This window comes from Homarus americanus, unplaced genomic scaffold (genome assembly GCF_018991925.1).
Source record: "Homarus americanus isolate GMGI-L3 unplaced genomic scaffold, GMGI_Hamer_2.0 scaffold40565, whole genome shotgun sequence".
In the NCBI taxonomy this organism is placed as follows: Eukaryota; Metazoa; Arthropoda; class Malacostraca; order Decapoda; family Nephropidae; genus Homarus; species Homarus americanus.
This window is the reverse complement of record NW_024735503.1, coordinates 803709-1039315: the sequence shown is the minus strand read 5'-3', so window position 1 is coordinate 1039315 and position 235607 is coordinate 803709. Positions and strand designations below refer to the sequence as shown.

At 39.0% G+C, this 235607-nt stretch overlaps 9 protein-coding genes across 18 annotated transcripts in view; 3 read left to right on the top strand and 6 right to left on the bottom strand.

Annotated features, from left to right (window-relative positions):
• Positions 1-7250, top strand: part of LOC121871187 (formin-J-like) — a 12398-nt gene extending 5148 nt beyond the window's left edge. The window contains exons 2-3 of the mRNA XM_042373356.1: positions 1-204; positions 3742-7250. The exon at positions 1-204 is cut by the window's left edge and continues 27 nt beyond it. Of these exons, the coding sequence (XP_042229290.1) occupies positions 1-204; positions 3742-3822 (285 nt within the window). The 3' untranslated portion in view covers positions 3823-7250. The remainder of the gene's footprint in view (positions 205-3741) is intronic.
• A 4810-nt stretch (positions 7251-12060) lies between these two features.
• LOC121871186 (phosphatidylinositol 3,4,5-trisphosphate 3-phosphatase TPTE2-like) lies at positions 12061-59481 on the bottom strand. Of its 4 annotated transcripts, XM_042373351.1 has the most exons (14): positions 59151-59481; positions 57575-57608; positions 28418-28564; positions 27723-27849; positions 26879-26991; positions 26251-26451; positions 25320-25436; positions 24205-24424; positions 23536-23678; positions 23172-23403; positions 22224-22427; positions 21333-21428; positions 20469-20542; positions 12061-19447 (listed from the first exon to the last, which is right to left on the bottom strand). In XM_042373351.1, exons 2-14 carry the CDS (start codon positions 57580-57582, stop codon positions 19327-19329), a joined length of 1803 nt encoding a protein of 600 aa, XP_042229285.1. In that variant the 5' UTR covers positions 57583-57608; positions 59151-59481; the 3' UTR covers positions 12061-19326. The 4 variants fall into 4 exon arrangements, with proteins under 4 accessions (XP_042229285.1, XP_042229288.1, XP_042229286.1 ...); XM_042373354.1 differs by lacking the exon at positions 57575-57608; XM_042373352.1 differs by lacking the exons at positions 57575-57608; positions 59151-59481 and adding an exon at positions 49161-49339.
• A 2208-nt stretch (positions 59482-61689) lies between these two features.
• On the bottom strand, positions 61690-77896 carry LOC121871182 (porphobilinogen deaminase-like). Its single transcript, XM_042373347.1, has 7 exons — positions 77709-77896; positions 74407-74479; positions 73580-73713; positions 70659-70794; positions 69987-70168; positions 68401-68598; positions 61690-66203 (listed from the first exon to the last, which is right to left on the bottom strand). Exons 1-7 carry the CDS (start codon positions 77769-77771, stop codon positions 65835-65837), a joined length of 1155 nt encoding a protein of 384 aa, XP_042229281.1. The 5' UTR covers positions 77772-77896; the 3' UTR covers positions 61690-65834.
• Positions 77897-77925: 29 nt separating this feature from the next.
• On the bottom strand, positions 77926-133277 carry LOC121871181 (DNA-directed RNA polymerase I subunit RPA2-like). Of its 3 annotated transcripts, XM_042373345.1 has the most exons (23): positions 133140-133277; positions 130449-130586; positions 129739-129933; positions 128290-128402; positions 127023-127140; positions 126295-126476; positions 124809-124961; positions 121997-122256; positions 120303-120416; positions 119391-119519; positions 117847-118124; positions 116650-116847; positions 115659-115766; positions 114403-114579; positions 112874-113008; positions 111257-111369; positions 109843-109981; positions 109051-109207; positions 107130-107255; positions 105913-106040; positions 105071-105235; positions 95110-95384; positions 94903-94975 (listed from the first exon to the last, which is right to left on the bottom strand). In XM_042373345.1, exons 1-22 carry the CDS (start codon positions 133224-133226, stop codon positions 95124-95126), a joined length of 3474 nt encoding a protein of 1157 aa, XP_042229279.1. In that variant the 5' UTR covers positions 133227-133277; the 3' UTR covers positions 94903-94975; positions 95110-95123. The 3 variants fall into 3 exon arrangements, with proteins under 3 accessions (XP_042229280.1, XP_042229279.1, XP_042229278.1); XM_042373346.1 differs by lacking the exons at positions 94903-94975; positions 95110-95384 and adding an exon at positions 77926-79374; XM_042373344.1 differs by having other exon boundaries at positions 94903-95384.
• Positions 82661-88813, top strand: LOC121871183 (cytochrome c-like). Of its 2 annotated transcripts, none has more exons than XM_042373348.1 (2): positions 82661-82803; positions 88135-88813. In XM_042373348.1, the coding sequence occupies exons 1-2, from the start codon at positions 82776-82778 to the stop codon at positions 88458-88460; spliced, it is 354 nt and encodes a 117-aa protein (XP_042229282.1). In that variant the 5' UTR covers positions 82661-82775; the 3' UTR covers positions 88461-88813. The 2 variants fall into 2 exon arrangements, with proteins under 2 accessions (XP_042229282.1, XP_042229283.1); XM_042373349.1 differs by lacking the exon at positions 82661-82803 and adding an exon at positions 85074-85215.
• LOC121871185 (cytochrome c) lies at positions 91767-94845 on the top strand. Its single transcript, XM_042373350.1, has 2 exons — positions 91767-91865; positions 94136-94845. The coding sequence occupies exon 2, from the start codon at positions 94139-94141 to the stop codon at positions 94451-94453; it is 315 nt and encodes a 104-aa protein (XP_042229284.1). The 5' UTR covers positions 91767-91865; positions 94136-94138; the 3' UTR covers positions 94454-94845.
• A 6079-nt stretch (positions 133278-139356) lies between the features above and the next one.
• LOC121871180 (mucin-2-like) lies at positions 139357-146849 on the bottom strand. Of its 3 annotated transcripts, none has more exons than XM_042373342.1 (4): positions 145412-146849; positions 142004-144125; positions 140779-141005; positions 139357-140381 (listed from the first exon to the last, which is right to left on the bottom strand). In XM_042373342.1, the coding sequence occupies exons 2-4, from the start codon at positions 142087-142089 to the stop codon at positions 139990-139992; spliced, it is 705 nt and encodes a 234-aa protein (XP_042229276.1). In that variant the 5' UTR covers positions 142090-144125; positions 145412-146849; the 3' UTR covers positions 139357-139989. The 3 variants fall into 3 exon arrangements, with proteins under 3 accessions (XP_042229276.1, XP_042229275.1, XP_042229277.1); XM_042373341.1 differs by having other exon boundaries at positions 142004-142163; XM_042373343.1 differs by lacking the exon at positions 145412-146849 and having other exon boundaries at positions 142004-142163; positions 144002-145036.
• A 3503-nt stretch (positions 146850-150352) lies between these two features.
• Positions 150353-197605, bottom strand: LOC121871178. Of its 2 annotated transcripts, none has more exons than XM_042373339.1 (23): positions 196784-197605; positions 186233-186556; positions 185041-185736; positions 181182-181251; positions 180134-180245; positions 179658-179702; positions 176454-176579; positions 174056-175457; positions 173597-173863; positions 172709-172921; positions 171032-171162; positions 169756-169881; positions 168416-168598; positions 167092-167271; positions 166672-166882; positions 165173-165340; positions 164611-164781; positions 161165-161353; positions 158683-158791; positions 157280-157413; positions 156211-156383; positions 153210-153412; positions 150353-152220 (listed from the first exon to the last, which is right to left on the bottom strand). In XM_042373339.1, exons 2-23 carry the CDS (start codon positions 186281-186283, stop codon positions 152006-152008), a joined length of 5175 nt encoding a protein of 1724 aa, XP_042229273.1. In that variant the 5' UTR covers positions 186284-186556; positions 196784-197605; the 3' UTR covers positions 150353-152005. The 2 variants fall into 2 exon arrangements, with proteins under 2 accessions (XP_042229273.1, XP_042229272.1); XM_042373338.1 differs by lacking the exon at positions 196784-197605 and adding an exon at positions 194498-194758.
• A 1161-nt stretch (positions 197606-198766) lies between these two features.
• Positions 198767-208151, bottom strand: LOC121871179 (rRNA 2'-O-methyltransferase fibrillarin-like). The gene is made up of 5 exons (XM_042373340.1): positions 208044-208151; positions 205747-205965; positions 202828-202973; positions 200945-201115; positions 198767-200029 (listed from the first exon to the last, which is right to left on the bottom strand). Exons 1-5 carry the CDS (start codon positions 208054-208056, stop codon positions 199616-199618), a joined length of 963 nt encoding a protein of 320 aa, XP_042229274.1. The 5' UTR covers positions 208057-208151; the 3' UTR covers positions 198767-199615.
• Positions 208152-235607: the final 27456 nt, after the last annotated feature.

Below are 235607 nucleotides of genomic sequence, written 5' to 3'. Positions count from 1 at the left end.
TCATCATCACGAGGGGTAGGCCTTGGGAATAATGAAATTCTCGGTGCAACAATACCAAGCCAGGCACGTCTACCCCCTATGCCATCATCGCTCCTGCCACCATCCGAGCCACTCAAGGGTCTTCCATCAGACACTAACAGATTACCTCCAGCTGTGCTCAACAACTCTATGAATAATATCTTCACTCATTCACCACATCACCAGGCAAGCTAAATACACTTTTAGAGAATTCAGAATTGTGTAAAACTGGGACATTTCAGCAGTACAGCAAATAGACATAGCTTTGGGTACCTTGGTTTGATTCAGAAACTTAATACAGGTTGTACCTCTCTAGTCCGGCATTCTGTGGTCCGGAAACTCCTGTGGTTCGGCACGATTTTAGTTTATCCAATAGGTAGATAAGCAGCTTTTTTTTTTTTTACTTACCTGCATCATTATTATTATTATTACAGGAGTATTAAATTTTTGCCCCTCAGGCCCCAATGTGGGTCTGTGACCTATGCCCGGGTGGGCTAATCCCCATAAAAAAACAAAACAACAAAGCCGCGGGAAATTAAGGTTTGTTTACATCCGGCATATCTCTCTCTCTCTCTCTCTGCTTGTCTATACAGAGTACAACATTTAACCCTTCAATATATATGAGCAGTAAATAAGTGTTGCTTTCATATTCTTATGTAGAGTAATGACGATATGTTTTCACATCTGCGCACTTACATACACGCAGTCTCACTTTTTTTTCTTTACCATTAATGGTTAGCTACTTATATTGCTCCATTTACAAGGTATTACATTAAATAACATTACTTCAAACAACCATATTAATTTTTTTACATTAATTTTACTACAGCTACAATCAGGGTCTTATTTTCTTCAATTTTATATGTAGAACCAATCAGTCACTGGTTTTGTAAGCTCTAACGAAAACAATGCCGGCAGCCGTCTCGTCTCCTCGTGTTAATATTCCATGTATTATTAATGACTTGTATTGTTCATTTTGCACACACAAACATTAATTCAATAAAAAAAATCGGAAACATTAATTAAAATATATATGAACGGTAAATTAGTGTTGCTTGCATATTCTTATGTAAAGTAATGACGATATGTTTTCACGTGTGTGCACTTACATACGCGATCTCTCTTTTTCTTTACCATTATTGTTAGCTACTTCTATTGTTCCATTTATTAACATTAAATAACATTACTTAAAACAACCATATTAATTTTACTACAGCTACAACCAGGGTCTTATTTTCTTCAGTTTTATATGTAGAACCAGTCAGTCACTGGTTTTGTAATCAACGAAAACAATGCTGTCTCATTTCCTTGTGTGTTTTAATATTCTACGTATTATTAATGAACTGTATTGCCCATTTTGCACACAAACATTAATTCAGTCAAAAAGACATTCAGTAATAAACAATAATGAATCTTTTGTACATAAGAGAAATGACGCTGTTTACATGATTGTGCACGTCGTCTGAATGTTGGTGGGCCGTTCAAACACGTCGAAATTCGAGTTTCCGCCGTCAAAATTTTAAATTGTTTTGTTTTTTGTGTGTTCAAATAAAAAACGTTGAATTAAAAACTCACGAAATTTGAGAAGCTACTGTACGACATTTAACCCTTCAATATGTCTTCAAAGAGACCATGAAGCAGAGAAAGTGGTGCTAGTGCTTCCAAGCATAAGCACAAGTCACTATCTATCTAGGAAAAGGGTGAATTTCCATGGTCTGGCACCGGTCAGGTCCCGAGGTTGCCAGACTAGAGAGGTACAACCTGTACTCCGAAATAGAGATACAGTTTAAGTACAGGTAGACCTCTTATAATAGAGAAAATACATTCCTGAGGAGCAATTATCTCTGATACAATGCTGTCCATTACTGCGCAGTCGTCTCTGAGATGACTGATGTATTTTGGCATGTTAGAAACTTAACACTTGTGGGCACTTTTATTACTTATGGTTATTTTTACATGTTACAGTATGTGCTTTTAATATTATTTATGCATCATATTTGGGGACACACAGACTTAGTATTAAACAGTGGATAATGCAGACAACTTATATGTGAAACAATTGATGTATAATTAAAATTTTTTCCTATATTTGTTAGCAACGCATAAGTGACATGAGGTACAGTATACCAGTACAGTGGTCCCTCGGTTAACAAATGCCTCGGTTAACGAATTATTTTCCATAAGACTCTTCAATTCAGTTAACCAACAAAAATTTGATTAACAAAATTCTTACGAAAACATGTCAACATGTTTTGGCTTGCTCATCAGCTGGTAGTTTAGCTGCCAATACAGTAATCGGTTCTAGGACTTACAATCTTTCCCATTGGAGTATATATCAAGAAAGTTGTGCTATTCAATATTTTTCCAAGTTTTATATTAAAATTATTAGTCATTTTAACACTTATTTAACATAATTGCAGTACAGAGAACTAGTTTTTGGTGCACCCATCAGCCACTTCACTTACCCACCAAGGCGTCTGTTTATGTCTCTGTTCAGTGGAGGAAACATCTTGCTTGTGGCTCTCTTGAACATAAATTATTTTTACGTTTTTACAGTACAATTATTGGTCATTCTGATATTTATTTAACATATTGATAATATATAGCACAGTGCAGTATTGATTTAAAGAAAATAATCTTGAATTACACCTAGTGAACTTAAAATTTTATTGGTGAAATGACTGCATCAAGCATGGGTCCCCTGGAAGGTGATTTCTCCTCCATCCCCACTTCCTTCTCTTCTCCCTTCTCCTCCACCCCTACTTCTAATTCCCATCATCATCAACCAGGAGCCTTCTACATACACACCTCAAAGTAAGTGTACTTTACTGCATTTTTTTTTTTTTTTTTACTTTGTATGTACTTTTCAGTGAGCTGGAACCAATTACCCAATATCCCATTGAAACAATGAATTCGGTTAACGAAATTTTTGGTTAACGAACGACCTTCTGGAACGAATTGTGTTCGTTAACCGAGGGACCACTGTACAAGGTATAGCGAGGACCTCCTGTATTATTTGCCAAATAACTAATGACTGGAGTTTCACTTTGGGCAGTTGTAAACAATGTTTTATTATATGTACCTCACAGTTTGTCAACAGTTTAACAATACAGTATCATAAAGTTAATTTTATGTAGCCGAGTGTATACAATGTTTACTTGAAGGTTGAATCCTTTTCTGCTTACTGATGTAATAATGTCTCCATCAAAGGTATTTCAGAATACAGTATACAAAGTAATTTTGGGCACATGTACTGCCCAAGATAGTACTGTACCTAAGCATATTTTATACCACAATTCAGCTGACCACAGAATTTACAAGATAAAAAAACTTTCACATGAACTATTGATTCGGACTTGGAGAATATTTGGCACGTATCCCTGCAGCACTCAAATTTGTTCCTGAGCTCGGAGAATATTTGGCACGTATCCCTGCAGCACTCAAATTTGTTCCTGAGCTCACATACTGATTTGTTTCTTCGTACGGATGAAAGGTGAGAGAGTTCGGAGTTGAAAATGGCAAAGCAGCCCAACTTATTATGTCCCCTGACCAGCTTATATTTTCTGAATTTTGTCAGGTTTGAATGCTCCCGAGGAATCTTCTAAGAAATTAGTCTTCATATTCATCAGTGTTATTAAGTCTTCTAAATTAATTGCACTTTTTTTTTGTGAAGGGTGAGGACTTACCAGGTACTGCAGTTTTTAATTAAGTTTTTTCTTACAGGTTGGTCTCAGTCTGAATTCTTCTTTACCACTACCACCAACTTCATTCGCAGGCATCAACTTCCCCACACCTGACCATTAATTATGAGGATGTTTGGATATTGGAGAGAAAGAGCCCAAAGAGTATCGAAGGTAACATAGACCTGATGATTATATGACTATTACAGAAGTAGTTTGTGAAGTTTAGGGGAGGTATAAAAAATTTTGGTACTGCAAGAGTAAGAGGTATATGTATCACAAAGGCACGGTTATAGGTTGAAGAATCACATCCCCAGCACAGTATTGGCATAAAGTGAGGAAGAAACACTGGGTGAATAACTCGCTGCACATTTAATGAAACATGTAGGAATGCATAAAAAAAAAAAAAATTCATTTGTTGGGAAAAGCTTCTTCCTCACTTCTGTTATATGACAATAAAACAGTAAGCATGTAATAAATCTAAGATTACAGAAAAGTATCTTGCAGTATAAGTTAGGGGTAATGATTAATTTATCGAGCCATGTACAGTACTTGTTCTCCCTCTCTTGGCTGTACATCAGCTGATGTTTCTATACATTTAGTTGGTTCTCACCTAGGGGTTGATTAATTTTCCAGCGATGGCATTGCATATACTGAACTTGTTGTAATAATCAAATATTTTGGTCATAAAAATTAAATCCGTGATAAATCAAAACTGTGACGTGCAAATTTGGAGTAAATGAGGACTACGTTTAATGAATACAAAAACAGAAGTTCATCAGCTTTATTATTAGTGATATTTGTCCTGTAATAACAGTTTAAAACTGTCTTGTGTAGGAAAAAGTGATACTTAAAGTAGGAAGACAATAATTGTACTGCTGGAGCTCCTTGCAAAGTCTTGCATGCAGTAGGAGAATGTAGAGACTTTGTAATTGTCATCATATTCCCAGCCTGTTAAGAGGAGTGGGTTACCCGGTACCTCCATGTCACTGATGTTTAGCCTCTAAACAGTATTGACTGATCATGCCAATAGTGACACAAATCATTGATGCACAAGCATCTTGCCAACGGGATGAGGTAATTAACCCAGTAGCTGCTGAATGCCAAGACTCGGGGATCAGCACGTACTTCCCCAGCCACCTTGCTTCATGACAAGAAAAGGCTTACAAAGCTGAAATGACATTCTTTTATTAAAGAAATTATTTAAAACATTGGGTTGAACAAAAATCAGGGCAAATGATAAAATTAACCCAGTAAAGAATGTAAATAAAAATATAAGATGAGAGATTTGTAAAACAAAAAAAAAGCAGATTGCTCATCATTACTTAATTCTGCATAAGGCTCTGAATCAGAGATAAGTTTTATAATTTTACTGTGATACTGTATATATATATATTCCCATATATAACTTATAGCTCAGTGATAGAACATTCGCCATACAAGCGAATGTTCCCAGTTCTATCTCCCTGCGGGAGTTGAGACTTGGGTTACCTTCTTGTACACAAACCATTACTTACTCGGCAATAAAATCGGTACACTAAGCTGCACTTGCTGATAATGGAACAGTTCTCCCATAAACTTCCATCTTGCCAATGGGATGGAGCAACCCATTAGCTACTGATTGTTAAAAATCAGTAGATCAGCACCTGCCTAGCCAAGCTGCATCATTGCAGAAAATGGCTTAAAAAAAAAAATAAAAAATCACACACACACACACACACACACACACATTCTTTTTCTGACTTATGTCCTCTGCCAAGTAGCTTTTCAGAATACTGTATAGTATTGACTGATAGTTGGGCAATTGAGGCATTCTTTGTCCTTGAATAGCTCCTAATTACCATAACAATCCCAGTAGTAGCAATGTAACATTAAGGGTATGCTGATCTTCCATACTTCTCAATCACACTATTGGTCCAAAATAGGGGGATTTGGTGCTACAATTTAATTTTAATATTTGTATTCATCATTTCAACACTTTTCAACTTACTAGCCATTTGGGTGGTTGGTCTGTTCTTTGTTACTTTGAATTTAATTGTCCAATTTTAGTACAAGAGGAAATCGGAGTACCCAGAGGAAAACCTGCAATGTTTGGCGATGTCACTTTAGAGAACATTTTTCTCACGTGTGTACTGGGCCAGGACTCATACCCATGACTCAGTAGCGAGATATACTTACGGTACTGTTGTACCAACAATTGTCCTCGAGACTGAAAACTATATTAAGAGCCTTGTCTGACTGATCAGCTCACAGTACTTAAAGGTATGGCACTGCTGTTGTTTTATTGGTATCACTTGCAATGGACAGTACAGTATTTGAAATTAGCGACATATCAAAAGCAAATGTGCACAGATGGGCTTTTCTGTGGACATCTCGGTTACTACAAAATCTTTAGTGATTTAAGGACTACTGTATGGTGGGAAGTACTGCAGTTACTGATGTTATCAGCTAAATAAGACTGTTTCTAGATCATATATTTGTTGTTACATTGGGTTTATTAACATTATTTTCCAGTTTTGCAGTCTGGGCTAGTCTTTGTTAGAATGGCTAGCTTTACAGTTCCAACGTTAGTGACATAAAACCTGCTAACACAGTAACTCGGCTTACATTGTTATGTAGTTTTTTCTGTATGAGGACTAGTTGTATACAAAGACCAGGACTTGCTCCAGTGTCAGTAGATTCTGAATCGAAAGTTTCAGATACCTGTACTTAAGCGTCAGCAGGTACAAATAAGCCCGTGGTTATTCTGGAAGTACAATTTCAATGTTTTAATCTGAATAAGATATGTATTAAATGTTCTTTTGGATTCACACTGTGATCAAGGTTCCTTATATGATTATCAAGAACTCACTTTGTCTCTTCCATTGGATATTGTTGTTTGCCCAAATGAGTTGGTGTTTCTGGTAATCAGGTAGCTTTCTTAAGGAATAGGTTTTCCTATCAATGGGAAAGTCTGGTCTCTCCCAGAGTTAAACATGAAATCTTAACTATTGACATGATCTGTGATATTGATCACACAACTTCTAATGAGAACTAGTGTCTCAAAGACAACTTTTACCCCAATTTTGGGTTTATGACAAGATTAGGTGGTGTTTAGGATTGGTATACCCTCCAAGTTCAAATACTACTGCTGGGCTTATTAAATGGGGACATAAAATACCTCAACTGCCAGCCTATATAACAAGAAACTACCTGGCTATGGGTTCTGCCAGAGAAAGGGATTTCAGGGTCAATTTAATATGAGTGTGTGAACATGCAAGCATATGAGTGTGTATACTGGGGGTCCCCGGGTTACGAACATGTTCCTTCCTGAGGATGTTCTTAAGTCGGATTTGTACGTAAGTTGGAACACATGCTATGTGCATACCGTACTTACAGAACAATGTTTGAAATCCCATTATTTCATAGCCTAAGTTCTTATATACATAAAAAATCACTTTATTTAAGAGAAAAGAAGAAATAGAAAGACCAAATACAATAAATGAAAGGAAAAAATAAGTCATCAAGTAAATAAAATACAGGTTGTACCTCTCTAGTCCGGCAACCTCGGGACCTGACCGGTGCTGGACCATGGAAATTCACCCTTTTCCTGGATAGATAGTGACTTGTGCTTATGCTTGGAAGCACTAGCACCACTTTCTCTGCATCATGGTCTATTTGAAGACATATTGAAGGGTTAAATGTAGTATAGTAGCTTCTCAAATTTCGCGAGTTTTTAATTCTTAACGTATTTTATTGGAACAAAAATAAATAAATAAAAATTGTGACGGCGGAAACTTGAATTTCGACGAGTTTGAACGGCCCGCCAACGTGCAGACGACGTGCATAATCGTGTAAACAGCGTCATTTCTCTTATGTACAAAAGATTCATTATTGTTTATTACCGAGTGTCTTTTTTATTGAATTAATGGTTGTGTGCAAAATGAGCAATACAATTCATTAATAATACGTAGAATATTAAAACACACGAGGAAATGACACAGCATTGTTTTCGTTGATTACAAAGCCAGTGACTGACTGGTTCTACATATAAAACTGAAGAAAATAAGACCTTGGTTGTAGCTGTAGTAAAATTAATATGGTTGTTTTAAGTAATGTTATTTAATGTTCATAAAAGGAACAATAGAAGTAGCTAACGATAATGGTAAAGAAAAAGAGAGATCGCGTATGTAAGTGCCCACACGTGAAAACATATCGTCATTACTTTACATAAGAATATGAAACCAACACTTATTTCCTGTTCATATATATTTTAATTAATGTTTCTGAATTTGTTTTTATTGAATAAATGTTTGTGTGTGCAAAATTAACAATACAATTTATTAATAATACGTGGAATATTAGAGGAGAAGAGACAGCTGCCGGCATTGTTTATGTTAAAGCTTACAAAACCAGTGACTGATTGGTTCTACATATAAAACTGAAGAAAATAAGACCCTGATTGTAGCTGTAGTAAAATTAATGTAAAAAAATTAATATGGTTGTTTGAAGTAATGTTATTTAATGTAATACCTTGTAAATGAAGCAATACAAGTAGCTAGCCATTAATGGTAAAGAAAAAAAAGTGAGACTGTGCGTATGTAAGTGCGCACATGTGAAAACATATCGTCGTTACTCTACATAAGAATATGAAAGCAACACTTATTTACTGCTCATATATATTGAAGGGTTAAATGTTGTACTCTGTATAGACAAGCACAGAGAGAGAGAGAGAGCAGCCGAACTGCCGGATGTAAACAAACCTTAATTTCCCGCAGCTTTGTTTTTTTTAAGGGGATTAGCCTACCCGGGCATAGGTCACTGACCCACATTGGGGCCTGAGGGGCAAAAATTTAATACTCCTGTAATAATAATAATTCAGAAAAAAAAAAAAAAAAAAGCTGCCTATCTACCTATTGGACAAACTAAAATCGTTCTGGACCACGGGAGTTTCCGGACCACAGAATGCCGGACTAGAGAGGTACAACCTGTACTATAAATTTCAAGGTTAACCTCGTTCGTATCAGCGAGTGTTCGTAAGTCAGACGTTCGTAAGTCGAGGACCCTCTGTACGCACATTCCCATATTTAGGGGTATTAGTGTTGATGCTAATTATTTATGGCAATTGTATAATTATTTATCCATGAGAATTTTCTTTGAACTCCCAGTGATGTTTTTGTCTTTTGGCACATTCATGCACCATCACTTGGAAGCAAGACATTTTCAAGATCAAAATTTTCAGTATCATCTTATCTTATTAAGTTTTCCCTCTTCCTTCTGTCTTTCTCCAGTGTTGCCTGCACCTCTACCTCTTATTTTCTGCCATGTGTTTACCCTCTAAGGCAGTGGTCCCCATCCTTTTGTAGGCTCTGGGCCACATTTATCATTGTAAATATAGTGGAGGGCACCAAAGCTTTGGATCTACATTCAAGAAAAAATTATCTCGTATATACAGTGTACTGTACAGTTATTTGCAGTTTTACATGTATAACTGTTACCAGTTACATACTTTTTACATTTACTCTTGGACAGGACGCGTGTATTTACCCCAGTGAGAAGGCTGGCTCTCTCTTTGTGCTCGGTCTGGGGTAAATACACGACAGACTCGGGACAAGCGCGAAGTTCTTCTCTCTCTCTCTCAAACTATAAAGTTGTATCAAGTTATTACATATTTTCATTAATTTCACTCTTACAAAGAATCCAAAAATAATTCACAATTTTTAATAAACCCTTGCGGGCTCCATAAGCTCCCATGAACTACAGGTTGGGGCCCACTGCTCTACTTTAGGCATTGGAAGGTAGTCACAGATGACATGGTTGCCTCTCAATCTTCAAATCTTTTAACAAATTAATTACTTAAAAAATCTAATTGTATCAATTTATGGCAGCGGTTTCTTTATTAGCATCAGTCTTCTTCAAGTATTCTGAGCACTACTGTTGGTCCTCATCTTGTAATAATGTGGAGGCAGCTAGTACAAAGAATGTTTCAGGGAGGTTGTACAAGTGTTGTTCCTGTGCTTTTAAGTGGGGAAAAAAAATCTTGGCAACAAATTGAAAACTTCAATGGTAAATAATATTCCTTGTAAAAAGTTCAACATTTTATAACAAATCACAGCAGATTGTATATCCATATGCTGGAGAGAAAGATCAGAGGTGCAGCACCCTAATAAAAAATCTAACATGTAAATGTAATAAAATATGTTTAAATCAGTTGTACAGATAATTGTTATTTATAAATAAATATTTACATGACATACACTCAAGGAGTGAATAATTAACCATAATAGAATCCCTCTGTGCTCTCCTATTATAGAGGCAAATCCAAAACGGGTTATTTAGGGGGAAGGGAATGCACACAGTCACTAGAAGAATTTTGTTTCAACCCTATATGCATGATCTGAGCCAGGTGATCTGGTAACACTATGATAAAGATTCAGATTCGTTGTTAATGACTAGTTATTTAAGTTGTATTACTACAGATTACCTCAATCATTTGTTGAATATAACCGATTGGTATCAGATGAACAGTCCCAGATATTTCTGTGTTAGACACTCGCCCACAAATATAAACCCCATGAATGTGAGACTAGGGAATTTGAAGCAACAAGCAGAAATTCATTTATGTGGTAATAATGTGTGTGTGTGTGTGTGTGTGGAGGGGGGCTAGGGAGTGTAAATGGAGATGGAACGGGGTGAATAAAATTTAAGAATATGGATATACACTTGTATTAAAGATATATATGATTAATATGAATGGACAATATTTAAATAACCACATGTTTGCAGATGACTTTCTCTTACTAAATGAATCATGAGAAAATGTAGGCAGATGACCGAACAGCTACTCAAGAGAGTTTGCAAGTGAAACAGCCATTCTTATTTGTGGTAAAACAAGGGTGGCATGTCGGGAAATGTTCTCACTGGAACATCTTCATTTCTTGTCAATGTAAGTCATATTTTACATGCAGGTAATTTTACAATTTAAATGATTAACAATCCTAATCATAATATTCAGCCCTAATGAATATACTATAGATGTCAGGTGCACACTGTAACCAGCCAACATGAGATTGATAAGGTCACTTAACATCAATATACTCATCACATTGCCTGGCAACGTTGTTCCTTTACCATTGTTGTATACACTTTGCTCTCATTAAATGACCGAACTAATGGGGCTGCCTATGTCACATTATACACTTATCCTTACCCTGGGTCATGCTTCCCTCCAGCCACCCATGACAACACTCACCCAGGATTACCACTAACTACCACACATGGTGAATTCAGTATTCCAATATGAACTTCAGCCAAATATTTGACTTTTGCTGAAATAGAGTTTGTCATTACCATAAGCAATGAATGTGGATTGGAAACTTTAAAATTTCAGTGCATACATAGTATTTATATATATTGGTGTGATATTCAGATTCATTCCATTTTACCTAGTACTGTACTGAGGATTATGCTTGCTAAATGTTTTATACACGTATTGATTTTCAGTTGATTGGAATTCATTATTGGTCATTAATATTTTCTCAGTCATCCCACATACTGTTTACACTGTGTTATGCCCGACATTGTTTTGTGTATGTTTTTTAATTTTTGTGTGCGGGATGACAATGGTATGTTTAGTGCTTTGTATGTATGTACAGTATGTACGTGTGACGATGTGTAATCCCCGAGATATGCTAGGGACTGTCAGTTAATGGAAAATGTCCAAAGGAGGACCACCAGACTGGTGCCTGCACTTCGGTACCTCAGCTACCCAGAGAGATTAGAGAGCCTGCAACTGCCTAGCTTATACTACAGATGGGCAAGGGTTAACCTAATTGAGGTGTATAAACATCTCAAAGGGCACCACAAGGGGTCACAACTCAAGGTTGAAGAAGCCGCCAGTCCAGAAAACTGCGAGGGTGAACTTTATTGGAGTGAAAGTTGTGAACTCTTGGAACAACCTGCCAGTGTGTGTTGTGACAACACCAAGTGTGAACTGTTTCAAGACCAGACTTGACCAACACTGGAACAGGTTCAGATACATTCAGGAGCCAGTGTATGCCCAGTACTTGCCAACAGTGCAAAACAGAGACATGACCGACTGCCCAAGCGACTAACGAGCTGATCAGTGGTGAAGAGGATAAAATTAAAAAAAGTAAAAAGTATCACAATGCTCCCACATTTACAAGTACATTACCATAATATTTATGAATATCAATTCCATTTGTTATAATTCTTTGCAAAAAAGTCAGTGAAAAGGATGGTAGTAATGTATCCATTAACCATAAAAAAGACTTGTTGGCAGCTGCCGTATGACAACTGTTGTTTATAATTGTTCATCTGGATCCCCAGTAATGAACCATCCAGCAGCAATGTTACATTCTTCTCAGTAACTTTTTTTTTTTGCTGTGTTTTGTACATCTGATGCCAATTAATTACATTCAACAAATGATTCTGAGGCAATCTGTAATAATACAACTTAACTAGTCATTAACAACAAATCTGACTCTTCCCCATACAGTGTTACCAGATCACCTGGCTCACATCATGCATATAGGGTTGAAACGAATTTATGCTGGGGAATGTACAGTCGAGATCAAAAGTTCGCTCCCTCCCATTATCAAACACTATCAACCCCAAATGAGATAAAACAGCACACCCGCACCAGATGACAATCAGGGTAAGTAAGTTCGGAGACTCTTGCCGTGACTCAGTTTTACTACAGGGAACGAACTCTTGTTCACTACTGTACATATGATCATCATCATCATTTTATGGTCTTTTCCAGAGTTGCATGTGCGAACCACAATTACATGATGGCAGCTCTTCATGCTGCATGGTCTCTCTTGTGAGGTTCTTAACTCAAAAAGTCATGGTAACAATTAATTCATATTTCACATATTAAAATACATTATAAAGCATAAGAAATATTTTTTTTAAAGTACCTATACTGTGCTAATGAGCCTGATTTTCTATTCTTTACATGATGGGAGGTCACATATTCCTCTACAGTAATCTCACGTGACCTTACATTGAAGGGCTCCCAACCACCCCAAGACCTGAAGTGATATGTGAGTGAGGTCCCAGTTGGAACAGTTCATATCTTAATTTACTATTAATAACTTCACACACCAATGGATATACCTCTGGTAGTAGTGAACAGTTGTTTCAGTTAAAATAATAATACAAGTGCCCATTACAACACTGCGACCACCTTTCAATAACATTGGCAATCTTACAAATAATTAGACAATACTGGCACACATAACAGATACAGTACAGGGAAATCATGAACAATATTCATCTATATTGACAATAATGAAGAGTATATAATGCGAGTGTGTGTGAATAAATGCCCTGTAATTTAAGTAACCGTGAAAAAAAATATATATAAATAAAAAGTCATGAAATAACCCAAGGCTATTGTACATACGTTATTTACAGTCAAGGACAATTGTTCGCAAGAATGAGTCTCCGAACTTAACTACCTTGACTGTTATCTGGTGCGGTTGTGTTGTTTTACAGGTGTCCCCCTAATTACGTAGGGTTGCGTTCCTGAAAACCTTAATGTAAATCAGGTTCCTTTTAACATGGGTTTCAATGGGATATGGTCCTGGCCTGTCCGATACAGACATGTAACACAAAAAAATGGATAGTACACTAATTAAATACAAGTAAAAAATAAACAACATTCAACACATTAATAATAACAAGCCTACTGCTTAATAATGTTCAACTTCATCTCCAGAGCCACAGTATTCCTCGAAGACTTTGCCTTTCCCAGAGGCGGGATAGTCAGCAGGATGCTTGCGAGCCATTTTCAAAGTTACAGAGTTACTGTACATTGATCACTTCAGTCACCAAAACAGAGCAAAATGTGAATGATAATGTTTTACTCTAACCAGTAACAACAAAGTATCAGCAATCACATAGTTGTGCAACGATTAATAATAACATTTGTTACATGAGCAAGGGCAGATGCGATCACATTGAAACAAAGCGTAGGATTGCAGTTCGTATAGCAGCCGTGAGGCGGCGTGCAGGTAGGTGAACTGCGCAGATATCGGAAAAGCAGTTTCTGCGCATATCCACTATCCTGGATTTGATAAGTGAAAAGAAATATTCGCTTCCCGTGTTTACATTCCGCGTAAAAAGTATGATCCTAAATAGGGGAGACCTGTATCTTGTTTGGGGTCAATGCTGCTTCATTTTGGGAGGGAACAAACTTTTGACCCAATTGTAAAAAATTATAGCTAGGGTTACATTCCTGAAAACCTTTGCAATGTGTGAAATTGTGAAATTTTCCCATAAGGAACAATGGATTATGGTTTATGGGGATGTATTGTTAGCAAGGAAGTTTGAGGGTACTTGAGTTTATTTTTCATACAGAAATACCTGTACTGTACTTATAAATCAATAAAAAATATGAAATACACTACATAAAAATATTTTTTAAATATTATATATAATACAATTGAGAGGTACTGTACGGTATATGCATGGTCATCCTCACATGGTCTTTCATAACTGACCACCTGAGCCACCCACCACACCCTACCATCAACACCATATATTGAACGTATACACATTTTTACCACTTATGACATGAATAGAGTTAGCATGTAATATATGTAAGAATCCATAAAGGAATTACCGTATGAACATTGTGGTATTGAGGATTTCTTGAGACTGTGTGTGTATTTTCCTCCTGGCTATTTGTGAACTGACAGATCTCCACTAATCTAGAAGGTTGTCATGTACAATTTGTATATCTTTTTTATGAAAGCAATGTGAAAAAACAAACCCAATTGCAATACTATACAGTCCCCCAAAAGAGTATTGTAAGCCATGGGGTGGATGGGATTCGAGGCTTTCCAAGCAATGTCGCTTAACCAATATCTGAACAGTTGGTAGTTCTTCATCTGCGACCTTTGAGCATGAATGAGTATACAGTATACATTTTCTAACGATGTGAATCCTCCTAGGCTTAAGATCATAAACGAGGAATTATTGAAGAGACATCGCAGTATGTTAGAGGAGCTATCATTGCCCTTTACTGCAAGGGTATACATAATACTGATATAGCACGGCAAACGGGGGTGAGCAAACCCACAGTATCACGATGGGTTATGCGCCATGAAACAACTGGTGCCACACTGAAACTTATAACCACGAAAGTCTTGGTGTTGGTGGATGGGGGGGTTCTGTTGCCTGCAAATCCCTAAATTTGAAACTCTATTTTGGTGTTAAACCAATGCAATTTACATATTAGTAACATGGCATATCCCATGTAGAACAATATATTGTACTGTATATTGCTGTAGCTTTTCACTCTAATATCAAGTACTATTTGCTTAGTCACTCTTCATAAGTCAGACATTTTGTGAACAACACAAATAGGTATACTGTATTGTGAAACTCCATTGGTACAACGACATAATTGTGAAATGTCCAATTCGAGGTCTGTCTCAGTCTCAGTTATGATGTTCCAAAACATTTCCATTTAATGTATATTTCAGTGTTATTGTAATCATCAGCCAGTGGCTTGTTTACATATGCCTTGCTACTACCCAGCACGATACATACATTGATATAGCTTAATGGATTTCTTGTTATATTGAAGTATTTAGTATGCCATACAAGGATAACTCCCTCCCCCAATTCTACCCCCATCTCTAGCTGTTGTTGATATGGCGAGCAGGTGTACCAACTTACAATGATGTAGCAACATAAAATCTAGCAATACTTTCTTGGGAGGACTGTACATAAAAAAAATTTCATTAGAAACATGTTTTTTAACCTTTTTAGACATTTTGGAGAAGGTGGTGTTTTTAACGTATCTCAGCTTTTACGATGGGAATCTGGGGAAAATGGGATCCAATTTCCAAAAAGGTTTTCAAGGACAGAATTTTTTTGTAAATCAGGGACTGTACGTACATACATACATATGTACATATGTATGTATGTATGTGTATACAGCTTTTAAAATTTAAGTGAACCAATATCTTAGACACAGATAGGAAATTGACCAATGGTGCTTAGTTCAGTAAAGTAGCACAACTTTGTTTCCATACGAATTCACTCATTGGAGGTATCATGACAGGAACTGAAACGTCTGACTTGAAAGCGAGACACAGTTATGAAATAACCGACTCGAGGATACTCAGATAGTATCTGAAACAACTAACTCTCGATGATGTTGAGATTTTCCCTAATTTGAAGGTGTTAAGTTAGCAATTGAAACGCCTAACTTGAGGGTACTGAATTTGTGACAAATACCTGACTCCTGAGAGTTGAAATGGTAACTGACAAACATGACTTATGGGATTATTGAGGTAGTAACTCAATGCCTGACTATGGGGGACGTTGAAATAGTAAGGGAAACATTTGACTCGTGTCGGGTACTGAAATATTTGTAGTCTAATTGAAACATCATTTATAAACTTCAGATTGTTCTGGGGTTTGAGATAGTGAGACATCAGATTTAAGGTAGTCAGTATGTGGAACATCTGATTCTTAAGGGAGATGAAACAGTTGGTAACTGAGGCATGTAAGCACGACTCACTGTTACCTGCTGTGAATGCAGGAGGACATGACAGGGGTGTTGGTATTATTCCTTCTACCCTGTAAAAAATTACCAATTACAAAAAAGAAATATATGTATGCACAAACAAAATGGAAAAGTATGGAATTTTATAATTACTGCATACAGTTTACTGTAATTACTTGGTACTTTATATGGTTTTATATGAAACAGGTCATTTTCCTATATATCCAATATAAGATCTATGGCTGGTAGGAGATAAGCTGGTCCATGTTGACCAGGGTAATATTACAGTTACTGAAATCAATATTTTTATCCATTTAAAACTCTTTTTATCAATAACAATTCTTTTATTTTCATTGACATTCAGGGAGTAAGATTCACTTATTTTTTTTTTACATTCTACTACAGTGTCACTACTACCCTGTATATTCTGTTCACTTAACCTAGACATCTGGAGCCTTGAGACATTGTGAAGAAAGCTACTGAATGGGTGATACAATAATGCCTGGGGAACTTGGTAAATCTTCAGCTCTTTGTGATTTCACTTAATACTCAGGACAGGGTATATATGAAAATTTATTGCATCCACTAGCCTTATAAATTAAGGCTTGTTAATAAATTAATGATGATTTGTACCTGAAATATTGGTTTCTAAATCCTGTATGTACTAATATTACAATGTATATTAAACATACCACTGTAAGAAACCCCAAGGAATTTAGAGATAGCGAGAGGACAAGGGTTGCGAAAGATAGTCGAGCTCTGTGCCCGAGACAATGGTTCACTAGTGGCGAGTGGTCGATAAATGGTAGGTAACCAAATTGACACCTACCTCTCAACACTCGCCACCCCCATTTTATCCCGGTTGTGTCTGCCAATTCTGAACGTCCTTTTGTTCGCCCCCAGATGTCTACCTTAAGTGAACAGAGTATATTTACCAACCCTGACATAATATGCACAACCTTGCACACACTGTTATACAGTAACTCTTTTGTTCTAAAGCAATATCTTAAGACCACTGTTTTACAGCAGCTAATTTATTTTCATAAAATCACTACAGTACTACAGCTGATTTTTACAAGAACCTTACAACAAATGTTATAAATTTTACAACTTGACAACACTGCTGGAGCTTTTTTTACATCTCAATCCTAACTGTTGATTGCAGCCTTACCTAATTTTGTTCTATTTAGTCTTCAATGTACTTGTCGTGGGCACTTTTCAAGTCTTTCATGTTTTAAAAAAATCTAACTACTGATGGAAAAAACAGAAGTCACTTATTCTGGAATATATCTTATGTAATACTGTGAGATGACTTGCAATAATGGACAGGATCATCTGATGGCCTAAGTTTTTTTTTTAAAAAGGTTATAAAGACTTATATTGAGCACAGTGATTTAAATCAGATGCAAAACTTTGTAAAATGTTTAGAAACTTACAGTACTTTGTCCTCACATTCATTATCTCCAGAAGCTGCAGGAAAGATGTCTATTACAAGTTATTTACAGTTATGGATGATGATATCCACTGAAGTCATAACATTAATAAAACAAAAGGTTAATCTGATGAATGAATTTTTTAATCTCAACTCAATGATTTCTCATCACTAATACATTGGTTAAATTCTTTAAATTAATTCCTGTTGATAAGAGCAGCAATAATCTCAAATACTTTACTAAATTATTTTGTGTTTTGATATGGGTAAATTAATAGTCAGACCTGAACCCAGAACCAAATTTTCATACTAAACCTACAGATTTGGTTAGATTAACTCATGTTACAGGTATGTTAAGGGTACCTTAAATCAGGATATGTTAAAGGTAGGTTATGGGCAGCTAAGTTAGCTGATGTTATGGATAGGTTAAGGGTAGTTTAAGTTAGCTAGTATTATAGGTAGGTTAAGGGTTCATTAAATTGTGTTACAGATAAGTTAAGGGTAGCTTAGGTTAGGTGTTGTTTGGGTTTTGTTAGGTTACCAGTAGTTTAAGGTAGATATGGCTAAATTACAGGTAGGATAGGTTAGGTTCCAGGTCTGGATCCAGGGGTGAGTTCCCTATGATATCTCGTGTGTGTGTGTGTAATGAGTTACAATTGACCTAGTTTCTATTAAATTGAAAAAAAAAACCCTGAGAAATAGCAAACAAATCATATATTGTTATGTATTGTAGTATTGTAGAAGCAAATGGGCATACAAAATGAAGGTTTATCACATTTTTTTTTATGAAATACCTCTTAAGGCATCAAGATCTGTCTGTACAATATTCACATTATTATTAAGGTTACTTCATAAAAATGTGATTAACCTGGTGCTGACACTACCATCATCATCATCACGTTATAGCCATTTTTCATGCAGGCAGAGTAATGACTGCTGACCAGTATACAGTACAATATATATACAATTAGGATGTTGGCTATAATCTTGCCAGGCTCATAATACATCAGAGAAGAAATTTACTAACCTGTAAACTGCCAGAATGAGGACACGGTGTCAATAAACCAATACCCTTTCATATCACATCACAATTACTGTACTAAAACACAAAATTGGGGTACTACTGTAATGTTGGTATGTGCATATACCAAGGTTTTGGGTTGCAGAAAAACATACCTGTAGTAAATTACACAATATTTTTTCTATAAGACATTTAGACAACATAGTGAGACAATCTACATAACTGAGAATGTTACCTCACTACACTTCAGAGTGTACAGCAAAACAATATCAAGCCCAGAATTTGACTTTCCAATGATTCAAGTCCACGACCATTACAAACTTAAATTTAAAATTTTTGTTCCAGTCCATCGTAAACATAAATCAAATGATATACAGGTATACATTAAATGCAGCAAAACCCTAGTACAGTATCAGCATACCTTTTCATGAATGTATTTTGACTATTCATTAATTTACTTTCTAGTTTTTATTTTATTCAAAATGCATATTTCAAAGGTCATGGCTTTGATAAATTTCTTGAGTAGAATTTTTTTTTTATGTTTAAGTCCCAAATCTCAAAGTCAGTCTCCAATTCTGGTTTGTTATTATGTCAGATCTAACTAAAAAATGGGTGTGATACTAGTACTGTACCATGTAAGTAGAGACTCTCAGTAGGCTTTTGTCATGTGATCAAGCTCCAATTCAACAGTGACTCCAAAGTCCTCTTGAAACACATGCCAGGTTTTGCTTTTGTGTGGGTTGTCCAACTCCAGTCGATTCAAATCAAGTCTGAATATCCAGAAATTATATTTAATGATCTTATAATGATGGTCCTAGTTGTGGAAGAGACTACATTAAGTCATCTTTAACAAACTTATAATTAAAAATTAATTAACCAAGGGTTTAGAGTTAACTTGAAGGAAGAAGTTATATCAAGGGAGTTACATTTTTGCCAAATGTTTAGGCAGAAGACCTGAAGAGGATCTGAAGATATTGGGGATCAAGGGGTCCCACAATTACCTACTATAGGTAGAAATGACTAGTTATTAAAGCAATAGGAGACAATACAGACCCTTGGTTATGAAATGAATAAAGGAACTGTATGTTTAGAGATCCACTAGTCATCTTAAAACATTTTTATGTTAAAGCATCAGAAAATGGAAGATTTTTGTTCCTGAAATAATTTTAAATAGTCCAGACATTGGAAAAATTGGTGAAATTGGCCACTAGCCAGTTAACAATGAAAACCCTGAATTGAACAAAGATTATTAAGCAATTTAATTATCAGTCTATTAGCTACTTAGAGTACAGTACAGTACATGTATTTGGCTACTCTGCAATGACAAGGAATTGTGGTTCTGAAAGCAATTTCTCAATACTGTATACCAAAGTTAAAGTGCTGATATGAAAAATACAGTAATAATAATCAATTTGTTACTCTTCTTTCACTACTACTTTAAGATTGAACTTCTTAATTACTTAGTCAGAATCAGCTTCAGATTTGCATACTGTACTTTAATAAAAATATAACCCCAAAAGTAAAGATTTGGGTATATAGTACATACAGTAATTCCCATATGGTGACAACATTATTGAGTATTTTTTTTTTACATTTTTACTTATTTAATTTTCATCACTTGTCAGATTACTATCCAGTCAGGCAATCAGTCTGTTCTCTGTTATACACTGTTGGCAAGTACTGGCATGTATGAGCTCTAATGCTTATAAACTACTTTACTACCTGTACTTATAGTAACTCAGCAATTTAAAAACCACACTTACACACCCTGAGGCCGACCTCAACATTTACCTGCCACTGTTGATGAAGCCAGTGTGGAACCAAAAGAAGAACGGACTTTTCTCATACCCTCGTGGAATCTTTCTCTGCCATGTAAATGACTCAAATTAGAATACCGTGAATAGCATGAAATGTTCAACCAATTACAGTACCTGTACAAGGAAACATCTTCACAAGGTAAAATAAGTTGAGGAAATAAATAAGGTCAGAAAAACAGACCAGAACAGAAGATAATGCAAGTAAAGTTGAACATTTAAAAGGAGCTTAGTAAACTATTAAATATTCTAACCAATGATTGGATTGAAGTGATCAGTAAAAGAATATACCAACAGATTGTTCCCAGCAATCAAAATCTAAAAAATTAATTTCTGTACTGGTATAAGGAATCTGTGTAGTACTGTATTTTTCGATGGGTTCCTAAAACCATATAATGTACACAGTATAAAGTAAAGGTATATCAATTCTAAGGAGCAAAGAGTGTAGCTCTAATTAAAACTGGTATCAAATTAATATATATTGAACAATATTAACAAACAGCATCTTCTTCATTAGGTAATAAACCAAGGAAATATAACATGCACTGTGGCCCCTTCCTTGACCAGGAGCAAAATGATGAAATTCTCCTGTGTAAGCAAATATATTTATACAGGCAATTCAACTAGTAGGAGTTTTGCAGTACTGTATAGTTAGTTTTCTTCACAAAATACTACCTGTACCTTCAAAAGATACAGTACATCAAAACTCTTCATGCAATTACATTATTTTACAAATTATGGAAATTACATTGGAAACGAGATAATAAATATATAACTACATGTATGATTTTCTTAAAGTTTAGTGAAAACCTGTAAGCATTAAAAAGTTTTGTCTACTTACACTATCAGTGAAGAACATAATTCTAGTGTCGCCTCGAACTACAGGGGCATTGACCAACTGGATGTGTACTAGAGCATTGATCTTCTCTACTATCACCTGGAAGCAGGCAAGGTTAAAAAACTGGTCTACTATTTAAAAAAATATATATTATTTATATTAAAGTAAAGGTTAAACAGTATTGTATTTTAAATCTGGTTGACTACAATGATAAAAGATAATAATAAGTAATAAATAACCGATTCTTTCTTCAAGAATCACTGTCAAATAAAGGTGAACCTTATTAATAAACTACTGTACCCGGATCCTATATACTCCTGGACAGTCCATTTCTTAACAAGACTCAAACTTGAGCTAGGTATTCACAATATGGTCATGCACGGCAAATTAAAAATTGAACCAGGAAGCCTTTCTCAAGTTACCGAATGCAAATGAATTTTATATGGATAGACTAGGGATAATCATTTAATTGTGCCCCTTTCCTTCAAGTTTCTATGGTAAAGACATAATGATTACCCAAAAAGGTGAACTACAACTGCATATCCTACTGTAGTATGAAACCATAAATCAACCAAAACTAATTACACCCTAAATTAATTTCACAGAATGTTAGGGAACTGTGTGAGAGTGCAATATCTGTGACTTATACTGCCACAAGATAGAACTTTTTTCTTGCTGTTTTTTTGTCTGTGTGATAACTTTAACAACATTAAATGGATATATCTCATATTTGGTAAGTACAGTATATATTTTTGTACCCACCATGGAAAGAAGCCTTTCAGTAATGGGCCAGATCCAACTATCTAATACAAAGGGCATTCAGAAACAACATTTTTTCTACTTCAAGCAAATGTGTTCAATTTCTCTTTCTACTGTACTGTACTACCTTCTTACCTTGCAATTCCTTTGAGTGGCTATATTTGCTTGGAAAGGAATGGTGTGGCCCCGACTCTGCACAGTGAAATAAAACTCGGAGCCATCACCAGCACCCACAGAATGCATGCCACGTAAGGTGATTCTAGTAATGACCATTGGTGTCTCAGGAGGCAACTGCCCACCAGCTCGCACCACGTGCTCATAGTAACCAACATACCGACTCTAGCAAAAGAATACGTTACATGTTACAATGATTTAATATTAAGAATTTTATGTATTTCAACAGGTTAAATCTAAATGACTTACATCAGTGCTGCAAATACTGCAGTGGCATTATATTTAGCCATTGCATTTAAGATAAGTAACATCAGCATCAACAAAACTCAAATTTCAGCTCACTTTTAAAGCAACACAATAACACTGCCATAACTCATTAATATATACTTGACACACTAAACCAGAGGGAGCATTGAGCTTCACTAGAGTTTACCTGCTTGACTGCCACCATCATGAAGCAGGAAAGGGTTCACAGGAATAAAAAAAAAATATTGAGTTTTAACTACTTTTATGATTTAGATTTTTTCTACACAATTTATACCTCTACTCCATTTCCAAAGGTTTGAGATAGATTATGGGGAACAGAAATCTAAAGAAAGGGAGGAAATAGTCAGGAGATAAATACAAAAAACTGATACATGCCTAAAATGTAGAAAAGAAGAGGAAGGGGCATAAACAAGTAGAAACACAACATACACTCCCTCACAACCCCAACTTTCACTCAAAGAATTAAAACTGTACCAGTAATATATATTCTACCTAAACTTACTACAGTACAGTAATTTTATGATTGTAATCGAGTGTAAACGTTACTCGCATTTTTTTCACGTACACAAATTCTTGAGGCTTCATTTATCGGTCAGCTGATAGATTACAACTAATTATGAAGTTCACCTACATATAACTTACCTGACTGGGTGTTTCCACTCCTTGGAATTTGGAAGCCACATTTTTGTCTGTGCGCCGATCCCCAAAGTAACCGAGGCAATGTTCCGCATCACGGAATATCCCAAGGTCAATGAGAAAGACGCATATCATAGTACCCGTCCGCCCCTTGCCACCTTTACAGTGGACAGCTATCACGTTTTTTTCGTCTTTATTCATCCATTCACGTACATTGGCACTAAATCTCACCATGTCTCTGAGAAAGCAAAAACAATGTGTGGGAATAACTAAATAATGAAAATACCCAGGTATAATTTAACCAAATATCAATACAAAAATACTGTATAAACATTAAAATGAAACCTTTAATGCCCAATAAAAAACTCACGAAAGTGGAGGAACATTGTGGTCGTCAATTAGGAAGCGTTCAACTCTATTATGGAAAAGCGTTACATCATAATGCCGTTCTGAGCAAAGGTTGTAGAGGCGATAATGACCAGAATGTTGATTATCCATAAAGCGGGCAACTTCCTGCAAGAGAAGCCTTCACTATTAACCAATCTATAGTGAGCCATTCATAAAACCCGAAAGTTTTGTATTTTTCACTGAACAGTACTAGAATCAACACAGTACAACCTTACAATTGTGGATTATTTTTATATACTGTACTGTATAAATTTCCAGTGTAAAATCTTAAGATAATCACTAAATTTCTCTTGCATCGATGTCTCAAAATACAAAAATGCTCATGAATATATTATAATGACTACTGGTACCTTAACCCTTAGGCCCGGGTGACGTTCCAGAACGCCCGACTATTTTCCCATTTTTATTTTTATTTTTTTTAATATTTTTGGAAGTTGATTGTTTTTCTTGATTTATCCCCGTGGGTGGGGGGGGTACTGCCAGCAGCACCCTAACCCAGTGCTTAAGGATTAAGCCAGTTCTGTCAAGTTGATGGGACTTTTAATAGTTCCATTAGAATAACACAACAGCAAATACAAATTGTGCATTATGACCAAATGATAACCTTAGAAAGTAGTGCATACATTCTTACCTTAATATCATTTCTGTACATAGACATCTTTCCTGTAGATGGGAATGACATTGCAATGACTCTGGGAGTGACATAAGTAAGGTCAAGGTCAAAGCCATTCTGTTGATAACGTCTCTTGTTTTGGGAGACAAACTGTCGCGCACCAGTTTGTAAGTGCTGTCGCTCCCAGAGAATCCTGGTTATTCTCACCAAGCGAACAAGTCGCAGAGCTACAATTAAACTGCAAGAAACATATCAATGAGTTATCTCCTACTAAAAATACTATATAGTTTGTCTCTTAGGATATCCTAACCCTTCCTTACACTCCATTTGTGCCAAAAGTTATATATAATGATGAAAATTATATTTAACAGTTTATTGTGGTGAATCAGGATGTGAACTAGAATGGATTTATTGGGTAAAATACCTGGCATTGCAGCCTGTGGTTATTTGATGTTGTGGTCAAGAAAAGATAGTGTAGGAACACAGAGCAGATGTTTCCTTACATCACACCTCAAACTTATTTGTCTTACACATATACAGGGTATCCATAAATGATTACCCTGATTATGGTCATAACATGCTTTAATCAGGGTAATCATTTATGGACACCCTGTATAATTGTAGACAACTGCTGAAGTGGCAAGAGCAGGAAAGAATCACTCAGGAAGAACCACATCCAGGTGTTGGTTATAGGTTCTGTATTAAAACACTCGTATCCTGTCTATTGTTGTTACTCAGAATGAAAGAAGTTTCGCATCAAAATGTTATAAAATAAACTTCCAACTCTAATCTGTGTTTACCATCACCATAAACTACTCCTCTGTCAATATGGATAATTCACAAAAAAAAAAGAGAGCCAATTGATAGAACATCCAACAGGGGGCCACCAAACTGATGCCCAGCACTCAAGACACCTCTCATACCATTTCAACTGCCTAGTTTATGCTAAAAAAAGGGCATATAGTTATTCAATAAAAGTTTATAAGCACATCAAAGGGAATTACAGTACTCAGTCATATGTACATGATTAATCTCTAAAATTAGATGCAAGAAATATTATAACATTACAAATTACATCAGAACACACATTTCATTACCAAAAACAAATGGACAATATACAATTTGTGACTCACCTGGCAGGGTTGGAGGCCATGTTCTCCACACACACAGTCACCACAGAGAGGATGAAGGTAAACACAACCAGGAAACAATCCAAGACATTGTGCCACGCCCTGAAGAACACTCGTGGCCTGTTAGGGTTATGGTACACTGTTGAAAATGCAGCTAGAAGGGATAAATAAAACGAGAATCTATTTTGTTTATGAATCCAGCCACTCTGAACCACAGTGGAAAACATAATGCAAGAGATTATAAAAAGTTACCACTGACACACAGCTGATAAGTTAATGATACAGGGTGACGAGCAGGTGAACAAGGCAAAATAGGAAAAAGGAGGAAAAGGAAAATGGAGAAAGAAAGGTAAGGATGAAGCTGGAGGAGGCGAGAGAAGGGGGTAGAATGTAGCCTTATGAGAACTGTGAGAAGGAAAAGAAATAGTAACAGTATTAAGCTGTCACCACCAGCTGTCAGGAAATCCAATCACCCTTGAGGCAACAAACTTTATCTACAATATGCCTACCAGTATCTCCTTCACCTCAATTTCTGCATAGTACACCTATTGTACTTATTTACATGAAAGCTGAGGAAGTAATGCATTAATCTCAATAAAAACATTAAATTTTCATGGTGACTAATCTTTTCTAAAAAATTTTCAGCTAACTTTTGTATTTCATCATGCGAGTCTCCATCAATAACATTTAACTAAAATTACCTACAATATACAGTACTGTACAGTACATGATATACTATACACTGTATTTACACTCTCACCAAAAACTTCTCTAACACCTGGGCACGATGGATGTGAGAATGAGCAGAATGGGGGGTTGTCATCTCAGAATGGTTTAAGATTCTATGTTCATTTTCAGATTGCATTGTGCTTATAGCGTTCAATAGGTTTTTGGCGAGTGTACCTAAAAAGTACTGTACAATTTATTAACTTACCCTAATCCAAATATCCTTAATATAACCTCAATCATGAAGTACGTAGAGAAGGCCAGGGAGCAGTATTCGATGGGATCATTATTGATGGGGTTGTTGAAGAGATCCACAAAGAGAAGGATCATGTCTACAAAAATCAGCAGGGCTGTCAGTAGTCTGATCACAAAGTGTTCAACAAACCTTCGAGTCCGCCACTGCATGTAACTGCAAAGAAGAACAGTTAACAGTTATGTAATATTAAATGAGAGAGGAGGGGGTTTTAGGTCTTACACTACCTCATATAAAAAATCTAATGGGAAAAGATTTATATCAGATGTTGTTAGTTCATTATCTGTCTGATGAGATTTGTTTTCAGCCCTGTACATCAGTACAGTACTGTACTAGGAAACCGGGTAATTGATACAAAATTCTCTTAAACATTTTTATCACAAGTGTGTTCTTTAAAGATAATAAGAGATAACCACTTTGTTCTACCTCTGAACCTCCCCCTCAATTATCCCCCTCCATAGTTACTCACACTGCACAGCACTGTAATACTGCATCTGATACTTTAGTTTGTCAGAATTTTTTTTTAAAAATTCACAGGGATTTATCACAGCAGTTTTATGACTCTGTAGCTCGGTTGACTCACTAAAGATTGAAGCCTGGAATGGGTGGATTAGATGGGTCCACAAAACCCATCTCCACCTCCAACTCATGCTCGTCTGCATCATATTCCAAAAACTTGGTTGTTCGCTGCCAAACCTGGAAGAACAATGAATGTACAGCATGAAAATTCAGAACTAAAAATATGTGACAAATACTATATGAAAATAAAAAGTTATTATTTCCACCATTTAGTTGTTAGTTCAACCACCCAGTTACTAGTTCATTAGTTCCACCACCCAGTTATCGGCTCCACCTACCAGTTACTACTTCCACCACCCAATTACTAGCTCCACCACCCAATTACTAGCTCCACCACCCAATTACTAGCTCCACCACCCCGTTATCGGCTCCACCTACCAGTTACTACCACCACCCAGTTACTGGCTCCACCACCCAATTACTAGCTCCACCACCCAATTACTAGCTCCTCCACCACTTACTAGCTCCACCACCCAGCTCCACCACCCAATTACTAGCTCCACCACCCAATTACTAGCTCCACCATCCAATTACTAGCTCCACCATCCACCACTAGCTCCACCATCCAATTACTAGCTCCACCACCCAATTACTAGCTCCACCATCCAATTACTAGCTCCACCACCCCGTTACTAGCTCCACCACCCAATTACTAGCTCCACCATCCAATTACTAGCTCCACCACCCAATTACTAGCTCCACCATCCAATTACTAGCTCCACCATCCAATTACTAGCTCCACCATCCAATTACTAGCTCCACCATCCAATTACTAGCTCCACCACCCCGTTACTATCTCCACCACCCAGTTAATGCATAATCCTCCCAGTACAGATGACAAGACCTGCCTGCTGCTGTTCGTCGTCCTCTCCGTCAGTAGGGCTGCCTATGGTGTCTCCTTCCTCCCCACTTTGATTGCTCTCCTTCATGACCCCAATCTCATCGATCTGAATGACATCCTGATGACTTGTGTTCCTGAGACGAGAGAGAGATACTTCACATAAGTTCTCACATAATGATGATGGGGGTAAGGTATGATTGCCCCCATAAAAGTGATGAGAAAGAATGTAGAAGAAATAATAACTACAAGAAAACTATACAGAAGGTTAATAATGATGATTTGGGTAAATAAACGGGTATTAATGATATGGCCAAGTAAAGATGGGTAAATAATGATGGTACGACAAAGCACATGGGATAAATGAACACGATACAACACACAGTAAAAAGTGACCGTGACCCCCTTCCATTTCTTTCTCCATTTTTACAGGACACGTATCTAGCTTCTCTAGATAATCCTATTTTATAGCCTTTCGATACATTGACTCAGTCTTACGCTGTATAAAACATGGAGATACTATTTCTTGTCCTACAAAAAAAAATGGATGTTGGAACGCCTTATGCTTTCAGGGGATGATTTTCCGTCTTCAGCCACCTCTATAAACCACATTGTTGTCTATATTATATAATTTTTCAGTTATTTGGTGTAATTCATAATACTTGTACTCCCCAGCAATCTACTCTCGGGTGTAGTCCAAATTACCTGTCGGAGGCGGCGTAGACGTGGCCATTCTGCTGGAAGTTGAGCTGGGAGGGGTCGAGGGAGTCAGTGGGCGAGGTGGGTACCCCTCCTGAGGCCTGCTCAGACGAGGACATGGTCATCTCATTGTCAAACTTCTGGTACCGGATGCTGGCATTGATGAAATAAAATATTGTCACTTGTAGGCATTATCTGACTAACAGACAGACAAACATACAAGGTCATTAGATGTAGAGGCAGCAAGAAACGACATCCTGTCATCTGCTTCCTAATGGGTGAACAAAAAAACACACTAGATACACGTTGGCTAAGGTAATGATCTGCCGATAGGAGTAGTGTGTGTGTGTGTGTGTGTGTGTGTGTGTCCGCCTTGACTCACGCCAAACCTTGACACGACACAATATCTTCCATGCAACGTCAACCCATCTCCTTCCTCCTCAACTCCACCGGGATATCAGGAAGGCCTGGTGACGCTTAGGAAGAGTCTGGTGCAGTAGTTTAAAACATAATGGATCAGAACACCTTGGAGATCACGGGGAGAGTTACAACTTACAATGGAAACCTGAACTAAATCAAAATTAACAAAGGAAGACAGAAATAAAACAATTTTTGTGCTAAATAATGTACAATTAATTTAGTATTATTTCAGTTTATGTCTTTACCAGCTGGACCACATTCCGGATTATAACACTGCGCCACAAGATGACCCTCTCAAGGCTCACCAACTAAGTCTTGCTTCTCGGAATTGTGAGTCTCGCCAAGTTGTGGTGTTCTCCAGCCTGCTTGCTACGAGGACAAAGTTTGCGAGTAACGTGAATCTAGAACACGACCTTTGATGGGGTGTCGCTGTGACTCAACACCCAGAATTGATCTTCTGCTGGGACAAAGGCGAGGTCCAATTGTCCCGCTCACTCACTGTCATCAAGTAACAGTGGACTGCCTTCTTAAATCTTGGTTATTTTGTTTCGGTAACTAAAATAAATTACATAATAAAATTAACGTCTGTATCACAGAGCGATAGAATCAAGGGACGAATTCTCACAGTACGTCGTGAAGATGGTGAGGAAAGGAATCCTGAATGACAAAGGTCGAAGCTTACTGATCTACTGGACTGGGATATTAACCTTACTTCCTCCTCCTGCCCTTTGAGGCCTCTGTATCCCTTGATCCAACTCACACAAAAGCGGGAGACGAGTAAAGGTGATAGATGAAGAGACAGACAGAGACAGACAGACAGACAGTGTGTGTGTGTGTGTGTGTGTGTGTGTGTGTGTGGAATACGTACCCCCCCTTTCCCCACCACCAGGTAAGTGGAGGCAACACCTGGTACAGCATCACCTTACCGAAGCACACCACTGTAGTAAATCGTTATTTCTTGCGAGTCATCTCTGTTAACATGACCTGACCTGACCTCTCAATAACAAAACTGATTATATAATATGTTTAAACCAAAATACAGATACAATCATACTATATAAAGAAATTAATGGCGAATCTTAAACAATGTAAGCAGTAATGGTGTAGAAACCTCCTACCCACGCCACATCAACCAACAAGCGGCCACCACGCACACAAGCTACCTCGACGATATCAACAGAACAGGATAATTATTGAACTGTGGTGGTGGTGACGGCGGTGGTGGTGGTGGTGGTGACGGCGGTGGTGGTGGTGATGATGATGACGGTGGTGGTGACGGTGGTGGTAGTGTTGTTATTTATATTACTAATACCAATACCAGGGTGAGTGTGTGTGTGGGCCGGCCAGCACAGGTGTTCCCCTCTCACACCTGGTGCCACCATCAACATCTGGCACAAAACTGACCCAATTATTACCTGCCCTTCTCACTCGCGCACTGTACAGGTAAACATAAAGCACCATAACCACGTGTCTTACTAGATAATTATTGTAACCTATTTCTCACCATCACTACCCCACTCAAGTCACACATACACCCACCACAATATATACTCTCTCTCTCTCTCTCTCTCTCTCTCTCTCATGCCTTGGTCAGTTTTTTACATGTCTAAACACAAATAAAGTGGGGTTAGGTTAGGTAAGACCAATTGGGTTAGGTTTGTTGGCGTTAGGGTGTTTATTTAATCTTGCGGTGAAATCATAAGCTTGGGGACGGATCTTCAAAGTAGCGGTGAGGTAAGTGAGGCCGAGACATGTTTACCTCGTGGTCGCCTGACGTCCTGAATAATGATATAAAAATCTTCATATCCCACATGAGAGACGGGGGTGGGGAGACGTGAGGGGGAGGTGTAGGTGGGAGGGGGAGAGGGGGGGGGTGTGGGGGAGGGGGGGAGGTGTGGGGTGAGGGGGGGGAGGTGTGGTGAGGGGGGGGGTGGGGTGGGAGGGGGGAGGTGTAGGGGAGGGGGGGGAGGGGGGAGGTGGGGTGAGGGGGAGGTGTAGGTGAGGGGGGGAGGTGTAGGGAGGGGGGGAGGTGTAGGTGAGGGGGGGTGTAGGTGAGGGGGAGGTGAGGTGAGGGGGAGGTGGTGTAGGTGGAGGGGGGAGGTGAGAGGGGAGGTGAAGGAGGGGGAGGTGAAGTGAGAAGGAAGGGGGAGGAGACGTGAGTAGGGAAGAGACAGGAGGGGAGAGGAGAATTGAAGGAAGAGTGGTGGAGTAAGAGGGGGGGGGGAGTAAGACAGGTGAGAGGAGGGAATGAGAAGTGCGAGAGAGAGAGACGATATTATTAATGAAATCCCCTTAACCTGTAATATTCCTGTGAGGTCAAGGGGTCAAGGTCATAACTCTGCAGAGGATAAAATGTAACCGCCTGGCACCTCGATTGAGTGATGTTTACTGTTTACATCACCTCCCATCTTTTAAACAACAACAATAATACAGATATAGACAACCAGAGGGACGGACACACCCACATCCAGACAGCCAACTCGGGTGCACAGGTGTCCAGCAGGTAGAGGAGGCGGTGGACCAGACCACAAAATCAAATCGTGAGACAAGAATCAGTGTGTGTGTGTGTGTGTCTCACGGGCGGGCTAGGTGGGTGGAGATAGTCATGACGGGACTAAAAGAAGTGGAGGGCGGCCGACACACACACACCTGAACCTCTAAACGAACCAGGACAGGTGAGCTTCTCGGTTCCTATGTTTGTTAAAAGAGTTGACCGCGATGCACTGTGGGATAACACTATTTTATCCCTACCAGACAGTACTGGACAGTCTACCCACGGAACATTAGCGTCCTGATCTAGGTGACAATTCATTTTACTTTTATCCTCGTTAGCCACTGATCGGCTCGTTAACCGCTTGGGCGATCGGTCACGTCACTTTGGGTGTGATTTTAAGAAATGTGTTATGACAGTACTGGTGGGAGAACACTTTACCATGCAGCACCAACTCTGGGTATTGACTGCAGTGCGCCACACGACTTCCCCGAGAGCACAACTACACCACTACTACTAATACTACACTACCACCTCCATCAACACGACCACCACCACTACACTACCACCACCACTACACGACCACCACCACTACACTACCACCAAACTACCACCATCAACACCACCACCTTGACGTAAAAGTTCCCAGAGTATTCATGTGGCGTTAACCATGAAGGGTATACCTCTAGAGACAGACATAGATACATAATTACACGTATGTATACAAGTAAATATACATATATATATATATATATATATATATATATATATATATATATATATATATATATATATATATATATATATATATATATATATATATATATACCCTTGTTGACTGTGTTGACTGAGTGAGTAAGTTGCAGTATATTGATCTTAGGTGGTGAGGCGTGGCGATGGGGTAGGGTGGGAGGGGTGGTGGTATACTGAACCAGACAGCAAGGGGAGATAGAGAAAGAGATAGCGAGACCGAGAGAGATATTATCATCCTCACACCTCAACATCAAGTGTCAATTACGAGTGTCACATCCCCCCCCTCCCTCCCTCTGCATTGGTTACGTTATTGACACTCAAGGTTACCAGATCTCGACGTGTCAATAATAAATAAATAAAATAAATCTTATCAACGTCACAAATAAATAAATCAATCAATCATTGGTGATATTTTGTTCTTATATCTACAAATGTTGGGATTATATGTCTATTTGTTTTTGTTTTTCTTTGTTTTCTTTGTTTGTTTGTTTGTTTATCTCCATGGGGTACAGGAGACGCTCGCCCCTCCCCTGTCGCCGCTCTTAACCAAGTCCCTGGCCTGAGGGTTATACAGTCCCCGCCCTGCCTCATGCTCCTCCCCCAACCCCACTGCGGGATTCCCCCACTCCCCTCACCCCCTTTCTAACCTACACACTTCCTCCTACCCCTCCACCCCCCAAAAGACACGCAACACCCGCCACACACACACAGACACACAGACAGACAGACAGACAGACAGACACAGACACACGCACACACACTTACCTGGATATCATTACCACGTATGATGTTTCATATTGGGGAGAGAATGAGATATGAGAATGAGACAAGGAGGAAGAGAAGGTGTGGGCAGGAGGGAGGTGTGTGGGGAGGGAAGGGTGTGGGGGGACGGGAAGGGTGGGGGGAAGGGTGGGGGGACGGGAAGGGTGTGGGGGACGGGAAGGGTGGGGGGGACGGGATGGTGGGGGGACGGGAAGGGTGGGGGACGGAAGGGTGGGGGACGGGAAGGGTGGGGGGACGGAAGGTGGGGGACGGAAGGGTGGGGGACGGGGGTGGTGGGGGACGGGAAGGTGTGGGGGGGACGGGAAGGGTGGGGACGGAAGGTGGGGGGACGGAAGGGTGGGGGATGGGAAGGGTGTGGGGGGACGGAAGGGTGTGGGGGACGGGAAGGTGGGGGGGACGGGAAGGTGTGTGTGTGAAGGGGGGGGATGTGGGAAAAGAGTGTGTGTGGGGTGAGAGAAGAGTGTATGGGGGTGAGGGAAGAGTGTGTGTGTGGGGGGGGGAAGGGGAGTTTCGAAGGAATGAGAAGGATGTTTGAAGGGGGTGTGTCAGGAGAGGGGTGTGTGTGTGTGTGAGAGAGAGAGAGTACAGGTATGTGGAGGAAGGGATGTGCAATGTACCGAAGTATGGAGGGAGAAATATACTATGTGTGTGTGTGTATGTATGTATGTGGGGGCAGAAACAGGAAGGCATCTAATACGTTACAATCATACAGGCGTACCGTAGTATTACTGTATACTTGGTCACCCAGCGTTCCAGCCCAGCTCGTGCACTTCACCGCGGAGTCGCACCATGCACTCTACTACTATTGCCACTGTCGCTCAGCACACATCCCCTTCAACGCTACTCTACGTATTATTTACAATGCTGCAGTGAAAAACTAGACCACACACTCGAGCAAGGTGCCAAAAAACACACGATGGCTATTACTATGTGTGGCCTTGGGTTTGTGTCTGTATGCATGTTGGATATAAACACTTTAGCAGCTGTTCCTGTACTGTACCATTGTTTATATCACTGTACCATGTCCACTGTATCCTGCCAGGCCCTTATGATCTACCATGATGTGACGTAAATAAACAAATAAAAACTGTACAGGTAACACAGGAGGAATATAACACGTCTTAGATTTTTGTAAATAACTGGTAGGATGAGTGAGGGGGGGGGGGAAGTGTGGAGGGTGAGGAGTGAGGAAAGTGAGGAGGATGAGTGAGGGGGAAAGTGGAGAGGATGAGGAGGGGGGGAAAGTGGGGAGGATGAGGAGGGGGGCGTGGAGGATGAGGAGGAAGTGAGGGAGGATGAGGAGGGGGGGGAAAGTGGGAGGATGATGAGTGGGAGGGAGAGGATGAGTGAGTGAGGGAAGTGAGGAGGATGAGGAGGAGGAAAGTGTGGTGAGGGATGAGGGAGGGGGGGGAAAGGGAGGATGAGTGGGAGGGGGGAAGTAGGGGATGAGGAGTGAGTGAGGGAAGAGGAGGATGAGGAGGAGGAGGGAAGGAGGAGGAGGGAGAGGGGAAGTGAGGGATGAGTGAGGGGGGGGAAGTGGAGGATGAGGGAGGGGAAGGAGGAGGATGAGTGAGGGGGGGAAAGTGGGAGGATGATGAGGAGGAGGGAAGTGAGGAGAGGAGTGAGGGAGTGAGGGTGGGGTGGAGGAGGATGAGTGAGGGGGGGAAAGGTGGGGGGATGAGTGAGGGGGGGAAAGTGTAGGAGGGAGGAGGAGGATGAGAGAGGGGGAGGGAGGAGTGAGGAGGAGTGAGGGGAAGCAAAGGAGGATGAGCAGGGGAAGTGGAGGATGAGCAGGGGGGGGAAGTGTGGAGGATGAGTGAGGGGGAAGAGAGGATGGGAAGAGGAAGGAGGAGGGGGAGTGAGGAGGATGATGAGGAGGAGTGAGGAGGAGGATGAGTGATGAGGAGGAAGTGTGGAGGATGAGGAGGGGGGGGTGGAGGATGAGTGAGGAAGAGGAGGATGAGGAGTGGAAAGAGGGAAGGAGAGGATGAGGAGTGAGGAGGGAAGTGAGGAGAGGAGTGAGGGGGGAAAGTGTGGAGGATGAGTGAGGGGGGAGGAAGTGAGGATGATGAGTGAGTGAGGGAAGTGAGGAGGATGATGAGTGAGGGAAGCGAGGAGGATGAGTGAGGGAAGTGAGGAGGATGAGTGAAGGATGCGAGAAAGAGGACACGTCAAAACCACTCCTCCCCCTTCATTTTCCCTTCCCTGACCTCCTCGCCCCCGTGGTCGTACTGGAGGTCGGAGGACGACGAGGATAAGACGGATCACTGTCACGTGAACTGTCATCAACTGAGTGTCCGCCCGCATGTACAGGAGACGCCCCCTTCCCTACTCACACAAATTAAACTGTATCATAACTATATCTCAATCCCCCACTTACATGAAGAGTGTGTGTGTTAGTCTTCCATCAGACATACCGTTTCTCTCTCTCTCTCGTAACAACATACACGAATAAGGGAAGAGGAAGGCTAGTTGATCAGGTCTTGGGCAGTGTCCAACTTGGTCACCACCCGTGACTACAGATGAAGTGTCTGTTATAATCCCTACCGCTACTGCCTCTACCTAATAATAATAATAATGGTGGACTAATTAGTATTCACCGAAAGTTTGAAATAAATACGAGTTTTATTTACGCAATTCTAGAATTGTGGTGGACAATAAAAACAACGACACTAGCGTCACAACACCACACCAGCATCACACCACCACCACAACACCACACCAGCATCACACCACCACCACAACACCACAACACCATCACACCACCACCACAACAGCATCACACCACAACACCACACCAGCATCACAACACCACCAGCACTGCACATTCCCTTTAAGCCCAGCAAGAGCAGTTAGTTATTCAGTGTACAGTGTGATATAAAACCTCATATCATGTTGCCTGTTTTAACCCCGTGACTCAACCTGCTCACACACACAAGGTAATATATACATTACGTGTGAGCTGTTATGGTTGGGACGGATCAGGAAGTAAACTTGGGCGGGCAGGCGAGAAGACCCGTGACGTCATCTATGTAAACAAAACCTGGGATGAGGGGTGGGCAGGCGAGAAGACCCAGTGACGTCATATATGTAAACAAAACTTCTAGGGATTAGGGGTGGGCAGGCGAGAAGACCCAGTGACGTCATAAATGTAAATAAAACCGAGGTGAATATGGATGGGCATGCGAGAATACCAAGTGACGTCATCCACGTAAATAAAGCCTAGACCCGCCATAAAGAGGTTTGAGTTGGTACTGTGCCTCCTGTTTGATTGCCATAAATTCCGGCTTCCTTATTCTCTCCTCAGCTATTTATCAGACCTAATATCCTGTCTGAGAGTCGGGCAGCTACATACACTTTACCCCCATCCACTACTGTAATGTATATAACAGGTGTATGACTGCGTATCAACAGGTGTATGACTGCGTATCAACAACTGTATGGTCTTAAAACGTGTGTATTTTAGGTACTGTAATGCGTATATGTCTCTCACTACTGTGCCCATACAACTTGAAATCAAGGGTTCCCACACTCCATTACAACTTTAAATCAAGGTTCTCCCACACCATTACAACTTTAAATCAAGGTTCCCACACCATTACAACTTTAAATCAAGGGTTCCCACACTCCATTACAACTTTAAATCAAGGTTCCCACTCCATTACAACTTTAAATCAAGGTTCCCACACTCCATTACAACTTTAAATCAAGGTTCCCACACTCCATTACAACTTTAAATCAAGGTTCCCACACTCCATTACAACTTTAAATCAAGGTTCCCACACTCCATTACAACTTTAAATCAAGGTTTCCACACTCCATTACAACTTTAAATCAAGGTTCCCACACTCCATTACAACTTTAAATCAAGGTTCCCACACTCCATTACAACTTTAAATCAAGGTTCCCACACTCCATTACAACTTTAAATCAAGTTTCCCACACTCCATTACAACTTTAAATCAAGGTTCCCACACTCCATTACAACTTTAAATCAAGGTTCCCACACTCCATTACAACTTTAAATCAAGTTTCCCACACTCCATACAACTTTAAAATCTCAAAACTAAGTTTTTTTCCAGAATTTTCACGTATTTTTCGCTCAATATCAGTGGCAGGGAAGAGTTCTCATCACACGAGTATACAATTTAAAGATGAACGTCCCAGCTTCACCCTCGTCCTCAACCTACGACAGAACATAGTGTTATTTTCAGTCAATAATTTTCTTGAATATCTTACTACATGCATTCAGGGGTTTATTTCCGTCCCTTAAATAAAAAGGCTCAAATACCTGGTTTTTCCTTAGTGTTCTATGTGAGTTGCGACCTTGTACTGTAGAGACCTGAATTGTTTCACGTTAAATGGGGATACGAGAACGCTTCTAGTGACAGTATAGTTAGTTATGGGAGAGTTTCAGTGTTAGTTAAGGTAGAGTTTGTGTTAGTTAAGGTGTTATATAAGGAAGAGTTGCAGGGCAATATCGGTGCCGCGTGCTCACAACCTAGAGGGAATTTCTCACACTAACCAGTAAACATCCGGTTACTGGTGCCATGATGTCACAAACAAAGAAACAGCACCTGAGTCACTGAGAAAGGCCTGGATTCAGCGGATGGTGACGTAAATATGGCGTCATCAAACCCAATGATAAGTAGGAATCTTAAACCATGTCAACAATGTGTATTTGCTCGGAACAAGGCTAACAAAGTAATTGGGTTCATACAAAGGAGTGATAGTTACAAGACTAGCGAGGTTATCCTTAAACTATATCTTGCACTTGTGAGACCTCACTTGGATTACGCAGTTCAGTTTTGGTCACCGTATTACAGAATGGATACAGAATTCCTATAAAGCATTCAGAGGAGAATGACGAGACTAATCCCGGGCATTAGGAACCTTGAGTACAGAGACAGGTTAAAGCATCTTAATTTGCACTCTCCCGAGAGACGTAGAGTGAGGGGCGATATGATCGAAGCGTATATAAAAAAGGTACTCAGACTATCCAACCAGGAGCGAACTCGTAACAATGGTTTTAAATTAGACAAATTTAGGTTTAGGCTCGAGACAGGTAAACATTGGTTTGGCAATATAGTGGATGAATGGAACAAGTTACCAAACATCATCATTAACTCGAATACGCCGGATAGCTTCAAACATAGGTTAGATGGATATATGCGCAAATGGGGTTGAGTGTAAACGGGACTGTCCAGTACGAGCCAATAGGCCTGCTGCAGTTCCCTCCATTCTTATGTTCTTATTGGCTACCTAGGCGGGTGGTGACGTCACCATGGCGTCATCAGTGTCCACCTTATCACTGTGGACGAGGGCGGGAGAATCAACATTGTACCAGCGAGAAACAATGACTGAGGTGATGTTATCATGTTAGGTGAAAGCCGGGCTTGGGGGACAAAGCTGAACCAAACTTCCGCCTTACTGAACCTGAGCGTAACCTAACCAAGCCCTAACTTACCCACACCGGAATGTAACCTAACATTCACTTGACCTAACTTTCACCTATGAAACTAACCTAACCAACAGAACGTATCAAGAATCAGTTGTTAAAAACCGATCCAATGGAAAACTGATGCAAATAATACTCTCTCTCTCTCTCTCACCACCCCTCTCGGCAGGCAGCGTCAGGTGAGAAGAAATAATTTAGCAGGTGCACAGGTAGCCTCCAGCCCCCCCACCAGGAAGTATCAAGAATCAGTTGTTAAAAACCGATCCAATGGAAAACTGATGCAAATAATACTCTCTCTCTCTCTCTCACCACCCCTCTCGGCAGGCAGCGTCAGGTGAGAAGAAATAATTTAGCAGGTGCACAGGTAGCCTCCAGCCCCCCCACCAGGAAGCAACACTCCTCTAAATATATAAACAAATAAATATAGAAAAATATGTATCAATAAATGAGTCGTATGCATTTTTTATCACTTCCTTCCCTCCCTCACTTCTATCTCTTACTTTTTAATCGTTTTTCTTTCCTTTCCCTCTCTGTCTCGCCCTTTCCTCTCTCCCTCCTTTCCTTGTTTTTCTTTCTGTTCCTTCTCACCCTTCCTTGCTTCCCTCCCTCCCTCCCGTCCTAGTAACTGGCCAGATCCTCCCAGGGAACAGACAGCCCACCGGCCACCACCAAGCCGAGGCCACTACCAAGCCGAGGCCACTACCAACTAGATAATTACTTTGAGGTCTTCACGATACTGCCGGCTGACGAGGAGGGAAGTAGGAGGGGGGGGGAAGAGAGGGGAGGGAGGGACAGAGGGGAAGGAGGCGGAGAAGAGAGGGAAGGAAGGAAGGAAGGAAGGGAGGGAATAATAACCATAATAACAGTAACAACAACATGTCAAGGCCGCAGGATATAGTGTTGGCTCTACAGGAATCAAGTATGGCCGACCTGGAATACATTAGTCTTCATCAGGGAGGAACACAGGACCCAGCCGCGTAACGTCGTGCAGGATATGACCGTGACCTTGATACTGACCTCACCCAACGGTGACAAAGTACTTACTAAGGTCACGACGGATTTAACTTGTTCAAGACACGTTCAAACAAACACACATATTACGTACACGCACACGTACAATTGTAGGGTCTTATTTGTTTCTCTTACGACTGACAACACAATATATATATATATATATATATATATATATATATATATATATATATATATATATATATATATATATATATATCTCTTTCTGTGGGGTATGCTATAACGAACGGATCCTACTACGAATATTCCTATAACGAACGTAATTGGTTCCAGAACCTCGTTCGTTATAGCATTCGTTCGTTATAGGATTAATCCGTTCCAGGCCCCCAAATACAACCACTTAACACTGAAAAAATTCTGTGGAAAATGTAAAAAATACGGTACTTTATCTTACCTTAGTGTTATTCAGCATGCAGGTACCCCTAAACACTGGCACATCACTATCACTTCCACTGGGTCTTGGCTTTAAGGTCCTCAAACAATTGTCTGGTCTTCTCACTTCACTAATGTTACCACCTGCCATTTCTTTCTCCTTTATCCACACTAAGAGTAAATTTTCTATCTCTTCAATCACATTACACCTTGCTTTGCTAAGTCTAAAGATTCCCTTAGCCACTTGCACAGTTTTTAACTCCTCTTTATTCTTCAAAATCGTACATATAGTCGATTTAGCCATCCCATACATCACTAAGTTTCACAATGCTTCTTCCATTCTCACGTTTCTTTATAATTTCTTAATTAGTTTCAAGGGTTATTAGCTTTCTCACTCGCTTTGGACAATTCATTGTTACAATTGTATACATGTATAACAAAATAGTTATACAAATAACGTGACTTTCCACATCAAAAGACGAAATTTCAACAATAACACTGGTGCACTGGCTACACAATGAGACAAAGATGGCGCCTGACGCTCTTGTTGTGGGTCGCGGTACAACAGTATTCATGCGCCAGGTGAAGTAGTCCCGTATTCATCCGCGTTCGTTGTAGGAGTTTCGCTCGTTATAGCATTCTCAATTTTATAGGTAAAACCGTTCGTTATAGGAATATTCGTAGTAGGATCCGTTCGTTATAGCATACCCCAGCTATAACGAACGAAACTCCTACAACGAACGCGGATGAATACGGGACTACTTCACCTGGCGCATGAATACTGTTGTACCGCGACCCACAACAAGAGCGTCAGGCGCCATCTTTGTCTCATTGTGTAGCCAGTGCACCACTGTTATTGTTGAAATTTCGTCTTTTGATGTGGAAATTCGCGTTATTTGTATAACTGTTGTGAAAGAAGGAGTTAAAACAGTGTGAGAGCAGGGTTCTAAGGACCAATTACGTTCGTTATAGCATACCCCACTGTATATATATACCGTTTCTCAGTATTTATCTCTTTTTTTATTTGTGGTCTTTTATTATTATTATTACATTTTCGCCCCCAGGCCCTGAAGTGGGTCATTGACCTGTGCCCTGGTGGGCTAATCCCGAAAACACACACACACACACGTGCATTATAGACTTACCCCAGCAGCGGCTATACAGTGTGTGTACCTAAATGTCTTGCCCTTCGAGAAACCACTGACCTACCCTTGGGCAGATCAAGATGTCATGTCCGAGAATCTAATATTGAACCAATAACATCGGAGAAAGAGACAAGAAGCACAGAGGCTTCTTACCACCTTCATCCAACTAGGTAGAGATCCGGGGCACACCACAGTAGCCTATATGCCACGGGAGGGGGTGATAAAAGTAGACGGGGAGGAGTAGGTTAGTATGTAGTGTGCCAGCCAACCAACTCCCTCCTTGGTATTCATCGTGACAAAAACACAAACACCATCAAGGTTGACTTATATTAAAACACACACACACCACATCTATATTAGTTCATTTCCACAGACATACAACACAACGTTTACTACCACCATAAAAGCACATTAAACTTTCACCCCCCCCAAAAAAAAACGAGGGGGGGGGACTAAATATACATATACTTTCACTATATACACGTCTTTATTCTATATACAAGAAATTACCTTAGCGACGGTGTATTTGTGTTCATTCTAAAACAATTCGAAAAAAAATTACCTCATCCCCCCATCACCACCTGATTGTCTTCACTTAACCCGGAACTATGAGAACCGTAAAATTATCCCTACAATGACAGCCAATATTAGACACGAGAGGAAAATAAAATAAATTCAGTGAAGGTATTGGATTATTAATATGACTTCTACAGTCTCTCTCTCTCTCTCTCTCTCTCTCTCTCTCTCTCACCATACGACACCTAGCGGCCCTCTTTAGATGTAAAGTGAGGAAGAGGGGGAAGAAAAGGAAAGTGGAAGGAGGAAAGAGGGAGAAAAGTAAAGGAAGAAAGGTAGAAATTGAAAGAAAGGGGGAAGAGGGGAAAAAAGGAGAATGTGAAAAGAGGAAATAAGGGAGAAAAGGAAAGCAGGAGGGAAAAAAGGGTAAAAAAGGGAGCTAAGGGGTGAGAAAAGAGCAACAGAAGGGAGTACAGAAATAACTCGGCCGAGAATGGAAGCGTGGGAATGGGTGATGGGGTGGGAGGAAAGGTAGGGGAGGGAGGGTAACAATGGGGAGAGGAAGGGGGAAGGGAGAAAACTGAGGTGGAGTGTTTTTGGTGTGTGTGTGCGTCATGAGTAAGCGGGGGAGGAGGAAGGGGGTGAGGAGGGAGGAGGGGGTGAGGAGGGGGAGGGAGAGGGGTGAGGAGGGGGGGAGGGAGGGGTGAGGGAGGGGGGAAGCTCAGTCATAATAAACATCACAACTTCGGTAAGGAGAATAGCGGTGTCATTTACCTGCATAGCTTGACTTCTGGGAGGGGGAGGGGGAGGGGAGGTGGAGGGGGTGTAAAGGAAGGAGGTTTAGTTTAACAAATTTACTGACAAAGCTTGGGTACGGTTTACCTATTGTGGTAATTCAGTTAGGTCTTGACACTGGGGGTGGGGTGAAGCCGGAAGAGGAGGGAAGATGGAAGGGAGGAGGAAGAAGGAAGAGGAGGGGTAGGAAGGAAGAGGAAGAGGGTAGGAAGGAAGAGGAAGAGAGGAGGAAGGAAGAGGAAGAGGGGAGACAGGAAGAGGGAGGAGGAAGACGAGTAAAAGCTGGACGAAGACGACGCGAGAAAAAATGAAAGAAAGAAATGAGAATAAGAAGAACAAGAAAACATAAGACAAAAAATGTTGGAAGGAAAGAAGACGAGCAACAAGTTGATAAAAGAGAGAAAGAAACGACAACAACACCGCCACACCTCGCTACAACCTAGACCAGACAGGGGGGCAGGTGTAGGTGGAGACAGGTGGGTAAGCGGGGCAGGTGGGGTAAGCAGGGCAGGTGGGAGTAAGCAGGGCAGGTGGGGTAATCAGGGCAGGTGAAGAGAGGAGGAAGGAAGAGGAAGAGGGGAGACAGGAAGAGGGAGGAGGAAGACGAGTAAAAGCTGGACGAAGACGACGCGAGAAAAAATGAAAGAAAGAAATGAGAATAAGAAGAACAAGAAAACATAAGACAAAAAATGTTGGAAGGAAAGAAGACGAGCAACAAGTTGATAAAAGAGAGAAAGAAACGACAACAACACCGCCACACCTCGCTACAACCTAGACCAGACAGGGATTATTATCAGGTAACACCCCCCCTTTCCGTAAATACACAGCACAGTATACAGGGGGTGTATATACCGTGCACAAATATACACTCCTGAGAAATCATCCGTCTCACTTAACCTTTTAGACGACACAAGAGTTGACAGTCTCAGTCAAGTTGGTTTGTGTTTATCACCCCCTACGATGGCCCACTTGACTGGTGTTTTCTCTTCGTGTGGGGGAAGAAGGGTGTGTGGGGGGAGAGGGGTGTGTGGGGGAGAGGGGTGTGTGGGGGGAGAGGGGTGTGTGGGGGGAGGGAGGGTGTGTGGGGGGAGAGTACTGTTACATATAGCCTCTCTCAACACTACATACCACCACCCATTACCCTCAAGGAACGTCTGGTGGTCTAGTCCACATCATTATCATATTGGCAGGTCGTTAAGAGCGGAAAATCTATGTTTTTGGGCACTATTTCCACCTTATCAGCAGCTACCAGTCCTCTCCCCGTGAATAATGCTTAACCTGGCGGGAGATGCAATACATAACACTGTCATGACCCAATCTTACTTGAATGTTTATTATAATAACTACAAAAAATTAATAAATAGTAATACTAATAATAAGCCTTACCCTTACTCGCCCCTCTACCCCTTCCCTACCTCCCTCACCTTGTCACCCATTCCCCCCTCCACCTTCCTTCTGCGCTGACAGTACCGTAGCCCCTAGTCATATTAAACAACGGATTCCTGCCCCTCCCTTGTATTTTGCTACGGCTGTTTCATGACCGATCACGTGGCGAAATATTGTGACCGCTCCACCACCAAGAAGAGGTGTCCGAGTTGTAGGAAGAATAGTGACAGCGATAAAGGCGTTTACTTCCGATATCGCCAACTCCACCTTCGGAAACGGAAATCTGTTACACCACCACCTGGCGTCACCAGCCAAGACGGGGTATACACTAAACGTATTAATGGACACTAAAGCCTCACCTAGCGATCCCTCCTGAGGTAAACAGAGACGTGAAGGAGCCTGTGTTTACATAGGTAGCCTTCTGCCCTGTCTTAATCTAACCTTATCTACAGTACCCTTACCTAAACTAACGTCACTTAAATTAGACTACATTAATCTAACAAACTAACTTTACCGAACCTTACCCATCTTGACCTAACCAAACCTGATCTAATAATAAGATCTAACCTACACACAATCCTCACTTAACCTAATCTAATCTATTCTAACCTAATCTATTCGAACATAACCCACCCTAACCTACTATACAGCGTGGTATTGACGGCAAACTTGTACCCCGATATCAAGCAGATTTAAATTTTCATCACTTCAAAATTATCAAAGATGAGGAAGCACCCACCACCAGGGCAACTGACGCTGAAGCTACATAAGGAGGAGTATTGATTGGTTGCAGGTGATACGTCTCCGCCAATCACACAAGTTGCACATATACTGTATATAACGAAGTATCGATTGGTTGAAAGTTGGTTTATATACAGTACGTCTCCGCCAATCACACGGTGAGAGATGACAATATCGGTGGAAATGTTCAAGTTTAATCAACACCTCGGTAATGAAGGAGAGAGGGAGGGAGTAAATAACAATACAGGTCATGAACAACAAAGATGAAATAGAAGAAGAAAGAAAAAACATTAAACGATAATTATCTCATTTGATACGATTCATAAATATTGACAACCACAACCACATTCAAAGACTACAAAATATTACATGTTATAATTACTTTGTGTTTACCTTTTGCGTCATTAGGAGGAGGACGTCATATTTTTTGTCCGTGAAAAAATCGCGTGGAACTACTTAAATTTACATATATTAATTAGCCTATTTTACAGTATGATATACATATATATAAATATATAATACCCTAATACCTTTACAACTATCAACATTGAAACTGTGGAAGACTGAATTAATAGCTAAGACAAAACACAGGTAACTACATTATATACTGTAGTTTGTTATTAGTGTTCCTCCGCCATCTCCCCCCACCAATTACAGTCATTTAAAATCATAAAGCTGTACTGCAAACACATAATGCAACAGACCAAGAACTAACATTATTTTTTACCGTGTTGAGCCGCCCTTCACTTGACAAACATCTCGCGCGATAAACATACAGTACATCAACCAGGTGAAATAAGATGGGGGGGGGGGGTGCCTAATCGTCAGGAGATCAGAGAGAAGTCGAATTTACACACACAGTCATGATGTTGATGATAAAATGTAAGTTTTGTTGTTACTGTGTTGAATCAACGAAGATTGAGTATTATAAATCACTTCCCCTGGCCCCAGTACATCCACTTTCACCCACACTTCCCCCGTGGCCTCAGTACATCCACCACCCCCCACCATCCTCAGGGCAGGACAACACCTCACTGTGGCTGGCTGTTAACTATTCACCAACACCACCACCGTCGACGCGGATTCTCAAGGATTCCTACATTTTCCTGTCCCCCGACGTATTCATGAAGTGGGCGACCTCTGGTGTCGTGGTCAGCAAATTCGCCTTGCAAAGCCAACAGCCCTGGGTTCGATCCCCGTGCAAGGAGACACTGGTCAAGTTTCCTGTCTACCCAGCAGTAATTGGGAAGCTGTCACTTGACGGGTCGTTTCCGGTTTCCTTGAGTTATTCCTTGACAATGGGTCATACAGCTCGTTTAGACAGTGTATGGATGTTGAGTTGGAGTGTGTACCAGTGTAAACATTTATAGTGTATTAATCTCAAGCCCCTTGACACAGGATCGTTAAACAATATATGAGTCTGTGTGGAATTTAAGGAATTTAAGTTCAGAATGACTTACACTCGTGCCCACACACACACACTTACACTCGTGCCCACACACACACACTTACACTCGTGCCCACACACACACACACTTACACTCGTGCCCACACACACACACACTTACACTCGTGCCCACAACATCCAACAATAATTCGCCATCGCCCCCCCCCCAGATCGCACTATCACATATTTACACCCTCTGCTGCAAGTGCACTACTACTACTACTACTACCCATATATTGCAATATCTAAACTCTAATTGCACCGTAAAAGAGCTGTACGTCCTCCACAATGACATGACAACGGCAGATATTCCAGAGTAAACCACCTGTTATTGCAGAGTAGATGGGAGATGTTGCAAGTTACAGCCCCGGTAGTGCTAGGCGAATGGTGGAGTGTGTAAGGTAAAGACGCCATATTGCAGGGCATTGACGTCATATGGGGTATTGAAGTCATATTGGGTATTGAAGTCATGTTGCAGGGTATTGAAGTCATATTGCAGGGTATTGAAGTCATATTGCAATGGCTATGGTGGCAGAGTGGTTCGCTCGTAATATTAGTCGCGGGTTCGAAGCTCCACCCTATTAGGCAGCGTGAGCTTTATACCCAGTGTGAGTCAGTACTACAGTAGTAGGGTGACATCATTATCATCATCTTGCTGTCGTAAAATTCCTACTGGTACACAAATAGACGGGCGCCCTGAGTAAACTGTCACCTACTGTCTGTGTTACGTGACGCCATAACCACGTGACGGACGCCCTGAGTTAACTGTCACCAACTGTTTGTTACGTGTGACGCCAGAACTACGTGACGGACGCCCTGAGTTAACTGTCACCACCTGTGTTACGTGACGCCATAACCACGTGACGGACGCCCTGAGTTAACTGTCACCAACTGTTTGTTACGTGTGACGCCAGAACTACGTGACGGACGCCCTGAGTTAACTGTCACCACTTGTCTGTGTTACGTGACGCCATAACCACGTGACGGGCGGGCGCTGTGGGGGGTCAACCGAGTAAATATTTCCTACAGGAATGTTTGGGCGGCCAGTTCGTTGCTTGTAGGTCGTGTCCTAAGTGTAAATAAATAAATAGGTAAATAAACAAAAACTACCGAGCAACACAGAGCAGACAGTGACCTCAATACACCACCTCACACCAGAGGAAAAAAAAGTCACATCATAACGTCCACCAACCCATACACGAACCCAACCAACCCATACACGAACCCAACCAACCCATACACGAACCCAACCAACCCATACACGAACCCAACCAACCCATACACGAACCCAACCAACCCATACACGAACCCACCAGACTAAAAAGCAAAAAAATATTACATAAAACTCAACCAAAATGACAATCGGTCGGAAACAAATAACAGACGCGATACATGACGTGACCTCGAACCACCCCTCCCCCCCCCGCAATTATCTAAGTCAGTGACCCTTCATGTTGGTGTTTTAAGTTTGCCCGCCATAAGAGGGTTAGGTTATATTCTTCATGGTCATTATAACTTCCACCAAAAATAAACCACCACTAGCAGGAACACCCAGTACCTCCACCTCTCCCTGCCTTCACCCTAACCCCCTCCTCCACGTCTAAGTCCACTCCAAGTTTGTTTGTTTTTTGAGGGGGAGGGGGGAGGAGGGGGGGGGTTGTTCTAGAGACAAAAACACAAGAAGGTTAGGATTCTATACTAATTAACAACGGAATTTTCTCTCTCAAGTCACTAACTACCCTAAGATCGTAACGTTGGTGTCACCTGAAGAATAAAACGGTTTAAGTGTTCATCTTTACTGACACTGTACTGTAGGCCTCGGCAACACCCCCCCCCCCTCCCCAGGGTACCACTATACGGCGACCCTCCCTTCGCTAAGGTGTATCCCCAGACGACACTTCAGCGGGTCATCTGGGTGGGTTATGTTTGGTGTGGGTCGTGTGATGTTGGAAGACGTATGGGAGATGTGTTGTGGGGTGTGCCAGAGATATGGTGTGGGTGTGTGTGGGTGTGTGTGCAAAAAGGAGTTTCTGAAAATTGAAAGAAAAATGGAATCACCTGAAGAATCGGCACGCCAGTTCATTTCACTATTTTGGGGGAATGGAGTTAAGTTAGGTCAGTGTTGTTAATCTTTAGGTGGAATAAGCTGTGGGTGCAGACACTTCAGGTGATCCGAAAAAATTAATTAAAGAGAAACGGCAATACAATAAATAGTTCATAGTTGACACCGCCCAGTATGTTATGTTGACACCGCCCAGTATGTTATGTTGACACCGCCCAGTATGTTATGTTGACACCTTTACTGATGCAACGGCGGCCCTCTCTCCCTATAATACTGTACCGGCAGGCTTATGACACTAATACCTCCAGAACACAACAGCTGGCGACGCGAACTAACATAATCTTTGATTATTCCTAAATCGCGGCACGCTCATTTGTCTGCTAAGTACTGCCTTACTACGACGACACACACCAACACCCTAACACGACCAGTCTCTCTCCCGGGCCAACAGTATCATTGCCCTGGTGATAGAGGCGATGGCTGGTGGGTGTTAAGTGAGGATTGTGACCACGCTTTACACAGGTAGGCTGTGTGTGTGTGGAGCTCTACCCTGCCTACCGCTATATACATACTGAGAGGAGATGCGGGTCAGCTGTGTGAGCGAGTTATTTAAGTTAGAGTAAACTTGCGAGCTGCTGGGGATGGCTGAGACGTGACGCTGACCGATGGTGAAGGGAAGAATGAACGATATATATAACAAACACTGCCAATTACAATTGTAACTTGGGGAAGAATAAAACTTCAATTAGCAACACACGGTAGTAAGTTTGTCTACCGCACCGTATAAACACAGCTTGTGACGCCCCAACGACTGTAACGTGTCATAAAAACTGGGACAATAACTGTGTCCCCGTCCTTAATATATGGTGAAGATAACGTCTTGATTATCCATCGTCCCTCGTCACCCCCCCCCCCCGGCAACACATGTGCGTGATGTCAAACTTATTGAATAAAACACAAGGTACCTTTTGACAATATTGATTTCGGTTTACATATGCTCCGTGTGTGACGTCATATACTAGTGCAATGACAAGGTAGTTTGTATTTACTTACAGCATATTCATATCTCGGTTGACACTACGTATAATACTGCCACCACCAGGGAACAACCAAACCTGTCATGTTTACTCCTACACTTGGGTACTGAACCTATACAGTATTTAAAACACTGGTGCAGTACAGGATAAGGAACAGAGCCAGGTAGGACCTACCTGTGAGTGTCGTGGTCATACAAGGTTACTTACACGTGTTACGTCACTTCCTGAGAACGGTGAATCACTCTCGTTACTACACTCTGGTGTCATTCACAACTAGAGAATATATGACTAACACTCTGGGTCACACTTACGTTTAATTCCTGGTAATTAAAATAGAACTTAGTGTTTTAGTCTTCCTATATTACGCGAGCTTAATTTTACTCCATCTTTCTTTGTTTTATGCTTTTCAATATTCAGTCATAAACCCGCACTCTCCCAGCGTCACTTCACACTAACACCCTCACCCACACACCATGACACACTAACACTGTGTTAAACCTCCCGGTCAGGGGGAAAAATGTTGCAGGCAATTGTCACTCATATATACGAATCCGTCTCGGCTCAAACCATAACATTTTATTATTCTTAATCAAAATAAACCGGCATGTTATTCTCATTTAAAAGGAATCGCTAAAATATTTTGACAGTCTTTTGGATGACAATGAAATCCTTGATTACACTTTCGTACGCCCGGCAGCATTGTCTCCCATCTGACTGGCTCACCTGTTCTGTTTACAATACGGAAAAGTTTACTTCAATCAAACTTTATTTTTATTGCATTTCTTTACTCTTGATAATAAATATCATTAGGGAACAAATTACAGGAGGAAAATAATACTTCAAATGTGACTAACCTGAGAATATTGACAATAAAATGAGCAAGTTAAGTAAACGTCAGGCTCGAATCAGTCGATTGCCGAGAGCGATGTTGCAGACGTCATCGATGACATTAATTACGGATAAAATAACCCTGTCACTTTGATGTAGTCTAATAACTACTCATTTTTTTAGCCAGCTTATAATCACGTAATACATTTGAAAGTTCGAGTCCGTTATACATACCGTACATACATACAGTATAAATACATATCAATACAAAGCACAGTAACAGTCTTGCAAGAAGTTAACGAAAATAAGTTAAGATAACACGAACGATATAACAGCAATAAGTTAACGGTACGAATAAGTTAACTTAACCTTTTTACTTTTATCCTTTTGGCCACGAATCGGCTCGTTCGTCTGTTACACACTGTTGGCAAGTACTGGGCATGAACTGGCTCCTGAATGTATAGAGGAACCTGCTCCAGTGTTGGCCAAGTCTGGTTTTAAAAGAGCTCACACTCGGTGTCGTCATAATACTCTTTGGAAGAGTGTTCCACGAGTTCACAAGTTAACAACACAACGATATGACGAAAATTAACGACACGAATAAGTAAACAACACGAATGATATAATGGTAAGTTAAAGGCAAGAATAAGTTAAAGGGAAGAAGTTAACGATAAATAATTTAATGAGTAATTTAACGACACGAACAAGTTAATAGGAAGAAGTTAAAGAACACGAATAAGTTAACGGGAAGTTAACAACACGAACAATATAAGGGGAGAAGTTAACTAATGAGAATTAGTTAATGACACGATAAGTTAACGGTTGTGCCTGTGGGTGAGGGGGGATCAATGGACAGCTTACCTCATAAGACACACACACTGGAGGCCTCGAAATTCCTAGCCGGCAACTAAGCTGGATCCATCCCTCCAGAAACACACAAACCAGGCAATTAATCGGTGGTTAGCCAAGGTGCGACTGTTAACGTTTACTCCCGCATACGTTAGCATGGATAAGTAAATGCTAAATGTATTTTCTTTGTTTATAATACCTATCCATGTATTTGGTTTAGTTACGAACTTGATACAATATGTTGGAGCTTCGAAACAGGCCACTGCTCATTTGCACCGGATATTCCACCAATGAGTGTTGACCAGAGGTTGACAGACGCCCACCGTGCCTGGAGTCTACAGTGTTAATATGGAGGAGGAATTTTGGGCAAGAGTATATAGTGTTCACCTCCACCAACCATGGCCGTATCCCTGTGTGGCGCCGACACAACACAAAGTAACACACCCATAAAGTTATGTTTGTAACCTGTGACCTGGTTAATTTTAGGACTGTATATCAAACTACTTTATGAAATGCCGCATATGTTGACGTAAATAATTCATAATTTGACATGAAAGTGAAGAATACAGCAAAGTGACAAGTTCTTCAACATCTTACGGAGATATGATCGGCACAATGTCTCTGAAGAACGACGGAGCGGCCGAGTGAGGGTGAATATGTGGGGGTGGATGACTCTCCACGGCGTCGGGGATGTCACAGATCCAGGCACAGTTTAGTGCCCAAACATGTTACCATCCTGAATGGGATTTTCCTCCCCTCTCTCTGAGAAAAATTTTCCCTTCCCTCCCGGATCATAATACTAAACTTGTCCAGGATCGCTGTCCCTCAAAGATGGAAGGAAAAGCGTAACGTTCCTTTAAAACTGTTGTGGGATGCGAAGGACTCCACACATGGACGTACTTTAGATATGGTGTGTTAATGTCTCTCGAGCAGCTGTTGTAACTCACTTACCTGGAAAAAAAAGAGGAAAAATTCAGTTCAGATTACCTGTCGTCTGTCCGACACACACACACACACGCCTATATGATTATTCTCACTTAACTTACAGGAACAATTAAGACAATCAATGATCTTAGGCATTAGTTTATGCCAAATGGTTGACTAAGAGAACTTGTTCAGTACGTCAAGAACACAACAGTAGTATTATCAATAGTTACCTTGAGCTGGTGGTCGCGGAAGCCCTGGCGCCGTACAGGTGTCATGGTACCGTCTTGGCACTTTTATGACCCCTTTTACGACATTAATGACACTTTACGAAACTTTAAAGCATTAATGGCACTATTGGCATTTACCATTAATGACACTTTACAACACTTTGATAGTTCACAGCACCTTAAGACACTTTGATAGTACATGGCACTTTACAACACATTGATAGTTCACAGCACCTTAAAACACTTCGACACCGTATGATACTATTAAATGTTGCTTGGACACTAACTTCGAGACTTTATGACACTGACAAACTAGATAGGTTTTTACGGCACTTTAGAACACTGACACTTTAGTACACTCTAGTACACTTTAGGCCACTGATACTTTGGGACACTAACATTTTAGGACACTTCAGAACACTTCATCAAACTTTAGGGGCACTTTTGACACTTTAGAACACTTTGACACCTCTGACACTTCATATCAGTTCATTGTGCACCACATCTTACGACACTTTTAGACTTAATGACACTTTATGACAGCTACGTTCACTTATACAAATTTTGTATATCACATGAATCTGTGACATAACGTGACACATTATGGCACTCTTAACACCGTATGCCACTTTACGACACTGACACACATGGGTGTTTTTGGAGCCCACAATTATTTTATGACACTTATAAGTCTTCATGACACAAACACTTCACATCACTTGTAAAACTTCATAAAACACTTGACAACACTTATAAACAATTTACGTTGGTAAATTTACATTCTCAACCAATATGGCTCTCGCGTTGAGCAATGTGTTTTCCCGATGATTTAAACAATTTTAAGACTTTTCTTATATGACGTTTTCCTCGCAAACGACTTACGATGTGGGGGGGGGGGGGCCGAGTCCCTCCAGTTAGGAGGTTAGGTCAGGTCATTTGCGAGGGAAACTTCATTAAGAAAACTGCTTTAGAATTGTCTAAACTACTGATTCCCGTAGTTAAATTCCTAAGATTCCCTGGATGACCGAAAGTAAAACATTACCGGCTGAAAATGCAAATTTACCCTTTATGTCACTTACGAACACGTTATGATACATGTAGTCACTACACAAGACCCACGAAAATTATACGTCACTTAAAATCACTCTTTGAAAATTAAGACCACTTTGAGACACTTATAACCACTTTGTGACACTTGATACACTTCATGACGCTTACAAACACTTAACTACACCGATAAACTCTTGACGATAATTTTCAGTCTCTTCACCTCGCCGGCTACTTCCATGTCCATAAGCTTTCGTGTACGTCCTTAACGGCACTGAGGCAGAGACAACAATGGTCGGTCATGCCCAGTTAGGAGCCTCTGTTAACATTCTCATAAATCCGAAACCGCGAAACGAGACAGATACAAAGACGAACCGACCAAACCTTGCCCCAGTGTTATAGCCGACTGAGTTTGGTCGTGTTTTACTCATTCGTTTCTCCACACAAGTAGCTTCAGAGATCATTGTCTTTATCTGTTCTAATTCTAAAGTATAAGGTAATGTATTACACAAGATTATATGTCAGTATTTTGGTTCGTATAATGACTCGTTTTGGGATGACCGAGTCTGATGTATCGAAAAGCTGTTCCTGAACCCTCGAAACACTTACGTCATCGATGTCTCAAAGTGATGTCCGTCAACTGGTGACAAAAAGTATCCAGATTTGTGTATATTGTAAAATCCGCTTTATAGTATTTGCTTTTTTAAAACAAACAAAGAAAAAACGGGAAACAAACGGAAATAAGATAAATGTGTAATAATCATAACAAATAACGAAACAACATTTTTTTTCCAAAAGGTCAACCCTTTCGAAGACGTGTGTGTTGTCTCAGGACGACCAACCAGACCAAGACCTAACCAGAGCTACCAACAGTCTTCACACACCTGTCTGGTATATTGTGTCTTAATATTTTAGACAGACTTTACACAAACCAAAGATAGTCAATCACCTTAAGCTTAATTCATGAAAGATGTTGAAAGACAAAATGTTTGGCGTTTATTTACCTGTGTAATTAATCAAACTATTAACTACAGTACGGCAGTTTGTATCACTAGTTTACGTTGTGATTGTCAGTACGGTAGTAGCAAATATTATGGGTCCAGGTGGAAGGGAAAATTTCTCTCAAGGACGGAACGAAAAAATCATTAAGGATGTTTGGGCAATAAACTGTCCCTGGATCTGTGACATTCACCCTCACTCGGCCGCTCCGTCGTTCTTCAGAGACATTGTGCCGATCATATCTCCGTAAGATGTTGAAGAACTTGTCACTTTGCCGTATTCTTCACTTTCATGTCAAATTATGAATTATTTACGGCAACATATGCGGCATTTCATAAAGTAGTTTGATATACAGTCCTAAAATTAACCAGGTCACAGGTTACAAACATAACTTTATGGGTGTGTTACTTTGTGTTGTGTCGGCGCCACACAGGGATACGGCCATGGTTGGTGGAGGTGAACACTATATACTCTTGCCCAAAATTCCTCCTCCAAAATTTTTTATCTTATAAGGACAGCAGCTTTTAATATCACCTATACAATACATCCCAGATTTAGGTTTCTCTTCACTTTAACCGTTACATTAGATCACCTGAAGATTAGACATCCCAGTTTATTTCACTGGAGATTCAACACCTTAGTAGGTTTAGTTTATTTCACCTGAAAATGACACACTTCACCTAACCTAAACCCCCCATAGATGTCGTTAGGGTGGTCAATCACCAGGTGAAATAAGCTAGGAAGGGGGGCTAATCTTCACGTGATCTCAGTTATCAGTTATTGTGTATTATTAACAAAAGCCAGCCGGCGTGTGTGAAGCCCCCCCCCCCTCCTCTTCCTCACCACACTATCAGTTACTGTGGTGCGACCAAACAAGGTGTCATTAGTCTTTTGTGTGTCGTTATTATCAGTTAGTGTGCCAGGTAAACAATTAGTGAGCCGACCTTACCTTACCTAACCTTATCTTACCTTACTTGACCTTACCTGACCTTATCTCACCTAACAACAACTGACCTCACCTAACGCCACCTTACTTCACCTCACCTTACCTCACCTCGCCTTACCTCACCTCGCCTTACCTCACCTCGCCTTACCTCACCTTAGCTTAACTCACTGACACCCTCGGCCCGCTCTCGTCCCGGTCTCTTTACTACACCCGTCAGGAAATTGTTCGTTTGTCTGTCTGTCTGTTAGTGATCTCTCAAATTACTGCCTGAACACCACTGGTTCCTAGTACTACTGAGGCATGTATACCAAATGGTCTCCAGTACTAACCTAATTACTATTGCTGAGACCTATTACAACTGGCATCCAATGGAAGTAGAATGGACCAGAAGTGATCCTTTATCTTATGAATGGGTTGCGATGGAGCCCATTAGTTAAAACTGGGGGTTAATTGACCCCCACTGCCACCCCTGGCGGCCCATTTGCCACTTCTGGCGCCATCATTGCCACCCCTGGCGCCACACTGGAGCCAACATTGGGTCGCGTGTCCGCTAGCATTGGTCATAGCGACATACCAGTGATTATTGATCCTAAGTGTACCTCCCCCTCCCTCCCCTCCTCACCCCTTCTTTCCCTCAGTCCCTCCACATGTTCACTCTCTCCTCCCTCCCCCCACCTTTGCCACATCATATTTCTCCTTCCTGTGCCACACCATCACCCTCCTTTCTTCTCCTCACGGGTGAGTCATTAATATATTACAGGTGAGTCAGTAATACAGATGAGTCAGTAATACTGATGAGTCAGTAATACAGATGAGTCAGTAATACAGGTGAGTCAGTAATACAGGTGAGTCAATAATGCAAGTCAATCAGTAATACAGATGAGTCAGTAATACAGATGAGTCAGTAATACAGATGAGTCAGTAAAACAGGTGAGTCAATAATGCAAGTGAATCAGTAATACAGATGAGTCAGTAATACAGATGAATCAGTAAGACAGGTGAGTCAATAATGCAAGTGAGTATGTAATACAGGTGAGTCAGTAATACAGGTGAGTCAATAATGCAAGTGAATCAGTAATACAGATGAGTCAGTAATACAGATGAATCAGTAAGACAGGTGAGTCAATAATGCAAGTGAGTATGTAATACAGGTGAGTCAGTAATACAGGTGAGTCAGTAAGACAGGTGAGTCAATAATGCAAGTGAGTCAGTAATACTGGTGAGTCAGTAATACAGGTGAGTCAGTAATACAGGTGAGACAGCCGGAGGTGTAAGAGGATATGACTCACCCAGAACGTCATCACGGATTGATACAGGTGTATGTATGTATGTATGTATTTATGTTTCCCTGTGTCTGTGCACCTATCAGACTGTCTGTGTGTCTGTCTGTTATCTGTCTCTTTCCGCATGAGGTAAGATGGATTATGGGAAACAGAAACCTCAATAAACGGAGGAAGTGAGATATAACGAGTGAGGAAAGTGACGAGGGAGAGTGAGAGAGAGAGAGAATTTTGTGTACTATCACCTGTGACTCTTAAATATGGCACTCCCAATGACACTCGCTATGATGAGCTAGTCTGACTCACACACACGGGTTGGATGTCACGAAGAGATGAAGATGGTGAATTTAGTCTCCCGCTTGAGTGAGTGTATGCTGCATGATCACACACTCAAGTGCTTCTCATAAAATTTCAAAAGTTTCATAAATAGCGTGTGTTTGTGTGTGTGTGAGCTTGTAGGGTGGTTTGTTAAAATTACCTCACTCACCTGAATTTTACGCACCCCAGGTTACATTAGGTTAGGTTAGTGTTAAGGTGGTTAATCTTAAAGTGAAATGCGCGGGGAGGGCTAACTTTCATATAACCCGCAAAATATTCCACATTGCAACTCCATCAATCAATTCACTTTTGTATCCGTCTACTACAGCTCTCTCCGCGCCGTCCATAACTTAATGCAAAAGTCTACAGTACATTGCTAGTGCGTAACATATAACTGACTGACTGACTACTATATCTACTTTATCCTCTTCCTCATTTGTTCAGTTTACTAGCCAGTCGGGGGTCGGTTAGTTCTCTGTTACCACACTGTTGGCAATTACTGGGCATGTACGGGTCCTTCAATGTATTTCAATATGAGCCAATGGTGGTCAAGGCTGGACTTAATGGAGCTCACGGTTGGTGCTGTCAGTCAGTCACAAGTTCAAGACATTCTCTGGTTACATTCCAAGAGTTCACGAAATTTACTCCAAAAATTTTAACTCAGTAAATTTTCCGTACGTGTGACATCTTTTAAGTTTCGGCTTTGACTGGGTAATGTCCTTTGAGGCGCTTATAAACTGTAATATTGCCCCTTGCCCTTCTAAAATATACTGTAAACAGACACAATAGCACAATGCAATTAGGTAGAAAGACAATTAATTATCAACCAGAGGTCAGTTGTGGTAGTCCATTATGCGGCAGTAAATAAAATCAATGTACAGTACAGTAGTTGTGGTGACGTGCAGGAGAATTATTGTTGTGATGACGTCAGAAGGTGGCACTATAGGGTCCGGACTTGTTGATCAACGAGAATATTATCCATCGTGTGTGTTAACTAGCGCGTGAACTAGTTAAAAACGTGGAAATGAAGATGGTTAATTATAATCTAGCGTGCATGTTAGCTAGCAAACGTGTTAATGAAGATGATTAATTACAATTTAGCGTGCACGTTAACTAGCGAGCATCTTAATTATGGAAAAGTTTAAATAGAAAACTTGCTTACAACACAAGTAAGATAAATAAGCTTAGAATTAGTGAAAAGCTTAAGGATCCAGAGGTTGACAAGCAAGCAGGTTTAGCCTGTAGGTTATCAAGCCAGAAAGTTAAGTAGCAAGCAGGTTGTTTAATCAATGAATTCATCTTACCTGAACATGTTGGTTCTATGTGGCAGGGTCGAACCTGTGTTGGTGAGAGGCAAGTTACTTCTTTGTTTACACACAACCACGTACACATTAAACTGTAGTTACGTGCACACTTGCCAGCACCACACTAGCCACGTGCACCACTGCTAAGTACATTTTAAACCCACATATAAATACAATAATGCACATAACTTGACGTAATAAACATAGAGAAGAGTTGTCATTAGGCTTTTATATATTCCGTGGCGTTCAAGTTCACCTTGCTTGAGCTTATTAATTAACTCACAAGAGAATACTCATCCCACTAAGAATCAATTTCAAAATGCGACTTACTATTCCCTTTGCTTCAAACAAATTCAGATGAAAAAGCAGGTAAGATTCGTCCCCAGCTTATTTTATATGGAGATTAAATTTCCTAACGCCAAAATAACTAAACCTATAGAACTTTTATAAACTCAAGTTTTGCAGTACGCAATGGTTCGTTCTGGTAAAACGAAACGCGCAATATTTTTTGTTTGTCAATTCACTGATGGGGCGGAGGCCAAGGCTTGCCATTTTACAGGACTATACAGTACTTCAAAGTAAAGGAAATAGCCAATCTCACCTAGAAATAAATTTTACGAAGTGGGAGGAGCACTTTGGTATACAGTATTTAATTTTCATAAGGTAATTAATAAGTTCGTGCGAGTTAGTATTATAACCTGAAGATTAAACATCCTCGTTTATTTTCTCTGAAAATTAACCGCTCAAATGCTACCTGGGTGGGGAGGGTTAAGTTATCAATCATTATGGTGGTTAATCTTCTGGTGAAATAAGTTAGGATGTCTAATCTTCTGGTGATCCAGTGTGCCATTACAGTATGGAGCACCGTCAGTTTACTGGCTGTTAACAGTGACGAGGAAAAGAATGACTAATTCTAAGACTGCGCTCGAGAGATGTCTAGAAATTAGGAAGGTCCCTCTTTAGAAAGCGGGGGATACAAGGTAAAGTGTGTGTGTGTGTGTGGCCTCGTGAAGGGAGGTGCAATCATGGTTCACAGCGTGGAGTGTGAAGGTCGTTCATTACACAGCCTATCATCTTACTGTTACCGAGTATGTCCAGGATAACTAAATACATCTAATCCGAACTACAACACACATTTACCCACTAAGAAATAATATAATGTAGACTCTGTAAACATCTAAATCATAAGCCTTCAAACACCAAATTTTCCCAGGCAATACTCTCCACAGACAAGATGGCCAGTGTTAAAAGTTAAAACTACTGAAACACGACTGTGAAATTACATTTTTATTTTTCAGGCGACACCAAGCAAAACTGTCCTAACTTAACCACAAATACAACTGTGACTGGGTTTGGTTCATCTACTTTATAAGAGTTGTTCAGCTGTCCTGTTCGGAACATGGCTCTCCACAGTTCTCTCTCCTGACCCATCACCAGTAACTGTGTAATGTGTAGAATTTAAAGTAATCACAAGAGTAAACTAAAGAGTTTATTAAAAAAGTAATCATCAGGGGATAATGTAAATTATCTACAGAATTAATTCTTGAAACATTAACAAGGTAACAAGTTAACTCACCTGAACTCTCGGTTGCCTGATCGTTGTCTTTGCAGTAAATGGTAAATATCCCCTTATTCACAGTCTGTGCGTCAATATCTCATAGAACTCTATTTTCTCACTGATTCAAATATTAGATTTAATGTTTATAACTTCCCAGATCCTCGTTTTAAGAGGAAAACTTCTCAGTTTCCGTCATTTGTTACACATGGAACTACCGCCATGAAAATAGCAACACTTAAACACTTTCTCACGAATGAAACTAAGAGGTAACTCGGTTTGACAGTTACCTGGTTGACGTCCAGGAGAGAGGAAGGTGAGAGAGGATGAACGTGTGAGCGAGGGAGGTAGTGAGAGGAGGGGGCGTGACTGCCTCCCCCACTCTTGCCATCCACTGAGCGTTGTTTATTTATTATTGGTCATGAAGCAGTGCCTGGAGTGTGTGTGTATATATATATATATATATATATATATATATATATATATATATATATATATATATATATATATATATATATATATATTTAAATTAAAGATGAATGTCATCAGTATATGTCTCCAGAAAAACTTAGAACTATCAAAACTCTCCTTGGCTTGTTCACCCTCTTCGCCTACCCCCATTTTTTTATTACAGGATAAACTAATTAAAGAACACCGTTTGTTAAATTTCCTTAAAGTTTCGGCTGCTTGCAAACGTTCCTGATCCGACTCGTCAAACAGTACAAATTAACGATTTTGTTATTAATATTACATAATCGCTTTCTCTGGAAAAAATAAATTTATATACAACATACGATAAGCATAAATAGCACACATAAAAATTATGTTGTTCTTGTATTATATACAATGAACAAAAGTAACAAGGAGCCTAGAGAGGACAGTATGTTAATATGATAGTGTTGTATTGAGGTCATGGATGTTTGATAACATACTCCTATTTCATCTACGTACACATAGTACTTATCAAAGATATGGATTTTTAATTTGGCTTAAATAATTCGTCAAATCATTAATCTGTATTTCATGAGTATTAGTAACAATGTATTCGTTTAAATATTTTTTTTGCCAATCTGGGTGAACCTCAGTGGTGCTTGAGGCATTGTTGAACCCCAGGCAGTGTACAGGCAAAACTGTACATCAGATGTACAGCTGAACCTTAGGCATGGTATAAAGTTAGTTGAGAGGTACACACAAACCATAAGAGATGTTGTAGTTAGAACTGAACTTAGATACGATGTAGAGGTACAGTTGAAGCTGTCAAACCTTTGATACAATACTATAGTATAGAAGTACATTTGAACTCAAGTGATAGTGTGTAAGAATAACCAACACCTAGTGTGTGTGTGTGTGTGTGTGTGTGTGTGTGGGAATATGAAAAAAGGAGGTTTACTTGACAAGTCAGTGTAGCAGCAGCATCATTAAAGCTCAGAGATTGTAGTGGTTTCACTGAATCCCTGGGAGTGTACAGGCATCTTCATTGAACCCCTGGGATAACATAGACACTGTAGAGGCTTTAATAAATCCCTGGAATAGTGTGGAGGCTATAATGAATTTCTGGGAGTGTAAAAGCCTCAGTGGACACCTGGGACACTGTAGAGGCACCATTGAATCTTAGAACAGTGTAGATGGAGGCACTGCTACATCTTGGAGTGTAGACATACCTTTTCAGTGTAGAGGCACCATCGACTCTCAGGAAGAGTGTATTAACACCCCTGCCTCCTGATAACTGCTGCTGTTGTATTGTTTTGACTGATAACATTCATTCTGAACAATATAAGTCTGAGTTTGTTTATCTCCTAACACCCCCCCCCCCCAGCATCATTGTATTTATGTGCTGTAGTCTAACTCACTGAGCAAAAATAAATCTTAATTTTGGAACTTTTGCAATTTTTTTTTTCTAACCAAATTGCCACTACCAAACTGCCCTCCAAATGTCTAATACATTCAACTTAATTTTTTGTGAGAATAAGAATACATCAGTCCTACACAATGTTTAGTAATCAATGATATGATTTCTTTGATCTTATAAACATACCACAGTAGTAGACAAAACACTCCCAAATATTATGATGAACCTCTTGATTAAATACACAATATCCCCTGAGACAAGGTGACACAATACAGTATACATCTTTTAACCCTTAAACTGTGATGCACCTCATATGAAGCATAATGTACAGCTGCAACATCCCTCATATGTGAACAGTCACTTTTTAAAATCCCTGTAGAATTAATAGGTCAAAGTAGCATGACAAAAAAAAAAATTTCACACATATTAAATTTTATACCTTCTCAACACTCCTGCCAAAATTATTTTTGTAAGGATACGTGAAATGTAAAGTAACAGCCAGAGAGGCAAACATATTGTGCCTTCCGTTCCATGGGAATTTCCACTACAGCACAACTACGACTGCTGCCCCATCTGGTCTAGAGGTGGAAATGACAATAAAGTGGCTAACATATGATCCTTTGTTGTCTTTTGAGAAGTGTTATATATTTCAGCCACCAAAGAAATTCATAATTATGTACACTACACAATAGAGGGTTAATCAAAACAAAATTTTGTTGGAAAAGCTGCATTCACCATGTACTGCAAACAGTTCAGGTGAGTAAAAATAGTACTAGCATAGTGCACTTTTTTTTATATTTACAACAAAAACACAATAAAAACAAAAAGCTTTGTCTGATATAATTAGCCAATAAGTAACAACCTAAAAATTAACTAATAAAAAAGTAATTTGGAAAACTACCGTGTTCTCTTTGAATCATAACACAGGCCTGAACACATTCATGACAGAATTATGGGTATCAGGTCATAAATTATCATCAGAAAAAACTGACAATGGCATCATTGGTAATCATGTGAAGCTATGAATTTGCTTTTCTATGCAAATTAAAATATTCCAAATTAAGCTAAAATTATCCATTTTCATTAAGCTAAGGACTTGAAAGAAGAACTGCCTGGACAAAAGGGTCCCAATCTGAATGGTCTATTTAGCCAACAACTAAAAGAAGGTATAGCTCGTCTTGTATATACTGTACTGTAGTATGTGCAAGAGTTTCAACAGATTGATTTGAATCTCCCTAACCATGATAATAGAAGAAACTATTTTTCCATACCTCACAACTTCAAGGTAAATCATTAAAATTGGACATTTTTCTTTAGTTTTCCTAATTGTGCCTTAATTATGGAGTGGTTTATCTCCAAAGTAGTCAAATGACATGCAAATTTAAGCAGAATTACTCGAAACTACAGTATGTTTAAACAAAAAAACACAATGTATATTTCCCATATACTGTACAGTATGCTCTAGGGACAGTACAAAGGCAGTTCACTATATACCAAAAGATGGCAATATTTGGTGCATTAATTAAAATGTAAAAAATCTCATGAAGTCTTTGACCCCATAAATAAATTCTAATATCACATACAGTACTGTACAGTGTAAAAAATATACCTGTATATACAATAGCACAGCACAAAAAGGCTTGTAGGCATGAATTTAAAATCATATTACTTTCATTACAATAATACTCTTACATAGCTTATACATTAAGGAATTTCATCATTTACCCCCCAGTTGCATTAAAAAAAATCTCTTCACTTCCATCTCTCCTCACAAAGGAAGAAGTGGGTAGCATCAAAGTTTCAAGCTCATTTTATAGCATCATTAACATTTTATAACATGAAATTATATTATTAGGAAACTGTATTAAATATTAAGTAGAAAGTCTGAACACTTACTGGTACCCACTACAATATTTGGTTATTCTTGTAATAATAATGATAGCACAGTGGGTATAATGCAGCATTTTTAAACTTGATATGGCCTGCCTGTAGCACTACCATTATTTGTCTTTACTGTATTCAAGTTCTCAATCTGTGGGGACATACACATTCTTCAAATTCACTTGCAGGAACTGTCAACATATTAATTCAGACTTGACCCAGGGGATGCCATTGTATATGATGCTAAATTTATATACAGTACATTCAAATGTCAAACATTTATATGCATTTATTGTATTTTATAAACATCAAATTAATATCATACCTATGTCAAGTAATTTAGCACCATAAATTGGACTAAAATCAAAGCTACATCTCTAGTTTCCTCGGACTCTTGTGGACAAAATAGACAAAGCCATCATATATGACATTAAAATTGCACAAAAACAACATGTGTAATTACAACACACTACAATATTCATATTACAATTATTAAGTTATACCTCCCCAAGTGACTCACTCATTTCATGGATGCTCCAGGTGACACTGTATCTGATACATTATTACATACACACAAGAACAGTGCCATGCATTTACAGGTACAGGTATAATAATTTATACTTATTATATTTTCTAAATATTCTCGTGTTATCATACCTGTTTTATGTTACCAAGCACCATAATTCAATGTAAAATGAAGCTATTACTCCACCCAATGTACAAGTCTTGTCCACTTGTACAAAAAGCAGTTTGTTCATTGGCTATATCTGAGTAGATAAGGAAAGTCTCCTAATACAGTAGCATGGCTTAATATAGATGTAATGAGTTATTTCAGTGTCAGCGGGAGAGAAACACCGGAAGAGGAAATATGAAATGCATTGCTTGTGCCCTGCCAGGGGACTGAGACAGTTTAATAATTACTGCCCCAATTGGGGTCTGACACAGCCATCAGGTCAAGAGAAGCATAATTACACAATGCAGTAAAAGTATTCTTCATACAAAACTGCCAAACTTGATGCAAGATTCCAAAATACCCATCTGAGAAAAAATACTAAATATCACTACTGTAATTGCATTTCAATCTAGAAAGCATTTATATTGTCCCACAAATGATAATGGAATATCAGATACACATAAACTCTGCTGAATTAGTTTATAAACCATATTTCTCCAGCAATTGCAAAAAATATGTAAGGTTAATATGTTGATTTTCCCTGAACTGCCAAGTGAAGAACATATCCATCTGGCTCACCTAGGTAAGGCAGAAAGCGTGCAAACTAGTGTTAGTACTGTACTGTACAATATTGCACTGAGACTCGTAATGGAATTCTTTCTTTGATCTGTTCGAGAAAAACAAACAATATCTCATGAACCTGGACTTACATTGTTGATAACTTTTAAGAACAATAATCAAAGTTCACTATAAATCACTGGATCTTTTATAGTTCAACCATATACACATCTTTTCAACAAAATATTGCCTACTGCCCCCTCACTTAAATAAATACAATAAAATAATGCATTAGTGCAATACAATACATTACCTTACTGGAAACAATGCTTATCAAAAATTATAAGGCACAAATTACCAAAAGAAACTTGTGCTAACTGTAATACTGTTCAATTACAATTCATTAAGAAATCATATTCTCAACTAATTCCCATTTTCTCTAAATAGTTCCAGCTCTAATAAAATTTTACCATTTTAATGAAGCAAATTTTCTTCATTTCTCAATGATGTGAGTTAAAAGTGTACTTTAACTGTCAACTTTATGTCCCAAAAGTCCTCACCATCATCAGCGTTTATGGTCATTTTCCATGTGTGTGTTGGTTTACCACTTTCATAAAGTCAGTACAGTATTTTCATATGAAATCTAATAGATTCCAGTTAACAGCTTTGCTATGTTATTTCAATTAATAAATGTCAAATTTTCAAAGAGATAGTACATATAAATGGTTCAATGCTACACAATGCTATTCTTAAAGTATTAAAAAGTACCGACAATAATTCATAAACTTGTTCAAATTTAAAAACTGAAGCCCTCTACGGAATTGTTAAGCACCTCTAACGTGCATCAAAATAGACAGCGTATATAACTGTACTGTACTATAAAGTTCAGTTACAATGCATCCAGCACAACCTTATTTACTATGGACAAGCTATTTGTCTTGAGACGAACAGTACCACTGACTATCCCTCCTTCCTCAGCCATTTCAGTCTGAGTGATTACACTGATTCACTTGTGAATGGTGTAGAGACCAAGTGATAATCTTAATGAAATGTAGATATACTGTACACACACCATTATTCATCCCTACCAAAAGGCACTACTACTTTAGAAAGATAATGAACTATGGGAACTTATTGAAATAAACTGTAAAAAGTCCTGATATTTATATTATGTTACCAACATCAGTACAATATACAGTGATATCTCCGTTAGCTGGAACAATTGGCGCAGAGCACTTCTGAGAGTGAGTAATCTTTGGGTAATGAGACGACTCTCTCAAACGCGGAAAAAATCCGCCATCCCTGGAATTTTCCAGAATGACACATCATTCCATCTCTCAAACCATGAATAATTCCCTCGTCCCCAGATTTTTTCCGGATACCAGAATTTTTTGGGGTGAATTTCCGGAAAATGGGCCTGGGAAAAAAAATAAAAGGAATTTTCCGGGGATCAGGAAATCATTCCCAAACCCCGTATTTTCCCGAAAATTATGAGCAGATTTCAATTTTGGCTATCGGAAAGCTCCTATTGAGAGTGATTTCAGCTAACGGAGATACTGTATTATTACTGCATGCCTAAAATTCCATTACAATTTCACAGGAAAAAATATGTTTTCTAACAATAAAGAGACATTCACTAAAACAGCTGACACACACATATCACTACACGAACCTTTTTCACCAAATAAATTGACAGAATGCTCAATATACTGTACATATACAACAAATTATACAACAATGAATTCTATGAACCATTAACTGCTTCAGCTTCTTTCTCCTCTAAACTAATAGCAGATGTGGAAGAAGTAACTGGTGGTACATTAATAACATTTTGAGCCTTGGCAGCTTTTAGAATCCTGTCTGCTCCCTTATCTAGCAGTCTCTGAGCCAGAGAGACCCCAAGCTGGTGTGCTTGGGTCATGAAATCCTTGTGCTCAGAAAGAATAACTATCCCACAGAAGTTGATGGAGGTCTTTGCTACCTTTTCTGGTGGTTGTGTGGACTCTGGAGAGGCATCAGGATTCTGAGAGGAAGTGGACATGGTGTCCAAGAGCTCCTCTGAACCATCAAGACTCCACACTCCACCTTTGAGGCTCACACTGTCCTCTGTCACCTGCAACATTTGAAATTTTTGACTATCAGACATTCCAATGAATGTTGGGCTAAGAGATTCACATCACAGTAGTGATATATAATGTACTACAGTATATTCAAGCAGTTCCAATATACATATTTTCTGGATTCAAGATGAAGAAAAAGATGTGGATATAACAGGTGCCTGGTTTTACGGAAACATTTCTTTCAAGTACTGAGAGAGGCTCATTCCAAAATGGATTATAAGTTATGGTTAGTCACAATCTACTGATGAAGGATGAAAATGCAATATATGGATTATTGAAATCTGTCCTCCTTTCAATAGATTTACAAGAATTTAATGTTATAATATCAGCATTTCTTAAGAGTTTGCTGGTTGGGAAATTCAGAAAATAATTGAATTCAGGCCCTCATATTCCCTAAAGTACCATACATTAAGACATCAAATTTCAAAACAGGTGGGTAACAGTCCCATCTGTTCCCTCCTCCACCACCAGTACTCCTGATACAGTACTCTCAAAATTTGACCGATTCAAACACTGTTAAACCCTTCACTTTTGCTTTTATATGCAGGCATACCCCGATAACTGATGCATATAGGGACGGTTATCAAAACAACTAATCACATAAGAACATAACAAATTCAGGGGTTAGGAACCGGCTACCCTCCAAAAAACTCTCATCCTCCCTTGTGTCTCTGTGCTGTACAGTCAAAGACAAAAGTTGTGTCGTAAAATTTGGTGAAAACATATGATGAAGGGCTAAAACTTTTGGCGAGTTATATTTAATATTCGATCAAAACCGCGACACGACTTTTGTCTATGACTGTACACTGTTACACAAGAAAATAAAGTAGACATATAAAGCAAGGATATTAAGCCTTAAATAAGCAATTTACTGTAAAACATAAATTGGTACTGTGATTTACCTGCACTGAGGAGGATAGAGATAGTCTAGGGTAGCAAGCTCAAGTCTCTACCACTCTCTGCTGATCCATCACCACTCTTAAAATGCCTTATTACGCCTTATCACATCACATCAAGTTGCCAAGCACAAGAGGAACTACCACGGGGTGTTTAAGGATGATTGAATAACACATTAAGTAAAAAATGAAGAAAAAGCACAGTCAGCGACACAAACTAAGTGCAAACAAGAGCAAAGATGGTGGGAATGAGTGAGAGGCAGTGCACAGAACCCTCTGGCGGCAAGAATTTGTACTACGCCAGCTCTACTGATCGTCGGATTTCCAGGGTATCAACGAAACTTGCGGGGTATTTCCCCTATATGTAACTGTCGGTTATGCGAATTGGCGGTCAACGGGATGTAGGTTATCGGGGTTCACCTGTATTTGGTGACAGACAAAATCATAACGACTGCTTTCACTGATTTTGTACAGTATAATACGTTTTCCATTTACATGGCCAGAATAAAAAACATACACACTAATTTTCTTCTGCAACTGTCTTGAACTTATTCAGAGTAACAAAAAACAGACCAACCGCCCAAACAGTGAACATGCTGAGAAGTGGTGAAATGATGAATAAATAAAGAAATAATAACACTGTACAGCATGCCCTTCAAATTCGCAGGGGTTAGGTTCTCAAAATGGCCGCAAAAACATTTGCTGACCAGCGGGGGGAGGCCTACATTTTTACTTGTGTACAAAAAAATGTGTATTCCCTCTTATGTGTTTGCCCTTAGGACAATTTTTTCTTTTACCTGTCTTGAATATATGTTTGAGTGTGTAGACATACACACACTAACACATACAAATAAATAATAATGAGAAAATACTCTCACAAATAATCAGAAACAAATGTATTAAAAATGTTGAGTCTACCCTCAAGTCTACTCCATGCTTTGTTATTAATAAAGCACAGAGTGGACTTGAGGGTAGACTCAACATTTTCAATTCATTTGTTTCTGATTATTTGTGAGAGTATTTTCCCATCATTATTTATTATTATGTGTTGTGTTTTGTGTGTGTATGTCTACACATGCATATATACAATACAGGTAAAGGAAATTACTGTCTCTAGAATGAATGGCTCCCTGTCCAAGTCACAAAAATGCCAGCAACTTTAAAACTATCCACAGACATTCTTGGGTACATCCAGGGTGTCATCCGCAAATAATAGAGGAGGGCGAAATAAAAATCCGCGAATTATCCGGGCATACTGTATATGTAATCAATATTAACATAAAAGAAAGCGTACCTTAGTGTGCACAGCCACAGGGGCAGAACATCCTCCTTCTAATGTGCGCATGAAACCCCTCTCTGCAACAGCAGCAATAGTCGTATTGGGGTCTGCTATGTGAGCTAACAGATCCAAAGTGTCCGAGTCTCCTTCCCGACATTCAACTGCTAGAGCCCCTTGACCCACTGCATACATGCATAGGTCATCACCTAGATACTGAGAAAAATATAAAGCAATTATAAATACTGTACAGTAAATGTATTCAAGGAAGGCCAGTGTACTCTAAGGCTAACATGGTTTTGCTAATAGCAAAGTTAACAAAGAATTCTTTTGAATTTCAATTTCTTGTACTGCACTATGTGCAGTTGAGAAAACCATAAATAAGTTAGAGATAAAAATCAGTCTTGAATCATGACAATTTAAGTTGTGCCACATTCCTTGTGAAAATGAATGTGTGAACGATGATTATAGCCTACATAACTTACAGGTAAGACAATGAACATGAAAATTAATACAGTAATAGATGCTTGGCTGTGCAAGATTACTAATTTAGCTTCCTAACCTTTCCATTCATCATTTTGTCAATCACTTTCTACATCCATTCTTTTACAATCTTTAGGCATAGTCCCTGTATAAGCTCTACAAATTCTAGGTTAATTTTGTCTCAGTTAACTCCTCATTCAGCAGATTATTCAAGTGCTGTATTTTATCCAAGCATCCTTAATTTCCTTATTATCAACTACCATTTCTCATGCACTGTTCATCAACTATGCCCTTCTTTCCTACCCACTATTTACCTTGCTATACTGAATGCTTCATCTCTAGCATCTGCAGTACACTATTCAGCTTATCCAAAAATGCATCCTGTTACACTTCATCGTCTTATAAACCTCAGTTCTGGCCGTGCTTGGCCTCCAGGTATGCTTCCTTATCACCATTCATCAGTAATGATTATATAAATCATGTGTAATAAGCACACTGCATGGAGAAATTATGCACAGGCCAACACTAATGTCAATAGGATAGTGTAGAGTAAATTAGATTCAAGATATACAAGGACAGAATTAACTGTATAAAAGTGCTTTTAAATCAAGACTTTTAGAGTTACAGTCAAAGACAAAAGTCGTGTCGTGAAATTTGGTAAAAACATATGCCGAAAGGCTAAAACTTTTGGTGCGCTCTGCCTTGTGGTAGGGCTCTCATAATTAATGTTTCGTGAGTAATATTTAATCTTCGGTCAAAACCACAACACGACTTTTGCCTTTGACTGTACACACACACACACACACACACACAATAAAAATATCTGCCTACCTGGGTCCGATGTGTTTGGAATTGAACACAATGTACAGCAGTTTCAGTTCGTTGGTCAAGGACTCACAAATAGTGATCAGAATTATACGTCCATTGTCATATTGTATTAACAAGAAAAGGGGCAGATATTTTTTTTTGTGTGCGTAAAACTGATACTAACCAAAAGAAAGTACTCTTCCAATCGGTAATTAAAGGTTCAGTCTACATATTTAAAAGAAACTATGCTCAATAAAAAATTTTAAAGGTTCAAAAAAAGAAAGATCACTGCAATAAATATTTTGCATACCAACCTGTGAGATTCTGTCCTTCCAGCCCATCCTGACCACTCCAGCAGCAGCCAAAATAAGAGCAGCATAATCATCTGCACTATCCAGCTTCCGTAAACGTGTGTTCAAATTTCCACGCACACTCTCAAACCTCAAGTTCGGGTACCTGCGCTTCAGCTGGGCACTGCGTCTTAAGGAACTTGTTCCTGTAAAAACAGACCTAACCTTACTATTGGACCCAAAACACTAACTACAGTCTACAAATAGAAATATTACAAACACAGACTCTATGAAGTTAATTTTTAGTTATAACATTTAACTTACATTACAAATAGGCCCAGATCAAGTCTAACATCTAAATAGGAAAGACATAAAATTCATCTCTTCAACAAAGTCTAATGAAAATCTTTGAAAGCTTGGTGAAAATTCTCAGAACTAAACTACCTTCAGCCAGAAAGGGAGTGACATCAACTAGTCAAATCTATCTCTGAATAAAAGCTAATAACTGTCTTAAGAAGGCACAACCCTCCCCTCTATCCCAAGACACAATTACTGTAAGTGTTAATAGTGGTTGTTGCTTGATTTCACCTGAAAGTGCTTCAATCCCCCCAACTCTTGATAAATTCCACCTTTGCATACCGTAGGCAATTTATCTTTCTGAAATCAACATGTGGACTATTAAATAAAAAGACTTACCTATAACAGAACCCTTAGGCAGGGAAGCCAAGGTACACTCTGCATACTTGGGGTGCATGATAACAGCATCTCTAGGGTCCTCACGTTCTGATACTGCCCCTATTACCATACCTTCTGGTAATATTGTAGGTAGATCCTAAAAAAATAACCATATCTTCATCTCTTTAACACAGACCTTTAAGTTCTTCAAATAAAACAGCAAAATGTATACTGTACAGGGTATCAACATAATTTTCAATAAGTCCAATAATAACACTGGATTCAAGTTGATCTCCAAGAACCTATCATCTGTTCTCATTTAGGGGAGATTAATAGATAAAAAAAGATAGAAAAGATTACAAGTTGGTTCCACTTATCTAAGATGTACTGAATGTATGAGTGGGGGACATCATAACAAACCCAGAAAAAAAAACACTTTCATCTGGAGACAAACAGCAAGGATTACATGGATTAAACTGCATTATTGAAAATGTTAACTGGGATAATTAACTAAGAAGACGACAAGTACATTATGGAGGGGTCTGATGAATGTCAAAATGAACACCACGACTCCTGTTGCCTCAGTAGGGTTGTCAAAATCCTTTATCCATTGTGTCATATTGACCTCACAAAATTGTAAGGATACTTTTTAGAGCGAGTGTACACAACATTTAGCTACATATTACTGTACTTGTAAAAAATATGAGTGTGTACAGTAAAGGGTCCAAAAACTTCAATAGGGGAGATCATCTTACAGCAGCACAGGGTTTCTGTAATAAGTATCCAGCATGTGCCAGAAGCAGGTGTGGAATGTTGAAATTAAAAGTAGAAGTAGAACAAGGATCAAAATTCTTCTATCATGGAATATCTGCTCTCCAATAAATTCTAATTATGTACAGTAATCTTTTATTTGGCTGTGTCATGTTAAGAGATAAACAGAGTGATAATACTGTACATTATTAGATAAGCACAGTTGACTTCAGATCACATAGGGATACCAACCCAAGGTCAACATAAAGATCTTGCCAAGATATAACCATCTGTGACATAGCCAAAACACCCTAAATTTTTCTTAAATAATGAGGCAAAGATTCTATCTGTTTAAGTGTGGTGTAAATGCAGGTACTCGTGTTTAGTGTCAATCCTCTTGTAGTGATACTTCGTTGTTTCTGTCACCTAAGGCTTACTTGATCTCCTTCCTCTAGTCCAAGTGAAATAAAAACTAGTCTTCTAATTGGCCCCCCTCCCCTTATGGGCTACTGTTGTCTTTGGGGAGATTAACTACAGTAATTATTCAGTTTCATCCCAGCCACTAGGTCAAGGTCAATTGGGTCCAGGTGACCTTATACTCACCTAGTGAAGGGCAGCTGACCACAAATCTAAGTGGATCATCATCATTCAGCCTTCAAAATACAGCCTTTAATGTGCTAAGCATGTAAGAAGAAAAAAATAGCAACCAAGAGAAAATAAGTTCAGGTTACTCAAACAATATCTACAACAAAAACCAGGATGCACAATCATATAAACAACAATGGAGGCAAGGACTTATGTATTCTGAGGTAACCTTGAAGCCCAGTCTCGCTACAGCAGCTTACTAAACTAACACAGATCTCTCACTGAGCAACCTTCTCCCTGATCACCACACCATGACACTCTCCTTTAAAATAGTAACTCTTCTCAGTTTCTCTCACTTCACATCTAGCTGTTCTATTTCCCCATACTGTATTTCACAATATATAATGTCTTTATATATCTACTTTAAAATCAGAGTATGTTTGTATTTAATGGTACACTCTCAACAAAAACTTCAACACCTGGGCACGATGGATGTGAGAATGAGCAGAATGGTTCTTGTCATCTCGGAATGGTTTCAGATTGCATAGTGCTTATAGCGCCCAAGAAGTTTTTGGTGAGTGTACATAAATATGCAAAATTTCAAATTGTTATCCTCTTCTTAATGTGGTTAACAAAATCATTTGATCTTATGTACAATTTGATTCTTCCTTTCACATTTAGGTTAACTGCTACACACACACTTCCATCATATCAATTATGTTAAAAATTTTCCTCAATTTCTCTAACATTACAGGTACTGTACTAATATTTGTACAGTGCAGTACAGGGTACTTGTATTTACTGTTATTGTAAGCAGTAAATTCTTTTAAACTGGTTATTACTAAATGTTTCTCGATTAAAAAATTACAATTTAAATTTTCAACCGTCCACAGCAATATCATCCATGGTCCACTAAACACATTTTTATTTAACAATAACTTCTACTACTGGGAATTGGATCTTTTTTCCATTTACACAAACTTCTTTCTTCATTTACTCAAAGCATTATCAAATAAAAAAAATTAATTGAAACCATACATGCCGATCAGTGGTGAAGTGAAAAAAGTAAAAGTATAGCTACAGTACTGTATATGCAGGACACAGTTTTGTCACAAATCATAACTGGTGTAAAATATCCTGTAAAAAAGTCTAACAATTGTAGTGCATAAAATGATTCAAGCAGCTCTTTGTACTAGTATAGTACAGCACATGCAAATGTAAGGTAAATACAGCAGTGGAATTATTATTTAACGAAGATTCAGAAGAACTGCATTCTTCTCATTTTCAATTTAATTAAAGGAGACACCCTCCAAAACTTGAACCTATGAGTGAATTCCACAAGTGTATGTAGATGGCAGAAGCATTTAGAAGAGCTACAGTAGCATACCATGTGACCCAATGTAAGTGATAAGATACTGAGAATTTTATAAAATGGTCAGAGCACGAATAGCTTACCGATGCTCTGCAATAGCCCACTTCATATCTCTGCAGAGAAACATACCACTAAACACCTGAGTTTTGTGAAATGTGAGAGGCAAATGCTTAAATGATGCAGATGGAACTGATTGATCACAGACCAGGATATTCAGAGCCAGAGATGAACTGACCTTGAGAGAGTGCACCACAATGTCCACCACCCCCTCCTCTAAGGCCACCTCCAACTCCTTGGTAAATAGGCTCTTGCTCCCAATCTTTGACAAAGCCATATTCAGGATCTTATCTCCCTTAGTCTTCATAGACACTAGAAAGTAAAAAAAATGCAAGAATAACAAAGGAAATAATATATATATATATATATATATATATATATATATATATATATATATATATATATATATATATATATATATATATATATATATATATATATATATATATATATATATATATATATATATAACAATGACAAAATTTAGTATGACAAACAACCCAAATCAAGTAAACAAATGCTGTACTGTATAGTACTTGTAGATCTTCTACAAACGTCACAAGGCACAACAGAGTAACGAGTAGTCCCACAGCTTATGATTCACAGCATATTTTAATGCACCTAGTGGTGCTTATTTCTCACCAAACCCACCACTCAAAAATTTTGCTACTGACTACTGTACAGTACTGAAAAGACATCAAGTTGGACTTTTTTATTCTTTATTTCTACAATAAAGTCAGTTTACCATAATCAATCTTCCGTTCAGATTAATTGAAACATACTATGAAGGTGTGTTTTGGTTGCTCAGTTATCTACTGAAAAAAAAAGAGGACCTCTATCCACATTTAACCCCATCCCTAATTGAAATTTCTGAAGATTTACTCATTCAGGATTTGCATGTGAAATATATAATACACTTCAGATTGACAATCTACAGGGTAGTGTACTTTCTTCTTGGATTTTTATATTTGTTAAATAAAATACTGTACAGTGATAGACACTCACCAATGTCAAACTTCAGATGAGGATTTGCTTTCTGCAGTGCATCTCTCACCATGTAAGTCTGCTTCATCGCCAACTGCACACAAGGACATAAATTACCATTAGTTACATTATTAAGTGAATATACAGTATGGCCAAATTGCATCTGCAACCATTGTGTACACCCACTAAAAAATTATTCAGCACCCGTGTCATATTATCACGCCGTAAGGGTGCCGAATAATTTTTTAGTGGGTGTACAGTACAGTACAAACCGGCCATCCCGATGTGTGCCAATAAGTTGTACACCCAATAAAAAATTATTCGGCACCCTTACGGAGTGATACAATATCACACGGGTGCCAACATTTTTTTAGTGGGTGTACATACTATGGCAGGCAGGCTAGTGGTTCTACAACATATGTTCAGGGCCCTAACCTAATCTAACCATTAGAATGGGGGATAGGCACAATCTTAATGGTTAAATTAAGACCCATTATGACCAGGCCCATTTATCAATCAACAGTGAAAATATTTTTTTTTACAATTGAAACCACCTGTCACTATCGAAGAGGTATTATGGCCTCAGGTTCCTTCTCTTCATCCACGTCTACAAACTTGCAACTCATGGTGACTTTCTAACCTGGTGAGCCACATCAGCTTGACTACTCATACTGTACTGAAGACAATTATTCAAGAGAAAGTACCCATTTTATCCACTAACTTGCTACATATTACTTTCACTTGCCTAAAAGCTTCTTTTTCTCTATAGACTAACACTTTTATTTGGGTTACCATTAACTACTGTACACTCCTTAGGGTGCTGATGCTCATGGGAATCCATGGCTAACAAAAACAAGCTGAGTTTTAACACAGGTACAGTAGGTAGATCATCTAAATGTTACTGACGCCCATACAGTAGTTGCCGAACTGGCTTGTCCCGAGAGCTACTGCGTGTAATGGACATGCAATGTGCCAGTAATATAATGATTCTATGTTGTATTAAATCATTAGTATGCATACTATCATAAAAAAATATTGGAATAATCTTTCAACAAAATCCAAGTTTCATGGGCACCAACTCTCTCTTTTTACCTTGATTTTATAATGGTTCCAGACTGCATTTCATACATGCCATACAATATTTTGCTTACAAACATACCCTACTCTTTTTCTTATCTTGTTTTGTGTGCACCAGTGAATTTTTCATCTTTGAAACCCTTACAGGATTGAAAGTAGACGAGTGGAAGATGTTGTTTCTTCATAGGAACACATCCCCCATTACAGTACGTATATCAAGAAAGTCGCATTGTTTTATTTTCTACAAGATTTTGGAACTACAGTACGTTATTCGATATTTTCCCCCAATCACAAAATTTTCTAAAAAAAAACTACCTTGACAAAAATACTGTATCATCCCAAAATATCAAATTGAGAATATCCATACAGTAAGGGTTCAGTGTATACCTGTACAGTACTTCATGTCTTTTATTGAGTTACTAATGGTTATGTACAAGTATCAACCCAAGTACTGTACCCCACAAAATTGCAACTTCTCTACTTCTGATTTTACAATCTTCAATACAGTTCTCCGTGATGCGGGGAGCAGTCATTACTGTACTTGTCTATGCTTGTGCCAAGAGACATTAAACATTTCAGTTAAATAAGTGCAAAAAACCAGGAGCAGCTTATATTATAATACCTGTACAGGTATTATAAAAAAAATAACAAGACTTTACACCAATTTCTTTTATTATCAATTCAGCAATTTTGTGTTTATCATATAAATTTTACCACTTCTCAGCTTACTAGCTGTTTGGGCAATTGGTCTAGCCAGTGTTAGTACAAAAGGAAACCAGAGGCCAGGAAATCTGATGTTTGTTTGTGTCACATTAAACAACACCCTTCTGACATGTGTCCAGATTCAAACCCCTGATATATTGGTGAGAAAAAAGAGTGTTACCACTGTACCATCAACACCCCACATGAACAGTATAGACTTTCTCCTGCAACAACATAAATGATTAATTGTAGATAAAATAAAACTACCATGGTAAATATTTAGAAGTTGCCAACACCTATTTATATACTGAGTCCTATATAAAGTGAAAGAGAAAAAAAATTATATATATATATATATGTATATATTATTCCATACAATTTCCGTGGGCCTTGCCCACTTTGAACAACTAATATTGTTGGTAATTTTATTGGTTATGTGACAGCTCTGTCCCCTCCTCACTCTACCACCATCACCATCACTTACTCCAACTTGACACCAGGAAAGAAACTGCTTCACGGAGCTATTCAACCCCAGTGAGCCCCGATTCAGAACCAGTCAAATGATGGTCGTACAAGCGTAAATCGGGCTGCGAATCACTTCTCGACTAGTATATGGTGTCAGAAAGTCACAAAAAATTGGAAAACTTACTTTAATCTGAGTTAATAGATCGCGTGCATGTACCGACGGAGCGAGGAATTACCCAAATGTAGTCACAATGAAGTCAAATAATGGTCCTAGATGAATAAATCGGACTGCCAATCACTTCTCGACTAGTATTTGGTGTCACAAAGTCACAAAAAATTGGTAAACTTAAATTAATCTGAGTTAATAGATCAAGTGCATGTACCTAACCTAACCTCGACTAGTATTTGGTGTCACGAAGTCACAAAAAATTGGTAAACTTAATTTAATCTGAGTTAATAGATCAAGTGCATGTACCTTACCTTACCTTACCTAACCTAACCTAACCTAACCTAACAACACAACTCAGATTAAATTAAGTTTACCAATTTTTTTTTACTGACACCAAATAATAATCGAGAAGTGATTCACAGCCCGAATTACGCTTGTACGACCATCATTAGACTTCATTGCGGCTACATTTGGGTAATTAGTCGGACCGCACATTGCACATTCCTCCGGTACTAAAACTGAACCCACGGGCTACAGCACTCGCTGGACCTTTGAGGAGACCATTCACACAAAACTAATACAGTTATTCAGTATAAAAGTATAAATCCATTCTCTAGATTTGCCCAACAACAGAAAGGCCGTTCTTAAACGCTCACAAGACACTCTTACCCGTTATTTCCAATACATGCCAATACAATTTACCATTAATATTATAAAATTGCAAGGTATGAAAACAAGGTTAATACTACACAAATACCAATAACGATAAAAAAGTTATTATTCCAAGAGTTACCTTTGGTTAGAGACAATATTGAACAGTGATCTAGGTAGGAAAAGTTTACCTGGTTGCTCAATAACACCGCCGCCAGCAGGTGTTATGAGGTATAATTCAACATATATATTAACTTACCTCACTATCCCTTGAACCAATTCTCAAGAGATTTTTGTCCTTGGCGTGACCATTACCCTCCATGTTGTATAGACCTATAACAGACGACACCACAAGATTATCCAACTGTAACTTTCGCTGGAGTGCTGATGTGAGCGTGCAGTCCCCGTACTGTCCACGAGTCGTCTGCACCCGTGAGCCCGTGACCCGGTGTAGCGGACCAACAGGTAAGCTGAATCACATCCAGGTAGGAATTTAATTTATTTTATCACTAATGTACAGTTGCCTGGGCTTATACCTACGTGGGGTACAGTGGCTGCATTCTGGGTTGTAGGTTTAGATTACAATACTGTACATTGTTTTTCCAAATTGGGATGCTTATGTATTATTACTTGGGGCTATACTGCATATGTTTCTTTCGCAACAATCTAAATGGGATGGATATACAGTACAGTATCTCCCTTTATTTACAACACAAACCAAATAGAATATGTATTCTCCCATTTTTTTTCTCTGGTTTCACTTAACTTTTCCACCCAGCTTGATTACAGTTGTCAACTATCACAAAGTTTAAAGTATATCTCGCCAATCGTAGTAGGAAGTGTTAGCAAGCTGTATGCTGTCTTAAATTTAAAGAAATTATAGTGCGTGTGAGATTCTTATCAGAACATTCAAACATGTAATATATATTCAAGACTAAAAGCTGAAACTTAGCCTTTTTATTACTGCTTTCTACTTTTTGTGGATATCATGAAGATTAGGTCTACCTGCCCGCTTGCTTTATGTTTTCTTAACTTATATTTATCTACCACCTAAGTCCCTTATTTATGTTATTTCATGTACTGTACAACATGGTATTGCCTCTTCTTTTATTTAAGTTACATCATTGTTCGTGAATAAATAAATTATAAATATTAAGCAGACAATCATGTATATTTATGCAATGGCCGCTAAGAATAAACATGTACATGACTTATGACAGGAGTATACGGTAATCTGCCGCTCTATTTTAGTGTCATCCGCAAACTTGCTTATCGTCACTGCTGATCCCAGTATCTAGATTCTAGATCGTTTATGTAGATTATGAACAAGAGTGGGCCTAGTACTGACCCCTGGGGAACCGTACTGGTTACACAGCCCCACTTAGATTAACACCATCTACGCTGACCTGCTGTGTTCTATAGGTGAGCCATGATTTTATCCAATTTAAAAGTTCCCCAAGATACCATGAGCCTAACTTTTCCTAGAAGCCTCTGATGCGGTACTCTGTCAAACGCTTTGCTAAAGTCTAAGTAAATAACATCGAAGATTTTCCTAAAAAAAATATAAACACAAAATAGACCATAATTGCTACATATTTGAATCATATGTGTAATACAAGGAGATAAAACAAACCTATGCCGAGGCCATCTACTTTTTTATGCTCAGTTCCCCATACCTCTACTGATGCATTAAGTTGTTGTAAGGCATTTACTTCTACATCCTACACAGAATGCAATAAAATCTAACCTAACCTAAATTTCATCACGCGCACAACTGGTTAACCTAATCATCCATCTCTGAGGCTACAATTGGAAAATAAATTCCTCTTCTTCTGAAACAAACATCCCTGATTGGCGACGTCACTAATTTAACCAGCCATGGCTTCTTCTGTTGCGGTTAGAGGTGGTACACAGCTTGGTCCTCCCTAAAAAGTAAAAACAATTGTAATATATCACTTGGTAAAGCATACCATTAGTAAACAGTTGCTTATCTGAGTACTGTATATGCATTATCACAGAGTGCTGTGGCCTACAAATACATGATAAAAATTACAAATTGGATTAAGACTGTCATGCCAGTCTCTGTTAACAAAGATAATTGGAAATCAAGGTTAGGTTAGGTAAGGCTGCCAAGGTTTTAACCACAGATATGAGAGTAACCTTTATGTTATATCTAATCAGGAGTAGGAAATTTTACCTAGGTAACCTAATCTAGGTTTCTTCTCATCTAAGGCGTTTATGGTATAATACAGTAAGTTAGGTTTGGTGACCATCATGATATTTCCTGTGAGAAATTTCTATAACAATAATGACATTAGAAAATGTTAATATAGGGGATTTTCTTTCAATTTATATAATACACTACTGGTAACCAATTTGTAGGAAAGGTGTTGTAATTATATTTAATTTTCTTTTTTTCTTTTTACCTACTTCTCTTCTTGTCTTTATGTCTTAATTGGTTCTCCTCTCCCAACCTTCTTTTAATTTCTTGCTTTATTAATTCCTTATGTTAACTATTTCTTTGTTACCTTTCTTCTCATATATACCCCCGAATATCTTATCTGTGGTGCCATGGCTCCAGGGTTACGACACGTGAATTTACTGTAATTAGTGGTATACCAAGGTATAGGGAGAAACAAAGGTAAAATAAGGCAGGGATAATGATACTCCCAACATAAAATAAAGATGGTTTATTAATATGAAGTCAGGTATATGACAACTTTCATCTCCCCCCCAAGCCCCGATGTGGGTCAGTGACCTGTGCCCGGGTGTCATTAGTGAGATCAATCTCCAGTCTATTGTTTACAATCTAATCAGAGTTCAAGCTTGTAAGGCAATACTGAAATTGACATCAATCACACATGGTGACAACGTTTTCTTACAAATTCATCAAAGCATGAACAAGGGCCTACTGATAGTTTGCTGTTAGATCTTAGGACAATAAGAAACTGACATATTATTTTAGGAGATTAATTACTTTCTACAATACAAACCTGAAAATAATTTCAATGTGATCATCAGATTCTCTGATGATTGAGAGTCAAAATGATCTAACTTCAGCAACAATTGGGAACTCATAGCGTCCCTAAGGACGAGTTCAGGATTCATCACTCTGACTGGCAAACTCTACACTGAACTTACTTGACAATTTTACTAAAAGTAAATACAGTTGAAACTTTAAACATCACTCACAAGGGATCTCGAATGTTTCATCTGTAAGTAGACATATCTAACTGAATGTAAAACATATGCATTCACTCGCAATTTCAAATTTCCGAACATCATATGAGATATCAAGAGATATCATAGTCGCTGAGGTACACGAGAGAAAACGGAAGTCTCAGGCATACTGAAGCGGTGGGAAAACGGACGTCTCAACTGGGGGGACTCAATAAAGAATTTATAGCTACATATTTTATGGGCTATTGAGCGTAATATGAATCGTTTGATTTTACGTTAACTAGCATGTACGCCCGTGGTCAGTACACTAAGAAACAACTACAGCTGCCACAAGACTCATCAAAATTTCTTCATTATTTAAGCAAATATACGAGCATTTGGAAACTTCTCATTATCTAAAATGATGATGAATAGTTAATTATTATAAAAATAATACCTTTGGTTTGTTTAATATTTATCCTGACAGTGGTATAACGGAAAATAGATCCACCAATCACAATCATTACATACAGCCTTACTTTACCAAATAATGGCAGGCATAATTGCGAGTACGAGACCCTGGGTGAGATCAGTGCATCTTTGGTCGAGTATACAAGCTGACTTCGACGAATTCATTTGTCAGGTTACTAAACTTAACTTGATACTCGGAAGTGCTCTTCGGACTTACTGCCCGGAATACTTAAAAATGGCCGCCAATCTATAAATAAATAGCCCTAATGTATCGAAACATATGCAGACGCATATTAAATTTAACCACTTGCATAAATCGAAAATAAAACCTACCGTAAATATGGAGAGCAGTGCGTTAGAACGAGCAGTGCGTTAGAACGTCAACCTGCAGTCGGCAGCCTTCTATGGACAAATGAGCAATTTAATCTAGATACAACTATTTAAATAGCCTCTCCCTCCCACCAATAACCGTGTCCGATTTTAAATGAGAATTAAAAATCAATCCTTGATCGTACATACACATCTGAATAAAAATTTAGGGTTAATTAATTTATTAGTGATATAAAAATGAATAAAGAATTTTTTTTTTTTTAATATGTATAAATACGAATGTATTCCAAGTGCTTCTTCTTCGGAGGCATTGAACGGGCCAACTTTACCAATGTTAACAAAACATTACTGATATGCTCAATTGTATCATAAAAAAAAATCTTCAAATTTAGTAATAACGTATTTATTTCTATCTAAGAATAATAAAATACTTTTCAAATCAATAACGCGTTTAACTCAGAAAACATTACCTGGAAAAATAGACGAATTACTTCCCTGACTACAATAATGAGGTAATTACCATTTTTGGTTGTTATCGCTGATTAGTAATAGATGATAGATAGGTAGAGAGAGATGGTGAATTCTTTAATTGTATTGTCTATTGTAGTTACTTCAATGTGTAAGTTAATACAGCATATACCTGGCTCGTCCCATCCATCAGGGGCACATTAACTACGGTTTTTCAGATGGTGGGGGACGTAAGAAGGGCAACAAATGACATTTTGCAATCTGATTGGACGGTTGTAAAATATGAACTGACAAATATAGCAACAAATGACGTAGTAGACAAATACTTTGAGTTCGAGTATTTATTGTTACAAGTTAAGAACCTCGAAAACCCTTGAAGGATGACAGTAATGAAACGAAATAACGTGCAGAAAATGGTACTATCTGGGATTTCTGGGGGCGTATTTGTTTTCATTAGTGGAAGATTGTATTCGGGTATATACTTTCTTATAGTTCAAATTACTAGCTTTGAAGGTGGATGTGTTGCGTACGATTTCACCAGTTAAAAATACGATATGGTGGATTATTTAGAGGTTTTTTTATGATTTTATGGTTAAACAATCTATATAGCACTGACATTTTTGACATATTATTTATATGTATGTTCATTCCCAATAAAGATTTAAAACATAAACTATAATAGTTATAATACGGTTCATTTGTATAACGTTGGTGTACTGTTGTCATGAATAATCCAGCTTGCCGTAAAGAAAACGAAAGAAACTGTAATAGGTTAGTGTTAGACCGGAAACGTGAGTCGGTAACTTGATAATCTACATTCTGTTTCAAGCATATACAGTACATAAAACGGTCGGCCAGTGTGCCATTTGACACCACAGAGGAGGGACTTCTGGCCACCATGGCGCCTACGAAAACTAAATGTGAAGGTATGTTAATGCGGCATGTTACGTTGTGGGGAAAGAGTTCTCATATGTGTGGAGTACAGTCCGATATAATGAAGGTATAATATGAAAGGCCCTGATGAAGGTGTCGGTGGCATAGGAAGTGTCGCAATATCGAAATCGTAATGTAATTTTATGTACTGCTCGAGTAGAAAACTACTGCTGTGACAATGGAGTTTTACATATAATGCATTTACCTATCATCAAAAGCACTGTAAATAATTAAGCTGCTTATACCAATGAAAATGTTTTCGACGAATCCAATTTAATTACTGTAATGGTCACCAAAAATGCCAGGATCGCCACCAAGAGACGTACTGTACAGCCCAACCTTGCGGGGTTTATATACAGTATAATGATTCACATTATTATTTACCCATTTTTTAGCTATAAATTAGCATAAACAAGTGAAAGAAAGTAATCTAAGATGTAGGAACACATTGAAATTTGAGTTGAATTCACATTACCTGTGTGAATCTAATTATCACCATGTTACTAGCATACGCCCTCAAATTCGCGGTGATGGCATTATACTTTTTTAAATAACCAAGTGAAAAATATTACTTAAATTCTGTTTTATTAAACTCAATGCGAAAAATAACACTGTATACCTGTCAAAATAACGACAACAATCTAACACCTTCTAAACTTCTTTTAAACTGTGTGATGGACTAAGGAGGTGAACGTGACAGTGTCCTTTGAAGGTTAGTATAACTAATATCATTAATATGTTATTCATATTTAAGCTAAGCGTGTCAAGTACACCATGGACAAAATATGAAGTAATATGCATGATCAATTGCTTTGACAGGTGAGTGCATGACATCACATTTAAAGAGTTGCGAGTTGTGTGTGGACGGAAAGACATGAGAGGAAGGTGGTTCCGTAGATGTGAAACGGAAGATATGATGAAGGAAATGATTTAACGCTTAAGTAATTTAATCTCCTGGGTAGAGGTAATATGATGAAGAGTAATGTGTTGCGACTGGAATTGATAAGAGGATGATGGACTGTTTTTCATAGACGCTGTAGCCATGAAGAGACCTGTAAAAAAGAGAGTAAGGAGACCCGAAGTGGATTTAAGAGATTGGCTGTCCATGTGGTGAATGTTTTTTTTTACTGAATTTTATCTAATAACAGGAAATATGTGTGTGGTACATCACTTCTCGCGAGAACAATTATGAACAGGTCCGAGGGAAAAAGAGTCCACTTTTTAATATTCCTAGCAGTATTAGAAATGTGAATCTAAGAGACGTTTATACTAAGTCCAAAGATATTGGCATTGGTGGGTGGTACAGTTGGGGTGTTGTGATAGTGTCTTGGTGATATTCATTGTAACCAGGCAAATTAAACTCCAATGAGCTATCGACTTAATATTTGTGTTCAGTGGTACGATCAGAATTCTGTGTAGGTTAGTTTCATCATCAAAAGAATAAGTAATGCCAGGGGATGGAGAGGTCAGTAATATGAACTATGAATCAGGAAGTGGGTAAGAGTAGGCTTGAGGCACTCCAACATTGATGAAAAAGTAGTCTGTGTGAGTATTTAAATAATTTGTATCCTTAAACATTATTTTATCGTACATATATATAATTATATATCTTTCTACTTAGATTTACTGTACATCAACGCTTAAGTGCATTGTATTTCATCACTAAGATTTGCTGTACTTCAAGAGTTATATTTAATTGTTGATGACTTTTGCAGTTAATAACTTAGAAATAATACCTTAGTTATAACATCAACATTAATCATTCTATGTATAAAAGCACCAGCTCTACCCAATCGTAAAATCTGTTCTGCTGGTGGACATACATTGTGCTTGTGGTAAGAGCTATCGTAGACATGTATTGTGGCCACGATACTGTCTGTTTTGTTCCTTTTACATATAATTGCTGTTGAAATTTTATTTTCCTGCGTTATTATGTGTTTGATGGATTGCTTTCGACACAAACACTGGTCAAATTACTTAATGTCGTGAAGTTCCGGCCAACAATGATATAGGGAGGCGATTATGCTGTAGTTATCCCTGAATTGGTTTTCTATTTAAAAAAAATTAGTATCATCCATATTATGTAAAATATTCTTTATTTAAATACTTTTAATATTTTTATATGTTTGCTTTACATAATCAAAAAGTCTTCTTATTTTGTTAAGAAAATTTAGCATGTTGATAAAAGTTTACGCAATCCCTCCGTTTTCCGTGTAGCTCCAGGTTTTCGCTGGAAGAATTCCACCAATCAGCGCTCACGTTGCAAATACCATTCATTGAGATAGCCCAATCAGCTTAGGCGTCTCAGTCTCCGCCGAGGACCCAGCCGCGTCCGATAGGTGATAGCTCTCTCAACCACTGACTTGGTGTCTTGCTGGGCGTACATACGTGCACTCCAAACTAAAGTGAGTATTAAAACCGTATTTTGTATGGAAGAAACTTAAATTATTGTTGTGGAATGGAAAATAAGAAATCAGTGACGATTTGATTACGGTGGCGAGGAATTAGGAGTGGTAGTTACGGAAAGAAATATGGAACAAGTGTGAGGGTCTGGCAGGATGCCGTGGTGTGGTGATGACGAAATACTTGAGTCAGCTGTGGCCGGCTACGCGCTCATGGGATCAATATTTGCGTGGCTATTTAAAGTATCGGTAATCCCGCTTAAACGATGTATTTGTTAGTTCAATATTTAAATGTTTTAGTGGACAAAACATCCCCAAGGCATCTCGTCGCGCCAAGTGTTATATAAAAATGGGCGAGGTTGGATTATTGCATCTTATAGTCCAAAGTATTAAATAAATACGACTTAATAGTTCACATTGGTTCAGATTGTACCAAGAGAGGACTAGTAAACAGTGAGTACATTTGACCAACAGCAATCCAAGAAAGCTGTGTAAAGCTTTTCTCTATTGGGGTTATAAAACGACTGACAGATGGTAGGAAAGTACAGTACTGTATTATGTTTCCGCAAGCTTAGAGCAAGAGAAGTTTAGGTAAAGGCTCTGAATTGGTTATGGTTAAGAGCAAAATACATATGGTTAGTTAAGGCATTAGGTAATTCCTTCCGTGATTTTTTTTTTTTTTATAATTTTCGTCACTTATCAGCTTGAATGAGTTGGGTAAAGTTAGAATTAGGTAACAAGTAATGAAACACTTAAGGACGGTGTGTATATGTATGCATGTATAATTTTCATTCATATAATAAAACCAAACAGTTGTGGGGCATTGATCGGGAGAATACGTAGATATTTTTCCTGGTTAAAAGTTTCCATTTTTATTGTTTGAATTATGAATTATTATATAGTATGTTCATTACTGCAGTTGGAAAGTAACATTTTACTTTAACCCAAACAAAACAGATTGAACATCGTATCCAAAATTATGTAAAGATTGTATTGCAAAATGTTGCTTTGCACAGTATTTCTAATAAGTTCATTCCTTAATCCCTTGTATATGGGGTCCCCTTTGTGCTGAATAAAAGCATCTGGTGTTGGCCGAATAAAATATGAAAAGTCGCATCCTCACAGTAAAGGCGTTAAATTTGTGTTGAGAAAGTCTTGATAAGTACAGTACTGTACTGTATTTACAGTATGTGGAAAAAAATTACAAACTTAAAGCTACAGTGTACAGTATTCAGATTATTTTTGTATTGTACCTGGTGGGTTAATGTTGGTTTGTGTGGTGACAGGTAAAGTAGACTTATTTTGATGGTACTGTATTAAGATGTGTAAGGGGAAGAGGGTCTTTTCGGTTTCATATACAGTACTGACCCCCCGCCAATTTTTTTTTTAATGCAAGTTTTCCTGCAGATTCCAAATATAGATATACAGGGTATATATTGTTTCCCCCCTTTTCCCTGTGTGATTTGATTTTATCGATATATATGTATATATTAGAACTTATTTTAAAAAAAAGTTAGGTACGGTATTTAAAAAAAACTTTATCGGCCAAATAATTTATATTTTTGGAATCGGCAGGACAATCTACATTCAAAAACATATTTACGTACTAGATATATTTTTGGGACACAGTACTGTACATAATCAGAAAAGACCCGGGGAAGACCGTAGCAGAACACATCTATGACAATAGTAAAGATGAATGATGGTGTTTGTTTTCAAATGGTTATCTGCATATTCTGCACATTATATGAGGGATAGAGAACACAAAAGGCAAACTCCCCACTTTCCCAATTTTTTTTTATTGTGTACAGGTATTCCCCAAGGATATGATAGAGGCTACCAGATGGTGAGAACTTCCAAGTGGGCTTTTTGAGATGAATAATTATATGTATGATTCATTGAAATTCCCAATTAATATACAAAAATGAAATTACTTAAATTTTAAGGGCAATTATCTCAAAGTTACTATGGTGAGTTTGCCCTTTGTGCTCTATATGCCTCATATACTGCACAGTACATAACATATAATCTTTGTGATATATATATATATATATATATATATATATATATATATATATATATATATATATATATATATATATATATATATATATATATATATATATATATATATATATATATATATATATATATATATATATATATATATATATATATATATATATATATATATATATATATATATATATATATATATATATATATAATGCCTGAAAGGTTTTCATGTAAATCTTCAGTATAGTGGTGATCATGATATAGTAATGTAGATTTTAGCTACATATTAATTTAAGTTTACAGTTTGTCTTTGATATAAAAAAAATCATGCCATTAATAATTGTAAGTCCAGTGCCTTTTAATACAATATTGTTTAGTACATGTATTTTATTATTAATACACAGGTCAGGTTGTTTCACATGATACCTGTATTAAATTTTGACAGTGAAATGCATAATGTGTAATCAGTAACGATGTACTGTATTTTATACGCCATAAGTAACAGTCTTGTGTTCATGAATATATCCTGTAAATACAAAGCAGTGTAAGATATTAAGCATAGGTGCAGTAATCCCATTATGGTGGTAGTATTGTGAGTTTGTCCCTTAACCTGGCTGTGAATACAAATTTATCTAGTAACTGCTTAAACTTAGTTGTGTAATTTTCCAACATACTACATCTACAGTATTTACTTCCTGGAGTGTAACAGTGATCCAGTGAACCCGCTTTTTGTGGTATAGGATAAAACCAGAGTGCAGTGTGGGTAAAATCTGCCATCTTTTAAGTGAATACAGTATTCTTTGTTTGGGATGTAATAGAGATATCATGGGTTGTGCTGCCACTTGAGGTACGGTATTACTGATAAAAATCTTTCATTGTAACCTAATAGCTCTTTATTTTTTCCAGAGGACAACATGGGTGACGTGGACAAGGGCAAGAAGATCTTCGTACAAAGGTGTGCGCAGTGTCACACTGTGGAGGCCTGCGGTAAGCACAAGACTGGTCCCAACCTCAATGGTCTCTTTGGCCGCCAAACTGGTCAAGCTGCTGGCTATACGTACACCGACGCCAACAAGTCTAAAGGCATCACGTGGAACTGTGAAACACTAGACGTTTATCTCACCAATCCCAAAAAGTTCATCCCAGGCACCAAGATGGTGTTTGCTGGGTTGAAGAAAAAGAAGGAGCGTAGCGACTTGATAGCCTACCTGGAGGTCTCCACCGCTACATAGATAGCAATGACGTGATCAGGGGATCTGAGTCCCTCAAAGAATGAACTGAAAGTGCAAGTCAGTGACTCGTGTGTTAAATAGACGTGGAAAATTCTGAATATTTGTCCGATTTAGTCCCCCCCCCCCCCTGTACATACAATGCTCGTCTGTTTGTATCTCACTGGTTGGTCGAGGAGAGGGAAGGGGGTAAACGAGTCTCCTCCCTCTCCTCACCTCCAGGGCTTCTGGCTATGTGTCGAAGGGTTTTAATTTATTTTCATTACAAAATGTTATGCCCCATCGACTGACTTGTCTGACTGTAAAAACTGCCATTCCATTTACTTCATTGAAATACATGTACAGTTAAATAATTAGCTTTGGTTTTTCTACCCTCGTGTTTGTGGCAAACAGGAAAATAGTGTATAGTACTTAGTGAAAGTTGCTGCTCTTGTGTTATGGTTCCCAGTTCAGATTCTGTTATTGTTACAAAAATATAAATGAAAATTCGGGTTTAAGTTTACAACACAAAGATTTTACATGTCCCATTTTTATTTATTTTTTGGTCCTGTCCCTCTTCGACACTAAAAAAAAACAGTACCTCATATAAATGCTACAAAATTGCACTAGTAGGTTACTTTTTGGTCAATCTTTGCACTCAGCAGCATCGAAATGGGCAATGGATGCTTACATCCCACTTGGACACGATGTAACGAACTTGATTGTCTCAGTGGGATGACAAAAATATCATAAAACACGATCGTCCACATGGGACTCATGGAAGTGGGGTGACGCTTACTGGATTTTAAATAACAAGTGTTTCGTGTTAATAATTAGTGGTGCATGCATTAAAAAATATATATTGCTAACTACATGAGCCACTTCCCACCATTAAATACCATAAATATCTAGAATCCAGAAAAAAAATGAAGATTTATCGACACAGAATCCCTTACCATATTACGTTATTTCCACAACGCACACTGTAATAGGCCTCGAGGTCGATGAATGGTGACCCGGGAAAATACAAATTGTTGAACTAAACCGAAAAATCCACACAATGCAATCAATATATTGCGCAAGATCGACACTTTACCTTTTAAGGAAAATATGCTTACAAAACTGACGCCAGCCCATATTATTAATTTCCCTTCCCATACGTAGGCTGGATACGTATTAAGATTGTTAGAAGTTAGAACACGTCAAGCAGTGTTGCATCACCACTCGTCCCCTGAATCACGTGACCCACGAGTGACGCAACCTCCTCTCCCCACCCCTAACACACGTTTCCAAACCCAAGCAAGATAAAACAATCACATTAAATCTCTAAGTGATGTTCGGTTGTTACGTAACAATAATTTTGCTATTTATTACACTTTAATTTAAATGTGTACGCCTTATTGCAAAATAATATAAGACGTATGCTGTTGTATAGCCGCACTAGTAACCTCTGGCAACGAGAAAGCTTTAAACTGCAATACAGGTACTTAATTAACCGCATGTGATTTTTAAAGTAGTAATTTATTTTAATTTCAATTATATATATATATATATATATATATATATATATATATATATATATATATATATTCCCTTCCAATGGAGGAAACGTTTATCTAAATGTTTCGGAGACTAGAAAGTATAGTAAACAAAGTGTGTAGGGAGGAAAACATAACTGCAACTCTTCAACGAATGAACACAAACTGACTACACAAATTTCACCTGAGTTATTTAAATAAATAAAGATTACATTGGCGTACAGTAAATTATTTATTTTTCAACGAACCATTTGTCAGGAATGTAAGCAATGAAATACAGTACGTTTATAGCAAGGCGGCGTCAACGAGCTTGCATTGTCTCGGTCACTACTCGAGCAGGGTGGAACAACTGGTGGATATGATACAGCTGAAGCGGTGTTTTTCTGTCACAGGTGGCTCTTCAGTGATATTACTAACTTTGTCATAAAGAAGAGTCTTAGTAACTACTCGACTTATTAGTTTTTAGCCAATTATTCACTTTTCTTGTGGGGGAGGTGAAGTGGGAAGCGCCTGCGAGTTTCTTGTGGACAGATGCACAACATATAAGTTACAGGAACACTTGGGGATATATAGGTAAATTTAGTTATGTCTGCAGGCAAATGCAGTGGTGTGTAATGGATTTAGGAACACGTGGAGATGGGATATCGTAAAGTTAACACACGCAGATAACTCGCTAGGAGATGCGGTAGGAAGCCTGGCAGCAGCAGGTACAACACTGTCTTGCAGGCCAAAACATAACTCGGCCAGCGAGTCTCGCACGTCGCCGGGAGGTTCCCTGCTATTTCAGGACACACAAGCTTTCGTCATGCTCGGGTATGGGGGTTTGAGTAGCGTGACGGAGGCTGGCATCTTGTTTCACAACCCTGGAGATATGACCGACACTGATGGCATTGAGGAATTATTTGAATTAAGGCGATAAACATTGACCTTTATAATTCATGTCATTCTTGTCGGAGCACTTGGTGTTTACATTTATGTATGTTATAATATAAAAGTCCACCTAACGCCTATTAGCATTAAAATACTAAATAAAAAGTGGCAAAATAATAATTACTAAGAAATATCAGAAATTATTCCCCCATACTAGTGGCTCACGTCTCGTCTATCATTTGGTTTCGTAACAGGTCGCGGGGAGGTGTGAGACGCAGCTGCGGTACTCATTTAAAGCTCCAAGCTAGTGTTGTTATTTATGTTCCATGAAGAACAGATGCAAAAATTGACTGAACTGATTTTTTTTCCAATCAGGTTTAAAACGAGATTCGGCAACTGATCTATTCACAAAACAGTTTATTTGAAAATCGATATTGGTGGGAGTAGAACTGTTAATTCTGGAGGCAAAGATTTTTGCAGAAAATACTGGCTGTGACGTTGGCGTGTGACGTCACTTGATGGCGTCAACTCGGCATGTGAAAGAATAATGCATACGTAACGCACAAAGAGACCCTACGTTACTCACAGGCAGGTGTGACTATCTTTACATTTAACTATAAAGACCAGCAAATACAAGTTTATGAAAAGTAACTATAGGTTATTTGCGTTGATTTTTTTTTTAATTGTAGGGTGAAGGAGAACACTTGCGTAAGTTAAAAAGTCAGAGCTCTCCATCAATGTTACAAAACTTATTTTCGTCAATACTCAGTAATGGGAGAAGTAGACATTGTATTAATTAAAAATAACACTATCAAGTGACCCCAGTAACTGTCTGGTCATTGCTTCAGTGTTGTTATTTTAGTAATATAAGAGATGGCAGACTGTGCCACCTTGGCTGCACCCCCCCCCCTCGGCTACGGGGGGGGGGAGTTGCTGCACAGTATATATATCCACCCGGGAGTGACCAAGAAGGCAGCAGATTCATCCAAGGAACAGCTTTACCCGCATCTCACCGACACAAGTACGTAGTCTGTTGTAATAGTGAGTTTATTGTGATGTTACTTGTGCAGTGTGGCGACAGTTGTTAGAGTAGTGTGGCGAAGCCTCAGCCTGTAGTGACGTCAGAAGAACCAAAGAGCATACGAGTGTCTGTCAGTGAAATTGAATCCTCGGGTTGAGAACCGGCGACAACTAATGGTTCATTGGGCGAGTGACTCAAGCGGATCCTCCACAGTGGTCACTTACTACAAGTATAGCGGACATGTTGAACCATTCATGAATAATGCGATAAACACCTGTTTTCTTCAGTTCAGAGTTGGTGTCGGTACCTTACTCGCGAGGCTTCAACTAAATCTTTATAGTGGTGTAAATATAATCTACAATGCAATTATAACAATCATTAAGCCAAGGCGAAAGATATCTTGATTTTAGTGGAGAAGTTGTTTATTGTAATAATCCCCCGGCTTAAACTGAGGGCTACACAGACCGCCACAATGTCTCATTAATTTACCAAAATCAATAACTTATAATATTATATTTTGTTAGATACATTAATGTGATATATGTTAGCGTCAGACTATGTCGGGGCAACAATTCTTTTTCCAGCACTTAATTATTACGCTGGGAAAATAATCTGTGCATTACACCCGTTTTTTTTTAAATAAAAATTTCAACAAAATATAAAATATCTCATGCCAAACAAAAAGAAAATAATTATAAGCGGGACAAATCTGATGGCTCTGTAAGGCAAGCTGCTACACTAACTACTCTACACACGAGGCGACGGACGCGCGACACATTTACGTTAACGCAACTGTTGATAACTAAAACTGATTTTAAATTAACTCTGCTATACTCATGTAAACTTGACGTTGAACCAGTAGTAACCCAAAGACGATAATCACTTCATCCCACTATAGCTTAAAATCGTGCTAACTGTAACAGATTTCGGTCTATTATGTAATTATTAATGTATTTTAATTTTGGGGGCACTATTTTGGAGAAATTCGTCCATTCATACATGCACAGATTGATTGAACCTAAGTCGTGTTGTTGCGGTGGTATATTTATATAATTATATACAATTTACGGTACTGAATTAATATCGATGAACTTTGATATTCTAAACCAGAAAATTTAATGACAAGAGGTCAAATTACTTTTAATTCTGAGCTGGAAGAAACCTATAGGGAGACATCATGTTGGTATGAAGACAGGATGGTGTGTGTGGGTCGTGCCAAGAAGGGTGGGGCTGGTCGTGTGCTCTTCTAGGGGGTACAGTATATTTAGCTGCCGGCATGACGAAACTCTCACAAGGACAAAACGACTCGCAAGGTACAAAATGAACTGAGGCAATACTGTTAATAGATGAACAACAATAATACTATTTTTATTAAGCTTACGATACCTACTGTAAAGGTACCGAACTAGAATGGAATATATGTTAAAAAAAAAGAAAAGAATATAGTTGACTTTAAGAGCAAAAGTTGGCACGTGCATAGGAATCAGTGTGCCAGGATGGATGTTGAAATATTTAACAAGGGTACTGGGTAGTCGGCGAACGTTTGAAAGTAAACAAAATGTGAAATAAAGGGTATATAAAGCAGTATGAGGTCTATACACTCAATTTATTATTTTGCGCGGGTTATAAAGTAAATAGAAAAAACCCAAATCAAACGTTAACTCATTGAAATAAAAGACCCGAAGGAAAAGTTCAAATGAATGATGGTGAATAGACATTTACAGTTAAATCTGCAAATACAGTTAAATTTGCACTGATCAAAGTAACGATATACAGTAAGTAACGAAAAGCTGGATATTCATTATGTCAATATTAATTGTTTTACTTAAAATATGTAGTAATTTTTACGATTTGTTTATTTTAACTATATAATTGACAGCAGTAATAACTTTTTTTCTTATGCAGTCTTGATTAGATGATCTATATAATACTGTACTGTACAAGTAAACAAGACTCAGTTTTTTCTTTAAAAATGTGTCACAAGTCAAAATTGTTTTAAGTGAAAATAATAAATACCAGCAATTTAATGAGCAGCTGTTAACGTAACTAAAATGTTTTTATCATATCACTTGCTTCTAGTTGTCAATTCAGATGGACTGTGCGTGTGAATTATGATTTCATCGTTTCTTTCTACGTTATACTGTATACTGTACTGCAAATGGACGGAGTCAGTGCCCCATCCTATTAAATGAACATCTTACTTTTTGTTGCGAGATTCTAGGTTTAGAATTAAGGTGAACGTCATCGCTGACCGGGTATTCCTTCCACAGATCATGGGTGACGCAAACAAGGGCAAGAAGATCTTTGTACAGAGGTGTGCGCAGTGTCACACTGTGGAGGCTGGCGGCAAGCACAAGACTGGCCCTAACCTTAGTGGTCTTGTTGGCCGCCAGACTGGACAAGCTCCGGGTTATGTGTACACCGACGCCAACAAAGCCAAGGGTATTACTTGGAATACTGAGACTTTAGATGTTTACCTTACCAACCCAAAGAAGTATATCCCAGGTACCAAGATGGTGTTCGCCGGCCTCAAGAAGAAGAACGAACGCGCTGACTTGATCGCCTACCTGGAGGAGTCCACCAAGTAATGCTGGTCTTCTATTTGATCTCACCAACTGTGTTTGAAAATTCTGTTCGCGTAGCCTAGGACCAAGGGCCACTGTCCGCCCGCCCACCAGCTGAGGTAGGGCGTACGGCGGTGACACTAGGGGGGGGGGGGGCGCTTCAGTCTCACTTGCTCATTAACCTCTACTGCCCCTCTGATGCTGGGCCTTTACCACGAGGATTCAGGGCGCAATGTATCCCCGTGAAAGCTTGGCAGGTAGATGTGCGGGAGTAAGTGATGTGGAGAGTGAGCCGACAGGCCTCCCCCTGCTGCTGATCATCATCATGTGTATAAATCATGTTAAATCACCTCGTTATCATCGTTCATCCGGATGGGTTCTTGAAGTCACTCAACGAAATAAACAATATATTTAGTTCTGCTTGTTTCCCTTAATCTCTAAGACCTTTCCAAAGAAGACACAAACACAGTATACATTGTTCACTTGTTTATTTAGTCATAATCACGCTATCATTCTCTGTAAAAGATAAACACTGTCAAACAACAATTTGTCTGAAAAATGGCAACAAATATCAAATGAAAGACATGATTCAAGATGCTGCCGTACTGATCTGTAAGGGCTTCACCTCTGGGCTAATTAATAGTCTCTTACCCCACACTGGAAGTTTGTTAAGACAACAACACCGAGACAAGGCTCACGTCTCATTAAGGGATTGGACGATGGGTTTGGAGGTGATAATGTCCTCGGCGGAGCGGAGTTCCAGCTGGGTCTTAAGGCCAACACTAGCGAGCTCTGCAACCAGGTATTTAAAGGCGTAGGGGAGGTGGAGCTGACGAACCGTGGCCTTGGGTCCGCACACGACACACTCGGGCTGCTTCTTGCCATAGAATTGCGTCCCTCCAGACAACCTCACCGACGGCGACAATATCCCGCCACACTCCTCACACACCCACTCCTGCAGGGTAACGAGAAACAACTGTCATCCTTCACCACTGCACACTAACACTGGTACACATGACAATACACTAGTACAAGACTTACAGCACATGAAAAACACCCACAACACATGAAACACTCTTACAACACATGAAACACACAACACATGCAACACACACTTACAACACATGCAACACACACTCTTATAACACATGAAACACACACTCTTACAACACATGAAACACACACTCTTACAACACATGAAACACACACTCTTACAACACATGAAACACACACTCTTACAACACATGAAACACTCTTACAACACATGCAACACACACTTACAACATATGAAACACACACTCTTACAACACATGAAACACTCTTACAACACATGAAACACTCTTATAACACATGAAACACACACTCTTACAACACATGAAACACGCACTCTTACAACACATGCAACACACTCTTACAACACATGAAACACACTCTTACAACACATGAAACACTCTTACAACACATGCAACACACACTTAAACACATGAAACACACACTCTTACAACACATGAAACACACTCTTACAACATATGCAACACACACTTACAACACATGAAACACACTCTTACAACACATGAAACACGCACTCTTACAACACATGCAACACACTCTTACAACATATGAAACACACTCTTACAACATATGCAACACACACTCTTACAAAACATGCAACATACACTCTTACAAAACATGCAACACACTTTTACAACACATATAACACACTCTTACAACACATGAAACACCAGCAGACGCTTGTAACACGCGACGAACACTCCAGGCAGGTAGGTAGGTCGATGAACCCAGACGACGGAAGCCCTCATGTAACTTACATAAAGCCCTGGTTACAGCACCTCTAAAGTAACCTAAATTAACTTAATTTAACTTAACTTATTCCTAACCTAACCTAACTTTATCTAACTTAAATTAACATGCTTCTTACTTAATCTAACATATTTCTACCTTAATCTAATGTATTCCTAACTTAATTTACCTTATTCCCAGTCTAACTCAATTTAACTTATTCTTAACCAATCCTAACGTGTTTCTAGACAAATCTTATTTCTAACCCAATCAGTCGTAGTTATTATTATTATCAAGGGGAGTTACAACCAACTGGATACATTCATCATTACACTGTATAATTTAGGTTTAAAGTACGAATTTGGTGAATGAGCATTGTGACACAGTAAAATAACCAGAAAGTGAAATTTCGCTATACAGTAGGTTGGGTTAGGTGGCGAGGCGGAGCCCAGAGCGAGGATCAGCCACCCTAGGACAGAGTGTAGTGACCCCTCGGCCAGCGCCCCCTCTACTATATACGGTAGCTGGACGTCACAAATATTTGGCGAGGGAGTACCGGCGCTCTACTTTTCTACGCCCCTCCCTGTGTTGAGGCAGGTCCGGGAGCTACTCAAAAGAAAAAAAATCCTGGCGACAGATACTGTACTGTAGGGGTCTCCGTTATCCTCTCCTAACTGATGATGTTCTACAGCTTTAGTTCTACTTTCAAAGTGACAGTTATGTATGCACGAATCATTAATTTTAAAAGGGATCACATTAATATACTGGTAACTGTATTTCTTTAAATTTTCTCTTGGATTCTGTAAAGCTTATGAAACCAACAGTACTGAGGCAGGTCAGGGCGTGGGGTTGGCGCGCTGCCAGCTGCGCCGACCTACATTGATCCTAACGCAGAGTATACAATACACACACATGACACACCTCACCCTCCCTCGAGACTCTCACTTTCCTTAGTCCTTTCATCCTCACTTATCCTCACCAACATACCAATGCAGAGAGTAAGATACAGCCTAACTGAAAAAAATACATCAGTATTTTGCGACTGAAATCAATATTAAAATATGCTGACATGGATCAAATTTTAAGTGACTAATGGGCGTTAAGTATTTCTATGGACTAGCGTTAGTTACGCCACGCTGAACTCAACTAATATGACCTGACAACTTTCACAGTACAATACCACAGTTCTGGTTAGATCAGGTTTAAAATGATGTTTAACAATGTCTGGTGTGACGGCTACACAAAGCACAATTTAGGAAGACGATGACATAAGAATACAGTGATCACAATTTTCTTTTATAAAGAAGAAATATATTAATCAATGCAGTTATAATTATTCTACAAGTTCTCATCCACGAATTAATGTTTCATCCTACGCACAGTACGTGTGTGTGCAAGTGTTATGTATGAACACAAGTAACGTCACGTGTTTGATAATAGATATAAAAAAAATCTTATTGTTGCAGGAGCTCGTGGAGCGTTGGACACCTGCTACAGTTTCCACATATTACTGTACCCACAAACACCACCATAACCACGTATAGTACAGTACAAAGCGGACACTGAAGCCTGCTGTAGGTTTATTCAGGTGCCTCCGGTTATGACGTCTCCCTCAGTTCTTATAACCAGGTGACTCACTGACGCTGTTTCCTGTGTTGGCACAGTAACCTCACCCAACACACCCTCCTCCTCCTCCTCCTCTCAACAAAAAGAACAATCCAAATAAATTTGTATTATCCTTCCTCTAGTTGGGAGAAGAATATGACGTAGGAACCTTTAAGAATTTGGACCCACGACCTACTCTAGAAAATATGGTAACAGGTAAAAGGATGGCAACATATTCACTATGTCAACAATGTCCTCCGTGTTGATTTAAGCACAGTTTATACACACACATTGGGTTGCGGTCACCATTCTACAGTGCCTAACGAAATAGCCATAATAACCTTTGCTATCTTACTAACGCCACCAGCCAATTTACCAATGTTGTTTACACCACCACCGACACCATCAACCACCACCATCCACTACCACCACCAACCATCACCGTCATCCTCAACAACCACCATCCACTACCACGTCTCACTATATACAAAACAGAGCAGTTAATAATCCACATAGAGGTTATCGACCTTCATCTCAGTTGTATAAGTCTGGATAATAAAGCGAGTACCGAGGTGGTGGAGGTTCGTACGTGTGAAGGACAACCAACCAAACGGACGAAGAGAGAGAGGTCAGAAGTACTGTAATTATATGATCATTTTCAACGGCTACATCGTGTGTGTGAAGACAGGTAGAAAAATACAATAAGCGAGGTGCATTAGAGGAGGAGGAGGGGAAGGAAAGGTAATAAAGGTGTAAATAAACGAAATAAAAGGAACAAATACGAATTATTAAGAGACGCGGAATAAAATAGTGTTAGGGGGGATATTGTAATAAAAGCCAAAGCAGATCACAGGAAAAAGGAAAAAACACGAGCCATTAAAACAATAGCGAAAGGATAAAAAAAAATACAGTGGCCAGAGAGCAACTAGAACCGTCGACGTACTGTATCACGACCCAATTCATCCATCAAATAATGACCTAATTATGATCTATCTATGTTGCAACGACCGGCTATCACACTCTCATGACGGCCACATGCTATGAGATTAGGCCACCGTTATCATATTATCAGGGAAGAGATAAGTTGCTGGAAATATCACGTCCAAGTGTTGATGTAAAATGAGAGAGTTCTGGTGTAAACTCCCTCTCTCTGTTAGAACTCACCTAACAGAACCCCCCCCCCCCTTCCTCCTGCTTCTCCAATTCATTTCAATTCCACTGTCACTGGCATCCCTGCACGGTGCCGGGAATAGTGGATTCGGAAGACCCACTCACAGCTGACGCCAAGGACTCCGCAAATTCCGGACCAGGAACTTCAAACTAACCTGACCAACATTAACCCGTCCTTAATATAACCCAGTGTCTTGACTTCACTCCTTCCAAAGCCGAACTTAACCTAATTTAATCTAGCCTACCGCTCACAAAACCTAACTTAATCTAGTTTAATTCAGTCCACGCCTAACCTAACCACACGAAGGACCAAAAATATACCATATTGTTAGGTCAGGCTACCACTGCATGTCCTAAACGGTATATAATACAAGATTTACAAACCCTGTTCTGGGTACTGATTTTACATGGTAAGACTTGACTTCCGACCCAGATGATCAGCTGACGCCGTGACGTCATAAGCAGGTTATCGCATCATGTTTGTGTCAAGTAGTGAGAGTTTTCTAGGCTTTTAGCATAATTGCTATCTTGCTGCCAGCTTACACCATCGTTTATGTTTCGAAAAAAAATCACAATAATAAATCTTTGCTTTCCAATTGAGTACATTCTTACGATTACCGTAATATAACTTTTGCCGCTCGTCGCCGCTCTTGTGGCATTCGATAAATGTTGATCTAAAGGTCAAAGATACCTGCTAATTAGCCACTTTATACAAAAATCTTATTGACTAACCCCGCTATAAAAACTAATACAAATGTACAAGTTGCTACTTATTTCCTGAACACCTGACCAGACAGTGTGACGTCACGAGTCAGCTGAGCGCTCGCTCGTGGCCGCAGTCGCCATGACTGGCAGCGTGCCAACAAATTAAATTTCGCCATCAAACACTTCCGTAGTGTCCAAACAGTACATCACGTATGAGATCGGTGCTACAAGGTGACAAAAAAGTACGTTTGACCTTAACCTGGTTCCAAATTCACAAAGGTTCGTGCGATGGATATTCTTCATAAGTGAAATTGTACAAATGCACCCAACAGGTTAACTTGAGCTAAATTACAAAAAATAACATCATAATTATATTATTACTATACCCTAACTAGATCCGTCCATGTAGCACCAGTTAGATGACACAAAGTACAACATATTTTCCAAAAGATCATGTTCGGTATTATAAATAATAAGTGAACGTTTTTAGTTAATATAGAAGCTCAAGCTAACTGGTAATTTTTTTTATGCTATTTTTGGGGCTTGAAGGTATGCTTGTGAGAAATTATGTGTATCCGGGCCCTAGAGGGTGACAAGACCTGTATTAATAGGCGAGTACCCACGACAAACAAGGGCCAGTACATCCGTTCATTCCTGACTGACGGAGACACATTGCTGCTGGCCTAACTAAGATGAGCAAATGAAGTGTTCGACACTTGCCGACTGTATTATCCTATCACATTAACAGTAAGGTTAATTTCCTCTTTAAACAATCGACGTATAAATGTATCAACGAATATATGTGTGTTCACCTTTAATTCAAGCAGGACAAGTTCGTCTCACCAAGACATATCTACCAATGTTTGAAAAAATTATCGTTGTTACTTGTTAAGGTATTCACTAAGGCGGGCACAAGGACGCCGGTCAAGTCGATATCTCTTTCTATGGGAGCAGCGGGAGATAATAACCTACATTCTGAATCCGTGACAAGAGGAGAGCCCCCAGGGTACACCTGGCCTCCCATTACAATCAATAAACGGGAAGCGTTCGTGTACGACACAACCTCTGGCCACATTTCTATCTTCTTATTATCTATGCAAATTTCCTGCCATTGTCATTACATTACAGGCATAAAAAAGAACGAAAGGAAAATGGAAAAGACAAATAATAAGAAAATGTGTATTATTTGTTGCTTGGATGTTAGGAAGAACGAATGAAGTTAAAGAGGTGGTACACGTTGAGTGGGAAGAGGGGTCGGTGGCCCACACTTGGCTGACGCCCATCTTGATACTAGAGGGTTACGCCCTTAACTCATGAGACATAAAGGCATGCTTCCCTGTTGGGCGCTGTAAACGCTTCTGTGCCCCCCAAAAAAAAATGGGGCAACGTATATCTGCGTGTATATGCTACCCCTTGCTCCCCCTCCCACACCACTACCTATTACAACTATTACCAGCACCTGGTTTCCCCACCATACACGAGTGGGGAGGGGTATGATGGTGAGACGCTGAGACCGAGTGAAGCTTTGTCACCCTAACAGGCCTGGTGGCAGGGAGTAGGATTAGTACGAAACATAATATGTGGAACAAATAATGAGCATTACTATAGTGTTAAGTTATAGTACTCGACCACAGGCGGCATCCACCTGACCTCCGCTCCCTACTGTGAGAAGTGTCACTCCCCTCCCCTGCTGTGGACGATGACATTCACCGGTGTCGTGTACGTGAGACAAGACTAACACGAACAAATTATTTAAATATAGACACAGGCAAGCAGCCCAGTAGCGGCAGCCATGAATGAATGCGAATAATCGGCCGGCATATCTTGATGTCATGCACAATTCTGATAACATAGATACTGTAGTAAAATATATGAATGAAGCTTTATGGCTGAGTTCATCTATATATTCTCTTCGTTCAATTTGTTCTCCAAAATATGTTACAGTAGGTGTTAAATCCGATATAATCACAGTAAAGTTTGTATCATGACGTTATTGTTGTGCTCTGGCTGAAGTGAACGAGAAAGAAAACAAAGCCCTAACACTTTCGCTCAGAATACACCCAAGTAAAAATAAGGTGGATCACTTGGCAGAGCAACCAATCACTACACAAGACTCCAACGTTTCGAGTGGCCAATCAAAACTATTCCCAGCACAACTTGAAATGTTTTTATTTGTCATTCATAAATACTCTGAATTTATTGCTAAGGACAACTCTCACCAGCTCGAGTCTGTAGCGTCCTAGGTCAGGTCAGGTCAGGTCACATGTTTAGTTAAGTGAGGTTAGAATGGATTAATTAATGGTTAGGTGGATTAATTGATAGTTTGGGTAGGTAACGTGGGGTGTGGGTTGATTAGTTAGGATTCCGGTAGGTTAGGCAGAATATGGGTTGGCTGGATAGGGTTCAGTCTGCTGGGATTTTGTTCTAAGAGAGGGTGAGGTTGGTGTGTAAAGGAGGGAGGGAGGGTGGTTAGTGTGGGTGAAGAGGAGGGAGGGAGGTGGAGAGGAAGGAGGGAGGGGGAGGGTTAGTTGGTGGTTGAGGAGGAGGAGGGAGTGGAGGTGAAGGAGGAGGAGGTGGTTAGTGTGAAGGAGGGAGGGAGGGTGGTTAGTGTGAAGGAGGGATGCTATGGTTAATTCAAGTATGAGGGAGGGAGGGAGGGAGAGTATCAGCTGAGCCACACACGGCACTGGCGACGGCGGCTGGCTGGTTGCTGGCACTAAGACTGACCCAGATATTCCACAGCTATGTAGGTCACCCGCCCGTCCGCTAGCTAGCTCCCTCACTCACTCTCACTACCACCGTTTTAATGCCTACCTCACTCCCTCCCTCCCACCTCTCTGTCTCTTAATCATTTGCCCATTACTAGGATAACCCTCAGTAGAGTCTCAGCGTAACTGTAAATCCATTGTGGTTTTATTATTAGACCAGTAAGACACATTCTCACATCAGTTATTTACCAATAATTAAATAATTAAATCCACAGATATCATTTCCCGCCATCTTGTCCATGGACCTCATGTGGGCATTACAACGTTAATGCTAAAAGTTCTGTGGGCTCCTAAATCAATAACTCTAGGTAGGGGAGCAAAACAAACGGGGAAATCTTGGAGAGTCAAGTGGACAGGGGCGAGCCAGTGAAGGTTTTAGTACCTGGCGACCTTGACTGTACAGGGTGACCCACCGCCTGATAGCCCCCCCCCCCCGGCTGGTGACACACTTGCCGGGCTCCTCCATACTTTTCACCCCTCCAATCCTTCCTTCCTCACATCCATAATTTCCCTCTCTTTTTCTTCACCATCCTTCTACCCTCTTCCCTCATTATTCATCTCCACATTTACCCTTTTTTTCACACCCTCCCTCCTCACCTTTTCAACCGTTCCCACTTCCCCCCTATGCACCAGGCAGCTGCTAACAGTAAGTGGTGGCGATGAAGTAAGTCACCTGGTGCCCTCACTTTAACACTAACCAGTAAAGGTCATCACCCACCCCCCCCCTGCACACACAACTTACAATGTCATAGTTTATATTAAGAACCTAAATTAACTTACAAACATGATTAATTCACCTATTACATAATCACAGTTTAATGATCATCAATTGTCACACAAGAGAATGATAATTTTATTTACAAAATATATGCCAACAGATCTAGGCTATCTACTACTATACTCGACTGAGGGGCAGAGGTCAGCCGGAACCCAAGAGCATATAAACCACCAGTACAAAATAAAAGAGACCAGCAACTCCCAGTGGTGATACATGTCACTACTTCAATTTCCTTATTCTGAAGAGTGACATTCAGCAAGGATGTGTAACTGTTCAGATCCTCTTCACCAGTCTTCCTGGACACACCACAGTAAACAATTCAACAAGTGCAACATACATAAATGTAGTCATTCCAAAGCCTAACCCGCTTTGATACTAACACACAATGCAGCACAAATAATGGAACTTTATTTGCCTGTGATTAGACAAAATATGTATATCTAATACACCATTTCTGGCACCTCATTGGCACACACACAACATTACCCAATATGTGTGATAACTGTGTAAGACAAAGTACTGAATCTGAGGCTCAACACCAACAGCCAGGTTAGGTTAGGTAGGAATGTATTAGGGCAGTTCCCTTGAAAGAATATCCCTGAACAAAGAAGCTGAATGGTAACATAAAAGTTTGCAAAGGAAACTCATGAGCATTTGTGTAAATAAGGAGACCATACGTATCATCCACCCTGTATGGGGATAGAGTAATGCAATAGCTTCTCCTGTGTTCACGTGTGTGTGTGTGTGTGTGTGTGTGTGTGTGTGTGTGTGTGTGTGTGTGTGGTGTCTCTCTCTCTCTCTCCCCATCCACTTTTCTTCATATCAAATTAGACAATTCCAAAAACAGAAAGATCAATTATGATAAAAGTCAGCAGGTAAAACACGTGTTAGGCCAAAAAGGAATCATTTAATGTTAGTGAAAGTATACCTGTGTAAAAAGGTCAAGATCACAGCTCTATGACAAAATTCTAAAGAGTAATGTGTAAATAGCACCAGGAAGAGGGTTTGTGACCTTACAAGCACTTCATGTCTTGAGTCCTTCAAGTGACATTCAGAAATATTCCAAAGAACTTCCCAAATAACACATAGAAGTTGCTTTATCTACTAATTTGTAAAAAAAAAAAAAAAAATTAAATATTTTGTATTTAATAATAATAAACTGATAATGATTCACAAACACATATATTGTCATGTACACTACTGGAAATGTGTTAATGTATCAAAGCCGGCTGGAGTCAGGCTGTCAGCTGACTACTGTACGTGTCCCCATGACTGCCGACCTTGGTCATGATGCAATATCTGGCCTTGTGCCATCGCCCTTACTCATCACCACCACCTTTACCCACCACCATCCTCACTTGACATAAGCTTTTGATTGTCTAACAGTACACTGACAAAATTTTAAGTTCACCACACTTCTCATCCACTCTCACCCACCATGACCTCCAGCCACCACTGTAACCCTCACCCACCAAACTCCTTCACCAACACACTAACACATTCCCCCACCCCTCACATTCCACGAGAAGAAATTTAACTACTGTACTGGTATAGTGTTAATACTGTACTATGGTATTAGTGTAAAGATGGACAATTGAAAGAACAGCACCGTGTTTATACTCCCCGTAAACGTTTTCACTGATGAAGATAATATAAGGAGAGGAAAGTGGTAATAGAAGTGTCTAAAAATGAAAACCCATCGTAAACGTCCACCGAGATAAATTCTCGTCACCATCCTCATGCCTAGTCTCTCTGACCTGATCTATAATCTTTCACGTACACAAGCCAAAAAGAATGTTTGAAAGGTGTACTTACCAAAGAGATGTCAGAGCAGTCAAGAAGTCGATCCTTTAGAGTGTAGGCAGCACCGTGAGAGATGAGGCAGTCCCGCTCCATCTCACCAAACCTGATTGCTCCTCCTCTTTTACGCCCTTTCACTGGCTGGTGTGTTACCATGTCTACAGCACCAGTAGCTCGTACCTAAGACACAAACGAAATTAAAGTTTTAAGGCTAATTTACCTTTCAAATTTTGGTGTGGTTTGCACTGTCATCAGAAATATGTTTGTAGATAATCAACATATAGTATGTTTATTAATACAGTATACAATTTTCAAAGTTTTGTTTAACACTCTTATAAGACCTGTCTCGCTAGTTGTGTGAGGTGGCCTGTATTAAGAGCAACACAGACTCCTCCATTCTCTAACTGCTGTTTCAGATGTACAGTATTCTAGCACAGCATGGGTTAGCTGTGGTTAACTGTTGACAGCTCTTCATCTTGCAGTCTCTTGCAGTCTCTCATATCAGGTTCCCAACTCTAATATAATTTCTTAGAATCTCTCCCGTCATTTTTTAACTACGTACCCTTGGTTCACCACTCTACATTTAGGCCTTTGCACCTTTTGATCCAATTGGTCCCATCCATTCTCTCCACATGCCCAAACTATCTCAGCCTGCCTCTATGGACGACTTCACTAATACTGTTCTGTTAAAACTCAGCCACCCTCTCAGCTCTGAACAGGACCACCTGCCTTTCAGTGTCACCTTACACATCCACCCCACTATTTCATTTCATCTCATTCAAGTTTACTTTAATTGCCCAAGTTTCACTGCTGTACAGCATTTAAAGATATCAATCAAAAAATATCAATTTACGAACCTGCCATTTATCAGCCGTCATGTGTCTTAGACGCTGGTAGTATATAACACCTTCAAAGATTTCTACTTCAAGCATGCGTCCGTCTACCCCGCTATACAGAACATCTTCGCCATAATAATTGAAGCCAGCTGTTAAGAAAACAGATGATTACTAAATTTTAGCACAAATTCTGATTACTAACACCTATGAAAACATTCTGTCTCATTACATCTAAAAATTTTAACTCCTGAAGAAAAGGAGGAAATTACATGAGAGATTTGTAGGACAAGTGAAGAAAGTCAAAGAAAAGAAGATGAAACAAGAAATAGAAATATTCACACACGTTCATATTCTTCAACGCATATACACAGTACAGTATATGGAATGAACCCTTAACCACAATACTTTATATTAAGATATGTAATACTGTACAGTGTCTCTAATTCTGGATATCAAAGTACTGTACTGTACTGTACTGTACAGTATATAGATAAAAAAACATATGAAGAACACAAGATAAGATTTTTCAGTCACTTTGTTATACTAATGTAGTAAATGCATTTCAAAACACATTAACACAATAACTTGGTTGTTTGATGGGGGAAATCTACTGCAGTACCACAGCAGTGATATGGGCTATAACATTGGACAATAACGAGAAAAACTACTAATTATTAAACATCCCTTGGATCTTGTAACAAATGTTCATCAACTAATTTTGGTGGAAGTTTATTTTTAATCAGTGACATATTTAATCCTGGCTGTCTGCAAGATTTTGTCTGCCTATTTCATAAAAATTTTCCAATTTATATAAGTTGTGATTTTCCCACCAAAACCAATCTGGAGCAGATGTTCTGTAGTTATCTGGAATTCAATACATTAACAATGATGAATGTGAAACTTACTAATATTGAAGAAAGCTATTTATAAATTTGCTTATTACCAAGTACTGTACTATACCATAATATCATACTGTATGCTCAAAATGCATTAAGTGTCATCAAGAAATTTCCAGTGCCTGGGCCACCCACCTAGATCTCCCCAAATTATCGGCCTGAAGTTTTGATGTGCTGGTCACAACTCATCAGGCTTTCAATATTTTTCATTTCAAAATGAGAACCCCGAGTCTGGTTAAAAGCTTTTGCTATGTCCAGGGATAGACACAAAAACAGATGTACAACTAGAAAGTATGCATGCCTTGTTATCCTTCCAAAGGTTGTGAAAGAAATATTAATTACCTTTCTCCAATATTTTGCCGAAGTACTCATGTGCAGGGTTCTCATCAGAAAACTCAAATGGTGTAGAGTCAAATGATTTACCAAATTCAGCTGCTGACTTGCCTGCAACCAGTTCTATCAACTTCCCTGGAAGAAATATAAGATTTAAAATTAAAGTGTGGAACACTTTCTCTTATATATTTTACTGTATACAGTACCGTATATATACTGTAAAATGTAATATGAGAACACTGTATTATTTTTCTCTATAAAAGACTACTGCCAAAACAATACTAATCTGTCATCAAATGAGAACAAGAATTCTGTAATATCTCCATTAGCGAGAATCTTCGATCCCCGCACCTTTCCATTACCTGAAAAAAATAATTTGAGCATTCTGAGAAAAATCGCTCCGTTCCAAGCATTCAAATGAATTTTCGAGCGATTGCATCATGTGCCAGGCACGTGGGTGGTCTATCTGCATGGGGAACGTAAACCATAGGCTCGTGTGCTGCAATTGGCACATTATGATGTGCTTAGTAGTTAGTTCATAGTCTGCTGCCACTGTATGAGCTAGTTTGCTCACTCTCTACTGTTTCTGCATATGATTTGTGTTGTGCAGAATTGTACATTACTGTACCAGGGTATAATCTGCAAAGAATACAGTTAAAGCAGTGATAAGATGTAAAAAGTGATTAGTTACATATACTGTACTGTACATTCATTAAGCGTAAGAGTACCATAAGTACAGTACAGTATTGTGCACAGCAGAGTGGACAGTGTATGCCTACTGTAGCCTATTGTGTAGAGGATGTGTGTACATTATACAGGATATGTATAATCCCATAAGCCACAGAAAAAACCTGTGGCACCAAACTGCCACAGTAGATGGTGCAGGCCATCCTGTATGATCATATCACCATTTGGCCTGCCTGCATCACAAGCTCAAGATGACAGCATCTGCTTAAGGCCAAACAGTGGTCTGAGGAGGAGGGATTGGCGAGTGGCCAGCATCACCTCATGTACACACACACGATGACAACCAACACCACACTGTGCTGCACTGTCAATCAAATGACTTTACTTCATCCTCTTTGGCACACTCACTTCCCAAACACCATCACAATAACTTTTCCAGCACCAGCACCACCACTTGCCACTACCAAAATCGCCCTCCCCCTCCCCACACATGCTCAGCTCACACGATGTAATTAACTTTCCACTTATTTAATTATTTATGTCCTTATCAACTGATTGGTAAATGTTGTTTTAATCAAATAAAATTATCATAAAATCAGTTGTATTTAAAAATATATATATATATATTGTACTGTACACTGTAAATCAAATTCTTACCTTATCCTTTGATGACTATGACTGAGTTAGGCACGGCTATGTTGTTGTGATGCAGGCCTGGCTGGCAGGACCACGTGGTCCACTCTGTGTTGCTCCACAACAATAACGAAGACCCTCATGATTGGCTAGATAATTTTAAATAATATTTTTCCAAGATTTATGTCACACAACAGTAGTAGCCAATAGTAGCTCGCGAGCACTCTGAGCTTACACCCACACACTCGGCGCATGATGCAGCACCCGGAAATTCATTGGAATGCCCGGAACGGAGAGATTTTTCTCAGAATTTCTTGGAAATCAAGAATTTTATTTTCTGTATAATGGAAAGTTCCATGGATCAAAGATTTAGGGTAAAGCAGGATATTACTGTACTAACCTGGTGTCATATGAAAACAAGAACATTAACCTGCTGTCATATGAGAACAAGATCACTAACCTGCTGTCATTTGAGAACAAGAACACTAACCTGCTGTCATATGAGAACAAGAACATTAACCTGCTGTCATATGAGAACAAGAACACTAACCTGCTGTCATGTGAGAGCAAGAACACCAACCTGCCATCATACGAGAACAAGAACACTAACCTGCTGTCATACGAGAGGGGATTCCATGAGGATTGAAGATAATGTCTGGCATTATGCCTCGTTCAGAGAAAGGCAGATCTTCAACAGGATACAGCCGACTCATAATGCCTTTCTGACCACTACGACTAGCAAATTTGTCTCCAATAATAGGGTTCCTCTGTTAAACATGCAACAAAAATCTGTTAGCATTCAATAAAATTCTGCTTCTTACATCACTTTCCATCTAAAGTATTTGCAAGAGACAAAAGTTTCCCAAGCTTAGTAGCAAAAGTTGCTTGACAATAAGATATGAATTATAAATATACTTATATAGTTTTACTGTACTTCATTCACACTAGGAGAGTCCTCTGGTGTAATATATACAATACAGCAATACTGGTTATTTAGCTCCAATTTAATGTACACTACTGTACGTATTTCTTATTACACACTATTATTGTTATAATTAAGAGGGGATTATTCTCAATTCTATGGGTCAGAAAACAATTAACAGACCTGTAAAATGTAGTGTTAGGAATGGTGGAATGTACAGTCCCCTTCACTAGTGTCTTTACAGGGTCTCATCAGGTTTTGTGCAGAGTGGCAGCCCTGTGTTTTACATTCGACATAAGGAAACTTGCAATAGTAAACATTCTATGGAATTAAATTAAATCAATATTAAAACAAATATCTCAAAGATATTTATCTGTAGAATACTTATATGATGAGCCCCTGTAAATGCACTCGTGAAGGGGACTGTACCAAATGAGAAAATAATGAAAATTTAAAAAAAAATTTATTGCTGTGACTGACCTTGATTCTTATAGTTATACTGGCACGCTGACACTCCCCAGTATTCATACTGGTTGCCATGATGGCGTACTTATCCACAACACAATCTTCACCCTTGTACTTCGTGGTACGAAATTTTCGTTGTCGTATATCAAAAACACTGTGGGAGGAGATAAAAAAAACTTGTATCAATAATTAGATTTGGGGCATTCATAGAAATACCATTAACAATCACAATATCTTCTAGATATCTGGTTGGATGATAATTTCAAATACATGTACTGATACAGTACTTGTACAGTACACTGTATTAACTTTGTAGAGTTCTAATAACATATCACAATAAAAGCATTTGTAAAAGTAGAAAATACGCCAAAAAATATTATGCCAGCACAGGGCTTTGTTTAGGGTATGATACTTTTGATAAAAGTAATCTTGATCTTTGACTTAATAAATTTAAAATCAATAGATAACATTTATTGTGGAGTAACAAACCCAAATGCAGGTGCCCTGTACTAAGTTTGGTTGAGAATCATCTATTAAAAGAAGATATCACACAGAAACAAAATTAAATTTAAGTATGAAGAAGACACAGATTGATGAACACACAGATGCACAAGGTTAAGTCTAAGAGTATATACAGTACCACAGAAAATATTTTTTGCAGTATTAAATATAAAAGCAGTAACAAGAAATGATAGTGAGGCCATGTGTGTTCTTGTTTCCACTCACCCTGGGTTATAGTGAGTAATGACTGTCGGAAAGAAAAAAGGACCGTAGTTTTGTTTTTCCCCTTGAGAGGTGTCCCTCATATTTCGTAAAATCTCATAATTCATAAGGGCTAGTGATCCTATTATTTCAAATTATGGGATTTTATTGTACTGTATATACAAGATGAAAAAAAAAATGAGAAGAGGCAGAAATTATAAAATTGACAGCAAGATGTGGGGTCAACTGAATACTGAGAAAAATATACAGTAAAAATGTGAAGAGAAAAGATTGGGAAGTAAAAAAATAAAATAAAACAATAATAATAATAATAATAATAATAATAATAATAATAATAAAATGGAGAATATAGTGGTGAATATTAGTAGAGAGAAGAAAAAGACAAAGAATTCAGAAGGATGGGTTGAAAGACGCACTAGAAATGATGGGGACAGACCTTAAGAAAGCTAGTGTGTGTGTGTGTGTGTGTGTATGTATGTGTGTATGTATATATGTATGTATGTATGTATGTATGTATGTATGTGTGTGTGTGTGTGTGAGAATCAGTGGATAGCATGGGTTTGAGGGTTCATGGAGATGTATGCATGACAGCAAATAAAGTGAAAATTTTTGTTTATTCTTAGTTCTGGTCACCGTGCAATATTATGGGAGACGACTTGCTTGAGAGAAATTATTTTAGATAAAATATAAAAGGATGGGATCTGACCTGTAATAAGCATCACCTTCAGTGAGCTGTGTGCCAGGGTACGGAAGGCCATTGCTATCTAAAACTGATTTCTGTTCAGGCTCATGTGGGTTCCTTCTGAACACAAAACTTATCTGGAAGAATATATTATTACCATCATTTCTGGTACATCTGAAGTGGAAATGCAACAAAACTGAATTTTAAATACAGTACTGGATGTTCCTTATCTAATGTACACCCACTAAAAAATTATTCGGCGCCCTTGGCTCCGATACACCCCTGCAACGATCACTGGTACAGAAGCCGTGATTATGTGGTGTGGTTGATACCCCTGTCTCTCTCTCTCTGTATGTGTGTGTGTGAAAGAAATATGATGTTTTCTGTAGCCACGTGTAGTATTTAACGGATAATAAACGGGAATACAGAAAGTGTTAGTACAAAAGCCTCTAAACAGCATAGCATTACCCACTGAAATATATTAATCAAACCCACAATCTGTATTAATGTGTGCATGGCAACCAACGATCGTGGTGCCATTTATGGATTTCTTACATTATGAGATACGACATAAACCCACATCATTATAAAGTGTAGATGATGGAAAGTATGTAAACGTCCAGTAATATAAGACCATATGCACAAAGAACACAGAATATTTGTGTATTGTAGTCGTGATATAACAATAAGCACAGTACTGACATGATTATGAAGCAGGGAATGAGTCACCAAACGAGGTATATTTCTTTAGTATGACAAACATGGTACGATTAGTAGGTCCACCGGGGGGAGAATTGGGAGTGAAATTCATGTGAGACAAACAATGTTAGTGTTAGCATAGACTTTTACCACAGGAGGTTTGTTAGGTGAATACAATGGATCAAATATGCTGGAAACGGAACTGGTTCAACCTCCATTGAGTCGAGCTTCTGAGCGAACAGTAGGAATCGTAATGTTTATTTCGAATCATAGCTATGTTAGACAAGATGAAAACCTCGGAGAAGACACGCGCAGCAATCATCGCACTACACAGTGTGGGCCTCAACAATGGTGATATTGCTAGGCGGGTTGGCGTGTCCAAGCACACCGTAGCCCGATGGATACAGCGCTACGTCGAAACTGGAGACACCTTGCATAAGCGTGGAGCGGGCAGGCCTCGGTACACAACTCAGCAGGCCAGGGATACCAACCATGCACCGTACCTCAGGAATTTTTTCAAAAATTCTCGTGTGGTGTCATATTGTATCACTCCGTAAGGGTGCCGAATAATTTTTAATTAGGTGTACTTACAGTAAGCTGTTTTTTTCTTGTTGGATGACAATATCACAACTGTTCTTGGTATCAGTAAAATAATTCAACTACTTTTCTGCTCATCACAAAGAACAAACAAGATCTTATTTCTAAATCAAAATTTTCCAACGACTGTATATTTCACTTGGCATGAACTAAATATATACAGTAAGTACTGTACACATATCAATAATAAGGGTAAAGAAGTATGTCTCTTCTACAGACATCTTAAGATGGGGTAGTTTATGTACTATATACCCCATATGTACGTAAGATATGGCACAACATAAAAATTGTACAGACAACTCTGTTTTTTACTAATATTTGTGCTATTATGAAACATTATCATACCTCAGTTGTTGGTCCTTTGCCCTTCCCCTGAAGCATTGAAAGGTCTATAAATTCTGTCTTGTAGATCTGGCCGTGTCCCAGCCCACGCTCCATTGAACACTTATTTAGCACCATTGCATCTTCCATGTCAAAACCCTGTAAAATATAATGTCAAGACCAATTGGTAACAGTTACAAAATTATAGCAAAAATAATTATAATAATAATTGACAAAACTTACACTATAATAAACATAAAATAGGCTGAGTGTATACAGTGTTTACCTCATATCCTAAGGGACAGTGATTTGATCCCAGGGAAACAATACCTGGGTTTGCAGTGATTAGCAGAGGGGAATATCTTGCTCTGGTCAATACTCATCTCCAAATATAATATGATAGTACAGTACAACCAAAGATCCTCAGTAAATAAGTTACATATAATTCACTACACCCTACACCATGTATGGCTACAACTTACAGTACCTACTGTGAGAAACCAAAGTGGATTAAAATGATAGAGTTGAGCTAAATAAGAGTTACAAGACTAACAAGCATGAACAGGATGCTTATGGACAAGCTAAATATTGTGGATCCTAGAGGTTAGGTATACAGAATAACAAGGTAACTAGTGGGTAGGAACAAGAATTGTTCCATGAGATATTACTATAGAAAGGAACCAAGTCATTGATAATGAAAAAATTAAGAAGGTTTGGTGAAAATACTAAGATCCTCCACTAAACGAGGAGTTTGGATTGGACAAGGGCAGCCTTGGAACAGCAGAGCCTGTAAGAGACCAAGCCCAAGGACTGAAAGAGATTGGGTGGAAGAAACAAATAACAAAATGAAGAATGGAAAGGTTAATTGAAAGGCACCTGTATGTAACTGGTGTGAGTAGTGTGTTGCTGTATGGCAAATAAACAAGGACATCGAAAGAGGATGACATACGCAGTGCTCAGCGAAATGAAATGACAATGAAGAGATGGATTTGTAACGTGAATTTGAGAGACGGGAACAATATTCAAAACTAAGGAGGAGGCTGTGGTATTGAGAACAATGACAAGGTTTTGCAGAGGTAGACTGAAATGGTTTTGGCTGGAGTTTATATTTGGGTGGAATAAGATTTAGTGGGAGGCCAAGAATGACATAGGGTAGAGGCTGAAAGAAATGACATCAGATATAAGAAACTGATGAGTAAAGCTACAAGAAACTATGCACCACAGAGACTCGAGAACTGCCAACAGGTAGTCGAGGCTAACCCACTCAACCGTAAAAAATTACCATAAAACAGTAATGAAGATGGATGTTTGTGTAATAATAAATATATCAATACCGATCAACATTTATGATTTAAACAGCTTGGCATGGAAAGTTTAAATGGTAATTTTTTCATATTAAATTTGCATATTTTTTCAATGTTGTACTCTATATCCATCAACACCACAAACAAAAACAAAACGAGCAAACAAAAACCGAAAATATTTAATTTGGGTTTTATGGGAAAACTAAAACTCCAGTTTATAAATTAATCATTTTAAAATGGTATACATACAGTGTAGGAGATAATGGCAATAACAGCATTGAACCCCATGCAAAATTCTTCCATGTTGATATCATCATAGTGGGAGTTTCTGACGAGTGGCACTTGTGGGTACTGTAGTCGGTATGCCTTCCCAGTTGTCTGTGCCCTCCAGTTGTGGAATGGAGTACCCATAGTCTGTTTACCCATCTGCAAATAATTACACAATAAGTACTGTACATAAAATCAATGTATTTTACTCATTCAAATTCATGTTATTATCAAATAGTACAATTAATTATATATTACTTGGGATACTTTCTCTAATTAATACAAATTTAAAAAATTCCAAATATTTTTAGAATGGATTTTAAATTTTTAAAAGATGGGTGAAAGAAGAGCAGAGCACGGTACAGTGTGCATAGGATTGACCCTGAAATTCATTTTGTAAGTATCAATTATGGATCAAGAGACTCCTATGTACTCAATACTGTAGTTTGACAACCCATGTTCCCAGAACAGGGAATAAGTTATAGAAATTAGTCTGACACTTTTTCAAAATTTCCTAACACAAAACTAACATGTCACTCAAGCAGTAAACGTAGTCATCGCCCTCATATGTCATCAGTTACAAAACATAAACAAACAACCCCTCTCAATTCCAGCTCACCTTAGCATCCCTAAGGGATAAGGAAGAATCAAAGTCATCCAAGACATGAAGGGTTAAAAAAAAATGGGATTTCAGGATAAATTCCCATCTACAAAGGCCTATGACCTGATAACCAGTTCAAGAGACCAATAAACCTTCATGACATGAGAAGGATGATTAATAACAAAGAACTGAGATAAACCCAAGTGGACAAAAGGGCAGAAGGTTACCATTCTCGGGGATAACAGACACAGGTTAGAAGACTTAGGACCAAAAATCTTCTAACCTAGTTTCCAGGACATCACATATGTCCTAGGAACCCTAGTGTGTTAAATTATATAGTTTTAGACTGTGCACAAGTTAGCTGATCCATTTGTTCATTATAGACCACAAGCTGTGATGTCATATGTTATCCAATGAATGAATAAATTAATTAATTTGTTAATTATAAGAGAGCTGTAAAATAATGCTTGATCCCCCGAATAAGACTGATTTCACTCTACAGAAATATCAATGTGTAATAATAAAAAAAACTAAATAAATAAAATAAAACAAGAAATACAGACAGACAGCAATATGAAAGTAGCCCCCAAACTTTTTCATTTGAGAGACAATAGGAAAAACACAACCACAAACTGACCTGACACTGGTACATGTTTCGAGGATTTGGGTTACAGTCTGAAAATGGCACCAACTTGCCAATGTTGCTAAATAAAGATGTCTTGTCCACTTCTAGATGTGTATGAACCTATGAAAAAAAGAAGATTCAGATGCATTATTTATAAAAACAAATATATGACACACATTTAGGAATACAGAAAAAATACAAAAATTCTATGGTTGACATAGTTTTTACTTAAGGGTAATGCAGTTACATTTTGTTCGGTATATGTTAGCAAATTATTTGATATGAATGACTGCCTCCTAAAAGGATTCCTATCAAAGTGGGATGTCACAAAACACCCAAAATAATACTTATATTACTTAGCTAATGGAGACAAAGTTCTTATTTACAGAAATACAGAGTGACTGTGAAAGAATTCAGGCACTACAGTATTATCGTTCTTGCTATCAGACTTGCCCAATCTCCTCCCTCTTGCCTAATAATAATTAACCTTTTTTGAAGTCCTATTAATCCTTTGGGGGAAGATTATCTAATCATTCAGATTAGTTGCTGCCATTAATCTCAAGGGTTCCTGGGTCCTCGACCAACAGTTTAGTGAACATGTATACTTGAACTTCCTTGTGATATATAAACAAGCTGCATAACAAATGCATCGCTGGCAACCACAAATAGCAATAATAATTTCAAGATTCATTGTTTAAAACCTTCACTACAGGGAAAAACATTTAATATTCTATTTTGCTAATGCCAGACAATTTTATACAGCCGAGAGGGGACCCCGTACACAAGTGGTTAAACTAAGGGCAAAGTTAAACAATTGTAAGGTTGGAGGAGAAGGAGTAAAATATAAGCAAATGTGTAAGAGGGAGTAGCCAACACTTTGCCATATAATGTATAACGTTAAACCAGTCAACAAGATTTCTTAATCAATTGATCAGCCAGAAGAGATGTTCACTGAGACAACTGATGCACATATTTATAATAAAAGAAGTTACCGTATACATACCCCATCCTCTATATCTTCTGGAGTGATGGCTACATTAAGGTAAAGTTGTTCCAGAGTTCCAATGTATTCGATTGAGTATGTAGTAAGGTTAATCACAGGACGCATCATTCTGGCTATGGATGTCACCAAAAATAGACCTGGATACTGCCCCCCATATTTTCGTTTTGGTATAAGTACTATTTCTGTATATTTCCATATCTGAAATGTAAGAAAAAATAATTAATTAATGAGTTCCAGTTCCACCAATTTTTGTAGTACAATAGAGAGAAAGGATATGCAGTACAAAGGAAAACTATTTCAGTAAAATATACATAAATTTTGTTACTTGATGGTATGTGTTTTGGCTTAGTTTACAGTGACCTCATTATGATCTAATCTAAATTCACCAAAAAATGCAATGTTTAAAAATTTTCCAACAAAATTTAATAAAAAAATCACTATTGATTGTTATCTAAAAGAACTTTTTGTAACATAACAGTCAGCTCATTTTTCATTCATGAGTAGGTGGAGGCTGTTCTAGCATTGTCACATCAATTTGGTAAATGGTGCCAAATTTCTTTCTTTCAATTTGTGAAAAACTCACTAAATTCCTCACATATAAAGCAGAATCTCTTCATTTCATGAATCCTTGGGACCAACAAGTGTGGCAAACCTTACAATTTTGCCAGCTATAGAGGGACTTATAGCATGGACAATGGACCTTGTGACTATGAATCCAAATCAGACTGGTGACCTTGAAATTCCTAGCAGAAACATACAAGCAATCTGTGTGGGTTATAAGTAGCGTGGACTGTACAACACTTTCCTACAGAGCACCTTGAATGTATAATTGGTTATCTATCTCCCTGAAGCAGTTACACTTAGTAAAACTGTCAAATAACAACCCAGGGTTTTTATTTTACATTTATTTTTGGAGGGTAAACAGTATAATGTTGTTGTGTAATAACTAATAAAGTTTATAGACTTTAGTGGCAAAGATTTTCTACAATAAATGTTGTTGTTGTAGCTGTAATGCTTAACAGCTCTGTCTCTCGTTGATTTATTGAACATTTACATATATGTACCAACCTTCTTGACTTATGATGATATCTCTACCAAAGCTGACAAAGGGGTGAACTACAACTTAAGTTTGTGGACTAAAGTTTAAGGCCATTACTAAAATCTTTGTCCCAACATGTAAACTTTTATCATCCTTACCTCTTCTTGAGATTTCATTATTCGAAGTTTTTGTGTAAATTCCTCAGACTCATCCATCCTGATATAGCCCACTAAACACCCATCCAGTATCACCTCCAAGCACTCAGCATATGGAGCCAGAGGAATGATGTCAATAGGTGTCATACCAAGCATAGTTAGTGCTGCACTTAGGGCTTTAGGATTCTTTGGGATGTCACTGAGAACAATACAGTTCTGTGCCAAATGGTTCAAGAGTCCACACGGTGCTCCGTCTGGAGTATGGACAGGACAGATGAAACCTGCAACATGTGCTCAATGGTTATATATATATATATATATATATATATATATATATATATATATATATATATATATATATATATATATATATATATATATATATATATATATATATATATATATATATATTTATTCCGGGGATAAGGAATTTTTCGGGGTTTGAGAAAGTCTGGTTGCCCCGAAATCTCTAGTCCCAAAAGTGCTCTGCACCAATTGTTATGGCTAACGGGGATATCACCATACTGTATATACAGTAGGCCCTCCAAATTCACGAGGGTTAAGTTCTCAAAATGGCCGCGAATCGCCAAATCCGCGAATAACATTTGCTGACCGGGGGGTTACATTTTTACTTGTGTAAAAATAAATGTATATTCCCTTTATGTGTTTGCCCTTAGGACAATTATTTCTTTTACCTGTATTGTATATACAGTATGCATGTATAGACACACACAAAACACATACACATAAAAAATAATTGGAAAACGACTCTCACAAATAATCAGTACCAAATTTATTAAATATGTGACACTCTACCTTCAAGTCCATGCTTTATTAATAAAGCATGGACTTGAGGGTAGACTGTCACATTTTTAATAAATTTGGTTCTGATTGTTTGTGAGAGGACTTTTCCAATTATTATTTATTTGTGTGTGTTTTGTGTGTGTCTACACACTCATATATACAATACAGTTAAAGGAAATTACTGTCTCAAGAACGAATGGCTCCCTGTCCCGGCCACGAAAATGCCAGCAACTTTAAAACTACCCGCAGACATTCTTGGGTACATCCAGGGTGTCATCCGCGAATAATAGAGGACTGCAAAATAAAAATCTGCAAATTTGGGGGGCCCCCTGTATATATAACTGACCTATTTCTATAAAAGAATATTTAATACAGTACATAGAGCACTTCTTGTGCAATTCAAGAAGTCGTTAAATAGGTTTTAGATAGTACTGTATATTCTCAATCATGTTTATAATACTGTTATTACATGATAATTACTGTACCCATACTGTATTTTATACCTAAATCTGTATCTGTGCTTATACAAAAAATAAATCTGAATCTGCATTTCTGGATATTTATGAAAAAATGACAGTGCAAGAAAATTCTGATCTAAACTGACTTTAAAATTATCTTGAAACAAGAAAAACTTGGATCAATTTCTAGTTTACTAAAAAGGAAAATGATTGCTTGAAAGTCCAATGTAGTGTGTGTGTGTGTGTGTGTGTGTGTAAAGAAAAAATACCAGCTGTGTGACTCACCCCAAGCCTCTCCAGTTAACCTGCGGGGCTCAATAGTTTTCATATCCACAAAGAAGGCACCTCGATGTATTGCACGTAGATGAGACAAGTCTCGCATTCTGTTCAGATGTTCAATAACCACAGTCAAACCTATGATATGGGCAAAGTTCAAAGTTAGAAAAGCATAGGAATAATTTTGAAATTGCTGTCATGTACAATGAAAGACAAAAGTCGTGTCGTGAAATTTGGTGAAAACATATGCCGATGGGCTAAACTTTTAGTGCGCTCTGCCTTGTGGTAGGGCTCTCATAATGTTTCACGAGTTATATTTAATCTTCGGACAAAACCATAACACGACTTTTGTCTTTGATTGTACATGATATACAGTACTGGGTTAAACAGTTTTTCTTGCAATTCTCAACAGTTTTTGACACCATGAGACCTCAATGATTCACTTAATTGGTGTGAGAAATGTGATGTGAAGCAGTGAAACATGGCAGTTAAAGAGAATGACACATGACAGTTTGAGCAAGCTGAAATGAGAATGATGAGATGAATGTATAATGTGACACTGAAAGATAAGAAATCCTACTGAAAACCAAGATGACAGATAAGTATTGAGACTATTGGCAAGGTTTTGCATAGAGGTAGGCTGATATGATATGGGCATGTGAAGAGAATGTGAGAGAACCAGTGGGTCAAGAGAGGCAGGAGTCTGAATGTGAAGGAAACTAAAGTTATTGGTGGGCCATGATTGATATGGGAAGAAGTTACAAGAAATAATCACAGACAAAAACGTAATGAAAGAAGCTGCAAAAGACTACAGAGCATGGAGAACTACCAACAGACAATCATGGCTAACCACACAAGCATGGAAAATGACCTTAAACAGTGATGATGAGGAGATATCATCTGCCAGGATGTTCAATTTACCTGTTTTCTGCATAAGGCCACATCCAGTCTTTGAGGCCAATGTTCCAGTAGCAATGAAAGTCTTCAAGAAATTACCCATTCCTTTTCCTGCTCCAGCAAATTTTCTGATGTCAGCTGAAAATAGTAATCAGCAGTTAACTACAGCCATGAGTCAAGCTAAACTTTATGAAGTGGGAAAATAAACCCATGACGTGCTATTATTAAGAAGCATCTGGCAAATAATTAATTTCACATATCTGATGATACAGGTACATCTAAAACTAAATAAATTATTCCTTGTCTTATAACTCTTAATGAACAAGGTTGTCACTAAAGATTGGAAATTCCTCAGCTATATTATAGCCAATTTCAAAGTACTCAGCTCATGTATTGCATTATTAATGTCTTTTTTCATGAATACGACTGACTTCAGTAAATGAGTACAGGTACCCCTATCTCACACATGTATGCAGACATGCACATACAGAAGAATCCCGGTTATCCGGCATCCATGCAACTGGCAGATTCAACTAACTGGCATGAAATTGAAATACTGTACAGTAATAATAATAAAAATACAAGTTCCTTCAAAATAAGCAAGCATCGTAAGTTTGAATACCGCTTGCAACGGGGATGGGCTGCCATATTTATTGCTATGATAAACAATAAATTATTTACAGAGCAAATCATAAAATACCATAGCAGATAATAATTTTATATACAAAAAATAGCTCCTTCCACACTCAAACCATCCTCTGGGTGACATGACACAGTTCAGCCAAACAATCAACCAACTGACTCACAGACGTGTGGTTGCCGTGCTGGCTGTGTGTATGCCGTGACGTCACACCAGGGGGAGGGAGTGCAACCACGCAGTTATAGCCCACCACCCACACACATTGACTTCCCACACAAACACACCCATGATCTTCATTTTTTTTATTTTACAGTTTAATAATTTCTTTATTCAAAAGCCAAATTAGAGTACAGCAATGATTTTTCCACAACTTATATAGTTTCATTAAAAGTAACAATATACAAGGCGGCTGAGGTGGCGAGTTAAGTGATGTAGTTATAACCATCGCTGCCACATACACACACACCCATGTTCTTCATTTTTCTTATTTTATATTTTTATATTTTCTTTATTTCTAAGCCGCATTGTTTATGCTATAGTGGAATAAGTGTTAAAGAAGTCTGTTTTTCTGAGACACGAATTTGCAAGGTCAGCCTGTAGGATTTATTGGGGGGTCCTAAGAGTGAGATTCAACTAACCAAAAAAATTTCTTTATCCAGCATCTCTCAATCCCTGTAAGTGCCGGGTAACTGGGGTTATATTGTACAATTCCCTTCACTAGTGTGTTTACAGGGGCTCGTCAGATTTTGTGCAATGTGGCAGCGCTGTGTTTGTTTACATTCAACAGAAGGAAACTCGCAATAGTAAAACAATATGGAACCAAATTAAAACAATATAAAACAAATATCTCAAAGATAATGATTTGTGGAATGTTTATATGATGAGCCCTGTAAATGCACTAGTGAAAGGAACTGTACATATACACATACATAGACACACACACAGGAACAAGAGATGCGTTAATTTAGACCATGGCACAAACATGTGTGATAGCAACTTAACCCACAATACAGTAGGATAATGTCCTCCCTACCATCCCAAGTAACACTACGAGGCAATAAGCAGTGAATATACTCACCATCCTCCACTACCCAGAGTCTGCCTTCTCTCCTGTTCTTGATCCTCACCTGGATCTTGATAGAAATAAGTAAGTCTGTCAACTTTTCCTTCAACAACTGCAAGTACGTGTGACCTCCCAAAGCAACCTCTTGCATGCTAAATGCATCGACAAATTCTGCCTTGGTTTCCCCATTAACAAATGAGTACAGTTTTCTCGCCATCATGCAGATCATGTGGAACTTCCCAGCATTTGTCTTGAGATGAATCAACACATTTTGGCTAATAAGAGAGAAAATAAATATAATGAAAATCTACAACAACAGTACAGTAGTGGTAATAAGTTGAAGCCCTAAAGCTACCAAACAAGACCTAATAGGAGAAGGGTCGTCACTGTCAATACTATGAAAAATCTACAATTTATTTATAGTACAATATGTAAAGGATATTAAAAGGACTAACACCAAAATGTCATTACTTTACAATATTATGCAAAGAGTGTTCTTAAAATAGTCAACAATTAATACTGTAATCACCAATCCTCCCTGTACAATTGCCTTAGGAAGCGATGTCACCATTTTCAGTACGATTCATTCAAATAGCGGTATCTGACAACTTGGTGGGAGCCAAGCATGTGACTGACCACAGGACACAAATGTAGTAAATTGGTGTATTAATGAACTCTTGAGCCAAACTTTTTGCTACCTAATCTTTTTGCAGGTAAAATGCTTCAAGAAAGGTAGTAAAAGGAAAAGCTTTTGTATATCCCAATCTCATGCTTAAAAGATGTGTGCAGGTAAAAAATGGACAGCCAGGGAAAGATGATACTGCCACACAAGCAAATAACACTTAGGCATAGAGTATTCTGCATATGGCTTATTTTTTTTTTAAGTTGGTTTAGTTTTAGAACAATATGAAAGGTGTCTGTTACTTTAAATAACTATTAACTGAATAAGCATTCACAGAAGCTAGCAATTAGCAAAATTTTAATTTAATCCTTAAGGAAAAAGTTTCATTTTAAAAATTTTCCTTTAGCTCTAAAAATAAGATACTGTACAGGGTACTTTCTGGGTATAAATGACAATTATTTTCTTATAAATACTAAGGGAAATACATTAACAATAAATGTTTATTTAAGCATATAGCCTCTAAAGCTGAAAGCTTTGTTATTATGAATGTTTTCTCGACTTAGCTACGTCATCATCTATCAAGATAGTGACTATTGAAAACATTTGTTTATTCTGTAAAGACATTGCATAAAAGTGGTGAGCATGAATATTATTTCAATTCATATTTTTTATTCGACAATCATTTTGACATGCAATTCTAACTCTGCACATTATTACCGAGTGTTCCTGAGTGATAACTCGTGTCATATTATTTTGTTTCAAAATATAGTACAGTATACTAAAACTTTAACTACATGATGTTTTCTTAATTTCTTATAAAAATCTGCTTTAGCATTAAGTAATTAATTTATGATACTATTCCACAAAATTTAATCCCCAAATATAAAAAGAAAGAAAATAGTGATTCTTGTAGTTGCCTGATACCACTTCCTCATTGAAAGTTTCTCGAAATTGTGACATCGTTTATTTGGGAGATTGCGTAAGTACAGTACTTCAAATAAGGTGGTGTTAAACCTCATATCCAAATGTCATTTACCCCCTTTATAAAAGTCTTTTTGTCAGTAAGTCGTTCAATCTCATGGTAGGAATTCTTAACATACATTCTCCTAAAATTTTCAAATCTTTTATCCTCATCAAAGTCTCTGGGTATTATCTCCCATTCCCTCCATATCCACTCTGTGCTGTACTATCTCCCAGAGAATCCATATTTCTATTGAACTAGTGACAAAACTCAAGTCCTACACTTAAATAAAATCTCTTGTACTGTGGTGTTGTGAGATGCCATACTGCAGCTGCGTATAGTGTACAATACTCATTTGCTTTGCTAGCCGACATCATAAAAACACATTAGCAAATTAATAACCTATTAGTACAGCATTAAAACTTTTTAATCATGGCATTATAATTTACAAATACTAATGCTATTTAAGGGCTAAAATTCTTTACATAAAGAAAAAAGTTACAGTAATGGAGGTCGTTAGTGATTCCTGAAACCCAACCCTTCTTTTCTCATGAAAATGTACAGTATTTATACCACATCTGCTAGAGTATAAAAGACAATTTCCCCCTGAAAAATGAATCTGCATCTTATACCCAGAAGGTATAAGTTTAAAAACTGTGATGGTTTGTTGGCTGTAGGACCCCATATATTGGACAGCATTGAAGGTTACCCTAATCATGCTGCCAAAAACAAGTTGAGCCCTTTAAAAAAGTACTGTTCCAGAACCCAGTACTCTCTCTCTCTCTCTTGTATACTAGAAAAGAAAAGTGAAAAAATTTACTCCTGATCATTACATGCATCCCTAAACTCCCACCACACCATCACTAAACACTTCCTCATCATCATCAGAGAATAACAATTATGTGCTGTATATTGAAAGTTGCATTCCTTCATTTTTTTTTCTGAGGCCCAAAAGAAATAGATGTAGTTGCTCTTGCCTTTGTATCCTTAGGATAACTACAGTATATGGTCTACGTGGGTCCTCATGTACCTGACACCATACATCACACAGAAATTTCAAATGCAGTATTTATATGAGAATTCACTGCTGTTCATATGGCAAGTCTGATTATAGTGCAATCCATTACCATGTGCCTAAGACCTCTTGTTCACAAAGCTGCCATCCCCTTCTCCATCCACACACACAGATGCAGTACATAAGAACAATATCCAAGGCTTCAAAAACAATTAACTTCTGTACTTACTGTAAAAGAAAATCACACACTTCCACATCAGTATACCATTCCGGGAGATTGTCAGTAAGCCTGTGGCGGAAGGAATTTCCAATGTATTCTTTACACACCTTTTGAGTGTATAGCCCTTCTGCATGTAGATCACGCATCATGTTCTTAATTTTTCTGTAATAAGAAGCATCATTACACAAATTATATGATTATTAAATCATATCACCTGCATTATACATAACCAAATCACAAATTGTAGTGTATTAAAGCAATTTCGAGTAAGGTGGCATGATTATGTTCTAAGTACTGTATTAAATTACCAAACTATATCTTGCATGAAAAAAGAGGGAATGATCCTGAAATCCCATTTCATAACCATACATGGATCAGGCACTCGAGTACAGTACTTCAATCAACAAGCCTACAAGATGACATCTCAAGGTTTCCAGGATCCCTAATTTATGTGGCTGATATATTCTATCAATCAAGTAAAACTAGAAATATTGTACAGTACAGTTTCTCCTAGCTCAACAAAATCCCCTTATAAAAAAACAGTAAACAGAGGCCACGAGTCCTCGCCTGCCACAATAACAGGCATACATTCCACAATCTAAGGTTAGGGAAAAAAATAATTTGATGAGACCAGAAGGCTTTGTAATACATACACAGCAGTTTACTATGTGTCCTAGAATCCTTAGAAAGTTCCTCTAGTCTCAGCTAGGGTTAATTTATCAATCCATCTGGACAAACAGTATTGTACAGTAAACCCTTGCCAATTACATTTTATATATTGTATACTGTCTTATCAACCATGGTATCCAGTTTTAGCCCTTTCAGTCCTTCACATTTACTAGTACTTTGTACACTTGGTACCTAAGTCCTACACAAGTATGAGATATAGGCTGCTGTTTTCGGACTCGTTTCAAATATCCTGGAGTGGCCATGAACCATACAATGATGTGTCACCAGTAGTAACAATTCACAGTAAAAAATGCCACAGCTGCTCAGTTACCCTACAAACAACATGGTGGGAGGAAGCTTATCAGAATGTGCATCTGACAGCCACAAGCAGTTGGGTGAAGATCCCAAACATGAGACAATGTGGGCATGGTCAGTTGCCAATTAAGAGTTTTTCTGGAAAGGACATGTTGTTCACAGATGATGCAAGATTTATGAAATAACAGGAACAAATAAGTGGAATGTTTTGGAGACTTGTTGTAGAAGTGGGCACACTACAGGAAAAGGCACCTGGTACAACAGTTAATATTGAGAGTTTATATTTGTTCTAGATTTTGGTAACCTTGCATCAAAACAGGGAATCACTTGTAATTTAGCTAAGAATTACAATAGGTTTACTGAGATCTGTTACACCTCTAATCCTATCCGTAGGAGTAATGCTTGTGGTATATTGACTATTATTTTCAAAACTAAAGTACCATTTTATATTACTGAGTATTAATGAGCAATTCTACGCAGGTTTGTCAACAAAACCCTTGAAGCAGCTTACTCTGTAAAGTACATGTCATTCTCACGGCCACGGATGAGGTGCTGGTAAATCTGCTGGTCACTGTAGTCCATGAGAGCCTTTAGAATCATGATAAGAGGTACAAAGAACAATTCCCGCTTCACTGCAAACTCCAACTTTGCTTCTCCTGTTGTCAAGTAGTGAAGAACATTTATTGCAGATGTCTGTGAAAAGAGTTAAATTCATGACATGTCTGTACACATACTAAATTTACTGCTGAAGTCTGTAACAAGAAGATTAGAGATACTGCATTAGTTTTTTCTCCAAATAGGTGCTAAATGTTACAGCAGGAATCAGTGGAAAAACATCAAATTGTGTCCATATTACTTTTCCAATATTCTCAAGAAGTGCCTATGTAAGCAGAGGAAGTAACACTTCTGGGGAAGACAGATAAAAGGAGGTAACAATGATAACTTATAACCACTGAACAGGGACATGCCTCCAAGGGTTACTCAGACTATTCTCTGGAGAGGATTATCAGATATCAAGTGTATACTGTATACAGTGGTGTGTAAATTGAATAAACCACAGAAAAGACTTAAGAAGAGTTCACCTCAAGAACCTGTCACTTAAGAGTGATAAAAGGCAGCTTAAAGCACGAGAAAATATTGATCAGACACGAGAAAATATGACACGCAATAGTATGTAATATCAGGGTAAAAAAATATACAGTAATGGAAATTTAATTATTACGCAAACTTCTGCCTCACCTGATCAGCTTGCACGCAGCGTATTAGGACGCCCTTATCTGTGTAACTAATATTTCTTTTCTTCCATGATTCCCTCGTCATGGCAAGCGGGTAGTTTCTACGGTTTGATGATAACATCCTATAAAAGAGTACATACAGTAAGACAACTCAATGGTGGACTAAATGGTGAAACAAAATGACAGAGAAAAATAGATCCCATAGGCCTGACAGCCTGTTGGGAAGGAATGGACTGAAACAACATAATTTGAGCACTTCCATGCTCTAAAAATATATTTTCTTATTAGATTGATGTGAAAAAAAAAGCAAACTGATATACAGGGCTACAACATAGTAGAGCTTCAAAAGCAAAGTATCAAATGTCAATGAATTACTTTGTAATGTCAGTGTAGACCCTACAAGTATTAAGAATTAGTTGATAGTGAATATGAACAAAAGTAAAGCACTGAAAATATGTTGAGAAGGGAGACAGGTGAAAATGGATGTTAACTTAAAAGGAGACAAAAGAGGAAGTGAATTTTTCAGTTAGCTGGGAGCAAATATATTTGCAATTGAGTCAATGACTGATGGACTGAACCACTGGGTAGCAGAAGTAAAGAAAATGGTGGATGCACAGAGAAATGTATGAGGAAAGAAAAGTATATCAATGGCAGCAAAGATGAGACGAATAAAGCAATTACATACTGAGCTGACATTACTTTATGGGGGTGCAACATGGACACTGGATGCAAGAAGAAAGCACAAATTTGAAATTACAGATATGACATGATTGAGAACAATATGAATTGTAAAGCAAATGTGCAGAGAATAAGAAATATGTAAATAATTAAGAGACGTTGAAGCAAAAGAAGTGTCAGGGAAAAAGTAAATCTGGGTTTGTTCAAGTGATGTGGAGACATTGAAAGAAAGGGAAGTGAAAGTTTGGATGGAAATGGTAACAAGGAGAGACTGCCAAGAAACAGATGGAGGGAGATAAAATTCCAGGAAGCTGAAGTGTGAATGAATGTGTAAGGAACAAGGATTCAAATGATTTTTGAGGAAGGATGTGCTGTTGATGGGTGATGCTAGCTTGTTTTTTGTTTGAAGCAACGGAGGTACAAAAGATGGATATTTGAAACCTCATTGTGAGAGGACATACCATTGCATAACATATTTATTACAATAATAAGAATCTCTGAATGATAATGAATAAAAGAATGTGTTTGCTCATGATACTGGCCACCCTGCAGTGAAAATAAAATTTGCATTACCAAAATATTTTAACAGTTACCTTAGTAGACGACAAGCACCGTTGATGATGAAGTAGCCACCTGTCTCATTGACCAACTCCCCATGCTTTACCAGCTCCTTGGGACTAAGGTTGTACAAGTTGCACTTTTTTGACTGAAATTGTGAAAAAGGGTTAGCAGGGTTACACAAAACAATTCCACCACAAAAAATTTGATCTACACATTGCAATTTCTTTTTGGGAAGTTAACAATTTTCCCTGTGAAAAATTTTTGCACCAGAAAACTGTAGTTTTAATCTTGAAAGGCATAATGCAATGTGAAGAAAGACTTGACATAAATGACAATACATTTAGCCACAATAACAAATAAACCTATTAAAACTTGCCAGTAGACACTATTCTTCAGGCCAAAGCATCTATCAAAACCTAGATGTAAAAGAATACTTTATATAAAACAAACTTTTTCCTCTTTTGTATGTCAGCATAACACTTTTCCTGCATAGTGAAAAGACACAGAATAAGGATGTATAAGAGCAGGAGAGTGGGTGGTGCCTGGGAGTACTATAGTAATGTACAAGGGTACTGTGTGCAATTACAGCAAGTGTGATGTCCAGAGGAGGGGTAGTGTGGCTGGTCCTGAGGAGGGGTAGTGTGGCTGGTCCTGGGGAGGGGTAGTGTGGCTGGTCCTGGGGAGGGGTAGTGTGGCTGGTCCTGGGTAGGAGGGGTAGTGTGGCTAGTCCTGAGGAGGGTAGTGGCTGGTCCCAAGGAGGGGTATGGCTGGTCTTGGGGAGGGGTAGTGTGGCTGGTCCTGAGTAGGGGTAGTGGCTGGTCTTGGGAGGGTAGTGGCTGGTCCTAGTGTGGCTGGTCTTGGGGAGGTAGTGTGGCTGGTCCTGAGGAGGGGTAGTGTGTGGCTGGTCTTGGGGAGGGTAGTGTGGCTGGGGAGGAAGTGTGGCTGGTCCTGGGGAGGGGTGGTGTGGCTGGTCCTGAGGAGGGTGGTGTGGTGTGGCTGGTCCTGGGGAGGGTAGTGTGGCTGGTCCTGAGGGGTAGTGTGGCTGGTCCTGAGGAGGGTAGGAGGGTCCTGTGTGGCTGGTCCTGAGGAGGTAGTGTGGCTGGTCCTGAGGAGGGGTGTGGCTGGTCCTGGGGAGGGGTAGTGTGGCTGGTCCTGAGGAGGGGTAGTGTGGCTGGTCCTGGGGAGGGGTAGTGTGGCTGGTCCTGAGGAGGGGTGGTGTGGGAAGGGAGTGCTGCCTGTCAGTGCTTATTCTTTTTTCATTTCTTTACTATACAGAATATTGACATAACCCTTTTTATTACATATTAAAATGTTCATACTTTTTGCAATTGGTGCCTTTGTTGGAGAAAGTGAAGGTACTGTATATATGAAAATGAATGCATGTTCAGTACACATGGGTTACTATTTTTCTCATTTTCAAGATTATAAATCTGGGAAAAAAATCTTTTTTTGTTGGAAGAAGACTTTCCAATATCACTTACTCTGACTATTATGGGTACATCCCCAAGAGATTGCCTGAAGGACAACATCTCTTGCTTATCCCGAGTCCACTCAAAGCTTACAGCGAAGGGTGCAGTATAAGAACATCCACGTTCAATACACTCTTTGGGGTAAATATTGTAATCTACAGTTTCCCCAGCTCCTGGTGGCAATCTTGGCCTGCCAACTGCAACATTCTGAAACATCATTTTGTACAAAAGTTGTAACATCAATAAATATCTTGAAACATATTAAAGCTATGCCATAAAGATTTATCTACATCAGCCAAGAAATAATCTGAAATCACTTCCTCTAAAAAACAAAATACACATATACAGGTCACAATTTTTTCACGTTTTCATAAATCAAGTCTTAAGGATAGAGATAACCTCTTACTCCCTATACAGTACCGTACATTAGTTTCAATATCCAAGAAGTCTTGCTTTTGTGCAAAGAAAGTACAACAAATTAGACAATAGTTGCACCTTACATACAAAGGGTTACTGTACAGGCTCAATTTTCTACCAAAGTGGAGAAATGGGTTCCCTCCTTGAACACTCAGCAATAAAATAAATACACTGGTGTACCTGCATTAGGTAAACTTGCCAATGGTAGGGTAACCTTCTGACTACTGGATTCACAGACTTTTTCTGTCTGTCTCGCACTATCTCCTTATAAAACTTAATAGTTAAGAACAACAACAAAAACTTACTGCAATTTTCAATGAAATTCTATTTCCATTATCTGTGGCAAATTCCAATGGAGGAATGTTCGAGACAACAGCTTGCAAACCTTCTTGTAATAAAAAGTTAAAGGACTCCACATGGGGAGCTGCCAGAGCCTGAATAGCCTGAAAATATGAAAAGCAAGGTATAAAAATGTGACAATTAAGTTTTTTTATTGTACATGTTATGTGAAGTAAAAAAAAAAAAAGCTACTAAATGTATTTCGTTTACAGTATGAAGCAAAATCAAATCAATAAATCTGTTCCAAATAGAAAATTCAAAACAACAACACAGTACTGACCTGAACTTGTAAGGGTGAGGTCAATATTCCTGCTCTATAATGAAGTACTGTACAGTATGTTCTTTTGTTCGGTCACCAATAAAACCTGACACTTTCAGTGTTTTCTTACACTTCCAAAGGAATATATACCTGTACTACCTATCTTTTTTAAGCACATAAAACTATAATTCATTTACTTTTATTAATAAAATCAACAATTCATCAAACCAAGAAGACTCAGGAAATGTCCTTGAACCTCATCCACGAGATCTTCCAACACAGAAATTTATCTTTGCAATCAATAGTTTAGACAATTCTAAGACACTTTTCAATGATGTTTCTCTCGCAAACAACTTATATATACATGTCCAGTGTCCACGTAAGGAGATTAGTTCAGGTCATTTGCGAGGGAAATGTCACAGAAAAAAGTTTCTTAAAATGGTCTAAACTATTGATTGCAAAGATAAAATTCCTAAGATTTCCATGTTTTCTGAAAGTAAAAATTTACCATTCCAACAAGTTTTAAAACTTAATGTCATTTCTTGTAAAATAGACAAAATTGTAAAGGTGGAGGAGACAGTTAGCACCAGAAATAACTTATGGAATTGAACCAAAATTTCTGAAGATACTATCTGCATAATACTGTAATCAACACAAAAATGGAAGCGAGAATGCACAGAACCTAACCTAACCTCACCTAACTTCCCAAACTGTGAACTGCCATTTCAATTTTCTTAGAGATGTTGTTTGGATGATAATCCAAACAACATCTCTAGAAAAAAATTAATGAATTCAATCCAATATAAATCATAATAAACACGCCAGATGATATCGGTTTGTTTCTTGACATGTAAACAAAGACAGTGGATGCTCCCACATAGCAGACGATGTGAACCAAAACATGGTCCCCACATGAGATCCGACAGCACTGTAATCACGGAAAATATTTTATTTCTTCACCTATAAATGATGTAGGAGTAAAATCAATGCCGTATGTTTGCAGTGTTTTTACCCCATCATTTCCCTCTTTTTTCATGCCCTGCCCACTCACAAGTAATTTATGATTGAAGGACAGTCTTAAAAGGAGAAAAAACTAAAAACTAAAATGTTGTCACTTCAATTTTATTACTCAGTATCATCCAAAAAACATCTCCTTTTTACTTTAGGACATGTGTTGCTATTATCCATTTGCACCATATATATAGAGAGAGAGAGTTCAAAATGCTCAGAATAGCGAGATCTAAATGTTTCAGTAGTTTATAACTTTCGGGGGCGCTATGTCCGAAAATAAAATAATACCGGATATCTAAATACAGAGATGATTGAAACTACAGAATAATTTTATCGCTTACTTTGACAGTTGATCAAAATTGCAGATTACAGCATCCAAAGAATCACGCAACCTAACATGACAGCTTTCTGTAATTGTGGATTTTTAAACCTAATGCCGTCACATCCAGTGGGGCAGGATCCTGCTTGTTTAGGATAGCGTTATTAGTCTACTGGTAGGTCAGTGACAGGACAAATAACCACTGCCTTAATAAATACTTTATATCCAATTGGCCTCATTAGACAAGCTTAAACTTTAAACGGTATTATTGTGTTTTCACACCACACATTCCTACCACTAATCTATTATCATATTCGAATAAGACGTCTAATTATAAGATAATTTTCATCTATTACATTACCGGAGCAAATGTATAATAACGGAGATGTCGTATCCAAAATTTTCTTCCATTATTCTTCCGCCATTATCGCCTACCTCACCTCCCATACTGCGTGTCTCTTTCATAAATCATCACGCGCATGCGTTCCCGTACACGTCACGCGGCCAATCAAAAGCGGGTTTTTTTTGCAACCAATTAAAATGATTTTTGGTTTAATTTGCGGTATTTTTGGCCCAATCAAAATCGATTTTTACTTTGGCTCTCTCATATTTCCAAATTCATATTCATTTCCGACCATGGAAGTCTGGGGGTGTCACTTAAATTATATGGAGCTGATTGCGAGTTTTGGGGAAAAAAACGAAGAAGCTAAAATTTTTTCAATCGCATGGTGTTCTCCCGACCTCAGTAAAGTGTCATAAGTGCAAGACAATGTAAATATGGTAAAAACCAACATGTGGCGTTGTCCTAACTCGTCCCTTATCCCAACGACAAAAAAGAGACGGCAATACGGTAAAAAATAGGTGATTCCATCATATGGCGAGTCAGTTAGGTTAGGTTAGGATATATGAGCAATAGGGGCTGGGTGTAAATGGGACTGCCCAGTTTCCTCCATTCCTATGTTCTTATGTAAAGTGTATGATGAACCACTGAAAACTTTTATGGAGATTCTATTAAACATTGGAAATATCTACTTAACGCCATTAACTTTACACGTAGCAAGTTTCTACCTCATTCTGGGTTTGGGGAATCTTGCCAAAATTAGGGACTTTCAGGTGTTTCAACGAGAGTTCCACTGTTTTCTTGCTGGCCCCCATAGTGAAGGCACCACCAGGCTCCACCAGCACGTGTACCAGGCTCTTAATAACACTGGCCAATGTTAAAGTGTTACTACGAACGCTGCTTGTTTAATATTCGGAGAAAAATTATCGTACAGTAAAATTATCATACAGTACACGGATATCCACATTACCCTATTTTGGGATTATCAACCAATTATCATAAAGATTAACAATTTATTAACCTAATTTTATACAGAATTAATCCAAAATACATGGTACAGGATGTGTTAAAAGTCACCTAGTTATAGCCTTCAAGTCTTGGACAATTGCTTCGTTTGGCAGGTAAGGCGGAGGTAAGGCAACCATATAAGCATTATTCCATCTAGTACTTCAATTACATTACAACTACGAAATTGGGCTGGGTCAGATAAGGTTAAGTTAGATCTACTTTAGAAAATATTTAGTAAGTCCCTGTGAAATATTTACCAGAGTTTTTATGGTTGTAGAAAATGGGAAACTGATCACCACACACTTAAAATAATACTGTATAGATAAAATTATATTTATTTATATCGTACTAAAGCAACACTGAATAATATAAATTCTTGTATTTAATAATGAAGTATAAATCATTATTTTGTCTCGACTTTCTCAGAGTAAATTACAATACATAGTTTTTGGTTATTAGCATAAAAACTTAAAGTATTTAGCTTTAAGAAAATATATATTATATGGTGTGCGGCCATTGTTGAAGTATGGTGGAGGCCGTGAACGGACCCCTCTTCTGACCCTTCATTGCTAAAGCCTGCCAGCCTGTCTAACCGTTGATGACCCCCGAACGAAAACGACCACCTCACCACCATTACTTACACACCCGGGAAGCTCGTTCCAAACAACGCCTTTTCTGTGCCTCCCCACTAATCAGGGGTGACTCCTGATCAGAGGCGGCCCTGATTGGGAGGTCTGTAACGCCTTTCTGCAGTGGACTTGGGCCGCGATCCCACTGGTGTTACTTGCATCAGTGGCTGCTTTTCTTTGATCTTCCTTCTTTTTCGCTCTGGCCTGGGGACCTGCACCCTAGAGGTGTATTCGTCCTTGGGTCACCCCTGTAACTGTTCACCTTCACCGTAGAAGATTGTGAACACGAAAGGGGGTAGGAGCAGAACCCATCCCTCTGCCGAGCCTTCCTGGGTAACCGTGATCGTGCGGCTCCACCTAGGAAGGGGGTCGCAATCCTTAATCCTCCACCCCCCGAATAGGTACACTTTAAAGCTCACGCCTATAAGTGAGCACTTATCAACAATAGGGAAATAGGTTCCCCTAACGGGGCTTCTGGGTGAGTGACACAGGAACCACTCCACGACCACTCGACCAGCAATTGGCGGTGGGGAGTGCTGTAATTCCTGTGTTTAGGTTGCTCGCCCGGAATAGGTAGGGTGCCTGTAACTTTCGTCAAATCACAACAAGACTGATGCCACGGCGAACGACCAAAGCAAATAACCAGGACAACTGGAAACAGGATACGGGTACACTCCCTCCAGGGGGGCGTATCCGAAAAACGCAAGGAGGAACTGGGCAGACTACTATGTGCCCAGCTAGACATCAAATTCGCCGCCTTGATCGAAACAAAGGACTCCTTCATAGTCCTGTGCCTGGAAGAAAAGGATGTAGACAACATGCTCTCTGCCGACTCAACAAAGAAATTAAAAGAACGGGGATTTGAAACAGTAATACCACCACAACTGCGTGCAAAAAAATCTGTAGTTATTAAAAGGGTAGATAGAAATATACTGAAAGAAACACCAAGCTACATTGCTAACAATATAGAAGAGAAGAACCCATGGGCCAGAGTTGAGGAGGTGGTGCTAATGCCTGGTGCTCCCACCATGATGAAGGTCAGGTTTGGAGAGATCTCCATGGCACAAAAAGCCCTAGAGAGTGGCCTCTGTATCTCCCACTACCACCTGTCAAAACAACAAATCGAGCAGGAGGAATTTTACGCAATAACACCCTGTTGGAACTGCTACAAATACAATCATCTAGCAATAAACTGTCCCCAAAAAGATAAGAAGTTCTGCTCCGAATGCACAGCAAAGGGCCACACATTCAGAGAATGTAGCAATAAAGATAACGACAAATGCCTGAACTGCAATGGGGACCACCGAACACTAGCAGCACGCTGTCCCATAAGGAAAGAAATAATTAGGAATCCGAGAGAAAAAGAAAAGGCAAATAAGAAGATAGAAACAGATCCTAACAAGACATATGCAGCAATTGCAAAGCTGCAAGATACCACCTCCAAAGTCCTGAAGAAAACCAAAGAAAATCCCCTCATGCAACCTACATACCTTAATCTGAGCGAAGGATTACCATTCACAATTCTAACTAGTATTATTCATGCACACATCAACAACATTGCAAAATCAGGATCTGTTGGAAAAACGATCAGGGAAATCTTTGCTGCAAATAATCTGCCGGAGGTGAAATTTCCAGACGACGTCCCCTCAACAGAAATATTTAAAATTGTCACCGAGAATAGCCTAGGAATAACTAAACCACAGGAGCACACAACCAAACTAGTCACAGAAGAAAACGTCATGGAAATAGACCCTATCAGCCAACCAGTTACACCACACCACAAATCATCAGATTCCACAACTCAGCAAACAGAGAAACTATAACCTGCAAAAGCTGACCCAACCAAAGCGAAAACAAGAAAAGAATCCCACTCTGGCCATCGTGCCCCCCCCCCACCTCCATCTTCACCAAGCGATGTGCAGCCAGCAGACCTAGGAAATGAGATCGGTATCCGCTTCTACTCAGTCAACACACCACCTACAATAACAAATGATAGACTTCTGCAAGAAATCAAGGAAGGCACAGTCAAATTCACCTACGAAGATGTCAGGGTAGAAGAATCCTACATAGACCAGTTGATAAATGCAGGACTAATAAACACCAAATATAACAAAATTGAAAGAGTAGACATAACTAAGTTTAAGAAAATCAGAACGGGCTTAAAGGAGGAAAGGAATAGACACTCGCCAGGAGATAAGGGAAACTATGTCAAGTCCTGTAAGTTTATTTTACTCTGTCCTCTTCGTCACAGATCGTTTTCTTACTTCACTCTCAAGTGCCTTATATTTCCTCTCATGTATCTGACAGCTTTGTTTGCTATACTTCATCTTACTGCCTTACTGTTTGCCATTATAATAATAATAATAACAATATTAATAATAATAATAATAATAATAATAATAATAATAATAATAATAATAATAATAATAATAATAATAATAATAATAATACAGTAATAATAATAATAATACTCCAGTAATATTAATAATAATAATAATATTAATAATAATAATAATAATATTAATAATAATTACAATAATAATTACAATAATAATAACAATAATAATAATTATTATTATTATTGAATAAAGTTGCCATACAGGTTTACAATTGGATACTTTATTCTTATCCTCTTCATCTCTGATCGGCTCGTTAGCCGCTTGGGCGATCGGTCACTTCTCTCAGGCACCCACACACTATCAAATATGTTTGTCAAATATGGTGTTTGATCAAACAGTTTGTGGGCAAGTTTACGGGTATGACCAATATGTTTGAAGATTAAACAAGTTTCACATTTTCTCGTCCAACATGACGTTTGTTAAACATGTTGGATAGTGTGTGGCAATGTTACAAGGTAAGATCAAACATGCTCAGTCGAGTAGCAGTAGCCATTGAGAGAGCACGGGACTCCCATGAGTTTCAGAGAGAGCTTATTGAATTTTATAAGCACCTTCCAGTTCCAAGTAAGGACACTCGACTGAGTAGTGCCCCTTGAGATACTTGACAAGGCTAATATATACAGTAGAGGAGGGTGAGAACAAGACCTGCTGTCCCCTAGGGACTTGATCTCACTCTCCTCTACTGTATATATTAGCCTTGTCAAGTATTATTCCTTAGTCTGTACTCACACCTGAAGACATGAATTACACGAAAATGCTTGGGAACTTCGTGTTTTCTTGTTTCTTTATCAGTATATATATATATATATATATATATATATATATATATATATATATATATATATATATATATATATATATATATATATATATATATATATATATATATATATATATATATATATATATATATATATATATATATATATATATATATATATATATATATATATATATATATATATATATATATATGCAAGTAAATCACTGTAGGTACACAGGTACACGTGATTCAGGTATATGCTTCATGTTTTCTTTTTCCTTGTGGTTATCAGCATATACAGTATTACCCCGCTTTACACGGTTTCACTTTCCGCGATTTCTCATTTACGCGGTGCCTCGCCAGAACCGAACTTTCACTTTCCGCGGTGCATCTACTCATATACGCGGGAAGCGGCGCGAGCAGGATGCGCACAAGGTCGCCCAGTCATCAAAACATTACCGAGTTCTTCACCAGCCACCCACCACAGCCGGCCTAAGTCAGTGATAGTGATAGTGAGGATATGGACTTATATGGACTTTGAGGGGTTTGACAAAGAGGCCCTGCAAGTCTATGTGGTGGATAGTGATACAATTGATACAAGTGATACAGGTGAGGGCCAATAATCTGCCCTCTGCCTCGGAACCAACCCCCCATCCCCGTGTGCCCAGCCATCTTTTCTACTAATGTAAGTGTTAAAAAAACTAATATTATTGGTATTTCTCTTAATTATTAATTGTGTGTGCATGCCATCATAAAATTAAGATGTAATTTTTACTACAACGTAGGTATTGTGTCTGAAAAAGTGGAGTTTGGGGGTCAGGCCAGTCTCTATTGGAATTAATCCCATATGTTCTGTTGTTCACTTTACGCGGTTTTTACTTTCCCGGTACCCCATGGGTTCAATTGACCGCATAAATACTACTGTGTATATATATATATATATATATATATATATATATATATATATATATATATATATATATATATATATATATATATATATATATATATATATATATATATATATATATATATATATATATATATATATATATATATATATATATATATATATATATATATATATATATATATATATATAAAATATTTGATCTAGTAATAGTCTAATGTGCTTATCCTTTCGATATTGGTCACATATCTATAGCTTTTATGAGAGGAAATACATATCAACTTTTGAAAAAGTACCGTTTTTAAGTATTTATATGTGCACCTGTTATCAAAATCTTTCTACAATATTGATAAGTCATAAAATGTTAGCTGATCTGAAGGAGAGATTAATTATATGAGGATATATTCCGTTCTGTTTATGTATTATTAATGCAAAATAAAGTTGATTGCTTGATTGATATAGATTTATAGCTTACTATAACTTCATGTGTGAAGTGTGGTGCGGTGGCGTGGATGAAGAGGAATACACTAAAGTGGTATGGACATGTGTCGAGGATGCATAAAGATAGGCTGACAAAAAAGTTTATGACAGCAAGAGAGAGGGGTAGACCAATTGCCACCTGGGAGAAAAGAGTTAAGAGAGTTTGTTGAAGAGAGAGCGGGAAAGGGAGGAAGAGTGTTTGAGAGAGCAAGTGAGGTGTGTAAGGATAAAATGGCCTGGAGACACTTCTGTTGGAGAGTTCCCGGGAGGGAACAAGGCGTCGGCGATATTGACTGATTGATTGATTGATCAAAACAGAGGTGCCGGAGCGGTGCTCCGGTGAGCTCCGGCAGCACTGCACCCTGAGCTTTAGCAATGTTGTGGATGTGTGGCTTCCATGACATATTAAGAGGAAATAGTGAGGCCTAGCATATCTATTTTAGAATTTGGCAGAATGATTGCATCCTGAAATGTGATTGGTGGGAGATCTTCTATTATGGAAAGTGTAATTGGCAAATACTGAGTCTTATACCTATTGAATTTAACCAAGTTTCTACCTCCCCATTCAGAGATGCTGCACAGATCTGCTTTGATAGATGGAACGATATCAGCTCTAGAAACAGACCTAGTTTGAGAATTAGGGGGAAGGGAAAATTGTGAAGAAGCGTTTAGAGTAGAATCATCAGCGTAAAACTGGATAGAATTAGTCCTAGTGTGAAGTAAATCATTGATAAAAAGAAGGAAGAGAGTAGGTGAAAGAGCAGAACCCTGTGGAACACCACTATTGGTAGAAAAAGAGTGAGAGATCGATCCCTCAACAACAACTGCCATGGATCGGTTCTCAAAGAAGCTGGAAATTAGAGAAGAAAATGAGGGAGAGAATCCAGAAGAGGGAAGTTTAGAAAGCAAATATCAAATGCCTTGGAGATGATGAGAGCCACTATGAAATTTTCCCCATAATCCCAAAGTGAGGATGACCAAAGATAGGTGTAGTAGACAGCAGATCACCCGTAGATCTCGCCTGGTGAAAGCCATACTGGTGATCCGACAAATGAGAAAGGTGTTCAAGGTGATGAAGAAAATGAGTTTAAGAAAGTTTCGAAAATCTTAGAGAAGGATGAAGTTAGGGTAATAGGGTGATAGTTAAAGGGATTAGACTGGTCACCCTTCTTCGGGATGGGCTGAACCAAGGAATGCTTCCAAGAAGAAGGAAAAGTTTGGATTTTGAGGCAAAGGCGAAAGTGGCGAGCAAGCACAGGGGACAGAATTTCAGCACACTCCCTTATAACACAAGTGGGTGATAAATTCAACAAGAGGTCTGTCATGACCCCACTACTGGGCCATTATTACCCATGGATATCGCTGCAATTGGGAACACAGTCCATCCCGTCAAGCCAGTAACATCACAAACGCCAGCAGGAGGGCGGGGCCAGCGGCGTCAGGCAAGCCTTTTGCCGAGCTAACTTCCTTGACGACTATCTCCATGGAGGTAGTTGTATATTCCGACTCAATAGTCTCGCTAGTTGTTGCTGTGGTGAAGGGCCAAGCGGGAATTGCTGCCTTGGTTGTGCTGGTGGTTTCAGAAGATGTGGTTGTGGTGGTAGTTTCAAACGACGTGATTGTGGTGGTAGTTTCAGGCGATGTGGTTGTGGTGGTAGTTTCAGGCGACGTGGTTGTGGTGGTAGTTTCAGGCGATGTGGTTGTGGTGGTAGTTTCAGGGGTTGTTGTAGTGGTGGTTTTAGGAGGTATGGTATTTGTCCTCACACACATGTTATTGTCATCTGAAATGAGGAATTTATATATTAGATAAGGAAGTTTATGAGTCCGTTTGGGTCACTCCTTCAAAAGGCTATTTTTAATCATATTTTTTTACAAAAATAAAAATACTCCTCATGATATAAATATATTCTGTTCTCCAAAAAGTTAACTTATAGAAAACTTTTCTATAAGAGAGTTTTGTGCAGGAACTGTGAAAGAAATGAAGACATGATAACTAAATTACAGAATATAAAAAAAGAACTCTACATGTGAATCCTGTGTAATGTTCTTTACTATGATGCTTAAAAAGCAAATTAATTGTAAGACAACAGGGAAAATAAGACATGAAATCTGTGACTAGAGGTAGCTAAGTCACTTGTCCTACTGCCAAACACTGACAACTTTTTGTAGTTTCCCAACCTGGGTAACAGAACCTGCGTGGGAAGTTGTAATCCGTCAGGAGAAATAGATTGTAGCAGACATCCTTATGTGCCTGGAGCTTGACTTTCAGGGTGACTCTATCCTGGCAAGTGAGTTGCAGATGGTTATTACTGTTCACGTCTAGGGTCCAGTTCTTCCAACCTTCAGTCGCCATGCGAATTGACATTTCCTCAGTAGACGTGGAAATGTCATACTTATTGCCATTTCTGATGAGAGGGATATTTTAGGAAATACAGTACATAAATATTACTAGTACGTTCTTGTGTAAGAAAGTACTAAACTGGTTATAGCTATAAGTACACTTGCAAGGACTTAGAGACCTACCCTTTTTTTATATACCTGTAGTACCAAAGGCCTGTGTAGGGTCCCTCCATTGTTTTATATAATTATGTCAGGGGCTATTTTGAAGCCCAGTACAGTACTATTCTTGATTCCACAGCTTGGGCTGGTAGACCATTCCATAGGTCTACTATGGTTTACAATAATAAATTTTGTTAAAAAATGCTAAGCACAATTTCTTACATATTTTATAAAAGATGATTAGAACCAAAATTAATCTAACTTAACCTATCTAATGAAAATAGCTGAAGCTTGTTGGTTACATTACATCATCTTTCACAAATAGTTGAATGTAATAGTGTCAGTAGCGGTCGTTTGTAAACTAGTCTTGGGGCTATGACCTTCTTGTGTGCATTTCACATGTTTCACAGTCAATTCAGATTTTTTTAATGTTCTTAATATCTTTCTGCAGTAAAAGAAAGAGTCTGGCCTTAGATATTTCAAGATTCATTACAAAGAAGGAATATTTCTTTGACCAACTATTCAACTAGAATTTCATTAATCTATTTAAGTCCATACAAACACATGTATCAGGGATGTGGTGGCCAATCGGATACAGCACTCTCAGAACACCCTAGGTTCACCCAGGTGTAAATGGGAACCTAACTTTACAATCGTAGAAGTGATGGATGTTGAGTGCAGTAACAGCCATTCAGTGCACTGTGTTCACACTCCTAGCAGGCCGTCAGGTCAATGAGATACACTTAAAGTGGGTAACATTGACCTAATGGCCCACTTTGACAGAAACTTTAATTTGTGTACACCCTAACACACCGACGTAGACATAAAAATATTTAATCACTGAGGGAAACGTCTTTCAGTTATAGACTTTTTTTATGATCGACACCAACATTAATGTACGTACCTGACAAACTTGAAATACTGCTCAGATGAGTCGTCATCACCCTCCAATATCAGCTTGAAAGTGGAGGGAGGGTTGGACCGGCTCATGTAGAAGTAAAACTCGAGATTATCCTTGAATGGGATCTGGGATGACTTGTCATGACTTTCCTCCAAGCACAGATCTGCACACAAAGTAAAATACGATTACTCGTTTGTGTGCGTGTGTGTTTTGTGGAAAGGGGTGGGGACTTACACGATGGTTCAAAAATGCAAAACAGCTGTTGTGTGTTAGGGAAGCACCGCTGTGGCAGACACGGGTTACCCTTAAATTCTGACTGTTTTTGTTACACCGACAAAATCTCGTCATACAGAATCCCACTGTACAAAATTCCACCATCTCCAGAGTATTTAATTCATAATGGTCCAATAATGGTCCAAAGTAAATTATTTCTCTTCTCCAGTAACTCCTCACACAAGTCCCATAAAAAAATATATGCTCGACACATCCTATTCCCTTCTGGAACCAACATTGCTCTTGAATATATCAGGTTTAATACATCACCATGATAGTGCTCAATGTGCAAGTTATCACAATCCTTGAAGTTGAACTCTGAAACATATAATGGTTTATATGATTTGGTTCTCCTGCATCTGTGAAATCAAGCACTTGACCTCGATCTGGAAAATCTCAGGCATAAGTGCCTGATCCTCCCTCTCCTGTTCTGCCATTGTTAGCAGCTCGGTCATGTGATGACTTTTACGCACTGTTGGCAAGTACTGGGCAAGTAGTATTGTGTAATGAGGGTAACTTGGGTAGGAGGTATAGGTAGAATTTATAGTAGAAGGATTGTAAGGTGAAGAAGTTTGGTAACATGGCCAATTAGTTATTTAACTGTTAATATGTTCTTAGGGGAAATCTGCTAAACACCACTTCTAAGCACAGCTACATGAAGTCCTCGCTTAACATCGCGGTTCCGTTCCTGAAAACCGTGACTTTAACGGAAACAACGTTAACGGAATCAATTTTCCACATAAGAAATAGAAAAATACGGGAGTTATGTTCGCCAGGAGACAGGGCTGGTATTCATGGAGGTGAATGTCGTGCTAGCTAATATGTACAGTACTACTGTGTACTGACTACGGACGTACATGTTAGTTAACATAAAATCAGATGATTCATACTATGCTCAATAGCCCATAAAACATGCAGTTATAACTTCTTTATTAAGTCCCCCAGTTGAGACGTCCGCTTTCTCACCGCTTCAGTACGCCTGAGTCTTCCGTCTTCTCTCATGTACCTCAGAGACTGATATTTCTTAATACCTGTACCTCATATCCTGTTAAGAGATTTGAAATTAAGAGAGAACACACCTGTTTTACATTAAGTTAGATATGTCTACTTACAGATGAAACATTCAAGATCCCTTGTGAGTGATGTTGAAAGCTTCAACTGTATTTACTGTTAGTAAAATTGTCAATAAGTTAGTGTAGAGTCTGCCAGTAGAAGTGACGAATCCCTGACATCGTCCTTGGGGATGCCCTGAGTTTTCAACTGATACTGAAGTTAGATCATTTTAATTCCCAATCACCAGAGAACCTGATGTTTGTATTGAAATTATTGTCAGTATTTTATCCTAGAAAGTAATTAATATCCTGAAAGAATATGTCAGTCTTCTTATCTCCAGGATCTAACGGCAAACTTTCAGTAGGCCCTTGTCTATATTTTGATAAGGTCGTAAGAAAGACGTTATCAACTTGTGCCTTTGACATCCATTTCACTATTGCCTGGCAAGCTTGAACTCTGACTAGATTGTAAACAACAGATGTAAGAAATTGATCTGACCCATGACGTGACCGATTGCCCAAGCGACTAACAAGCCGATCAGTGGTGAAGAGGATAAAAGTAAAAAAAAGTAAGTATGACACTGATTTTCATAGCCAAATGTACAGCAAGTGATTTAAATGAAGTGTATGTCAATGCATGAATTGCATGTTCAGCGGGCCTGAAGTTGCCAGTTACCTGGTATATAACTGCGTGCGCGAGGGAGAGTCACTTTTTTAACGTTCCCTCATTGTAACTCAGGCACAGTGTGTTGTAGCCGAATACCTGCAGGCCTACTAGCAAGATGTCCAAGGCTGGATGTCTTTAATTCAGAAAGATTAAAAACAGAGGAGTACTTGTAACACGCGGGGAGCTACACCCGGGAAGATGTGCTCTCTATCCTGCGTGCCAGAGTCCAACCGACACTAATAGCACACTTCATTTGTTGCAGTAAACACCAGTGAATGACCCTGGTGTACTAATCTCAGTTATATGTGCTAAGTAGTGTTCATGTACATGACCGTGGATAATTAACAGAAATATAATTATCCCAGGTTGAGTATGGAAACCATAAATATTGCTATCACCAGTATTAGAGTTTGTTATATGCATTGTGAGTAAACCATCAATGTTTACTCCCAACTGAGATCTGGTACATGTTCCATGTTGTTCATTCAGAAATAACATGATGTTATAATTAATGTATTAATATCTAAGCTATTAGCAAGTGTGTAAAATGACCATCTTTATTGTCAATGAAATAATATAATACCCTTAAGAAGGTATAAAATGTTGAATGTTAATCGAAGATCTAGTTTGTTACTTATAAAGTAAGACCTTGTGGTCCATTCTTGTTTGAGAGTGTTCAAAGTGTCTTCTTATTCACATTTAACTTCAATAAATAATGAATTAGTAAATTGTGAGTATCACTGCTCTTTTCCTTCTAACAATTGTTTCTCAGAAAATAAACACTGCAACCCACGTGCCTAAAAGCTAGTCTACCACGCTACCTAACACATTAATGATACCAGTTATATTATAATAAAAGCCTGGGTGGTGGCAATCTACCTTGTAAGTATAATAATTATACTCATAGATTTTGTTAAAGAATGATATGGTTTTCCCAGGTTAAACCATTGAATAGAATATAACTATATCACTGATAAATATTGAAAGAAGTCAGAGGAAAAGATAAGAAACAAATCATGACATTGAAAGACATATATACGACATAGAAAAGAAAGATAAAGAATATTGAAATACATAAATAAATAAAAACATTGAAAGACATACAGTACTTCGAAAATATCTTAAAACAGAATTAGCAAGTACATAAAAAAATAAAGGATAATGTAACAAAGAAAAGTAAAGAAAGTTATATAAGACAGAAATAACTGAGAAAACCTAACCAAAGAAATTAAAGAAAGTGATATAAGTTACAATATAATAACAGAAAAGAGAAATAGAAAAAAAAATTATAAAGGAAAACTCTCCTCTTAGACATATGTATTAATAAGATATTCAAAGAGATAAATAGAAATAATAAAAACATTTGATCCCCACCCCCCCCTTACAACTGTACCTAAGTAGATGCAGGTGAGAACTTACCTAAGGGCAGTGCTAGCGTTGTCTGGAAAAGCCTGCAGCAAACACACACCAACAAGGTGACCACCACCGTCATACACATACTCCTGCAGGAGTAGATCCCTGGAGAGATGCTTGGAACCAGCATGGAGACACTTGCTACACTGTGAGTGCTGGAAGTTGACGCACTACTCTGGTGCTCTCTATGATAATGAATAATTTATAGAGTATACTGTAATACTTCCGGCTCCTCCCCCTTGGAATTTTGAGGCCAATTTGAAGCCATGTGTACTTGATATTAGGTGGTATTCTGAGGTCAATAGTAATTACTTTTTACTGTACAAAAATTCCTGAGTACAATACTGCATTAAAGAAAAGGTATTGGAATTTTCTGTATGCACAAGTGTCCATACAACTGAGGAATAATATCGAGCTTCAAGAAGAATTGTTAACTTTTCTACTTCTCACTGATTTCAGTCATAAAACTGATACTTCAGATAGTGTACTGGTGATGTTCACAAAGACACAAAAACCAAAAACTCACTTCATCATCAACACCACGAGGAGACAAGACTATCATAAAATTTATGATAATCAGTAACATTGGTATTATCAGAGTAGCCTTCCCGTGAAAGTCTTGTTTCCCTTCTTGGTGAGAGGAAAAATATTTCAATACAATACCATAACAAGAATATCCAGAGATTAATTGGATAAGTCAAAGTACAGTATTAGAATCAAATTGAAACTTTAATTAAAATTGCATGGTACAGACGTGTCTATTTATATTCAAATGTAATGAATTTATGAGTAACTCCTAAAAAAGGATAATACAAGTAAAGTGACAGAAGCCAATAATATTTAAGCGGTACCCCATGTTTCCCGGATGGTTTATATCCTGTTGATCTTATAGATAATTTTTCTAAGAAGTGTGTTTTGTAACACCGGAAGAGGATTTCCTGTTAATACTGTACACAAAGGACCTGCTCCTATGAGAAAAGTCTTTTCCCCATTTTGTAATTTTGTTCACAATGGTGAATTACCGATTGTTTACCATTCTCAAGTTTCTCAAATAATCAATAATGCATGCATGCATGCACACAGTACATGCATTGATGTCTTTAAAAATAACCAACCTAGTGGTATTATTGCTTCTCTTATTGAAGAAAAACTGATCACAAATGTACTGTACCTGTGGAATGGACAGTAGATGTACAGTATTAAAATACACCACGTGGTGTCCACTGCCCTAGAAGAAGTGACACCTCAAATATAAGATAGGTATATTTGTATGCCCGTCTCCAGAAAATCTCAGGCTTGATCGGCTCGTTACTCGCTAGCCACCTGAGCAGTAGGTCACGTGTCTGTTGCATACTGTTGGCAAGTAATAAATAATAATGGTTACCACTCATGTAACGAGGATGGCCGGCCCAAAGGCCACCTAGGCGTGAATTTGTTTAAGGTGTACAAGCTGTCACCAACACAACAACCACACCCTGAGTTATCGAGCTGCATAACTCAGTGTCAAGGAATAGTCCAAGAAGACTGGGCAATTCGCCAAATGCACTGGCTAACCATTACCACGGAATACGATCCGTAAATCGATTAACATCCAGGTTCCCAATTACTGCTGGGTAGACAGAGGCAAATGGCGTAAAGAAACTTGCCCACAGTTTCACCCTGCCCGGGAATCAAACCCACGTCCGCTCGCTTGTGAGGAGAGCATGCTGACCAGGGTTTCTTTACTGGTTGGCCTTAAGGAAGACCCTTATATATCATGGACACATTAATAGTTAGCAGTATAGTTTCAATGCAAAATAGTGTGATGCACACTCGGTAAAAAACTACCGTACAGGTGGGGTTCGATGATTTTCCAACTGAACATTCCCGGTGTCTCACGAGGGTTGGTAGGCCTGACTGTGAGAGATTTTGTACTTAATTTGGTAGGCCAAAATTAGCTATTTCATTGACAATATTGAATTACTTTGTTACAATATGAATGGAGAATGTCAGTATATCTAGATAAGTTAAACTGTATGTTATATTAAATGTTTCACACACCATGGACTACAGTAACCATGGAAGTGGATGAGTTGCCATATGGGAATGCATTATATGTTTGGCAGAATTAGTGAATACGTATAGAAAGGGTTTAAGATTATTTTGCTACCAAATTTTGAATCTGAATTTGTACTGCTACTTCACTTTGGGCTAATGCCACATTATGTCATTCTTTATTCGTATTGGAAAATATACCATGCTGTTCTGAAACATGTGAATAGCTCCACAGTTCATATAACATACACATTCTTTATGCAAGTTATCAGGAAATGTTGGTAACACTAATTACATAAATTACAATATTAGGCTGCTACAACACCACTCACAATGTGTATTCGACATGGAGAAATGAGGCATGGACTTCTGATCAAATTTCAAATTGTGTTAATATGGGAGCACTAACTCTGGCTTGTTTCAGAGTGCCTATCACTTGTTTCGAGCATGTGTGGCCGAACCTATACACGCACAGGGCTACCAATGCGAGGAATGCCTCAGGGGCCTTTTTGAAACACTTCTTTTGTAGTGTCAGTTTGTTTCGCACAGGAATTGTAACGGTAGTTTTTTTACCGAATGTACAAAGATACAGTACAATATAAAGAAACAAGAAAAAATCTAAATTTCATTAAAAAAATTTAGGATAAGGATTTTTTATGTATAATGTATTGATATATCATAGTTATAGAAACCATGTCATTATATAGAACTGTACAGTAGTTTTTAAATGTTGGGGTCTGGTGGACTGCCTACCCTCTAGTTCTAACACTTATGCTAATGACTCATTTTACTTATCAATGTACAGATCTCAAAAACATCCCAAAACTTGAAAATCATTATGTAAATTCTCATATAAACTTTATTGTAACTGTAAGTATTACAGTTAAAACACACAACAATACAAGAAATGTTCGTTAACGGTGGACAAGAATTCAATAACACAATAGAACAATGGGTAGAAGAAAGAAGATATGAAGTACGAAATGATAATGAAAAGAACAAAGCAGACTAAGCTTGAGTTTAAGTTGCATCAGCTGGGGCTTGTCAAAAAGTTCTCTCAGTTACAGTAAGTTTTAATTTAACTTCAGAACTAGTTTCTGGCAAATTGAAACTAAGTTTACAGATTTAAACTATAGCATTCCATTTTATTTATCATCAGGAATTGTCATTCCAGCTTTGTCATACCTATCGCTCTTATTTTGTTAGCAAAAATGTTAAGTGTTATTTTGCTGCTATAAGAGATTCTCTAAGAGGTTCACTATTGTCCACACTGCACACTTTAGAAAAACACCGAAAGCAAAATTTGCAAAATCCCAACCTCCAGTTGCAGATTCTTTAGCTTAGCTACAGCACACATTTTATTCATTTATTTTACTTTTTTACAAGGATTAGCCCACCCAGGCACAGGTCACCGAACAAAAACAGGGGCCAATGGGAGGGGAGATGAATAAACTGAACCATAAATAAATAGAGAAATAGAAAAATAAAACAAATCAAGAGTAAGAAATGGTATAATATATATGTTGTGTTGTCAAAGTAAGGGAAACAATTGAGACCCTGCAATTGTGTGTAAATGGGGCAGAGAGTCAGTCAGATCAGTAACCTGGAACTTGGTCACAATTTTTATGATGCCATATGGCAGCAGGGTCTACCATTAGATAACACATTATGCTTCCAATACCTTCCCATGTGAGAGTACCTCCCTGTTTGAAAGCTGCCTACTATCTTGCAACATGGTTAGGTATACATAGGGTTTTTCTGTTTGGATACTACACCATGTGGAACTCGGTGGGTAGTGACCGAACAATGTAATAGCATCTGTCAACAGATACAGACAGTACTTCTATAAATGTGGGCTAATTACATGTTATCATGATATACTGTACACTACCCAGGTTAACTAGACTAGGGGCAGAGATTCATATACTGTGTCATCATATCCTGTTATGTTGCACACATGAATTCACAGCTTATCTCATCATTTCCTGCTATGTTGCAGATGACTTTCAGGTCACCTCCACAGCCCAGTAAACCTATAGAGTAAGCATTTAATTCACCGCCATTCAAGCCAGATTCAGAATATACATCACACCTGACAGACATGTGACTGACAGCTCTGGCCCTAAGCCTAATATATTCTATTGTAGCCCTGTGTTGGTTAACTTATAAATAAATCCAACAGATTTTGACAAGATATAGGTATATTTTTTATAATAAATGGAAAAAGGTGCTAAGTGCTTAATTTGAGCATTAACACTCCGAGACGAACACAAACATAGATTCCTTGTTATTCCATGTGAAACAAACAAGAAGTAATTTCTAAAATCAACAGAACCAGGAGTGCATTGAACAGCCTTCACCCTAGTTCAAAGTGTGACAGTGGTGAAAATTACTCTTATTATTCTCCACCACAAGGTTACATTAAAGTGTGCCATACAAAAACACAGCCAAATTTCACTATTGATATGGCATCTGGCAAATTCTGAGCAAACCAATTCCTTACATATTAAAAAAAACACTCAATAATTATAAAACCCAGCCAATGATCTTCACAAAATTAAAGGACAGTACCAGAAAAACACAGAGTAGATATTAAGGACTGTAACAAGACCTAAGCTTGGAAGAGGATCAAGGTAAATACAAATACCTGCATATCAACACCTGTTACCACATCTATTACTTCAGGAGGGATGCATTTAGGGTCTTCTTTGTGAACCGATCTCTGACTAAATTGATAATTTAAACTGATACATGGGCTGGTTCAAATTGTCCCTGGAACAAAACCTTCATATGTGAGATAACACAAAAATAATTAACATTACCTACCTTAAATGATCTCTAAACATATCTGTGTTCATTATGTTACTCGGCTTCACTGTTGTTCGCCTCATTTGTTTAATGATTTACCATAAGTAATACACAGACCTCTTTATTCTCAGCCTAAACATTTAGCAAACACCCTGGTTTTTACCTGGCTGTATCATTAATAAACAATCTCGCAGCATAATCCACAAGTGACTTGATTCCTCTTATAAAAAATTATCATTCAAAAGTGCTGTTTCTTAAAAAATATAAACACTCAATATTCAACAATATTAAAGAGACCAACAAGAGAAATACAGTAAGCACATTAAACTGTAGCAGCAAGTTAAGAAATGCATTGTCACTAGAGCCTACATTTACCTCATGATCAACAAGATCAAATGCCCACAGTGAAAGGAAAGCCTTAAGCTGCTCTTTGAAAGTCTCCAGGTGCTTAAGGGAGCTAGTCAACCAATAGTATAATTAAGTGGTTGTCTAGGAAATAAATTGGGCCTCATATGAATGTCAACAAACAGCTTTGAATCTGACAAGGCTAAAAAGGCCATTCCCAGTATACAGGGACATATTTGAGCCACTTACCAGAAGAGATAAAAAGATTTACCAAATACTTTGGCTCACAAAAAAATAACAACATTAATGGTCATCAAGAACAATTTAAGTTCCCTCCAGGCAACCATTTTCACAGACCAGAAAAAGCCAATTTAGGATACACTCATTTTTATTTAAGCAAAAACACATTTGAAGCACCTCATGCAACAAAAACATTCAAATTTTCAAGTTTTATATATCATTTTGTTTGGCTTGAAAAGCTGAATAAGGAAATGAAAGTATATGAGTACACTGAAAATGGGAAATTGCCATATTGGCGACTTGCCCTTGTTGCACTCGACGCCTCATTTTTTTTTACTTTTTTTGTTTTTGTTTTTATTTGAATGTTAATATCATTGTTGATGCAGATAGTCTCACCTGACATAAATAATTACAAAAAACAAAACCAAAGACCAAATTTGATATTTTCTTTGTTAAGCGCAGAAGTAGCAGCTTAATTAAGTAAGATTGAGTACCATATCTCATTTTGAGGAGTTGAGAACAGAGATATTTCCTCTGTAAAATATAAAATCAAACAAAAGCATTCTCTAAAACTAGAAGGTCTGGGCCTTTTTTAGGTAGGTGTACCCCTTGTTCTCAGTGTGAGACATCATGTACCCCCTCTCAATGGTGACTCAGTTTTTTTTTATTTAATAAAGTATAGTACTGTACAGGTATCCTAAAAAAGTAATACCTTTGGCATATTCTGTACATACCAAATATACCTTTGGATCCTAAAAATAAATCTTATCTACCTCCTAATGAGGCTTCACATACATCACTGTTGGTCCATGGAACCCATATTCAGGATCCCTACTCTAAGAGCCAGTATTATCAAAGAAATAGAAGAGGTGAAGGAGGAATATACAAAACTCAGCAAACTATTTATCAATTTTAACCATCAAAACATCCACATTTAAACATTAAGTAATTTACTGTACTGAACTGTACTGTACTGTACTCGCATTGAGTGATTGTTGGGGATGGAAAGACTGGTGATGGATATTGCTACAGTACTATCCAGTTAACCACAGAAAGAATTCAACACCTCTTAACTTCATGCCATTCTATTTTATTTTTTCTCTTATTTTATGGATGAACTAAGAAAAACTTTCTCACTGGCTTTGTGTTGTCATTAACTGTCCTGGATATTATCTACTTAATGAGGGTGCCTCGGAGAGATGGCTTCCTACTTCCCTTCATGGTGTTCCTGACACTGCCAGCTCTTGCAAAGGTTGCCCGTAACTTTTGGGAGTCCTGGATCTGGACAGATGTTTCACGAGGCTCCCATCGTTCACTCAAAGCCTTCAAGAAGTCTACAGCTGTCTTGTCCAGGGCACGTGTCTTGAGGGCCTCTAAGGGTTTGTATGCTGTTGAGATAATGGTAAGTGTAAACTCTTTTAAGTCCAAGCTAGATCAGAATTGTCATGGGTTTAGATACAGTATATTCAAGAGTCTTTATATACTCATAGGACTTACCGAGGAATGAGTGACCATCTGAACAACCTTTAAGCTGATAAGTGATGAAGAGAATTAGTAAATAAGAAATTAAGTTGTTTTGAATGCTACTGATGCAAAACAAATATTGTACTGTTCTTATTTAACCTGCTTGTCCTCCTCTCCTTTGCCAGTTTGCTTGCTAATTGGATAGTTGCTCATTTCTGAATTCTCATTGTTAGTTAACACTAAACGATTACATGCCACTCAAAATCTTAGATAATTCCCAAATAGACAATTTAACCTAATCTAATCTAACCATCTAAGTGGGATAGCAAAAACCAAATAAAATATGATTATATAAATGGGAATCGTCCAAATGGATCGACACCATACTGAGCATGGGAGATACTGGTGACAGAATGTGACCTTAACCCTTTCGCTGTGTTTCCCGCACTTGCCATTTATTCTGGCTACCGCCAGACTATTTTATTCAGCTTAGGGTAACCTCCCGCAGCCAAAGAAAAGTGACGGTACTTATATTTTCCTTTCTCAACCACATATTTTTTTATTCAAACCTTATAGAACAAAAGGTGTGGAAATGTTTGAAATTTGTAATTATCTGGAGAGGAATTTCAAGGAATCTTGATAATTAGAAAAACTTTTCTTCCATACAGTTTGATGAAACAAATAACAAAGTAAGTTCAGTTTAACTGTGGTAGTTTACTTGGCCGATGAAGCAACTTACACTGTAGTACGTACAGTGCGGGGACATACAGACATAGTAAGTTCAGCGAGAAGGAAATACAGTTACAGATTAATGGGATGTAAAGGTACAGTGGGGAGATACACTAAGTGTTATACAGAAGGTGAGATATACAGGTTTATTAAGAGGATATACAAGAACAGTGAAGGAACTTACAGGTAAGTTTCCATGGTCTGGTGAGGGGCAGGCGTGAATGTTGGATGGTGAGGACATCAGCCTCAAGGACACGGGGCAAGTTAGCCAGGGGAAGGACTGCCTCATAGTGGACAACACTGCTGCCAAGGATACGTGGTGTCCGTACCTGCAGCGTCAATACTCCACCCTGCTCCCCTTCAGAGTGATCCTCCTGTATACTTGGGCTACAAAATGGTAACATCATTATTAGTCTCACCAGTATATCTTACTGCAGTCTACAATACAGTACAGTACATATGAACACTAATTTTAATACATTAGTTCCTGCAATCTATAGTCATGCAACAAATTTTTTTGTTCATTGAGGTTCTTTTTTAAACTTAGGCATCATACTTTTATTACTACAGGGTACTGATAAACCCTCCTGCAGTTCATAGTTATTAGTCTACATACTCTACATGCTAAAACTATGCTGTGTGTCAATACATGTATTGTAATGCAATGTACAGTATTCTCTTAATCAAGGCAAAACTAATCCCTGGATCCATATTCAGACTCAAAATTACATTTAGAAACTTTGAACTTGTTAAGATTAATTTAGAATGTTAGGAATACATTAACCTTTGACTATGAAAAAGTAGCACTACAGTACTTTGTTGCTCTACTAAAGGAGATTTTTCTTATTATTATTTTTTTTTTTTTTACTTAGGTAAGCCCATCCCGAAGAAGGGTGACCATTCTAATCCCTCTAACTATCGCCCCATTGCCCTAACTTCATCCCTCTCGAAGATTTTTGAAACTATCTTAAACTCTCAATTTCTCCGTCACTTTGAACACCTTTATCTTTTGCCGGATCACCAGTATGGCTTTTGCCAGGCAAGATCTACAGGTGATCTGCTGTCCTACTGCACCCATTTTTGGTCATCCTCTCTTAGAGATTATGGGGAAACTTTTGTCATGGCCCTCAACATCTCCAAAGCATTTGACAGGGGATGGCACAAGTTTTTGCTTTCTAAACTTCCCTCTTATGGTTTCTCTCCCCCACTTTGTTCTCTAATTTCTGGCTTCCTTGAGAACCAATTCATGGCAGTTGTTGTCGAGGGATCGATCTCTCGCTCTTTCTCTACCAACAGTGGTGTCCCACAGGGTTCTGTTTTTTCACCTACTCTCTTCCTTCATTTTATCAATGATTTACTTCACACTACGACTAATTCTATCCATTCTTATGCTGATGATTCTACTCTTCACTTTTCTTCACATTTTTTCCCTTCCCCCTAATTCTCAAACTAGATCTGTTTCCAGAGTTGACATCATTTCATCTATCAACGCGGATCTGTGCAGCATCTCCGAATGGGGAGGTAGAAACTTGGTTAAATTCAATAGCAATAAAACACAATATTTACCAATTACACTTTCCATAATAGAATATCTCCCACCAATCACATTTCAAGATGCAATCATTCTGCCAAATTCTAAAATAGATATGCTAGGCCTCACTATTTCCTCTTAATATGTCATGGAAGCCACACATCCACAACATTGCTAAAGCTGCCTCCCGAAAGCTGGGAATGCTGTACATATGTCGTAGTTACTTCACTCCTGAGCAGTTGCTTCAAGTTTATTAGGAATTCATTTGTCCTAACTTGGAATTATGCTCTCATATCTGGGGTGGGTCTTCTTCTGTCCATCTGTTAGATAGGATGGAATCAAAAGCATTTCATCTTATTAACTCTCCTCCTTTAGTTGCCAATCTCTCTTCCCTTTCTCTTCGCCACAATGTTCTTTCACTCTCTCTCTCTTTTACAGGTACTTTAACAGACAAAGTTCAGTGGATTTGGCATCCTGTGTACCGCCGGCAAGGCCATGGGCTCATAACACTCATCTTGCCCGTGGTGCCACCGTTTCTGTGTGGATGTGGATCATACTAGAATAACCCATCCTTCTTTCCTCACACAACCAAACTGTGGAATGCTCTGCCTTCTTCAGTGTTTCCTTACTCTTACAATCTGTCTCACTTCAAAAAGCTGGTTTTCCAGCATCTATGTGGTGTAGATTAATACTGTATAGTCTTTTTCTCTTTTATTTGTAATTTCTTATTACTCTTACCCCCCACCCCCCACTTTTTTTTTCAGGGGTTTCTTTGCTTGCTGTAGAAAAACAGTTGCCATGGTAATGCATTGAAGATCTGTCAGACAGACAATGTGTGTTTCTGCCCAATAATCAACCAGAACTCATTTTATTTACAGTCACAAGCTAGTATTCACCCACCCAATTAGTATTGTTTTTACAGAGAAATGTCAAACTTGGTTTAGCACAGCTGACCTAATTTTTTTCTGGGTCTGAACATGTGGCCAAGGCTGTTACTGTTACTGATGTTGTTGGATCCAGATCATTACCATGGCCTTCACTTCTGGGTGTATTTTGCCAATGGATGTGTATGTGTGTGTGTGTGTGTGTGTGTGTGTGTAAAAGTGCTCTTATATATGATGAATGCATCAATATCCTTCTGCCAGCTTCTGCAATATGCGAATGCCTATTCCACTGTCATGGACAAATATTCAATCCCAGATGTGCCTGTGTAGGTATAAAACAACTTTGAAAATATAATACAGTAAAGGTCCTGTAAATTGTTGTTGAAACTCCACTCTAAATTTTGCCAACATAGAAAGAAAATCTTTATAGTTTGTTGATCTCTTATTCATTTTTGTTCATTACCTAACAAATATTTAACCTTTAGTTTAATATTAAGAACACAAATCCATCACTGAATAATATTGTAATGAAATTTCATGAACACAACTTTTTAAATTTTCAGTCTGAATAGTACATTTCAAATCAGGTACAGATACTCCTCTGTTTCTACGATGTGCATAACTAGTTTTTAACATGTAATGAGAATTTAACTTAATATATAATAGAGGGTATCTATTTTTTAATCTCTTTCCACAACCAAAGTTACACTCACCTAAAAAAAAAAATACCTACTGTATACTTACAGCCCCAAAAGGATTCTCATACTTACAATTTAAATATCTCGTTAAAGACAGAAGGATCTCCCTTTGACAGGCGTGTTTTGCAAGGCTCAGCAGCAGGGAACCATTCATGGGGCTCTACACGAGCCTTAACTAGTACGCCTCCAGGCACCCCCGGGGCCTGCACCACATGTACCCGCAGTCCACCCTCTGTGAATGTGCTCTGTCCATAACAGAAAAAAATATATACTGTATATTAAATATTTGGATGACCATGACTGTAGGAATTAATCTATGTGCAGTAGGATTTTCAATATTTAGCGAGGTGAAGGCCTAGAGAAAATCTGAAGAAATTAAGGAATCAAGGGTTCTGTGGCTTATGTAGAGTGTAATTAAATGAGGATGACCAAGAATTGCCCCCAGTTGCACTAGGGTAGCATTTGTCTTATACTGTGCAACCCCCATAACCTGGCATCTGATAAGTCAGTACAGCACCAGATAGCCGTTGCATTTTTGAGTAGTCAGTAAATTGGTGCTAAGTCGGCAGGAACTAAGTCATGCATGAGAGCCCAGCAGGCCGACCCACACTAAGTTTCAGTTGGCAACCCACTGGCATCAGTTTACGTGCACCTCTCATTATTGGTGGACCTTCAGACAGTGATTAAGTGCCTGTGAAGTGTTACTGTACAGAATGATAGTTAATTGTTATGTGTGCAGTGTTGTCTTAAGTTTGTCAGAACAATTACAGCATTTACAGTGCCTGTGAAGTGTTACTGTTATGTATAAAGAGTACAGTACTGGACAGTACATGCATTAGATTTAAGTTCCTCAGAACAAATGACTGTACAGTACAGTGGAGTGCCAGTGAAGTGTTGCACATACTATGCAATACAGTACAGTTTGTCTGCCTCTTACAAACTCATAAGAAATTGCCCCTTGATGTTGGTAAGTATCTAATGCAACTCATATATATATATATATATATATATATATATATATATATATATATATATATATATATATATATATATATATATATATATATATATATATATATATATATATATATATATATATATATATGAGAGAGAGATAGAACAGTACATGTAATGCACTCACATTAACAACAAGGATGCGGCCAGCACTGGATCCTTCTTTAAGCTGCTCCTGGTATCTTTCATGGTAAAACTGGGACATTAACTCTGGTGACGTTGCTCCAAGGATCATCAGTTCTGCTTGGACAGACTCATACTCTATGGTTAAATAGAAGAAGGAGGTTTAATGTGGCTAAAATAGGTAGGGAAGTACAGTATACATCACAGTATGATGAAAGCCTCCCATAATTCCAAGGGGGTGCATCCTTATTGACAGAAGGCAAAAAAGGCAAATCAAGTTACACTGTACAGTACTACTGTCTTGTAAATCAGTATAGAAAAAATAACAAGTACTGTACAGTACTTTAATACAATTTATGGTAATCAAACTGACACAGACAATCCCCAGTTTATTAAGACTTGGTTTATGCCGAGTGTGAGCTCTTTTAAGATCAGAGTTGACCGACACTGGAGCAGGTCCAGGTACATTCAGGAGTGTATGCCCGGTACTTGCTAACAGTGTGTAACAGAGACATGATCAACTGCCCAAGTGGCTAACGAGCTGATCAGTGCCGAAGAGGGTAAAAGTAAGTAAAAAGTATAGTCCAAGCTTATGAATTATCTATGCTTTGATTAATGCACGAAAAATCCTAAATAATTTTTCTAGCATGTTTTTAATTAACACAGCTCACAGAATCACTAGGTGATGCAGTGGCAGAATGATGACTCAAATATTTCCACTGTGGAAACAATGCTCTGTTTAGTATCCCTAACTTTAATCTGAGGTCAATGGAAAGAATAAAATATTAAAAGGAAAAGTTTAGCATTTCTTCTTCAGCTAACACCACATCAAAAATCAAGTACAGGAAAAGTATATATACTGTACGTACTGTATTGTACATACAGTGCAGCAGACTTACTGCTGGTGCATCACTACCAAGTGCAGTAACTTCTGTGTCCTCCACTACATGTACCGTATATCACTTATTATGATACAATAATTATTGTGTTCACCAAATATTGTAATTAAAAACATCTTTTGTAGCTTTTCAAAATATTTTGAGGACGTTTTCCCTTTCATAGGAACATGTCTCAGCTTTTATAATGGAGGTCTATGGGAAAATATGATTAAATTTATAAAAATTGACTTATAAAAGGTTTTCAGGAATGAAACTTTTTCATAAATCACGGAATGCCTGTAATGTACTGTAATTTTCTTTCACTTTTTCTTTTATACTTGTTTTAAATTTATCAGTAAAATGGATGTACTGTACCATATACTGTATAAATTATGTTCGTTCCATCTAAAGACATGAATTTTTCAGTATAATGGTGCACTTCATACCACAATGAATGCACAAACACAAAAAATGATCATTAGAATGAGTATAAATCAATTGCACAAATTATTTTTCCCATGTGGCTTACCTTTCTCAACCTCATCAGGCAGGCGGAGGCCAACACCTTGGTCAGTGAGAAAACTGTGAGTGTCAGACAGCACTGTCCTCAGCTTCCGCAGATTCTCACGCCACTCTCCCTGCATTTAGATTACTGTTGAATACTTTTGTCTTCATCCCGTTGAAAAAATTTCCATTAAATGTTTAATGAGAGCCACTGGAAATGATGCATCCCTCCCTCCCAAAGGTAATTACTATAACAGTAATTCTGAACTTCTTTAAGCTATCAATACCCCCAACAACCCCAAGTGATAACCTGCCACTTTACTAGATCACAACAAAATATAAATCAATTCACCTGGTCTTTGGAAAGTTATTGAGCAAAACTAAAATTTGAAATATATAGACAAATGAATATCCGGTACACATAGATACATATTTACTGTTATATCCCCTAAAACTATTTATCAATCTTTCCCTTGATTAGAAAATAATATTGATCAAACAAACTGTCTTTGTGCTTCATATAAGTACAAGGATTTTAAGTAAAATGACTTTAACCCTTTGGCTCATGGAGGTTTCCCTAAGCTGATGAAAATCATCTGACTGTAGCTGGAAAAGAATTCAAAAGTGTGACAACTAGCATGGAAAGGTTAAAGCCAAGATAAGAGGTGATAAGGAAGGTTTTGTGATATTAAAATAAAAGAAGAGAACTTCATTAATGTACTTTTACTTTAATCTTCTCCACCACTGACCAGCTCGTTAGCCACTTGGGCGGTCGGTCAATATCTCTGTTAAACATTGTTGGTACAGTAAGTACTGGGCATATACTGGCTCTAGAATGTATCTGTACCAGAACCAGTGTTGGTCAAGTCTGGTCTTGAAAGAGCTCACACTAGGTGCCATCACAACACACTATGGCAGAATGTTCCACGAGTTCACAACTCTCACTTCGAAAAAGTTCACCTTCACAGTTCTCTGGACTTGCGGCTTCTTCAACCTTGAGCTGGAACCCCTTGTGGGGTGGGCATCCGCCAGCTCTAGGAATGAACACTCTACCGAGTAGTGCATTTTGAGATGTTTTTACACCTCAATTATGTCCCCCCCCCCCCCAAGTACACATGACGATTTCATGCCATTAATCCTCCGATGTCAGTCAGCTGGGTGACTGCCCGGTTGAATGGCTGAACTGTGTCACATTGCCTAGAGATGGTTTGAGTGTGTACCAGTAAAAGTGAGGAAAAAAATGAATACTGCATGTAATAAAAAAAATAAAATAAAAAATTCTGCATTGCCATTTGGCAATTGTTTCACTACACGCTGGACACAGGAGACAGCAAGCAGTTGAAACCCCTGACACCAGTCCACCCCCCTCCCCTTCCCCGATCTGTGTTCTAACACCCGTGCACAAAGAAATGTTTATTCCCTTTAAGTTTTTGACCTTATGATTTACTGGAAAAAAAAATATTTTTTGCATATTCTGTACGAAAGATTGCGTGCATCTACAGAGTAAAAAAAAATTAAATTACATTCTGCATATCCACCCAAAATTACAAGTTGAAAAATAGCCACTCTGAGTGTTAACTCTGGTGGCCTTCTCTCTCTCGCACTGGTTCTGTAAACATTTCCAGGAGTTCATGCTCGTAAAGTTTTTCTTTACTGGTAAATTTTACTGCAATCATGGCTCCTAAGAAGAAAATAAGTGGCAGTGCTTGTCGAGGTGAGAGTGAGAAAAAGAAAAATATGCATACTGTAAGAACTTTTTCGGAGTGAGAATTGTGAATTCTTGGAACAATGTGTCAGAGAGTATTGTGAGGGCACGAAGTATGAACTCTTTTAAGACAAACACTGGAGCAGGTTCAGATACATTCAGGAGCCAGTGCATGCCCAGTACTTGCCAGTAGTGTGTAACAGAGACGTGACCGACTGCCCAAGCGGCTAACAAGCCAATCAGTGGCGAAGAGGATAAAAGTGAAAGTAAGATACAATATTGGACTTACTAAGGAGTGGCATATCAAATTCTGAAGTTGTGCATCGGTTATCTTAGTACATGTATAAAAAAGGGGTTATACGTACAGTATGTATGTATGTATGTATGTATGTATGTATGTATATATATATATATATATATATATATATATATATATATATATATATATATATATATATATATATATATATATATATATATATATATATATATATATATATATATATATATATATATATATATATATATATATATATATATATATATATACAGAAGGGGGGACCGGGGATCCCAGGAATGTAACCCTCACATACTCTGAGACCCTACTGTACTACTGTATACACTATTTACACTATTTACTGGTACTCGTTCACCTTGATGTTACCACATCTAGTAGTGGCAAAGTTTGGGTTATGAAATTTATTGTTCCATCACTTAATTTACACTTTAGAAATGAATAAGGAGACAAAGAGGATAGCAAATAAATTTTAGTAAAGAATGAGTACTGAGAACAGCATCAGACCTGGACATAGTTACTCATGAGGATGGTTGCATGTTGGAAAAGCCGGAACCACATCTGGTGAAGCAGAGGCTCAGCAAAGTACAGGCGGTCCTCCACTGGCTGCATTGCCAACTCTAACCCTTTCAACACAAATTCTGAGCTTCCACGAACCACACCCTGTGTTAAGATCTGCTCCAGATGAGGAAGACACTGTAAAGAGAAATGAAAACATTGTAAAACTTTGAAAGATTGAAGTGTGAATGTTAACAATTACGATTTTCAACATTTACACTGCTGCTGCTCATGCCAAGGCTGAGATTTGAGTAAATTACACTTTGATACTCTATTATTAGGAGGACTGGTTATATCTGCAATGTTTTAGAGTTTAACGTCTATCATGTTATTTCACTTACCATAAACTGAAATCATACATATACTGTATATCTCAGTCTACACAGTACCATGTAAAGAAATAAAAAATCAGATATAATACTGTTCTCACATGCAAATCTATTGCATAGGAAAAAAATGTATGACACCTATTGTTTACTAGCTTTTGCCTACCTTATGTGTGATGCCTCACTACATTAGGGAGAAGACAAAAGAAAAATGTAGTGACTGGGTAGCCTGGCCACAACAGAAAAGCCTCCAGGCTACCCAGTCACTATAGCACGTTTTTTCCCAGCAGAAAAAAGATGCCCCGCCCCTCCCCAAGAGTTACAGCTGATTGGCTGTTGCAAACCTGTGAAGAGCTGCAGAAGGACCTCTGTGGGCTCCAGGAATGGTCGAAGGAATGGCTGCTGAGATTCAATGTCACGAAGTGTAAGAGGATGCACCTGGGGCGTACCAACGGTAAGGAGGCGTACCATATGTCCCAACGGGATGAAGAAAATGTACTAGTTGAGACTGTGTGTGAGAAGGACCTAGGTGTGTATGTTGACAATGAGCTGAAGTTCTCGGGCCATTGTGAGAAGAAGGTAAATCAGGCAAATAAATTATTGGGTCTTATAAGAAGGTCGTTCAGATATCTAGACGGTCCGTCCCTCGTGACGATCTTCAGGAGTGAAGTGCTTCCCCATCTGGAGCACTGTCACCCCATCTGGTCCCCGAGATATGCTAGGGACTGTCAGTTGGTTGAAAATGTTCAAAGGAGGGCCACCAAACTGGTGCCTGCACTTCGGCATCTCAGCTACCCTGAGAGATTGGAGCGCCTGAACTTGCCTAGCTTATACTACAGACGGGCAAGGGGGGACCTAGTTGAGGTTTATAAGCATCTCAGGGGGCACTACTCAGTTGAGTGTCCTTACTTGGAGCTGGCGGACGCTCGCCCCACAAGGGGTCACAGCTCAAGATTGAAGAAGCCGCAAGTCCAGAAAACCGTGAGGGCAAACTTTTTCGGAGTGAGGGTTGTAAACTCTTGGAACAATCTACCAGAGAGTGTTGTGACGGCACCGAGTGTGAGCTCTTTCAAGAGAAGACTTGACCAACACTGGAGCGGGTTCAGGTACATTCAGGAGCCGGTGCATGCCCAGTATTTGCCAACAGTGCGTGACAGAGACGTGACCGATCGCCCGGGCGGCTAGCGAGCCGACCTTTTGGTGAAGAATATAAAGGAAAAGAGACGTGACCGATCGCCCAAGCGGCTAACAAGCCGATCAGTGGTGAAGAGGATAAAAGTAAAAAGTAAAAAATTTTGTTCTGAAGTAATGATGTATTTCTAAATGAGTTTATTCATAATCGTTGGAATGACCGTTTCTGACAGGAAAGATATTTAGCCAAATTATATAAAGATACATACATTCATTATTTCAAACATAAGCACGTAGGAAGTTTATCAGAAGTATTATACATGAATTAACTGTTAAACTCTGGTAGCAAATTCACGCTTTCAGAAGTTGCATTTAATATACAGTATATACTTATTTTTACCCACAATAAGGCATACTAAGACAAATTACGAATCAGAAAAACTACATTATGCAAAAACAACATTTTAAAAGATGAGAATCACATTGAAATAATACACGACCGTCAGCAGAGGCGGGATTTATGACTGCGAATAACTTCATATTTTTCCGGCTTTTTCATGATCGCAAGCAGTGTGTGGCGATTAATGGCACGAAATCGTCATGTGTACCTGAGACAACTGGGGTATCATAGGGCAGTGTATTGGGCCCATTGTTGTTTTTTGTTTCATAAATAACATACCAGAAGCCATACACTTCTCTATACAAATGTTTGTGGATGATGCCAAGTTATTCAGGGAAATTCAGAACCAAACAGACTGTGAAGAGCTACAGGAAGATCTCTGTGAACTACAAGAATGGTTGAAGAAATGTTGCTAAGATTCAATGTCATGAAGTGAAAAGGATGCACCTAGGTAATACCAAGAATATGAAGAAACTGCATTAATAGAGACCGAATGTGAAAAGGACCTGAGTGTGTATGTTGACAATGAACTTAAGTTCTCAAGCCATTGTGAGAAGAAAGTGAATCAAGCAATGAAACTAATAGGTCTTATAAAAAGGTCATTCAGATATCTAGATGGTCTGTCCCTCTTAACAATCTTCAAGAATAAAGTGCTTCCCCATCTGGAGTACTGTCACTCCATCTTGTCCCCGAGATATGCTAGAGACTGTCAATTGATTAAAAATGTCCAAGGGAGTGCCACCAGACTGGTGTCTGGACTATGGCACCTCAATAACCCGGAGAGATTAGAATGCCTGCAACTGCCTAGCTTATACTAAAGACAGGCAAGGGGTGACCTAATTCAAGTGTATAAACTTCGCAGAGGGCACTACTCAGTCGAATGTGCATACCTGGAGCTGGCGGATGCCTGCCCCACAAGGGAACACAGATCAAGGCTGAAGAAGCCACAGGTCAAGAAAACAGTGAGAGCAAACTTTTTTAGAGTGAGAATTATGAACTCTGGTACAATCTGCCAGAGAGTGTTGTGACGGCATTGAGTTTGAGCTCTTTCAGGGCCAGACTTGACCAACACTGGAGCAGGTTCCAATACAATTTAGGAGCCAATCATGCCCAGTACTTGCCAGCTGTGCGTAACAGAGACATGACCGACCACCCAAGCGGCTAACGAGCCGATCAGTGGCGAAGAGGAAAAAAGTAAAAGTAATATGGTAAGCAAGTAAGTACTGTACAGACAATACAGCAGTAGTGTGCTTGCTTCTCATCATAGCATCCAGGGTTTGAAACAAGAAGAGTGTGATGCAGTCTGAAAACTACCAAACACTGCAGGTTTTTTCCAATAACACCAGACTCATGACTGATGAAAGAAAAAAATCATCAGCAACAATAAGGAGACTCATAAGCCTACTGTTTCCTTGTGCTATCAAAGTAGTAAATATTTTTTTTTTAATAAAATTTAACTGTAAAGACAGAATACTGAATGAAATATGCAGAGTATAGAGACTACCGAATACTGTACAGAGTCACCTGAACAGACTCACCTGGTGCAGAAGAAACTCAGCAGCAAAATCAATGTGCTCTTGAAGGTGTTTCGTACGTTCCTCCAGTTGCTGTGCCACCTCCTTCTCATCCCGCAAGATACTTGCCAAATGTAACAAGTGTTTCCTCACCTCATCACACACGTGTTCTACATTCCTCACCACCACACACACCTGAAATTACACAATCAATGGATTTTTGTCTCCTAGACTGAGAGATAAAAATTATCCATTCCTTAATTACTTCTTACTTTAACCTGGGAAAGAATGAAAGAACGAAAGAGGATATTGGAGAAGACATAAGGAAGTGTAATTAGAGTGTGTGTGTGTGTGCTCTGAAAACCTCCAATACAACCTGTGTAATATTCAATCACCCTTGTGTAGAGCAAAATTTTGAAACTGTATTGTCAATTCTACACACAGATTATGGGATTAATATGTTTTTATATTTACATGAAATACTCTGTCTTTCAATGAATGTTGGAATCCTGAAAAGGATACCTATGAGAATAACTAGTTGTGTAAATCTACTGAATCTCAATTCTGAATGACAAAATGGCCTCACCTCTTTCGAAATCCTGTCAGCGTCTCCATCACGTTTAACAAAAGCTTTGGTGACCTTGTCTGTGTACTCAGCTGCCAGCTCTATGATCTGCTGACTGATCTTGGTAAGGGTGTTACCTCCAGGGCCAACACCTCCAGGCCACCTCACGTCACACACACGTGTCATGAGCTGTCAATAAGTACAACAGTTACAACCAACTTATTTACCAAACTGCCAATGAAAAATACACAGTCACTTAGTTACCAGTAAGAAACATTAGTTACACATTTCATCCTCTTCATTTTTCATCGGCCATTCACCCAATCACACACTTCTTGGGTATTCACCACTGGTAGGTTCCTAGCTGCCTCTATGCTCATACACTTACATGCTCTCAGTGCACCCTTCATAAGCTATGTTGGTATCAAGCAACTTTGTATAGTCAACAAGTCTAAGAGCCTGAACACCACCTTGTGATTGGTACTGTATCTAAAAACGTAATAAAAATTGATAATAAATTTATTCTTCACCTTCATAAAATGCTGTTGAAGACTAACCACTTGCTGAAAAGGTACAGTAGCTAAAAAAGGTATCTGTGCATACGTTGAGAGAAACAATATGATACCACGGGCGATAGGTATTGGGATAGGCATGTTGTCTCCTTATACTATGTGAAAGTAATCACTTAACTGTTGATTTTATTCCAATCTGCCAACTCACCCACTCTGTTGGATACAAAATGGCGGTGGGTGAAGACACGCATACTCACCCTCCCAAGACATCACGAGTTGCACGTACAATTTCGGAAGTCATCGGACCCACCCTGTCAGATACTTCTTTTAGTTACTGTACCTATTACGGGGGAAGGCTTGAAAAGTGTCAGGCCATTTATATCCATTAGAGTAGAAGATAAAATTATCTTTTATCATACAACTGTATACCAGGAGCCCACAGCTACTATGTGGAAACTTTGGTTCTGGTGAGGTGGGTTTGGGGTGAAATTTTAAGAGAGTTCCATGCCAAATAATTACTGCACACCAATTATCCCGCCTTGTGATCAAATCTACATGTAATCTGCTCCATTGTGGTTTATTAGAAGTTCTTTCATGTTCAGTGTTTATCAATCTATAACTGTTAGAAGATTTGGAAGCCAACTAAAAGGAGTTGGGTAATTCTTCATGGCTTTAACTGTCATGGAGAAACACACAAACAGATTAATATGTAAGTCAATGACCATCATATTTGACTTAATCTTTGACTTCCCTAAGAGAGATATTTATGCCAAATATGAATACCAAGCCTCCAGAGTTCTTCTAGCAGAGCAAGAAAAGACACAAAAGCTCAAACATAAAAAAAAAAAAAAAAGCAATTTATCATTCTCGGAGATGATTATTGCCATAACTATTATCATAGTGTTTAGCCACACATAACTATTCCACTGAACCCAGGGCAAAAAATGTATGTTTTAATCAAAGTTTAATATAAATCAAATTTTTTTTTAAGAAATTTGAGGAACTCACTGCCTTCAGGAGGTCTGCCACACCAACAGCAGATCGACTATATCCTTCCAGGTCATCAATAGCAACAAATTTATCATGCTGAATGTCTCTATGGAACTCTTCTAATGCCAAGTGCTTGCTGAGTGCCAGCCAGTGCAAAAGAGTAAGAGAAAAAGCATTGCGGTACTCCTGGGGGATCAAATGCTGAGGAAGATGACTTTCAATTCCAATTCTGAAAGAGTAAAATACTATAATCATTTCAAATTATTTTGGAATTTGCTCTCTACAGAGGTTAGTGACTAATATTTAGGAAAATATAGTGATAAGTATATGGTATACTGCATATATATTTTTTGTTAATTAGACAAGATTCTACAAAAAACTGAACTGTACACACTACAGTATACTGTTAATCAAAGGTAACTTCTGACTACAACTTACTTGTTAATTTGGCTTAAGTTAGTACAGAGTACCCAGCCTGCTTGAGCAGCAGAGGGTATGGCCTCTAATGGAACCTGGTTGGCTCCATCCACATCATATTTCATCAGTGGGTTCACCAAGTGAAGGGTTGCTGTTAACATCTTGGGCATCACCAGGTACAGGTAATCCACGGACATCTCTCTAGAAGTAAGTGGAATGATTGGTTTACTGCTGTCATTTCACACAACCCTTCAGCAACCCCCCCCAAAAATCACCCAATGCCGTGCTCTTTGGGCTTTTGCATATACCGTACAGTATTGCTGCTCCCTTTATGTCCATCCCCGACTTTTAGGGTGTCCTCCACCCCACCCTTCCATCACTTTCTTGGTCTTCCCCATCTCACCACCTACCATCAACATCTGAACTATAGTGTACAGTATTCTCTTTTTTATAATTTCTAACTTCCTCTTCTCTAAATATGTCCAAACCACCTAAGTAAACCCCAATACACACTGCCAAACACTGGTTTCTTTCATAGCTCTTTCCAATCTTTATTTTTTATTTTCCGCACGCACGCACGCACGCACGCACGCACGCACGCACGCACACACACACACACACACACACACACACACACACACACACACACACACACAAAATTCTGCAAATTATATATCCTACTAGAGTGGCAAAGGCAAGACTGTGAAAGTGAACTATTGCACTAGTGGGGATACTATGTAGACACTGATCACTTATATATTTTCTTATTACAGTACATAATAAAACTAATGAAAAATTAATTCCAGATGTAGGAAAGTTGATGACAATAATACAGCTATGGTAGAAGCAGTGTTCTCAGTGAGGTGCAAGTAAGCTTATTTTCTGGTCCTCTGATATTATCAAGAGTTTCAACAGTCATCATAATATTCTCCTGTACTTCTCAGTTCTTGATCATCTAGCATGACAAAGTTTTAACTAATGTGTGCTAAGAATTCAGGCCGTGGAGCTTAGATATTTGAGCTTTTGGCATAACCATGGGTTTTCAGTGATTTAACACAGTACTGTATTAAGGGTGAGTAGCCAAGTGGCAGGATGGCTGAGCTTAATTTTGCTATTTTGACCTTTCAGTATGTTATTTCAAACTATGAGATTAAAGTTTACTTAAAAGAAATACAGTATTGTGTGTAAATGTAAATTCATGGTAGTAAATAAAGCAGCCAGCAGTTAAACATGAAGAATCATACATACAGGAAGCCAGTGTACAGCAATGTACTGTACTGTATTGTACATATCAAACTTATTTTGGTTGGTTAGAGACACATATGTGCATTAGCATGTAACTTACACCATGAAAATAGGCTGGTAGGTGTGGAAGGATATGGTGAGGAAATTTAATATGGGTTTGGTTAGCAAGCTTGCCCTCCACTGTGCTTCTTGCCACTCTAACCATGCTGCTGAAACTTGGCTGTGAGGGGTGAGGCTGGTGTCACTCCCATGCTTCAGTTTCTCCTTGTTGAGTGCCTCCACCCTAATGACATAATGGAAGGGTTATTTTGCAGTTCTAGCTACATAAAATACAGCTTACTTTTGTAATATGCTCTGTCATCAGTGACAAATGTAGATTATTGAAAACTTAAAAAATTGAAATATGTGAGTGGTGACAGAAGTGGACGGAATTTTGGGAAGATATATAGAGCTAAGAACGAGCTGGTAGGAAGTAAGAATGACAAAAATGTAGTAAAGGGGTTAAGCTGGCTCAGCCATAGTAGGGTTGTCAGGTGTCAAGCTTTTCAGTTCTGGCTGCCTTCCACATAACCCAGTGAGAGGAAAAAATGTATCTGAGTTGCCTTGTTCTAGGCTCAACTGTTATAAAAGAGGATTTCAGCATCGGCTTTTCATTTATGGTTAATACCTTCCACTAAGTGGCTCAAGACAAGAGAACATAACACCCTATAGTACAGCAGGAAAAAGCTGAGAAAAAAGCTTTACAGTTTACTATTTTTTTACTATTATCCTCTTCACCACTGATTGGCTCGTTAGCCACTTGGGTGATCGGTCACGTCCCTGTTACTCACTGTTGACAAGTACAGTACTGGGTATGCACCGGCTCCTGAATGTATCTGAACCTGCTCCAGTGTTGGTCAAGTCTGGTTTTGAAAGAGCTCACACTCAGTGGCATCACAACACTCTCTGGCAGATTGTTCCAAGAGTTCACAACTCTCACTCAGAAAAAGTTACCCCACACAGTTTTCTGGACCTGTGGCTTCTTCAACCTTGAGCTGTGACCCTTGTGAGGCAAGCAATTTCAGGCACTCTAATCTATCAGGGTAGCTGAGGTTGTATAGTACTCTACAAGAGTGCCTATGTTTGACAACTTAGGTCACTATTGCTGAGGAAACTCTTTTATTGTCCAGACTAGACCAGTATTGGCATATGTACTGCATACGTAGGACCAGTACATTCAAGAACCTGTACATACTACAGTAAGTACCCTGACAAAGAGTTCTGGAAGCAAGCAAAATTTGATATACCTGTACTATACAGGTGATGAAATTAGGAGAATAAATAAATACATTTGGTGAAGAGGATAAAAGAAAAAGAAAAGTAACAGAGACATGGCTGATCGCCCAAGCGGCTAACAAGCCGATCAGTGGTGAAGAGGAAAAAGTATGAGTAATTACTAACCATGTTTCAATGTGTTTGATAAGGGCACCATGCAGTAGGTCAGTGACAGATGTCATCCCCAGTGGTGCAATCTCTCTCTCAAACAACACTCGTAACTCATAACAATTTTCCAATATGTTGAAACATCTGCAAGATAATATGTGACAAATTTCAGCTACGTATTACTAATGATTAAAACAACACCAAAGGTTTCCATTATTGGGGAATCAATCAATAACCAAAGAAGTCAAGAAAATTTACCATTTAATCTATGGCAAGCACGGAACATGAAGTGCTAAAGTGTACAGTGAGTTCTGCTATAACACATGTTTTGACAACGCGAATTGGCTCTAACGCGATTTATGAATAGAGGAACGATATTTGTATAACGCGAACGCTTGTTTGCTGTAACGAGATTTTTGCTTACTATTTCTCCAATTTTGTGGTATTAGCTGTGAATATGGTAAAGAAGAATATCTCCAAGAAGTGTTCTGGTGATCGCATTCCAGGTGATGATCGTAAAAGAAAGGCTATAACCCTTGAAGAGAAGGTCGATGTTATCAACCTCAAAATCACCCTTCTCCCCCATCAAGTTATATTCATATTTTTTCAAGGTAAAGTGTTACATTTACTGTATGATTTCATTATTAGATATGAATGTAACATTTATTTAGACTGTGCTAACCTTTGTGTTAGGCCAACTACAAAATTTTTTTCGATTTCGAGTAGTAATCTGCACCTAACCCTATTTTCTCCATAAGCCCTGTTATTTCTATTACGCGAATTTCTATAACACGATGTTTTACAAGAACACAACTATCACGTTATAGCAGAACTGACTGTAGGCATCAGTTTGGTGGCCCTCTTTTAAATGTTCTCAAATGTTCTTGGAGACCTAACCAAATGACAGTAATGTACAGTATATATAATGTGGAGGAGAACCATCTAGGTATATGTATGATCTTTGTGTAAGCCTTATTAGTTTATTGTATTTGTATGAGTCACCTTTTCACAATACTACTGTAATTCAAGAACTTCAGTTCAGACATCATTATTCATCCCTTACTGACTGACTTCACAATCAATTCATCTTTACTGCCTCTACTGGAGGACAACTTATAAAAACAAATTTCCTTTAAACAGGATTGGTTGATCATTGATGATGAGTAAGGTTCAATTCAATTGCTATTTTGTAAAGAAAAAATACAGAGTACTGTACAGTTTAGTCATGAAGAACAGTGTTGAATCTGAGAGCAGCTAATTATAAAATTATTTCAGAAATTCCTAAACTACTTACCTGAGGAAATTCTCCAGCCTTGACAACTCTATGAGATCAGAATTGCTTGGAAATGATGAATGGAGCATCTCAAACTCATCCGTCAGAACCTTCCGCACCCAGGAAGAAAGAGCTCCACCCAGTTGGCGTTTCTGTTATTACAATATAAGCATAGCCGAGTTTAAACTGCAGCTGTTATTTTTCACCTTTATCCACTTAATGATATTGTAAAACAGTATTGACTGATAGACTGGTAATAGTGTACTACGTATATGCTATTATTATATTCAACATATATCTAGTACCAGTAATAGGAAGCACTTTGAGTAGGTTTTCTAACAAAACAATGGTACTACAGTAGTGTGATTGACTCTCACCACTGTGCCCAGGGCTTAAATCCCTGTATCAGATGCAAGGAATATCCAATATTCCTTAGTCAAATGTGAGAAAGGTGTACTCCAGGTTTTCTCTGGGTACAGTGCTCTGATTTTCTTTTGTACTAACATTGGACAATGAAGGTCCTAACAAAGTAACAAAGAACAGACTGACAGCCTAAACTGAATGATTATTAAGGTGATAAAGGTTGTAATTAATGATGATGATTACTTTTTACTTTTACTTTTATCCTCCTCACCAATAATAGGATCTTTAGCCGCTTGGACGATCGGTCACGTCTCTGTTACGCACTGTTGGCAAGTACTGGGCATGCACTGGCTCCTGAATGTATCTGAACCTGCTCCAGTGCTGGTCAAGTCTGGTCTTGAAACAGCTTACAAGCAGTGCCATCACAACACTCTCCGGCAGATTGTTTCACGAGTTCACAACTCTCACCCTGAAAAAGTTCGCCCTCATAGTTTTTTGGACTTGTGGCTTCTTCATGCTTTAGCTGTGACCCCTTGTGGGGCGAGCATTCTCCAGTTCCAGGTAAGGACACTCAACTGAGTAGTGCCCCTTGAAAGTTTATACACCTCAATTAGGTTCCCCCTTGCCCGTCTGTAGCATAAGCTAGGCAATTGCAGGCGCTTTGATCTTTCTGGATAGCTGATGTGCCAAAGTGCAGGCACCAGTCTGTTGGCCCTCCTTTGGACATTTTCAATCAACTGACAGTTCTAGCATATCTTGGGGATCAGACGAGGTGACAGACAACTCACAGTACTCCAGGCAGTCAAGCACCTGACTCTTGAAGATCGTTACAAGGGACAGACCCTGGAGATATCTGAACGATCTTCTTTTAAGCTCTAATAGTCTAGTTGCTTGATTCATCTCCTTCTCACAATGGCCCAAGAACTTCAGTTCATTATCAACATACACACCAAGGTCCTTTTCGCATTCAGTCTCTTTTGGTGAAGTTCCTTCGTCCCGTTGGGACATATGATACTCCTCCTTACCGTTGGTACAACCAAGAAGCATCCTCTTACACCTCTTGACTTTGAATCTTAGCAGCCATTTCTTAGACCACTCATGAACAGATTATTTTCTCTACAATCAGTGGTCTGTCATATTAAAAATATTCATCTGCAATAGTTCCAGGGAGGCAAATGTTTCTCAAAATACAGTACATGTATATGTATAACCAGAATTCATAACTTTGGGCTCCCTCCCTCACCTTCACATCTCACTACAGTACAGCATCAATATGATTCAACTTATGCCTAACATTCTTGGTGCAAAAACTCAAAATTTCATCTTGTGGTTTACCTGTGTGGTGAGATAGAGGCCAGCTTCCAGGTGGGTCCTGATGGCTCTCAGGAGTGGCAGAAATAGACCAGGATCTGAGGGTTTGACATCCACCATGATCAACCATTTAGCCAGTGTCCGATGAGGTTCTGACACACGGGAAAAGAAGACAAGTTGTTGCAGAAGCACATCACCCACTGCACCTACAGAACCCTTGTAGTCCTTCAGAGAATCCTGCAAGATAACAGGTGGATATCCATGTTAGACTGTTGCACAGAAAACAGAAGAGCAGGGCTATAGCTTAGGAGATGGTGGGAGGTGTGACCCCAAAATAAATTTAAGCTGTTGGTCGACATGGGGTTGGCATGTAACTTTTCAGAAGGAGGGAAAATGTTCACACATATTTAGGAAGAAAGTTTGCTTTGGGAGGTGCATAAATCTTATCCTATATTTAATCACTGGAATAAATAAGAACTGAAATATTTATACATACTGTATTTCTCTATACTGTACTTGAAAATATAGTAGGCAGGCAGGCAAGTAGGCACGCAGGTAAATATGGATGTACATGACAGTGGGTTGCTACACAAGTGGATGCATCAGAGTTCAAAACTTAGTAAAATCAGCATTCAGATGATACCAGAGTAAAGAGTATGCAATTCCTGCACACGTGTATGAGCAGCATTAATATGCCATCAAGGCGCAAAACTTGATACAGTACCTTGGTATTTATGAAAAGTTCTAAAAATGTCTTCTTATACAGCAGATACAATACCTGTGTATGCAAAGATGAGTTATCATAGAGTAAATGGTCAGAGTATTCTGAATACTACTCTGCAATGTATACATCATTCCATCTTACTTTGAACGTAGGAGGTAATTCACACAGGCACTAAAGAAATTACTGACCAGGGCCTGGATGTGCACATCAACCAGCTTGCGGAGGGTTGTACTGTAGGTATCATAGCCACTGTAAGTGAGCCCTGACTCTGGTGTAGGTAGTGTCAGACGGATGTGAAGCTTACAGGCCATTCTGGCGCTCTTTTTGTTCACCAGAGATGTATTGCTTGTGCCTGCTCTTTTAAATTTCTTCTTCTTCTGACTATGACTTGAGTTTTCATCTTGAGTGACAATCAGAGGAAACCAGCCTTCCTTCTTCCATGGGCCTATTAGAGTCTTTAAAGAGAAATAGTTTTGTTCACAATAAGTTCGGTTCATGTACTATTTAATTATTAATTAATACTAAAGTAAAATTAATGAATAATTCCAGGTAACATTAAAAACATAAAAAACACTGATTAGTAATTATGTGGAATGAACATAATATATTTTATCATGACAGCCATTAAACTGTGTCCATTAACTCACCTTGAGAGGCACGCTAACATGGGCTAATAGTTCAGCTTTAAGGTGACCTTTGTCAATACTTGATAGATAACTTTGAATTTCAGGAGAATTTTGGGGACCCTCTAAGGACCTCTCACATTCTTCAGAAATGTTTTCATTGTTATTATCTTTTGGATCAATATGTTTCTTAGTGTTTCCCCTTTCCCTCAGGCTCCTGAAGGCCCTTAGAGTTCTTGGTGTAGAAAACTTTGTTCTAAAAGATTTCCTCAGGTATGCAGTAACCATTGGTGAGCCATCAGTAACTTCCCTGCTATGATGGGATTCTGACCGTTCTGTGCTGGTGTCATCAATGCTGCAGTCATATTGAGAGGGTAGGGTGCCACTTTGGTCTTCCCCTGTAACTTTATCCATATGAAAACTTGATATAGATGTATTGTCATCTTGTGGTTGCCGTCTGGATAGTTCTGGTGTGGAAGTTTCACTGTAAGGTTTTTTTCCCCTTTTGCTTCCAATTCTCTTGAACATGTTTGTTGCTTTTTGTGATGATAGACGTAGGGTTGTATTCATCCTCTCAGAAATGGATGCTATGCTTAATGTACTTTTTGACTTCTCACGGTTCAATTTGTTATGCCCATTTTCATTTGGTAATTCTTCATGATAACCAATATCATCTTTAAAAGAATTTGTATTGTCCGCTTCTTCCTCCTCACCAAGAGGATTGCCTGAACATGAAATATCACTATTCTCAGACCTCAGAGAAAAGTTATCAGGTTGTCCTTTTTGTGAAGTCTTTGAATCTACAGAATTATTTTGATGCCCCCTTCGAAAACTAGAACGTAGTGTTGTTTTAAGGTTGGATGCACTAATTTTAAGACTGCCATTGCGTAACTTATTCTTTATAGACTTTTTGGAAGCAGAGCTGTCCCTGATGCTTGATAGTTCGAGACTCTGGAAGCTTGCTGATCTACCTCTTGGAGTGCTTGCTCGCATGACATCTGGTGAGAGTTCTGATGAAACAGAGACAGTATCTGATGCATCAAGAGGATAACTGTTAGTTTCCTCCCAGCCTACTTCAACACCATTTGGTAATTCTTCTTCCACATCATTACCAATGGGTACTTTATTGTCATTATTTTCCTTGACGTGTTTCACATTACCAACCTTGTTAACTAGATTTTTTGCTTTTGCCTGAACAGTTTTTGGACTCATTTTCTGTTTTATGGTCTTGGGTGTGTCCTGCTGGCCTTCTTGGTTCTTGTTCTCCCACACCGAGACATTAATGATTGGTATTTCATCACAGTGGTCCACCTCATCATTATGTTCCACTTGTTTTTTATCCCCATCTTCCACTGTATCACCTGATGGAGACTCCTCCTGGTGTTCTCTTATAGTAGTAGCGCTGATGGAACTCTCATCAGTGGATCTACAAAGTAAAATATTATGTAAACTCTTACGCCTAAGATAATACACTTTACAACAGCCATGCTGAATTAAATATTCCTTGGCAGTAATTGACAAATATCACCAAATGAAGAAATTTTCATAAACAAATACAACTACTTAACTGTTTTTATAAAAAAAAAGGATTGTTCTTTACACTGATTCAAAATAAATGAGGAGATAAGTCTTAATTTAGACAGAATTAATTTCTAACTCAAGAACTATTTATCATACTGTAACTTCTTTTTCAGGTTAAAGTTCAAGGAAATGTATAAAGTCAAACAGAGCAAGAAAGTATTACCGTAGTTATTTCCTAGTAAACATGATGTACAGTATCTTGTCTTTTTCTAGTCATGTTGTATATTTATTTCAAATAAACTTTCAACACCTCTTACATTCCCTAATACTGTTTTTCTACCCATCAAAAACAGGGCTACAATACTTTCACCAGTTTCAGCTTATAATTTCCATTTTATATTCCTCCTCTCTCTTCCTTCTGTATATAAGCTTCAAACCACCTAATCCAACAACAACTGTTCCACTTCTTAAAGTCTTACCCAATTTATCTGCATCATTGCAAAAAACGTCTTCATGTGCTTTTATAGGCATTTTTAAGCAGTTTGCACCAAAACTTTATTTTATTTGGTATTTATGGCCCTTACGATGACCCTCAAGCAACCCCTTTCTAGCCTTGCCTTGTACTTCAGGCCTAATTACAGCATGCTTATTCCTATGACAGTGAAAAATTAAAACTGCTGATTTCCTTAAAAGAGACAAACTTATTAATAAGATTCATTAACTGAGGGAGAACAAAATTACTGGTACAGTATCTAAAAACTGCTGTTTTGAAGTTCCCAACAGAAGTTTAGATACAGTGAGGAAACCATTACAATACCAGCAGATGGAGAGATGATGGACATAACAAAGCTAAATCTCCCCTAGACTATTATGGTCAGTGGGTTAACTGTGGTTAACTGACCTGAGAGCACCAGCAGCAGTGTCAGACTTATCCTTCTTGTGCCTGATGCTGCTGGTTATGAGGCGGCCCAAAAAGTCAAGGACTGGACCGCTCTGAGTCTCTTCAACAGGTAAGCTGACAGCTCTCCTGCAAGAAAGTATAGTTACCTCTTGCCTCTAATAACACACAATCATTTCTGATATCCTCAACTGAGGAAGGAAGAGAAAAAAAGGAGAGGAATAACCTACAGCTTATTAGATATGTCAAGGCTTCTGAAGAGTGTGGGGATGTCACAAAAGTAGAACAATTATTATACTTTATGTGTTAGACTATCATAATTTACATAACGTACCATTAAATACAGTATTAAGCGGTTATAATAATACTTAATTTTTTACAGACTGAGGGATAGAAAATCTTAAGATACATAATTATTTGGGTGCTCTTACACAAGGAGGGGGCAGTTAAGAGGAGGTTAACAGGCAAGGAGTTATAGGAAGTGAAAGGAGGATAAAAGATGTCACAAAAAGTCTCAAAGATAAATGTCACAATAAACATTAAGAATTTTAAATGTTTATTTAGCCTGGCCAAACTGAACATGACATGAATTTTAAGTGCTTATTTTTCAAAATTTTATGTACAGTACAGTATAATATTTGAATAGGTCAACAACCTTCCCAAGAGTGTAAGTAGAACGTCTTGTTCTCAAAACATTAATAAATCTGTAAGATACATGGTACTTTAATTTAAGCACATGTCCTATCATAACATATTTATCAACTCAAAATCAAGATTTATGGCAATATATATATATATAATATATATATATATATATATATATATATATATATATATATATATATATATATATATATATATATATATATATATATATATATATATATATATATATATATATATATATATATATATATATATATATATATATATATATTTATATATATACCTCACCAGCAAGGAATACCCTCGACCTACTGGGTGTGACTAGGGAACGCTTACCGGCTAGGCCACAAGGACACTAGTTCTAGACTCTGTTATATCACACAAAGCCTGTTCATCGAGCTGATGGCGCCGTGAACCTCATTGGGAAATATATATATATATATATATATATATATATATATATATATATATATATATATATATATATATATATATATATATATATATATATATATATATATATATATATATATATATATATATATATCTATATAATTGCTCCCAAAGCTTAATTTTCCGGAAAATTATGTCTTTGGGAATGATTTTTCAAGGGGCATATTTTCTGGAAAATTATAAAAAAAAATTCCCAGTGCCTGAAAAATTCCGGGGATGATGGGAGTTTTTTCGGGGTTCGAGAGATGATGTAATGAGCCATTTCTGGAACTTCCGAGAATATTTTTCTATTACCCAGAAAAATCCAGAAAATTCTGGGGATGAGGGATTTTTTCCAGCTTTGAGAAATGAAACAATGCAACTTTCTGGAACTTCCGAGAATATTTTTCCTTTACTCAGAAAATTACGGGGATGAGGGATTTTTTTCCGGCTTTGAGAGAGTCGTCTCGTTACCCAGAAATCTCTCATTCCCGAAAGTGCTGTGCACCAATTGTTCCGGCTCATGAGACACAATTGCTATACCAGATCTCTGAAGACCCACAAAAGTACTGTACCTTCCACATCTGGGGGACCAGGGTACTGGGGAGATGTAGAGTGCACTTGACTTCTGGGTGTGGAGGATACTGTACTTGGTTTTGGCTTGGGGGGATATTTGATCTTAGGTATAAGATAAAAGGGGCAGTTGATGTAGAGTTAGAAGGAGAACTTGATGAGGAATTACAGGGGAATTTGATTTGGGGAATCATTTGGCAACTACCTGTCCAGTAATTGAAATATTGGGGGTAGGGGAGAGAGGGACAAGTGTTCCCATCCCCACCCCCTTTTCAAGCACCTCCACCCTAGTACATGGATCTCCTGTTACAAAGAAAACACAGTAGCCTACACAATATTATGTAATTTTCACTGGTCTTTTGGTAATGACTGACTGACAGGAAGATTAATACAGTACTTTATGTGAAAATGAAGATTAATATCCATCTATTATGAAACAGATAGCTATAAGTGTTAGTACAGGATGTTACAAAAATATTCTGGGTTAATATTCGTCCACTGGCTGTTAGCAGGTTTCCAATTTTCAATATTACAGACATGAAGACTATAAAAAATAAAAAACGACTTATCATTTCTAGTGCAAATCAGAATTAACGGAGTATTTCACAAATTTCTAGACATAAATTTCTGTACCCGCCGTGTTGCCAGTCACTTCTCTCCTCCTCTTCGCGACATTAAAGCCAATCACCTTCAAGTATCATGTCATGTGATTTGGTTGCCCAATCATTTTGAAACTGCCTTCCACTGTGAAATTTCAAATTTTGAAGGCTTTCATGATGGTGTGTGATATTACAAGATTACAGTGTCCTACCAATAACAAGACTGTGTCCGAAGTGTGGAAATTGTTTACCTTTAAGAAAAGACAGAAATTACCATCCTCCACCACTTCCTTCACCAGATGGCCCAGCTATATCCTCCACCACAGTCGCTGGTAAGCTCCAAATGACTGAGCTAGGTTGTATATATTGTAGGTTAGGTTTGCTTCGGTTAGGTTAGGTTAGGCTAGGCTAGATTTTTTTGTGTGTGTGTGTTTTATGGTGTGTTTTACTCAAACCTGACCGCCATTTCTATGCAAATCAGCGGTTTCTGTTACAAATGTAAATGTTATTTTTTTTTTGCAAAAACCGCTAATTTGCACAGGAAATGGCGGTCAGATTGTAAAACACACAATAAAACACCCAAAAAACCTATTATTGTACCAAAACCTGAGGACAGCCAATGTTCGAATAATTACCATACAATATTCTGTTACTAATCAGTGACCAGGTTTGTTAGTCTGCTTGGTGAAGTTTTATTTGTCTGTTAAGCGACGGTTTTTTTTTTTAAGTCCAAAAGGTGATTTTTTAAGTCTGTTATGGTGAAATTGTCAGGTGCACAGCTTTATTAATGTCAGATGAACAATTATGTAGTACAATTAAACAAACAATTCCGAAGATCACCACATAGGAATACTGTATATAAGAAGCAGCCATGGACTCAGTGTTGAGCTTAGCCACTGTGTAGAACTTTGGTACAGTACTGTATATTACTACTCACCAGACTTGAAGCAGCAGCGTTTGCGTGTACATGTTGTTTACGTCCCTGTAAGAAACATCCCTTCATTAATATATAGTATATGTGTTATTATTACCAAAGGTAAATCGTCTCTAATCACGAATGCAAGTGTAAAGCCACATCCATTCATTAAAACAAGTCGTATCAATCCGGTCTATCCCTCAATCTGCTTAGCAGTGACCTTGTATGGGGCAACCATCCGCAATTCCCGATACATGTACTGTACTGTTAGTCTGCCAGAGGGTACAAGGTATTTCTATTTTATACATATCTCAATAAAGACAAGTTGTAGTATGACTAGGTTTACTTATTGTAATATACTGCATACACACTCACACACACACACATACATACATACATACATACATACATACATATATATCTTGATAAAATCACACGGGAAAATGGAAAGAGAGAGAGAGAGAGAGAGAGAGAGAGAGGATATACGTATAACGTACAGGGTGAGGGCATTCTGGGTGACCTTGGTAGCCGAGGTACTGGTGAAGGCGGTAAAACGACTTTCCCCTCCTACTACCGCTTGCACGAACACCACTGGCGGCGATGGGGTGCCTGTTGAGGGAAGGTTTCATTAGTTATTGTGTCTGTGACCGCAGGGGCGGATCCAGGAATATCTAAAGGGGGGTGTCCAAGAAAGTTGTGGGTGTGGGAACATGGCGAGCACTGTTAGCCCACCCAGCTGTTTTTTTTGGGGGGGAGCTGTAATCCCCCGTTTTTTTTTAGATCTGACCAATATCATGGGCATTTTTTTAGGCCATTTAGAAGCCACGTGCACTTGATATTAGGAAATACTCTGAATTCAGTACTAATTACTCTTTACTTTACAAAAATGCCCGTGTACAATATTGCATTTATGAAAAAGTATTGGAATTTTCTGGTGAAAACGGGGGGGTCCGGACCCTAGGACACTCCCCTGGATCCGCCCTTGCCAGTCTCCATCTTTCTGTCACATTCTTTCCTTCTCGAATTTTCTCTATCTATCTATATATCTATTAATTTGTGTTATTTCTGTCTTCTGTATTGCTTTTCCTTGGTGTTTCTTCTCACTTCAATCTGTTGCTCTGAAGTCTAAACTTTTTGCTCTCTCTCTCTCTCTCTCATATTTCATGTCTTTCATCAGTACCAGATAATCTTTAAGCAATTGTGACTTTAAGCGTTTTATCCTTCACTCTCCGTTCATCAGTCTAGAAATCTTAAGCATCAGTGACTTGCATAAAAGTTTGCAAATGAACAGTGTTATCTGCTGTCACTGTAAATATTTCACTGTAAATATTCTGTTTCCAAGACAAACATTAGTACATTAGTCCGAGAGAATTGTATCTTGTAATTTTTTTTATTGTTGTTGGACTTGTGTAATTACTAACCTTGTTACGCGTTTAAGACATTCGTTGTTAAAGCGCAGTGATATAACAATACACATCAACACCCAGGTACAGCATTACAGTACATACCAACACTCAAGTACAGAATTACAGCTGTGGTATTCACCTGTCGTGGGTTCCAGGGCAAGACCTTCCGTGTTTATCTCCTCCAGGAGCAGCTCCACCGTCGGCGCCTCCTACGGGCACACCAGGTCAATTGAGATCAGGTCTCCGTGGTCACACAATTGAACCAGGAACGCGATTGGTAATGACAAATAAATAAATATATATATATATATATATATATATATATATATATATATATATATATATATATATATATATATATATATATATATATAGTTCCTCCCCACCTCAAGATACAAGTAATGAACCCTGCTGGTTCTCGTGCGTGCTCCATAAATAGAAATTGATGGTAAATGAGGATGTCATTTTTCCCCTTTTTGTTACCCCAATTTGCTGGTTAAACTGTGCAGCTAGAGGTCAAAGCTACTTACTGTTACATAATCTTCTAAGTATTCTCTCTTATTCTATCTCTCTCTACAACTTCATCTAAAACTTAACAAAACTTGTGTAATCATCTAGAAAAAAAAAGATATTAAGGGTGTTTTAACAAAGATAAAAATAGCCTTGGGCAAATAAGAAAATAACAGATTATCCTTGAGTTCTCACTAAAGCAATGACCAACAATTACTGTGTGGACCGCACCGATTAAGAATATCTGGCTGTGCTGACCCACACATATTAGTGTGAACTGCGTTGTATCCAGGGCAAAGACACATATGTACAGTAATTATCTGATAATGGTAACTTTCGTACTTGCTTCTTTTTCCCGCAGATGATAATAATAATAATAATAATAATAATAATAATAATAATAATAATAATAATAATAATAATAATTTCGATTATTTACAAGGTTTGCATAAATAATACACAAACAAGCACTGAACAAATTGAAGACACTGTCGGCCCAATACACTTTATCACTTCCCGTGTTTACTGTATTTAGTCCAATACCCCCCAGGAACACCCAACAGTAGACAGGTGATAAGACGTACAGCAGGAGATAAGGACCCAGCAGCATATAGCGTCTTTCAGCTTATCTCTCCACACGCACACACACACAGCCTGATCATGTGCGCCCCCCCCCCCATTAGACGCAACAACTTGGGCCACTTAAGTTACATCACAAAGATGGCGACCAAAGTGAAGTTACTATTGCACTGTGGCGCTGGTGTACATACGTTCTCTTATCCTCCTCACTGCCTACACATCCCAGGAGTCTGATAAAGAAGACTGTGTATGTTAGGGGTTAATATGTGCCCCGTAAAATAAGCACCTATTGGGATCCTTGCACCTGTGACTCTTCTCAGTTGCAGGTCGAATGTATCCTAGAGCGCCTAATAAGCTGACAAATAGCCAAGATATGTCAACAATCGCCGAGATGTGACGAGACCGACAGACAAATGATAAACATATTCAGCCAGTGACAGCAGCAGGATCCAGAGACAAAAGTTTATGAGGCAAGTAAATAACACTGCCAAGGAGGATCTTACCAACCAAGATAACACGAATTACTGTGCTCAAACATAATAAACGGTATTCAAGGCTAGTGATTTTAGGGTGTTTGGTGGATAATGAAATTATGATTAGGTTGTCATCCATAGACCAGCACATAATCACACTAGAAGGGTCGCTTTTTTTTTTCAAGACAGACACATGAACTAAATTCCTCTTTACTGACGACCAGGTGTTTTGGAATCACGGGGATGTCACTGTGTAACCTTTACAATTTAAAAGTTCAATGTTCTTTAATGCTTTGTGGTCTGGCGCCTCCATTAATTTTATAAAATCCTCTGCGAGTGGTGAGCATTATGTAACTCATTTTTATTTCATTTATTTTGAAATTTCTTATCAGTTGGGTTTCCTCACTAAATACATAAGTCAGCTTAATGCGGACATGACACACAGACAGTCTCCTCAGAGATACAGTAAATCTGGACGGAAGCGGTGACGCCAACACGGACGTTAAAAGCATTAGAGCAGCATAAACTTTACATCACCATAGTTGTTTTACCAATTCTAAAAATGCTGTCCCCACTATATTTCTTTAATGTACTCCAATTATTTATTTTTATTGTTATACGTAGTGCATATCATCAATCTCCATATACGAGAAACACGAACAATAGTACTGTACATCAGTCAATATTATGTGATCACACGTACAGTAGGTTGTCGGAGAACGATAAATACGAAACCATAATTTATTGAGATAATTTTTTGCGCACCATAGCATTACCACCCCCCCCACCCTTCCACAAGTCTTCCAGAAGCAAGTCATATACGCAATTACCAATAAACACACAAAGCAAAACTGGTGTTAACACGTGTGGGTGTAAGATATTGGAAGCATAATGTATTGTCTGATGGTAGACCCTGCTGCCATATGGCATCACAAAAATTGTGACCAAGTCCCAGGTTGCTGATCTGACTTTTTGCCTCATTTACACATAATTGCAGGGTCTCAATTGTTTCTCTTACCATTGACAACACAACATACATATATTGTTTCTCACTCTTGATCTTTTTTCAATTTTGTATTTCTTTATGGTTCTTTATCATTATTATTATTATTATTATTATTATTATTATTACATTTTCGCCCCCCAGGCCCCGATGTGGGTCAGTGACCTGTGCCCGGATGGGATAATCCCCGTGTATATAAAAAAAAAATAAATAAATAAATAAAATAAAAAAAAACTAAGAAAAGGTGGCCGAAACTACTGTACTGTATGATGAGCGAAAGGAGGGTAGGGGGGAGAAGAGGAACATCCAAGGAAGAAGTATTGTGCGAGCACGAGTGGGTAAAATGGTGTCAAATGGTTGCTGGGGTTCGAGGTGTTGTTGATGGGTGATACTAGATTGTATGAACTGATAGGGTGGATGTCTTGAGTCTTGTTGTGGAAGAGGAACACGAAAGCAGAAAAAAATACTGTAAGGTAACTGATAAGGGATTGAAAAACGGCAAAATGAAGAGAGAATTTTATGTTCCTAATTATTAATATTATTATCATTATCATCATTATAGTTATTAGTATGATTATTATTTTCTCCAGCCCTCCGCTGTGACTGATGAAGAAGGGTTATACTAGATTGATTAATTTACTATTATTTATCATCTACTGTATTTGCATTCATGCTCTGGATAAATAGATGCGTTTTACAAATCAATAAACAACTAAGTAAAGACATAACATCATTAATCCACACATTTCTCTTGTTGGTCGGTGCATTACAAACAAACAAAGATAGAGGTTACCAGACAGGGATACAAAAGGCAGTGCACCTCCTGCAGCTGGTTCAGTGACAGCAGGTCACCAGCAACTCTCACTCAGCCGTAGATGACCCCAACCTAACCTAAAAGGGCACCGAAACTTAACACGAAGGCGGAGACGATGGCATCTGACCCATTTTATAAAATAAGTAATAGGGCCAAATACCGACCCAGAATTCCAGATGACCCAACAAGAGGGAGGAGGACCTGCCACTTACTATCATGATACGTTATCTAAATATGTTATGTAAGGCGCCCTCTGCCGCACCTCAAGAGCGCAGACAGGTGCTGGTGATACGACGGTGTCACGACAGACAGTACCTCGATGAGGTACAGTATTGACAGATTATGTTAGGTTAGTTTAATGTAGGTTAAATTATGGGCCCCGTTGTGAGTCGATGACCTGTACTCTGGTGGGCTATTCCCCGTAAAAAAAAAAGTTAGGTTGTTACGTTATTTGACATTGTGTTATGTAGGTTCTGCTAGATTAGATTTGGTTCGGCTAATTACAGTATGTAAAGCTTATTAGTTCTCACTCGCGCTTCAAATTACTGTCTTCAAAACAGTAAAAATATACACCTGCCCTTGATAACTACCGTCATAACAATAACAATGTACAACTGACCTTATTGCCAGTCTCCTCCACCATTCTCCGTAGGTCAAGCGGGGTCAAGTTGAACGCCTCAGCGATGACCTCTTTGACGTAGGCCCGAGAGACAGTGCTCGCATCTTGCGTCTTGGAGGGAGTTGTTATTGAAGGCGTGGGGGGGAGGGGAGGGGATTTGGAGGGATCTACTGGAGGGGGTGTGGGAAGTGGTGAGGAATTGGAGGAGACTTCTCTTGGTGGTGGTGACTCTGGGGGAGTAGCGGGGGTAGCGTGCACCTGAGGGTAGTCTGTGTGGCCCTTCTCTGGGGTGGTGGGGGGTTTGGTGATGCTCTGGTTGCTAGTGTGGGATTTCTGACTGGAGACAGAGGACTCCTTTAAACTAGTCTGGTGTTCACTGGAGGTGTTTTGATCCCCGTCTTCACCCGGGATATCGTCGTCTTCATTAAAGGGATTCTGATCCTCAGTAAAGGGATTTCGGTCATCATCTTTGAAGGGATTCTGATCCTCAGTAAAGGGATTCATGTCATCGGAAAAAGGGTTTGGATCATCACTGGAGATACTCGGCTCGGAGGAGACAGAAATGTTAAAGGTATCGACTGAAGTGTGCTCGAGGTTGACAGCTTTTCGTTGGTGGTTGGGTGCACAGGCGTCATCTTCACAAGGAAAATGACCGAAGCAGATGACGTAAGCCACATCCCGTAGAGCCGTCATCTCCTACAGCGAAGAGAGAGAGGAAACGGTGACATAACTGACTCCTAGACACCGTGAAAACATTGAAATAAATCAGGAGAAATATTCTTTCTCCTGATTCATTTCAATGTTTTCTTGTGAAAGAAAATGGGGAGTAACAAAGACGAGATAAATACTGGGAGTTACTGAGTGGAAGAGACGGACGACGGTGATTACTGACATTCACCAACAAGCATAACACATGGAGCTGCCTTTGTGATGTTTATTGAAGAGGCATATTCATACACGGACGGACGGACGGACGAACGGACACTAAGGTGGGGGCATAAGAAAAAAGGTGATGTATAGCGAGGTGTGTGTGTGTGTGTGTTGTTGTTATCACTCATTTATCACAACAGTAAACTAATATCACAATTTCTTGTTACAGTAATATCGTAATTGTGTTAGTGTTAGAATATTATGTGATAAGCCTCGCCCATACTAAAGTTCCACGCATGCACACACACACATACACACACACCTGGGCGCTTCGAGAGCCCTCCATGACAGTCGTAACAGCAGCGGAGGACATGATGGAGGAGGAAGCGTGAGTGAGGGGGTGAGTGAGGGAGAAGGAGGATGGAGGGAGCAGTGTGACACAACACCCTCTTGCTGTCAGCGTGTTCCCTCACTCCCCTCAGTCTCAGCACTCGTATCAAGACGGGCCTGTCTCCTCACACCTTGCTGGGGTCTCTTGCTGACTGGCGAACCCACACTGCTGACGCTTCCTGAAGTGAATCTTGCTGCTAGCCAGCGACGAACGCTGCTGACGAACGCTTGGTACGGCGACCACTTTCCGGCACAGCTGATGATCAGACGGAAAAAATTATCAGATAATAATAATAATAATAATAATAATAATTCAGTTAATATATTGCATTTAAAACCACATATTAAATACTGCACTGCTGGCGAAGAGGATAAAAGTAAGACCAAAATCACATCAACATACACACACACACACATACACAGTCTTGAATTGTATTGAATTATGTATCTGTTCCCTTCTTTCTAATTTCTTTTAAATGACATGTCAATTTTATATTCAGCACTATAAGAAAATTTTTAAATGTTTGTAATAAATTCATTGTTTTAAAACTTAGCTTTATGAATGAATATTATTTGTAAATTACAATTCTAATTTGACCATGGACGTCACCTTGTAATAGTAATGAGTGTCTAATTGGTCCAAACACTGACCAATTATACCCCGTGTTTAAACCGCTGGGCCAATGGGCCATGCCATCTGAGTTTGAGGGCACCAGCTGCGTGTGTGTTTTTCAGTGATCAAATGACCATTTCTTTCGAGTAGTGGTCAAGGTTAGCATAGTTCATAGATCATTAGATTAAGTCAGTGTCGTCTGAATTTAAAATACATGAACTAAGAAATATATTATATTCGTGGTGCTTTTCTAACGCTGGCCACGTTGCTTTAAACAACAGGTCCAATGCACGGTGGTGAGGTGAGGTAAACTTATCACTAAAAGAATCAAAAATATTTCGTTCTAGTTTATCTTATCTCCCTCCCGTGGTGACAGATTTCCCTCTAGAAAAATTATCATCTACAAGCGGAACATTGTTTTGTTTCAAGTGCATTAATATTTAAAAAAAAAATCACTGTAGAGGTTAATAAAACAAATAATATTTTCCAATGTATGTTTTAGCATCACGGATATACCCCAAGGATCATATAGACAAAATATAGAAATTAGGAAATACTCAATTTAGGCCAGTGTTGAGTTTGGCGTTCCTGGGTCGTGAGAAGTTGTAAGAGACTGACTAATTCAATTCATTGTTTGCGTTGCTATTGGTGACGTCAGTGAGCTTGGCTTGAGAGGGAACCTTCCCATGAGTTTTTGACCTTAAAGACCTTTTGGTTTGTTTCGGTTGCTTGTGGCGTTCCCTGTGCGTACGTGAATGGCTCTAGTGCAGTATACCCTTCAGGCTTTGGCTTCACCCAGCAGGCCCTAGTGCAGTATACCCTTCAGGCTTTAGCTTCACCCAGCAGGCCCTAGTGCAGTATACCCTTCAGGCCTTAACTTCACCCAGCAGCACCCAGCAGGCCCTAGTGCAGTATACCCTTCAGGCTTTGGCTTCACCCAGCAGGCCCTAGTGCAGCTCAGCTTCACCCAGCAGGCCTTAACTTCACCCTAGTGCAGTATACCCACCCTTACTTCACCAGGCCCTAGTGCAGTATACCCTTCAGGCCTTAACTTCACCCAGCAGCACAGCAGGCCTAGTGCAGTATACCCTTCAGGCTTTAGCTTCAGCAGGCCTAGTGCAGCAGGCCTTCACCCAGCAAGCCCAGCGCAGTCATAGCTTCACCTTCAGAGCCCTTCAAGCCACCCAGGCCTTAGCTTCACCCAGCAGCACCCACCAGGCCTTAGCTTCCTTAGCTTCACCCAGCAGCCTTAGCTTCACCCAGCAGTAGCAGCATGCAATGCAGCAGGGTGTGTATTCCCAGGCCTTGGCTTCACCCAGCAAGCCCTAGCGCAGTATACTCTTCAGGCTTTAGCTTCACCCAGCAGGCCTTAGCTTCTCCCAGCAGCACCCACCAGGCCTTAGCTTCACCCAGCAGCACCCACCAGGCCTTAGCTTCACCCAGCAGCACCCACCAGGCCTTAGCTTCACCCAGCAGCACTCACCAGGACTTAGCTTCACCCAGCAGTACCCTCCAAACCTAAGCTTCATCAGTGATAAGATAAGAGATACTGCCTGTGCATGATTACTCATTCCTGTGCATGACCTTCCACCCTACTCCCTCTACCACTCAGCGCAAACTTCCATCTTCTACCACAACCCTAGCCCCCACCACCACCATCTAGACCACAACCTAGCCCCCACCACCACCTCCTAGACCACAACCCTAGCCCCACCACCACCATCCTAGACCACAACCCTAGCCCCCCCCCCACCACCATCCTCTTAGCCCCATCACCATTATCGTCACACAACCCCCCACCCCACCACCATTCTCTACAACCCTAGCCCCACCACCATTATCTTCTACCACAACCCTAGCCCCACCCCACCACCACCATTCTCTACCACCCCTAGCCCCCCACCACCATTATCTTCGACCACAACCCCTAGCCCCCACCCCCACCACCACCATTCTCTACCACAACCCTAGCCCCCACCACCATTATCTTCTACCACAACCCTAGCCCCCACACACTACCACCACCACCACCACCATCCTGTACCCTTAATCTTCACGTGATTCAAAGAGGCTTCCTGGAACAGCCCCATCAACATAACTAACTAACTAACTGCCTTGATGATGTTTAATGAGAACCAAGACTCTGTCGTGGCTGTGGTAGGTTCATTCACCCACATGAGAAACAATTATCACCTAATAACATTTTAAGAATTATCCGTGTCCAGGGTTGTGTAAATTTGTGTGACCTTCATACTACTCCCTGTGGTCATCCATTACCACTACCACTACCACCCTCATTACCACTACCATCACCTCCATCATCATTACCATCACTATCACCATCGTCACCACTACCACTACCCTCATTACCACTACCATCACCTCCATCACTACCATCACTATCACCATCGTCACCATTACCACTAACCATTCATCACCTCCATCACTACCATCACTATCACCATCGTCATTACCACTTACCTCATTACCACTACCACCCCTCATTACCACTACCATCACCTCCATCACTACCATCACTATCACCATCGTCACCCACTACCACTACCCTCTACCATTCACCACTACATCACTATCCCATCGTCACCATTACCACCACCACCATCACCTCCCCATCATTCACCATCTACCATCACCTCCATCACTACCATCACTATCACCATCGTCACCACTACCACTACCCCTCATTACCACTACCATCACCTCCATCACTACCATCACTATCACCATCGTCACCATTACCACTACCATCACCTCCATCACTATCACCATCGTCACCATTACCACTACCATCACCTCCACCCACTATCAACCATCGTCACCACCATTACCATTGCCACCACCATCATCACCTCACCTCTACCATGGACCGTGTGTTCGTCAAGGTTGAGGTCCCGGTAAAGGTGTGTCAGACCTGCCAGAGAGCGTGTCAAGTACAGCAGTAGTTTGGGATAAAATACTGTACCGTCAGCCACTTTGTTTTAATCACCATAATTTTAATGACGAGTGAGAAGTTAGTCGAATGAATTTCTGTTCGAATGTATTACCAGTCGAACACCTGCCTTAGTGAACAAGTTAAAGAGCGTCACCATTTTACGTACAGTAGTTGTTTTATACATGTCAGCGAAAGATGTTTCGGTATAAAACGTTTACTAAGTCAACATTACTCTCTGAAACCTCCGGAAACATTTAAAGGGCGGTACATCCGACATCTTTACTGCATGATGGCGCTGTTGCTGGCTGCCACTACACACTCCACCTAAAAGTTATGACACTTGGTTTGCACACCACACGCTACTGATTTGCCCCCGAGGGGGCTAGTTTATTGGGCACCCCCTTACATCCTGTGCAAGGTGAAGCGCAGAAGCGTTTACAGCGCCCATCTGGGAAGTATGCAAAGTTCATACTTGCCTTTATGACTCGTACATTAAGGGCGTAAAAGCCTGAAGGGTCATAGGTTTTGTCAAGTTACATAAAGTGAGAGAATGGTGAGTGTGTGGGGGTAAAGTTCCCGGTACATTTCATCTGTTTATAGCAAAACGTGGCAGGTCCCTAATAATGTCAAGTGCCAGGCCTGTGACTAGGAGGAGGGATAACCACACGCTACTGTAACTGGACATCAAAATCCCCATCACCCTGCGGAGATAATGTTGTCCTATTTCAAAGTAATAAAACCTATTATCTGATATTTTATGTTAAGTTATAACTATTATTTTCCGCATGGGAAAACAACTAAAATATTAAACACTAATCGGTTTGGGAAAATATTGTTAATCTGGATTCTTTTAGTATATATGATTCCGTATTCGTGGTTATACTTCTCATTTAATCTTATTTTAACCATCAATTTAAGCTAATATAAAGTATACTGTAAGTTAGGCTGCAGGGATAAGGACACGTACACAGACCAAACTAACACAAAACAATACAATGCGCGCTGAGAGGACGCCCGGAACAGTTTACTGGAGAGGTGGTCACGTCCCTTACATATGACTGGACAAACATACAGTACAGTCGGTCAGGAGATTCTGAATGTGATATAGTGCCGCTACCCCGCTCGCTTTGTCGTATATTATTGTTGCACAAATGAATGTAGATTTGGATACACAGAGAGAAAAAAAACATAAATAAGAACAAGTATTGGTACTTTCAAATTATACTCGTATATAATTAGCTATGCCCACTTCGCGCTACACCTGGAGACGGAATGGGGAGTACCGTATACATTAGTCAAACTAAAAAAATATGTTTTTGCAAAAGTACTTGGTTAACATTGTGTCTAAATATCAGCTTCCTAATCCAAAAAGGGCCAGAGATATCGCCCGGACTAAACAAGAAAGTAAGCAAGAAAGAAAACTAACCAACAAACGATACAACCACTGAGTACCATCCTTTCCCACGCGCTTCACGTTAGCGATAGAAAACGGAAAGGGGAAATAGGGGGAGGGGCGGTGTATCATTATGATTTCCATAGGGGGTCATAGCGCTCCAGAAAGAGCGCTCAGTCCATTCGTAGCCGAGTGGTGAGGCTGACCATGGACGACACCATCCATGACGAAATCCCGCTACACTAAACCCCATCCGAAAAAAAAATCCCACTAAATTTGCTCCATAACAAAATCCCGCCAGCAAGATAATGAAGTGAGTAACATCCCACCAGCTAGACGCTTCCGCGAGCCCGCATGACCTTTATGACATTGTGTAATGATTTTGCCATAGTGCCCACAAGGGGACAACTCTCTTCTCAACAGCTTTACTTAATTTAAGGAAGCTATATTAATGCTGGTCATGTGTAAGTCAACTCCATAGGAACAGTTTATACTATTTTTTTTTTCATTATTTCACAACTTGGTCAGTTTACTAATCGTTCGGGAGGTTGGTTGGTTTCTTTTTGGTTACTTGTTATTGTCTTTATTGCCCAGTGTTAGTACAGTACAGGAAGAAACCGGAGTAACCAGCGGACACCTGTGATGTTTGGTTGGGTCACACTGGATAACATCCTCACCTCTGTCCAGAGCAGGGAATTAAATCCAGGACACAATGATAAGATATTTGCACGTTACCGCTGTACCACCAACACCCCTTTGGTATACAAGCAGGCAGTTAGCCAGCAATTGTACTCCACCGCCTTGACTATGTAACTGTAAAGATTAATATTTATTTACTGCTGGCTTGACTGCCATACCCCTATATTTGCCACAGCATTTAATTCACTAGTCGAAGTCTGACTTCTTTACCAGTGAGCTACAGTCAAGATTCACTGTACAGATTCAGATTTGCCCCCGAGGGGGCTAGTTTATTGGGCACCCCCTTACATCCTGTGCAAGGTGAAGCGCAGAAGCGTTTACAGCGCCCATCTGGGAAGTATGCAAAGTTCATACTTGCCTTTATGAATCGTACATTAAGGGCGTAAAAGCCTGAAGGGTCATAGGTTTTGTCAAGTTACATAAAGTGAGAGAATGATGAGTGTGTGGGGGGAAAGTTCCCGGTACATTTCATCTGTTTATAGCAAAGCGTGGCAGGTCCCTAATAATGTCAAGTGCCAGGTCTGTCACTAGGAGGAGGGATATCTGGTCAGGGAGGGAAGGTGTTGGTAACAGCTGGGGACCTGTAGGAGGAGGTCATAGGGCAAGTGAGGATGTAGTGAGAGAGGGTGTGAAAGTCGGGTTGGCCACAAAGTTTACAAACAGTATTCACTGTACAGTATATGTAATAATCAACACTAAACTCAAAAAAAAATATTAAACAAATAGTGGTACACTTTATGTACAGTAAACTGCCCTGCACTTCGCGCCACCAGATGGGAATAAATGTTGCCAAAACACTGGTCACTATTGTGTCCAAATTTCAGCCTCCTAGTTCAAAAAGTGTTTGAGACATCGCCCGTACAAACACTTGAAAACAAAAGAGGAAGGGGGAGAGGGAGCGGTGTACAATAATACGATTATACTCGAACAATTCATGCAAAATACTGTCAGCGGTTTACATATAAATCAGAGTACCGTCCTCACATCTGAGGGTTGGCGACCTCAGCCACCACTCTAAACGTTCTCGGGCTGTTTTTACCACTCTCCCAAGGTTTTGTATCTCTCTAGGGACCCCGTTTTTATTTTCATTCATCCATCCCAGTCTCTGCCTTCCCTGGCCCTCCTACCTTCAACTTTGCCTATTAATATTTATGTTATTATCCCCTCATCCCTAATTATATGACCAAAGTATCCCATTTTTTTTCTTTTTCTGTGCATAACAAGTATATTTCTCTGGAAGTTTTTGCTGATCTCAGTACTTCTTCATTTGTTTTCCTGTCAGTGTAGCTTATTCTTAGCATTCGCCTATAACACCACATTTCAAAGGCCCCCAACCTCTTCCTGGTGTCTGCTGAGTGTCCACGCATCTGCCCCAGACAATAGTCCTTGCCATATCAACAGCCTTTTTCTCAAAGTGAAGTTAATGTCTGTTTTCATTAGGTCTTTTAAGATTATTAAATGCTGTTTTTGACTGCCCTATTCTTGTTTTGATTTCTTCCTTACATCTACCATCACAGCTAATGTTACACATATTGTATCATAAACTTTTAAAGTGTGTGTTTGGTGCCGCCACAAACTTTCACTACTTACAGAGATACTGTATATACATAACTAAATCAAATGTGTTAAGTACCTGTACGTAAATATTAACAAGCCTAATAAGTATGACGCTAAGCTTCGTATAAACTGTACGGTGATATAACAAAGATATCGTCTTGTTCCGTCGTCAGGTTGGGTTACTTCCAACACCGTAAGACTATTTACAGTAAGAGTATTTACAGTTTTCTTGAAGTAAGAATATATATATATATCTATGCAAATTAATTTGGCTTATAATTACAATTGTTTTATTGCTACCAGGAGCTTGCACGTCATCTCATTCCTATTTAAAAGACAAGGACAGTAAGGAAGAAAATGTCAAAAGAACCAATGGTATAAAAGTACAAATCTAACCTAATGAATAAACGCCCTAATGTTAACTTAATCTAATCTATCCTAACTTAGCCCAAGGTAGCGTTCAGGTCTTTAATTAACGTTTTGGTCGGGCAACAAAGGCAAAGTTAACCTACGCCGTCGTGGACCCACATAGATAAAGTATTGATCCCCTATCGAGTGCCAATATGAAACAATGGACATAATTAGTACATGCGACTATTGATCAATTACAAACATACAGGCCACTAAGCATATTTTCACTTCAGAAATACGGTAGCTTTTGACGCAGTACGAAAAGTCGAATACAGTATATAGTTACAATAATAGGCTTTTGGTTCCTGAAATAAAAGTTCAGGGAAAATTTACACATATACAGTATGTGTCCTTGATTGTTTTTTCACAGCAAGCCTCTCCAATATTACCAGGGTAATGGTATGTTAATATTTGTATAAACACAATAGGGATGGAACACAGAAATAAGCTAAGTGTTAAATGTGGACCCAGGGACCTACTAAATTGATTGTGCCAGATGATTGCTCTAATCAAGTAAATATCTCGAAGTAATGAGAGCTGAAGCACTCCATTATTGCAGTATTGTACTTACCCCAGTAGCACTTCAGTTACGTGGAGATGATGACCGACAGCAGTCCATGAAAGTGTTATCAGTCATCAAGAAGCAAATTCCACCTTACATTCGCTTATATAATTACAGGCACGGTAGGAGCAAACATAGTGGATATGACAGAGTTATTGTGGGGCATCTACGGCGTCACCAAGTATTTAGCGAAAACTGGATATACGCGGAGCGGGGGAAGGAGCCTTCTAGTGCCCCGTGTCCTGACCCCGTACTGAACAGTGAAGAGTGAAGTTGGTTGCCCTGCCTTGCCCGCCTGGTGGTCGCCACTCACACTCATCCACTACCCCCCCCCCCCTTTTATCTTATCTCCACAATCTATCATCAGTCCTGTGGTCGATACTGTTGTTATATTTTCGATGGTGTGCAAGAGAAATGTTTCTATTATAAACTATGAGCTCAAGATCTGCTTGAGGAGTTAGGGTGAACCAATAATGCTCTCTGTTCCCTTCCATATGCAGGAAATGTGCAGGATGTAGCAGCTGGCGAACTAGGAGATTGAGTAATTTGTTAACCAATAAGGCGCAGTCAAAGTAACAAATATAAAAAAAATACACCCCAGAAATAAAACTATAAAATTTAAACGTGTTCTGGTTGATATAAACATTATAAAGACATGAAGTGTAATTTTCTCTTTAAAGCCATCGCAGTACCAGTGATTATATCTGTACTTAATGACAACAGGGAACCAGTTTAGGGGCAGTTAGAAGTAGTCACTTCCATATGGTCGACGTTAAGGGTACCTGTTTTATATGACATTCACATCCTTTATGTGGATAATAAGATGCTTTGTGGCGTCACTAGAATTATTATTATTATCATTTTTATTGTTATTATTATTATTATTATTATTATTATTAAATTGGGAAAATACAAATATATTTATATTTTCGCCGATGCCTCACGTATGAGAAAATGTATAAGAAATAATGTCTTTTATTCGTGTTCCTTCATGCAGAATGGAATTTTTTTTCCTGATTTTTGTAAACGTGAAATATTCTCATAAACTAAACCGGAGTTTGACTTGGTTAATAGATTAAGTAAGATTAATTTAAGTGCATGCGAGCAGCTATGACAACGTGGAGTAATCTTCATGGTGTAAATACTGTAAGTGGTTTGTTATGCATTCTTCGTCAGTGTAAGGTGACTTAATACAATATCACATAATACGCTTGGAATTAATTCACACAATAAAATTGACATTAGGCATGATATGACTGACATGGTGAAAGCCATAACTGTACAGTACAAAAATTCTAAGTCCACAAATTTCAGAAACTAATGATCTTACCCTCGCAGTTACTTACAAGAGTACAGTAAATTTTGTAAACATCTTACAGTACATAGCTCATCGTGCGCCAGAACAAGTGTGATTACATAGCTAACACGTCGCTATGTTAATATTTAATGAAATCAAATTCGTTTGAATGCAGTTGACAAGATTAGTCTACTCTGAATGTCTCATATGTAGTGAAAACAGGGTATTTCAACAGGACTAATAATTGTAAATTTCTTACTTTATCAGTTTTTTTTTACTTTCTAAGATAGGAAACTGAAATTTTTAAGACAATAGTAATCAAATGTTTTGACAAAATCTTTTTTACTCATTTATTCATGGCATGGTACGGGGCCGACGTAAACGCAACTTGTCTTTTCTATTATTTTTGTATTTCCTGCTCGCGAAATACATATAATATACCTATAAGCCTCTTACATATCAGACATACATGCACGACCAAAGAATATATTTTAAAAAGTAAGTAGTTACCTATAAATCTATGAAACGGTGACAGTAAAAGCAAACTTTCAACCTATTGAGCTAGTCATGCAAACCTCAGTCAAAATGTTGTAGTTTGTTTTACTCGAGACCGTGAGTTTACGGTCCTGTTAAGTAGTGCAGATGTTTAGCTTTTCCACACACCTAGTAATCTAATGAGTTCTTCGTAGTTAGCAGCACCATCCAGGTTTTCTAAATAAATGTATTAACATGGAGGGAGGTGTCGATCAAGTTATAAGCATACGTGGAGTCCAATGTCTGTCGTTCTCCTCAGGCACGTTTAATATCTGGTAATTTTTATTCTCGTTCACAATTATGCTCAAGAGCCAGTCCAGCATAGACGGAGTGTGTGGTGTCTCCTGCCACCTATGCTGACCTGGGTCGTGATGAACTGACAAGACACCAGCTGCTGATCACGTCCCTCATTAGCTGACTAGGCTCACTCTACCACCAACACACATCCGCCCGCCTCCACTTACCCAAGAGTTTATCCGTATGATCTTGTTTGTTTCAGGGGATGTGAGAATTGCATAACGCCTTGAAATTTCCCGTGGCTGCGATCTTTACGTCGTTGCTTGGCGACGTCCAGACTCACCCATTGCTGGGTGGTTAATGGTTATCCGCACGTCGCACCGCTCGCTTTGTTTATATTAATTATCAGTAGTAGTCGTACTATTAATGTTATTGTTTATGTCGTCAATATGATTATCATTATTATTTACTATATTTACAATATTATTATTTTTGTCCCTACTACCATTCTTAATACAATAAAGGCTATTACAAAGAACAGACCAACTGGGCGTGGTGGTGAAAAAATGGTCAGTTAAACAATTCACTCGAATAAGGTTCTCGCTCTCCAGATCCAATCCACCTACCGAGTAATATTTTACCCAGTTCTGCTTCTCAGTGACGGATCACTCGATTCATTTTTTACACCCACCCACTCCCATATACGCAAACACTCGGCTCCCTCTTCAAGTTAAAATTAATTTAGTCTTCCTTCTCAACTGATTTTCATCACTGCTTACATTCATATTCACTTTTAACTTTCTCTTATAAAACACAATCTTCTTCATACCCATTCATTAATATTTGTAGTTTGTCTTCCGGTGAAGCATCATGTTCATTCACCCCCATTATTAAAAAAACATGGTCTCTCCCACTCGCTTCCCCTATCATCGAATCCAGTAAATATCTAACACCATTTCCTTCTTCCTGGATGCTTCACTCTTTGACAGCATTCAACAACTTTCCACTTGCCTGATATAATTTCAGCATTTTTTGTTCTATATAATTTTTCTAAATCCTTAGCTACCCTGACCCCCTGGGGGATACACACACATGCCCTACAGCCCTGACCTTGGGGGGTGGGGGGAAGATTTGTTCTACAACCCTAACTCCCTGGAGAACAAACACATGTCCTACAGCCCTGACCCTCTGGGGGAACACACACACATGCCCTACAACCCTGACCTCCTGGGGCGACAAAAACATGCCCTACTGAGTTGCCTATACACTATGAAATATGGCATGGGTTATAGAATAAATTGCATATCAAAAAGTGTAAAATGATAATAGAAACTTATATTATATTGAAAAATGCTCAGCCCTTCCCTACCAGTGGCAACAGGGGTGGGTGGAGGGGCATATTATGCTTCTAATAGTGGCGTTGTATGTCGCCATTGATCTTTGGTCAATGAAATACTAAAGAATCGAAGAATGGAATGTAAAACAAGTAATACTCAGCCGATGAGAAATAGAGAATATGATGTAATGCATGAATATGTAATACGTGGCCACTATACTCAGTATACTGGCTCATCGTCCTCACACAGAAGACTCATCTACCCTAGAGCGTCAATTATTATTTCTTGTTAAACACTTTTCTCGCCATGGTCATAACAACCCCCCCCCCCCTCATAAATTTTTCTCAACGGATCTATGCGATTCACATTGACCGTCCAAAACGATTGGAAGAAAAAAAAAATAAAAAAAATTCACATCCCTGATATTTTGTCCAATGGGGAATGATGTTCTCTGGGACTTTGTCTGTACATTGCATACATGACTTTTTGCAATACCCTTTATGTGTTTTAATAAGGACCCTAATTCCCCTTTGGTAGTATTTCTTTTCTCCAAAATAAATTTTTGTACCACAGGTATCAGCATTTACATTAATCAAATTACTTGGTCTTGACAGCATACTTTACATGTTTATATGCAACAGTACAGTACATGTTGGTACAAAGATGAATCGTAGTTGAAAATGTAATGAATTTATTTTTCTATTTCTTTTTCCTTTGTTCAGACTGCAAACTGTACAGATACTCAGTAAAGTCCACAAAAACATATTGATATATAAGGAGACAAAACTAGACAGATTTAAAATGAACTGCAATGTGTAAATGAATTTTTTTTGTTTTCTAAATAATTTGGCATGATTAATTGACACTTTAAAATAGAAATAAACATTTATTATCACTATGATAATATACAAATATCATAATACACCCAAATAATTACAAAACAATTCATGTCTTACTGCATAGCTTTGACAACAGCAAAAAAGACAAGCACACAAACTAGATAAATCTGTAGTCATTAAATTTTTTTTAAACAATTGTTTTCTAGTCTGGATAGAACAAAGTTGTGACTGATGGAGATCATACCTTCAACTGGACAACAACCACTATCTCTGTACAGTACTGTATTACAAATGATGTAAGACTATGCAAAAGCCAAGAACATGAACAGTATATGGTTACAATGAGCAAAATCAATAACTCCATCTTTTTTTAAAACCATTGCAAACTATGCAGTAGCACACAGGAGCAGTTCAGTAATTAGTTTTGCCACAGTTTTTCTTAAAAAATTGTGTGTGTGATCATGGTGATCAGGAGGATAATTTTAGACAAACAATGAAGTACCATACTGTGAAAAACTAATGCATAAAACAATTAAAATTTATTTTCAGTTAATGCATCTGAAAGACATATTTGAGGCAGATAATGGTTGTGTGTTTAACAGTGTATCTACAGATACAACTTTAGTAAACACACACCTGCCACATGGGAGAGCTATGCCGTGAGGCCGTAATCACTAAAATTTATAGATATTGTAAGGATAAAAATATTATAGTTCGAGAAACTATCTAAATACAATACAGTACATGGATGATGATATTCTCAATGACAATATTTATTAGATTTGGACCCATTTTTTTTATAATTTCAGTTGTTTGGGGCATTTTCATTGTATCTGCACATCAAATCTTAAAACCAATTGACAGAAAGCCAGCACTGATAGAACTATTTGTTTTTCTTGGGTGGTCTGTAAACACCCACTACTACTGCATGGTCTCGCTCATATGGTTCTAGGGTCAGCTGTTCCTGGGGTTTTAGAAGGTCACCCTGGAGCTTCTTGATTTCTCCAGCAAACACAGCTTCAGCTGGGGCAGTTGAGTCAATGCAATTAGCCTTGATGGATATAACATAGTGGCCTCCCACTTTCAGGAAATGCTGAGCATTAATGGCAACAATACGGGCTTGATCAGGCTGGGCCACATCAGCAAAGATGCAGTCTACCATACTACAAATCATGCGGTACTTGTGTGGATGTCGGGCGTCCTCAACAATGGGGACCACATTGGTGCGCTTCTTTGCCATATTTACCAAGTCACGCCCTGAGCGATGAGAAAACTCCACTGCATACACTATTCCGTCCTTGTTGTGGGAAAAGTACGTAGAATTTAATTTGGGCAAACATAAAATACAGAAAAAGATATCTATATAAATTTACTTGATAAAATTCAAATTATCAACCAAACCATTTTTAATCTCTACACATTTTAATATATTTCACAAGTCCCAAATCTCATATTTAGTTTAATGACCTTAAATATGCAACGCCTTCAAATCTTCTTTAAGATGTCTGCTTAAACTTTAGTGAAAATCCTGCACATTTAATCTCCAGAATTATTTTTTATACACTATATCACATTCTATACTCCAATCGAAGGGGATACCATCTTTAAAATCACTACAACCTGTATCAACAATGACAATAACATGAGGACTGTTGTATATTATGTACCTCTGAGTAAATTTGACCTATTCACAAAATCTGGTATTTAACACACTTGAATTTCATTGAAATGATTAATTACGACTTGTGCCCAGGATAAAAATATTATTAGTACCCAGACAAATAGCATAAACTCATATGGTCGTATCACAACATGCCAGTTTAACTTCTTTTAAAATGGATGCACATAAAATGGGCTGAAGGACAAAAAAGTAAATACAGTACATATTATACATGTGTATTGTAAGAAAAAGGGAACAAAATTGAAAGGCCTTTGCAATCTTTGGTGAATGGGAAAAATTTAAGTGTGGTGTGATACAAGCTTCCATAAAAAGACTAGTTATTCCTACCCTCCAACATACAAGTGCAATACCTGTACAGTACTATGTTTCTAACAAATGTCTCGAGTGAAATAATGAAAACAAAAGAATTAAAAAACTATATAAAATCTCCATTTTTTCAAGTGCATCCTGTATCTGGGTGGTTATCAGGGAAGTACAGTACTGTATACTGTACCGTATAAAATGCTCAAGAAAATTAAAATGGCAACTTACTGGTCCCACTACATCAGATACATGTGAAACTGTTGTACCATTTGCTGCTCCCAAGTACAGCACCTTTGAACCGGGGGCCATGTAAATATTTGCTACACCACCTACAATGGCAGCAGCCAACTTTGAACGGAAAGGATTCCACACACGATACTCAATCTTCTCGGTGCCTTCCTGGAGAGAGAGAGAGAGAGAAAAAAATGGTTATACCAACATCCAAATTCAGTTCAGAAGAAACTTTAAAGATATAATTATACAGTATATCATATTCCCCTCAAAATTGTTTGAGTCTCTAGAAAATACAAAACACTTTCCCTTCTAGAACCAGCTAGAACTTAAAACATTTCCTTTCCCTTCCAGCACCAACTAACACACCCCATCCCAATTAAACGAAACCTACAACTTTTTAAAGACTGAAGAATAGTTAAAAAAAACCTTACAAAACAAAAGGAATGGGAAAAACCTTAAAAAAGGGAAACAGGAAATAGATTTCCACCAGGTTAGTGAGGAACTATCAGTATGTACCTTCATGAAATGTGTGATGCTTCTACACAACCTTCATAGCTTGGCAAATGGTGAAATACTAAGCCTACACTCAATAAAAAAATATTCTGCACCCTTGGCTCTGAAACCATCCGCAACGATCGCTGCAACAGAAGTCATGATGAGTGTTATCAGATTTCTTGGTCTGATGTATTCATAATGTATAACCCCGCAAAGGTGTAGAATAATCTTTTAGTGAGTGTACACACTCTCCTGGGTAACAAGCAAAACATACACCACTAATTTGGAAATGTTAGCTTTAGTTCTCAATTGGCTCAGCCATGTCAATATTGTTATTATTATCCACTCTGTATCTGAATTTTTCTGGCTAAATAAACTGTTTCTATATCAATATCATTGGCTCAAATGAACTCGATTCTAGCAATCCTTAAAGGTTGCCCAAATGGGAAGAGACCGGACTCTCTTACCCACAGTCCTCTGATGAAAGGAAACCCTACCCTTGTCTAGATTTATCTGTCTAAACCAGTATGTCACTCTTGGGAAGCATCTAGTTTGGTGATTAGAAAAAACAAATGCCTTTAAGACATCTATCAATGAATACTATAAAACCCAATTTCACAATCAAATTTGCCTACTGTTTGCTCAGGAATGAAAGAATACATACTTCCCAAAGAACTGAAGGGGTTACTACAAACTCGTTTTATGATATTGTCATTTGAAATGTAATATGTGCAGAGGTGAAAAAGAGTTGAGCAGCACCACCTCATCACACTCCTATTCTTTATTCTAAACTATTACCTCTAATCTAATAGGTTCTTCTGAATGATCGTTATTGCAAGGGTGATCCTTGGGTTACCAACAGTTGTCATGGCCAAGAGGTCAATTGGGAGAACTCTCAAAAGCCTATACACTATACACATTCTGTATTCAGAGGTTGCTAGTTACCTGCTGCAAGCAAGGAAAATGGCCATAAAATGATGGTGATGATCTGAACTGGTGTCATGTTGTAAAATTCTATTTAAAATCCATAAATCACGAAACTAAACCCCATGTACAGTTTAGCTTAGCACGCCATTTTTTTTTTGTTGGGTTAAGTATTTTGTTGCCCGAGTCATGACCTGCATGAAAACTATGTACCTGTAACTAATTGACCCCAAGAGATAAGATCAAATTTATATTTTATTCTTTGTAAATCATAAAGATAGCATAGCTAATCCAGTTAAGTGTTGAGAAAATCCCAGCAAATACTCACTGATAAGTTAAATGACCTATTTAGTATGTTACAATCATTAAAATCCAGACAGGAGCATCTGGAAACCAAGTTTTATTCAGATCTTCCCATACAGCAATGACAGCAAGTGCAGTACAATAATAATGCTCACCTCAACACTAATTCTCTTCTCTCCATAAACACTTTCACCAGGGACCATATTCTTTGTTACCAATACATCTTCTTTACCTCGCGCAATGAACACGCCCTCATGTCGATGGGGCTCAAGCATCACACTTCTTCCACCCCTAAAACCACCTGGAAAAATAAATAAACAAATATAATGACCATACAATGGACTCTGTTAGCCTAAAAGAATGTAATAAAATAAATGTGTCATGTTCAATTACAAAATGAGACAGCAGGTGTTAACAGAACACTCAACAAATTTGGTTTGTGTGTAATAATTAATAATAATAATAATTAACAGTTTATTGAAAGCACGACAGTCGGAAGGTTGAAAATATAGTTATACAATTGGGGAATGGGTCACTTGATTGACAGAAAAATATATGTTTTGTTTCGTTTTTACGGGAATTAGCCCACCCTGGCACAGGTCAAACGACCCACAACGGGGCCTGGGGGGCGAAAAAAAAAGAACAAAGAAATTTAAAATAGAGAAGAAAAAGGTTATACTGTGTTAATCTACACCACGAAGATGCTGGAAAACCAGCTTTTTAAAGTGAGACAGATTGTAAAAGTATGGAAACACAGAAGAAGGCAGAGCATTCCACAGTTTGGCTGTGTGAGGAAAGAAGGAGGTACTATAACGGGTTATTCTCGAGTGACCGACATCCACAGAGAAAAGGTGGGCACCGCGGGCAAGACGTGTGTTACGAGCCCACGGCCTTGCCGGCGGTGCACAGGATGCCAAATCCACCGAACATTGCCCGTTAAAGTACCTGTAAAAGAGAGTGAAGCAACATTGCGGCGAAGAGAAAGGGAAGAGAGATTGTCGACTAAAGGAGGAGAGTTAATAAGACGAAATGCCTTTGATTCCACCCTATCTAACAGTTGGACAGAAGAACAGCCACCCCAGATATGAGTGCAGTACTCCAAGTTAAGACGAATGAATCCCTTATATACTTAGAGCAACTGCTCAGGAGTGAAGTAGCTGCGGCATCTGTACAGCATTCCCAACTTTCGGGAGACAGCTTTAGAATGTGTGACTTCCAGGACATATTGGAGGAAATGGTGAGGCCTAACATATTTATTTCAGAATTTGGCAGGATGATAGCATCCTGAAATGTAATTGGTGGGAGATCGTCTAATTTACAAAGTGTAATGGGTAAATATTGAGTTTTATAACTATTGAACTTAACCAAGGTTGTACCTCCCCATTCAGAGATGCTGCACAGATCCGCATTGATAGAAGTAATGATATCAGTTCTAGAAACAGATCTAGTTTGAGAGTTAGGAGGAAGGGGAAAATGTGAAGAAGAGTGAAGAGTAGAATCATCAGCGTAACAATGGATAGAATTAGTTGTAGGGGAAAATGTGAAGAAGAGTGAAGAGTAGAATCATCAGCGTAACAATGGATAGAATTAGTTGTAGTGTGAAGTAAATCATTGATAAAAAGAAGGAAGAGAGTAGGTGAAAGAACAGAACCCTGTGGGACACCACTACTGGCAGAGAAAGAGCAAGAGATCTATCCCTCGACAACAACTGCCATGGATTGGTTCTCAAGGAAGCTAGAGATGAGAAAACAAAGTGGGGGAGAGAAACCAAGAGGGAAGTTTAGATAGCAAAGACTTGTGCCATACCCTGTCAAATGCTTTGGAGATGTCGAGGGCCACAACAAAGGTTTCCCCACAATCCCTAAGAGAGGATGACCAAAGATGGGTGCAATAGGAGAGCAGATCACCAGTAGATCTCGCCTGGCGAAAGCCATACTGGTGATCCGACAAAAGAGAAAGGCATTGAAGGTGACGGAGAAAATGGGAGTTCAAGATAGTTTCGAAAATCTTAGAGAGGGATGAAGTTAGGGAAATGGGGCGATAGTTAGAGGGATTAGAATGGTCACCCTTCTTTGGGATGGGCTGAACCAAGGCATGCTTCCAAGAAGGAAAAATTTGGATTTTGAGGCAGAGGCAAAAGAGGCGAGCAAGCACAGGGGCCAGGGGTTCAGCACACTCCCTCAGAACACGAGGGGGTATTCCGTCCGGTCCATGCGCATTACTAACATCCAACCTGGATAACACATATATGTTATACAGTAACTAGGTGGGGAGGTCATACTACAGGGCATTTCAACATAGTGGCAGTGCAAAAAGATTGGCTGGGAGTGAATACACACTGGTTGATTACGAGTTGTTGATAATTTTTTACAATGGTTGTGTGTGTGCGCGCGCGTGTGAATCATGTTTGACAAACTGCAGATACAGTACATTTGAGAATTATGGATCCAGTAACCAGTACAAAATGCATCTTTCTTTTTAAAGTCTTTGAGACATGTCCTTATGTTTGTGAGTATATTATATTACAGATGTGATTATGTTCATGTATAAATAAATATCAGGTGGGGGACCAAGCAAATAACAAATGTTTATTTATAATTCTACTAATAATAAAAATAATAATAAACTGAAATATACCTGTACTTTATCAATGGAAAGCCTCATAATCTTGTTGACAAGGTTCCCTCAGGGAAGGTGCAAGGGTATACAGTGACAGTAGATGACACTAAAGAATTAATCAATCTTGTGAGAAGGATTCACTGGTACCCTGTGTAACAGCAGTTTTGGACAATGTGGATCTCAAGTTGGACTATGTGTTTTTTCCAATGGCTTAGACAAATTTAAGACACTTTTCTTCTATGCCGTTTCCCTCCCAAATTACTTAAATACACCAGGGGATCCAGGGGAGCAGAACTCTCCGATTAAGTTAGGTCATTTGCAACGGAAACGTCAAAGAAGCGTCTTAAAATTGTCTAAAGCATCGGAAAAATACATTGCTCAACATCTAGGACGTATTGTCTGAAACTGCAGTTTTACTGATTCACAATTTCAAAACCAATTAATGCTGTACAAACCTCTTCCTCCTCGTCCACCACGACCACCGCTGCCGCCACGCCCACGGAAGCCACCACCTCGACCTCCTGATCCGCCACGACCACCTGGTGAAAATCCTCCCCTGCCTCCTCGACCTCCAGGTGAGAAGCCTCGACCTCCACCACGGTCACCCCCTCTACCTCCACGAAAGCCACCTCCACCTCCACGAAAGCCACCTCCACCTCCACGTGGAGAAAAGTCTGAAACAAAGCAGAATTAACAATAACACTGTAGCTAATTGTCAAGGACAGTACTGTACAGTAATGGAGTATACTATCATCAGGGCAGCTGCAGCATCAAGGACATAGACAATAAGTTAGACTATGCTACCTAACCAAAGCTAATTGAATTTAAAAATATATTTACAGATTGTTTGTTTAGGCTGAACTGTTCTGCTTGTAAAATACAGTACAGTACAGTATTTGATTTTACCCAAATATTATATTTTCACAAAAAAAAATCTAAGTTTCAGTCTGTGTATACAGCAACATTGCAGTTACTAGCTCAAGTTCCACTAAATAAGCAGTACTGTACAGTAATTGGGACTCCGTTCATTCCATATACCCCTGTATACAGTATACATGTATTACTCAAATAGACTTGTAGTTAATGTATTGAAATTGGAGAGAAAAGAGATTAATAATGGAATAGAAAGAAGGCAGGGCCATCCTTACAACACAAATTAACTGTCTGATCTTAGTAGGAATGACATGGCTCACTCCTGCTAAAATCTAAAATTGTGCAGAGATGGATTTTGTAAATTCATGAGGGGAATATTGTACAACTGACATTACGAGAAACAAATTAAAAAGAACATTTACCTTCTATGTTGAAATTTACTCAAATTGTTGGTTCAGGCATGCAAGATGTGCAAACAAAAACCACACAAACATTGTAATTTTGTAATGAATGTTCTTGTTTACATTTGGCGAGACAAGGAATTTCTCGAAGTACCAGATATTATTATATAACTAATATACTGTATTATATAATCTAATCTATCATTTGTAAAATGAACCAAACTAATCTAAAATACTAATTACCTTCAATTTTGTAAAGATAGATAAGATAAATGTTGCATTACACTACTGAATACAGTCCAATTTGGCCTATATCCAACTCAGACCATCAAATACCAACTCGGACCATTTCGGATAACCATCACGAACCACTTGGGTTAACAAACCCAGACTTAAAAGTGAACACATTTATTTTTGCATGAATGATAAAAGTACAAAAGAAAAATAATAAAAAGCAGCATAAAAGTGCAAACATTACTGATAAAATCACATGTGAAACCGCTCGTAGCAAATTCTTGGCAGATCTTCGTCCACTACTGAATTTGTTCCACAGTTTGAAGAGCTATCCTTGGTGATGTACTACATACTTGGCCTGATGTTTTTGTAGCACTTTACCGTCGGACAAGAGCCGCACCTGGAGTCACTAGTTTTGCTTCATTATGGAGTAGCTTGATTAACAGATAGAAGTTAAGTTGTTCTTTTTCTTGCTTTCAAGTTCAGGCGATTATGCCACCCTTCACAGTCATTATTTGTGCGGACACTCCTTTTAAGATGGGGTCCAGATGTCTGAATTTATCCATGTATTTTTAATGTATTGCAATAGATGATGTCCCCTGAAGTATGTGTCCCCTACTTGTCTAATTGTCATTAGGCAGTTCCTCTTCTTGTTCCTGACAACGCAACGCCAATGGACAGCAGCAGTTGTTTCTCTCTTTACTGTGTAAGTATATCCAAGGCTGTCTACCAATTTATCTTTTCCTCTCTGGGATGACGCTGACACTATCTCGTAAGTTATGTTCTCAGGCATGTACCCATAGACCAAATGAAACTCAAACAAATTACCATTACCTTAAAAATAAATACTTTGAATATATTATTTTTTATCCTCGGCGTGTTCATGTTCATTGACATATTGAACTATATTTACCCATTCAAATACAATAACAACAGACACAAGCTATCTTATGTTCTTATGTTTTGGGCCTTCCTTTGTTAAACAGATTCCGACCACTGTTTGTATACCTGCACTGTGTATATACATATTGAACCACTGCGAACTTGTAACCAAATTATTTTGAATAATCATCAAATAAACACCCTTTACCAAAGCACATGTGGTTTTGCTTTGCCCATCACATGGCCAGAATCAAACTAAATGCACATTATAATGATCTTACTGACTATAAACAAACATGATCCTATTTCAACTTGTTTATATAATTAAGAAGGTGGTCATTAACGTATATTAGATTACCTACCAGGTCGACCCATGGTGTATAAACAGTGCACACTCAACAATTGCTCGCCCCCACACACGTGTGTCCTATTCCCTGAGCGTGATTGCGGCGAGTCTCCCTACACGCCAGTCCTCTGGTCAGAACACGAGATTTAAAGACTAAAATTTATTTTTCAGGGGAAATAAACAATCTGATTTTTATTTAGTAAATAAAAAACATTAAAATACTATTAATTTTATGAGATATGATAATCTGACTAAAACAATGGATTATTTTTGTTTTAGTTACAGCTAACCCGTGAACGCAAGGAACACGTTAGAACGCAACACATTATTTTATTGTCTAAATATCATTTTATCCTATCATTTTCATGTTGTATTTTTATTAAACCCGTATAATTTTATTTTTCCTTTAAATTCTGAATTACCAGCTGCACATTATAGATATAGCTTTTATGTTATTGTCAATATAATTGATAAAAGATTAAAAACAAGCCATGCAGATTTCTCCGCACTGCTACAGAGTACAGTGTGTGATTCGGAATGTTAAAGTTCCCGTTCATTTAGAAACAGCAACACTAGTCCTTGGTTCAAGTCTCACTCTCAAATTTAATGAAGAAAATTTAGGAGCCAAATTTCGTTCGTTCGTTTATTTAAGGCGTTTATTGTAAGGCGTTTTAAGATGCACGGAATAGCTAACGCGTTAGCTTTACCGGACTGTCATTAAAAAATACGATACCGCGTCTTAGGAATAACTGTTGTACAACAGTCTTCAGAAACCAATAAAATTAGAACTGTTATTTGGACACAATACGGGAAGAAATAACGAGGAAAATATATAGAAATTTATGGAAAGTAAGACTGGAGCGCCTGAACTTGCCTAGCTTATACTACAGACGGGCAAGGGGTGACCTTGTAGGGTTATGAGATATTGGTTCACACTCAGGATGGGATGGAGAAAGGAAACTCACAATGTGCTCACTGTATACATATTGTATTGGATGTACAATGCAGCTTGTTGCTGGGTAGGTAGCATGGTAATAAGCATTGAGTAGAGAGAGCTGGGTGGTGAGGGTGCCCAGAGTGAGGGAACGCGGCTTGAGGGACGCCAAGGTAGCTGGCGGGAGCGGCAGCCACACGGCTGGCGCGAAGGTGTTGCTTGCTGGTGGCACTGGGTAGTAAAGAGAGCTGGTCACAGCGTGTCAGGCCTTATAAGGCGGGGGGTAGGCGTGGGTAGATAGTTGACCCCCGCTCCGTGGGCGGCGCTGGAGGCGTAGGCTGGGGAATTCGAGGTTCGGTGCTTGGAGGGGAGGAATACACTACAACCTAATTGAGGTGTATAAGCATCTCAAGGGGCACTACTCAGTCGAGTGTCCTTACTTGGAGCTGGTGGACGCTCGCCCCATAAGGGGTCACAGCTCAAGATTGAAGAAGCCGCAAGTTCAGAAAACTGTGAGGGCAAACTTTTTGGGAGTGAGAGTTGTGAACTCTTGGAACAATCTACCAGAAAGTGTTGTGACGGCACCGAGTGTGAGCTCTTTCAAGACAAGACTTGACCAACACTGGAGCAGGTTCAGGTGCATGCCCAGTACTTGCCAACAGTGCGTAACAGAGACATGACCGATCGCCCAAGCGGCTAACGAGTCGATCAGCAGTGAAGAGAATAAAAGTGTAAAAAAAAAGTGAAATAAATACGAATAAAAAAAATTCGGGCCCATTGTAAAGGAAATTTCTCCCGGCCCTTGGAACCACACGTAACAACCAGAGCTTCTGTGCACTTCTCTCCCGGCTATGGGTTCGCATATTTTGACACGAAATACGATAACTTTCAGATACTCAGATGATCTTCTGGAAGAGGTTCACGCCTGTGACTCCAGCTCAGGTAACCCATTCCATTAAACTAAGTAATTGACATCATTTAAGTTCTCATTTTCTTATCTGCAAAGAAGAAAACTCATTTTTTTCGAAAGGGGGAACCTGATTAAATTTTCACTCTGGAGTTGTAGAAAATTAAGTTACTTGAGAATTTAAATTTAAGTTATATCCAGTGCCGGATTTAGACCCGTGGAGGCCCATGGGCAGCCTCTTTGTGGAGGCCCCCCTCATTATAACTACCCAAGAGGGTGGGGTGGCGAGTGAAGCGAGCCTAAACATCTGGGAGTTCCGGGGGGCGCTGTAAGCCCCCCGGGAAAACTTTGAAATTTGAGCACTTTGGAGAATTTTGAAGCCATATGCAGTTATACTGAGGAAATTAGAACATTGAGAAATATTTAATTAACTGTATATTTATTGACAGTGTACAAATTCCCAACACACACACACAAAAGTGAGACATGACTGGAGTAATTCATGTGGTTTCAAGTCGACCAGCCCTGATATAGCTACTACCGCACATGTGGAGGCCCCTGGGCAGCTGCCCACTTCTGAATCCGGCCCTGGTTATATCTTACCTTTACCATAATTTTTTCAGTAATCTTGGCTTTAATGTTTTGTATCCTTATATCATGTAATGTGTACAGCATCACATTTGAAAGAGCATTTTTATCTATGGCATCTATTTAAAGTGGACAGGCATTAAGCAATAGTCTCCAGTTTCAGTAATGAATATTAATTACATGCATTTTTAAACCTTTTTTATATATTGAAGTTGTTAATGGCCAAGGACGCCAAAATTATGATGACCTGTTTAGTTTAACTGTAAGGAGATAGAGTTCAATAAGAGATGGTCAGCTCAACTTCTCTATATTACATAAAACAATGTCTCAAATATTATTGTTTTCCACAAGGGTAAATGTGGTGAAGTAAACAAATAAGTATAAAATAACGGTAACTATAATTAACTTATAACTATTTACACTTAAGAAATTTAGAAAGAACGGTTACACAAATAGTTAACGTGAGGCATGACATGGCAGTAAACCAGTTCAGAGTAGAGGTTATACAGCACAGACATATATATTACATATTTACAGTATCATTGTACACTTACATTTTACTGTAAAACTGCGAAAGTTTCTTTATACATTTTCCTGCTCATTGATTCACTACAAACCAGTCACCAATTTGCCATGTGTAGCAAATGATGAACATAGTGGACAAGCCTAATTCTAGCTTGGCTGAATTTCTTAAGCCTTGTGCCACAGTTGCAGCATAAACTGAAATAAAAAAAAATAGTCAAAACTTAAGCCAAATTTTGGGTTTGAAGAACAATGTAATACCTATACAGCGGATCTCAACCATATCTCCTCTAAGCATATGCTTTACACACCTTAAACCATACATTTAGTGTATGAATGCATTACAGGATTATTCATATAATAGACAATTAATGCACATTGTGTAAAATCTGGACTCAGGGAAAAAAAATTATTTACACACACACACACACACACACACACACACACACACATATATATATATATATATATATATATATATATATATATATATATATATATATATATATATATATATATATATGCCTCTGAAGATGTCTTGAATAAAGACGAAAGCTAAGGTACTCCGTTGTTTCCATTTTCCGTGTGATTTTATATATATATATATATTATATATATATATATTTTATATATAATATATATATATATATATATATATTTATATATATATATAAAAGTTAGTCGCACGTTGGCCATGAAATGACACCGTCCTAATTCCTAAAGAATTGGGAAATGCATGGTACTCATGAAACTTTCCTAAATTCTTTAAGAGTTGGCTATGTATGATATTTCATGTTCACCGATCCACCGCGTTGAGGTCTGCGACTCTGGGATCGGACCGGGGCGACTCGTCCAAAAGGCGAACCTTTTGTCCGTGGAACCCCAAACCACGGTGCCCGAAGGAGTACTCTGGAATTCCCAATGGTAGCTAGGTTACCAAAGTGAATTGCTCACCCGAAGGTGATATGCTGGAGACCACCCACAAGGAGTGGCAAGTAAAAAGTGGAAGGAAGGAAACCAACAACCAAAAACTGGAAGCTGGCGAGGAGGATGGGGTAGGATACCAACTTCCCGGGAATAGAGAAGAAGGCAATGGTGAGGAACACCAATTCCTACATGGAGGAGGAGGAATTGGCAGGAAAGCATCAACCCCCCAGGGAGTGAGAGGGGATGACAAGGATAAAGGGCTCACATAGTGAGCAAAATAAGCCTCTCCGAGGTTGTGAGTAGTAAAAACCTGGTTTGGCACTGCAGACTACCCACGGTCTCCTGCAGAGAGTAAGTTCCCATGATCTCCGGTGAGGGAGTTCCCACAGTCTCCTACAGAGAGCAAGTTCCCACCATTTCCTATAGACACCAAGTCCCCATGATCTCCGGTGAGGGAGTTCCCACGGTCTCCTACTGAGTGCAAGTTCCCACGGTCTCCTACAGAGCGAGTTCCCACGATCTCCTACAGAGATCAAGTTCCCACGGTCTCCTACAGAGGGCAAGTTCCCACGGTCTCCTACAAAGAGGAAGTTCCCACGGTCTCCTACAGAGCAAGTTCCCACGTTCTCCTAAAGAGAGCAAGTTCCCACGGTTTCCTAAAGAGCAAGTTCCCACGTTCTCCTAAAGAGAGCAAGTTCCCACGGTCTCCTACAGAGAGCAAGTTCCCACTCTCCTACAGAGAGCAAGTTCCCACGGTCTCCTGCAGAGAACAAGTTCCCACCATCTCCTAGACACCAAGTTCCCATGATCTCCGGTGAGGGAGTTCTAACGGTCTCCTACTGGGAGCAAGTTCCCACGGTCTCCTACAGAGCAAGTTCCCACGGTCTCCTACAGAGATCAAGTTCCACGGTCTCCTACAGAGGGCAAGTTCCCACGGTCTCCTGCAGAGAGCAAGTTCCCACGGTCTCCTACAGAGAGCAATTCCCACGGTCTCCTGCAGAGAGCAAGTCCCACCATCTCCCACACTGTCCCACGGTCTCCCTACAGAGAGCAGTTCCACGTCTCCTACAGAGAGCAGTTCCCCACGGTCTCCCTAAGAGAGCAAGTTCCCACGCTCTCACAGAGAGCAAGTTCCCAGGCTCCCTACAGAGAGCAAGTTCCCACGGTCTCCTACAGAGAGCAAGTTCCCACGGTCTCCTACAGAGAGCAAGTTCCCATGGTCTCCTGCAGAGAGCAAGTTCCCCCATCTCTAGACAAGTTCTCATGATCTCCGGTGAGCAAGTTCCCACGGTCCTACAGAGAGAGTTCCCACGGTCTCCTGCAGACCAAGTTCCCACGGTCTCCCACGGAGAAAGTCCCAACGGTCTCCTGCAGAGAACAAGTTCCCACTCATCTCCTAGACACCAAGTTCCCATGATCTCCGGTGAGGGAGTTACAACGGTCTCCCCTGGGAGCAAGTTACCACTGTCTCCTAGAGCAAGTTCCCACGGTCTCCTACAGAGAGCAAGTCTCACGGTCTCCCTAGACACTTCCCACTGTCTCCCTACAGAGAGCAAGTCCCAGTCCCTACAGAGAGCAAGTTCCCACGGCCCCAAGAGAGTCCTGTTCCCACAGAGAGCAAGTCTCACGCTCACAGAGAGCAAGTCTCACGGTCTCCCACAGAGAGCAAGTTCCACGGTCCCCACAGAGAGCAAGTCCCACGGTCCCTACAGAGAGCAAGTTCCCACGGTCTCCCACAGAGAGCAAGTTCCCACGGTCTCCCCTACAGAGAGCAAGTTCCCACCATCTCCTATACACTCACGGTCTCCACAAGGCAAGTTCCCACCTGTCTCCCTGAGAGAGCAGTCCCCACGGTCTCCTACAGAGAGCAGTTCACGCTCCCAGAAGCAAGTCCCACGATCCCAGACACTAAGTTCCCATGATCTCCGGTGAGGGAGTTCCAACTGTCTCCAGGGAGGTCCCACGGTCTCCTCATAGAGAGCAAGTTCCCACCATCTCCTAGACACCAAGTTCCCATGATCTCCACAGAGAGCAAGTTCCCAACGGTCTCATAGAGACAAGTCCCACGGTCTCCACAGAGGGCAAGTTCCCACCATCTCCCCTAGACACCAAGTCTCATGTCTCCTACAGACAGTTCCCACCTGTCTCCTAAGAGAGCAAGTTCCACGGTCTCCTACAGAGAGCAAGTTCCCACGGTCTCTACAGAGAGCAAGTCTCACCATCTCCTATACACCAAGTTCCCATGATCTCCGGTGAGGGAGTTCCCACGGTCTCCTACAGATAGAAGTTCCCACGATCTCCTAGACACCAAGTTCATGATCTCCGTGAGGAGTTCAACTGTCTCCAGTAGGAGCAAGTTCCCACGTTCTCAAAGAGCAAGTTCCACCATCTCCAGACCACTCCCAGACTCTGAGGAGTTCCAACGGCCCCCAGACAATCCACGGCTCCACAGAGCAAGTTCCCAGTCTCACAGAGAGCAAGTTCACCGGTCTCCTACAGAGCAAGTTCCCCACGGTCTCCTCAGAGAGCAAGTCCCACGGTCTCCCCACAGAGCAAGTTCCCACGGTCTCCACAGAGAGCAAGTTCCCAGTCTCCCACAGAGAGCAAGTTCCCGCCCCCAGACAGCAGTTCCCACGGTCTCTACAGAGAGAAGTTCCCACTGTCTCCTACAGAGAGCAAGTTCCCAACGGTCTCCTACAGAGAGCAAGTTCCCCACTGTCCCCACAGAGAGAGCAAGTCCCACTGTCCCTACAGAGAGCAAGTTCCCACTGTCTCCCTACAGAGAGCAAGTTCCCACTGTCTCCTACAGAGAGCAGTTCCCACGGTCTCCCCACAGAGCAAGTTCCCACGGTCTCCTAAGAGAGCATATTCCCACTGTCTCCCACAGAGAGCAAGTTCCACGGTCTCCAACAGAGGCAAGTCTCACGCTCCCACAGAGAGCAAGTTCCCACGTCTCCCTGCAGAGAGCAAGTTCCCCACTTCCTCTACAGAGAGCAAGTTCCCACGGTCTCCCACAGAGAGCAGTCCCACGGTCTCCACAGAGAGCAAGTTCCCACGGTCTCCTACAGAGAGCAAGTCCCACCATCTCCTAGAGAGCAAGTTCCCACGGTTCCCTACAGAGAGCAAGTCTCACGGTCTCCTACAGAGGGCAAGTTCCACCATCTCCTAGACACCAAGTTCCCATGATCTCCGGTGAGGGAGTTCCAACTGTCCCAGCAGGAGCAGTTCCCACGGTCTCCTACAGAGACAGTTCCTCGGTCTCCTACAGAGAGCAAGTTCCACCATCTCCTAGGAGAGCAAGTCCCACGGCCCTACAGAGAGCAAGTCCCCACGGTCTCCAGAGGGCAAGTCCCACCATCTCCAGACACAGTTCCCACGGTCTCCCCACAGAGCAAGTTCCCACCTGTCTCTAGAGAGAGCAAGTTCCCACGGTCTCCTACAGAGAGCAAGTTCCCACGGTCTCCCCACAGAGAGCAAGTCCCCACGATCTCCTAGACACTAAGTTCCCATGATCTCCGGTGAGGGAGTTCCAACTGTCTCCAGCAGGGAGGTTCCCACGGTCTCCTACAGAGAGCAAGTTCCACCATCTCCTAGACACAGTTCCCACGGTCTCCTACAGAGAGCAAGTTCCCACGGTCTCCCTATAGAGATCTGTCCCACGGTCTCCTACAGAGGGCAAGTTCCCACCATCTCCTAGGACACCAAGTTCCACGGTCTCCTTACAGAGCAAGTTCCCACCTGTCTCCTAGAGAGAGAAGTTCCCACGGTCTCTCAGAGAGCAAGTTCCACGGTCTCCTACAGAGAGCAAGTTCCCACCATCTCCTATACACCAAGTTCCATGATCTCCGGTGAGGAGTTCCCACGGTCTCCTACAGAGAGGAAGTTCCCACGATCTCCTAGACACCAAGTTTCCATGATCTCCGGTGAGGGAGTTCCAACTGTCTCCAGTAGGGCAAGTCTCCACGTTCTCCTAAAGAGAGCAAGTTCCCACCATCTCCTAGACACCAAGTTCCCATGATCTCCGGTGAGGGAGTTCCAACGGTCTCCTACTGGGAGCAAGTTCCCACGGTCTCCTACAGAGAGCAAGTTTGCTGGTGTCTCCTGCAGAGACCTACCAGACCTGCCACAGGTTGACAAACTAACCACAAAGAGAGGTGCTCCCACGGTGCCCTGCGGAGATAGCTGCTCCCACGGTGTCCTGCGAAAAGAGGTGCCCTGCAGACCTACCACAGGTTGAAACAATCAACAAACTAACCACAAAGAGAGGTGCTCCCACGATGTCCTGCAGAGAGGTGCTCCCTCGATGTCCTGCGGAGGTGCTCCCTCAATGTCCTGCGGAGATGCTCCCACGGTGTCCTGCGGAGATAGCTGCTCCCACGGTGTCCTGCGAAAAGAGGTGCCCTGCAGACCTACCACAGGTTGAAACAATCAACAAACTAACCACAAAGAGAGGTGCTCCCACGATGTCCTGCAGAGAGGTGCTCCCTCGATGTCCTGCGGAGATGCTCTCACTGTGTCCTGAGGAGATAGCTGCTCCCACGGTGTCCTGCAGACCTACCACAAGTTGAAACAATCAACAAACTAACCACACAGAGAGGTGCTCCCACGGTGTCCTGCGGATGTAGGTGCTCCCATTCACTAACAACCTGAAAATAAAGAATCAATGAAAATGTGAAGTTATAAACTGCACTGCAGAGAGGTACTCCCACGGTGTCCTGTGAAGAGGTGCTCCCAGTGTCCTGTGGAGAGGTGCTTCCACGGTGTCCTGCAGAGGTGCTCCCACGGTGCCCTGCGGAGGGAGGTGCTCTCACGGTGTCCTGAGGAGGGAGATGCTCCCATTCACCAACCTGAAAATAAGGAATCAATGAAAATGTCAGTTATAAACTGCACTGCAGAAAGAGGTGCTCCCACGGTGTCCTGTGGAGAGGTGCTCCCACGGTGTCCTGTGGAGAGGTGCTCCCACGGTGTCCTGTGGAGAGGTGCTCCCACGGTGTCCTGTGGAGAGGTGCTCCCACGGTGTCCTGTAGAGAGGCGCTCTCACGGTGAGTGATGGTCCTATTCACCAGCAATCTGAAAATAAGCAATGGATGAAAATGTGAAGTTATAAACTGCACCATTTCATTAGAAATTACACAAAATTCTGGAAAAGAAAAACTAATTAGTCACTATAAAACGCACATACACAAAAAGAGGCAGGCCAGGCCAGAAGACCCAAAGCAGGCCCAGCCGCAAGACCCAAAGCAGGCCCAACCAGCAGAGGACCCAAAGCAGGCCCAGCCAGCAGAGGACCCAGCAGGCGCAACCAGCGGGGACCCAAGCAGGCCCCAACCAGCAGAGGACCCAAAGCAGGCCCAACAAGCCAGGGACCCCAAAGCAGGCACAGCCACGAGACCCAAAGCAGGCCCAACTAGGAGACTACAAAGCAGGCCCAACCAGGGGCCAAAGCAGGTAGCCAGGGGCCAAAGCAGGTCCAGCCACAAGACCCAAAGCAGGCTGCCCAACCACCAGGACCCAAAGCAGGCCTAACCAACCAGAGGACCACAAGCAGTCCCAACCAGCAGAAGACCAAAACAGGCCCAACTATTTGAGAGACCCAAAGCAGGCCCAACATGAAGACCCAAAGTAGGTCCAGCCACAACACCCAAAGTAAGCCCAGCTATAAGACCCAAAGCAGGCCCAACCAGCAGAAGACCCAAAGCAGGTCCAACCAGCAGAGGACCTAAAGCAGGCCCAACCAGCAGAAGACCCAAAGCAGGCACAACCAGCAGAGGATCTAAAGCAGGCCCAACCACCAGGACCCAAAAGCAGGCCCAACCAGCAGAGGACCTAAAGCAATCCCAACCAGCAGAGGACCTAAAGCAGTCCCAACCAGCAGAGGACCTAAAGCAGTCCCAACCAGCAGAGGACCTAAAGCAGGTCCAACCAGCAGAGGACCTAAAGCAGTCCCAACCAGAGGAGGACCCAAAACAGGCCCAACCAGCAGAGGACCCCTAAGCAAGTCCCGCCATGAAGGACCTAAAGCAGTCCCAACCAGAGGACCCAAAACAGTCCCAACCAGCAGAGGACCTAAAGCAGTCCCAACCACAGGACCCAAAACAGGCCCAACCAGCAAAGGACCTAAAGCAGTCCCAACCACAGGACCCAAAACAGGCCCAACCAGCAAAGGACCCAAAGGTGCAGCAGTAAAAAAAATCACGTACTGAAAAACGCTAAGTACTACACTGATCCCACCTTGGAATTGATGGCTTCTGTTCAGCAGCCGGGCGAGTACTTCCGATACTGGTGGCCATGCAGATACACGATTCCTGTAAATAAATAAACCAATCTTAATGTGGATAATACAATTTAAACTTGGAATTTCTTAGCATCCATAACTATGTTCATGTGAGGCGGACGTACTTATAAATTAACCCGGGGCGTGGCGTGCTGAAAATCTTCTGGACCTGCGCAGTTCTATGGAAACGTTAATGAAAGCTTGAGGCGTGCTGAGATTCCCCCATTAAAGATTAGGTTTGGTTATCTTTTGATCTAACTCCACAGATCCAGAACATTTTCAGCACCTGTATAATATCACCACATGGCACTAGGTCCTTGTCTGGTTCACATTTCTTCAGTTTACGAAAATGAACGCTAGTTTATATGGCTTTTCCCCCATACAGTACTAAGGCTCTAAAATGTACGCTATTTTCTTCTAACGCGAATATGTACGAGTGTCAATGCTTGTACGAGCACAAAGAAAATTAATTTAATAAAAAGGTCGAAGATAATTCAAGCTACAAATCCTTCCACATGAATACTCTAAAATGTCAGTTTCGTCCATCACAAACATGTACTAGTCTCAATACTCCTGCAGACGTAAAAAAAAAAAAAAATCAAATTAAAAAATTATAAATAATTGAAGCAACAATTCATTTCACATGAATAGTTTAGCTACCACTTATCTTCGTCCTCGCCAACCGTCACCCACCGAACTTCCTCTAAGTGGCTAAGTTAAATTCACGGTTTTTTTTTAATAACTACCAGCTTCACACACCATTTACTTCACCTAGTTATAAAACATGTCAATTAATTCCAAAGATTTATGCTGGAATTGATAAAAATGGGACAAATACAATAGTGAGAAAGCGGTTCACTTGCAGAGCCTACCCTAGACCGCCAAGCGACCAGTACCGCCCACTGGGCGGGAGTCAGCCAGACGCGAGAAGCGAAAATGGCGGGAAAATTATCATCTACAAATATGTACATATCTCAAGACAATTTGATCAGGTTAATATTAAATCAATTTGAAAAAGTATTTTGGAAATAAGTTTACGAAAGAAAAGAAAAAATACGGGAACCATAACTTTTGGAGCCAGGTAAGAATTAACCGCAGACGCTTAATACATTTTGCTAGTCGCGCAAGAATCTCGGTGGAGAGAGCAACGCCAGCCATTACTCTGGTGTTTCATTACCATCGTTGACTTATCTTTTAAGTTATTAGCAAAACTGAAACGCATGCCTTACCCCGGCGTGACATTTTGGCGCCAATTTCTCTCAACTGTCCAGAGCAGAGAAATTGGCGCCAAAAACCTTGGCTCCACTTGAGAGGAATATCAGCTCATAACCAGAACATTCTCTAAAATTAACTCTAGTGCGTATAATTTTGCCCCATACAAAAACAAGGCTCTAAAACGTTACGTTATTTTCGCCTATAACAAACATGTCAGTCTCAAGGATTGTACGGGCGTAAATTTCCTTCAAGAACATTAGATGCCAAATGATAATTGACCGGTCATTTTTTCGGATATGGCTTAGAAATTTCAAATTAAAAAATTCTAAATAATTAAATGTCGGGTGCGGAAATACAAGACCATTTTTTTTTTACATAACTACCAGCTTCACGAAATACATATTAATAACGGCGAAAGAAAGACCGGTGTAAGACTATAAATTCACCATAATTAATAATAAAAATTAATTAAAATATTAACAAAAATAAAAATAATACACAAATAATTCAAATTTATAATAAAATAAAAATAACCAAATACAAAAAAAAAACGAAGTGAGAAACGATATTACAATATATGTTATGTTGTCAGTAGTAAGAGAAACAATTGATACCCTGTGTAAATGAGGCAGTAAGTCAGATCAGCAACCTGAGATTGGTCACAATTTTTGTGATGCCTCGAGTTTTGAAACGTACATTAATTCCCCAAATTTTTTGGAATTGACCAAAATTTAAAAAAAAATCCAAGTGAGAAAGCAGCTCACCTGCAGCGCCCACCCGAGACCGCGGAGTGCCGTCCACTGGCAGTGGCGTTTTCTAGCCTTTCTGAAAGTCACTTTGGGGCCAAGGTAAATGTTGGGGGGGCAAAACCAAACCTGTGTACAACTTGCAAGATGCAGTTTCTGGCATTACACCAATTTGACTGACAAATGACGCCAGCCTAAAATAATCAGCATATGGCGGTATAATGGCAACGCTCTTATTCCACTAATCATGATTCATTGGAGTATTGACACACTTGAACATATCTCTAAAACTGTATTATTGCTCACATAGTCACATAAAGGGCGAATGTACCACATAACAAACATTGAAAAATATAGCAGTGTCTTTACAATGTATGTACATACATCAGCGAAAAAATGAATGATCTCACGCTTCACACATCATGGAGATTATGGAGACAACGTTTACGTTTTCAGACATGGGCACCGCATGCACCTGTTACATTATACCCATGGCAAATGGCAATGGTGCGGTTTCAGTTCACACGGTACAATTTTGAGAATAAAAAGTGGGGGGGGGGCCATCCCAGGGGCCAGCCAAAAATCTTGGGGAAGCATCCCCACCATAGAATCGCCCTGCCCATTGGGCAGGAGTTCAGCCAGACGCGGGAAGCAAAATAGGCGGGAAATTTCTCATTTACAAATATGTACGTACATATTTCAAGACAATTTGATCAGTTGAATATTAAAAATCGATGTAATAAAGTATTTTGAAAATAAGTTACGAAAGGAAAAAATACGATAACCATTTCTGGCGTCAAGTAAGAATTAACCACTAACGTCAAGAATTGACCACAAACGCTAAGTTTTATAATATATATATATATATATATATATATATATATATATATATATATATATATATATATATATATATATATATATTATATATATATATATATATATATATAAATTTTGATAGTTTCTTTTAACTTACAAAAATAATAAGCTACGTCAATATTATTCGACGTGAGTGGGAGCAAGTAGGGAGCTAGCGCGGTGGGCGGAGCGCGGTGTGCGGACCCCGTAGACTGCGTCACTCAGCGCGGGAAAAGTCAGTCGCAGTAAGACGCAGTGCCCGCCATTGCTCTGGTGTTTCACTCCACCCTTGACTTATCTCTGATGTTATAAACTCTAGTTCATATGATTTTCCTCCATACAATACCGAGGCTCTAAAATAATTGTATGGGCGTAAATTTCCTTCTAGAACATGAAATACCGAATGTTAATTGACCGGGGTTTTTTCAGATATTTAGAAAATTCAATAGTTTAGAAAATTTAAGCCATAATTCATTTCACATGAATAGTTTAGCTACCAGTTACCTTCGTCCTCGTCAACCGTCACCCACTGAACTTTCTGACTCATTTACACAATTGCAGGGTTTCAATTGTTTCTCTATTAACACAACATACATACTGTATATCGTTTCTCCCTTTTGATTTACTTTTTAATTTTTGTATTTGTGGTTATCATTATTATTTTTTATTTTTTTTTACTTAATTATTATTATAATTATTATATTTTCGCCCCGAGATCCTGTGGGACCAGTGACCTGTGCCCGGGTGGGCTAATCCCCGTAAAAAAAAAATACGTATATTTAATATAAATACCAGCTTCACATCCCATTTAGACACCTATAGTTTTAAAACATGTAAATTAATTCCCAATATTCATGCTGGAATTGATAAAAATTTATACAAAATCCAATAGTAACAATACGACTCACCTGCTGTGGCCACCCTTGATCGCTCCTCCTCGCTGAGTGACTCTATCACTGGGCGGGTCTCCCGCCGCCGGAGTTTCAGAGGCTTAAAAAGGCGGAAAATATATCACACACAAATATGTACGTATCTCAAGAAATGTTGATCAATTAGATATTAAAAATCAATTTAATAAAATATTTTGATAAGTTGGAAACAAGTTTACTTAATTAAATATAAAGAAGTCAATGAAATGAATATGATAAAAAAAGGAACCATGATATCAGTCGCCAACGTAATCGTTAATATATATTAATAACAATATATTTAGCTAATTTCATTGAACGCAGTGTCTCATTATCATTTAACTTATATTTTTAAAATTAATTGTCAAACTAAAATGGACAAATTCTCTCATGTCAAGTTATGAGAAATGGCGCCAAATTCACGGTAAAGCGATGACACTGAACACAATGTGGCCCACCTTGATACTACGGCTATATATGTGGCCCACCTTGATACTACGGCTATATATGTGGCCCCACCTTAATACTGCAGCTTTATATGTGGCCCACCTTAATACTGCTATATAATATGTGGCCTACCCTGACATTACTACCTTGACACTACTATATATAATATGGCCCACCCAGATATTATTGCTATATATGTGGCCACCCAGACATTATTGCCATATATGTGGCCCACCTTAATACTACGGCTATATATGTGGCCCATCTTAATACTACGGCTATATAAGCGGCTCACCTTAATACTATATATATATATATATATATATATATATATATATATATATATATATATATATATATATATATATATATATATATATATATATATATATATATATATATATATATATATATATATACAGTGAAACCTCGCTTTACGCGGTCAATTGAACCCACGGAGGCCCGAGTAAAGCGAGAAACGCGTAAAGTGAACAACATAACATATGGGATTACTGTATATCAAGAATATTAATAAAATAAATTTTCATAAAACCACAATAAAATTGTCATTGCACACAACTAGTTAATATTTTAATAAGAAATATTATTATTACAGTATTACAAATGGAAGCATTTGATGGTCAATGAGTCATATTGTCAAATTTCACTGTCACTCACATATGCCGAGTCCTAGAGGTGACACGCCCTGGTGATGGTGAGGATGAATCACTGGCAGGAATATAACGTTAACACATGATTTGGCCAAGACAATTTTCTGTGATTTTTATGTTCCTAAACCTTTTAACACTCTACGGCTGTAAGTCGTGAGTTAATGTTCAACTATTGACACGCTCTTTGTTCATGAAAAACTTAAAATCACCTACCGCACACCCCACCTGCTCTCTCACACACACACACCACCTGTCCACATGCTGCACTTACTCATATACCCCACCTACCCACACACACACACACTACATACCCACACATGCCCCACCTGCCCCACGCACACCCCACCTGCAGTGTTGCAGTGCCAATTTTTAAGGTGCCGGAGGTGTCAAAATATATTCCATTTCCTAAACCGTATCTATAGCTCTTATGAGAAGAAATACATACCTACTTTAGAAAAAGTACTGTTTTTAAGTGTTTAAAAGTGCACCTGTTATCAAAATCTTTCTACAATATTGATAAGACATAAAATGTGAGCTGATCTGAAGGAGAGATTAATTATATGAGAATATATTCGGTTTTGTTTATGTATTATTAATGCAAAATAAAGTTGATTGCTTGATTGATATACATTTATAGCTTACTATAACTCCATATGTGAAGTGTGGTGCGGTGGCGTGGATGAAGAGGAATACACTAAAGTGGTATGGACATGTGCCGAGGATGCATAAAGATAGGCTGACAAAAAAGTTTATGACAGCAAGAGAGAGAGGGGTAGACCAATTGCCACCTGGGAGAAAAGAGTTCGAGAGTTTGTTGAAGAGAGAGCGGGAAGGAGAGGAGGCGTGTTTGAGAGAGCAAGTGAGGTGTGTAAGGATAAAATGGCCTGAAGACACTTCTGTTGGGGAGTTCCCGGGAGGGAACAAGGCGTTGGCGATATTGAGGTGCCGGAGCAACGCTACGGTGAGCTCCGGCAGCACTGCACCCCTGCCCACACATGCACCACCTACTCACACACCCCACCTTCCCACACACACACACACACCCACTCATCACCTACCGACACACCCCATCTGCCTTGTTTTATTTTTGTCACTACTACTGTTGACACATGGCACCATCTAGGGAGTCCCAAGTAGTGTTCTCCTCTCTTGCACCTTCTTTATCAACTATAATTATGATACAATAATACCGGATTTTATGTAGCAAGTCATTAATTGGGGTTGTTGGGGTGGAGTATCACTTAGTGGTTGACATCCTAGAAACCTATAAATGAACACCACTAGTGTTACCCCACACTCACACCTTTATAACACTAGGTGTGAGACCTACATAGTGAAATACTGTATCATACAGCTGAAAAAAATTAATGCGCATAAAATATTAAAGTATAGACACTGGTACAATGCACTGTAATTTTAATTTAATACAAGATTAAAAGTACTGCACAGTACTGTACTTTGTGTTAAGTTGTCATGATACAGCCTATATCAAACGACCCATCACCTGAGTCTTAACCACCTGAGTGAAGTTTATTATGTTATAGTGGTCACATATTCACACTGTACTGTAATTAGAATTTGCAAAACAGTAATATTTATTACTGAGCCATAGATTGGGCAGGATTTATGGCATACTAGAAACTTCAATACCTGTATAACAAGAAATCCATTTATCTATATCAATGTAAGTATCATTCAAAAACGTATAAAGTATACTCATTCATACTCAAATGTTGCAGAAGTAAAACTACCAACCGCTCAGAAACAGGTGACGTAACATTGTTTGGAAAGCCTTCAATCACATTGACCCCATGGCTAACGATTCTTTTTTGGGGGACTGTACATCATATGGTGGGAACTAAAACCTTGCGGTTAATGGATAAAACATCTCCTTTTACACTGAAAACAAGGCACAATAGATAAATGTCGTAACTCATTATTCTTACAAACCTCTTGCTGCTCAGGTATAAAGTAACCAGAATCAAGAGCATTATATAATTGTCCATTTGTATGTACAGGTACCGGGTATTCATATTCTCATTAACTACCAAAGTACAGTACAGGTATCATGAAAAAAAAATCAGCCGCAAACCATGATATAAATAAATACTTCAGAATGGTACCTTATAAATTTCAGTTTATTGTGAATGTCATACATAATCACTGGGAACTTAAAAATAGATCACCCAACATGTAAGTCACCATCTGCTACACCTAAACAAGATACAGTACTGTACTGTAACTTGGATCTGATTTTAATATAATATATATCTGTAGAGACATCAACAATTGTTTATATAGATCACTGGTAAGCAAATGGAAATTACATCACTGAATTATACTATACTATTGTACCTAATAATAAGAAAGTTAATTGATGAAAAGTGATACCTTCCCAGGTGGTAAGAACCAAATCAAAATTGTATAATGGTTACTCTTTCCTGTTAATTCATCCATTCTTATTTTAGTCTTACAAAGTAAATATTTCTTAATACCATTCCTATTAGTGTACCATTTTTATTACAGCACATTACGATCATAAAATCAGATGAAATTTCTCCTGATAAGGATAATCTGATAGAGTATATCATAGATACAATCAAACCAGTTTTTCCAATCACTATCATACTGCAGAGTTCCTTTGAAAAATTGCAAATGCAGTACACATTCTTGATATAAAAATAACATATGATATACAGTACCGGTACAGCGTTACTTATATAGTGCCTGTACTGTACTCATCTTTCACTTCACACATAATTTTTTCTATTTTCTCTGAAACAAATTACAAATTATAACAAATATAACTCGAGCCTTGAACTTTACCATACCTACTGCCATCAAGGTCCTCTGACAAAAACATTTACCATACTTCAAGGCCAAAATAGCTTTCATACTTGTGTTGCAGCTCTGGTGGAGTATTGGTGTGCTCCACACCACAAGAAGTAGACACACATTAATGTTTGAAATAAAATTGGCCCCCAAGAATTTTTTGTCTTAGAAACTGTTGTGGTATACTGCCAGCACAATGCTAATACAGAGCATGAAATTACATAATTTTACACATGAGGCTATCAGTAGCACAGTCGGCCGAGTGCCACGGCAGCCAAAAAACGTTTTATTATAGCATTTTATTCCCCCAAGCCTCTATTTCATGGAGAGCATCACAGGGTCTGGGAATGCAAACGGCAATAGGGTCGAAAATCGTCTTCTTGGGAAGGGTGCGTCAGAGGTTAAAGTTGACGGGAGAGAATAATCTTCAGTTTCAGTAACACACCCAGCTATGTCTCGTGTGTGGAGCAGGCTAATGACGCTCCGCGTTCCATACCACATGGCCATTCGGAGGCCAATCACAGCGCACTGCACATCCTATCAGCGCCTGGCACGCTTAGTACCTTGTAAGCACGTCTCTGCCAGAACCCCCACCCAAAAAAAAAATACTTGTAGTTTTATGCTGCTGATCCGTTGTAACATGAAAGTACATTCATATAACTACCTGCACACAAAAATTCATTGCAATATGTTTGGTGGTGGGAAAATTGTATCACTCGTTTGAGGGTTATGTACAGTAGTGTGTTTTGGTTTTTTGCACGTGAAGAAAAATGCAGTTATATTTTTCTTCCAAAATGCCATTGATTTTCATTCCTGAAACTATCATAGCATGGAAGAAGATGCTTTAAGCTGCATAAGAAAAAAAATCACTAAGATATCTTTAATGGTTCAAAAGATGTGGCATTTTGAAAGTTTAAAAACTTTAACGGCATTTTTCTCCGTTTTTTTATTTTGACGCTCGGCTGGCTGTGTTACTGATAGCCTCATATAATGCTCACCCAAACTTCATAAATATTTAACTGATCATATACAGTACAGTCCTGTACATTACATGGAGGAATGAAGTGTGGTATCTCTCTTAGACAAATTTTATGACATTAGGAATTTGGAGGTACAGTACACCTTCCCCAGTAAGCTGTGAAACCTACTAAAAGCAAATTTAATTAATATGTTTATTTCATTTTTGTCAAGTGACCTAACAGTAACACGCACCTCTCTCACTGTTGTGTCCTAGGTTCAATTCACGGGGCAGATGTGAGATGGATGTCATCCAGTGTGACCTTACCAAACATCACAGGTTTTCTCTGGGTACAGTACTCCAGTTTCTTCCAGTACTAAAGCTGGACAATGAAATTCTTAACAAAGTATCAAAGAACAGACAAAGTAAAATCTTTTATGGAGAGAAGTCACACCTTATTAAAATCTATTCTTGAAACAAATTATAAAATATGGGTATAATCTGCAGACCATATGGTCATAAAATGTGCATGATAATTGCTTTGATATCCTTTTAGTTGATCTTTGAACTTTAATAAACTGAAAGGCATCTGAAGCCAAGATGACCTGAATTTCAGATTCTAAAGATCGAGGCTTGTATAGTATACATGTTATAACACAAAATACCGTAGTAAGTGCTCCTTTCCATCACTGTTGTGCATGGTGACTGATAATTTTGTGCCACTTTTTCTTGAACAAAAAAGAATAACTAAGGCATATTTCCAATGTAATCAACATTAAACTTGGATGGTAACAAAAATGTTGCATGTTTATCCCAGAATTTGTTTGTCTTCAATGTGGATCTTTGGACCAGTCACACTACTACTGCAGTGCAGTATAATACTTTTAACAATTCACTCAAAACAAACAGTATCAAAACATAAAAATATCTTATTGTCTGCTGACATGGGAAGCACAACTACAAACACACAAAAAAATGGTTATAAATAAAAACTAACAAACTTGGTCCATTAGTAGTGCCTGAGAACCTCTTGGAAATGTGTGATTGTCCCAAAGTTAAAGCTGTATTATACAACCTGATGTGGTTAAATTTTACAAGCTACTGTATATTGTTTGATATTCACAACAACAAAAGTTCTAACTATATTCTTTGTGGCATAATAACTAACTGATGGACATTTCAGAATATGAAAAATTACACATCATTTCAACAATTTCTTAGCTCATGTCTGCAAAGCCATTACTGTCCTACTGATCCTCGGAACAATTATTGGAATTCCACAGCATGTATTATTTTTCCTGTTGAATTTCACATCCTAAAAGAAAAAAATACACTTAATTTCCCATTATTCACTGTCTAACACTGATGGATTACTGTTGTAATATATGTGACACATCTGGGAAGCTTTTATCATTATACAGCAATACACAAATCCAAAACAACACACACTGAAAAAGTCCCATTAACAATTTTTTTTTTTTTGGGGGATAGGGGGGGAGGGATGGGGAGGGGGGGAGGGATGGATAGGGGGGAGGAGGGATAGGGGAGGGGATAGGGGGGGAGGGGATGGGAGAGGGATGGGGCGGGAGAGGGGGATAGGGGGAGGGGATAGGGGGAGGGATAGGGGGGGTTGTAGATTTGGAACATTAATACAGGGTGATGAAATAGTGTACTTGAGATCTAAAAACCGAAGCTATAAAACAATTTTCAAATTACAATCAAGTACTTGCCCAACTCCATTAAGGACAATTCTTATGTAATGCAACTTCCTACATTTTCTCTGTGTAATCTCTACAAAACTCACCTCAATGCTTATCAAGTAACTTAGAGCAAAACAATTTCAGGATTGCTAACAAAACTCCTAAAATAAGACACACTTACATCCTGCATCTGAAGTATCTGAAGTTAATATACACTGGACGGAATTCATGAACACGGATCAGCTTAAATGAAAGCATCAGACTGAATGGCTTCACTTCCTAAAAGACAATGAATACCAATAAGTGAAATACATGGAATGAAGGAGGTTTAAAATTAAGACTATTGCTTCAATATCAGGAGAAAAAAAATTAAGAGCTAAAGCTAAAAATCCTTTATGCCATTTCCCACAATTTGCAGGATAGTAACTCAAAAAGAGGGTTAGCTTGCTTCAGAGCATTTACATGGCAAGTGGTCAACTCAGCATATACTACAACAACTAATGCCCCACCAACCTTGCTTACCAAGGTATTGAATCCAAATCTTTTGAGCTAGGAGTCTAGAGCACTGCCAACTGAGTTATGGTGTCCCTAGCGAAGATTAAATACTATCTAATGGCAAATTGTCTTTGACCTCACCAATGATAACAAAATTTGAAATTCAAGCAGAAAAAAAAATGTTGAGGACCTGAACACACTTACCAGACACCAAATATGCATTGGTAAAATCTTTGATTAATGACTACTAAAATGACTCGATTAAAAAATACATACTCGTAAAATAAAAAATACATAAAAAATGAAGTTTTACGGTTTACAATACCATTCCCGACAGTGCAAGAATAAATAATTTTGCTAAGTCTAATAACCAATGATTTTCATGAAAAGGGCAATACACTACAGTACTGTAGTAAATGGTTAAATGCAATAACCAATAATTTCACAATCTAATGATTCAATGGAATAAAATAATGAACATAACGCAATCTACATACAGTATACTATACAGTACTGTAATCTTAAAACATCTTAGCATATCATAATACAATACCAATCTAACATCATCTTATGAAAGTTAGAATTTGTCAGTGTATGAAGTAACATGTTCATTTGTGAAGTGAAGTAGAGTACAGTATATCATGTCAATGTATGAAGCACTGTGTAGTACAGTATAGCATGTTAGCCTATGAAGTACAGTACAGTATATCTATGTCAGTCTATAGAGCAAAGTAATGCTCCCCCGAAGTAAGCGGGTAATTGGTGCCAACAGAGCGGTTCATACTTGGGAACCATGTACAGTACTTGGGTACTATAAACTAATGGGAAAAACATTGGTTCCAGGACCCCTCCAGATACACACCATGAACCCAAAACTGGTCTTTCAAAGCACTTTTTTTGCACATAACCTCTATGAAAGTTACCCTCATTAAATGTGTACCTTAGTTATATAAGGTGAATACTAAAACAGAAATAAGTCCTTAAATTAGAAGAATACCTAAACACTTTTTTGCCATTGTCCAGCCAGTCTATTATCTCCTTCTTACATACCAGGGTCATCAAATTCACTCTTCTGCCTGGCTGGGCAGGTGCTGGAGTCCCAACAGCGGTAGGTGGGCTAGCCATGGTAGCTGTTGCAGCCTAAAATACCTAAAAAATACAGGAAAAAGCAAGCCGCTGTAGCGTCTTGAGGAGAGGAGGACTGGGACTGGCATCCGCGTCATTGGTGACATCACGACCAGGAAGTGACGTCCTTGTGTCATATTGGTTGGTACTGGCCACTTAGCCAATCAACAGCTAGCTCCTCTGCTCACTTCCTCTCTCCCTCCCCCACTCAGCCGTGCCCCACAGAAATTTACGCCCATGTACTTGGGACCCCTGAGTACTTTGGAATCTGGGTTGCATGGCATTGATGCGTATAGTTGGGTTTCACGCAATTAAAATCTACATACTTTGGGGGTGCACTGTATAGTATATCATGTTAGTCTATGAAGTAGAGTGCAGTATATCATGTCAGTCTATAAAGCACAGTACAGTATATCATGTCAGTCTATAAAGCACAGTACAGTATATCATGTCAGTCTATAAAGCACAGTACAGTATATCATGTCAGTCTATAAAGCACAGTACAGTATATCATGTCAGTCTATAAAGCACAGTACAGTATATCATGTCAGTCTATAAAGCACAGTATAGTATACCATGTTAGTCTATGAAGTAGAGTGCAGTATATCATGTCAGTCTATAAAGCACAGTACAGTATATCATGTCAGTCTATAAAGCACAGTATAGTATATCATGTTAGTCTATGAAGTAGAGTGCAGTATATCATGTCAGTCTATGAAGGGCAGAAATCATTTTAGTTTTCACATTCTGTACTTTAATGATTGCTTCTTCACCTTTCATTTTTAAGAGAACACACCAAGGATGATGACGGTTTAATTGGGTCTGGCTGTCAAAATGTATGGATAACTCTTGCACTCTTACCCTGATATTTTCCCCCCTTATTCTCTTAGGTTTCCATACCCCACAGAACAGCGGGCAATAAGTAAACATAAAAGGTACAAGGATTTGAATGATCAAATGAAATTCAGAGCACCTTACCATACCTTCATAATAATTACTGTATAACATATTCTGGTGTCTTTTGCTATGTACTATATTTGTTTGCATCTCTTCCTTTTATGAACATATATTGATTTGTGCACTACGTATTAATATAGTTTCAAAGAAATTCTTTGTTAAACCAGATGTGGACTAATAATATTTCATCATATTATGGTATACTGTATATACAACTCTATTATGGTTTAATTATAGATATGTAGAGTACTAACAAAAAATATCACATCTTAATTTCACATCTAGAAAATGTAGCCATTTATGGAGAAACTGTGCTGCACTAGCTCAAACATTAGATTATCTGAATATCAAGCTTTGCTTATGTGATTGGCTATTCCTAAAGTGCAGTTCCATTCAGTCAAGCATAGGCACCTCGGCTAAGTCACTAAATATGTCGTTGGCTGCAGGTTGAATGATGGTACAGTATTGCTGAAATACTCCTTTGTGCTTAAACTACTCTACAACCCTAATAATAATAATAATAATTTTTTTTCAAAATATGTAAGCAATTCTCATGAACAATTTCCTCATACTAAGAATGAGCCTACAGCTTACTACATCACACTGTTATATGTAGTGTAATTTTTCTCTCACTTTAAAAAATATAGTACTGTAGCAGGTACTTTACAAATACAGTACACTTACCCACTGGACATTGCCGAAACAGTTGCATGATGAATCTTTAAGTTTAGGGATTACATCATGCTTGAGTCATCACTACATCAGGTGTAGCTACACTTTCATCCAAAATCCAAACTCATGCTCAATATTTAAGCTCCACACACATGAACATGGCCTAATATTGACAGCCATGCATGATAGGAAAGAATATCATACACATTAAAACTATACTTTAACAAAAAGAAATATATACATTGAAATATTATCTTTTTTAACTGTTTTCATAAATGTTATGAAGAATGGGAAAGTACCAAGATATACTGTACATACATCCATAGTCATACCGACTTACAATTTTTCTTTCACCTCCTTTATATTGGCCATTACACCTTACAGAGGCATTGCTTGTACAGTACTGTATTTCTATCGATCCCCTAAACAAAATCAAGACTTTCATGAAGTGAGAAAAGCCAAGATTGAAATGTTAAAACTTTAAAGCCTACACATAATTCACATCTGAGAAAAACTTGTATATCATCAATTACCCTGCAGTTACCATAAACTACTAAATTACAAAGTGAAGTCCATCAACAGATATGGCATGGTACTACAAAAATAAGAAAGAAAGTAGTTTTCAACATTATTTGTTTTTAGGTAAATCATTGAGAGAAAAGGCAAAAACCATGAAATTAATTTTTGTTCATTATTAATTACCAAAAAGGGCTATCTTTAATTTCCATTTGAATGCTCATTTACATGGTAACTCTAATTTAAGTTTTGGGAATATAGAAGCAACCACCGACCACATAATTTAGTTACGTTATTTAAGTCAGGCAAAGCATAATATAATGTAAATCAATTCCCACTTATATTTATCCTCATACAATAAAGGTGTGAACATGGAAAACGCAGCCATGAGAGTGCATATTTGAGGCTTTTAAAACAAAACAATTACTACAGCGGCAATTCCTCTGCCTACTAAGAACATCAGGGAGATACTCACTGGAATCTTGTGGTGTTATCCTAAACAATAAGTGTCAATAAATAATTCTAAAATGCACATGACTAGAATAAATCAAACTAGTGAAATCTCTGTGTATTTGTCCTAGCGGTGACTTTACTATGGCATTACCATGTGCTGCTTTATATACAGCTTTCTAGGCCTCACAAACTACCAACTTACTCGTAGTCAATATCACAACAGTTTTAAAAAAGATAAAAGAAGGCACACAGCAAAATCAAATGGAGACAAAAAGTTAGTCAATATGGAAGATCATACAGCCCAAGGGATAAATTAGTTTGAGAAAAAAAGAGCAAAATCTAAGCAATGAAGATGTATTAGAAACACTAATGTAATTTTGCATTTACTTCACACTAGAGTCATTCCACTTCTCAAAATGCAATACAGTACAGTATTACCCCGCTTTACGCGGTTTCACTTTCCGCGATTTCTCATTTACGCGGTGCCTCGCCAGAACCGAACTTTCACTTTCCGCAGTGCATCTATTCATATACGCGGGAAGCGGCGCGGGCAGGATGCGCACAAGGTCGCCCAGTCATCAAAACATTACCGAGTTCTTCACCCGCCACCCACCACAGCCGGCCTAAGTCAGTGATAGTGATAGTGAGGATATGGACTTATATGGACTTTGAGGGGTTTGACAAAGAGGCCCTGCAAGCCTATGTGGTGGATAGTGATACAATTGATACAAGTGATACAGGTGAGGGCCAATAATCTGCCCTCTGCCTCGGAACCAACCCCCCATCCCTGTGTGCCCAGCCATCTTTTCTACTAATGTAAGTGTTAAAAAAACTAATATTATTGATATTTCTCTTAATTATTAATTGTGTGTGCATACCATCAAAAAATTAAGATGTAATTTTTACTACAACGTAGGTATTGTGTCTGAAAAAGTGGAGTTTGGGGGTCGGGCCAGTCTCTATTGGAATTAATCCCATATGTTCTGTTGTTCACTTTACGCGGTTTTCACTTTCCGCGGTACCCCATGGGTTCAATTGACCGCGTAAATCAGGGTACTACTGTAATTATTATTTCTCCTCTTGCAGTTTCACATGGATTAGAGATACAGTAAGAAAAAGGGGATCTGTACTGTTCTACAAACTGTATTAAAAAAAAAGGGATCTATAGCTGAACTAGTGCAGTATTGAGGATTCACTTTTGGAGATGCTTGGGCCCTTGCAGCATAAGATTGTCCATATTCCCTGCATATTTTAAGAGGCAACTGATGTGGTGTAAAGGTACTGAAGGAAATGAAGTGATGAAAAGGCAAGTTTAAATATATAAAATGGTGAAACAGCAACAACAATAGCATAAAGGTGTACCCATTCTACCTAGTGACAACATAAGAAGGCTGAGTCACACATAGAGACAGGTAGTATTTAGATTCTTTGGCCACATTCACCTATTCACAGTCACCACTTCTCTCGTCTGCCACACAATCTAGAAATTTCACGTAACCATATCTTCCATATGTTCTTCACACTCTATATATTCTAATCTTCCAACAACTGTGCTGCACATCCAAGAACTTTATTCAACATTATCTAAGAGAGAAGAAGAAAAAAATCTACCACATTATAAAGAAAACAACTTCATATTACTTGTACAGTAGAACGTCAATTTAACGCGAATCTATTTAAAGTTATTGATTTAAAGTGACACCCAAAATTTAGGACAATGCATCAATTTAAAGCAAATCTTTTCTATTTTACGAGAATCAAATCTGGCGCGTCATATGGAAACAATATTTTAAGTTTCGCACCTAATGTTTCCTGCCAGACACCTCTCTGGGCAGCTACGAAGCTGCCCGCCACCCTCCAGCATCCTCGGTTCTCGAGCTGACGCTCTAGTGAACGGATATACCTGTACTGTGTGACACGCCTTCCACCACATGCATCAACCATCGCCACTATGTCCAAGAGGCCAGCCACTACATCATTAACTGGCAAACACTGCTGTCATCCAGTGCTTCCCGCGTGTCAGATGCCTCCACAGCCACACCACCAGACAGTGATGTAGATGATGAACTTGCCGAGTTGGGCTCTGCATCTTCAGAGGATGACTTACTTAACTAAAGATGGGTGAAAAACTATTTTTGATAGCATAAAGTATTGAAAAACTAAATTGAGAGGAAAGTGAAAGTGCAGGGGGAGGGCCAGTGACGCGAGGCAGCAGACAGTACAGTGCAGTACCATGCAGTAACAGTACCGTCCAGCTTTCAACTCGACTGCGGGGAGTGCTTGCTGCATATATATCATTACACCATATATTTTTCTCATATTTATGAGTTAATAAAAGTCTTTTTTGTTTCTCTCAAGTACCCAACTAATTATTCCATTGAAACAACATTTCGATTTAGTGCGAGTTCACTTTAAAGCGACCTCTCCTGGAACATATCTCGCGTTATATTGACGTTCTACTGTACCTTACAACAACTGTGTCACACAATCCAAAAACTTCAAATTACCTTTCTGACGAGTCATATGATACTTGAATTAAATCATTCACATCAACCAACAACCAGTGACACGCATCCTTAAACTTTCCAACAACTGTCATTTCCTCGTACTCTATCTTCTACCATTTCTCCTTAGCTCAGCTAACCCTTTTTCCCTGTATTTCTATGTTCTCTTCTTGTTTCCCTCCTCTGGCATTCTCTCAGTGTACAGCACTTGATGAAGCAAACTCATCCTCACTGACTACTGTACTTTTCATTTCTTTGTGCAAACAATAACCTGTTTATGCATGAAACAGCCAGATAGTTTGTGAAAATCTACACACACTCCTCTGCTCCAAATGTGGAAGAGTTTACATGTTGATGATTAGTGATGCTAA

Excerpts from the sequence above, each read along its gene's own strand:
- LOC121871186 (XM_042373351.1), bottom strand. Across the intron at positions 25,437-26,250 it reads TTAAGGATATTTGGATTAGG|GCCACGAGTGTTCTTCAGGG; the intron begins GTAAGTTAATAA and ends TAACCCTAACAG. Across the intron at positions 22,428-23,171 it reads GAGTGGAAACACCCAGTCAG|AGTCGGTATGTTGGTTACTA; the intron begins GTAAGTTATATG and ends TTCTTTTGCTAG.
- LOC121871182 (XM_042373347.1), bottom strand. The coding sequence starts at position 77,771 with ATGGAGGGTAATGGTCACGCCAAGGACAAAAATCTCTTGAGAATTGGT. Across the intron at positions 74,480-77,708 it reads TTGGTTCAAGGGATAGTGAG|TTGGCGATGAAGCAGACTTA; the intron begins GTAAGTTAATAT and ends CCTTGTGTGCAG. Across the intron at positions 70,795-73,579 it reads TTGTGGTGCACTCTCTCAAG|GATCTACCTACAATATTACC; the intron begins GTCAGTTCATCT and ends TTATTTTTTTAG.
- LOC121871183 (XM_042373348.1), top strand. The coding sequence starts at position 82,776 with ATGGCGCCTACGAAAACTAAATGTGAAG. Across the intron at positions 82,804-88,134 it reads TACGAAAACTAAATGTGAAG|AGGACAACATGGGTGACGTG; the intron begins GTATGTTAATGC and ends TATTTTTTCCAG.
- LOC121871185 (XM_042373350.1), top strand. The coding sequence starts at position 94,139 with ATGGGTGACGCAAACAAGGGCAAGAAGATCTTTGTACAGAGGTGTGCG.
- LOC121871181 (XM_042373344.1), bottom strand. The coding sequence starts at position 133,226 with ATGGGGGCCAGCAAGAAAACAGTGGAACTCTCGTTGAAACACCTGAAA. Across the intron at positions 127,141-128,289 it reads GGTGCTTGTCGTCTACTAAG|GATGTTATCATCAAACCGTA; the intron begins GTAACTGTTAAA and ends ACTCTTTTATAG. Across the intron at positions 126,477-127,022 it reads GCTGCGTGCAAGCTGATCAG|ACATCTGCAATAAATGTTCT; the intron begins GTGAGGCAGAAG and ends CTCTTTTCACAG.
- LOC121871180 (XM_042373341.1), bottom strand. The coding sequence starts at position 145,535 with ATGCTGGTTCCAAGCATCTCTCCAGGGATCTACTCCTGCAGGAGTATG. Across the intron at positions 141,006-142,003 it reads CAGTATTTCAAGTTTGTCAG|AAATGGCAATAAGTATGACA; the intron begins GTACGTACATTA and ends CCCTCTCATCAG. Across the intron at positions 140,382-140,778 it reads ACGCAGGTTCTGTTACCCAG|ATGACAATAACATGTGTGTG; the intron begins GTTGGGAAACTA and ends TCCTCATTTCAG.
- LOC121871178 (XM_042373339.1), bottom strand. The coding sequence starts at position 186,283 with ATGTCCTCCGCTGCTGTTACGACTGTCATGGAGGGCTCTCGAAGCGCC. Across the intron at positions 173,864-174,055 it reads ATGTTAGCGTGCCTCTCAAG|ACTCTAATAGGCCCATGGAA; the intron begins GTGAGTTAATGG and ends TTCTCTTTAAAG. Across the intron at positions 172,922-173,596 it reads ATGTGCACATCCAGGCCCTG|GATTCTCTGAAGGACTACAA; the intron begins GTCAGTAATTTC and ends GTTATCTTGCAG.
- LOC121871179 (XM_042373340.1), bottom strand. Across the intron at positions 201,116-202,827 it reads AGAAGAGAATTAGTGTTGAG|GAAGGCACCGAGAAGATTGA; the intron begins GTGAGCATTATT and ends CTCTCTCTCCAG. Across the intron at positions 200,030-200,944 it reads TATCTGATGTAGTGGGACCA|GACGGAATAGTGTATGCAGT; the intron begins GTAAGTTGCCAT and ends TCCCACAACAAG.